Source organism: Arvicola amphibius, chromosome 8, assembly GCF_903992535.2.
Source record: "Arvicola amphibius chromosome 8, mArvAmp1.2, whole genome shotgun sequence".
Lineage (NCBI taxonomy): Eukaryota > Metazoa > Chordata > Mammalia > Rodentia > Cricetidae > Arvicola > Arvicola amphibius.
Genome location: NC_052054.1, coordinates 22634228 through 22922585, shown reverse-complemented (window position 1 = coordinate 22922585; position 288358 = coordinate 22634228). Strand labels below are relative to the sequence as shown.

Here is a 288358-nt window from a genome sequence, read left to right as displayed (position 1 = left end):
CAAAAAGTACAGTGAAGAGACTGGGGATGAAGTGACTTTCCCATGAGCACAGAGCAACCCTGAAGCCGAGGCCAGATTCAGGATCTCCTGTCCCGGTGTTCTCACTAGGAGAAGATGATCCCATTTCCATGGTAGAAGAAACATTGGTGAAGAATTGAATATGACTCATTAAATAGAGAAAACATTCTCAAATGTGGTATTAAAAAACATTACACCAAGCCACCAACGGTCAAACTCAAAGGTATCATTGTAGTGTTACGAGAATATTAAGGGTAGGATAATAGGAAAAGCTAACTTTCGCGCATGGAATGGAGGGGAGAGTCCTGTACAGCCAACTGAGTCAGAATCCGAGAACTGTACATAACGAAGAGGGTGTCATCTTTCCTCTGGCAGACCAGTATTGCCAGATTGTGGAAATAGTTCAAACAGTGTATGGAGACCTCCCCCGCCCCCAGAGAGGGCTCATCACCTCTCCCTTTCCCAGCTCCTTCTCCCAGCCAGCCCTCTTGCAGCCGCTCTGATTTCGGGAAATAAAAACGGCAGGAAATTCAGCATTTGTTCTTGGCAGCAAATCCTTTCTCCTCAAGCCCCTCCCCCCCACACGCACACCGTCCCATTTCCTATTCTATCTCTAGCTCGTGTCCTACACTAGAGCCTCCACGTCACAGAGCTACTCACTATCAGGGTCAAAGTAGCTGCTTCGTGATGATTTCCTTCAAGGCTATCGTCTTTAATCCATATAGGACAAATACATGGGTAAAAAAGCAAACTGCATCTCCCCTGGCCAAAACATTTCTGAAATTGTTTATTTCGTGAGAAATGCGTGACAGATGGCGCGAGTAGTGCCCAGGCACTCAGAGCAGAGCGAAGTTTCCTACTGTTCTGTCAGATGTTTCCACGCTCTCTTCCATCCATTAAATGCTGACTTATTTTTCTTCCCCTAACTTCAGTTTGGCTGTTAAAAAAAAATAATGCTTTCGGTATTCCTTTATGATTTCATGTTCCTGCTTGAAACCTCGATGTGAAATGTAACCTTTACACAGCATAGAATTAGTGGCTGAAGCATCTAATGGTAACTGTCGCAACATATAGAATATGATGTGGAGTGCTCAGAAGGCAATGGGTTACCGGCGGTTAAACAAATCATTAAATTTAATGGGTAGATTGGTACATAAGTCATTATAAATTTACTTAGTGTTAAGATTCAAGATATCTGATTGTATCAGTCAAGGCTTGCATCATGGATTTGGGACATGATTCTTGCATTATCTTCAGGATGACTCTATCATTGTACCTAGCAGGGTTCTCCACTTTATGACCAAGAATGGATAAGTACATAAGATGAAAGCATGTGCGTATGTGTGTGTGTGCATGAATCCACACATGACACATGTGTGTCTGTATCCACACATGGCACATGTGTGTGTGCATGCATGTATCCACACATGGCACATGCATATGTTTTTGCATGCATATATCATGTATCCACTCATGCAACTTTCAACACGATGTTGATGAAATATGCTCCCAAATGTACCCTCCTGACTCCTACATGGCCCACATATGTCATGCTTCTTGCATAGTTCTCTTTTCGTATCTTCTGTCTGCCCCCTCCCCTTTATGAGTCCCCCGGGCGACACTTTTGGAAAGGAGCAATGGCTTCTAGGAGAGAACCTGTGGAAGTCTAGAGGGTGATGTTTCAAATGGGCATTCCAGACAAGTATCATGTTTTATTATTCTCGCTGAGTCAGATCCTTTGAAGAAGGAGTGACTTCGGGTGCTGATCTGTGATAACGATTTATATACCCCCATCGAGAAACAAGCATTAATAATGCTATCCAAACAAAAGACCCTCATTAAGGGAGACATTTTCTTCACCACAAAACTTTCTTTGCTTAACATTAAAGGCATATTTTCAAGGTTCCTCTGGAAATAAATGGGCTCTACTTGGCAATATCCTCGAAATGGAAAGTACTGAGGCTTCCTTTGCCAGCTCTCCGTGCACAGTTGACCAAAGCAGAGAAAAAGGAAAAAGAACCCCAAACTCATCAGCTTTGATGGCCTGATGGAACAGCAAATCAACTTAGAGGATTATTACTTTATTTTTATAGGAGATATTTGCCGAGTAGATTGCCATCTGTAATTGTTTTTTTTAAACACAGCATTCGGTAGCATAGTTGGCAAAAACTCTGTTGTCGATAGAGTCCTAATGGTGATGAGAAAGTGAAGAGAAACTGAGATATTAAAATCTGAGTAATCTAAAGCAGTTTTGTGTGTGTGTGTGTGTGTGTGTGTGTGTGTGCGCGCAGATGTCTTCATCTTGACACTCTACCTTATTTTTTGAAAATGAGGTGCCCCCCACGAACCTAGAGCTCTCTGTTTTGTCTAGACTGGATGGCCAGCAAGCCCCCTGGTGTCTGCCTGTCTTGCCACACAGAGTTGTGGTTACTGAAACACACTGTCATACTTTTTTCAGGGTCTTATGCACATGTAGTAGGCATGTTACCCATTGAGCCAGCTGCTCAGACCTCTAGAGGAACTTTTAACATTCGTTACAGGAGTAATGAAAATGGGTTTGGGAAACGAGAGGATTCCAAGGACCAATTTGAGGGCATTGTGTTCGGCCACCAGTTAAGTATAGAAACCTGAGGCATGTTATCTCAACTGTGCAGCGTGTGCCAAACTCCTAGCGGAAGAGGTGGCTGTTCTCTTTCCTGAAGCTAGATCATTACCTCTATGTGTTCATTTCAGAAATATGCACCTACCCCTTGTTTGCAGGTGTTCGCAAAGTTCACACTAGCCTGGACAAGCAATTCCATTACCAATAGCAGCACTAGAGCTACAAACAAGCATTTTGGGGATTCTGATCCTTTTGTCACAACATGGGGATTTATAGAAAATTCTGTTGGGACTGAACATTCTCTTGGAAAGGAGGAGAGGTAGGATGGTGATTATCTGTTAAGATGGATTCTTGTCAGATATGTTAATTAGTGTTATGGTTTGTCTCCTCCATTCCATTTTCCATTCCAACCAGATGTTTAGGCCAGGTTGTGAAGAGTCAATAAACTTAGGTGTATCCCATTGGATCATGGTGCCATTGTCCTCAGACTGGAACACACACATGTTCCCAGGAAAGGCAAAGTCTTCTGCAAGCTGACTTCTGCCTTGCTGAGTCAGCTCTGCTAGACCCCTCATTATACTCTAATTGTGTAGTTTAGATGATCTGAGAGAGAAAAGGTAGATTGGGGAGAACTCCACAGAGCAAGCGTAGTTTATTTGAATTGCATGACCATCGTCTTAAAGATGGAAGGTATTCTAAGAGGAACATTTTCAAAAGCCAAGCGATACACCTTTCACTCACCAGAACATGTCAAACTACTCTTTGTTCATCAATGAGCAAGGTGTAGAGCCATTCCACTGTCAGAGCGTGGAAGGCAACCGCAACATCTAAAAACATGAAGATTCTATATTATGTGGACTCTACACTTAATCTAGTTGCCCCAAGAACCATCTTACTTAGTCTACCAGATCCTGTCTTCTTCCTCCTTTTGGGATGCTCAGTACTAATCTCATCCAGAAGTTTGCATTCAAGGATGTTCTGACTTCATCTTAACACATTAAAATGAATGCCACGTAAGGGGCTGGAGAGATGGTTCAGTGGTTAAAAGCACGCACTGTTACTCTTCCATAGGAACCAGCACCCATCCTTTCCTCTGTGTGTGTGTGTGTGTGTATGTGTGTGCATGCACATGCCCAAATAAAAATAAAATAAATGTTGTTATTGGAGAATAGAATTTTTCCTACAATATATTCTGATCATGGTTACCCTCGCCCAACTTCCCAAGATCCTCCTCACCTTCGCACCCCTGCCATCCACACTCTCTTTTTTCTATCATCAGATATCAAACAGGCCTCTAAAAACAGGAAAATAGGATGAAAGCCATTAAGAATAGGAAAAACAAACAAATAGTAAATTACAGTGGGTTTTTTGTTTGTTTTATTTTTAATGTATCACCATGTAAGGGGAGGTCTTCTCTTCACATGACCTCCTGAACACCTTGCTGGAGGAGTCTCTTAGGAGGTCTTCCTTCTGCCTTGACAGACAGACAGTGCTGCAGAATTTGCTGTCCAGAGTCGCTGCTTTAGAGACCCCTGGTTCTGTACTGAAGATTGGACCACAATTAATATAATCCCATTTCTTGGTGCCTTTTTTCCCCAATATTAACTTCAATACTGGATTGTTTTGAGGATATAATGAAGTCAATGCTTAGAATAAAGGAAGAATGAATAAATATTAGATACTATCCTCTGTAAATCTCATCTGAAAAAGAGAAACTGTCTTTTTTCTTCCAGGTTCCTCCACAACCCAGTGACTTCTACCTGTCACCATGGACTCCTATGAAAACATGACCAAGCCATACATGCCCCTTTTAGCCTCACTTTGAGACCTGTACGGTATTGTCTGCCCTAAGAGTGTAGAAATGCGCTACTTTGTGTTAGCGATATCTTAAAGGGCTTTCTGTGCATACATTCTACAAGCAGTAACTGAATTTCAACTGTACTAACTCTTTGCTCACAGGTATATGAGCGAATTAGCGTTAGTGGTCATGATGCTCTCACAAACTGGTTCTTCTTTCACAAGAAGTGGACTTCCTGTCCATGCTCACCCAAACGCTTTCCTTAACTTGCATCTATTTGTTCTTCTGTCTTGTGGAAGTAAACCCAGCATAAGGTGAATAGATGTCTATTCCATGTCTCAACGTGAAAATTTCACACAACAGAAAGGAATATTGTCGGTACCATTGCGCAAGTCAAAATACATCTGCTTTTGCACTCTGGGTCCAGACTGAACCTGGACCCTAAGAATTTCTCCTGAACTGGTCCTGCCTCCCTGCCTTAGCTGAGGCTGAGGCAGCTGATGCCTGCGGAGGGAGGCCACTAGCAGGTTTCCCCAAACCCCAGGTCACAGGCATAATGGAGGTACTAATTGGATTCAGTGAATTGAAATAAATAAATAAATTGAAATAAATAAATAAATTGAAATAAATAAATAAATAAATATCAAAGGAGGATATGAAGTTGGGAGGGAGATATTGGGGGATCATGGGAAAAGCTGGCGGTGAGTAGTGAAGGGCAGTTATGATTAAGACACAGTAAATTCAAGCATAAAAACATCAAAGAAACAATAAACTTTAAAGTCTGTCATCTGCATCCTCTGACTTTAGCAGCTAATATATAGTCACTGAACTGGTATGTGTTTCTCTTTTATACAGGTATTAATTTTATTTATTATTATTATTACTATTATTTGGAGACTGTGTGCACACACACACCTGTGGACATCATGGCACATGAGTGAAGGTCAGAAGACAACCTTGTGGAGTCAGTTCTCTCTGTCTACCTTTGTTTGGGTTTGGGGGAAGGAATTCAGCTCAGCAGTGTGTGTAGCCAGTGCCTTTATCCACTGACCCATCTCACTGGCCCACCATTTTTGTATTTTAAGAGACATGGGAATGGTTTGGTGTAAAAGACATAGAAACCCCATCACTTATTTCTGTATAAACACATCTCTGACCATGCTTTCTTTCTTCCATCCAACCACGGTATAACCTGTTTCCTTATAAACACTTCATAGTTTCTCCTGAAGAATTAGTTTCCCAGGGTGTCATTCTGCTCTAACCTTCCCATTTGTCTGGTATGTGCTTTCTTTAGTATACTGGGACCTTGCGTAGACACTATTATGTATAGGTGAACAGTGAATTTTCAATTGAGTTTTGAGCCTTTCTTGGCTTCCTAAGAATGTCTTTTATTGCCCTTCTACCTGGTAATTTTATACTTTAAGCTCTGGGAAGCTTACGAATAAGATAAGAAAATATTGCTTTAAAAGTAAGTGTTTTCAAAGCAAAACTAGCTTTAATTTCTGAAGTCACTTCTCATTTTAAAATTAACTTAAAAATCATTAAACACTGTATATCGTTATCATGTTCATATGATACTTTGAAAGTACTTTTTGTTTGTTTTCTGTTTGTTTGTTTGTTTGTTGAGACAGGGTTTTCTGTAGCTTTGGAGCTTGTCCTGGAACTAGCTCTTGTAGACCAGGCTGACTTAGAACTCACAGAGATACACTTGCCTGTACCTCCTGAGTGCTGGGATTAAAGGCGTACACCATGACCGCCCAGCTGAATGATACTTTAATGTTGCAGAAGGACTGGACAGAGTGAATTGACTTCTGCATTATTTCTCATACTGCTTCTACAACAAGAACACTTAATATCTACTCTCTTAATGAGTTTCGGAAATGACATACTGCTACTAACTCTAGCCAATATTTTGTGTAATGTATTCTTTGAATGTACTTTTCCTAACTGCAGTTTTGTATTCCTTGGTCAGCATCTACTCATTTCCTCTCTCCCGGGCACATGGAACCTGGTAACCAGTATTATACTTTCTGTTTAATTGTTCCCCTTTCTTTATAAAAGTTCCTCCTGCTCACAGTAAACTATGACCTTATACGTTATGAATCATAAGACTTGAGAAGCATTTTATTCAGTGACTGTATTGTATTTGTGCAAACATTATATAATACTTACATAAATAATACACTGTTGAGACATGAAGCAGTTTATTAATAGGATTAACATTAATAGTCTTATGATTTAATATGTACGTACTTGCACAATAGGTGTAATATGCATATAATAAAATTTAAAAGTTTTTTGTGACATATTGCTATATAGCCTCCAGAAAGTTTTCACGAGCATGTACTAGCTCATGCGCGCGCACCCACACCCACACACATACAGCCCTGTTTTCCTATTTGCTGAAGTCACTGGAATTACATCAGACCACAGGTAAAAGAAAACTTGGCCATAGACAATTTTAAAAACATGAGGTCTCTCTCACGTTACAACAAGGCCAGGGCCACTAGCCAGCTTCTTGGATGGTTACTCAACGGTGTCTTCAGAAAGTCCGTTTTCTCACATTTGGCTCTTACATTCTGTGTTATAAATGACTGTTTCTACCAGGTTATTTGGCTCAGATCACTGTTTCAAAGCAGGAGAAATTCTACAAAGTTAGAAAACTTTTGTGTAAAAAATGTTACCCTGGGTATCTTCCTGCATTCCTAACTCTGTACTAGCTCTTTCTTGCTTCATGAGGCTAGGTGGCGATTTTTTCAGCCTCCTATAGGCTTTAGTAGGGAGATTTCAGGGTAAGGAAAGTTTTGAATATTTACTTTCTTGTATGTCGCACCTCTGGCAGTCACTATGTCTAGCCCCATATTTTTAGACTGGAAGAAGTTATTCTTGACCTCTCTGAAAGGATAGATGTTCTATCAATGACTTGGGACTCCTCTGTAAAGGCTAGTTCTTGATTTAATAATCTATTCACATCTGTAAGATCTCAGGGACTCTTGCTTTATGCTTTGGGCTACAGTCTAATACTTCCTATTTATTTTCTTGCACAAATCGTTTCAAGTTTGGCTATTCAAGGTCTGTGTGTTGTCCTCTGTGTGTTTTTGACAAACTCCAATCATTATTACGTTTACTTGGTATGTCCTTATTTTGTGACACTGTAAGACGTTCCAGGCCTGTTATTTCTATCTCCCACCTTTGTCCGAGAGTAAGACCTTTCACCAGGAAGTGGTGGCAGTGGTGGTTCCTTTTAAATCAGAGAATAATATTACAAATGATGGTTTCCACGAAAAAGCCATCTTTTAATCACACTGTATCATTTAATCAGATACATATTTTAATCCATTTTTTCCAAGTCTTACTGCAACCAGAATGTATAAAAACTTCATATACATATGCGAAATATCTGAACTCAAGGCTGCTCTTTGTGTCTTACATTCACTAAGACAAAGAATGTTTTTCGTAAGCATACAGTTGAATTTTTTTTAAAAAAATAGTAGCAGGGTGGTTCACAGAGTTTTTTTTTTAAAAAATAGAAATTGCTTTATCATACCAAATGAACAAATAAAAACATCACATTGTTAAACTAAAGTAGCCATTCCAACATTTGCCAAGTCCTAAACTCTGCATGTGTCAATGAAATCATAGATCGATGGTTCTCAACCTGTGGGTGACGACCACTTTGGGGGTTGAATGACCCTTTCGTGGGGCTCATGCAAGACCATTGAAAAACACAGATACTGACAACATAATTCATAATGGTAGCAGAATTATGGTTTTGAAGTGGCAATGAATTAATTTTATGGTTGGGGTCACCACAACATGAAAAACTGTATTAAAGAGTCACACCTTTAGGAGAGTTGATAATCACTGACCTTTAGCATAGGCACTCTGAAAAGTATTTTCTTAATGTGCAGAACTGAAAACTTAATCTCTGTGAACCATAAAGGAAGGTCCAGCTTGTCCCAAACCACTTTATTCTAATTTATCTTCCTCTAGTAAACAGCCTCAAGAATAAGATTCAAAAACATGAATTTTGTCTAGAAAAGTATAAGTTCAGCTGAATAGACACTGTGGAATTGCACAGAGGCACTGTGCAATTCCAGTTCTGACGTTGGTCAGGGAACATTGCAGGAGACTGTAAGGGGCAGAGGATCTGGAAGTTTGCCATGAGATCATGTCTCCTAGTAATGTCAGAAGCTATACACATAAAGTCTCACCAATATGACTTCTTACAAAATAGTTAAACAAGAACAACAGCAGACATGCTAAAGGGGACAGCAGAGCCTTGTGAATGACAGATAACCAAGAATTGCTGAGAATGGAGAAAGAGTCTGCTGCAAAGACAAGTACACCAGTTTTGAATAGTTAGCTCTAAAAACATGCATTTAAATAATTATAGACTGAATATGCTATATTTAGAAATACATATATTATACATACATATATGCATGTAATGACAATTAATGAAAAAAGAGGCAATGGATTTAAAAGAACAAAAATATGTATACACACATGCACAAAGGTTTGGAGGGAAGACACAGAAGGGAGATCCTAGAGAAGCTAAATAAGAAAATGAACCCCCCCAAAACATATAGTTATCCTCCTGGTTATTTAAGTAGACAAGATTGCGGGGCAGGGGTTGGGAGCACGGGGGTGGGGGTGGGGATAAGGGGAGATGGGGAGAAGGGAGAAGGGGAGGAAGGGGAAAGCTTGAGGGAATGGGATGGTTGGGATGAAGGAGGGGTGGATGTGGGAACAGGGAAGTAGGTATCTTAATTAAGGGAGGCATTTTATGAATGGCAAGAGACTTGACTCTAGAGGGGTTCCCAGGTGTCCAAGAAGATGTTTCCAGCTTGTTCCTAGGGCAGCAGAGGAGAGGGTACATGAACTGGCCTTGTCTTATAGACACACTGATGAATATATTGCATATTACCATAGAACCTTCATCTGGCGATGGATGGAGATAGAGACAGAGACCCACATTGGAGCACTGGACTGAGATCCCAAGGTCCAAATGAGAAGCAGAAGGAGGGAGAACATGAGCAAAGAAGTCAGGACTGTGAGGGGTACATCCACCCACTGAGTCGGTGGGACTGATCTAATGGGAGATCACCAAGGCCAGTTGGAATGGGACTGATGGAGTATGTGGTCAAACTGGAATCTCTGAATGTGGCTGATGGTGGAGGCTGACTGAGAAGCCAAGGACAATGGCACTGGGTTTTGATTCTACTGCATGGACGGGCTTTGTGGGAGCCTTGACCATTTGGATGCTCACTTTCGTGGACCTGGGGGGAGCGGGGAGGACCTTGGACTCCCCATAGGTTAGGGAACCCTGACCGCTCCCTCTGGAAAGGGAGGGGGAGGGGGAGTGCAGGGAGGGGAGGAAAGTGGGAGGAGGGGAGGAGGTGGAAAATTTTAATAAAATAAAAAATAAAATAAAACCTGAAAAAAGAAAAGACAAAAAAAACAAATTTGAGAAGTGGGAAGAATTGTACTTAGGTTTGTGCAGGCATTCTAAAAATTGTACAGTGATGGAAACCATTAGAAGCTGAGCTAAATAAAGAACAAAGATCTAATATAGTGAGGTGTGGTGGTTTGAATATAAATGGCCCCCATAGTCACAGATTTGAATGCTTGGTCATTAGAGAATGGCACTATTAGCAAGTATAGGTTCTTGTTGGGGTAGATATGGCCTTGTTGCAAGTATGTCACTGGGGGTGGGCTTTGAGGTTTCAAATATTCAAGCCAACCCCAGTGTCGCTCTCTTCCTTCTGCCTGCCAATTCAGATGTAGACTCTTGGCTCCTTCTCCATCACCAAGTCTGCCTGCATGCCGATTTGCTTCCCACCATGACCATAATGGACTAAACCTCTGAATCTGTAAGCCAATCCCAATTAAATGTTTTCCTTTGTGAGAGTTGCCACAGTCATGGTGTCTCTTTACAACAATATAACATGGACTAAGACACAGGGAATGCATCAGTTACTTTGATAATAGAGCAACAGGTCTGGGGAGATGGCTCAGTGAGTGAAAACCACCTGTGACCAAACCTGATGACCTACAGTCCCTAGGATGCACTTGGTGAAGGAGGGAACCCAGCTCTTGCAAGTTGTCATCTGACTTCTATAAACATGCTGTTGCACATGTATACCCTCACACATAGATAAATAAATAAATGTAATAAAAAAATTAAAAATAGCAAATCCGCACGTAAAACCAACTTTGGTATACACCATGTAAATAAGGTATCCTGTCCAGATAGTAGATTTCTAAAATTGAGAGTTATCAATAAAAATTAGGTAAAGAATAACTATAAAGTGTTAATAAAGCTCAATTAAGAAAGAAAATTAATATAGGAAAAAATAGACATGATGTATCAGCAAAGTCATATATAAAATTGTAATAGAAATTTTTAGAAGCAGGTTTGCTGATCTCCAATCTGATTTTGGCAATTGGGAAAAATATACTTGTACAGGGTTTTGTTTTATTAGTTGCTTTTTTAAATTTTTTTTTCAGCAGATGGACTTACTCTGTAGCCTAGGCTTGTCTGCTATTCACTCTGTAGCCCATATCTGGGTTTGAACTTGCAACAATCATCCTGCCTCATTTTCATAAGTTCTATGGCCACAGGTATGAGATATGATGTCCAGCTTCAGGCTTTTTTGTTTTTTGAGTAAAAAATTATGTAAGTGAGGAAAAATTTTGATGTAGGAGTGTTTCTATCTGTCTGCTTTTTCATTGGTTAATTAATAAAGAAACTGCTTGGCCTGATAGGTTAGAACATAGGTGGGTGGAGTAGACAGAACTGGATGCTGGGAGTGAGGCAGATGCCTCGGGCAATTTCCCTGCCTCTCCTCTCTGGGACAGTCGCCACCATGAAGCCAGCCACCAGGTCAAACATGCTGAATCGTTCCCGGTAAGACAACACTTCGTGGTGCTACATAGATTATTAGAAATTAGTTAATCAAGATGTGAGAATTAGACAATAAGAGGCTGAAACTAATGGGCCAGGCAGTGCTTAAATGAATACAGTTTTGTGTGTTGTTATTTCTGGTGCTAAGCTAGCTATGCGGGAGCTGGGTGGGATGAAAAGCAGGCCTGCCCGAAGCCCCTCACTATAAAATTTAGTTTTATACAGACAATAATTTTTCTAGATGTTTTTATTTGATTTTAAAATTTATATTCTAATAGTTTTATGTTCAATTAAAAAACTGAAATGAATGGTTTACCTTGACCATAATTAATAGCCATGGCTTCTATAGGCTTAAACATTCATATCTATTTTTAAATATAGCATGAAATTTAACATGTATTTAAAAGCACAAAACAGTCTCTAAATGTTCTTAAAATTTCTTTCATTCAAAGACAAAGCCATTCATTGTAGAGCATTTGGGGTAGAGAATGTGGAGAGCTCATGGGGAGACCCAGCAGGGATAGCAGACCCAGGCCCCAGAAGCAAGGTACAGTCTGCCCTCTAATAAAGTTGGTTGCAGTTCAAATTCCCACCCCCTGAGCTAAACTCTTGAGTATTGACCCCAACAAACTTTACTACCCTATATCCTGTGTGTCGAGAACAATGGTGAATCCTGAATGCAACTTCATCCTTTATAAATGGGCCTGCTAGCAAGTGTTTAAGAGTGGCTCTTGATGCATGATTTTTTCAGTATCTTAAGGTCTCCCACCATGAGACCCAGGAGTCCACAGAAAAGCAACATCTTAGCTGGAGGAATGATGTGGGACTCCCCTCTGTATGCTGTCAATACCATTGGTTAATGAAGAAACTGTGTTGGGCCTGCGCAGGGAATAGATATAGGTGGGGAAAACTAAATGGCATGCTGGGAGAAAAGAGGCAGAGTGAGGGAGAAGTCATATAGCCTCACCAGAGCTGGATGGAACTTTAGCCAGTAAGCCATAGTCATGTGGTGATACACAGATTAATAGAAATGGGTTAAATTAAGATGTAAGAGTTAGCCAATAAGAAGCTAGAGCTAAGGGGCCAAACACTGTTTTAAATAATATAGTTTCTGTGTGATTATTTCAGTTCTGGGTGGCCAGGATAAACAAGCAGCCTAATGCAACAAATTGGTGCCAATGTGGCCTGCTAAAATCCACATAAAACCTGAGAGGACTTGGAAAGGAATTCTAGACACTAAAAAACAAAGTTTAGCCAAATTTATTTTCCCAAATGGGCTTTGCTTTCTGGCAACATTCTGTGTCTCCTTTAAGAGAGGTTTTCCCGATTCAGCGGTAGCACGAAAAAAGCTGTAGTTTTGAAATGCTGGCTTTCTGGGCAATGCTGACAGCACGAACTCTGACTCTTTCTGTAGGTCTGGCTATGGAACACTTGAATGGGGTTCGTGGGCCTAGGTACTTGTATGTTTGCTTGGGAAAGTAGCTGAGACCATACCCGCAGCTCAGTGCCCCCCTGCCTGGTCAGGTCTGCTAGGAGTATACAGGCAGGAGAGCATGGCGTTGGATAAATGTACATAGGCTTGGGAGAGAGAAGAAAAAGAGTACAGAGAGTTATAAAAAGAAGTAAGTGGTTTTTTTTAAAAAAATAAATCAGAGTCTTTAAAGAGACAGAGTACCAGACAGTCATAGATTAAAGGAGTAAAGATAATCAAGTAAATATTAAACTTGTATAAAAAGCAATAGAGTAAAAATGAGCTACATAAAGATGGAAAATTCACAGAGAGTCTGGATTATGTATATTATTATGTTTTCTTTGAATTTTTTGACTGTGAAGGAGCTAAGTACAAAAAGACATTTTATTGTATGGGCTACTAAGCTAAACCAACATATATATTTTAAAGGTATATTGATTTTAATATATGGATTTAAGGATATGTTGCTTTGGAAAAAAGGTTCTTCTTTTGTTTCCACAGAGGATGAGAATCTGCGGTTGCTTCCAGACTAATACGGAAGGGTGCCACCCTACTGCTGACTGAGATGAACCTAGGACACAGGATATACCATGAAAGACACAGGATATACCATGAAAGACCTGGTTAACAGCACCCTCAATCAGCAGGAAGTAATCTAGAGAACTCTGCTCAAATTCCCAAATATTGTTTTTAAATGTTTCCTTATATTTAAAGGGAGGTATGCTATATCCATATGGATATGGATCTTGATTTATTGATACTAATTTAAGGTCAATTTTGTTATATTGTGTGTGTATGTGTATATATATATATATATGTATGTATGTATATCTGCTCTTGATTAATGTATTGTGATTGTGAAGCTCATTTAAAAATGTAATGTAAAATTAAGAAATATAGGTAAATAGAGAGCCATCTATAATAGTCAAGCTTGTAGTCTTGTTAGTTAGATTTTCTAGATGTACAGAGATGTATTTCAGTTAGATAGATATTCTTCAAGTCTTTCAGAGACCTTTAGAACAAAGCATTTAAAGTGTTTTAAGAACTTAGGACTTTTCATGACAGTGAGACACATCTGCTCCTGGCAGCACCAATTACTTCAAGAGAAAGATGGGCATTAAAGAAAGTCCTTATATAGTTAGTTCGCCATTTGGGCAAGAAACCATTCTTGCCTAGACTACTTGATGAACTGGACTTGCAGGATGCACATAGAGATGACTGCTGAAGCTGCCTAAAGAAGGCAAAATAGTCCTTTGGAGTTCCTGCTTCATGAAAAAATCTGCCAGACCTTCTGCAGAACACAAAAGAAAGTTACTGACAAACTGTCAATATAGACAGAATTGTCTTTGAAATTTCCTGCTTCATGGAAAAGTCTGCTTGATACTATGGGCCAGTAGGCTGAAGATGGATGTCCCAACGGTACAGAAGAACTTTGTGTGACTGTCCAGGCAGTGAGAAGTCTCTGTCAATTCTAGAGTTTTGAAGTTGTTAATAATATACTTACTGTTTACTTAGATAATATTATATCCTTCTGGAGTCTTTGATGGAGTTGAAGAATAGATGGTGATAGTTATAGTTTTCCTTAGTAATGATAAAAGATAAAGTAGATATAAATATGGTAACTGTAATTCTTGCTTGATACCTGATTTGTTATATATAATTTTACTATGTTAAAGTTAAAACCTTCATTTTTATTTAAACAGAAAAGGGGAGGTGATGTGGGCTTCTCCTCTGTATGCTGTGAATACCATTGGTTATTAAAGAAACTGTGTTGGGTCTGAACAGGGAATAGAAGTAGGTGGGGAAAACCAAATGGCATGCTGGGAGAAAGGAGGCATAGTCAGGGAGAACCCATGTAGCTCCACCAAGGCCGAACAGAACTATAGCTGGTAAGTCATAGCCATGTGGTGATATACAGATTAATAGAAATGGGTTAAATTAAGATGTAAAAGTTAGCCAATAAGAAGTTAGAGCTAATGGACTAGGGAGTGTTTTAAATAATATAGTTTCTGTGTGATTATTTTGGTTCTGGGTGGCCAGGATGAACAAGCAGCGTAATACAACAAGGGAATGGATTTTAAGGGCAGAGTCTGTTTATTGGAGATTTGCCTGGAAGAAAAATAAACTCCCTCTTTTCCAAAGGGAGCAAGTTAGCTTATCTAACAAAAGTCCTTAACCAGATTAAAGCAGAAACCAGCACTCTAGAACCAGAGCTATCTACTAAGTGTAGAAATAGGGAAAGATCACCTTGTGAGACCTGGTACTGAAGACAGGTATGACTATGACATAAGCATAGGAGTCAAAGGTCAGTGAGAGACTTTTACCATGAAACAAATGAAAAGCAAAGGCCCTGAGTCTCAGAGAAGATGCTGGAATAAAGCACTAAGGAAGGTTCATTTTGGCAACAGCTTGGTTATCTCAGCAGGAGCCTCTAGTATGAGGTCAGCTTGTCAAAGATCAGTGCCAGATACCAAGGCTTCTGCCTGCAGGAGTCTGCTGCTTAAATATAGCCTGACTCTGGAGAGCAATCGTTCTTGAATACGGGATCATGAGGCCCAGCTGTGAAACTAGGAATTGCAGAGGCTCAAGTAAGTAAAGTGTGGATTAAATTAAATGCCAACTGGTTTCTGAGATGGGAAGAAGGCTTCGGTAATGACTAAGAATATTCAAATAAAACTGGGATTATAAGACATCAATATCAGGTCATTAGTTGTTAGAAATGTACCACATGGGGACAAGATGTTAACAACAGGTGGCACTGGCCAGACTAAAATACTGTGTGTGCATGTGTGCATGTACGTGTGTGTGTGTGTATGTGTGTGTCCAGGCCAGAAGACAAATTCAGATGTCATTTCTTTTTTTATTTTTATTTTTTTTCAGGTGTCATTTTTAAGTGCTATTCACCACCAGCTGGACCTACACAGGCTGGCCAGTGAGCCCTGGCACTTACCTGTTTCTGACTCTCCTGCCCCGGGATTACAAGCATGTAGAAGTGTGTGTGACTTTTTAAATGTGCGTCTGGAGCTCAGACTCAGGTCCTCGTGTTCAGGCAGTATGTTGGTCAGTTTTGGCCTGCTTGTCACACAGTAGGGTTACTTTAGAAGAAGGCACCGTAATTGAGGGAGACCTTTATCAAATAAGCCTGCAGGCATGTGTGGGAGGCATTTTCTTAATAAATGACTTGTGTAGGAGGACTCTGTCTATTCTAAGTAGTCCCACCCCTGAGAAAGGGGTCCTGGTTTGTAAAGAGTGTTCCTCCATGGTTTCTTCCTTCTGTTCAGTTTCTGCCTCCAGGTTCCTTCCTTGACTTTTGATGCTTTTCTGTCTGCTTAGCAGCTGCACATGAATCCACTGATATTTCTTATATAATTTATTTTATATTTTTAAAAAGAAAACAAGCTATCTTTTGTCATTATACATACCAACCCCAGTTTCCACTCCCTCCCCTCCTCTCATTTCCCCCATCACACCCCCACTTGACCCCCCAATCCATTCCTCAGAGAGGGTAAGGCACATTGCTTTGGGGAAGGTCCAAGGCTCTCCCTACTTTATGTAGACTGAGTAAGGTATCCATCCAAAGAGAATAGGTTCCCAAAAAGCCAGTACAAGCAGTAGGGTTAAATCTTGGTGCCAGTGGTCCTTCAGTCTGCTGCAACCATACAACTGTCACCCACATTTAGAGGGATTAGTTTGGACCTTTGCTGGTTTCTTCCCTGTTTAGCTGAAGTTGGTGAGCTCCCATTAGCTCAGGTAAACTGTCTCAGTGGGTATCCCCATCCACGGTCTTTACCTCTTTGCTCATATTCTTACTCCTTCCACCCACTCTTCAATCGGACTTTGGGAGCTCAGCCCAGTGCTTCTCTGTATGTCTCTGCCTCGGTTCCCATCAGTTGCTGGATGAAGATTCTATAGTGACAATTCAGATATTCATCAGTCTGTCTACAGGCTAAGGACAGTTCGGGCACCCTCTGCTCTATTGCTTAGGGTCTTAGCTGGGGTCATCCTTATGGACTTCTGGGAATTTTTTCTCTAGTGCCAGGTTTCTTGCTAGTCCCATAATGGCTGCCTCAGTCAAAATATCTCTTTCCTTGCTCTCATCTATGTCCTTCCTCTATCTCAACTATCCCATTTCCTCAAGTTCTCCTCCTCCTCCCCTTCTTCCCTCCACTTCCTCTTCTACCCTGTTTCTCCCCTCATTCCCATGCTCCCAATTTTGTCAGGTGATCTTGTCTATTTTCCCTTTTGAGGTGGATCTATGTATGTTTTTCTTAGAGTTCACCTTGTTACTTAGCTTCTCTAGGATCATGAACTACCGGCTCAATATCCTTTGCTTTACAGCTAGTATTCACTTATTAGTGAATACATATCGTGTTTATCTTTTTGAGTCTGGGTTACCTCATTCAGAATTTTTTTCTAGTTCCATCCAGTTGCATGCAAATTTCAAGATGTTATTGTTATTTTACAACTGAGTAGCACTCCAATGTGTAAATTTACTACATTTTCTTTATCCATTCTTCAGTTGAGGGGCTTCTAGGTCGTTTCCAGATTCTAGTTATTAAAAATAATGCTGCTACGAACATAGTTGAACAAATGTCTTTGTGGTATGATAGAGCATCTTTTGGGTATATGCCCAAAAGTGGCATTGGTGGGTCCTGAGGTAGGTGGATTCCCAATTTTCTGAGAAACTGCCGTACTGATTTCCAGAGTAGTTGTTCAAGTTTGCATTTCCACCAACAATGGAGGAGTGTTCCCCTTACTCCATTCCTCTCCAGCATAGGCTATTGTTGGTATTTTGATCTTAGCCATTCTGACTGGTGCAAGATGGTATCTCAGAGTCATTTTGATTTGCATTCCCTGATGGCTAAGGATGTTAAACATTTCCTTAAGTGTCCTTTGGCCATTTGAGATTCTTCTGTTAAGAATTCTCTCTTTAGTTCTGTATCCCATTTTTAATTGGGTTATTTGGAATTTTGATGTTTAATTTCTTGAGTTTTTTAAATAGTTTGTAGATCAGTCTTCTGTCTGATGTGAGGTTGGTAAAGATCGTTTCCCATTCAATAGGTTGCCTTTTTGTCTCATTGACTGTGTCCTTTGCCTTAGAGAAGCTTCCCAGTTCCAGGAGGTCCCATTTATTTATTGTTGTTCTAGTGTCTGTATTACTGGTGTTATATTTAGGAATTGGGCTACTGATTTTTTTTAGTTGATCTTGTATCCTGCCACATTACTGAAGGTATTTATCAGCTGTAGGAGTTCCCTAGTAGAGTTTTTTATACCTATGTATACTTTTGTATATTATCATATCATCTGCAAATAGCAAAAGTTTGACTTCTTCCTTTCCAATTTGAATCCACTTGATCTCCTTTTGTTGTATTATTGATCTAGCTAGAACCTCAAGAACTATACTGAATAAATATGGAGAGAGTAAATAGCCTTGTCTTGTTCCTGATTTTAGTGGAATCACTTTGAGTTTCTTGCCATTTAATTTGATGTTGGCTGTCTACTTGCTCTATATTGCTTTTATTGTGTTCTTTGTATTCCCGTATTTATATGTTCTTTGTATTCCTGATCTCTCCAAGACCTTAATCATGAAGAGGTGTTGGACTTTGTCAAATGCTTTTTGAGCATCTAATGAGATGATCATACGGTTTTTTTTTCTTTCAGTTTACTTATATGATGGATTACATTGATAGATTTTTGTATGTTGAACCATCTCTGCATCTCTGGGATGAAGCCAACTTTAAGAGTTCAAGCTCTAGGGATAAATCCTGGTCCTAACTGCCAATGACCCCACAGACTACCCAAGCCTCACAACTGTCCCCCAAACTCAGTCAGCCTAGTTTGATCCTATGCAGATCCCCTCCCTCCGCTATCAGTCCAGCATCAATGAGCTCTCACTAGCTCAGGCCAGCTGTTTCTGTGGGTATCCTCATCATGGTCTTGATCCCTTTGATTATATTATTACTCCTCTCTCTCTTTGACTAGTCTCTGGTAGCTCAACCCAGTGCTTCACTGTAGATCTCGATATTTTGCTAGTGATATGGCACTTATGTATATATTTGTAATATATCATAGGTAAAAACTGCCTGCTGTGGTGATGAGACAAGAAGAATTGAACCCAGAGTTTTGTGCATTCTAGAAAGTGCTCTAGCACTGCCCAAAGCTGGCCTGTTTGCTTTGATGCTCTTCTTAGTCTGTTGAGATTACTGTAATGGAAAGATCATAAACCAAGTGGCTTGTAAACAGCAGGAAATAACTTTTTACCCTTAAAGAGCTGAGAAGGGTAAGACCAAGTACCATTGTCCCCTCTGATTCAGAGGGCGTCTTTTCATTGAGCTTTCCTTAATGAAAGGAGTGACAGGTCTGTCCCATACATGAGGAAACCACCCTAATGACTCAGTCACCTCTTAAAGGCTCTACTTCCTAACATCATAACACTGGGATTTAGGTGTTAACAGAAGAGCCTGGAAGAAGGGACACAAGTATCTAGGGCACACCATACTCTTGTTTCAGGAACAATATACTTTTTACTTCCAATATAATAGTATTAACTATTAAAAAAAAACCCTTTAAGATGTGGACTGGATAATTTTATGTTAACTTGACACAAGCCAGTTATTGGAGGAACCTCAGCCAAGAATATGCCTCCATAAGATCCAACTGTAAGGCATTTTCTTCATTAGTGATTTAAGGGGAAGAGCCAGGGTATGGTGGGTGGCTGGGCTGGTGTTTCTGGGTTCTATAAGAAAGCAGGCTGAGCAAGCCAGTAAGCAGCACCTCTTCTTCCATGGATTCTGCATCATCTTCTTTTCTTCGGGTTCCAGCCCTGTCTGAGTTCCAGTCCTCCTTCAAGGATGAACTACAGTGCGGACGTGGAAACCAAATAAATCCTTTCCTCCCCAGGTTTCATTTGGTCATGGTATTTCATCATAGCAACAGTAACCCTAACTAAGACAATGTAGGAAGGCAGGGTTAGAAAATGGCAATTCTGAAAATAAAAGCTTACGATCGCTGGAAAGATAATGTTTCCCCTCACTTCTGTCTTTCTTCTCTCCAGTTCACTTCTTCCCCATCCTGTCATTCCTTCTCTTCCCCATTCCAACCTTCTCTCTTTTTCAGGTGTCCTTACAATACTATTTTTATTTATTCAGTGTATATTGGCCATATAATATTTTTTTTTTAGGTTGGGTTTCACTAGGTGGCTCAAGGTAGCCATGAACTTACTGCATGACCTTGGCTGACCACAAATTAGTGACAGTTGTCTGCCTTAGACTCCCATGTGCTAGGTAGGCAGACAGGGGCTGCCATTCCTGGTTATTTTTATTTTAATAGTTTGGATTAGTTGTGCTCTTCCTTTATATTCTGATATTATTTATCAATTCCTTGTGGCATGGATATGTGTAGGTTTATCTTATTTCATTATGTTGAAATTTGAAATTTCTATTCAGCAGCTATGAACACTTTAGACGTCTTCTCCTCTAGAGATCAGCTAGTTCAAGTCCAACTTCTGATAAGGAAATTGAGGGTTCAAGTATTGAGAGGCTGCCCAAGTCGAGCTATGCATTTGCATGTCTTAATAAATAGCAAACTGTGACCTGTTCGCAGTCAAGTGCACATTTTACGGCACAGTATTGCCCTCACTCTATAAAAAGGGCCGTGTTTGCAGAGTTACTCTGAAATTTCCCTTCCTATAAGGAGAAGACTAGTTTGTGCCAATAGCTGTTTGCCTGGACTTTATCATCCATTGTCCCAGCAGGATGTTGTGACTCCTTTTACAACTTCGCTTTATAACTTCTTTAAAAGGAAATGCTGAACAGAATTCATGACTCTTCTACTTAGATAAAAGATCAGTCAGTTAATAATTTATTAAAAAAAACAAATTTTACTACCATATGGATTTTGCTCTATCAAATTCCATTTTCCAACTACATATATGCTCTAAAACTTTAAGTGTAAACAGCAGTGATTTTAAAATTGTCTCTGCAAAGAGCTATGAAGGAAATGAAACCTGTCAGCCTTGAGGTGACACTAGAAAGATCTACGCTCATGCGCATGGAGAGACATACTTTCTTCCTTAGCTAGTGTGGCTGGTCTCTTCCCAGCAACCTTCTATGAGGACACTTTTGGTTCTATTGTGAGTCCTTGATGTTCCAAGGGAACCACCCAAGTTTATTCTAATATTCTTTCTTTTCTGTCCAAGTTGAAGTTCTGCCACATTACAGCTGTGTTCCTGTGCTTTTAGAGGCTTCTACCATAATTTTCTACTTCCTATGCCATCAGCCCCAGTTGACAGCTGGTTTTACCCATCAGCCTCTAGTGTCATCTCACATGGCCTTTTGGTTTTTTTTTTTTAGTAGGGCTATCTTTTTTTTTATTAAAAATTTCTGCCTCCTCCCCGCCTCCCATTTACCTCCCCTCCCCCTCCCACTCCCTCTCCCTCTCCTGTTCTAAGAGCAGTAAGGGTTCCCTGCCCTGTGGGAAGTCCAAGTTCCTCCCCCCTCCATCCAGGTATAGGAAGGTGAGCATCCAAACAGGCTAGGCACCCCCAAAACTAGAATGTGTAGTAGGATCCAAATCCAGTGCCATTGTCCTTGGCTTCTCAGCAGCCCTCATTGTCCGCCATGTTCAGGGAGTCCGGTTTTATCCCGTGCTTTTTCAGTCCCAGTCCAGCTGGCCTTGGTGAGCTCCCATTAGATCAGCCCCACCATCTCAGTGGGTGGGAGCACCCCTCGCAAACCTGACTTCCTTGCTCATGATCTCCCTTCTTCTGCTCCTCCTTTGGACCTTGGGTGCTCAGTCTGGTGCACCAATGTGTGACTCTGTCTCTATTTCCCTCCATCGACAGATGAAGGTTCTATGGTGATATGCAAGATATTCATCAGTATGACTATAGGATCTGGCCTTTTCTGGCTCCCTCTCCTCAGCTGCCCAAGGAACTAGCTGGGGGCATCTCCCTGGATACCTGGGAACCCCTCTAGAGTCAAGTTTCTTGCCAGCCCTAAAATGGCTCCCTTAATTAACATATATACTTCCCTGCTCCCATACCCACCCTTTCTATATCCCAACCATCCCATTCACCCAAGCTCTCCCCATCCTCCCCTTCACACTTTTCTCTCCTCATCTCCCCTTACCCCCATCCCACCCCGCTCCCAAGATCCCAATTTTTGCCCTGCAATCTTGACTACTTCCAATATCCAGGAGGATAACTATCTGTTTTGCTTTGGGTTCACCTTCTTATTTATCTTCTCTAGGATCACGAATTATAGGCTCGATGTCCTTTATTTATGGCTAGAAACCAATTATGAGTGAGTACATCCCATGTTCATCTTTTTGGGTCTGGGTTATCTCACTCAGAATAGTGTTTTCTATTTCCATCCATTTGCATGCAAAATTCAAGATGTCATTGATTTTATCACTGAGTAGTAGTCTAATATGTATATATTCCACAGTTTCTTCATCCATTCTTCCACTGAAGGGCATCTAGGTTGTTTCCAGGTTCTGGCTATTACAAATAATGCTGCTGTGAACATAGTTGAACAAATGCTTTTGTAATATGATAGGACATCTCTTGGGTATATTCCCAAGAGTGGAATTGCTGGGTTCTAGGGTAGGTTGATCCCGAATTTCCTGAGAAACCGCCACACTGATTTCCAAAGTGGTTGTACAAGTTTGCATTCCCACCAGCAATGGATGAGTGTACTCCTTACTCCACAACCTCTCCAGCAAAGGCTATCATTGGTGTTTTTGATTTTACCAATCTGACAGGTGTAAGATGGTATCTCAAAGTTGTTTTGATTTGCATTTCCCTGATTGCTAAGGAGGTTGAGCATGACCTTAAGTGTCTTTTGGTCATTTGAACTTCTGTTGAGAATTCTCTGTTCAGTTCAGCGCCCCATGCACAAAACTCAAGTCCAAATGGATTAAAGACCTCAATATTAAACTGAACACACTGAACCTGATAGAGGAGAAAGTGGGAAGTACTCTACAACATAAGGGCACAGGAAACCACTTCCTACGTATAACCCCAGCAGCACAGACATTAAGGGCAACATTGAATAAATGGGACCTCCTGAAGCTGAGCAGCTTCTGTAAAGCAAAGGACACTGTCACTAAGACAAAAAGGCAGCCTACTGACTGGGAAAAGATCTTCACCAACCCCGCAACAGACAAAAGTCTGATCTCCAAAATATATAAGAAACTCAAGAGACTAGACTTTAAAATGCTAATTAACTCACATGGCCTTTTGTGACAACTACTGGAACCATCATGGTTCGTGGAACAATGAATGTTTAGACAAGACTGAAAATGATTTGAGAAGGTAGAGGATTTCTAGACATGGGTTTTTAAATTTTTTGGTCGGGGTCTCTATTTTGCTATGGCTTGAGTCTGTTTTGTGACTTGATGACTCTCTGATGCCACACATCAGCATTTCAATCCCTGATAAAACCCGCTCTACTTCCCAAAAGTCTTTGCTGCAGAAAATTTCAGACACATCAGTGGAGATGCAAGATTAAGAATCTCTATGAAGCCGATCCTATTCTGAGACATAAAGCTAATCCATGTCACTTTTCTTCTTCTTTCAGGTGAGATTTTATATATGAACAGGTGACTAGTAATTTTTATAAATATCTTGTGCATTGCCTGGAGTGCTCTTTGTAGATTCTCAAGTGATTTTTTTAACTGGGTTATTAAAGTCTTTTTTGTTTGTTTGTTTTTTTTGTTTTTTGTTTTTCGAGACAGGGTTTCCCTGTAGTTTCTAGAGCCTGTCCTGGATCTAGCTCTTGTAGACCAGGCTGGCCTCGAACTCAGAGATCTGCCTGCCTCTGCCTCCCGAGTGCTGGGATTAAAGGCGTGCGCCACCACTGCCTGGCTTATTAAAGTCTTTTATAGCTTTATTTTGTTTAGGTGACAAGTTCTGTAAAGATGCTTTGGTGGGCCATATAATAACCCCTTTGTGATCTGTCTCCTGACCCTTTGAACCTGAGCATGTGGTAAATTACATGGCAAAGGAGAATTAAGATTAGTCATCAGCCTGCTTTAAAACAGTGAGTTCACCCTAGAGTAGCCATTAGGGCCTAATATCTTTACTCTCATTATCCCATGGATGAGTATGTATTCTTGTTCTCAGTGCCAACTTATTGATGATAATGCTGCTTTTACAAGCCATGTATTAAGCTCTTTTTTTGGGGGGTTTTTCGAGACAGGGTTTCCCTGTAGTTTCTAGAGCCTGTCCTGGAACTATCTCTTATAGACCAGGCTGGCCTCGAACTCAGAGATCCGCCTGCCTCTGCCTCCCTAGTGCTGAGATTAAAGGAGTGCACCACCACCGCCCGGCTTAAGATCTTGATATACAATCTCCTACCCCCTTCTTCTCTACCTCTCCTTCTTCTTTTCCATATTCCTCTCTCTGATTGTGTTATGTAGGTACGAGGCTGGCATTAAATTCCTTCTCCTCTAGCTTATTTCCAAAGAGCTAAGACTGTGTGTATGCTAACACATCCAGTTTATGTGTCAAAGTCTACTCTTGCTCCTTCCCAGTTACTACTAGAGTCTTAGTCATTCATCCCTTCCCTTTCTCTTATGGTAGTGATTCACAACCTTCCTAAAGCTGTGACTCTTTAATACAGTTTCTTATTTTGTGGTGACACCCAGCTGATGTGGGATTCCCCTCTGTATGCTGTAAATATGTCTTATTTACATTGGTTAATAAAGAATCTGCTTTGGGCATATAGAAGAGCAGAATAAAGCCAGGCAGGAAACGCAAACAGAGATATAAAAAGAAAATAGGAGTCAAGGAGAAGCCATGTAGCTGCTGAAGAAAACAGATGCCAGAGAACTTTACTGGTAAACCACGAGCCTTGTGGCGATACACAGATTCATAGAAATGGGTTAATTCAAGATATAAGAGTTACCCAATAAGAAGCCTGAGCTAATAGGCAAGCAGTGTTGTACTTAATATAGTTTTTGTGTGATTATTCAGGTATAAGAGGTCAGGAAAGAAAGAGAAGTCTCTGCCTACACCCAGCCAAAAAATTATTTTTGTTGATACTTCAAAACTCTAATTTTGCCACTATTATAAATTGTAATATAAATATTTGTGTCTTCTGATGGTTTTAGATGACCCCTGTGAAAGGGTGTTTGACCCCAAAGGGGTTGTAACATACTGGTTGAAAACAGTTGTCGTATGTCTTAGATGTTATACACTTGGTTCTACATATGTGCTAAATTCCATATTATAAAGGATTGTGAAGACAGATGGTCAGGTCACCACAAGAAAACCCCCCAAATCAGCTAGCCTGGCTGGGCTCACAGGGACTCACAGAAACTAAGCTGACAATTAGGGAGTTAGCATGGATCTGACTTAGGTACTTCACATATATGGTATGATTGTGTAGCTTGGTATTTTTGTGGAATTCTTAACAGTGGGAACCGGGGGGCTGTCTCTGACTCTTTTGTCTGCTTTGGGGACCCTTTTCCTCCTACTGGGTTGACTCATCCAGCCTTGATACAAGGGGATGTGCCTAGTCTTATTGCAACTTGATATGCCGTGTTTTGTTGATATCCCTCTTCTGAAGGGAAGCAGATGCGGGATGGATCTGGAGGAGAGGAGTGGTGATGGGGAGGGACTAGAAAGAGAAGAGGGAGGGGAAGCTGGTTAGGAGGTAATATGTGAAAGAAGATTAAAACTTTTAGAAAGAATGAAAAATTGATATTTGTTACTGCTTTGTCTTGTTTATATTTATCCCAGAATTTCCCAACCCACTGTTCTTCATGTTCATCTTGATTTCTATATGTACAAGTTTCCATGTTTTCTTTTGGCAGTTGAATTCCTCTCCACAGTCCAGTTTGTGAAACTCCTGGATAGAGATTGCAATGACTTTGCTTTTTCTTTCTGTTTTTCTTCTTTTAGGTGTTATTTGTTTGTTTGTCGATGTTTTTATGTCACTTTCACCCCTGAATGTTGGTTTTTATAAGCTATTTCTTAGTTTTTCTTCAGAGTCTCAAGACAGAGCTACTATGGTTTCTGGCACCTGTTGTTCATATGAAGAACCTAGATGCCAGCTTTTCTGGTATTATTAGGTCTTTAGGTTCTCCTTCTAGCAGCTCTGAAGATCATTTCCAGCTCCCCCTTTCGAGTTCCCTGCTTACAGTTTTCCCTGTTACTGTCTTAATTGGGAGTTCCTTGAACTTCAAGCAGGAATGACATGTATTTTAACTACATAAGAAGATTTCTATTCTTGGACAAGGCTTCTGCCCTATTTTTTTCTCTCTATCCCCTCAAACTCTGATACTGTAATAAAACTTTTTGCTCATGTTCCATAGGCTTCTTTCACTTATTCCCTCTTCTTTACTCTGTCTCACTTTGCTTTACTAGTTTTTAGATTGTACATCTTGTATTCATTAGTGTCTGATAGACTGTTCAAAGCTTGTCGTAAATTTAATTTGAAATGCTTTACATTGGTAATTTTAATTTACAGAAAAATTTAAAGACTGCTAGACAAATCCCCACATTCTTTTATCTAGATTTCCTAGAAACGGTTTTATATCTGTCACCATGTTCTCCCCACAAGGGTTAGATAGACTCAGGTATGCGTAGACACATACATGTGCAATGTTCTGTGAACAAGTTCAGACAAGCTGTAGCTCTCAAGCCTTATCACTTCTTGTAGTGATGAGCTGTGGGCTGGCTTCCCGCCGCCCGGCTCCCGGAGGGCTAGCTTTACACCCAAAATAACAACACACAAATTGTATTTTTTTAAACACTGCCTGGCCCATTATTTTCAGCCTCTTACTCACATCTTGACTAACCTATATCTAATAATCTGTGTAGCACCACAAAGTGGTGCCTTACCAGGTAGATTCTAGCGTGCATCCATCTTGGGCTGGAGCTTCATCGCATCTGGCTTCTCTCTCTGAGAAGAGGCATGGCAGTCTGTCTAACTTAGGAGAGGCGTAGCATCTGACTGAGCCATCTACCTCACTTCCTTCTTCCTGTTCTGTCTACTCCGCCCACCTAAGGGCTGGCCAATCAAATGGGCCAGGCAGTTTCTTTATTAGCCAATGGGAATCCTCCATCATTTCCCCTTTTTCTGTTTTTAAAAAAGAAAGGCTTTAACTTTAACATAGTAAAATTACATATAACAAAACAGTTATCAAGTAAGAATTACAGTTAGAGTATTTAATATCTACTTTATCTTTTATCATAACTAAGGAAAACTATAACTATCTATCCATTCTTCAACTCCATCAAAGACTCCAGAAAGATATAATACTACCTAAGTAAACAAGAAATAATCAACTTCCAAACTCTAGAAATCACAGAGACATCTTGCTACCTGGACAGTCACCCAAAGTTATTTTGTACCGTTGGGGCATCCATCTTCGGCCTACAGGCCCATAAGTATCCAGCAGACATTTCTATGCAGCAGGAAATTTCAAAGGCAATTCAGTCACTATCTGCTGTGTCCTTCAGAATGTCTCACAGACTCTTTCTTGAATCAGGAACCCCAAAAGATCATCTCACATTTAGGCAAGTTCAGCAGTCCTCTTTCTGTGGGTTCTTTGTGTCCAGTTTATGCCAACAGTCCAGGCAAGAGCAGTTTCTTGCCCAAGTGGCTATCAAACTCCATAAGGATCCTCTTCAATGCCCATCTTCCTCTTGAAGTAGATTGGTGCTGCCAGGAGCTGACGTGTCTCATTGTCATGAAAAGCCCTAAGTTATTAAAACATTTAAATGCTATATTCTGTAGTCTTTGAAAGATATGAAGAATGCCTATCTAACTGAAATATATCTCTATATATCTAGAAAATCTAACTACCATGACTATAAGCTTTATTATTGACTATCCATTAACAACCTATATACATTACATTTTTAAAATGAACTACACAATCACAATACCTTAATCAGTATCAGAAATACATATACATAAAACAAAATTGACCTTAAATTTAAATCACTAAAGCAAAATCCATATCAATGTAAATTATTCATATCTATATCATATCCCCCTTTAAATGTAAAAGAACACTTATAACAATATTTGGGAATATGGGCGCAGTTATTTTCTCTCCAAACTGCTTCATGCTGAATGGGGGCGCTGTTAATCAGATCTTTCACGGTGTAACCTGTGTGCCAGGTTCATCTCAGTCCATCAGTTGGGGTGAAGTAATTTTCTGGAAGGTGTTCACAGCAACCTTCAGGAGGGTGTGGTCTATCATACCATATTGGGATAGAAGCAATCCACAGGGTTTCATTTTCTGTAAAACAAAAGAAGAATACTCTTTTCCAAAGTATCATATCCTTAGATTCCAAATTCTGAAGTCAAGGTAATTTTCAAAATATCTATGTCGTATTAGTTCAGCAGCATTTATAAACAATATCTTTTAGCAGCTGTTGCTCATTCCTCAGCATTCAAACAATCCAAGAGAGCATAATAGTATACACAGTATCAAGGTTCTCTGTATATTTTCCATCTTGGTGCAGCTTTGTTTTAACCTCTATTTCGTTTATTTTTACTTTTGCTTTTTGAGACAGGTTCTCTGTATATCTTTGTCCTGGAATAACTCTATAGACCAGGCTGTCCTTGAACTCTCAGAGATCCACTTGCCTTAGCGTCCCAAGTGCTGGGATTAAAGGCGTATGCTACCACACCTTGAACTCACAGAGATCTGTCTTCTCTGCCTCCCAGGCATTGGGATTAAAGGTGTGTGCTGCCACAACCTTGAAGTCACAGAGGTCAATCTACCTCTGCCTCCCAAGTGTTTGGGATTAAAGGTGTGTACCACCACAACAAACTCTACTTCTTTTTTTCTTTCTTTTTTCCTTTTTTTTTTTACTTTTAAGAACTTTAACCTTTAGCCTGCATATATTTTTAACACAGTGTAAACCACTTAGACATTTTCTTGGACTTTGAATTTTTCTTTTACTGTATATCTCTCTTCTGACTACATGAGGTCTTTACTTTAACCAAAACAATATCAGTAGGACTAAAGCCGTGACTTTGATGGCTAGATCCAGCCCATTCCCTAGCTTTCCAGCCTCATGGCAGAGGTACCACAACTCTGTGGCGGTCCAAGGTCCCTGCCAGCAAGCAAGCTGCAACAGTGTTAAACAACACTCAAAAGCTCCATATCAGGACCGCCTGCTTGAAAGAGTCAGAGTTTGCCCTGGCAGGACAGCCCAGAAAGCTGGCATTTTAAAACAGCAACAACTTTTTTCCTGCTACAGCTGAAAACTAAAAAGCTTTTCATCAACAGAATACCTGTTTAAGTGTTTTGTGGAGGACCTCTTATGACTGCAGGGTTTTGCAGCTGAAGCTGAGTCAGGAAGCCTCTCTTAGATGAGAGCGCTTGCTCAGACCCGAGAAATTGCTGTTACCGAAAAAACATGCTTTACTCTAGTATTTCCCAGCTTTCTCAAGCTTTCTGTGGATTCAGTTATCCACGTGGGCAACCATTCTGTAGTGATGAGCTGTGGGCTGGCTTCCCGCCGCCCCCGGCTCCCGGAGGGCTAGCTTTACACCCAAAATAACAACACACAAATTGTATTTTTTTAAACACTGCCTGGGCCCATTTTTCAGCCTCTTACTCACATCTTGACTAACCTATATCTAATAATCTGTGTAGCACCACAAAGTGGTGCCTTACCAGGTAGATTCTAGCGTGCATCCATCTTGGGCTGGAGCTTCATCGCATCTGGCTTCTCTCTCTGAGAAGAGGCATGGCAGTCTGTCTAACTTAGGAGAGGCGTAGCATCTGACTGAGCCATCTACCTCACTTCCTTCTTCCTGTTCTGTCTACTCCGCCCACCTAAGGGCTGGCCAATCAAATGGGCCAGGCAGTTTCTTTATTAGCCAATGGGAATCCTCCATCAACTTCTCCTTCATGTGTTTTCTTCCTCTTGGAACTTAGTCAGTGTCTTAGCCATGTGCTGAGGCCATCTTCATCTAATGGGTCATTGAGGACTCTAATACTGCTTTTTTCCCTCCCGGATGTATCCTTTCCCTTGGCCTTGCTTCTTTCTTAGTCCTGAACTGCAAGCAGACACTTTCTCAAGGAGAGAATGTGCTTGACATCATCAGCCCACCAGGAGGAAGGTTTCACATTTCTGAAATTAAATCCATCCACCCAGTGCTTATCTCTGAAATCTCTCTGATTTCTTCACAAGTGGACAGTCCACTTAGGATTGGTCTCCTTATTGTCAGTGAACTGGTCTCCCCACAGCTTACTATATACTTTCTGGAAGGAGAATTTCTGTCTGCTGTTCTTAACAGAATTGCTAAGACATGTCTTCTGTTACTTTACAGTTTATTCTTGATCCTAAATGTATGTGTCCCATTGGTTATTAGAAGCGTGTAGTTCTGGGACTGATTGTTATGCATTTTCAGGTTCCATGGACAGTTTATTGTACTGAGTTTGAGAAATACAAGTTAGGCATTGAGAATAAAAGATAACAGCTACAATGACCTCTAATGTAATTAAGGAACTTGGTATACCATCCTTCAACTGTAGCTCTGAGCATTTAAAATCATAATGTGATATGTCAAGTACATCTGTCTTTTCTATTAAACAGATTCACCAGATATAACAATGTTTTCTCATTGCATAAGAGTTCTGTATTTTATTTCTGCTTATTCACTTCATATCAGCCATGTTATAAGCACAGATTCATCAGTTAAAAAAATATGTTTTGGAGCTGTTGGTCAGTAAAATCCCATCAACCTTTGCAACTACTACAGACTATTTTGTATTACTCTTGGTTACCCTACAGTACTTGATGGTGGGACAATATTGCTGAAGATCCTACTTGAGAACATGGCAAAATTAAGTTGGTGTTTAACCTAGAAACGTTATTCATACTGGCTAGTGTTCATGATGCTGGAGGATGTTACCCATGCTATTGGGGGAGGAAATTATTGTCAGTATTACCTAGTTGTGATCTACAGCTGGCATGGTATGTCCATTAGTTCATTAGTGACATGAAAGTTGTGGGTTAATGAACTACTTTCTTTTTCATTTTGGTTTTTCGAGACAGGGTTTCTCTGTTTAGCTTTGGAGCCTATCCTGGAACTAGCTCTGTAGACTATGCTGGTCTCAGACTCACAGAGATCCACTTGCCTCTCCCTCCCCAGGGCTGGGATTAAAGGTGTGTGCAATCACCTCTCAGAAATGAACCACTCTCTTGTTGTTGGTTTTTATTTTACCCTTTTTACTCTTTTGGAGGACAGGCACCCAGATCCCAAATAAATACATGGCAGCATATTATTACTTATAAGTGCTCAGCCTTAGCTTGACTTATTTCTTGTCAGCTTTTCTTAACTTAAAATATCCCATCTGCCTTTTTCCTCTGGGCTTCTTCCTTTTCTTCTGTATATCTTACTTTTACCCTTACTCTGTGAATAGCTGAGGGGCTGGCCCTTGACATCCCCTCTCCTTGCTCCCTTCTTCTTCTTCTTCTTTTTCCTCCTTCTATTTATTCTTTCTGCCTGCCAGCCCGCCTATTCCTTCCTCCTGCCTCCCTATGGCCCTTTCAGCTCTTTATTACAACCATCTTGTGTTTTAGACAGGCAAAGAATCACAGCTGCATAGAGTTAAACTAATGCAGCATAAGAAAAGTAACACATTACACATCATTAAACAACTGCTCCAGAGCATAAACAAGTGTAATTACACCTTAAAATAATATTCTCCAAAAACGTTCTAGTTGGATTGAAGACCAGCAACACAGGATGTAACTCATGTCTGGCACCATTAATGGAACCAAAAGCCCATGACTAAATAGATCTCGGGCCCTAGTAGAGAGCCTACTACTCTTATTCTTCTATATGGACAGTGATAAACCAACGCTCCTAAACATTTACTACTATACCCGTAGACCAGTGCATTTGTCATGCCTCATCAGTGAAGCTGCTATTTCCACGGTATGGAAATCAGCCTAAAGACTCACAAAAAGTCAGAGAGAATGAGAGACTGTGGAGCGCTCAGCCCTGCACTCAAAATCGATATCACACCCACTCCTCTGAAGGCTCAGAGATGTAAATGGAGACTGCTCTATCGTTTTCTGCCACCCATACCCAAATGATCACACAGAAACTATAGTAATTACAACACTGTTTGGCCAGTAGCTTAGGCATATTTCTAGATAGCTCTTACATCTTAAATTAATCCATTTCTATTAATCTGTGTATCACCATGAGATTGTGGCCTACTAGTAAGGTTCTGACATCTTCCTCCTTCAGCAGCTCTTTGGCGTCTACCTGACTCCTGCCTTCTTTCTTCTCTCTGCATTCAGTTTAGTTTTTCTGCCTATCTCTATTCTGCCCTGCCATAGGCCAAAGTAGCTTTCTTTATTAATCAATGATAATAAAACATATTCACAGCATACAGAAGGGAAACCCACATCATCTTTCCCTTTCTGTCTAATAAAAAGGAAGGTTTTAAACTTTAACATATTAAAATTACATATCTTTTTGAGTCTAAAGTTTTATATTTAATTTATCTTTTATCATACTAAGGAAAACTGTCACTATAATTATTTGTCTCCAACTCCATCAAAGACCCCAGAAGAATATAATATTACCTAAGTAAACAGGAAGTACATTCTAAGTAACTTCCAAAGTTCTAGAAATGACAGAGACATCACTCACTGCCTGGACCCAAAGTTCTTTTGTAACATTGGGCATCCATCTTTAGCCTACAGACCCATAGTATCTGACAGACCTTTCAGTGAAGCAGGAAATTTGAATATCTGTTTTGCCCTGTACTGGCAAGTTTGGCAGTTGCCTTCTTCTGTATTCTGCAGAATGTCTGGCAGTTTCTTCTGTGAAAGCAGGAACCCTGAAAGACACTGTTTCTACCAATGTCCCAGATTTATTTCTAGATAGCTCTTGCATCTTAAATTATCCATTTCTAAATATCTGTGTATCACCACAAGGCTGTGGCCTACGGTAAAGTTCCGGCATCCTTCTCCTTGTCAGCTACATGGTGCCGTCCCTGATTCTGCCTATTTTTCCTCTGTATATCTCTGTTCAGATTTCCCACCTGACTTTATTCTGCCCTGCCATAAGCACAGTGAACTTACAGGGCAGTGCTGGAGAACTCACCCTGGTGGTGAGCACAGGGGAGAATTGGTGGAATGACCAACGCTGCAACTACCCAGGCCCAGAACCAGGATTATGAGTTGGCCAACTCCAACATCCACCCCATCCATGATCTACTAGAGTATATGAAGGGACTGATCCTGCAGACCCAAAGCTGCAGGTTGTCTGTGACATAGAGCAACAGCAAGATATCTAAGAGCAGTCCCATAAGGGCCAAGGCATTGATAGTATAGGCAGAAACCAGAGGCCTAGAACCAGGCCAATGACTCTTTGGCATGAACACTTGCAAGTAAAGTTTTTATGGACAAGATAAAGGGTTTACTTTGTGACTCACTGTGTCACATTATTCCATGTGGACATTTTTTCCATGAGAGATTATTTTTAATTTTTTTTCTGGCTTTCTCTTAAATTTTATTTTATCTTGAGGGCAGGAAGTTGCAAGAGCAAAGGGTAGAAAGAGAGATGGGGAAATGAATGGGACTGAGATGCATAATGTAAAAGACACAAAGAATAAATAAAAAGCAAAATAATATTAAAAATTAAAAAAATAAAAATTAATAAATAAGAAGGAAGCACCTTTTACTGTAGAGTCTGACTCTAGGTCCCATTTTGCTTGGATCTCTGAGTCTATGCTGCATGAGGGATATAACATTATAATTATTATTTTAGATTTGTTTCCAGCAGTTTCAGGTTTCCATTGACCTGTATAATGGAAATGTCTCTCTCCTCCTCAGAATATAATAACTTATAATTTTCTCCCTATGTCCATTATTTCTGTCTACAAGTGACTCTATAAATGGTAAAAAAAAAAGTTGGAAGAAGTTTGTTTAAAATTGTGTCAGGTAAGTGCTCTCATGGAATACTCATAGTCTTCTCTTTCGAGGGCTCTACACCTCTATGTTCATTTTATCCCAGGTCCAAGCACACTTTCTCAACTGCCTACATGTTAGTATAATTGATAATAATTCCTACCTGGCTCCTTCCCAGTTTCTTTGGAACTGGAGATCAACGGAAGATTTTGAGTTCTAACCATGATACTCAACAATTTTTTTCTAAGCTACTTTGAAACTCCAAAGGACTAAATCTCTTTCAAAATTTTTTGACATTTATATAATTAACTATTGCACTGCCCTATGAATGAATAATACACAATGGAATAATTAATTGACCCCCACAAAGAATGAAATCTTGCCAGTTGCAAGAGAATGGATTTTTCTAAGTAGGAGACAGTATTTTAAATGAACAAAGCCAAATGCTGCATGTCCAGACCAATGTGTAGACACTACAAAACATGACCTTTGAAAAGAAGGAAGTACAATAGTGATTCCTAGAAGCACAGATGGAGGGAGAAAGAGGAAAGCTTAGGTAGTGACCTTCTAACAAACAGCCACGAGCAAGGAATATGTTCTAGTTTTCCCTGGCATAGCAGGATTAGTTCACAACAAACCATATGTATTTAATGAAGATCTAGAAGAGAGGAGTGGCACAGGATACAAACATGAAATGAGGAACACGTAAAGACAAAAATGATTACAACCTATGGTGGTTTGAATGCGAATGTTACCATAAACTCAGCTGTCTTAGTACGTGGTCCGCAGTTGGTGGTGCTGTTTGGGCAGGTTAAGGAGGTGTGCCATGCTGGAGGAAATGTGTTACCTGGGCAGGCTTTTGACGTTTCAAAACCTTACACCATTGCTATTTCACTCTCTGCTTTGTGCTTGCAGTTCAGGATGTGAGCTCTTAGATTGCTACTGCCAGTTGCCCCATCATGATGGTGGGCTGGAAAGATGGTTTAAGAGGTTTAAGAGGACTCATCGCTTTTGTGGAATACTTGAAGTTAAACCCCAGCACCCACATGGTAGCTCAGAACTCTCTGTAGCTCCAGTTCTAGGGTACCCAGGACCCTCTTCTGATAATTATGAGCTCCAGTAATGCACATAGATATGCAGGAAAAATACTCAAGCACATAAATACAACCAAAAGAAAGGAAGAAAAGTTGTAACTATTTAAAAGGTAAAGGCATCAAATAACCATCACTCATCCCTGAGCTGGCTAGGATGCCAGTGCATCTGACTCTGCAGTCATGTTAGTTCTAGCCTCATCTTCATGCAATCATAACCACATGTCTTTTTCAGCAGTCATCCAAGGCATATGTGGACCAAGCAAAGTAGCCAATATCAGCAAAATCACAACAGTGAATCAGGTTCTCTGGACTCAGCAGAACTCCCATTTGGTTAAGTCAAGACTATGTATGATACAGAATATTTTCTCTTCTGTTGCCTAAACATATTTCTAGCATCACAGCTCAGTTTTTCACAGATGTGACCCTTTTTAATTCAATTGTTTTGTTTGCTATCACTGTTAAAATAATCATTTTTATTTTATTGTAATGCATCAAAAAGAGCTATTCATAGATTATAAATAGTGAGAATATAAGTATTGCTCTCATATATATATATATGCTTACTACTTATAATCTATGAATATATATCATCTATCTATCTATCTATCTATCTATCCTCACTATTAATAATCTATATTATAATATATATTGGTGTGGGATTTCCCTCTGTATGCTGTGATTACCATTGATAAATAAAGGAACTACTTTGGGCCTATAGCAGAGCTATAGGGGAACAGAGCTAGGCTGGAAAAACTAAGCTGAATGCTGGGAGAAAGGAGGCAGAGTTAGGAGAAGCCTTGGAGTCTCTGCCAGAGATAGACATGCTGAAACTTTGCTGGTAGGCCACGACCTCGTGGTGATGCATAGATTAGTGGAGATGGGTTAAATTGAGATGTAAGAGTTTACCCAGAACTATACTTAAGCTATTGGCCAAACAGTATTGCAAATAATATGGTTTTCTGTGTGATTATTTTCAGGGCTGGGCAGCCACAAGCAAACTAATGGCCTCTTCCAACAATATATGTCATATATATATATATATATATATATATATGTATATATATATATATATATATATATGCTCAGTGCTTATAATCTATAAATAGCACTTTTGATATTTTTATATACATACATACATACATACAGACAGACAGACAGACAGATAGATAGATAGATGGAAAGAGAGAAAGAGCCCAAGAGCATTGACTTCTCTTTTGAAGGGCATATAACATATTTACAATTAGTGGAAAATAATATAAGACATAGCCAAATATAGTGATATTTTATTTGTGTTTTAATAAATAGAGCTTGCCTGAAAGTCAGAGTGCAGAGCTAAGGCACGACAGGCTGCAGAGTGGTGGCTCACACCTTTAATCCCAGGACTAGGGAATTGGAGACAGGTGTGATATGGCTGGACAGAGGTATGCAAGGCAGGAGGAGACATGAGCACATTGCAATCTGAGGTTTGGTGGAAAACAATGTAGTCTGCAGTCACATTGAGGACAAGATTGCCCCTCTGTCTGAGCCTTAGGAGAGATAAGAGCTCTCCAGAGGCTTGGCTGTTTTGCTTTTCTGATCTTCAGTTTGAACCCCAATATCTGTCTCTGAGCTTTTATTATTCATGCTACAGTCAAATAAAGTTTTATATATAATTTAAGAAGGTGGTAATTTAGGGACAGTCAGACAGGAATGTGGTAGTAGTGATGAAGTAAAAAAAATAATTCTGGGTAGAGACAGTGTCTGACAATATTATGCAAAGACAATTCACATGCTCTTAAATATCTTTACTTTTCTTTATTTTAATAATGGAGAGAGGCAGTAAATGACTAGGGATACATAGTATTTTATTTGCACCAAGAGGTTATAAACAACTGTTGTAAAAACCATTTGAAAGTCATTGCTCTCCAAGTTTTTCATGCAGACTGGGGCTAAGTTGAATCAAAATATATTCCAAAGTCATCATGAAAGCAGTATGACTCAAAGTGAATTGTTTCAGATGTGGACAAAAGTACTCATCAACTTATGATGCTATATACAGCAAAAATTTGTTTAGGATTGGACAAGGATGTATCCTCAGACAGACAATACTCCTTGATAGCTACCTAACTTAAGGCCTGGATACTGAAGTGAAAGGTATCCCAGTCAGCCCACCCTGTGCAGATGTTGGCAGATAAGCAGATGTGCTCAAGGGAAGAGATTCCCTGGACATTAGGAGAAGATGCCAAAGTTCTGTTTATTGCAAGGTAGCAGTGTTTTCTAGCTGGAAGAGGGCCATGCAAAGTAGGCCTTTTTGTAGAGTTCCAGGCAGAGCTGGCCCCTGGGAACTGGGTAGAATTTCACCAGATGGAGAAGGTGCTATGTATGAGTCATCGCTGCCTCAGGGCCATGGAAAAGCAAGTCACTGAGTTTGGATGGAAGAGCAAGTATTGTGAGGTTATTGGAACACTCGGCTATTTAAAGTGCTGCAATAAATGAAGTCAGAAACTGGGTAGACGGCTAAACCCATGGAAGGTGCTAGCGGATACTCTCAGAGAGAGGTTTCCTAAAGGCTGTGGGGAATCGTAATGTCAGAGAAGTGATCTGATCTATGATTTTAGGTAGTGGCTAAGGGCCGCATGGAGATGCTGAAGTGTTGTCAGGAAAGACAGACACAGGTTGTTCAGTAGGACAGCACAGGTAGGAATAGAAATAAAACTCCAACTATGAAAAGTGTCACAGAGGATGCATTGCCAACCCTGACTCTTAATTGGATGTTGCAGAAATGCAGTGTGGTCTCCCAGTATCGTTTTTCTCTTCTGCATGTGTTGCCTAGAGCTGTCCTATGAATGTGTCTAAGTGGCTGAAGCAACTGGGCTTATTTTCTCTGCTGTGGAAGCTATAAATACAAACATAAGGTCCTGCAGGGATGGTTCCTTCTGAAGGCTGGGAAGGAAGAGCCTATCCCAAAGCTTTCTCCTAGCTTTGGAAATAAATCCTTGATCTTGGACTCCCTGATTTGCCACCAGTTCAGTCTCTGCTCCTGTCTTCACATGATGCTCACTCTGGAGTTTTCTTTCCGTCAGGTTGGGTTAGGAGTTCACCCTACTCCAATAGAACACCACTTTAAGTAATTATAGCTGTGAAAATCTCATTACCAAATTAGGTCACCTTTGGGGACATCAGTAATTGGAACTTTGACATAGCCCTTTGAGGGACACCAATCAAGGTTCAGTGTTTGCCTTATGATCTCATGGATTCCTGGTTTGGGCTTGGGCCTCTGTCCATCCAGAACAGAGTCTTGTTTTCTCATCTAGGGTCACATGGGTGAACGAAGGCTGGTGAGGCCAAGGTGAAAGTTGCATGTGGCATCTTCCTTGGCAAACTTTCCTTAAAGAACAGTACATTTTGCCATCTGCTTGCACCCCTTGGCCAGCATTCATCCACATGGTCACAGATGAAAAAATGAGCTTCCATTTTGGGCAATCCATTTTTATGTTCCCCTTCTTCTTATAGCAGGGAATTGGATTGTCAGTTGTACTCACGTTACTCTTAATTCTTGCAAATGAGGGGGGCTGTTGAGGCTGGAGGAGGATGGCAGAGTTCTGATGACACACCGAGTCTGAGGTTAAAGGAGTCCTCTCTCAAAAGGCTGATCCAGTTGTTCTGAACTGTGGCTTACTGACTGATGCCAGCACGTTGGTGCACCTTAATTTTGTCTGGTAGAATGCCATGGTTTGGGGTATGTTTTGACCCCTCTGAAACTCATGTTGAAATCTGATTGTCCTTATGTTATTGTTGGGGCTCTTAAGAGGTGGTGTGGTCTCTTGAATAAGAAGGCCTCCCATGGGCTCAGATGTTTGAAGACTTGGTCCACAATGGTGGCCCTGTTTGGGAAGGCTTAGGAGATGCGTTCTTGGTGAATGAAGTCTGTCACTCGGGATAGACTTTGAGAGTTTAATGACTCTCACCTTTCCCATTGTGTCCCCTCTTTTTCAGGCTTGTGGTTCAAGATGTGAACCCTCAGCCTTTGCTCCAGTCACCATGCCTGCTGCCTGCTGCTTTTGCTCTGCCACCATGGGCTCTTAAACCCTTAGGAACTATAAGCCAAACAAACTTTTTTCTTCCGTAGGTTGCCTTGGTCATGGTGCTTCATCCTAGCAACTGAAAAGCAACTAATACAGGTGGTTAGGGCATAACACAGGCTTACTGGCTTTCACATGGAAAAGCATTTGCTACCGCAGAAGTGATGTCACATTTCTTCCAAATGGGTTTGCCTGTTCTACCTTTCTACAACATTATAAAAGAGCATGAGATTCTCAATAGAAACTGATTTATTGCTTATGTAATAAAGAATATTACATATTGTGATACTTGCGGGATCTCTAAGGAATTTACATTTAAGGCTTTGAAATGAGTTTTTGTTTCATTTTGTTTTATGTTTACCTCTTATTTAAATTTATTTCTAAGTGGTCAGGAAAAGGACAAAATATCCATGTGATTTTGTGTGATGTCTTCATGCGCATATACTTTGTGTGATCAGGTTAAACATAACTATCTCCTTAAGCACCCATCACTTATTTATGGTGGAGACATGCAAAATCCTTTAAGTATTTATTCAACTCTTAGCAGGCTGAAAGGATTCCCTGGCAGGGATGTTTTATTCTTTTATATTACTTAGAGTAATAGTTTTGGTCCCAAGTTCTATATATTCCACTTAATGATATAAAACTGCAATTTCTGTGATGCTCATGGGCAGGGTATTTAGCTAGAATCACTCTTTTTTATTTAAATTTATTTATTTATTTATTTTTAAGACAATCTTTTCTTATTTTACATATCTGTTCCAGTTCCCATTCCCTCCACGTTCCCCCCTTTCCACCCCTTATCTACTCCTCAGAGAGGGTAAGGCTGCCCATGAGGAGTCAACAAAGCCTTGTACATCACTTTGAGGCAGGACCAAAGCCCTCCCCACTATGTCTAGGTTGAGCAAGGTTTTCCTTCAAAGTATGGGCTCCAAAATGCCAGTTTGAAGGTGTAAGTCACAAACAATCCCACACCAGTTTGGAATTATGATTAATAGAATGGTTATTTATTTAAAGGGGAAAAACTTGCAGATCACCGTCCCAGACAACAGCCCTCCATGCAATCAGGAAGGGAGCCTAGTCGCCAGAAGTGGAGCCCGAAGCCAGAGAGCAAGTGGCGGGAAGTGGCCCCGGTTTTAAAGAGAGATACCACACCCCAATGGGCTGGTATCTCAGCAGCTATTGGCTGAAGGAGCTGAAGGAGCTCCGGCAACACCAGTTCACGCACTAGGGATCAATCCTGGTCCCACTGCCAGTGGTTCCGCAGACTGCCCCAGCCATGCAGTTGTCACCCACATTCAGAGGGCCTCCTTTGATCCTGTGCTGGTTCCCCCACTGTCAGTCTGGAGTCAATGAGTTCCCCTTAGCTCAGGTAAGCAGTTCAGTGAGAATCCCCATCATGGTCTTGACGCCTTTGCTCATATTATTGCTCCTCCCTCTCTCTCCCAAAGTGGACTTTGGGAGCTCAGTTTAGTGTTCTGTTGTGGATCTCTGCGTCTGCTTCCATCAGTTGCTGAATGAAGCTTCTATGATGGCAGTTAAGGTAGTCATCAATCTGATTGCAGGGCAAGGCCAGTTCAGGCGCCCTCTCCACTATGGCTTAGGATCTTAGCTGGGGTCATCTTTGTGGATTCCTGGGAATGTCCCTAGTGCCAGGTTTCTCGTTAGCGTCACTCTTACCCTAGAATGCTTTAGGAGATGTTCTTTATCACTCATTACCATCCACTCAATGAGCTTCTCAAGATGTGTATTCTCCTAGCAGCGTCTTCCCGGAACACATATCTGTTACCATATGACCTTCACCTCACCATGTCTTCAGGGATACTGTAGCTTAAGAGACTCACACTCAGGGGTCCTCTGGATCTGTCTGGCTGCTTCTACCATGACAGGCAGAATTCAGGAACGCTGCAGAGAGTACTATTTCTGGGGAGGAAACAGTGCCGCCAGCAGATGCGGTTTCTGGATCTTCAGTAAGCCATCCAGATGGGTTGCTGAAAGCAGGAAGTCTACCTCCTGAGTCTCAAGGAGAGATTGTCAGATCGCATGGATTAAACGGCAAGTCTCTCTAAAAGACGTGGGAACGGCAAGTCTCTCTAAAAGACGTGGGTTGGGAGGTATAGATGTGTAGCATTTCCAGTAGAGTGGGAAGCACTGGCCAAGGCAGGGTCAGCACCAGAAGTGAGGGGGCGGTTTCCAATCCCCTGAAAGCTTTCAGTGACTCATCACTAGCCCACACAAAACTGCTTTTTCTAAAGCTTTGCAACGGGCCTCCATGGAGTTCTTTAGAAATCTCATGCCTTCACCGAGTTCTCTCTAGCAGACAGCCGTTTGTAGGTCTCATGTCTACTCTAGCCAGCAATATCAGTGCAAGCAGAAGTACTTGTTAGGAACAGGAACAAAATCATTTTTTGGTGACTGGGAATAATGCTACGCTTGTAAGATGTGTAAAGAGGCCAGTTCTGATAGGAGTCAAACTTAAGGCAGGGTCTGATGTGGCCCCAATATGTTGACGAATCAACCTTAAATTGTGAGCCCTGAGAGTGCCAAGCTAATGCCTACTGGGACAATAAAAAACAAAACAAAAACAAACAAACAAAAACATGGGAATTTTGGAGGTTGTCTCAGGCTCACGCTGCTCTGCTCCAGAGACACCGCCATCTCGAGCCTCTGTGCCGATCCCCACCAACAAAGGGACTTTGAGACTGGCTGTTGGATGACTTTGACTCCAGCAATCATCATGTTTTTTTTTCTGGCACGGTTCCTGAGTTTACACATGCCACTGGCTGATGCTCTCAAGGACCTTCTGGAACTCCCAATGGTGCCATCCGCTTGGCTTGCTGAGCTTGTTGCTCCCTAAGCACTCTCATGAGAGAGGATTCCCCAGCGAAGCCTGCCTTATTTCCTGTTCTGAGTTCCCGCTTGGTGAGATGATATCTATTTACAAATGAGATAACCATAATCTTTATAATAGCACGATATTGTAGGAATGTTTGTATAAATAAACCGAGCATATGTGAAAAGCAAATCTTGTGTGGAGGTCCTAACTGCTGAATGCCTCTCAGCCCACTGGTCTTGCTCCTCACAGTACCCGTTGCTCATTTGGCCCGTAGCTGGGGGAGAAACCTCTTACAGCTTAGTACGGGGGAAAAAAAACTCATTAATTAAATGCCTTTTCCTTTCATTTTGTATTAGGACTTTTTAAAACCACTATATTGAGCTTCAGTTGAATGAAAAGAGTACCTTTTATTTTGGCTTACTTCTTTCCCTTCATCTTTTCCAGTTGACCACCAGGCCAAAAGCAGTCTTATTGGCACCACAATTCATGTAAACATGCATGAACAAGTACACATGGGGCCTAAAGAGATGGTTCAGCAGTTAAGAGCTCACAATTGTTCTTGCAGAGCACCAGAGTTCAGAGCCAGCAGGCAAACTTCCGATATATCCAACTACAGAGGATCTGGTGCCCCCTTCTGGCATTCTTGAGCACCCACACTCATGTGCACCTATACATACACATACACACACTTACACAATGAAAGAAAACAAGTATACATGTTAGCCTATAAAAACAAGACTTCTTACTCGTTTTAAGCTCCAAACACTTAAAAAGTGGCTTTCCCAGTAAAAACTGCAGGCCCTGTGTAGAGTGCATTCAGAGCAAAGTTTTGGGAGCTACCTAGACATCCCAAACTGGGGGAAAATCTGACCTAAATATGAAATCCATGTGATGCAGTGTTCTAAAATAATTCAGTGCAATTTATTTTAATGAGTTTTTACTTGTTTTAAAAAATAGGAAGTTTTAGTTAAATTTAAGCTAATAAGCTGGTGGTGGCTCATGACTTTGAACACATCTATTGGGAGGCAGAGGCAAGTGGATCTCTATGAGTTGAAGGCCAACCTCATCCACAGAGCAAGTTCCAGGACAGAAAGGGCTGCATAAACAAACCCTGTCTTGAAAAGCAAAACCAAAAAAAATGTTAAAATTAATTTAATGTTTAGGATGCAGATTGCTATATAGATTATGCCATATCCAGATGTCCTTTGGGGTTATAAAGGCTGGAAGGGAGAAGTAAGAGTATTCAGTGGTTTCCTTTGGGTGGAGATAATGTTATTTTTATGTTTTTATAATTTTAATATTGTAAATATGCTACTTTTATAATGAAGGAAAAAGATGTGACTCAAAGTTTTCAAATTTAATCATTAGCAGTTTTCTTTTGGGTGAATAACATTCCAACAAGAATTCTGTATTGTTTTTAAGGGAGTGTTTTGAGTCTCTTTTAATTGGTTTGCTTTTGTTATCTAACCCCGATGAGATGATTTTTATAGATTTTGAAGTGAAACATATGGCCTGCCCCTGACCAAGACACTGTTTTAAGAGGATGTCAGTCTCCAATTTTTCAAACCTTTGATGGATGTTTGTTCACATTGAGAGGATTTGGCCATGCCCAAGTCTCTTAACCTTCACCTTTGTGGTATATCAGAAATAATTATTTAATGTCAATACAGAACCCAAAATGTGCATTATTGCTGATTATTGTAAGGGCCTGTGGCACCCAACGTGGATAACTGAATCCACAGAAAGCTTGAGAAAGCTTGGGAAAGAATAGAGTAAAGCATGTTTTCTCGGTAGCAGCAATTTCTCCGGTTTGGCTTTGCTTGCTAGAGGATAGCAAGCGCTCTCATCTAATAGAGGCTTCCTGACTCAGCTTTAGCTGCAAAACCCTGCAGCTCTTTTAAGAGGTCCTGCCATGAAACACTTACATAGTGTTGATGAAAAGCCGACCGCACACTTTTCGGTTTTTAGCTGTAGCAAGAAAAAAGTTGTGCTGTTTTAAAATGCCAGCTTTCTGGGCCATCCTGCCAGGGCAAACTCTGACTCTTTCAAGCAGGCAGTCCTGACTATGGAGCTTTTGATTGTTGTTTAACACTGTTGCAGCTTGCTTGCTGGCAGGGACCTTGAAATGCCACAGAGTTGTGGTATTAAAAATGGCTCTAGCAAGTACCTCTGTCATGAGGCTGGAAAGCTAAGGAATAGGATGGATCTAGCTGGCAAAGCCGCGGCTTGAATCCTACCCATATTGCTCACTAATTTAAAGGCTCGTGTGGTCAGAAAAAGAGAGAGAGATACAGTAAAGAGAGATTCAAAAACAAAGAAAAGCTCTAAATGGTTTACAATGTGTTAAAAATATATGCAGGCTAAAGGTTAAAGTTTTTAAAAGTAAAAAAGAAAAAGAGAGAAAGAGAGTAGTTTGGGTGTGGTGGTACACACCTGTAATCCCAACACTTGTGAGGCAGAGGTAGATTGACCTCTGTGACTTCAAGGTGTGTCAGGACACACCTTTAATCCCAATGCCTGGGAGGCAGAGACAGATAGATCTCTGTGATTTCAAGGTGTTGTAGCACACACCTTTAATCCCTGCATTGGGGAGGCAGAGGCGAGTGGATCTCTGTGAGTTCAAGGACAGCCTAGTCTACAGGGTTATTCCAGGACAAAGATATACAGAGAACCTATCTCAAAAAGTAAAAGTAAAAATAAAAGAAATAGAGGTTAAAACAAAGCTGCACAAAGATGGAAAATACACAGAGAACCTTGATACTGTATGCTATTATGCTCTCTTTGAATTGTTTGAATGATGAGGCAGGAGCAACAGCTGCTAAAAGATATTTGTTTACAAATGCTGCTGAACTAATCCAAGATAGATATTTCAAAAATACCTTGACTTTAGAATTTGGATCTAAGGATATGATACTTTGGAAAAGAGATTCTTTTGTTTTTACAGAAAATGAGACTGTATGGATTGCTTCTATCCCAATATGGTATGATAGACCACGCCCTCCTGAAAGGTTGCTGTGAACATCCTCAAAAAATTACTTCACTCAACTGCCGACTGAGATGAACCTAGTACACAGGTTACACCATGAAAGATCTGAGTAACAGCGCCCCCATTCAGCATGAAGCAGTTTGGAGAGAAATAACTGCACCCATATTCACAAATATTGTTTATAAGTGTTCTTTTACATTAAAGGGGGATATGATATAGATATGAATAACTTGCATTGATATGGATTTTCTTCAGTGATTTAAATTTAAGGTCAATTTTGTTATATGTATATGTATTTCTGATATTGATTAAGGTATTGTGATTGTGTAGTTCATTTTTAAAATGTAATGTATAATCAGGAAATATAAGTTGTTAATGAATAATCATCGATAATAGTCAAGCTTGTAGTCATGTTAGTTAGATTTTCTAGATATATAGAAATATATTTCAGTTAGATAGGCATTCCTAATATCTTTCAAAGACTAGAGAATATGGCATTTTAAATGTTTTAATAACATAGGGCTTTTCATGACAATGAGACACGTCTGCTCCTGGCAGCACCAATCTACTTCAAGAGGAAGATGGGCATCGAAGAGGTTCTTATGGAGTTTGATAGCCATTTGGGCAAGAAACTGCTCTTGCCTGGACTGTTGCATAAACTGGACACAAAGAACCCGCAGAGAGAGGACTGCTGAACTTGTCTAAAGGTGAGATGGTCTTTCGGGGTTCCTGATTCATAAAAGAGTCTGTGAAACATTCTGTAGGACACAGAAAAAATTGACTGAACTGTCTTTGGAATTTCCTGCTTCATGGAAAAGTCTGCTGGATACTATGGGCCTGAAGGCCAAAGATGGATGCCCCAATGGTACAGAGGAACTTTGGGTGACTGTCCAGGCAGCAAGATGTCTCTGTCATTTCTAGAGTTTTGTAAGTTACTTATTTCTTGTTTACTTAGGTAGTATTATATCCTTCTGGAGTCTTTGATGGAGTTGAAGAATAAATAGGTAGTTATAGTTTTCCTTAGTTATTATAAAAATAAAATAGATCTAAATATTGTAACTGTAATTCTTGCTTGATAACTGTTTTGTTATATGTAATTTTGCTATGTTAAAGTTAAAGCCTTCTTTTTTGTTTAATCAGAAAAAGGGGAAATGATGGAGGATTCTCATTGGCTAATAAACAAACTGCCTTGGCCAGCCCTTAGGTGGGTGGAGTAGACAGAACAGGAAGAAGGAAGTGAGGTAGATGGCTCAGTCAGATGCCACGCCTCTCCTAAGTGAGATAAATCGCCATGCCTCTGCTCTCTGAGGCAGACCTCCATGACTCTCCTCAGGGAGACAGACGCGATGAAGCCAGCTGCCAGGTCAGACATGCTGAATCTTTCCTGGTAAGACACCACTTTGTGGTGATATGTGTATTATTCGATATGGGTTAGTCAAGATGTAAGAGGCTGAAAATAATGGGCCAGGCAGTATTTAAAAAAATACAATTTGTGTGTTGTTATTTCGGGGCATAAGCTAGCCGGTAGCTGGGAGCCGGGCAAGATGAAAAGCAGGCTTGCTCGCTCATCACTACAGGCCAAACTTCCTCCCAAATTTCAGAGTCCAGACTGCTAACCATTACACCATGGAACCATACCCAAATTTCAAATCAAGACCTCTGGTTATATGAAATTGGCTTCTAGAAACAGAACAGACACAACAGTCCTTGCCATTTCCAAAGGTAACAAGTATCATCAGACAATGTGCCAATATGCCAATCTCTCCCTCCAACACACACACACACACACACACACACCCTGTTGTGTAACAGCTTCTTCCAGGAGATTGAAACATTCCATTCTACAGAAAGCTACTTAAACAGGAAGGTAAACAACTCAAAAAAGCTTCAGGAAATCCCTGAAACTGACCAGATTCACTAGGGCCCTCCCTACTGCAGTAAGCACTAAAAGCCCACAGTTCCTATAAGGAGCTGAAGACTCTAAGACCAGGTCAGATGCCTGGAAGAGTCGAAACCAGCTGAGCTGCCTGGAAGGTTAGACCAGAATCACTTAGAAAGGACACTCTCCAACCTTTTGAGCTGCCTTCAGGCTGTGCAGTGTGATCCAAGTTTCCCAGCTTTTGTGAGCTACCACCCATGCTGGGGTGGTGGTGCAGCTGTCTTTAGTCATTTCTACTCCCGTAATTAATCCCTCGGCCACATTCCTGTAATTAACCCCAATAAAACTCATTGGTTCACATCAAGTTGGACTTTGATGGTATTCCTACTTTGGTTTGTCATGGGGATCCCTATCTGGGCTGAGTAGATGTGTGTGTATGTGTGCCTCTCTCTCTCTCTCTCTCTCTCTCTCTCTCTCTCTCTCTCTCTCTCTCACACACACACACACACACACACACGCAAATAAAGAGCTTGTGCCAGTTTTTAGAAGTACTCACAGCAGAATATTTTCAACCCTCACCTCGAAAGCCCTAATATAACTAAAAGCTAAAACAGAGTTCTGCAGTCTTCTCTGGGTGCTTGGATTGCTGACTGTGTAACACTCAGGTGGATGAGGCTGTTTTTTCTCCTTTCGCCTCACCAGCTGTGCAGCAGAATGAAAAACGAGGAGCGTGACGCTCCGACATTTCTTCCACACAGCGAGCCTGGTACTCCCAAAATCCAATGTGAAATCATAGAAGTACACATACATAATCTGCTTCCTAGCAGGAATGGCATGTTGAGTGAGGTTTGAAATACATGCAACATAGTGTTTGATAAACTGGAAATACGATGATATTCAGATTACTATCTCACAGAGAAAGCCTATGAACCATGACTAGGATGTTAAGATACGGTCTAAAAAGCAAAGAGAGAGAGAGAGAGCCCAGCAATGGTGGTACTCACCTCTAATCTCAGCACTCAGGAGGCAGAGGCAGGTGGCTCCGAGAGAGAGTTCCAGGACAGTCTGAGTTATACAGAGAAAACCTGTGTGGTAGTTCAAATGTAATTAGTCCCCTTAATGTCATAGGGAATGGTACTAGTAGGACGTATGGCTTTGTTGGAGTGGGCCTGGCCTTGTTGAAGGAAGTGTGTCACTGTGGATTTGGGCTTTGAGGTTATCTATGCTCAGGATACTGCCCAGTGTCTCAGTCAAGTTCCTGTTGCTTACAAGATGTAGGAGTCTCAGCTCCTTCTCCAACACCATGTCTGCCTATATGGTGTCATACTCTTGCTGTGTTGATAATGGAGTGAACCTCTGACACTGTAAGCAAGCCCTAATTAAATGTTTTCCTTGTAAGAGTTGCTGTGGCCATGGTGTCTTCTCACAGCCATAGAAAAACCTAATTAGGCCCCCCATAAAATAAAAAATAAAAGGCAAGCAGAAAGCCCCTGAATATGTTAAGATACCGATAAGAAACTATGAACAGAGAGTCTTAAGGACTGGAAACTGATGTTCTTTTAAAAGGTTTATGCAAAATGTTTCATTCTTAAAAACAGTCATCTCACATGGTTAGCAACTCAGGATAATAAAAGTAAATCTGTTAATATAGGTTCAAAACACCCCTCTGAAAACAGAGCAACAGAACACATGATGTCATCATATTTATAGCCACAGTAAAATTTTAAAATAAAAATACCACTTTATTTTATAATTATGAAGGAAAAGAAATCTTATTAACAACATTCTGTAATCCAAGTAGGAGAGGTGTATCCAACTTTGAAATGGCACTTCACTTTCTAAAGACTTCTTTAAGGTTTTTGTAAGACTGAGGGGTTTTCAATAAATTCAATTTTTTCCTTGCAATCACGAACATTCAGCAAGGACACACACAAATAGCCCCTACTTTAGCATGAGAATGAGTTTCTAGGTTATGAATGAAGGATTTTTTTTATGCTCGTGGCTTCAGTTTCTTTCAGCATAATTATGCCATTTGAAAAGATCTAAGGGCTTTCTTCCCTTGTTGGTTGGAAAATTTCAGGAGTGCATGCTGGCTTCTCTATCTCTGAGACTATGCTTTCCCTGCCCCCTCAAACTCTGACTCAGAGACTATTTGAAGGGGACACCTGTTGTGAATGGATCCACAGGAAATACCTATGTGGCCTTCTCATAACCGGACCCTTTATCTGGTTGGCTGAAACATGATCATGATTTAAAAAAATAAAAAATAAAATAAAATAACTATGCTGCCCACAGACTGTTGCAACTTCCTTGTGACATTTACTGGAAGGCTGAGGGAATCAGCTTTAGATTTACTTTCCTTCCATTGATCGCTGGTACTGTAGTATAAGGGGGGGAAATGTCGAAGAGCAAAAGGAATTTTAACTCTGAAGGATTTGTATTAAATCACACATGCGTGGGTGAGATTTACATCCACCGGGTGGTTTGGCTTTTAAAATGGAATGCAGTCTCATAGCAGTAAGGGCAATCATCATAGATTTCTATTTATAAAACAACTTCTGGTCACTGAAATGGCTCAGCTGGCAAAGGCGCGTTCTGTCAAGCCCCATGATCTGATCTTGATAGCGGGGACCCACGTTGTGGAATGAGAGAATTCTCACACCAGCTGTTTACGCTGGCCTTCACACATGTCCTATGGAACACACACACACACACACACACACACACACACACACACACACACACGAGAGCGTGCGTGCATAGTAAAAAGTTTTAAAAGAACTTGTTCAAAGCTCATGTTTAATCTTCTGTTACATATTGATAAATTAACAAAGCCTTGTGGAATTAATTTATAAGGGCTTTCACAGTCCTAAATGCTGATCAACTTTAAACCCTCAACTGAATCCTAATAGGTGTCACTGGAGGACGGCTGACCCTAGTGGGTGCGGTGGCAGCGAGCTTCTATCTCCCGAGCCAGCAGCCCGGGGATGCTGGCCCTCCTCCCCCTGGACCGCGCTCCCGCAAGCAGGCCGGCGGTAGACCTCGAGGACCGCCTAGGGGGCGCCCGGCCCGGGCTGCGAACGCAGCTGCAGAATGACGTAGATGACGCCAGAGATGACACTAGGCCGCCGGCCGGCGTCGGCCTGACTCCCGCCCCGCCCGCGCAGGTCGCCGGTGCGCTCGGAGCCGCGTCCGTCCCAGGGGACACGCCCCGCCTCCTGCGCTCCGCCCCTCGCCGCACCGCGCCTCGGTTCCCACGGCGCCGCCGGGCACAGCGAAAGAACCCGCCCTCCCTGCAAGCAGTCCCGCCGGGCCAGGCCGCGCGAACATGGCGCTTGTCCCCTGCCAGGTGCTGCGGGTGGCCATCCTGCTGTCCTATTGCTCCATCCTGTGCAACTACAAAGCCATCGAAATGCCCTCCCATCAGACCTATGGGGGGAGCTGGAAGTTCCTGACCTTCATTGATCTGGTAAGGCCATAGGCTATCCTGTTTCTCCCTATCCAGGCTGCAACGCCCCCGACCCCTCCCCCGGGTGTGTGTGTGTGTGTGTGTGTGTGTGTGTGTGTGTGTGTGTGTGACTCACACAAGCACCAGCGTGTGTGCGCCACCAACAGTCATGCTGGCTGGGCTCCCATGAAGGCCTGGATGCCCCTCTCACCTTTTACCTGGTAGGTAGGGGAGATAAAAAGATTAGGCATAGCCAAATGGGCACAGGTCTGCTTCTAAGAAGTGACATGGGAAGAGGATTCCGCCACCAAAAGCATCTGTCAGCCTTGATCCTGAGTGTCCTCAGGTTTATTCTCCTTGGAAGTGCTTTCCAAAGCCACCTGCCAAGGTAAACTTGCAATACCCGCGCGGGAGTCTGGGTATTGTCTGGTTTCTTGGAGCATGGCTTAGAAGCACCGGAGACCCTCCATCGGAGGGAGAGAAAGCACACAATAAAACCTTTGCACATGCCTTTTCTGCCCATTGTCAACAGTGTGTTTCTGACCTTTCCACTAGAAACACCAAGAGAACCAAGAGTTCATGGCGGGGCTCGACCTGACATACTTGGAACTTCCAGTCTTCCACAGTGAAAGTTTGTAGTTTGCGTAATCATCTCTTCTGTCGACACGTGATACTTGTAAACAGATACAGGAGACTATAATTACTAGTTTAAAGTTCTTCTACTTGGGTACCCAAAGTACTCTTGCAGATAATCAGAGGGTGGACACAATGCCCAGTCATGACATGAGGGAGACCTGAAACTTCTCAGTGAAAAGTCACCAAGACAAAGCTAAAAGGTCACCAAAACATGGGCAGTGTAGGGAAACAAAAGCCATTTAAAAGCCACAGAGAAAAAAAAATACAACCAATTCCTGGACTGCTAGGACTATCTGAGATTATACAGTTGGCACATCCACAAGGTTGTCACAGATTTTGTTGACAAATTTGAACCTATTTGAAGATCTTTCCAGAGGTGTAGAATGCCTTTAGAAACACAGCTAGATGCTTTCAAAAAACCTTCAGTTTGCATTATGTAAGATATACTGCCTTGAGGCACAAGACTGTCCAGTGTTACCTAAATTGATATTTCAACTCCTTCTTGGAATTGACTTTGCTCTGAACATATGAATTCCCTACCAGTGTTCCTTTCTTCCATTGTCTGTCCACCTGGGGAGCACATGGTGGAGCTTTGCTCCCAGTTTCTTGTATCTTTCAGGTAGATAGTTATTAACAGGATTACCTTCCTGGAGAAGCTGATTGGCTAGTCAGTGGAGATTGGCTTTGCCAGATGTGTAGGACAGCAGATGCTCACATCGTCAGAGTCAGGCCCCGGCAGTTATGTGCAGAGAAACTTTAGAGCATGCACAAGGCATCGTGTCTCTTCTGACAGATGTTCATGTTTATATCAGTGATGCTCTCATGCCATTAGAAAAAAAAATTTGTGTATAGATTTTCAGAGTCCTTTAGTGTTAAGGCCTTCTCTCACTCCTGAGTCAACTCTTTACTTGAGTTGGCCCATTTGAGTGTTGCCAGAGATTGAACTATAGCTCTCATGAACCCTGTCCTACTGTGCTTTTGCCTTACATGGCTTTTGTGGGGGGAATGGAGACACAGGTCTTGGGGTGATCAGGGTAGAATTTGGGGGTGCTGGTCCACCCAAGACAGGATTTCTGCTTCACACATTGGCATTGGGTATTATGAGTTAGGAAACAATCTCCCTCTGCTAACCTTCATGTGACTTGAGACAGCAGTAGAGTCAGTTTGACAGGCTGCCATGCCCTCTCTATTTTTGTATTCAATGGTTGGACTCGTTTCTTTTTAATAGCACTTAACTATACAGTTTTTTTTTGTAGTCTGGAATTAAACTCAGGTTTAAAACTTCATTTCACATTTATATTTTAGCCCCTGTTTATCTAGAGCCTTAATTCAGTCACCTAAGCTTGTTAGGTTCTGTGGCTACTGAATGCAGTAGAATAATTACACTTAACAAATCGTTCCTAAGAGAAACCCCATCTGAAATATAGTCCAAAAACCATGCAGACTGTTAATTAGAGGGTTAGAGTCCTTGGGGCATTGTACAGCTGTTCAGATAGTCAACCTGTCTGACCCTTGTGATACCATTTAAAAAGAACCCTAATGAAAGTAACCACTTGATTTTACAACTGTGTATGCACATGTGTGTATATGTGTGTCTCTGTGTTTTTAAATGCCAGGGAATAAACTTTACATACTAACATCTTGGGCAATTTTAATGATTCTAGTCCATTTTCAAAGAGGGCAGTTGCTTTTCACAATTTTCATAAAAAGGCCCCATTCTGGCCAACTTGGATTGGATGGCAGGTAAGGGCACTCACCCTGACAGCCATATTTGGGTTCTGGTTCTGCCACATCAGCTTCCTCCAGAAGAAGTCGGGAAACTTGGACTCTAGTATGCAGGTGCAGATGGCTATGTGGCGGTGGCCATGCTGGCCTAATTCAAATCTTTCTTTGGGTAGGAGAGTCATTCTAATAGATTCATAGCCTGTGGTCAAATGCTGAAACAGCTTGTTGCTACCAGTACTCTGAGATCATTATTGCCCAAGAGTTGCTTTTCCTAGTGTGGAAAGACTGTAAGGGAACGAGAGTGTTATTGGAGAATTCAGGTTAGTAAGAGGAAAAAGACCACCTTGATGTGTTAGGGAGAATCATGGGACGCAAAGATTTCTAATTCTTAAAGTTGAGCATCCATGACTAGGTTAAATTACTGGACAAGAGGGGAATTAAGATCGCAGGTGGGATTTGTACCGCTTAACAACTGAGCTTAATTTTTTTCTGGAATATGCAGAATAATTAACTGGGTCCTGTGTACTCATGAACATCCTTAAAAGCAGAATGACCAAACAGGTGAAGATTCAAAACGAGGAAGAGGAAGATGTTACCAATAAGTGAAGAATAGAGTGGTGATATTGTTAGTTGTGAAGATGGTAGAGGAGACCTTCAGGCCAGAAAGGGGCAAGGAACTGGATTTTCCCCTAGCATTTCTGGAGGGCGTACACATCGGCTGATATCTGAGTTCTACCTCAAGGAAACCTGTTTTGGACTTCTGACCTCTGGGGCTATCAGGTGCTAAGCTCGTGCAGGTTAGGCCACTACCATTTTGGTAGCTTGTCCTAGCAGCAATAGAAAAAGAATATTCTTGGCTGTAGAGCCTCTGGTAGAGAAAACATCCTCATAGCTGAATGCAGCGATTTAGCTGGTCCTTTATGCATTATGTCCTTTATGATGTCCATTAGACAATTGTTTCATTTTGGATTGTATGCAAACATAGGATCTTAGGTCCTTCATCACATGGAGCATGCGTATGTGTAACATTGGGCAGTGAGAAATGGTTCAAAGACCAAACAACACGGAGAAGAGTAGACCATTTCTTTGCTATTAACTATCTCAGAAGCTATTGCTGAACAACTGAGCCAGAAGGACTACTCTTAATTGTAAATGTGCTGGAAAAAAATTAAACAAACTATTTGGATATTCTCTTAGTCAGTGTATTTACTGAGGAATTTTCTTCGCATGATCTGGATTCATGCCTGTATTCGCTAGCTGCATGGTTCTTCTTCAGCTTGCATAGTAATTTCCCCCAAAGATAATTAAAACAAAGGATTAGAATAGAAGCCGCATAAATTAAACTAAAGGCAACCGTGTTGTATGAGCCTTCCTGGTAGTGCTTGGAGCAATAGGTTGTAAGAAAGTATCTGAACAAGCAGGGATGATCTCTTTCCAAATAGTTTAGGAGTATTCTTTTCTTCTCCTCCCTCCTTCCAAAACATCAAAGCCAATTTTAAAGTGTTTTGACCCACCCGAACGTGGTTTAAGTGTGTACAGTATAACGTCTAATAATGAAGTCAGAATCTGCTTCCTTGAAACATGACCTGGATATGTGTCACTAAAACTTAGCAATGATGTTGGATTCAAGTTCCTAAAAACCAAATGAGGCCTGGTGTTCTCAGGCACTTCTGGTTTTGTTACTTAGTGGTCGTTTCTCGGGGCAGTGTTTTGCTCGTTGATTTCATACTGACTTTTCATTCACGCATTGGCAGAACGTGTTCTGTCATCCACCGTTCCCACAGTGTGAACAGAGATCTGCACGGAGATCCGCCTTCTCCAGGTACCACTCTGTAACTCACATCTTTTGTTTGAGTCCTTGTTCCTTGGCTGTGACAAAATACCTCCAAAGAAGTAATTGAAGAGACTAGCAGTGTGATTTGGATCTCAGTGTGAGAGAGAGGGTATAGTCCGTCATGAAGGGAAAGGCAAGTTGGCAGGAATGTGAAGTAGGGGGGGGGTCACATGTCTTCTGATGTCAAGAAGCAGAGAATGGAGCTGGGCAGCAAAACTTTAAGGCTCATCCACACTCTTGAAAGAGGCTCTAACTCCTGAAGTTTCTATCACCTTCCAAACGTGATGAGTTGGCAGGGACCAGGTACTTGAACCTGTGAGCCTGTGGGCAACAATCCACATCCAGACCTCAACACCTTCTCAACCAGACTTTACATCTTTATTAGATCATCCGATGATGCCTGCCCGTATTCTAATTCGATAAATGATGTTCCAGGCTGCACTGTTTTGTAATTTAATGCGGAATGCCTGCATATACTAATTATACATACTTTCAAAATATGTGTAAGGTGCCTTGAACTATGACATACTGAAAACACGCAAAAGATTACAGCTTGAGAATAGAAGAGAAAAAGTGGCATTATTACATCAGTGGCGGGCTAGTTACTCCAACTGAAAAACATACTGGGATAATCTTTGGGGAGTCAAGACATACAAAAATTACACTGTCATATTGTCCCTAGAGATAAAATAGTGGAAGCTTAGCAACCTACCAGAGGGACATTTCTTTCAGGCACGGACCCTTGGAAGTTGTCACTCATATCCTCATATTTAGGACACTAGTAGCATAATAGCTAATCCCTTTTAAGTACTATAATTCAACATTCTTTTGCTTGCTAGCTTTGTTTCTGAGACAAAGTCTCACTGTGTACTCATGGCTGGCTTTAAACTCAAAGAGAGATCTTCCTGTCTCTGCCTTCGCAGTGCTGGGATGAAAGGCATGTGCTCCTATACCCAACTAACTAGACATCCTTAAAGTTGATGTTTTGTAATTTTATGAAGGATCAAGACAAGGTCTTATATTTTATCTGAGTGGATGGATCAAGAATCGCTTCACGTTGTTGTTATCATTATCTAATCTATTATCTATTGCAAACAGAATTTGAGAAAAACCATAGAAGGTACAAAATAAGAAAGGCTCTGATATGGAAGCTCTTGGGCATTTCAAAGAGCAGGAGATAATCAAATTGATTTTCCTGAGTATACATATTTTACTTTAGACATGAAAATTTTTGACATTTATGAAAATGTTAAGGCCAGCATACTAAAATGCCCAAGTAATCTCACTTTGTATTTGAGTTAGTCGTATGTTCATTTACATACTTATCAAGTGCCTCCTTGACTGCAGTTCATGCTTTAATGTGAATAGCAAATAAAATATCTTGCCATTCTGTATGTTGTTATGTAACTACGGCGCGTCATTTTGCCAATCAAAGCCACAGATGCCACATGCAGGCCACTGCGTCATTACTACGTGGTGAACAAAGTTAATTGTTTTTTAGTTTTCATTCTTTTAGATATGAAACAGAGCATGCAACTGCCCGTTTTTCTGCAGGACGCTCAAATGTGAGTGAACACTTGAAGGATCCAATAGTTGTTTTTTTTTCTAATCTAGGAGAAAAATCAGGAGAATAATTCTTTGCATTTAGTCTCTTCCCAACCCCCCCTCCCCCATTTGCAGACTCCTTTTGGATTAGGCATAGAATAGAAGCCTTGTTTGCTCAGGGAGGGCAAATGGTGGCTGATCTATTCACCTATTCCCTCTTTTAGCCCAGAATGGCCTTGAGATTGTAGAAAGTCACGTGAGCAAAGGTTGAGGTCACTCTGTCCCCACCCTTGCCCTTCCCCCATGTCTTCTATAACATTTAGCAAAATTGGTGGCTGCTTTTGCGGGTTTTCGTCTGTTTGTCTGTGTTGCGGAGGAGCAAACAATAGTACAATTTTCCACATTGAATCAGATGGTCTTGTGCGCCAACCAAGCCTGGAAAAATCTGGCTGCCTGGGGTTCTGTGCTAGCAGGGCTTTCTCTGTGCAGCCGGAGGGAGGCTGTTACAGGGCTCATTTCTCTCCTGCAGTGCACTGAGTCCCAGTGCAGCAAGCAGGCTCTGTCGGGAAGAGACACACCCTTTGACAAGCTCCTTTGTGGGGTAGAACTTGTTCTGGGAGGTGTGGGGGTGGATGGAGACATGCTAGACTTGTTCTAATGACATGTAGTTACGCTTGTGAGGCTTTTATATCATGGGACATGTTAACTTCAAAAAGCAGTGCGTAGTCATTATAGAAAATTTGTACATCGTTGAACAAAGATTATTATTTTTTTAATTTAAGAAATATTAAAAGGGGAAATATTTGGAAAAAAACAGGAAACTGTAGGAAGGAAAGTGTTTCCATCTTAATTCTCCCCAATTTTTTTACATTTTGGTGTTTCTAGATTTTTTGAATATTACCCACAAAAATAAACAAAATGTTAGACTACATATATATGTGTGTATGCACACATGTACATGTGTGCCAGATAAAATGATTCATGTTTTGTTATTTTTAAGTTACAAATGTTACTCAGGTACCAATGTTAGTATATTAGTATTTACTCTGTCAGGCATATGTGTATTATTATAAACACAAGATCAGTATCTGCACATGTTTTCGATAAATTTATTCTTAATCTTCATGCATAAAGTATACTTTTGTGTAATTTTTCTGGGTTTTGACAGATTCATAGAATTTGGTAATTATTATCATGACTATGTAAACATAGCTTCATATTTTTACCTCTTCAGAGCCCAACACTCCCCTGATTTGTTGCAGCCACAGATTTGCCTTTCAGTGCTACTTATGTTCTTTTCCTGTGTTGTTTATTACCTTTTCCTAGAAACAAAATAAAGGCGTTGCTGTATGGTTTTGGTTCCATTCTTTTTTAAATGGATTTACAGCAGTGGATTTCAAATTCATGAATGCTGCCTTGTACCACCAGTGTGTTCCATGTTGTTAGATGTACCACAGTTTGTCAATTTTATTTACCCTAGTTTTATTAGCTTTACGTGTGTGTGTTTTCGTATGTGTGTGCATGTTCCGTGGCACATATGTATCGGCTAGTGGACGATCTTGTGGTGTTCTCTGATTCTGACTTTATGTGGGTTTCAGGGACGAACCTTAGGACACCACGCTTACATGCTTAGGTTTCAAGAGCCTTTGCCCTCTGGCCTCTATCTCTCAGTCCAGTTTGTTCATTTTTTTTAAACACATGGAATTGCTTTTGAGCCTTCCAAGTTTGCAGTAACAAGGGGGAAGTCCTGAGGTTAATTAACACTTGTGTCCCGGTTTTTTATGAACCTAAATTTTCCTTCGTAGAAGGTGTGTCCCTGGAGTGTGATTGCTTGGCCACTATAAACACACGTTTCACTGCATGCAGGAGCACCACAGTGATTTCCGGAGTGCCTGTGCCCTGGCAACGTGTGAGTTCAGCCCTGTCCTTTTCAGTACGTCTCCTCTATTTTATCTGTTTATCAATGATTTAGGAAAGACAGCGAGATCCTTGTGGTAGTCTATACCCAATTCCTTTATTGATGATTATAAGACAGCCAAATCCTCGTAGAAGGCTATACCCAGTTCTCCCCAGTGATGCCATCCCATACCGGAGAGACTGGTGCTGGATCATTCAAGGTATGGAAATGGTCCATCCTCACACGGATCCCTCAATGTAGCTTTTGTCTACCACTCGATCCCTGATCACTGACAGTCTTAAATTTGCCCTCGATTGCCATAATTACAAAAAATAGTTTTAAAAATGTTATTTAACAAGAACCATGCATTTCTGACTGTTTGCAGTTGCCTTATTTGATTCAGAATATTTCTATGGAAGCTCATACACATTGTTAATATTTCATGCTAATGGATGTAACCAAGCTCAGAACTGTTTCTACTCTGGACTATTATAAATAAAGGTGTATGAATATTAATGATCAGGTTTCTTTTTGTGATCATGAGCTTTCATTTCTTTCCCATAAATGTGCAAAAAGCTCATTTCTGGACGGTGTGGCGGTTGTAATTTTAGGATTTTGTTCATTTGTTAATTTTATTCTTTTTACTCAATTTGGGAAATCTTCTTCCTCCCCTCTCTCCACCTCTCCCGCTCCTTCTACTTTTCCCTGAGACAAGGGTCTCACTATGTTGCTCTGGCAGTCTGGGAACTCACTATGTAGACCAGGCTGGCCTCAAACTGACAGAGATCTACTTGCATTTGCCTCCTGAGTGCTAGGTAAATTTCTTTGGGACTCTGGCCTTTTGATTAATATGTCACAGTTTAATGAGTTACCACTTTTTTTTCCAGTTTTGTCTTTTTTCATTGCATAATTTGGTTTATAATTTCTCATTACCAATCCTTCTATCACCCATTTTCTTCTCATATAAAAATATGAATATTGTCTTATTTAGGGTTTCTACTGCTGTGATAAAATACCTTGACCAAAAACAACTTGGGTAGGAAAGGGTTTATTTTATTTTACAACTTTCAAGTTATACTCTGGCAATGAGAAAAGTCTGGAAAGGAACTTAGGAAGGAGCCTGGAGGCATGGATTGAAGCAGAGGACACGGAGGAACACTCTTTACTGGTTTGCTCCTCATGGTTTGCTTATATCATTGAGCCTAGTTTCTTTTACCATCCAAGATCCAAGGTTGGTACGGGTCACAGTGAGATGGACCCTGTCAACATGTACTGGGTGGTTTTGGGTGTCAGCTTGACACAAGCTACAGTCATCCGAGAGGAAGGAGCCTCAGTTGAGGATTTTCCTCCATGAGATCCAAATGTAAGACATTTTCTTATTCACCATGGTGGGTGATGCTATCCCTGGGCTGGTGGTCCTGGATTCTGTAAGAAAAGGGAAAGCAGCTCAGTAAGCAGCACGCCTCTGTAGGCTCTGCATCGGTTCCTGCCTCCAGGTTCCAGTTTCTGCTGCTTGAGTTCCTGTTCTGACTTCCTCCACTGATGGACTATGATCCAGAAGTGTGAGCCAAATAAACCCTTTCTTCCCCACCTTGCTTTTTAGTTAGTGTTTCATTGCAGCAACAGAAACCCTAAGGCATTACATCAATCATTAATCAAGGAAAAGAGCTCTAGACTTGCCCACAGGCGATCTGGATGGAGGCATAGACTCATTGCAGCCCCCCTTCCAGACAACTCAAGCACGGGTCAAGTTGACAATAAACTCATTCGAAACAGATAATGTATGTTTTAGATCTGAAATGGCCATCTGGTTCCTTTTTACAGTTGCTGCTGCTGGAAAGACATTCCTACTTGTCAGCTATTTTAACAGTGTTCACGTTCACCTGAAGAATCGTTCCAGAGAATTGCCTTAAGTTCCTTCCCTTGTTATTCCAATGTCTGAACCATCTTTGATTTGGCTTCTGTTGATTTAAAAATATATGTATGTTTGTGTGTGTCTTATATTTCTGTGGATTTGTACACATCAAGTTTTTTGGTTTACTACCCCCATCTTGCAAAAAAAAAATATTTGTGTGAGATTCTGGGCCATTTCAAAGTCATATGGAAATGTTAATTCATTGGCTTATTGTAGCTGGTATCATCCTGTTTGGGTTGCAGTTTTATATTCTGTCTCATGGAGAGTTTTGGTGTCCTTAGAGTTTGCAATGTGCTCTCTGATTTTGGAGTTTGACAGGATCTCATACTGCTCAGCTTAGCTGGGACTTGAACACTGACTTTGGAGGCGTTTTCTGTTTTGAAGACACCACTCTGTGTTTTTGGGTCTTTTCCATTTGTGCCTGGGACTGATGTCGGTTCTTATGCATGCTATGTTGACATTCTTCAGTTTTTCCTTCCAGCCGTGTCTATCATGTGCTGTGTGTCCTGCTTCCCTGTCTCGAAGGATGGCCTCTTCTCGACTTTTACTCTCCCCTGCTGTCATGCAGTTCACACAACAGGCGTGTGCCATCACTCTGAAAAAGAAAAGAGTTAAAATACACCCTCTTTCATAACCTACTGGGTGCTTATTTTCTTGAGACAAATTCTTTTTTCCACTGTATTATTACAGAGGAAAGATTTTATTGGGGTGGCGAGGGGCTAAGAGGAGTGGGTACTTTGCTAAAGTGGGGAGGGGGCAGAGAGGTGGACTCCCTATTTCTAGAACACAGAAGTCTTGCTTGTCCTCTGGTTGAGAAGACAGGTTTCCTGAGAAGTTGCCGCTGTCAGTGCTTGCTGTAGATTGAGTTCCTGGAGTCAGCCTGCCCGCAGCTCACACCTGGGGAACAGAGGAGACTTGCGAGGCCTTGGAGCTCACCCCGTGCTCCTTATTCGTATCCACGTTAACATCTAATCTCCCTGCCATCATGTAGTTTCCAAACTTCTCTGATGGCTGATTTTCATGTTCTGTTCAGTGTTTAGCGATCCCTTGGAATGACAGGTGATAGCGGCTAGTATTTGAACTAGTCCCAGAAGTAGCCTGCATATGGTTTTAATACCTGGTTCACAAGCAAAATACTTTGTAAACATTTCCCCATGCCATTATACATTTAAGTAAGTGCATATTCCCTCATGTGGGCGTGTCTATTGATTGTCCTAGCAAATGTATGAGTAGATAAATCTTTCGCACAGCTGTGATCGTTTTCTTGGGATAAATTCTTAGACACAGAATAGCAATACTGCGCCCATTAAGAGTATGCCTTAACTTTAGATCACTTTGCAGTCCTTCCAATACCAGAGCAAAGGTTTGTCTACACTCCCGTTAGCCCTCCTAGAGCAGAATGTCTCCACTAAAGAATGCCAGCAATCACTTGAGGCGCTTCAGCCTCGCAGATTCCTGTCCAGGCGCTGCAAACCTTTCACCGCGGATCTCATACGTAAGTGACTAGCTGTCTTTAACTCCGTGCTTATAAAACCCAGTGGTTAGCTGCGTTCAGTTTGGGCTCATAAGTGCTCGAGCCAAACATAAATCTTCATGTCCTCATCCTAATTAGTAGAGAAGCAGCGCAGCTGAGGAGGTTAGAATGGCTTTCTGTGCATGGCCACCATGTGTCTGCTTGGGCAGTCTGTTCATCTTCCATTGCAGTCACACTTAGCATGGGCTGGACTGATTTATGAGGTCCAGTGTGCAAAGCCGGCTCTTCAGCATTAGGAGTCTGATGAAAGTTTCTTTGCCTGTCTGTACATATCCTTACATACCCTCGCTCTTCTTAAAAAGCATACAAGGAGTGGAGGCGGAACTCAGTCGGTCAAGTTCTCAGTGCACAATCATGAAGACCTGAGTTTCATCCTCCAGGTCTTGCTGAAAATAGACAGTCATGATGGCGGATGTCTGTTATCAAAGCGCAGGAGAGCCAGACATAGGCCTATAGCTCTTGGCTCTTTAGCTGGTCAATCTAAATTAATCAATGAGCCCCAGGCCAATGAAAGAACTAATCTCAAAATCTAGGTAGATGGCTAATGAAGAATGACCCTCAAAGTTGACCTCTGGCCTCCACATGGTTATATGTGAGCAGGGACCCACAAACACATGCGCGTGCGCACACGCGCACACACACACACACACACACAGTAGATAGCCTTTAAAAAAATGCTATGGCATATTCCTTGTTCAAATAGATCACTTCTGTATCTGTGTAGGAGTTTTGCAACACTACAAGTAAGTAATCTGAATAAGTGTAGTTAAGGAAATATTCACATAGGCATACGGAGCATAGAGGTTATGACACAGCATAACCCTTGTGGGTTGGAAAGTGGGAGCGGGCCACCACTGCTAGACAATGCAGCAGGAACCTGTGTGTTCATTCACAGCGTAGGGTCCCTTCAGGAATTAAGTGAGGAAAGCAAGGGCCCTATGGTGCTTTGAAGAGAAACGTCCCCCATAGGCTCAGGTATTTGGTCTCCAGCTGGTGGCACTGGAGATTAAGGGACCTTTAGGTGGCAGAGCTTTGCTGAAGGAAGTACATCACAGGAACTGGGAGTGAACTTTGAAGGTTTATAGACTCGCCCCACTTCCTGCTCTTTCTTTCTGCTTCCTGTGTGATGACATATATGGCTCGGCTTCCTGTTCCTGCCATTATGGACTTTATCCCCCTGGAACTCTGTTCTTCCTTAAACTGCTTCAGTCCTGGCATTGCATCCAGGTTACAGAAAAGTTACTAATCCAAGCTCAGCCCTCTGTTCTAGCCTCTGTCCAGTCTCCTGTTGGCGTTTGACACTGGTTAAGCCTGGAGGAAAGTCGGAGGTGGGAAAGCTTCCTGAGCAGCTCAGTGGCATCTCTCACTCAATATCTGCAGGAAAATGTACTAAATTCAGATCTCCTACCAAGGATAGTTTCAGAGGTCTGGGGCCAACTTACAGCTCGCCGTGTACTCTGAAAGAGTACCTCTGTTTCACAAAGCGTTTCTTTATAGCTGAATATAAAATGATGATGGCAAACATGACCTTTCAGCAATTATGCCACCAGTTTATTGGGGGCAATTATATACTTCGTATGCCCATTAATATTAATGATGCTTCGTGTCTATTGGACTATATAGCGTGAAAGATGAGCAGTGAGCTTCGGGAGTCAGAGTGAGTTTCAATCCTGGCTTTTCCATCTATCAACTCTCAGGTCTGAACAAATCAATTCCCTCCTGTAGGACCACATGGCTCTGTTTCATTTGTTTGTCTCACTTATGAGAGGGGAATAATATTAATACCTATCATATAGGATTGTTGTAAGGATTAAATGAAATAATGTTGGCTATTGCCGACACAAGGGATTTAGTCTTTAAACCCCACGACGTGAGTTCCCCGAAGATTTCTTTTTTTTTTTTTTTTTTTTTTTTTGGTTTTTCGAGACAGGGTTTCTCTGTGGCTTTGGAGTCTGTCCTGGAACTAGCTCTTGTAGACCAGGCTGGTCTCGAACTCACAGAGATCCGCCTGCCTCTGCCTCCCGAGTGCTGGGATTAAAGGCGTGCGCCACCACCTCCCGGCCGAAGATTTCATTTTTGTCCATTACCAGAGAGCCATGCTGATCTGGGTGGTAGGTAGATGCCATGTGTGAACTGTTGATAAGCGGTTTCTTAATGACTTCCATGTTTCTGAAAACTAGTATAAAAAAAGAAAAGTGTATCTTTCGATTCAGATATTGTTGTCTGCCAGATATGTGCAGCCAACAGATGTGTTGATGTGAGCTGTAACTCAGTTGCTTTATTCTTTTTTTAAAATTTAAATAACACCTTTTTCATTTACTTTACATATCAACCAGTTTCCCCTCCCTCCTCTTCTTCTGTCCCCTCCCCTTTCCCCATCCATTCCCCCTCCATCTCCATTCAGAAAAGGACGGGCCTTCCATGGTTGCTTTATTATTATTTAATATTTTTGTTGGAGACCAACCAGGCATGATAATTTAAAATGATTTTTTCTTTGGATATATTGAATTTTTCATATAATTTTATAAGATTTTAACCCTGGACTGAGCTCCCAAGGTCCAGTTGAAGAGTGAGAGGAATGAGAATATGAGTAAAGAGGTCAAGATCATGAGGGGTTCATCCACTGAAACAGTCTACCTGAGCTAATGGGAGCTCACCAACTCCAGCTGAACTGGGAAGGAGCAAGCATAGGACCAAACTAGTCCCTCTGAATGTAGTTGACAGTTGTATGACTGGGGCAGACGGAGGGGCCACTGGCAGTGGCACTGGGATTTATCTCTACTGATTGTACTGGCTTTTTGGGATCCTATTTTCTTTGGATGTATACCTTGCTCAGCCTAGATGTAGTAGGGAGGGCCTTGGACCTTCCCCAAAATAAAGTGCCTTACCCTCTCTTAGGGTTAGATAGGGGTGGGGTGGGAGGGTGTATGGAGGGAATGGGAAGAGGGGAGGGAGTGGGGATTTGGGTCGATATTTTTTTTAAAAAATCTAAATAAATTAAAAAAGATTTAAGTGCATATTGGAGCCAAAGTCTGTATTTTGTACAAAAACTGTTATGTTGTGACCTAATTTGGTATATTAAAAGTACCCTTAGTTAAAACATGAAGTTGGGTAGGTGGGAAGGATCTTGGAGGAGTTAGGGGAGGGGAAAAACATGTTCAAAATATATTGTATGAAAGTGTGTGTGTGTGTGTGTGTGTGTGTGTGTCTGTTTGCACATGTATGTATACTTTGAGACAGGGTTGGACAATGTAGCCCTGGCTGGCCTAGAGCTCACAGTGTGGACCAGGCTGTCCTCAGCCTCACAGAGATCCTCCTGTTTCTACCTCCTCTTCAATCCTCCACTGGTATTAAAGTTGTGAACCACCATGCCTGGATGGAAAAAAAAATAAGTAAAAAAACAAAAGTGCCCCAGTATCTCAAAACACAAATCAAAAAGTACCATTTCAGGAGCTATAGATTGTAAAGAAAAGAAGCAATTCTCCTATGGGGATGAATACTCTTCATGACCTGATGTCCCTCCCTGGCTTTTTGCTGGCCCTGTCATCTGTCTCCCTCCACCATTCCCAGGCCTATCCCTTCTTGTTTCCTTACTGTTTTCTGCAGAGGCATAGAGCCCACATTCTAATTTATAAGTACACTCTAGCAGAGCTTTAAGCACTAATTCTTTTCAATGCTCAGTCTTTCCTGCTTGGAAGATCGGTAGTCTTGAACAAAGTCAGCTTCTTGAGTAGTCAGCCTATCCACGCAGCAGAATCATGTTTTAAAAAGTCACAGAAGGATTCTTCCTGGTGTGGCTGGGCAGCTGTGACTGCAGATCTCAAGTGGTACACTGCTTCCTTCTAGGCAGCTTCCTCTCATTTTTCTCTCAGTCCTAGTATCTTAGGCATCTGTCTGTCCTTTCTCAACCTGTTTTCTTCCCCATAGACCTACCTTTGATTTGTCATTTATTTAAGGATTTCATACACGAGGATGATGTGTTTGTGCCATTGTCACCCTCCTCTCTAATTTCTCCAGTGTCTACCCAGTTCCTTTTTGAGTTCAGGACCTCTTTATACATATGTGTATGTGTTATGTATATAAATATTTGCATGTGTGTTTATCCTCATTTATTACAGTTAATGTTGTCCTTATTTTCATGTGTTTAGAGTTGGCCACTTGGGATTGGTGTCTTGTCCTTAGATAAACTAACCAGCCAGTCAGCCAGACAAACAAACAAAGAGACCTGGTTCTCCCTTCCTCAGCCGTCGTTCGCTGCCCGGAGCTCTTTATCTAGGCGTGAGGCCACATTTATTTTTTATTCCACATGAAATTTTCCTGCATGTATATTGGCATGCAGACTAGTGTGATCTTCGAATTTTTCTTTTAGGCAGACGTATTATTAAGAGCTCATGGCGGCAACATCCTTGTCCCTTCTGGAAGAAACTGTCACACAGCAGACATCCCGATTCTCAGGCTCTTACAGTCTTTTCTTTCCTCTTTGATGATGTTCCCATGAGCCTTAGGTGTACGGGTTGTGTTATAGATGTTCTGCTTGAGGATAGCACGCCACAGCCACTTATTCCCACAATTTTAAGCCAGTGAGCATAATGTCCATGTACTTTTCTCAGGGAGAGAAAAAATCAATCGGCGAGAGCTTGCATGTTTGTCACTCACAAATCTGTCCTCTTTTCTTTACTCGGAGCTGTCCCCTCCTTTCGCAATGATCAACTGTTCTGCGCACACACCTTCTGAATACTGTATGGCACAGACTGTCTCTTCTCTCATCCCTGTCGTACAGTTTTCCATGTTGACTGTCCCGTTTCCATCAGCATACAAGCCCATGCATTGTGCCATCTGTTATCTTAAACACAACAAAATAAAACTTGTTTTTATCTTGAATTGCTGAATGCCACCCAATTTCTCTGGGTGTGTTTTCAGCAAAACTTGAAAGCTAAAATTGGAAGTTCTGGTTTCAGCTTCCTCTTCCCCCATTCTGTTAAAAAAAAAAAAACAACACCCCATTCCAAGGAATCTGCTCTAATCAAGGCCACTACTGACCACCAAATCAGCTAATACTATGGCATTGCTGAGTCCTTATATAACGTAAACTTCCAAAAATGTTTGGTTCAATCTGTCACCTTCCTATCATTTTGGGTGCCATCTGACCACTGTTGTGCATCCTAATTTATTCCTCCTGGTTGTGTTCTCTTCCCCTTCTTCATCCCCAGTGTTAAATTCACCAGCAATCATTTCTGGACTCCCTTCCCTCCAGATCACATTTTTGCATCCTGGCTCTCTAGGTGATGATGGCCCTCCAAAGTGAAACTTGGCGCCTCTGTCTCTTCTAAGCCTCTACTCCCCTGTACAACTGTCTTTTAAAATTTATAGTGAAACCGTTCTTGACTTCACTCCCCAGACCACCTCTGCCTCAATGTTCTTCATCTAAATGAATACCACCAGCATCCAAGACTTTGTTGCGCAGCCCTGTACTTAAGGACTAATTGAATTTTCACCAGCATCTTTATTTTCCATAGTGGTGATCTTATCTTTAAGACTGCACTAAAATTATAAACTCCCCAGCAATAATGTATAGCTCTTAAAGATTTCAGTTCTTTTGGATATCTACTAGATAATGGAAAATGATCTGATCATTTTTAGGAAGTGACCCAAGACTATAGAAAAACCTTCATCTACAAGCTGAAGCACATGATTTTTTAAAAAGTCCAGTTACCTTAGAGATATTTTAGTAAAATTTTTTTTAAAAAAATCAATTTTTATGTTATCATTTAGAAGCAACAACTACATATATTTTTTAAATTTCACCTAAAAATAGGCACATCTGGTTTTGACTGAATGTAGTGATAGCTATTAGCAGCTCTCTTTACCCATTCAAGTCCTGTAAAAACCCCCATAAGCAATTCAGCTAGAACTAGTGCAGAGATCAGCATGCTTCTCCCTCTGTGAAGCTAAGCTTGCCATGCTCTTTGTCTCCTGTACTCCTGGGCTCTCTCTCCAGTTGCCTGCACATTGTAGGCAACAGGGGGATTGGAAAGCATTTAATGGTAGAATAACTGATCAAACAGTGTGCAACAAGGGCATAAATTATTAAGGAGCTAGATTGACCACCATTGCTGTTTACACACACAAATACACACACACACAAACACACACACACCACAGGCATGCACGCATGAACACCTTTCTTTTCTGGCCAGTCTTTTTGCTTTCTATTTGAAATCTTTACCACCCTAAGATTTAATCCTTTTTAAAATAATATGTACCCTAAACTAAATATTGTGTTCCTTGGTTTTGCTTGATTAGGGATTTCATAAAAATGGTCTCATTATGAAGTCTTTCTTTACCCAAACAGAAATAGCATGTTTCAACAGGGTAAACTTGACAGCACAATGGCCCATTGTGATGCTGTTTACATACTTATGTTTTTTATTGCCTTCAGTACTATGTAATTTGGACTTGCAACTGATTAGCCAATTAGGAGTTGGAAGGAAGAGATGTAAATGTTACCGTCTAACTTGACAGAATGATTTATTAGAAGCGTGTATTTGTGGAATGTCACCTGCTTTGTTGTTTGGGAAGCCTCATGCCAAACCTAAACATGAGTGTCAGTGGCAAACCTGTGCCCAGCTGTTTAAGAAAACACAGGCGCAGTCAAATTCCAGTCAAGTACAGGGTGTTCATTTGCCTGTGGTATCCCGCTGATTTGAGAAGACACTTATCTGTCCTGTGGCTTTCATTGGTGTGACAGAAACCTTCTCACACGTGGAGGTAACCCCAGCCTCTGCTGCTTGTGCTGTGACCTCCTCCTCATCCTTACCACTGTTTCCTGTCCCTTCCCATTGCCAGTGGGTGTCTGGGCCTCAGTTTGCAAGAAGAGACTTCTCTGCCTTCTTTGAAAACTCTGAACAGTTTTTTTTGGCCTTGTGTTTATTTTGATTTCAGAGAAGATAGATTACTTTTTATTAAAAATAATAAAAATAATTCTGTTTATATTTTGTATTAATATTATTTACATAGACAAAGCTGACAACTAGTGTTTTCAATGAAACTGAAAATAAGACTTTATTGTTTTAGTCTGTTTTAAATTGAAGATAGATTCTTGTCTCATACACTACATCCCGACCATAGTTTACCGTCTCTCCACTCCTCCCAGCTCCCTACCACCTCCCCTTTACCCCAGATCTACTCCCCTGCCATCCCCCAACAGAGAAGAACAGGCCTCCAAGAAACAACAACCAAACCGGACAAAACAAAATGCAATAAGACAAGTCAAAAGCCCTCACACTGAGGCTGGAAAAGGCAACCTGACAAGAGGAAAAGTGTCCCAAGAGCGGGCACAGAGTCAAAAACACACCCACTCCAACTTAGGAGTCCCACAGAAAACGTGAGGCTAACAGCTATAACATATATGCAGAGGACCCTGCAGGGTCTGTGCTTTCTGCTTCAGTCTCTGTGTGTCCCTGTGAGCTCTGCTTAGTTGATTCAGTGGGTCATTTTCTCCTGGTTTCCTCCATCCCCTCTGACTCCTACAAATTTTCTGCCTTGTTTTCCACGGATTCCCTGAGGTCCAAGGGGAAGAACCCGAAGGAGACCTCCAATTTAGGCTCTCTCCTCATGTCTGGTCTTCTCATCTGCTCAGATCTGCTGCTGGAGGAAGCTTCTCTGATGATGGCTGGCACAAGGCACCAATCTCTTTGGTTGTCTGGCAGTGAAAAGAATTTAATTTGACTGTAAGTTTCAGCTAGAAAATTAAAAAAAAAAAGATACTCAAAACTATCTACTTTGAAAAGGGCCGCAAGAATGTTCACATCTACCGTTCACATCTGTCTCTATTTTAAAGGGGAGTTATACTGGGCCAGGCATATAGTTCATATTCAACCCAAACTGGAGGGAAACTTCAGACCCCAACCCTTGAGAACTAGCCCTGTAATTTAGTACAAGGAGAATAGGGCATTGCCAATGATTAAAGCGACCCACGTATCAGCTATTACTGAGCCCGGTCAACTCACACCAGGAGCTGAGTGAAGCTGCAGACGTCCCTTCTGCATTTGCCTGCTGAAGGACGCGCGTGCATTTGCAAGCAGACTGTTTTGGTGCTCAGAGGCAGTTTATAGCATTGACTGGAGATGTGATAAATATAGGCATCTCCTAACATGCTGCTCAGCAACCGTTTCCTGCGTTCTTCTGACCCTGGATCCGCCGAGGGATCCTGACCTGATCTCTTCCCCGAGCCTAAGCTAGGTTTAGGCCACAGACAGAGCTCTTATTGGTGACCTGATGAAAAGTTCTTCTTCCGTCAGAGCAACTTGCTTCTATTTTCTGCTCTGACTGGAAAGAATGATCATGTTTCTGGGAGCCATTGCTTCTAACTCTGATGGGAATGGTGGAAAGAGGCTTCTGTTTGAGTTTTAATTTCACATTGCCCTGAGACCCATGCAAAACCAATATGAAGGCGAGGGTTTATCTCAGTCCCTCTCTGAGACTCCTGCTCACTTCCTGCCTAGCGATCCTTTAAGGACTTTTACAGCTGGTCTTTCTGTGGAGACAAAGATAAAACCAAAATTATAAAGTCTGAAAAGTGCCATTGCTCATGGGCAATCATATAAAAGCCCTCCCTTTGTTGCCAGCACCTTCACAGGTATAATTAAAGAACTGTAGCCCTCTCTTCATTCTAATATCCTGCAGAGGAGACATTTTCTCCAAGATGGTGCCTCTTCTCATTCAGAGATTCCATCTGTTTAGGACAGTGGCCATTGTCTCAACTGAGCTGAACACAGGGTACATGATCAAACAGGACTGACACAAGTTTTGAGTGGTGAATTCAAGCTTATGAAAGTCAGATAAAGCAAGGACCAGAAAAGAACGTGCTGGCACAGCTGGATGGTGGCTAGGGTAAGGTACTGAGGCAGGGCCAGGGAAAGGAGTGGATCCTGTACGGCACTGGGGGCGGGAACATCGGGAAGAACATCGGGAGGTGAACAGATCTAACCCAAGTCTTCCCAGAACACCATGTAAGGAAGTTCAGAAGTCTGCTGCGTATTATGACTACAACGCTACTTGTCCATCAGCCTCCATATTAGTCTAGGAGGATGATAGCTGGAATGCTTTTACAAGACTGGCTATAAACACTTAAAATGCAGGTTTTATTGAAAAAAAGGTGTCCAGTGGTATCACTATTTCTCCCACAGTTCCAGAGACAGTGTCTTCCAGCAAAGTGCCGCCCGTGCGCCAGTGATGCAAGGGAAGTGGGTGACTTCTGGAGGGCAGGTGTCCTAATTCTGTCTCTACTGCCGTGGTAAAAACACCATGACCAAAGCAACTTATAAAACAAAGCATGTGTTCGGGGCTCACAGCTCCAGAGAGTCAGAGTTCATGAACATCAGGGGGAGCATGGCAACAGGCAAGCCGGCATGGTGCTGGAACAATAGCCGAGAGCTCATGTCTCGAAACACAACCATGAGACAGAGGGAGCTAACTGGGAATGGCATGGACTCTTAAAACTTCAAAGCCCACTCCAGTGAAACATCTCCTTCTACAAGGCCACACCTCCTAATTCGTCCCAAACAGCTCCACCAACTAGGGAGAAAGCATTCAAGTATATAGGGGCCATTCTCGTTAATCAACACGGGGACTATTAGGCTTTGGGTCTGGGGTTAGTCAGGTGACACCCACCTACAGCAACTTTCTTCTCATTGAAGACAATGGCAGAACGAAACAAACAACAAACCAAAACAAAACAGAAAACACACATAAGACAAGAGAAGCAGCAATCACAAAGACACCACTGTCCTGACCCTGAAAGCTCTGACCCGGAAAGCTCAACACTGATTTGCTTGAAACCAACCTTCCTTCCAGGAAGTGGGAAAGTAAAGGGACAAGAGCTGACTGGAGGCTCAGAAGAGTGACAGATGACATAGATAGGCACAGCGAAGAGCCAGAAAATTCCAGACTGGAGGAGGGTTTATTCTTTAATAGTGTCCTGGGCCTGTGAGTTAGAAAGTCATTCCTGTAAGTTTGGAGGTACCTGGAATAGTCTTCTATCTCATGATAACTCGGAATTATCGCACGGTCCAGTTTCTGTGGTTCCCTTCGTTTCATCAGACAGAGGGAACATTCTTCCTTTGAATTCTTGGTCAGCCAGACGGTTGACAGACAGCACAGTCCTACATGAGAGTCCATCTGAACCTCATTGGCTCTATCAGTGTGACTGTAGCTTCAGCTGCACGATGTGTTCCAGGGACAGCTCAGTGCCGAGGAGCTGCACCTCTGCGTTGTGTGTAAGGAAAGGGCACATTCGGGGTGCACTGAAGACTGTCCCTGTGAGGGCACAGATGGCCTGGTGTAGGAGTCTTTCTCTCCTTTGCTTATCGTAGAGACAGTTTGCAGCAAAGTGTGTGTTAGAGAAAGTAGACTTAAATTTATTTACAGCATATTTCATTTTTTTTCATTCCTCCAAATGGGAAGGTGAAATTTTTCTTTAAGATGTCTTATTTGCAACATAGCAAGTAAGAAGAACATCTCATCATGGTGGTCACATGTTTGTGGTGTCTGCTTGATAGTGCAGTGGATGAGGCAAAAGGCCTGGCTTTGCTTCTTCTCGGCTCTAATCTCTTGTTCGAGGGACAAACACAGAAGGAGTTTTCACCTCAGAGAATTACCCCTTCACTTCAGCTGGGATGAGGCTCAGAGTCTGGCTCCGGGTAGGAAATTATACTTCTATCTCTAGGTTAATATATATATATATATATATATATATAAATTAATACTTGTCTCTACTGGCTTCAGACAGACTCATAAATATAGGCCACTTAAGTGTATTCAACTTTCTAAGATCCTTATTGCCAGAAATGCCATTTAAACTCCAAATCTGTAAGATATGTTAATGTGGAAGACCAAGATTTTTAATTGGCTTTTTATTATTGTGCTCCATTATTCATATGTTTATGTCAAAGTCTCACAGACATACTGAGAAGTACTCGAATCTTACAGGAACAGCCCAACAGTGATGCCATTGCCACCTCATCAACATGCCAAACATGAAGCTGTTCTGTGTCCTCTGGGGATCTTTAGTCTCTCTCTCTCTCTCTCTCTCTCTCTCTCTCTCTCTCTCTCTCTTTCTCTCTCTCTGTGTGTGTGTGTGTGCATATGTATGGGTGCTACTCCATAGGAGTAGCATTGGTGAGTGATAGAAACCTGTGTAGTTAGCTGAGTAGATACTGCCCAATGATTTCCCCAAGTTGCTCTAACAATGTCTATACCTTATGGCAGTGTTTAGACGCTCCAGTTACTTTGCATTTTCAGTAATACTTGTAGCACTGGCTTTTTAAAATTTATTTAAAAGCATTCCAGGTATTATGATTAGTTTTCAGTAATAATTTATTGTAATTTTAACTTGCATCTTTCTGATCACTTAAATTGTTAGACATTTTTATTTGCTTCAGGGCTGCTTGAGTAGTCTGTTCTATGAAATGCCTATTGAAATCTTTGTTCATTAAGATAAAGTTGAGTGACCTCCCTTTTAGTTTCTGGTTTGCAGAAAGCTACTTCTTGTTGCTTGAGGTTTCTGTCCCACCCAGTTCTGCAGCAGTTCAGTACTAAAGAAACATATAGAGGTCTACATTAATTATAAACGGTTGGCCTATTAGCTCAGGCTCCTTATTAACTTTTACATCATACATTAACCCATATTTTTTGTTTGTGTTAGCCATGTGGCTTGGTACCTTTTATCAGTGAGGTATTTTCATCTTGCTTTTTCTGTGTCTGGGTGATGAGTGCAAACTGAATTTTTCCTCTTCCCAGAATTTTTCCTCTTCTCCTGTTCTGGTCGTTCTGCCTACACTTCCTGCCTGGCTACTGGCTAATCAGTGTTTTTTTTTTTTTTTTTTAAATACAAGTCACAAATCTTTACAGGGTACAAGACCATTGTCCCACAGCAACTTCTAAGTAAAGGATATGAACCCTTTTCAGATACATTTAGTAATTTATTCCTCCACATCTGTGACTTAACCCCCTGTCTGTGTATTATTGTGTGTGTGTGTGTGCTCACTCGCACACACATGTATGTTCATGGATGTGTAGGCTGAGGTTAATCTCCAGTGTCATTCCTCAGGTGCCACCATCTTGGTTTTGAGGCAAAGTCTTTCTTTGGCCTATGACTTGCTGTTTAGTTTAGGCCATCTAGAGATGGACCTGATCCTCCCAGAACTGGGATTCAAGGTGTGAGCTATCATACCAGGCTTTTTATAGCAGTTGTGGGGTTGGAATGCAGGTCCCCAAGCTTGCAAAGCAGGCACTTTACCAAGAGAGCCATCTCCCCTAGCCCTATTTGTGCTATCTCTGGATCAGCTGAATCAATCTAACTCACTGCTGTGGGGATTTCCTTTTCCTTTTAGGTAGCATTTGTCTTACTCAAGAGCATGAGGGAAGTTTCTGATGCCGTCTTGTAGAAGTCTTGTCATCTTATGTTTATTTCTGTAATCCAGGGGTGCTTTTGTGTACGGTGCGAGGAAGGAGTCAAGGTCTAGGGTGCTCTCCCATGACCGTCCTTTGTCTCTGGCAGCTTTGCTGTCAGTCGGTGTCCAAACTCTGCTTCCCTGGTCTGCTTTTCTATTCTTGCACTGATGCCACCTTCTTTATTGACTTTGTCTGTAAACTCAGCCTAGGAGGTTCCATAGTGTGAGTCCTCCAACTTTTCTTATAGAGATTATTTTCATTACTCTTGGCCTTTTTTGTATCCACTTGATTTTAGATTAAGCTTTCCAGATTTTAAGTAGAGAGTTTAAGCTATTAATTAGCATAACAAAAAACCCTCAACCTATAACTTAGGGATCATAGACATTTTTCAATACCGTTCTTTCCAACAACGTAGCCTAGTCCTCCATCTCTGCGTTTTTCTTTGTGCAGCCCTTGTTTTTTTATTTTTCAGTAATCTTACTCCTCCTTAGGTGCCTTCCTTTTCCTAGCATTCAAAACCTTGCTTTAGACTCATACACTTAGAGCTTGTTAACAGAGAAACTATTTTGAAGCCAAAGAGAGGAAGTGTCCTTCACCTTGTGGAGGAGGTGTGGGTTTTTTTTTCTGTTGTTGGTTTGAGGTAGGTGTGAATGCAGAATGTCCTGTCCAGATGGAATCCTGGATATCCTTAAAAGCAGCAGATGTGTGTGGGCAGAATGCTAGAGTATATTGAGCATTCGGAATGTCTTGAGTTGTGGCATGTATAGTTGAATGAAGAAACCAGTGCACATTTTAAGTATCTGATACACTTTCATTGATGCTAAAGAAATGACCCCTCTAAAGCAAATGGATTGTATCCTTTGTATCCCTTTCTAAATCTTTTGATTTGCTATTGCCAGCCAGTAGAGCTTAAACATTTTAAAGCTAATGATTAAACATTGTCAAGGTGACTGAGTAAGGAATACAGTGTGTTTTGGAATTATAGTCAAGTGTACTTTTATTAAATCTCTCTAATATGTAATGAATCATTCTCAAATGACTTAAAACATTATTTATGGGATAACATATTCTGGAGTTGCCCAAGGTTGCTATCTTTTTCATTTACCATCATGCTTTGGGAATGAATAATCTTTCCTCATTCCTCAGTGACTTCAGACTCTTAGTTCCAATTCTCTTCCCACATTGGCTCCTAGCTTGAAGGCCCATTAAACCCGCTCACATGATCAAGGCTCATAGCCCCTCCCTGCCGCTTGGAACAAATGCTCATTTTTTTTATTTGAGGTTGTTGAAATGTCCCTGTGACAATCTCCTTGCCCACCCTTCCTTGTCATGTTTCTTCTCTGGGTCTTTCTGCCTTTCTGGCTCTTTCTCAGTCTGTTTTTTAGTGCCCTGTTCATGCCCTTTGGTGTGAGCCTAGCCTTTAACTGCTGAGCCATCTCTCCAGCCACCAGCTCCTTTGGTGTAATTGTTAACGCTCTGAATTCTGAATCCAGAGATCTGAGTTTGTATCTTGGTGGAAGCTGACCCTTGAGGAAGAGTACTGGTCAGTCATCCTCATCAACTCAGACCATGGAACCCAGTATAAACGGGCTGCCCATGCGGGCCTCAGCATCGCCGGGGGTGTGTTTCCCATTTCATGCCCTATTTGCTGGTGTCCACTTTACATTTTCTGTTTCACACGGCTTTCTTGATGGCCAGTATTCTGTGGACTTTGGAGTCTGGTCTTGAACTGTCTTACTACCCAAATGCCAATGTTCAACTTTCTATCAGATTACTTTATTTCAGAGCTCTAAAGACTCAAAACTTAACACATTACCACAAGGAAATTCCAGTGTGCTCTTCACTTTGGCAACTGGCACATTTTCTGCTGGACCCATGTGTTGGTCAGTTGCCCGCCTCTGTGACAAATACCAGAGGGAAATAACGTAAAAGCAGTGATTACTCAGCTTGCTTGTGATGCTAGAGGTCTCGGTTCCTTATGACAGAAGAGAGCAGCGCGACAGTTTTTCCATTCATAAGAGTCAGGAACAAGGGCAGGGAGTGGGGAGTTATGGAAACATGCTTTTCTGCTCCTTGTTTTCATCATCTGAGCCCCAGCCTGGGAGATGGTGCTGCTTACATTTAGGGCAGGCTTTCCCAAGTCTTATTTAATCCTGAAAGACCATCGGTGTGCTTCTGCCATTCCGATCCAATCAGGTTGACAGTCAGGATTAACTATTACAGTCCACACCTGGAAGTGGTCTTTTATTTTCCTTGGTCCATTTGGTTCCCATGTTCACTGACAACATCATGCCTTTGGATTTCCCTCAGCATCCTTAATGTCTTGCAGCCTTGATCATCTTTTCTGTGTCAATCACCTTTTCTCTCTTCCCACACAACCAGGTTTGCCTGAACTGCTTCCCAACTGGCCTGTCTGCCTTCAGTATTATCACCCTCCAGCCCAGCAACCGTTCTCCAGGGTGTCTCCAATGTGGTATTTCTCTGTTTAAGCTCAGCAGTAAATCAGTTCTTCCTTTGGCATGAAGACCTTTAATATAGATTCAAATGCCTAATCATGATACTCCCTCCCAGTGCCTCCAGGCTTGACATGACCTCCTAATTGCAGTTCCTTGCTTTACTCTGCCTTTTTTCTTGATTTGCTTTTACCCGGAGTAGGCAAATTCTTATCCCTTGCTCTCCTGTTGTTCTTCAAGTCTCAGCTTAAATAGGACAGACTGTAGGGGAAACATTTTCCCATTTATCACCCCTACTACTATGGATTATATTGTTACATATATTGTATATATACATATATGTATATTGCTTTATACAATATATTATGCTGTTGTATACATTGATCTCACTTTGACGTCACTGAAGGCAATGAACATGTCTATCATGTCTGTATCCTCTTCCTACATGATGGTTTTATAAGTAGGGACTATGTTAGGCTCTGTGGATGCCAAGATGAACGACTCTGTCTCAGCCCACAAAGTCCCTACATTTGGAGAATGAAACAGAAGCACCAGCAGGTAATTATTGTGCGGTTTGATGAGTTCTGTATGGCAGGCATTTTAAGGACATGGCAGGCAGAGCGCCTTCTGGGTCAAGTGAGTTTTATTGAAGTGTGTGCGGGCATCCCCAGAGAAATGATGCATGGCAAATAATCCTTAGAGTGAAGATTGTCTCCAGGAATAGCCCTGGCAACTGTTTAGTCAGTTTTGCCAGCTCATCTCCGGAGAATGTTCACTGGCTCTTTAGATGCAGACAACTGCATGGGAATTAAGTTTTAACAAACAGTAGCTCTGCGAGTAGAGAAATAGCATGTGGTTACTGGAAGAGAATCACTCAGAAGTGCATTTTCAGGGTACTTAGTTGAGATTTGACAGAGTAAACATTTGTCCTGTATGCTCACAGGCTCTCTGACAGAATCCCGTGTTTAGTGTCAAAATACTCTGGCTTTGTCTGAGAGTATAATTCCAAAGTATAGTTTGCCTTGTATGTTTTCAGTCTGGTTCTCTCTCAAACACAATGTTTTCCGTAAAACAATCCTATGATGTGGGACACTTACAGCTATTTCCCACTATGTACATCCCAGATGAGTACTCTTCTTGGTTGAGAGCTGTTCTAGAATAGTACATGTATTCTACACAGTTGGGGGGAACGGTGAACAGAACCTTCTATAGATCAGAATTCGAGAGACCTGGTTCACCTAGACCAAGGAATTCCAGTCTTTTTGCATGGCTGTCTGTGGTAGTAGACCATGAGTGAACTTATTTGGCAGAGTCCCTAAAATTTATGTCTAATTGACCACATATGCATACGAGTGAAAAAGTTATGATTTTTTTTACCCTTGTTTCAGTTTTTGAAGCAGAAACGATCAATACTCTACACATTGTGAGGATGTTCATTGTATTTGTTGGTTGGGGTAGTGTTGTTTTGAGGATATAAATAGCAGACTCTTTGCTCTCCTCTTGTTTTCTGGTGCGTGTTGAAATGATTCAAAAGACTGATGTAGATTCAAGTCATCATTAAATGGGACCCTAGGTCTCAGGAGTTTCTAAGTGAAAGAGCTCCTGTCTTCATGGGACGTTCACACGGTAAATGTTGCACGGCTGTTTCCCGGAAGACAAAGTGGAGAGGGAAAATTACCTTCCTAAAGGCAGTGGGGTTTCTAGTCAGGTAGACTGGACACAGAAACATAAAGATGAATAGCACAGAACTAACCTCCTGAGGATGCTCTGAGTCCCCTAAGACAACCAGACATAAAACAAGAATCAAACAAATAAACAAAAAATTCCACTGGTGATATAAATTCATAAGCTCAAGGGTGGAGAATATGTGATATAAATCCTTGGTACCTGGTAACTTTAGCCACATTTTATCAATAAGATAATGGATCTGGGTTTGAAAGGTAAATAATGTATGGACAAAAATCTAAAAAACATAGTAAGCTGAGGTAAAGTTTAGTATAGTATACAAAATTTCCTATCAACCTACTCTTTCCCCCAGCATTCTTTGACATATTATAAATCGTGGTATCAGTTCTACTGTACAATTTAGTTTATTTCTGTTGGAAGAGGCTGCTTGTTTGTTTCCCGGCCACACAAACTCCCAAAAATAATCACACATAAACTATATTATTTAAATAACTGCTTGAGCAATCACTTAAGAATATTGCTAGCAAGCTATTACATCTTTGGTTAACCCATTTCTATTTTTTATATTTTACTATGAGCTCATGGCCTACTGGCAAGGTTCCAGCTAGCAGCTTGTATCTTTCTCCTCTGGCAGCTCCATGGCATCTCCTGACTCCCCCTTCTTTCTCCCAGCATTCGGTTTAGTTCTCCCACCTAGATTTACTATGTTATACCATTGGCTGAAAGCAGCTTCTTTATTAACCAATGGTAATAAAACATATTCACAGCATGCAGAGGGGTATCCCACATCACCTCCCATTTTTTGTCTAAATGAAAAAAAGTTTTAACTTTAACATAGTAAGATTTCATATAACAAAACAGTTATTAAGCAAGAATTACAGTTACAATATTTATATCTATATTATTTTATTATTACTAAGGAAAATGATAATTATAACTATCTATTCTTCAGCTCCATCAAAGACTCCAGAATGATATAATATTACCTAAGTTAACAGGAAGTACATTTTAAGCAACTTCCAAAACTTTAGAAATGACAGAGACATCTTGCTGCCTGAACAGCTACCCAAAGTTTTTCTGTATTGTTGGAACATCCATCTTCAGCCTACAAAGCTATAGTATCTGACAGACTTTTTCATGAAGCAGGAAATTTGAAGATCTCTTATGCATTATATTGGCAAAGTTCATCAGTTGCTTTCTTCTGTGTCCTGCAGAATGTTTGGCAGACTCTTTCATTAAGCAGAAACCCCAAAAGGCAGCCTCTTTAGGCAAGTTCAACAGTCATTTTTTTGTGAGTCCTGCAAGTCCAGTCAAACAGTTCAGGCAAGAGCAGTTTCTTGGCCAAATGGCTGACAAACTCCATGAGGAGCCTCTTCAATGCCCATCATCCTCTTGGAGTAGATTGGTGCTGCCAGGAGAAGATGTGTCTCATTGTCATGAAAAGTCCTAAGTTTTTAAAACATTTTAAATGCTATATTCTGAAGGTCTCTGAAAGATTCAAAGAATACTTTTCTAACTGAAATATATCTCTATATATCTAGAAAACCTAACAAACATTACTACAGGCTTGACTATTGTGGATGACTGTCTATTAACCTGTATTTCTTAATTATGCATTACATTTTAAAATGAGCTGCATAGATGCAATACCTTAATCAAGGACATATGTGTGTGTGTGTGTGTGTGTGTGTGTATTGATCTTAAATTTGTATCAGTAAACCAAGATGCATATCAGTGCAAAGTATTCAGATCTATAGCATGTCCCCTTTAAATGTAAACACACTTATAAACAATATTTGGGAATTTGGGAGTAGTTCTCTCCAAACTGCTTCCTGCTTTTTGTTGGGTGAAGTAATTTTGAGGGGTGTTCATGGTGACCTTTTGGGTCATCTTGGTCCATCAAACCACATTAGTCTGGAAACAATTCATAGGTTCTCATCTACTGTGGAAACAAACACAGAACCTCTTTTCAAAGCAAGATATTCTTAAACCCAAATTTTGAAGTCAAGATGTCTCTAAAACAATATATGTTGTTTAGCTTAGCAGTCTGTACAATGAAATGTCTCTTTCACTTACCTCCTTCACACTCAAAAAATTAAAGAAACCACAATAATATACATAATCCAGACTCTCTGTGTATATTCCATCTTTATATGGCTTATTTTTCTTACTTTATTACTTTTTGTACAAGTTTACTTTGTCCCTTTAAAGACTTTTATTTTTTTAAAAAACCATTTACTTCTTTCTATAACTCTCTATTTTTTCTCTCTCTCAAGCCTATATACATTTGTTAAACACACTGTGACCCATTTAGAGGTCTTTTCATCCGAATCTGTCTTTATTGTGTATATGCAATTATTTTCTGACCAAAAGTGCCTCCTCCCCTTTTTCTAATGCTAAGCAGGCATGGCTAGGGCTAACATGACTCTGTCTGCTTGCTCCACCCAGTTCAGCATGGCGGAGGCATGTTCACTGCCTCTGAGAGCCATGTCCATTGCTCCATTTTTAGGGACATAGTGGGTCTATGTTGCCATTAAGCAAATTGTAGCACTCCGCTCACAGACCCCATTTAAATGCTCCATAGCCAGACCTCTCAAAAGAGTCAGAGCCATTCATGCTGGCAAACCAGGAAGCCTTCTTAAAGGAGCCAAGCAGTTTTTGCTGCTACCCCTGAGTCAGGAAGCCTTCTCTTAAAAGAATCATGCCTCTGCTTACTTCTAGTAAATAGAGCCCACTTGAGAAGATGCTGCTACCAAAAAGCTGTGTTTAACTCTGTTCTTTGTATCAAGAATTTCTTTTTAAACTCTCTCAGGCTTTTTTGTGGATGTAGTTACCCACATTGGCATGATAGTTTGTTGGAGGAGGCTGCTTGTTCGTTCCCCGGCTTCACAGACTCCTGAAAATAATCACACAGAAACTATAGTATTTACATCACTGCTTGGCCAATCAATTAAACATATTGCTAGCTAGCTCTTATATCTTTGGTAAAGCCATTTTTATTATTTTATATTTTACCACAAGGGTCATGGAAAGGTATCAGCTGGCAGCTCATGTCTTTCTCTTCTGGCAGCTCCATGGTCTCTCTTGACTTCACCTTCTCCCAGCATTCAGTTTAGTTTTCTGGCCTAGCTTTACTCTGTTAAGCCACTGGCCAAAAGCAGCTTCTTTATTAACTAATGGCAATAAAACATATTCACAGCATGCAGAGGGGAATTCCACATCATATTTCCAGATTTCTTTAATATTGTTTTTCTAATGAAATTATTGCTCTCTGTCCAAGCTGATGCAGCTCACAAGTCAAGATAAATTTCACATTTTGTTTTCTGAAATCTTAGAACCCTCACCATTTTTTCTTATTGGATTTAAAAGCTAAAATTGTGTTTTATTTCTTGGTGTATAGGCCTTGAATTATTTTCTCTTAGAAATTTCAAGATAAAACCTACTTTTAGAGGAATAACTGTCTACTGTATTACTGTCTGGTGGATCTTCTCCAGAGGATTTTGAGATTTCTTTCTCTCATTCTCAGCAATAACAATGTGACTTACCTGATTCTCAGGATATATTCAGAATTATTATTATTATTATTATTATTATTATTATTATTGTTATTATTATTATTACTAATTATATGCAGGTTTGGCTATAGAGTGTTTTCTCTTTTGTGTTTAAGCATACACATGTATGTTTATGAGAACAGAATGTGGCAAAATAAAAGATTATTATTATCTTAATAAAAAGGGTATCTGAGCAGAAAAATTCTAGTTTATATATCTATTTATTCTAAGCAGTCAGTTAGTAGTCATTCTTTCATAAACATGCCACAGTTTTATAGTAAGTTTTTAGAATTTTAAAATCTATGATCTTTTTAAAAATTTCTTTCTTTAGTACTGAGGATTGAAACTAAGTCCTTGTTTATGCTAGGCGAGTGCTATGTCACTGGGTTATATCCTCAACCTTTTAAAAGATTTTCATTTTGATCTGGTCTCACTAAGTTGCCAACGCTGGACTAGAACCCAATACCTAGCCAAGTCAGGCCTAAAACTCTGCATACTTTTGTCTCAGCTCTGGTGTGGCTGAGTGGGAACTATTACTAAGTATTTTGGTTCCAATGCCCTTTATTTATTTATTTACTTACTTATTTTGCCCCAGCAAAATAAAAGAACATAATTGGTTCTTAAATACCATAATTATTCCACAGTCTTTCTTCTTCCCGTTTCTCTGAATAGTATTTTGTTCTACCTGGGACCTATTTGCTGTGGCCATATGTGGGTCTTTTTAATGACAGTAGCCTAACTTTTATTCTGGGACCCTAGGCTCCCATCCAGATGTCTACACCTATCACTCCACTCTCCTGCTTCTTGTCTGTTTCAGGTTTTTCTATGATTTTTCTGATCTACATGATCATCTCTAATTACTCATTTGAAACCTTTATGCCCTAGTGACTTACTGGTTTTGTCTTGCAAACCATTACATCCAGCAGTCTCCATTAATGACCCTAAAATGAAGACACTGAACATTACTTGGGAAAAAAAGTTCAGTTCAGTAGAGACATTTCTCTATTGTCTTCTTTGTAGGGCCCTTAGCATGCCCTGGCCACTCTGCTCTCAGTCCAAGTCAGGTCTATTCCTGCTCTACTCTGTTGTCTTTACCACTGCTATTAAATCTGTTCTGCAGGAATGTGTAGTGATACTGTGTTCCAGATGTTGCATGAAGCCCCAGAGATAGACTATTGAACCAAAACAACATCTTAACCTCATATAACATGCATATATAAAATAACAGACATATATAAAATAGCAGCCCTCATGATATTTCATTACACTTGAATACAGAAACAAAAATTTCAAGGTAGCCTGAGGCTGCATCCTGGTTTAGGAAGGGGAAGATGATGACTGGCTTTCTGGCAGAATGTGATATCTTTGCTTTTTCCAAAGCTTGTTGGAACTTTACTACTGGGTTAATATTCAATTTGTAGTCCCCAGAGTAATTTAAAAATGATAACTTTGTTGAGCAGTTAGTAGATATGTTTACATTTTTTTCCTAGGAAATTGTTGAATGGATATAAATATATAAACTATGTATTATATATTATTATACATATTATATATAATATAAAGGCTCTATATAAATAAGAGACTTTTCCTTTGAAAAATGGGTCACGGTAAAGCACAGAGGCAGGATTTTAATTCTCACGTCCGCTCTTATCTTCTACTCTGTTTCATGAGATAAGGAGGAGGTTGTCCATGGGCCATGCAACCCAAATTTGACTGAAAGTGTCCTTGGTTTCCAAAGGGATAACACAGAAATAAACACCCACTTGCATTCCACATACAAACCAGAACCCTTGGCATGCTCTTCTTAGTCACTGTGGAATTGTAAAGTATCTTAGGGACTTTTAATATATCTACAATCCATACTGCCACTTAACTCAGGAGTATAGTGGAACAGTCACCAATATGTGCTAATAACAGCAGATATTGCCCAAGAAGGTGTCAAACCTCATAAAACTTACTCTGAAACGTTTGCCTAGAAGGTCCTGTTTCCCATGATCTAGGTCAGCATTTAGAGACAGAATCGCCCTCATCAAATTACTCTAGCCATTCAGTTCTCTCCTAGCAGTTCATCTACACCCGTACAGATAAAATCATCATGAAGATGCAGTGTTGGAAGGACCCATGTCAATAGTTTTAAAATATTTAAAAGAGGAACTTCTAAGGCTGGGGATTCTTTTATCTATCTATCATCTATCTATCTGTCTGTCTGTCTGTCTGTCTAAAGATTTTTTTTTTTCTTTTTTCGTTTTTCCAGACAAGGTTTCTTCGTATAGCCCTGGCTGTCCTGGAATTTGCTCTGAAACTCACTCTGTAGACTAGACAGGCCTCAAACTCAGAGATCTGATTACCTTTGTCTCCCAAGTATTGAGATTAAAATCCTGTTTGCCACCATGTCCCGCTTAGAAGTTGTTATTTAATTGGCTTCATTAATGCAGTTTTCACACACACTTTCTTTTACCGTATGTGACACAGATCCGGCACAGGTTCTGTGTAGCTATCTGATTTTATATCTTCTATTAGTTAAGATGACATCTGATCCTGACCAAAAAAAAAAAAAAAAAAAAAAAAAAAAAAAGAGCTTCTCTGATTTAGGTTTTAGACTTTGTTGCCCTTTAGTGATGTCATTTGGCACCGAAGCCATCTGTGTATTTTATGGTATTAGAAGATTTAAGTAGCAAATACAGCTACTGCTAAGTTGGAGGTTAGGCCTGTCTGGGCATATTTTCATGGAGAGCAAAATGTGCAATCATTTAACAACTGAATTTCTGTATTCATAGTTTATTTAGTGTTTGTACCTAGTGGTCAATCAATAAATACTTGTTTAAGCAATCAATAGTGGTTTTAATTCAGTGCTCAAAAAGGATCCTTGCCAACATTAACAGCTTATGTGAAATCTGTAGATTCTGCATTTTTGAGCCGTTCACAGTATCAGAGCAAGACCCTCCCGCTAGCTGTGCAAACGGATCAGAACACTGGCAGGTTGGGGCTTTCTGTCATGATTTGCTGCAGAGAAGAGAATTAGTGGGAAGTTTCTGGCTGTCCTCTTACTGAGTTTTGATGAAACGTGGCATGATGCGTCCTTGCCTCTGTGAAGCATATCCGGTTACCGTCTTTAGATGACTGTTCGTTTGGTGCTTAAACATTGTCACAAATTTCCCCTCCAAGCCTTCCCTTCCCAAGCTGCTTATGATACTCCATTATTTCTGGCTGCAAGGCTTATCCTTCTTTCGTTGTATCTAAATGGATTGCTTGCCAGTAGTGACTTATGGCTTGTTTCATCGATTTACAGTAATGAGATGGAGTGCTATGAGGTCTGTCCGTGGGCAGGGATTCTAAGTCTCAGCCTGTGAACCACAAGCTCGATGGTGCAGTTAGTCCGTCTCCTCAGGAACGCTGTGGTGAAGGCTTCTTGAAAATGACTGGGCTTCAAGAACATCACTTAATGACAGTTTCAGAAAACAAGAGGTCCAGCCATTAGTGTGATGGGTCCATGTTGACTTGGTCAAGCTAACCTCGGAAGGTCGGAGAGGATAATTCATCAGCTGGTGTAACTGATGGACGTAGTCTCAGTGGAAGGGGGGAAGTTTTCAAAGAGCACTATGGAATTTAAAACGCATTGATTTCTTTGCAGAGTAGCATTTAAACATGTCACTGGTCACAGACTCCAAGTAACTTACGGCCCATGCCTGTGACTGTACAATAGCTCCAAGATGTTCAGTTGTCTCTAGTGAAGAAGACACTGAACAGAACTGCAGGGGAAAGCACTGCAGAATTCTCTTGTCTGACTCTCCACTGACTCACTCATCATGATGCTAGTTGACCTTTGGGCCTTCATTCTTCATGCTGTGACAAAAGACCTCATGTATTGCTAAAGCGGCAGATGTGAAATGTGGACTCTTCCCAGAGAATGGTTACAGCCCCGCTGGGTGACGGCTCTCGTGTCCTTCCCACATGTTGCTCCACTCTGTCAGTAAAACCGCCTCCCCTCACCACATAGATACCATATAGGCTGATTTCCAGTAAGAAGTTCATTGCAAGTTTGATAAGATGAAAAAAAAAAATTCCTGTACTATAGTGTACTAGAGGCCCTTATATGACAAGTCGTTACACTGCTTTACTAAATGGTTTCTTTACTTTTTCTGTGAAGGAGAAATATCTGTTTCTTTCAGACACATAATGCATTTTATATATAATATGTGTGTATAATATAATAAATATGTATGTGTGTGTCACGTATATATTTAGACTATAGATATAAAGAAACTACATATAGCCTACTTGTCTACTCTTCCATTCTTTGGATCATGGAGAGATCCATCCAATGCCAGGTTAGGCCCTTATACTCTAATTAGAAGAGCCCAGGTACGGTTTTTCATTACTTCCTCGTCATTTCCTCCTTAATTAATGCTCTTGTCCTCACACAGAGACTCCTCCAGGCCTTTCTTTACGACACGATAAATCTGGCTCCCTCCTTCCCATCTGTTCTCTCCCCAGTTCTTCATTCCCTGACCTGTGTCACTCAGATTCCTGTTGCTTCCCCTCTGAGTTCCCTCCTTTCCATGTTGTTTCTGTCTACTGTGGCAAGCTCTAACCTGAAAATATCGGGATCTTCAAGACCACCATGGCACTCTTGGTCCCTGTCTTTTAGCATGACATCACTACCGTGCACCACTGTAGATGCCAGCCCAGGAAACCTTACAGTCAAGACAGGTGTATTCTGCTCTTTTAAAATCCTGTAAATAATGATTGCATTTCTTGCTAAATGCGCTGCTGCTTCTACTTTGGTGCAGCTTTTGTGTCTTGCTTGAGTTCAGTTCAGTTCAAAATAGGAATTAGGTGATAACAAAACAATATACCTACTATAATTTGAAGCAATTTTTCATTTTGTTTAAGATACTGAAGGTGGTATGTTGGAGTCAAATAAAAGGTTTTCTGGACAAAAAAATGTATGGTTAGGAATAAATTCTAAGAGTCTAGGGAATTTCTCCTATTATACAGAATATTGTAAGTATTTAATGCATAAAGAAAATACTACTAGATTTTTTATTTAAAATTGATCATATGTGTGTGAAAATATGAAAGGAATGTAGGTACATTTTTTATGCTCAAGAAAATGAACCCCCGTTCAAAAGCAGATCAGTAAGTAAGCTATGATTTCTGGATAGGAAGAGGAGGTAGAGAAATGATATAGAAGGAATGGAACTGTAGAGAACATTCTAGAAGAGCAAACCCCAAATAACTCCAAACTGTCCTGAGATGGTTTTGTTTTTCTGATCAGTACCTACATTTCTTGGAGTGCTAGGCTGCATCACACCATTTCATTTCCATTGGGTGAAAAATAATAAGAGCAAGCAGCCTGCTAAGAGCTCACAGCCAGATGGTGTACATCCATGTCATGCTGAGCTGATGGGAGGAAATGCCAGCTCTGCAGGATGGTTGGAGCCAAATGATACTTCAAGGTAACCCGGCTTCAGACTTGTTTATTCATCTCCATGTAACACTGCATTGTAAATAGTGTAGTGAGTTTTAAATGGACAGAGTGGCATTTTGAGGCATTAGAAGAATACAGGTAAGATGTCTCCAATGGGATCTGGTAATTGTGGGCATAAAACTCTAAAGTAGTGTCTCAGGTTTGGCAAACTGTTTCTTTAAGCAAATAGGCCAAAGTCAATCCATTTGTCAAGGAAAGGTAGAATTTTTCAGAAGTTTTACCAATTATCATTTGATGATGAGAGCCAAAGACAGACTCTTCCTTTTTCTTTAGTTGTGTTGGGTACTGATCCTATGACTGTATACAAGCCAGGCATGTGTGTTTCTGTTGACAGAGATTTATGTCCTGCTCAGTCCTATAGCCATGCAGTCCCAAAGTAACACACAGAGGTCTACATTAATTATAAACTGGTTGGCCTATTATATCAGAATTCTTATTAACTAACTCTAACATCTTACATTGACCCATAATTCTTATTTGTTAGCCATGTGGCTTGGTACCTTTTATCAGTGAGGCATTCTCATCTTGCTTCCTCTGTGTCTGGGTGACAACTGCAGGCTGAGCCTTTCCTCTTCCCAGAATTCTTCTATTCTCATCACCCCGCCTATACTTCTTGCCTGGCTATTGGCCAACCAGCATTTTATTAAACCAATACAAGTGACAAATCTTTACAGGGTATAAGACCATTGTTCCACAGCATTTTCCCTTTCTTTTTCTTTTCAACACAAGAACTCTAAATCTAATCTCCTTTGTTTAGATAGATTTTTTCCAGACCATTACCCATAACAACTTGTAACCAACACTCTAAACAAAGAAAAACATGCATAATCCATTTTGGGGCAATGTGGGCATAGTTTTCTAGGATATTTCCTGCTAATTAGGGGTGCTTACAATCTTATGAGCACCTAAAGAAAATGTAGGATTATTGTCAAGGTCTGACTGGAATATTCTGTGAGCTTTCATCATCTCAGCCAACAGTCTTGAGACTGTTCTGAATGTAGAAGTCAGAGGAAACTCCAACAGAGGTCCTCTGAAATGTTGGATCATTTCAGAAATGAAATGGTAGGATCATGCACTCCTATTGGAGATTTTCTCAGGGGCTCTTCCTTGATGAAGCCTGATTTTTCTTAATCCAGAATGAATCCACAGCCCCTCATTTCCTGTGGAAACAAAAACTAAACCTCTTCTCCAATGTAACATATCTTTTGATTTAAATTTCGAAGTCAACACATTTTCAAAATATATATGTTGGATTAATCCAGCAGCATTTATAATCAAATGCCTTTTAGCGGCTGTTGTTCCTTCCTCAGCCATCAAACAATTAAAAGACAACACAATAATATACAGTATCCAGATTTGATGTGTATTTTCCATCTTTATGTAGCTTTATTTTAGACTCTAATTTCTTTTATTTATAATTTTAATTTTTGTTTTTTTGAGACAGGGTTTCTCTGTGTATGTTTGGCTGTCCTGGAACTCACTCTGTAGACCAGGATGTCCTTGAACTCACAAAGATCTGCCTGCCTCTATGTTGGGATTAAAGGTGTGTGCCACCACACTCACCTACTGTCTTTCTTTTTTTTTTTTAAAGGACTTTATCCTTTTTCTTTTTCTCCCAAGCTTACATATATTTTAAACACTCTGTAAACCATTTATAGTTTTTTTGTTTGAATCTATCTTTACTGTATATTTCTCTTTTTCTGACCACATGAGTCTTTAATTTGCTAAGCTATATATGGCTAGCATTAAAGCTGTGGCTTTGGCAACTGGATTTATCCCATTTCTTAACTTTCTGAGAGTCTAGCTTTATGGTGGAGGTACTGGCAGGAACCATGTTTATTGCCACAACTCTATGGAGTTTCAAGGTCTCTGCCACCACCAAGAAGCATGCTGTCAGCAATTCATAAACACCATTTAAGTGTTTTGTGGTGTGGTGTCTAAAAGAGCTGCAAGATTTTTGCAGCTAAAGCTGAGTCAGGAAGCCTCTCTCTGCAAACAGAGCCCATCTGAGAAAATATTTCTGTCAATAAGCTGTGCTTAACTCTGTGTGTTTGTGACTTCCTAAGTTCTCTTAGTTTTTATGCAGATATAGTTGTCTATGTTGGCACCATTTGTTGACAGAGATTTCTGTCCTGCCCTGTCCCATAGCCATGCAGTTCCAATGTAATACACAGAGGCCTACATTAATTATAAAGTAGTTGGCCTATTAGCTTAGGATTCTTATTAACTAACTTTTACATCTTACATTAACCCATAATTCTTGTCTGTGTTGGCCACGTGACTTGGTACCTTTATCAGTGAGGCATTCGACGACTGCAGACTGAGCCTTTCTTCTTCCCAGAATTCTCCCATTCTGGTCACCCCACCTATACTTCCTGCCGGGCTACTGACGAATCAGTGTTTTATTAAACAAATACAAGTGACAAATCTTTACAAAGTACAAGACCATTGTCCCACAGTATGTTACCATCAATGTATATTCCTAGTCTCTGTGTTAAAGAAACAGCAACAGCTCCTGCAAGTTTTTCCTCCTTCTCCTCCTTAAGCTTAGACATCAGGAACAGTTTTGTAGTGCCACCCTCTCCTCACTGTGAGCTCTTACTTGGGGAGGTGCTCATAGCCATTCTGGTGAGGTTGGGGGTCACTGTATGTAAGCTGGAGAGAGGCAACACTGGTGCCAACCCACACTCTCCATTTTGTTCAGTCTAGGCCACCAGCCCATTGTATGGTGGCACCTACATTTAGGGTGGGTCTCCAACCTCAATGACCCTAATTTAGAAACTCCCTCACAATCATGCTCAGAGACTTGTCTCCTAGGTTTTCTGTCTCTGTCAAGTTGTGATACCAGCTACCACATACTATTTATTGCATATCTGTTTTTAGAAATTCTTTCAGTTTTCTTCTCTTCTAGAATGAATTTCTGGTTTTCCTTTTCTTTTACATTTTCCTTTCCTTTTATAATTTCATAAAAGCATTCTTTCTCCAAGGCATCTATTTGCATAAAAACCCTTTACCTGGCCTCATGTTCATTGGTATCAGTTTTTATGTGATGCAGGTTGAATATGCCTTATTAAAAAATGCTTGGAGCTATGAATGTTGTGGAGTTTTTTTCAAGTACCCTGGCCTGAGGATGGGACTAATGTCTAACAGAAAATTCATTTTTAAATGTGCCTTGTACATTTAGCTGGATGGCAGTTTTTGTTGTTGTGTTCTTTATATTCCTTTTAAAAAATATTGTATTTTTAGCATCATTCTTTAGAGATTTCACATCATGCACCCCAATCCTACTCACTTCTCAGGCCCTCTATATCTACTCCTCACCCCATCAGCATGCACCTCCAATTAATCAAAAACTAAATGAAGCAAACAAACAAGCAAAAAAACCACCTTGCTCCTCCATCTTTCCAACAACTCTTTCACTCATCCTAGTGGCATGGAGAGCTGCCGTGTGTCACCCAGTAGACCCTTTTGTCAATCACCGTACTGGCAAAATATTCATTGCAATGAGTCATTGGTCTGGTTCAAGTCCTCTGGCACACCATCCTCACTGAACCCTCACTGAAACTCCTCTCAGACATCCTACTGGTGTCTCGCGTCATGGAGATACTGTGGCTGTGGCTATCGATTTGCAGGACCAGTCCCTTCCTGCACTCCAGCAGGTCATAGATGGGGTAGATGTTAGGGTGTGCCAAACCGAGACCTAGGGTATATATAGGACTGGGTGGTAGCTGAGCTGGTTAGTCTTGGCCACTGGGACTGCCCCCTCAGAGGGACAGAACCAGCTCTCCTAGACCCAATGCTATAGGGGCCAGCTCTCCCACACCCATGGTGAGGGGTGGGTCCATCTCTTCTGAGTGGAGGTGGTCAGCTGCTGGAAGGCTTTTTAAAAATACAATATTCTTGATTGATTCTTAAAACATAGTTACATATCTCACATGAAGTTTAGAGGTTCTCTTCCCCATGGGGATGCTATAGATTTGCATTTTGACATTAGCTCATCAGATGAAGTGAACATGGTGCCATATTGACACTCAGAGTTTTCTCATTCCGGATCGTATGGATTTTGGGGTAAGGTATGCTTAATCTGTATAACTAATAGTTATGAAAGTCTTCACATCTGTATCTAAAAAATGACTGATATACTTATAGGAAAATCCCAAATATTTTATATTGGCTCATCAATTGAAGGCACAGAGAGTGCCATTGACTATATTTAAGAGTCTTAAAGGGCAGAATAGTAGTGAATTCATGTGTACTAGGAAACGATGGTGGAAGTTTAAACTAGACCTTTTTCCTTGTCTCTGTCTACTGGGTAAATTTCCTTGTTTCTCGAGCTATATAAAGCAAGTGACTTCCAGATGCTTATGCTTCATTGGCACCAAGCCAAGTGTCCATTTTCTTTGCCTGGAGAAAAGTGATCCTGTAGGTATTTTCATATGGTACAGTGCTAAACTTCTTGAGCTCACCCAAACCTGCCATGATTCCCCTGCCCTAAAAACTAGGGGTGTCTTGAGTTAGAAGGGAAGGATTGAAAGATCAGCATAGGATACTAAAAATATGTACTGAAATACAGTAAAAAAAATAATATCATGTCAATATACTCACTAATCAATGTTGGGAAATGGAATGGTGTCAACACCTGGAGCTCTGATGTTCCTCTCATACTTTCTTCTTTTCCAGAGGTATCTGAGTTCAGGGTTAATATTTAGCCTTACATATTTGTGTGCATCTGTGTGGGTGTGTGCCACATGTGTGTGCCCACAGAGACCAAAGGAGCCCTCTGGAACTGACATAGCAGGCAGTGGGGCATCTCTCGGTGGATGCTGAACTCAGGTCCTCTGTAAGCGCATCGTGTGGCAACACCACGCCGTCTCCAGCCCGAGTTCAGTGTTATTAATGCCCATGTGTTTCCTCCTGTTTTACTGCCTGTGTATGTATCCTGACATTTGCATTTCTCACAATTTATTTTAATAGTGTCAAAATATTCTTGTTTCTCTTTTTACTTTAATATTTTGTTGTCGAGATCAGAAAGTTTTTGTTATGAGATGTGAATTCTGGTGTCTAAATCTGGCACAATTTATTCAGCCTGATATTAAGAAGACATGTAGATGACTCCATCTCTGGTAAAGCAGTAAAGGCTGAAATCGACTTTCCCCAGGTGTGTGTACGGACGTGGAGAAAGGTTTCTGTAGGGAAGTGGGTCTCTACCTTCCTAATGCTGTGGCCCTTTAATATGCTTCCTCACCTTGTGTGATCCCCAACCATAAAACTGCTTTCTCTGCTACTTCCTAACTGTAACTTTGCTACTATTATGAATGGTGATGTAAATATCTGTGTGTTTCCAATTCTCTTAGGTGACCCTTGTGTAAAGCTTATTTCACCCCCAAAGGGTCACAACCCATAGACTGAGATTCATTGCTTCAGGACATATCTTTCCCGGTCCGGTCCCCATGGCAAGAGTGCCTAGGAATCGCTACATTACTAGGTGTTGTTTGTTCTACAAATGTTTGTCCAAACTGTGTTCCCACTGTAAGCTCTGGCTGAGTCAGACTTACTTGTATCATGGTTTCGATGAGAAATGCTATCTCATTGTGGCTGTAATTTGAATTCTCCTAGGAATTGGTCCCACAGGGCACTGGATGCTGACTAACAGTCATGGGGAAAATCATTCCCTGGTGTGGTCTCTGATGTCTCACACCCCGCGAGGGCTTCCAGAGAGGTTCAAACATCTTAAATCTTACGATATAAGATGACAAATGTCCTAAGTAGGGAATTGTTCTCTGACTCATTTATCTCTGATTACAAGAACATGATGCTGTTTGTCCCCACTTCTGTGTTCTTCTCACTTGTAGCAATCTCGGCGTCTCCCGCTCTGGCTATTTATAAAACGACAATAGAGTCTAAGCCATGGAAGCTAAACCAGTTTAAATTATGGGGAAAGATGGAGCATGACTATGGCTTTGGTAGACTAGTAATGGCAGGGTTCAGGGGAAGCCCCAGAACCTACGCTTCTGACAACATGTGTGCTACAGGGTGAGCCCACAGCTGGAACCAGATGTTGTTTTGTGCCCAGGGAGGATCCATGCACAGAACTTCCACGGACTCTTCCCACTGCCAATGTGGAAATGCTCTTTTCCTTCTAAAGTATTTGTTTTGTCCTACAAAGCAAGGAGTATTGCATCCTTTAAAAATAAGTCCTCAGTAAATTATTTCTGCTTGAAGAAGTCAGGAAACTTCTGAATCTACAATTTCTTTGGTGTTAAGTAGATAAGATCTGACCCCAGGGAATATATTTTCTGTCCTGTAATCTCATTTGTCTAAGCCCTGGTATGCTGCCTGCACTCAGGATCCCCAACTTTGGCCCTACTTCAGGAGGTCGACACTATTGGTTTGCACTATTGCAGGGTTCTCCCTATGCCTCGGCCCAAGGAAAGTCTGACTGTTGTGAATAATTCCATTTGTAATTGGTTTGTAATACCAGAAACTGTATAGAGACAGTGGTCGCAGCATCTCCATGTCACTTGGGAAAGGTTTGATTTCATCAGTACTAAAAATATAAGAGCCACTCGGTGTTCATAATGGAAGGCTACTCCATGTCAGAGTGGATCTTTCTGCTCAGTTGATTTCTGTATGACCAGATTTCTGTCACTCCTGTAGCAGAAGATGCCCAGTGATGCTCAGAGATGGTCTCTCCGCACCTAGCTTCTTATTTAGCTCGTGCCCCTCCTTTAGAGAGTATAAACAGACTACATATGGGAGCTTTCAAATAGTGAATATGCTGTTCTGACAAGTATTCTTTCTGTCGAGTCTGCATAGGTGTGTGTGTGTGTGTGTGTGTGTATGTGTGTGTGTGCGCGTGCATGCATTTTTATTACTCCAAGAATAATGAAAATGGAAGTGGTGGGGTTTATTTTGTTGTTTTTTTCATTTCGAATCATTTACTCAAATTCCCTGCAGATCAATGGCAGGTCTTTTAAGGTAGCAAAATTTAAAAAAAAAAAAACTATTCCTGAGAATTTCCTTCATGTATTTTGATCATATCTAACCAGATGCCCCTTCCAGCTCCTCCTTATCCCTCTCCAACTTTTTATAACTCACTGTCCCAGATACTTTTGTACTGCTGTGACTAAATACTTTGACGAAGGCACCTTACCAAAGAAAGCATTCAATTGGGGGCTTGCTTACAGTTTCAGTGGGTCAGTACATGACCATCATGGTGGAGAGCATGTCACTGTAGCAGTATCTGGAACTTCCATTTATCTTATCCTTGAGTGCAAGTCAAGAGAGAGAGAGAGAGAGAGAGAGAGAGAGAGAGAGAGAGAGAGAGAGAGAGAGAGAGAGAGAGAGAGATTACTGGAAAGAACGGTGTGGGCTTTTGAAACCTCAAAGCTCATCCTCAGTCCCACACCTTTTCCAACATGATTACACTTCCTAATCTTTCACAAAAAGTTCCACCGACTTGGGACCAAGCATTCAAAGGTACATGCCTGTGGGGCTCTTCTCATTTAAACCACCACATTGAAGTGGGGAGGGGAGAAGCAGGGAGGGGAGCAGAGAAAAATGTAGAGCTCAATAAAAATCAATAATAATAATAAAAAACCCACCACATCCACTCAGTCACGGCTGCCTTTATGTGTGTGGCTGTGAGGCCATCCCCGGGAGCATGGTTAGAATACTAAGAGTACCGACTCTCTCTGCCCCAGCAGCCCTCTAGTGCCTCAGCTATGGGCAGGGCTTTGCGAGCCCCTCCCGTGTTTCCACTGCAGTTTTGACTGGTTGATCTTGTGCAGCTGCTTTGCAGGGTGCTGCAGCGCTCTGAGCTCATGAGGGCCAGAGCTCTGTCATATTTCACAGCAGCCCCTCCCCATCCCTGACTCTCCAGTAGTTTCCCCAAAATTCTGGCTCTGACAATCTCCCCATCCCATCTTCTGTGATGTTCCCTGAGCCTTGAGGGGAGGAAGGGAATGGAAGGAGTGTTTTTAAGACGAGCCCTCTCACTTACCTTATTAATTGTCAGCAAATAGACAAACCAACAAACAACAGAAATCTCTGGTTTTCATTCTCAGGGTGAGCTTCGTAATGAGGCACTGGACATGTTCTCTTTGTGTGTCATAGTGCAGACACAGCCTGCCTTTGGGCTCGGAGCTTCAGTCTTTGCAGCTCTTGCTGACCAGACTGGGTGGTTGTCTCCTTTCAGGTTATCCAGGCGGTCTTCTTCGGCATCTGTGTGCTGACCGATCTCTCCACTCTCCTGACCAGAGACAGCGGGAACCAGGAGCAAGAGCGACAGCTTAGGAAGCTCATCTCCCTCCGGGACTGGACTCTGGCCGTGCTGGCCTTTCCTGTTGGGGTTGTGAGTATGATAGCACAGAAGCGATATGGGTCCTACTTTAGATCTGGCTTGTAGAAACGAGGACTGTCGGGTGGTAGAGGTGCATGCCTTTAGTCACCGCATTTCGGAGGCAGAGACAGGGGAATCTCTGAGTTTGCGGCCAGCCTGGTCTACAGAGTGAGTTCCAGGAGAGCCAAGGCTGCTACCCACTACACAGAGGAACTCTTTCTCAAAAACACACACACACACACACACACACACACACACACACACACACACACAAGATAAAAATGAGGGCTTTGCATAGAAGAGCTCTTCCATTAGCTGATACTAGGATGAGAACCCAGGACATTGTGGGCTCATGTACGAGGCACAGAACCTAGGACCTCAAGGGCTTGTGTGACTGAGCTCCATGTTGGCCCAGGATTTCTAAGGTTTCTAAGCTGCCAGCGCTACAGACATTTTATTCCCTTGTGGTGCTGGAATCTGGATGTCTGAGGTCACGGAATCCTAGAGTTGGTTTCTTTTGACGCCTGTCTCTTTGGCTTCAAGAAAGCTCCCTTTACACTGTTACATTCTCCCCCCACTGCGCCAGTCTGCGTTTTGATTCCCTCTCCTTATTAGGAGATCCATTATGTCAACCAGAACTCTCCAGAGTTACCCTCACCTACTGTCATGTTCTGAGATTCTGGGGCCTGAGCTATATCAGTTGGTGAACTATTTGCCATGTAAGCACAAGGCTTGCACTCACCCCTGTAGCTTTGTTAAAAAAAAAAAAAAAAAAAGAAAAACCAAAACCAAATGGGGTGTGGTGATTCGCACTTGTAGTCTTCACACACACACACACACACACACACACACACACACACACACACACACACATACACACACACACGCACGCACGCGCGCGCACACACACACACACACACACACACACACACACACCCCACATGGTTCAGTCCCAAACGTTTTTTCTTGAGTAGCCTAAAATTAAAATAATAAGTATCCACTGGGTCAATTGTTTTAGCACTTTGGAGTTAAGAGGAAATCAACATTAGCTATCACTTCTCTCCCCCCACTGGGCCATTCGCTGGTATTACTTAGATAATGCTGCTCGGTGTTTGGTCTGTCTGGCTCCATTGATTTTCTGTTTTCAGTTAGGTTCCCTCCATCGCTCAGCTTCCTTCACAAGTCTCTTAATTTTCCATTGTCTGCACATAAACTGTGTTTCTTTACAGGCCCCAATGCGTACAGCCTCACCATAGACTTATAAGTTAGGTGTAGCTGAAAGAATGTGGGAATTTTTGTGTATCTCAGATTGTGAGAGCAAGTTAAAACTACCTTACGTAGCACAGTTTGAGACCTTTCGTTTGCTCCCTGATTCTGGCAGGAACAAATGGAACTTCCAAGGTCATGGCTAGCACATAGACTGAGTCCAAACTCAGCACGAGAGGACTCAGAAAATTCTTTAAATCCTACTTTTGGCTTTTTTTCATATTGGCCAAGTTAGTGTTGGCAGAGACTTCCATGTTCTTAGCACAGAGTTGACAATTTCTGTGTGCTGAATTTTGTTTTCATGGATGAAGTAGCCCTGTGTGTGCTCTTGAGAATAGCATAAGGGCCAGAAGAACCTTAGAATCCACTCATAAACCTTCTCGTTTTCCTTTTCTTCTGAGTTCTAAGTGCATGAGTGCTCAGATGGAAACTTTCCAGCAAACCTCTCAAATCTTATTTAAATATTTTGCATGATATCTATCTATCCATCTATCCATCCGTCCGTCCGTCTGTCTGTCCATCCATCCGACTGTCTGTCTGTCTGTCTGTCTGTATGTATGTATGTATTCTTTGATTTTCCTTTATACAATTCAAATACTTAGGCATTGTGCTAGCACAGACTTGTAATCAGAATACTCTGGAGGCTGAGGCAGGAGGATTATTGCTTTAGACCGTTGTGGGTTGCATAGTGAAATCTTGTCTCAGAAGGTAAATTCATCGGCTTTCTATGAATTGCGTAAGCAAAAATTCCCATGGCATGAAATGTAAAGACATGCTGCACAGAAGAGTCAGGCCCTGAAACCCGAGTGTCTGTGTGTGAAATTGTCTCTTGGTTTGGGGGGGAGAAGCAGCACTTTTCACCTTGGCCATCTGCATCCACCTAAGGTCACGCATTGCACTTTCCCAGCCTGAGCACACCCCTTCCCTGTCAGGTTGGTCAGCTAGGGACTGTTGGCCCTGCCTTTTCCCTGTGCTGGGTACCAGCTGTACTTCCTGATGAGCAGGAAGAGAGTGAGCTATAGAGCCTGACTGTGCTGAGTCAGCAGTTTATGTACCGCGCGCGCGCGCGCGCGCGCGTGTGTGTGTGTGTGTGTGTGTGTGTGCGCGCTCTCTCTCTCTCTCTCTCTCTCTCTCTCTCTCTCTCTCTCTCTCTCTCTCTCTCTCTCTCTCTCTCTCTCTCCCTCTCTCTCTCTCTCCTGTTAGTATGGACACCAGTTGTTACTGTCTCTAGTTTTCCCAGTCCTCTTGCAGAGTTGCTTCCCAATGACATTTTCGCCCTGAATTTTAAAAATGCCTCTGTATGTTTTGTTCTCTCTCCTCTCCCCTGCTTCCTTATCTCTCCCCAATGTTGGCAAAAGTCTTTGTTGGTATTCTCTCAAACTGACATGATGTTCACACTGTCTCCCCTCTCTGCGCTCTGTCTTTGGCTTTGCATCTTTTCACCCAGGCCCCACCTCTGTCCTCATGCCGATGCTGGAAAAGGAGTCATCTTCAGTTGAAAAAACAAAAAAAAAGCACCTGAGAGATGGATTATTCTAAGGTTCCACTAATTTTATTGTATGTTTACAGATGATAGAAATTTAGTGCTGTTATCATTTTAGCTCAAAATAAATCTTCACCCAAACACTTGACTTTGTCATTTGCTTTCACCTTCCTCTTCCTGAGGTCGCTTCTTCAAGTGTTCTCAGTGACCCTCTGTATTTGCTATGACTTCAGAGACTTCTCTATTTCTCTGTAACTTTCTCCATTTTGCTCCTCTTCTTCAGTGGGTCTAGAACCACACCAAAGCTGTGTTCCTATCACTTAAGACTTTCCTCAGTGTTTGTTTTTTTTTTTCCTTCTTGCAACAATGTTCTGAGAAATCCCTGGGAGAGATGTGTTACTCTCCCCTAGGCTTCTGACCTGTGGGGTGTTGTCTCACATGGACAGCCAAAGACAGTCAAAACCCTAGAAAGGGATAGCATTAGCACCTAGCATCTAACAGATCCAGTTATAACACCTGCAGCAATCTGTAGTAAAAGATGCTTAACAGGTCAGGTGAGGAAGGATAGTATTTAAAGCAAGAGCTTTTACTATTTTGGCTAATGCAGAACCTCACTGAGCAAACTATCCCAAAACTATCTCATGACGGAGAGCACTGGCCTGATCTGAGCCTCCTAAGGTGGAAGGTGCGGAGGCTGGGCTTTGAACCCTCTAGGTTTAAAGAGGTGTCCTTGGCTCTGTTACCTGCTTACATGGTGACTGCCAGTCTTGCAGAGTTGTCCGTGCTGCTTTATACCAGCTCCCTCTGTGTTACTCTTTCTCTTCGTCAGTTTGTTACTGGGAAAGCCATATTTCCATGCTACATGTTGTAGGCAGAGAACACAAAAGCAGGGTAGTGAATTAGATGACGTCTGCTCAGACTGTTCTGAAAAGTTTCTTGGCCAGAGCTGTTCTTGGTCCATGTTTTCTCCCTCTCTTACTGTCTCTTTCTCTGTTTCTCTCTGTCCCTCCTCTCCCACTCTCTCTCCTGCGACAACCAAAGTAGAGGGAAAGACCCATACAGCCTATCTAGGATCTGTAGGTTTTATATTGGTGCTTCCTCCGGGAACAAGGTTAATTGTGAGCCGACAGCAATTGCTTTATCTGAGCAGGAAGTAATGAAAACGTCTTTGGTCTCTCTTTGGACCTTACACAAGGTACCTTCATGGTACCTTTTACTCCCAGGTTATATAAAAATAATGAAGTATCCCAATCACAGATAATTAAAGTGAACTTTTGTCTCAGTGTGACTGTGACATGGAGAAGCCAGGCAGGGTGGCTTGAGCTAACAGAGCATGTATCATCAATTGCTCTGTCGATTCCCATAAAAAGTGAAGCTGGCCGTGATTAGTGATACTAATGTCCGGAAACCACCACCACCACCCCCCAAACCTTGCAGCTCATTTTGAACTCTCTAGAGGTGGCTCTTACCATGTGCAGTTTGTTTCTCAACCCTGTCACCCTTTTAAAGAAGCCTTACAAATAATTCTGTGACATTATGCAGTCTGGAAGCCCTGAAGCTCCCTAGGAGCAGTCCAGGGAAGAGTGTTTTGTCTCCCGTGAGTTTGTTGACTCTCGTGCTGGCAGATGCTATTATAGCTGAGAAGGTAAGCATATCCCTTTTAACTACAAAAGAAAATAAAAGAGCATGGCGAGTTTGAAAATGCCCCTCCCAGAAACCCTAAATGTGTCTCTGACTGCCAACCATGCAAAAGGAACAATTGCATGTTTTCTGTTCATTCAAACCATGCAACCCTATTCATCTGCAGCTGCTGAGTTTGAATAGTACCCATAATCAAATCTTACCACGTCCGTCACCAGCACATCTTTGTTCTGGTGCTGCCTTGGGTTGCTCCAGCCCAGATGCTGCTCCAGCCATCCCAAAGTGTGTGGGTTTGTGGAGAGGCCCTGGAGGTTTAGATCTGTTCTATCCTGGGATGGGCATCCGGAGTGTGAGAGCAAACCCGCAGGGGCATAAATGAGCTCCTCTGGAATTTGTCCTTCTTACCGAATTTAGTCTTGAAGCTGTTTGCCAAGTAACCATTTCTGGTGTTATAATCTGTCTTGTAAACACTTGAAGATTTTACATGACCCAACAAACTGGAGGCTCTTACTTGTGTGGTAGCTCTTCCTTAGGAAACACAAGGAAAACTAACTTTAACACCTCAGTGCAAAGTCTAAGAATGCCTTGCCATTCTCAGGGGTCTTCATCTGTTGACAGATTAGCTAAATCTAAGCTCTCTTGAAAAAGGTTTTGAGATATATGCAAATTTGAATTGCTGTACTCCTGAAATTCAGGAAACAAGAAACATTGTTTTTCTTGTTGAATTTTAAATGCAAAGATTGGCTTTGATGGGAAAATGCATATTACTATTAATGGCTAATTTTCAAAGTTTTTGTTGCATGTTATTTATTCTGTTGTGTTTGTATGCATACACGCATATGTGGGGTGCGTGGTGTAGCTTGCTTGGAGCTTGTGGATCAGAGGACACCATGCCAGAGTTGACTCTTTCCTTATGCTCAGAGTGTTCCATGGATACCACTCAGGTTTTCAGGCCAAGGAATAAGTGCCTTTAGGTGGGCAGCCAACTTACCAGCCCATAAATGCTAGTTTTTATATATGCTAATGTAACACATAATTGAAATTAATTTGATTCTAGTTGAGATTACAACTGAAAACAAATGTTTCCCTTTTTTGAAATTTACAAGGAAATATTTTTGAAGTTCTTTATTTAATTTAGTCTGTAAATTCTGGATTTAACTTTAAAATATACTTATCTGCTAAGACTGTATCACATTTTTATATACGTACCTAAAATCAAACCCTTTTCTAGTTTCTTTAAGCCTTAGCTGTTACCTTGTTCATTTAAATGCTCCCTGGCTTTCTTTCATCTTTGAGATTAAAAATATAGTATCAGCCAAGTAATATTTTGTTGTAAACCCTGGTTTGCAGCAGTGGGCAAAGGTGCTTGATACCCATCCTGGTAACTTGAGTTGAATTCCTGGGACCAGAGTGGAAGGAGAAAATATTCCAGTAAGCTGTCTTGGGACTTGTACCATCAATCCATGGTACATGTATGCCTAGACATATACATGCTGACTCCACAATAAGTGAAAATATAATTAACCAAAACCCAGTCCATTTTCTGTTGAGTGAATCACATGCTTGCCCCTGCATAAGAATGAGTAATTGACTTTAATTGCCCAGTGACAGTAGGTTTAAAGGGGAAGACCCATTCAAAGTCAAATAGGCAAAACCATCCATTACAATCTTGTTTCTGGACAGATTTAAGCACAAAATCTCATCACTGTAAGAAATTTGAATATGTCAGGTTTCAGTTTTAGAAGGCCAGCCTTATTAATTAGCCACATTAGCATGCAGATTAAAACGGACAATATCCAGACGTGTATCTAAGATATAGAGAAGTAGTGTGAAAGAAGGGGAAAGTATTAGGGGTGGAAGGTTTGGGGAGGTGTTCCAGGAAGATTGATTTTTGAGCTCTGTTTTGAGGGTTGAGTGCTCTGAGCCACTGGGCCAACTCTCCAGCCCCAGCGTTTCTTCTGCTCTCTCAGTGCCACCTATGTTGATTGTACACTTGCTGCCTAAGGTTCCAAGGCATAAAAAACATACTTGATAAAGCAATTGGGATCACGTCTCTTGCCTGTGTTCTCAAGGCATGGAGAGGAACACAGCTCTGCAGGCACTTATCCAAGGATGTTCTCCATCAAGCAAATGTATCGTCCCTGACCCACCAGGAATGGATTTGTCTGGAGGACCCACTGGCTAAAACCATTGTATTCCTAAAATGAACTGTGAGGGGATCTAAGAATGCTGGTGGGAGCAAAAAGAAGTGACGCTGTAGTGAGAACTTCAGTTGACCATGGTTTACCCTTAAGGTTGGACTCTTGCTGCTAGACAAGTCTGGGGCTTTTCAGAATCTTTATAAGATTTAAAGTGGAAATGAATAGGATTCTAGGTAATTTACTCTTTGCTTACACTGATACAAAATATAGAGGCAGAAAAGCTGAGAGACCAAGTGTGAATGTTTTGTTTTTTCCATTAATTCTCAGTATCATTCTGAGTACATTATCTCAATACACTTTGAGTTTTGACATAAACTATTTAAATTTGACATTTAATGAATTAGTTATGAGAGAAAAGTAGATTTCTAGGGCAGTTAGCTAAATGGTTTATGTTTAATTTCTGAAACTCCCTATAGAACTTGGTTTAGATTACTAACTCAGGACTTCAGATAGCTAAAATCAGTGTGTACAATCTTCCTTTATTCTCCCTGGAACTTGTAGAAAATTATCATTCTTTTGTGTGTCATTTCACAGGGGTTTCTAGAGGCAAATAGGAAATATCTAAGAAAATGAAGATATCACCTCTCCATATTTTAATTGTTAAGTAATGTATACATTTGAAATTTGAGGGTATAAATAATTAGACTTGATCTTAAATAGCATTAAATAGTGTGCATATATTATAAAATAGGTGATCCTGTTCTCAGAAATATGACTGATGTGGGCTTTCCCCTTTGTATGCTGTGATTACCATTGATAAATAAAGGAACTGCTTTGGGCCTAAAGCAGAGCTATAGGGGAATAGAGCTAGGTAGGGAAAACTAAGCTGAATGCTGGGAGAAAGGAGGCAGAGTCAGAGAAGCATGTAACCCCCGCTGGAGACAGATGCTGGATTCAACTTTGCCGGTAAGCCACTACCACGTGACGATACACAGATTAATGGAGATGGCTTAAATTAGTATGTAAGAGTTAGCCAATAAGAAGCTAGAGCTAATGGGCCAAGCAGTGATTTAAATAATATGGTTTCTGTGTGATTATTTCAGTGCTCTGAGCAGCTGAGGACCAACAAGTGGCCACTCCCTCTACATATGACTGTACAGCTTTGTTAAAGGTGCAGTGAGTGATGATTAAACAGACAAATGGAACACTTCATTTTTTTGTTTCTTCTCTACTTACCTCCTCATTTACCCTTCCCTTTTTATAATTCTTTCCTTTTCTCTGTGTCTTTCCACCTTAGTTCTTTCCTTCTTCATATAAAAAGAAGTGTGTTACTCTGAAGGTGTTGTGGAATTACTACAGTTTCTGTAGATGTTTTGAGGTTTCTCTTTACAAGCCATGGCTAGATCAGATTGTCTTGTGTTATATGTGCTGGGTATAAAAGTGTTTTTCTCCCTGACGGGAGAATCTTCTGGCTCTACCACCAACATGTTAGTTTCATTGTGTCCATGGAATTACCACCTGGGTGATTTGCCTTTTCACCTTCCACAGATAGCCAATCATGGGTAGGACTTTCATTCATCTCTTTTTATATCTCCTGTGCAAGAAACTCAGTGGGCATTAAGAGGTGGGAGATGGTGAGGAGAGAGTGTGGCCATAGTTTATACTCAGTGCTACTAAACAAGAAACACTCTTTCCTAAACTAAACCAGCACTATTGCTTCTGAAACTAAACCAGCAGTACTCCTCCTAAATACCTTTAAAGAGACACCTTCCCAGTAGTTCCTCTCTAGAGACTATTTTTCTGTAGGTTGGGTCTGTACATGATTTACTCATAGGCATCAACACATGTCCTAGGAATGTGGACGCAGTGGTGAGGTTTGGTACCATGCTGGGATGAAGAGAAGACCTTCATCACAGCAAGTGCTAGAAAGAGCCCTTCAGCCCCACTAAGAAGGGTTGCCCACATTGTCACGTGAGCCTACAGAGCTTCCCTTCTCCCCATTGTTTGCTTTACAAATCCATTACAAAATAAGAGGAATGCTTTCACACAAGTGCAGATGACTAGACAGAAAGAAGTGTCCATGTCCCTATGTCCAGGGAATTAAATGAGTGAACAAGTCCCCAGGGAACCCCTGGTAATGTAGGAAGTTTAAATCGGTATTGAACCAACAAAGGAAAGCAGATTCCAGATGTACTGTCACAGTTAACATTTATGTCTGAATATATAGAAAGGCTTACTGCAGCTTTGCTCCCACCCCTATTGCCTTGGGGTTTTAGAGAACACATCACATACCCAGGGGCCTTTGCTGTTGCTTATACTTTTATCCTAGCCTGTAAACAATCAATTCCTCTTGGGCCTCCTGAGGGTTCTCACCACCTCCCTTCCCTTGATGGTATGATCTACCAATGACCTAAGTCCTATCTTCTAACTCCTATGTGCTCCTTGTGGGGCCAGGTACCATGATAATGAGGGCTTTACTCAGTGAGCTATTTACCTCTAGGAACAGTTAAGGATAAGCTGCCAACATTCTCACCTCATTTCCCAGATGAGATGAGTTGCCTTTGTACAGTTGGCCTGCTTGAGGTCACTTGGCTGGTAAATGATGCTACTGAATCAAACAGGAGTTGAACCTAAGCCTTCACAAAGAGAAGTGCTCGCTCTTAAAAAGTAGTTTAAGCATTCAAACCCATCAGATGTAGACTTCCTTCTCAGTGCTTGTCTTACTGATATTCTCAGCTTCTCATATTAAGCCTGACCCAACCAACATTTCTAATCTGGAGGATGTATCAGAATAAGGAAAGGGAGTCCAAAGAATCTAGACAAAAATTGCTGTTGTTTTCTTTGTCTTTGAGAAAAGACTGTTCATGTGCAATGTTGTTGCTCACCCTTGATAGACTGTTTCATGCTAGTGAGACCATAGTTTCACACAGTTTTATATGACAGTTTGCAAAGTATTTGTTTTGCTAAGAAAGAAAATATTTCCAGCTTTGTCTTCTCATTTCACCAATTATATATAGACTTAAGTACCACAGACTTACCCAATGTATTTCTTAAAATTTGTTAAAATAAGTTTCTATCATGTGGATTAGCTACATTATTTTTTTAAAGATAGCTAATTATATTTGGTATAATTATATAAAAAATCTGCAGGGTTCTAAAAAGCCACAGTTTGTAGTTGCACAAGTTTAAAAAGTATTTTTGGAAAAAATGATATAGTTCATTTTACATGGGCTTATATCCTAACAAATGAATTATATCTAGTCAAAAATATTTCATTAGAATTTCAAAAGGCCATTTTGATCTGCTTCATCAAGAACATTTGCCATTAAATCTGCTTTCTTTTGTAAATTTGTAATGTCTTGATCCATTTTCAACTAGGATCTGGGGTGGTGTTAAGTCACATCAGACAATAATATTTCAGTCTCCTGGGTCACTGGATTTGTTGTTTGACAAAGAACTCCTGGAAGTAATCTTGATCTGCTTTTTGATTTTAATTTTTAGGGGATTACAGTTAAGCAATTGCTATGAGTCTCTGAAGAGACTTTGAACTTTGAAGCAAGTTTGATATTGTTATAGACTATGGAGAAGTTGAGATGAATGCATTCTGCATTATGATATGGCTACAAGCCTTTGGGGGTTAGAGAGTAGAATGGTGATTTGAAATAAAATAGCCCCAAAGGGATCTACACTATTTAGAAGTGTGGCTTGGTTGGAGTAGGATGGCCTTGTTCAAGGAAATGTGTCACTGTGGAGGTGGGCATTGAGGTCTCTTTTGCTTAAGCTTTGCTTGGTGTCACAGACAACTTCCTGTTGCCTGCAAGATGTAGGACTGTCAGCTGTTTCTCTGACACCATGTCTGCCTGCATACTGTCATGCTCCCTGCCATCATGGTAATGGATTGAACCTCTGAAACTCTAAGTGAGCCATTCCAATTAAACGCTTTCTTTATACGAGTTGCCAGGGCAATGGTGTCTCTTCACAGCAATGGAAAGTTTAACTAAGACACCTTGCTAGGTAGATCAGAAAATTCTCTTGCTGATGACTAGATGCCCTTGTTGTTTCTGCAAAACTGTAAGTGCCTAGTTGCTTTTGACTAAGACTACTCACTATTATCACCATCTCCTGTCTCCCCATCTTTCTCACGAAGGCTGTGCTATTCACCTTCCAGTATTAAAATAATAGTATATTTTCAAGTCACAGAGTGTGAGGTCTCATTGATATGTAGTCATCTAATGGTCGATGCTTCTAAAAAAGGACAATTCAGTTAATCCATTAAGTTTTATTAGATTATATAAATTAGATTTTTCTTAATTTTATTCTCAGATGACAACCTTTAGTTCTTGTTTCATTTAGCTAGACAGCTCTCCTATGTACTCAAGGCCTCTCTTTGGATAATCATGTTAATGTAATTGTATATATAACTAGACTATAGTCCCTCTTTACTAAAAACGAAAGAGAGATACAGAAATAGCAGGGGCTTGATTAGCACTTTTACAACGGGCAAGAGTTTACTAATTACTTTAGAAAATAAGCTGCTTACATCACTGCCAATTGACTGACAGTAGTTCTCAAAAATCAAACATGTCTGGTGTGAGCTTTATAGAGACCAGATTGATTATTTTGTTTACTATCACTTGTCAAAGAGAAAAGGATTTCTTTTATTTATCTTGATGCGGAATTCGATTTAAAATGGATCTGACTGTGAATTTCTGAAAAGGTTAGCGATTGTATCCATAATGGTAAAATGACCACATGATGGGCGTGATCTCAGCTGTATAAAACATAAGGCAGTTGATGGAGAATAAGCTGCAGTGCATTTTGGTGGGGATAATCCAGACTCAGACCATAGCAGGAACCATCCACTCACTCTGACATTCTGGGGAATAGCTTGCATGTGGGTGAGGAATACGGGCAAGGCAAGGCTCAGACACAAGTCAGGAGCAGCAGGTAGTCCAAGTCAATACTGCTTCTTTATCCTAGAGATAGGGATTTTCTAGAAGGAGGATGAACATGGTCAGATATTCCTCACTGAGATGCTTCAAACTCTACAATATGCTTATGACAAGCAGAAATAGTGGATTTTCACTATTTGTTCCCATTCAGTTCTGCTCTTTTCTGGCCTCATGTATTATGTTTGATCTAGAGGACCCACTTAGTGATTTTTAAAATATGTGTATGAATGCTCTGCCTCTGTCTTTCTCTCTGTGCATGCATGTGTATGAGTACATGCACAAATGCATGGGGTGTGTGTGTGTGTGTGTGTGTGTGTGTGTGTGTCTGTCTGTCTGTTCTTTACCCAGAATCAATAGCTGCATTCACTCACCTGAAATTCTTTGTGTTCTTCCCAACTGCAGGGTTTTCTAAAGGACTCAGAATTTGTTCTAAAACTTTCTGGCATTTAGTTCATTCTTGCATCCAATTATTAATCCATCTGAAAGTTTCACTACACTCCATGTACCAGAGAGTATTTACAGAGCTTAAAAACATTGATGAGTCCTTACAATCTGGCTTCAGACTCTGGGTTGGTCACTCATTTATTCTGAAGCTGAGAAAGTAATCTGATTTCTCTGAGTTTATTTCTTCATCTATAAAACCAGAAACATAATTGTAGTTATTGCTTGAAGTGTTTATCTCAACATAGTTGTGATGCCAAAAGATGCTGCTTGTCAACTCTCTAATCCCACATATTATAGAGACCACACAACTGTAAGCCAGCCCTACTAAAGCACTGAGAAAGAGTCCCTTCATCAAATGAATTCAGAATTAAAAAATATGTATAGTAATGGAGAGAAAGTCAGCGATTGCCAAGTGCAGGGAGGGTGAACAGCACAGGGTTGGTATGGGGGAATTTCTCTGTGGTATAGAAACTCTTTTGTGTTGAGGTCATTGGCAGGGGCCCCACAAATATGAGTACTATGAAAAATGTCATAGAACAATGTACTTTGCCATTCCCTCACACAGAATGCATGTTAAAACTGGCTCAATCTGTACAGTCTTTAGTTTAGCTTATAGCATACTCCAGCATCTGTCTTCTGCTTTGAAAATGCACCATGCCCATGGGAGATGTTACCACTAAGGAGAACTAGATAGCTGTACCATTTGGTAGTTCTACACTTAGAATTTTGAGGCTGCACCAGTATGAGTTCCCATGAGCTGTGAATTAGGGGTCTCCTTCCCCCCCACATCCTTGCCGGTGTTTTCTGTGTCTTCTTGATGATGCTTCTTTTGACTGCAGTCAGATAATCTCAAAGATTTGTTTTTAATGACTTGGAAGCTTTGGTTAGAGGAATCACAAGCACTGAAGCAGAGAGAACAAACGGAGCTTCGGTGATATGGAGCGCATGAACGAGTGGAACTCAGCAGGGCATGAATTTGGGGAAGATGCATGCAGTCAAGGAATGTGGAACCTGGGGAGGCTTTCAGGGATAAAAAGGAGACTTTGGGGTCATTTTACAAGGACAGTTTTGATTCTGTCCTTCCAGCCAGGAAGAGCTGCAGATAGTTTTTTTTTTTTTTTTTTTTTTTTTTTTTTTTTTTTTTTTTTTTTTTTTTTTTTTTAGCTCAGTTCTATAAAGGTAACTGTGAGACCAAGACAAAACGTCGGGTTAAAAGAAAACTGAAGCCAGTAATGTAGCTAAGAAGATTCTATGGAAGTTGAGAATAGTGAGGGCCTATTAGTGAGTGCGTAAGTAAATTATGGCATATTCAGACAGTTAGATTCTATGAGGCAGAGATTTTTCTCAGGGCTGGAGAGATGTTCAGTCGTTAAGAGCCTTTGCTGCTCTTGCCAAAGACCAAGGCTCAGCACCCATGTGGTGGCTCATAACTATCTGTAACTCCAGTTCTAAAAGATGCAGTGTCTTCTGGCACCCAAGGGCACCATACATACATGGTACATATATATACATGCAGGCAAACACGCGTGCATATACAATGTAACTATGTCAATCTCAAAAATAATTTATTTCCAGTTGTATAAGACTTAGTATAAACAAAATGGGGCACATTTTAATGCATATAAAAAGATTTTAAAATTTATAGCCCAAATTTGGCCTGTAGAAGTTGAAATTGCAAAGAATGTTTACTTTCTATACAGTTGTTTATGCATGCTTACACATTAAAATATTTTAATGCTTAAGTATGTGTCTGCTATATGTCTACATAGATGGCATTGTCTTCACCTGGGTTCTTTATGAACCAATTTCAAGATGGCATATTGACTCTTTTTATTTATTACAACCTGGGGGAAATCCATTTATAAAGAAAAGATGCTCAGTTTGACTCAATGTTCTGGAGTTGCTGAGTGTAGAGACCTCTTCTAGTGACAGCCTTCACATTGACATGATCCCAGGGCAGTATAGATTGTCACATGAGAAGGTATAGGGAGCACATGTATATGTGTCTGTCTGCTCTCCCTCTTCTTTCAAAGCCACCAGGATTCAGCTTAAAGAGCTCTAACCTAATGAGTGCCCTTAGCTCAACCTGCTCCTGTTCTAAAGTTCTCACTTCTACCATCATTGGACTAAGTTGCACCCTCATAATTTTCTTAACATGTTATTTTGGAGATTAACATTCTGTGGGAAATCAGGAGAAATTTGGAACACATTATATTCAGAGCATATCAGAGAGAACAATTATAGGCAAGGGAATGCTAGGGGAGAGACCTGTTTGGAAGAGAAGGCAGCACTAGGCCGAGAGAGGAACTGGACCACATAGTGATGGTAACGGAGGCATGCTGAGGACCCTACAAGCACTTAGGAATCTCAGAAAACAACAAACTGGAAACCATAGTATATACACAAAGGACCTATAGGGTGAGAATAGAAGAAAATATATAAATTAAATTTTAAAAAGAAGGGAAAGCTCTGACAGGACATTATGAGACAAGAAACCACCAAAGATGCCATTGAGTTCATATTTTTTTTGAGTTCATTTTTTTTGTTAGCCACATACTGCTGGGCACGCAGGCTATAGTTTGTTTACCCCGTGAAATTCCCTTGGAGGAAATTGAATTTTCATTGGCACGTGGTTATCCACTGGAAATAGCTTCTGGGTTAGAGATGGGGCATGTGTCTGCTTCTCTTTTCAGTTTTAGGACCCCATATGGTGCAGACCTGCTTAGGCTCTGTGCATGTTGTCTTGTTCTCTGTGAGTTTTATGTGTGTCCATCCCGTTATTTAGAAGGCCTTATTTTCTTGGTGTACTCCATTCTTTCTGCCTCCTCTTTTACAGGGTTTCCTGAGCCATGAGGGGAGGGATTTGATGGAGACATCCCTTTTGGATCTGAGTGTTCCAAGGTCTCTTACTCTGAATAATGTCTGGCTGTGGATGTTTGTATTTGTTCCCATCTGCTGCAGAAGGAAGCTTCTCTGCTGATCACAGAGCATGACATTGATCTACTATGAGTTTAGTAGAATGTCACTAGCAGTCATTTTATTGCTATATTTTGTGATGTTGTTTGTTTTTTAGAAAAGTAGTATTTCTTTTTACCCTAGGTTCTTGAGCTGTCTAATCTCAGGTTCCTGGTCACTCAAGCATCAGGTATGGGTTCTATCTTGTGGAGTAGGCATTAAGTCAAATCAGTTACTGGTTGGTGACTCCCACAAACTTTGTCCCACCATTGCCCTAGCATATCTTGCAAGCAGGACTTCATTGTAGTTCAAAAAATTTGTGGCTAGATTGGTGTTTACATTTCTTCTTTGGTAGTGTACAGTGTCTCTTCCTGTATCCAGGACACTAGGGCATAGGATAATGGTTCTGGGTAGGCACCAGCACAACTTCTTTATGTCCATTGAGTTGTTCCAGTGTTGTCTTCAGCAATAGTTTGTAGAGAGCAACCTTTAGTCTTGGCAACAGTCTAGGTTATTTGGGAAGTCCATGGGACCCCTTTGGCCAACAACTCAAATAGATGTAACTCACTGTTGGTATTAGAAGCTTCATTTGGTAACAAGAAATGGTCAGCTGTCCAGTTTGGGAAGCACAGTGTGTATTTTTAACCTCCTTATCAAAAATCACGAGTCCGTAGGTGTATAGATGTATGTCTATGTCTTCAATTAGATTCTATCAATCAGTGTATCTGTTTTTGTGCCAATACCTTGCTGTGTTATTACTATAGTTCTGTAGTATGACTTGAAATCAGGAATGGTAATACCTCCTGTGGGTTTTTTGTTATTGTTTTATCTATCTTGTATGTGTGTTTTCATATGAAACTCAAGATTGTCCTTTCAAGAACTGTAATAGTGTTTGAATTTTGATGGTGACTGCATCAAATATGTAGATTGCTTTTAATATGATGGTCATTTTTACTATATTAATCCTTCTAATCCATGAGCATAGAAGAACTTTCCATCATCTAATATCTTCTGATGTCTCAAAGTTGTTGTCATACAAATTTTTCACTTGCTTGTTTACTGTTACTCTAGGATATTTTATATTATTTGAGGCTATTGTGAAATGTGCTGTTTCCCTGATTTTTTTTTCAGTTCACTTGTCATTTCTATACACAAGGGATTCTGATATTTGTGAGTTAATTTTGTATGCAGCTACTTTTTTGAAATTGTTTATCAGCTGTAGGAATTTTCTGGTGGAATTTTGAGGTCACATATATTATCACATCATCTGCAAATGGAGATACTTAAACTTCTTTCTAATTTGTATGCCCTTGATCTCCTTCAGTCCTCTTATTGAGGGGCTAAGACTTCAAGTAGTATATTGACTAGGTATGGAGAAATATTGACAAACCTGTATCAAAATTAACTAAAAGGGAGAGTGAATACACAAACTAACAAAATTAAAAATGAAAAGAGGGCTATATTCTTGATTTTTCATGAAATTGCTTTGAGTTTCTCTCCATTTGAGTTAGGATTGGCTATGGGGTTGATAAAAATTACCTTTCTAATTTTGAGGTATAGTGATTGTATCCCTAATACCTGCAGGACTTTTTTAAATCAAGAAGTAGTGTTGGATTTTGTCAAATGCCTTTGATGCCACTTTGTCATTTTTCTGTCATTCTGTCAAATGTTCAATTTTTTTGGTGTATTTCATTGATTTTTTTGTGTTTTGAGCAATCCTTGCATTTCTTGGATGAAGCCTACTTGGTCATGGTGAATGATCTTTTGTTGCATTCTTGGATTTGGTTTACAAGTAGTTTATTGAGAATTTTTGCATTGATATTCATAAGAAAAATTGCTCTGAAATTCTCTTTCTTTGTTGAGTCTTTATGTGCTTTGGATATCAGGGTAGCTGTGACCACATGAAATGAGTTTTTGACAACATTCCTCATGTTTCTATTTTGTGAAATAATTTGAGGAGTATTGTTTTTAACTCTATTCCTAAAGTTTGATAGAATTCTGTACTAAAACCATTTGTCCCTGGGTTATTATTATTATTAGTAGTAGTAGTAGTAGTAGTAGTAGTAGTAGTCATAGTAGTAGTAGTAGTATTTGGAGACTTTTAATTACTGCTTCTATTTCAGTAGGTCTGTTTAAGTTGATCATCTGATCTTGATTTAACTTTGGTAAATGGTATGTATCAAGAAAATTATCCATTGTTTTTAGATTTCCAATTTGGTGTAGTATAGGACTTTAAAGTATTTTCTCATGATTCTTTAGATTTCCTCAGTGTCTGTTGTTATAGCCCTCTTTTCATTTTTAATTTTGTTAGTTTGTGTATTCTCTCTTCCTTTTAGTTAATTTTGATACAGGTTTGTCAATCTTACAGATTTTCTCAAAGAACTAACTCTTTGTTTTATTGATTCTTTGTTTACTTGTTTTTTTTATTGATTTTAACCCTGAGTTTGATTACTTCTTTCTCACTACTCCTTTTGGGTATGAATTCTCATTTTTGTTTTTTTTTTTTCTGGAACTTTCAGGTGTGCTGTTAACTTACTAGTATGTTAAGTTGCAATATTTTTTAATGTAGGCACTCAGTACTATGAACTTTCCTCTTAGAATTAGCTTCATTGTGTCCCTTAAGTTTGGGTATATTGTGTATTAATCTCATTCATTTCTAGGAAGTCTTTAATACCCATTCAGTAGTGAGTTGTTCAGTTTCCATGAGTGTGTAAGCTATTGTTGTTGATGTCCAGTTTAATCTGAGGTGGTCAGATAGGGTGTAGGGTGCTATGTCTGTTTTCTTGTATCTGTTGAGACTTGCTTATTTCTGAGTATGTGGTCAGTTTTGGTAAACATTCTATAAGGTGTTGATCAGAAAGTATGTTCTTTTGTGTTTAGGTAAAATGTTCTGTATATCTGTTAGGTCAATTTGGTTTATAACACCAATTACCTACAGCATTTCTCTGTTTCATTTTTATCTTGATGACATGTCTCTTGGTGAACGTTGGCTACTAAAGTCTCTAGGTATCAGTGTGTGAGAGTCAATATATAAATGACTTCAACTGTAGAAATTGTCTAAAGTGAACTAAAGCTGAAGTCTTTGGTCTCTCTCTAATTTAGTGTAAGAAACTTCTTTCAAAGTGATGTAGGCCATGCATCATGTCTAGTTCTGTTTGGGTGTTAATTTCTAGCAATTGCAAGTGGCACATTACTGCTAGCTGTCACTCAAGTATTTGATTTTGAATTCTGAAGATCTGTACAGTGGTCGTGCCTCTTCCACTTTCAGTTCGTGTACAGTATTGTGGTCCTGGCTGCTGAGGAGCAGCGTGTGTACTGTCTGGGGTAGCTGGCTTTTGGACTGGGCCAGAGAAGGAGCTTGATTGCAATAGCAGAATGTTCCTATATCATTTAGATTGTCATGGGAAACTATTCATTTCCTATTCATGCCCTGGTAACAGAGTTCAAAGTTATTTTGGGTTTTGATGACCATACCACCAACAGACTATCAGTGCAGGAAGCCAAGTTCGTACCATCTGTGCTGTGTTTGTATCTAAAGACTTACTTGGAAGACTGATTGCTCAGTTACCTGTGCCTCCTGGCCTTCTAATGTGGCACCTAGCAAGGTGACTCACACTTTCTTGAAGGTCACTGTGAATAACCTGCATAAGTTCCCTCAATGTAGGATGGGGATCACAGCCTTCACTATCAAGAACCACACAGTGATACCCTATCTTGAATGGTCACTTCCTATAAACAGAGAGTGGCTCCCAGTGGTGCTGTGCTAGGTAACGTGTGACAGTCAGCTCACTGGGGGAAATTTATACAGTTTGGCAATTTCCATGGTAAAATATATAAACATCTTTATAAAGACTTACATGAGGGTGTGGCTCAAGAGCAGCATGTTTTCTTGAATCCCCAGTATAGCCCCACCACTCTCCAGTCAAAATGATAAAGTTTAGAGATACCTTAAAGGGCAAAGATGGCTAAAGATCAGTGCAAGGAAAAAACAAAATACAAAATAGTCCAATTTGTATAAAAGAAATGAATTTGTGATTTCTACTCAGGTTGGCTTTACTAGAAATGCTTATCACTTGGATAAAGAACAAATAACACCATTGTTGCACAAAGTTCTCTAGAAAATATGGGAAGAAATAATTCCAACTCATTCTTTCGAACCCATTCATTTTCCTCCTACCAAAATCAGATGATGACACCTTGAGGGAATGAACTTATAGATTAGTATATTTTATGAATAGAATCAAATAAAACCATAATCTTGAACAAAACATTGGTAAGTGGAATCCAGCAACATATGCCTATAACTTAAGATAACCAGCCATGGGTTGTTCGCTTGACATTCAAGATCAATTAATAGGTCACTGAAGGACAGAATAAGGAAGAAAATCTTAGTGTAGTTGTCTCAAAATATGCAACAAAACCATCTAAAAAATATTATCATTTACAGTAAATGTGTTTATCTCCCAAGTAAAATTCTATGAGATTTTACCCAACTTGTAAAAAGACGTCTAAAAAAAACCTGCAGCTAATGTCAAACTTCACTGTTGAGAAATTGAATGTTTTCTCTGCAGCAGAGAAAATGATAAAGGCTTTCACTGTGAATTGCTTCTATTCAACTTTGTGCTGAGGACTTAAATAACAGAACAAAAACATGTAGTTCATAAAAGAGTTTTGTTACTTTGGACACACACACATCCAAAACAATTTTTAAAATAATTGCTACAAAAACTAGTAATCAAATTTAGTAAAGGTACACGAAGCAAGGCCACTATTTAAAACTTGTGTTTTTATAAAGTAGCAACAAAGAATACACAAAAATGTAGTAATGTACATTAGCTTCCAAAAACATAAAATACATATAAAGAGTCAGGAAATATTGTGAATATCTGCACATTATTAACTAAAAATACTTCTAAGAGAAATTAAAGACAACCTTAGTACATGGACAACCTGTGCTACGTGTAGGAAATCTCAGTGTAGCCAGGACGTCAATTCTCAAACAGTAACACTGAGTATTCTGACAAGATATCTGTAAAATTTTAACAACCTGGGATTCTAGCATTTAAATGGAAGTGCAAAGGATTGGAGTTCATCAGGACCATTCTGAAGCAATTGACAGTGCAGGGACATGCAAAAGGAATTTTAATATGGTCCCAGGATTCTGCCCCTTGGAAAAGGGTCTGTAATATGAAGGACTTCCATTATCATGATTCGATTGTGCTGTTCAGCAGAGTTGAAGGGGTTTCCACCAATGGCTCCACACTAGTCCAAAGTGGCTCCATGCCTATGTGTTTACACCTAGCCCAAATCCTTACCCCACAGAAATAGGCATGGCTTCACCACTCGTGATGGGTAATCTCGGTGTCAACTTGATGGGATATATAATTATCTGGCAGGTGGACCCCTTGACCTACCTGTGAGGTATTATCTTGAGTGGTGGGGAAACCCACCTATGGTGGGTGGCACCATTCCCTAGACTGGACTCCGAGACTATATAAAAAGGAGAAAGTAGGCTGAACACAGATTTTCAGGCTCATTGCTTTTGTGTTTATTTGAACACTTTATACATAGGTTCAAGGTATCTTGATCATATCTGGCCCCCTACTTCCCCTCTAGCTTTCCCTAGGCCCATGTAGCAGAGATCTTTCCCAGTTTCATATCCTCCTCCTTGGTCCTGTTAGTGCTGTGTGGCTGGTATTTGCATGGGCAAATCACTGGTCACGGGCAATATACTAGTTGCCATATCCTCTGAGGGAAAGTGAGTGTCTCTCCCTAAGCTGGCATCAACTACCAATGGCTACTCAGCCAAAGTTATTGCCTCCATAGCCCCTCCCCTGACCCAATGGAGAACTTTAACTGACTTGATATTATACAAGTCTTGTGCAGCAAACCAAGCTCGTGTGTGTGTGTGTGTGTGTGTGTGTGTGTGTGTGTGTGTGTGGTGTGTGTATGTGGTGTGTAAACACTCATATGAGGACAGCATTTCACATCATCCTCTCTATCCTCTTATATACTCTATGTCTCAACTTCCGTGATGTTCCCTGCTCCTTGGAGTGGAGGAGCTCTTGACTGTGGAGACAACGTGAACATCTGCTTCAAGCTCCTGCTGCTGCAGTGACCTCACCAGTAGGACCACTATGATGAACTGTAACCTCCCAGTGTGTCCCAAAACAAATACTTTCATTTGTTGGGGTATTCTATCAGAGCCATGAGAAAAGTAACTAAGAAACCATTGTTTAGTAAAAATTACTTATGATGACTTACTGGACTAGAGAAAGAAGCCCTGGGACATATTTGTGAATTAGGGCAGGGATTCCCCGAATGATATCACCTGGGTGTGCCCAGAAGGAGAATGGCGGAGGTTCTGAATGAGAAGCTGTAGGACCTGAGATAATACTCCGACAGGAAGGCAGGCAACACACGGTGGTAGAAGATGGCTCTAAAAGCAGGAATATCCTCAAGATCTTATTAAAATGTAGGATCAGATTACTGCAGGGTGAGACCCAGGGCTCATTATGTCTGGCAGATTGAATGTGGGTGCTGTTGATTCATGGACCACACTGAATCCAGGCTGTATAGCATGTCCCTGGGTTTAGAAGTAGCATGGCTGTGGACCTGGTACTACATCCCTGGCACCGAGGCATTAAATCAACCATATTTGGATTCTTTTTTCCACTCAGTTGCCAAATATATACAGAAAGAACGAAGTGAAAATAGAAAAGTTCTGTCTTTCATTGAGAGTCTGGTTTTGAAAACGGTTTTATATGAGGCCTCTCATGTAACTTATTGGCAACTTTCACTCCCCAAGTAGCAGTTTCAAAAGGCTGGTTGGTCATGAAAGGCTCCCCGTTCTCACAGCTTCTTCATCTCAGGTCTTCTCAGCCATCTAACTTGCGGCAGTTTGAGCCCCTAGCATCCTCCCTCTGAATTCTTTCTCATAGACCTCACAGCCCTGGGAAATATCCTGGTTGGTTCTACTAGAAAAACATGTCATCGAGTCTCAGGGGAGCCCTGGTGACCATCAGAGTCTTCCTTTTACATGTTCTCAGTGACCAACTTCCTCACACATCATCCACTCCAGGGGCCTCAGATCATTGCCATTCTGGGCTTAGGCCACTTTCCTGTTGCCAGCTTCCTCTCACTGTAGAGAAGGGGATTTGCTTGCAACTGCTCATTCGTGTCGTGCTCTTCTGTGCTTTATTTCTCATTTATTCTATCATCCATGTATTAGGACTTCTACCCGCCTCCTAGATTCTCACCCATTTTAAAAAGACTTCTTAGTCTTCTCCCATCCCTCCCAACCCAGCTATAAATAGGATTCCCTGATGGCTCCTTGGCCTTGAGAGGGAGGGAGGGGAGGTATGGGTGGAGGGGAGGGGAGGGAAGGGGGAGAAGGAGGGGAGAGAAAGGGGAGAAGGAGGGGAGGGAGGGGGGAGGAGGAGGGAAGGAGATGGTAATTTTTAAATATAAAAAAAATAAACCATGAGGAAAAAAAAAAAAATAGGATTCCTTTTCCACTGTTCCTCCCTGCTCCCAGGATCACCTTGTTCTTACAGTCTGGATCTTCCATTACCAAACTGTCTAGACTACCAATTTGAAGATCATTTGGGGGAGAAATGACCTACTTTTTGCTATTGTTACAGGAATCTATATCTATCTATCTATCTATCTATCTATCTATCTATCTATCTATCTATCTATCTATCTATCATCTATCTATCTATCATCTATCATCTATCTATCTATCTATCTATCTATCTTTCTTTCTATCTATCTATCTATCTATCTATCTTTCTATCATCTATCTGCATAGTTGCAGTCTTTCCTTAGCATTCTTTATTCATAATAAAAAGGTAAATTGTTTTGAAGATTCTCTTACATTATTAGTAGAATTAGTGAGATCAGAACTAATGTTTAATATGAGAGTCCATTCCATGTATGATATATCAAATCTTATGTACCAGTAAATACGATTAAAGCAAAAATGAAAATATTGGTTTCTCCATTTGTAGCATGGATAAACAAAACAATCTCTATTCCTGCCTACTTTGAGGTGATAATGTTGACAGGTAAATGTAATAAAATTTTAAAACAGTGAGCGCAGAGAGAGTTCAGCCGTTATGAGCACTGACTGCTCTTCCAAAGGAAGACCAGAGAGGGGACTTGACAACCCTGTGGTTAACACTACAGAGTGAGGTGGGAACCGTTTTGCTAGTCAATCATTGGTTTACTTCTGACAGCATAAATTCCAAAACTCTTGGGTTTTTAAAACAAATAACCAACCAGTTGTGTTCTGTAAAAGATGAACTTGAAACAGAAGATTTCCTTTTCCTTCCAGTTTGTTGTCGCCGTGTTCTGGACCATTTATGCCTACGACAGAGAGATGATATACCCAAAACTGCTTGACAACTTTATCCCAGGGTGGCTGAACCACGGAATGGTGAGTGGATTAAAATAAATAGTTACCTTTGATGAAATGAAAGTCTACTAAACAACTCTTCACTAATTCGAACTTCATCCCATAGGGACCTAAGTATCAGTGAAATCTTGGATGATTGCAGTAACAGAAGAACACTGATAGTAAATAGGATTTCTTTCTGGAGCATTGAGTCATTGTGTAAACTATGTGGTCAATGAATCCATTTTTAAGAGGTGCCAGGGGTCTTAAATCATACAACGAGCTCATTCCTGGATGAGGATGGTTTCTGTGCCATTAGAAGTTTGTTGTCCTATCTCAGGGATCCATTTCCACCTATATAATCATGGGGACGAGGTTCCACCCCCACCTTGATGCAGACGAACTGTGTTAGAAGTAGCTGTTGCACTTGGCTAGTCTTCCCAGACACACGGCAAGACTGGTTTATTCCTCGACGATCTGTGATAGATGTCTGAGGAGTTTATGTTTCTTTTAAAACTTAAAGTATGTGTATGTGTATGTGTGTGTGTGTGTGTGTGTGTGTGTGTGTGTGTTTATATATATAAAAATTAAAGTATATATATTCATTATCACATGTGGGTGCTTGCATTAAGTTTATGTGAACCTCATATATGCAGGAGCCTTTGGAGGCCAGAAGAGGGTGTTGGATACTTGGAACTGGAATTATAGGAAGTTGTAAACCATGTAATGTGGGCAATAGGACCGCAACCCAGAGTCTCTATAGGCAGTAAGCACTCCTAACTGCTGAGCCATGTCTCCATCCACCATCGAGAACGTCATTAGCAGCAGACTTGTTTGCCTTGTTACGGTTCACCCTTGCTGGGAGTTTGGCTTGAGATGTTTTCCCGCTTTCCTGCCCAATTCTTGCTGTCACGTTAGCTGTGTCACGTTGCTCTCATTTGTTTCAATTCAAACACTTTGGATGGTTCGTTCACCACTTTATAAGGTTTGAGGGTTATATTTTCTGGAGAGAAGTTGCGTACCCTCTTTTCAGCTTCTAAAATTGAGCACAGTTTTGTTATTAACGGAAGGTAATTTTTAGAATAATCCCAGGATTTTCCCATTGGAAAGGGCAACCTGTCACAGAAATTATGGGGAAGCAAGAGCTAGAAATCATGAGTCTTAGATTCAAAGTAACAGCTCTTTCTGTGGTTTCTCGTCTGCCCTCAGTTGTGGGACATTTCAAACAAAGCACATGTTCTAACCAATGTTACTGTACAGAGGCGCTTTGATCCATTCTTTCTTACAGGTGACCCATCAAAAGTTGTGTATCAGACAACTGGAATTTTCTTAGATAGAAGTTAGAGCTGTTGAAAAATTAGCCTGTTGATCTAATTTCCTACATAAAAGCTGGTCTTGTTAGCCTTCGTCATTTCCTGCCCATATCCCCTCAGAGTTCTTATTGATATGAAGGGACACTGTGACCATGGGAACTCTCCCCGCCCCCTTATATTGAAAATAGATTTACAATATATCTTGATTACACTTCTTCTCCTTCTACTCCTCCTAGTTCCTCCCCACCTCCCCTCCCATACAGATCCATTCCACTTTATGTCTCTCATTAGAAAAGAACATGCTTCTAAGAGATAATAACAAAATGTAACATATAAAATATAGAAAGTTAAAACAAAAACCATCACATGGAAGTTGGAGAAGGCAAATCAAGAGAAAGTAAAAAGTCCAAGAAAAGGCATAAGTACCAGAGATCCACTTGTTTGCACACACAGGAGTCCCATAAAATAATCTTAAACTGAACTGAAACTTTTAATATATATATGCAGAAGACCCAGTGAAACCCGACGGACCCTGTGGTTGCTTGTTCTAGTGTCTCCCATGTACTCTGGCTCTTACATGTTTTCCCACCTCCTCTTCCAAGGGATTCCCTGAGCACGACAGGTAGGGGTTGAGTGAAGAAACCCCATTTAGAGCTGTGTGTTCCAAGGTCTCTCACTCTGCATAGTATCTGACTGTGTTTTTTCTCATTTGCTGTTGGAAGAAGCTTCTCTGATGATGCCTGAACAAGGCACTGATCTATGAGTATAACAGAATATCATCAGGGTCATTTTATCACTGATTTGTATTTCAAAGGACAGTATTTGGTTTTATGCCAGGTCCCTGGGCTGTCTAGTCTCTGGTTCTCGGTCATCCAACCAGTGTTTGGTATGGGCTCCATCACGTAGAGTAGATCTTAAGTCAAATCTTGGTTGATTACTCCCACAAGTTTTGTGGCACTGTTGCCCTAGCCTATCTTGCAGGTGGGACGACACTGAAGATCAAAGAGTTTGTGGCTGGGTTGATATATATATATAAAACCTGCCAAGTACCTTCCCATTCCAAAGCCCCTGGAACATAGGGGCGAAAGTTCTATGCCAGCATCAGCTCAAGCTCTCCATGTTCCATGAGTTTGTGTAGTTGTCTTCTGCAGTGGGACCTTACTGTCTGTGTCTGGAGATGAGCCTGTAGTCTAGGCAATAGCCTTGGTTGTTTGGGGATGTCCACGAGACCTCTTTGGCCAAAAATTCAATCGACTATAACCCAGTCCCTGTACTGGAAGCTTTATTTGGTGACAAGAAGTGGCCAGTTGGGACTCTGTGTCCCCCATTAATTGGGCCTATCATTGTAATTGCTTTCACATATTTCAGGATGATTGCACTTCACTAGATTTCTGTACCACCCCTCAATGCTATCCACATCCCCTCCCTCAACGCTATCTTCCCTCCCTCCCTCCCCCATCTTATCCTCCCATTCCCATTCTCTAATCCACTTATAAAGTTATTCTATTTACCCCTCCCAGGGAGATCCATGTGTCCCTCCAGTCTTTTCCTTTGTAGTTAGCCTCTCTGTGTGTACGAACCATAAATTGGTTATCATTTACTTGTGAGCTAATGTCTACATATGAGTGCGTACATGCCGTATTCATCCTTTTTTTGAGTTGGGGTTACCTCACTTAGGATGATTTTTTTTTCTAGTTCCATCCATTTGCCAAGGCAATTATTGTAAGATAAAGTGTTTACTTGGTTGTTAATTGCAGTTTCAGAGGCTAAGTCCAGTATCATCATGGTATGGAGCACTGGGACAAACAGACAGATATGGTGCTGGAGAAGTAGCTAAGATTTCTATGTCTTTATCAGCAGGCAGCAGGATGGAGGGGGTGGAGACTGGCCTGGACTTTTGAACCCTCAAAGCCTACCCCCAGTGACACACTTCCTCCAACAAGGCCACACCTTCACCTCCTAATCCTTAAAATCCTTTCAAATAGTTGCATGTCCTGGTGACTAAGTATTTAAATATATGAGCCTATGGGAGCCTGTTGGGACCAATTGGAGTCCTGGCTTTCAGCTGCTCTTCCCTGCTAGAGCCTTCTGATTGGAGTTACTAAAAGTTGCGCCTTGAGGATCAGAGGATGGGGTTTTCACCTGTTGGCCCACTTGACTGCTGGGTATTTAAGCCTCCATGGTGCTATGAAACTATGAAATAGAGGGCTTTACCAGTGATTAGACGTCCATGTGTCTGTCTGTCTTTGTATGTGTTTCTGTATTTCAACTTCCAGCCCCTTGCCCAAAGCTCGTGAACTGTATTGTAGCACATAGAGCGCAGACGGGGGGGGGGGGGGTTGCAGTGCACTGCAGGAGCCATTCTTATTCAAACCACCACCCTTCTGCTCATCCAGAAGGTCAATTATTTATTGTCTTATGAAGCATTTCCAAACTCCCCCAGCAAACTTATTTAGCTCTTCTATTTTTTGTGTTTGCACACACTACCCTATTTCTAATATATATTAGAAATATATATTATATATACATATATATGTATGTGTGTTTATGACCATAAACAATGTTAAGGTCCTTTGCAAAACATCAGCCTTTCAGTCCTAAGCTCTTTACCCAGATGCCTTGCGTATGCTAGGATCAACATGTGCTTGATTTATTGAAGAATTAATTAAGTACTGTATGTTTTAACAATTCTCTCCTACTTATATCTCATTGCTTTTGTTTCTTTAGACCTTTGTGTGCTAGGCATTCTACAGTGATTGCATCTGTAATTTTTCACAGTGACACTATGAACAATTATCTCATTTATAAATGAAGAAACCAAGGCTCAAAAAGCATATACTCTTCCTCAAAAGCACTTAGCTATGGTGATAGCAATGAGCTCTGAGCTCATGCCTATTTGGTTTCAAATATATATATACTTCTTACTGGTTTGTGTTTTATATGAATATTTGAAACATTAACTAATTCTCTAAAAATGTTACTCTTTATAGCTTTTACAAGTGTAGGTCAAAAATGCAAAGAAATATTTTGAAGTTTTGTTTCAAATGGTTTAGTGTAGTTCAACTGTTGAAGAAAAACCGGTTGACAATTAACTAGGCATATTTTAGGAGAAATATTTTGTGCCATTTGTCATTCTTCAAAACAAGAATATAAACAGAGATGCGCTTGCCACTATAGATACTAAACCAAAACACATTGTGACGTCCTCTTAACAGAGAAGGCTTTGGTCACCAGCAAGCATATTCTTATTCAAACATGAAACCAATTTTGTCACAGTATCTCCAAATATGAGGAAGAGTGACAGAAGCTGATGGCTTTATTAGGAAGTCAAAGTGAGTGGATTAGGAAAGGGAGATCCCTGAAACAGTTGCCTACCCCCAGTAGGGGAGTACGGTGCATCTCTTGAATGTCAGGGGTCTTAATTGGGAACATAGTTACATCTTTCCCATCAACGTCACTCTTGTCCTGTTTGGCTTATTATTTGCATCCTTGAACTGCGCAGTGTTACCTTCAGACCACGGAATTGTTTATTTCATTTGCAGATCCTTGTTCTGAAGTTTTAATGCTTCAAACAAATGGCTTCTTAACTGTGTGTATAGCTATTGGAACTAGAACTTGACTCAGTTTTTCCTCTTAGCTCCCTTGAAAAGCGAATGGCTTTTCTTTTGGAAACGGTAGGGCTACTTAGAAACACAAGAGGAACTGAATGACCCAAAGGTTTAGGAAAGAGAAAGGATAAATTAATTAACCTGTCAAATCCTCTGAGGTAATATAAGCTCAGTAGTTTCTTTTGCAGTCAATTTTGTTTCCCGGCAGAGATAAAAGACTATTTCCTTGCATTGTTCTAGTTCATGATCCCAGAATTAATGGCCAAAGAACTTGTACATAGTAGCTGAGAAATATCCTGCATTTTTCATTCACCTTTCTTTAATTTCATACATATTTTACTCTAGACATTAATTAAATAAAATATTATGTTAGTTCTTTAGTTTGATGATTAACTTTTAGAGTCACAAACCTTAATTTTTATAAAAATGTGTTATAAGAGGAATGAAATTTTAAAAATTAATCGTTTTCATTTTTGTTCAAATTTTAAACTCTTAAATATTTTAATATTGTATTTGTAGTTTAAAATGTAAATGCTAATATTTTTGTAATACTCATTTGTTAGCTACTTTTCTGTTGCTGTAATAAAATGACCAAGGCAACTTAAGGAGAAAAAGTTTATTTGGGCTTACACTTCCAGAGGGATAGGTGTTCGTCATGGCAGGAGGGATTGCAGCAAGCCACAGGCATGAGCAAGAAGCTGAGAGCTCACAGTTTCTAACACAAGCCAGAAACTGAGAAGGCAAACAGGAAGTAAGGCAAATTATAAACTCTGAAAGCTTGCTCCCAATGACCTACTTCCTCCAGCAATGCTCCTTCTCCTGAAGGGTCCACAGCCTTCCCCAATGGTACCCACAAGTGAGGTTTGCATGTGCAAATACGTGACCTTGTGGAGGACAGTTCTCATTCAAACATCTATATCAGTCAATCACAGATTTCTCTAGTTTGTTTTCTGATTATACATTTGAAAATATAGAAGGATATGATATATCTTTGTTTATTTGCTTACCTAATAACTTTTCAATATTCCCATGATCGTACTGGCTTTCTAGGCCTAGCTGCTTCCTTTGTCAGTGGGATGGCTAAGTTTCTTGTTGGCATCCTCAAGGATCTGTCTAACATGATTGTGAAAGTCTCAATGGGAGAGGCATAATAAATTTAAGAGGTTCTTATTTGCTCTAGTCCTGGCAAACCAGACAAGCAGAGTCCAAATGGACTCTCCTAGGGACTAAGAGAGTTTTCTGTTAGGTCCAATGCTTATGTTAGTCGTAAGGGTAGAGTAGACAAGCAATAGTTGTGCGTGAGTTTCATTGTAGTACTAGAACGTCAACATCCTGGTTAAATCAGGACAAGACAAACTTGGTGGCAGCAACCAGACGTGACATGGGTGATATACTATCTATTTGTGAGGAATGTCAAAAGACCAGTAAAACACTAATTCAAGAAGGTTATAATAGATTACCATTACCTATTTAAATATTTATAATTAAAAGCACCCCAAGAGTGGAAACTGAGGTTGGTATGTAAAATGAGAAAAGATTGTTAAAAAAAATCACCCCAAGAAAGAATGTACCTTGTTCTTGTGGTATTCACTGAAGACTCCCCAAATATTTTCTGGGGCTCTTGAACACAGGGATCACAAAACTGGGATAGAGCTCATAAGTAAATCCTGGCCCTATCTCAAAGAATATCACCAACTCTGGAATTTGAACATGGAGCTTCTGGGCATAAAATCAGTCAGCTGACAGACTCTGGACTTGCAGGACCTAAAATTCACACTTTTTTATTTTGATTTATGCTAGTGATGGCAAAAGTTAGACACGATTCCAAATAAAGAGTGTTTTATCTCCTCCTGTTGTCTAGAGGAACTGATCCTAGATTTTATATGAATGGCAGCAGGAGAACTGGGTCAATAAGTGAATGACAACAGCAATTCAACCTCATTGTATAGCTAAGAAGTTGCTCCTGGGCTCTCCAAAAGAGCCCCTAAATTTAGCTTATTATAATCAGAAATATAATCTATATATTAGCATATTTTATTTCAGCCACTGTTTAACATGAAATGCAAATGTGTTCTGTCCTTGAACCCGGATTTGTATTTATATTTCCAACAACTCCACTCATAGATGATACGGATAAAACATTTTCTAAGCATTGGCATGGAAGGATGTTTGATGTACTTGCCATGAATACCCGGAAGAATTACATTTACATTTTTATCTTTTGACCACTGATGATCACACAAGATGAAGAAGGACATGCAAGCAAATAGATTGGTTCCTGTCTTTGCCACTGTTCTGTTGTGGAGAGACGTCATGACCCTATCAGTTTTATGAAAGAAAGCATTTAACTGGGGTCTTGCTTATAGTTTCAGAGGTTTAGTCCATTATTATCGTGGTGGATAGCATGCGGGCAGGTACTGGAGCAGTACCCGAGATCCAGTCATGGTCTGTAGGTAGAGAGACAGACTCTGGGCTTGACATGGGCTGTTGCAACCTCAGAGCCAACCTACAGTGACACACTTCCTCCAGCATGGTCATACTCCCTTATCCTTTCAATCCTTTCAAATAACACCACTCTCTTATGACTATGCATTCAAATATATGGGCCCATGGGAACCATTCTTATTCAAACCATCACGGTACCCAAACTATTGAGTTTGGTCATGGATAGATATAATTGAGATTTTTTTGTTTACTTATTTATTTATTTTTAATTAAAAATTTCTCACTTCCTCCTCTCCTCCCATTTCCCTCCCCCTCCCCCACCCCCTCTCCTTCCCTCTCCAGACCAAAGAGCAGTCAGGGTTCCCTGCCCTGTGGGAAGTCCAAGGTCCTCCCCACTCCATCCAGGTCTAGGAAGGTGAGCATCCAAGCAGACTAGGTTCCCACAAAGCCGGTACATGCAGTAGGATCAAACCCAGTGCCATTGTCTTTGGCTTCTCATTCAGCCCTTTTTGTCCACCATGTTCAGAGAGACCGGTTTGATTATATGCTCCATCAGTTCCAGTCCAGCTGGTTTTGGTGAGCTCCCATTAGATCAGCCCCACCGTCTCAGTGGGTGGGCACACCCCTCGCGGTCCTGACTTCTTTGCTCATGTTCTCCTTCCTTCTGCTCCTCATTTGGACCTTTAGAGCTCAGTCCAGTGCTCCAGTGTGGGGCTCTGTCTCTAGCTTCATCCATCACCAGATGAAGGTTCTATGGTGATAGGCAAGATATTCATCAGTATGGCTATAGGATAGGACCATTTCAGGCTCCCTCGCCTTAGCTGCTCAAGGATCTAGCTGGGGACATCTCCATGGATACTTTGGAACCCCTCTAGAGTCCAGTCTCTTGCCAACCCTCAAATGGCTCCCTTAATTAAGATATATACTTCCCTGCTCCCATATCCACCCTTCCTCCATCCCAACTGTCCCATTCCCCCAAGCTCTCCCCATCCTCCCCTTCTCAATTTTTTCTCCCAAACTCCCCTTACCCCCATCCCAGCCCCACCCCCAAGTTTCCAATTTTTGCCTGGCAATCTTGTCTCCTTCCAATATCCAGGAGGATAACTATATGTTTTTCTTTGGGTTCACCTTCTTATTTAGCTTCTCTAGGATCATGAGTTGTAGGCTCAATGTTCTTTATTTATGGCTAGAATCCATTTATGAGTGAGTACATACCATATTCATCTTTTTGGCTCTGGGTTACCTCACTCAGGATAGTGTTTTCTATTTCCATCCGTTTGCATGTAAAATTCAAGATATCATTGTTTTTTACCACTGAGTAATACTCTAATGCATACATATTCCACACTTTCTTTATCTGTTCTTCCATTGAGGGGCATCTAGGCTGTTTCCAGGTTCTGGCTATTACAAATAGTGCTGCTATGAACATAGTTGAACAAATACTTTTGTAGTATGATAGAGCATCTCTTGAGTATATTCCCAAGAGTGGTATTGCTGGGTCCTGGGGTAGATTGATCCTGAATTTCCTGAGAAACCGCCACACTGACAAAGTGGTTGCACAAGTTTGCAATACCACCAGCAATGGATTAGTGTTCCCCTTACTCTACATCCCCTCCAGCAAAGGCTATCATTGGTGTTTTTTATTTTAGCCATTATGACAGGTGTAAAATGGTATCTCAAAATTGTTTTGATTTGCATTTCCCTGATCGCTAAGGAGATTGAGCATGACCTTAAGTGTCTTTTGGCCATTTGAACTTCTTCTGTTGAGAATTCTCTGTTCAGTTCAGTGCCCCATATTTTGATATAACCCCAGTAGCACAGACAATAAGGGCAATATTGAACAAATGGGACCTCCTGAAACTGAGAAGCTTTTGCAAAGCAAAGGACATTGTCATTAAGACAAGAAGGCAACCTACTGACTGGGAGAAGATCTTCACCAACCCCGCAACAGACAAAGGTCTGATTTCCAAAATATATAAAGAACTTAAGAAACTAGACCTTATAATTGAGATTTTTTGCAAGGCCTTCAACTAGTGGAGACTGAATGCTATTACAACCCAGAAAGCATGTCCTGAAAACCTTCTTTATGCACAGCAGCAGGCTGTTGGGCGTCATGGAGTTACAGAATGGGAAAAACACAGAGGAGGAGCAGTGTCAAAGGAGGCAAATGGTGTTTTTGCCATTGAGAGGAGTAAGGAGAAACCAATGCTGCAAGGTCAGAGTAGTCTCAGGAGGGCCATTTTTGCTCTGACAGAGAGAAGCCCACGTTTTCTGACCTGTCTGTGGGTTGTGAAAATTGAGCCTGGAACCTTTCTTTCCAGCTAATTAGACTTTTCAGGCATTGACAATGGAGTCATGAAAAGCAATACATAAATATTTCAGATCTAGGAAGATTGCAGGCTTTCAGTGGTGTTCCGACAAGAAGAACCAATGATGAGACATGCCTCTGCTGTGGATGACCTAGTTTAATGTTTTAAAATTCCAGGAGAAGGCAAAACCATGTGGAATGTTAGGGTATTATTATTATCATCATTATTATTAGACTAGATCCTAAAGCTGGCAAAATCTTTATATTCTAATAATCACAGCAGGAGTGTTCACTCCCCATGTAATTTATGAAGAAAAAAAACCCTACCCCTTCTCATACTTGATTTGTCATGTCCTGTTATATTTAACTGATCCCCACAAGAGGCATAATTTAGGCAAGTATTTATCCTGTTCAATATTATTTGACATTTAGTACTTATGAAAGGCTTTCTACATCTGGTTTTCCCAGAAGAGAAGGCATTAAGTGCTACTTGCATTATGGTTGGTTTTGCAAGAACTCAAGATCTGACATTATTTTGGTAGATAACATGACTTATGGAATGTTTTCAGCCTTAGGATTCACAGATTGTGCAATTCACAGTCCATAGAGTCTGTGCCCCCCTCATACTAGACACTTCATGAAGGGAGTTGCTAGTGGAAAGAGGGCCGTTATAAACACTCCAGAGATAAGAGCTGCCTTTTCTCATTTTTTGGCATTCATAAGTAACTAAAAGAGAGCTGAAAATTTTGAGAAATAAAAATTAGAAATGCAAACAGAGGTCAAAAGCTTCTTAGGAGTCCTCCAAACAAATCAGGCCCTGAAAACTAAAGTCATACAGGGAGCTGTATGACAGATACTTTCTGAGGAGGTTGCAAGGGTTCTGTATTGCACATTTGAAGCATCATGTTTTGCAGGAATCGCTTCCTCCACTGTGAATTTTTGTTCATGACTATCTGTTCTCCCTGGTCCAACCCTCTCCTGTTAGCTTTTGCAGCATCAGATTTTAACATTGGGATTGAATTCTTCTTCTTTTTGAAAAGTCACTTCCCCCTTCATTTAAAATATGAGTAGACCCAGGAGTGGTATTAGTTCAAAACAGCCCTATAAGATCTAGTCAGGGTTCTTGGGGCTATCAAAACCCAAAGTGTGGTTTACTCAAGGGCCTTTCCCCTTAATCCTTAAATCCAGAGATATTTCGAACTAAATTTAAGTCATCTGTTTTCCATTCATTTGTTGCTGGATCTTCATGTTTTGTGGAGGGGTGGTGGCGGGCAGGAGGCACTGGCTTCCTCCTTCATGCCACAGACAGATCATTCATGAGTCACAACCCAATGTCTTGGCAGAATTCCAAACCCATATCCTTTCCCCATCCCTTTTTAATTGAAGTGCCAACCTCAGCTAACTTCTCAGTGTATTTGGCAAAGACACTAAAGAGGAAAAAATCCACAGTGGTATCACAGAACCAGACAATACCAGATCCCAAGATTCTCCAGTGCATATATGTGATACAAAAGTTCCAGAGCTATAGCTGAATGACTCATGGCAGCAGCCTCTGATTGGGCATTTCCAAGGATGGAGATCTAACAGGGAACCATGACCGTGGGAGTTTATTGCCTTTGGAAAAGGCCATCACTGGGATCAAAGGCTTTTCTCCAATTCAGATCAGCCAACTGTCTTCACCCATTCTGCAGGTTCTGAATACCAGTCCTCTGGCTCCCTCTCATAGGCTGTCTGAACAGGTCTCCCTATCCCCAATAACTTCTACCTGGCAGTATATGCAGGAGCCATTCCCAGTCGGTGCTTCCTGGTTCCTGTGTGGGACATCATGACCTGGTTTTGATAGATAGAGTAAATATTAAAACCAATTCATTGCATTCACTCTCTTCCTGTAATATGTCAAACCGTGTTGGAATTAATATAGTTTCTGTGTGGTCCAAGGGAGCTCACGTCACCACAGGTGAATCCCATTAGTTGGATCTTCCAAATTTTCCCTGGTCTCTTCTTATACTCATTGTAACCACTTCAGTTCAAGGTTTCAGTTTCTCAACTGAGCTGTGGCAGCTGGGCCTTCTCTCCTCCAGATGCATCTTTCTTCCTTCTTGTTCATTTCCTGGCCACTCAGACCCAAATAATCACACAGAAACTATATAATTCCAACACTGTCTGACCTATTAGTTCAGGCTTTTTATTAACTAATTCTTACATCTTAAATCAACCCATTTCTATTCATCTCTATATCACTGTGAGGCTGTGACCTACCAGTAAATTTCCAGCATGTCCTTTTCCTTCATTAGCTACATGGCATCTCTTTGACTCTGCCTACTCTTCCTTTATATCTCTTGCAGCCTAACTATATTCTGCCCTGCCATAGGTGAAAGTAGCTTTATTCCTTAACCAATAAGAGCACATATATACAGAAAGACATCCCACATCATCTCCCCTTTTCAGTCTAAATAAAAAGGAAGATTTTAACTTTAACATAGTAAAATTACATATATAAAACACTTATAAAGCAAGACTTATAGTTACAATTTTTAGTTCATTCACATTTAGGAAATACTCGATCGTCTATCCTATTGTTGTGAGTCTGAAATTTTATATCTAATTTATCTTTTGTCATAGCTAAGGAAAACTATAACTATCTGTCTTTAACTCTTCAAAGATCCCAGAAGGATATACTATTACATAAGTAAACAGGAAACATATTGTAAGCAGCTTTCAGAGATCTAAAACTGACAGAGACATCTTGCTGCCTGAACAGTCACCCAAAGTTTTTCTGTAATGTTGAGGCATCCATCTTCAGTCTACAGGCCCACAGTATCCAACAGACTTTTCCTTGAAGCAGAAAATTTAAAGATGTGTTTTGCCTTGCAATGGCAGTGTTCATCTGTTGTTTTCTTCTGTGTCCTACAGAATGTCTGGCAGACTCTTTCATGAAATAGAAACCCTGAGGACTGTCTCACCTTCTTTAGGCAAGTTTAGCAGTCATTCTTTTGTCAGTTCTGCACATCCAGTTCATACAACATAACATCAAGCAGTTTAGGCAAGAGCAGTTTCTTGCCCAAATGGCCAACAAACTCCATCAGGAGCCTCTTCAATGTCAATCATCCTCTTGAAGTAATTGGTGCTGCCAGAAGCAGACACTGTTTCACTGTTGAAAAAAGTCTAAGTTCTTAAAATCCTTTAAAGGCCATATTCTGAAAAATTTTGAAAGATTTGAAGAATTCCTATCAATCTGAAATATATCTCTACACATCTAAAAAACCTATCATGACTACAAGTTTGACTATTATAAATGACTATCTATTAATCCATATTTTTAACTATACATTACATTTTTAAATGACCTGTACAAACACTATGCCTTAAACAAGGGTAGAAATACATATACACACTGTAACAAAATAAACCTTAAATTTGTATCAATAGATCAAGATCCATACCAATGCTTAGTATCCATCTCTATACCATATCCCCTTTTAAATGAAAACAAACATTTATAAACAATAATTTTGGGAATTTAAGCATAGTTTTCTCCAAATTTTGTCCTTTTTTTTAAAAAAGGCAAAGTATATTTATGGTTCATGGAGACCTTTTGGTGGGTCTTGTTCCATCAAAGCATATGAGCCTGGATAGAATCCACAGGTTCTCATTTTCTGAGAGAATAAAAGCAGAACCTCTTTTCCAAAGCAACATATTCTTAGACCAAAGTTTTGAAGTCAAGATACCTTTATATTGGTTTAACTTAGCAGCCCCTAGATTTAAATGTCTCTCTGCAGTCAAAAAAAATTCAAAGAAAACACAATAATATGCATAATCTAGACTCTGTGTATTTTCCATCTTTACATGGCTTATTTTTTCTCTATTACTTTTTAATATTTTATTATCTTTACTCCTTTAATCAGTGTCTGTCTGTACTTACTTTTTAATCAATTGTCTATACTTTATTTCTTCTCTCTACTAAACCTAGTACATTTTTAAAACACACTGTGACCCATTTAGAGGTTTATTTCTGTCCGAATCTGTCTTTGTTATTCATCTGTGATCATTTTCTGACCAGGAATGCCTTTTTAAAAAAATGCTAAGCGGGCATGGCTAGGACCAACTGTGTGGCCCTGTTTGTTTCACCCAGTCCAACATGGCAGAGGTATGTTCACCATCTCTGTGAGCCATGCTCACCAGCCCAGCTGCAGGGACACAGTGGGTCTATGTTACCATTAAGCAAACTGCTCACAAACCCAGTGTATGTGCAAGACCTCCCAAAGGAGCCAGAGTTCATGCTGCCGACACAAACTAGGAAGACTTCCCTTAAAGAACTTGCACAGTTTTGGCCACTAAAGCTGAGTCAGGAAACCTCTTAAAGGAGCCACACCTTCGATTGCCACCAGCAACAGAGTCTATCTGAAAAAATGTGGCTACCAAGAAACTGTGCTTAACTCTGTTTTTTTTTTTTTTTGTGTGTGTGTGTGTATGTCTATAATTCCTTCCCAAGCTCTCTCAGTTTTTATGTGGATGTAGTTGCCCCCTGTTGGATGCCATTTGGTTTTCATTTTGAGACAGTGTTTCCCTGTAGTTTCTAGAGCCTGTCCTGGATCTAGCTCTTGTAGACCAGGCTGGCCTCGAACTCAGAGATCCGCCTGCCTCTGCCTCCCGAGTTGGATGCCATTTGTAATCAAGGATACTGCTTGTTCTTTTCCCAGTCTCTCAGACCTGAACAATCACATCTAAACTATATTAATTCCAAACTGTTTGGCCTGTTAGCTTATGCTTTTTATTAACTAACTCTTATGTCTTAAATTAACTCATTTCTATTAATCTGTCTATCACCACGAAGCTGTGGCTTACCAGTAAATTTCTGGTATGTCCTTCTCCTCTTTGACTCTGCCTATTCTCTCTCTATATCTCTTCCAACCTGGCTATATTCTTCCCTGCCATAGGTTAAAGCAGCTTTATTTATTAACCAATAAGAACAACACATATACAGAAGAACATCCCATATCACCTCTGTTTATCTTTAGTCAGTCCTTTTGGAAGCCTAGACTGCCCTTCAAAGAGAATGTACATTCCAGTGGCTTCCAGTCAATTTTTTCTCAGGTACCTGTAGTAAGAGGAGCAGGCCACATCCCGCCACCTGGCTAGCTTAACCCCCGAAATAACCACACAGGAATTGTATTAATTAAATTACTGCCTGTTCCATTATATCTAGCCTCTTCTTGGCCAACTCTCACATCCTAATATAACCCATTTCTATGAACCTGTGTAACACCACGAGGTCGTGGCTTACCAGGAAAGATTCTAACTGGCGTCAGTCTCAGGCAGGAGCTTCATGGTGTCTGCCACACTGCTCGTCTTCCTAGCATTCTGTTCTGTCTACTCTGCCCACCTAAATGCTGCCCCATCAAAAGGCCAAGGCAGTTTCTTTATTTAGCCAATGAATGGAACACATAGACAGAAAAACCTTCTGCATCAGGTAACAATTGTGACTGAAGGAATCTTGGTGTCCTAAGTCAAGAGGACTCTTAACTGCACCACATGACTTTATCCACGCATTGTTAGCTTTCCATTTATTTACTTGTTTACCTCACACAGAGACTTTCAGGACATAAGGGACAGCAGTCCCTTATCCCCCCAAATCCTTTCTAAAACCATCTAGAAGTGGTGCACACTCAGTAAATGCTAAAGAGGAAATGCAACAGAGGCTCTTCCCGGTCATGCTGTCTCTTTGTAGCATGCCTCATCTTGCTTGTATCCAGTTTTCAGTATCATATGACCATTGTACAACACACAACAAAACAATATAACCATTGTCCTTTCTTATTAGTATTGTCCAAACTTCCAGTAACATTTTTGAGGTTAATTACACTCTATATCAAACTTTTATGTCTTTTACGTGACTCAGATAACATTTAACATCATTGCTGATGTTTTGTTTTTTGATCTCAACTGTAGAACCCTTACATATATTTCTAGTGGATTCTACGTTGTCAGAATCAATGTAAATGTAGGATGGCTTTATGGAGAATCCACAGTATAAAGAATTTGGTGACCACTGAGTGAATATATTGAAGTTTAACAAAATAATATTTTTTGCTTTTAATTTTGGTGCCTAGGGTTGCATAATTGAGTTTAAGTTGCTTGCAGAGGAGAGCTGCATAAAATCAGCAAGAAAATGATTGACATTTTGAGTAGAAAATATAAAGTCCATGGTCACCTTGTTTGGAGACATGCACATTTGATAGAGAAAGTTATGTAATGGCAGAAGGGATAGGTGAGACACAGTGACAGCTACTAAACATTTTTATATTCAGGTTGGAGACACAGGGAATAGCTATGTGTACACATATGCATGCTTCTTTATCCAAGCATACAGAGTGTTTCACGGTGTTTGTTCTAGCCACCTTCCTGCCCACTCCCTATGACCATTTGATTCTGACTCTAAATACTCATTTTGTCTCCATCCTTTGGGGATAGAGATATGCTTGTCTGCCTTTCTTGAGCTCGTTTATTCTCTTCACAGGGTAAGGCGTGGCCTTCAGCATTTTCCCCTACAATATTGTCAGTAACAGTGGATCCTAGCCACAAGTCTCCTCAGAACTGTTCCCAGGACTGAGTCTATACCAATTCCTGGTGCTTATGCCAATCACCCTACTCACCCTGAGTCTGCCCATATAAGCATCACCACTCCCTTGACTTTCCATGATTTACAAGCCTCTTTGCCCCTCAGATACCTCTGCTACACAGGTCTCAGCTTTCTCTAAATATCTGACATATGGCATATATGACTCAGTACCTGGGATATAGTAGCACTCAGGAAATGCTCTCTGATTGAAGGAATGAATGAGTGAATGAGTAGGTGTCCTCACTTCCCCACGCTGGTAATCCTACCTGTGCTGAACCTGTACTGTTTTCTTCATGTGGACCTAAGATGGTACTTTATGATTGCCATTTCAATTTCATGCTCCATTATCTATTCTCTCTGTAATCTGTTCTCAAGCCTTGAGCATCCTTGCTGAACTCATTGACCGACAACCATCTCCAGTACCAGTCTTTTCTCTTAAGAGTAGAATTATGTGTACTGCCCTTCAAGTGGCAATATGACAACCTGTTCAAAGGTGCCATTCTTTCAGGTGTTCAGTGTAAGTTGATACTGCTCATTCATTTTCCAACTGAATAATCACACCGAAACTTTATTAATTATAACACTGTTTGACCACTGACTCTAGCATATTCCTCTTACAGCTTAAACAAACCCATTTCTGTTCATCTGTGTATAGCCACAAGGCTGTGGTTTACTGGATAAGGTTCCAGCCTGTTCTTCATCAGCTACATGGCATCTCCTTGACTCTGCCTACTCTCTCTATATCTCTGTTCTGATTTCCCACCTGGCTTTACTCTGTGAAGCCATTGACCAAAACATCTTCTTTATTAACCAATAGTAATAAAACACATTCACAGCATACAGAGGGGAATCCCACATCAGTTCATACTGGGAGTGACCCATGCAACTCCCTGTTTAGCAGTTTGCTTCTTGAAAAGTCTTTTCAGAGCCTTCTAACATCCATAAATTATTGTTCTATCTCATCATTTGACTTTCGCTGGAACACTGTTAAGGATTAAGTGTCCGATATTAGGACATTGACAAACATCCATTATACTTTTGATAAACAAAAGGGAAATAGATTTTTCTTTCCATCTAAGCAAGAACAATAATTTCCTATTGTTCTTTCCATCTTTGGACCCACAGCTAGGGATGAGTGTGTACAAAGTGCACTAATTAAGATTTACTTTTACAGAAGAACGAAAGTTAGCTCCGATTGATGGAATTGTTTTCCCTTAATTGCAATCTCTCTTGTTCTTATCTTCATTGATTTATGTGGTCTTATAGTAACCCGATTGTCTCACATATCCACATACTGGTGTTTGTGGAGCTACTTTATGTATGTGCTATGACTCTGTTGCCATCGCTACACATACAACAAGGTGACTTTCATATTCTTCCTTTAACTGACCCCAAAAGATGCCTACATATGTCTCCAGAATGCACTTCTCATAGTTACCTACTTTTGAGCCATCTGGAAAGAGGGACTGAACCAAGTGACCTCTAGAGTTTTCCCTGGTTTTATTATTCTTAGAAAATAGCTTGGTATAAATGACTTATGAGGTTGGTCAAAATAGAGTTCATTATCAAAGTCTTGCATGCCTTAACTGAATTCCACTATGAGGAACTTACAATGTATTGTGGAATTTATGTAGTATGCTATAGGCATGCAAATCCCAGGGCATGATACATAGTAGGCCCTATAAATATAGTCCTATAAAGCAAAATATAAATCCTCCATATAGCATTCTTACTTACCATATAATCAGTAGTGAGTTAATGCCAAAGTCTGAAATTCCAAGGAAAATGCTGATAGAACTTTTTAAATTTCTTAGAAACACTGCATTTTACATACTTCCTACATTGACAAAAATTTCTAAAAAGTGTGTATCTGATGTAAGGCATTTGTCCTTGGACAAAGAATTCACCTCTTTCTTGTGCATATTTAAGCATTTCTCCTCATTGCACCTATTGGAAAGAGTGCTGCTTAGATTCAAATTTGACTGCTAATCTTCACACATATGGCAAATGCGGACTACTCAGACCACAGCTATTTTGCTACATTCCACGGTGTCTCGTTTATTTGTTTGATTTGCAGCTATAGCAACTAGATTCCACCATGGTAGGCTTTTGCACAGACCCACAGTATGATCAGCTTGGTGGACTCTTGGCACTCAGCACCATACTCAATTGAAGACATATGCACAGACTCACTTACCACATTTTAAAAAAAAGTTTTTTTTTTTCACCCGGGGTAGACCTGTACTGTTTGTCTAAAATGTGAAAAGCAACCTTCTGCAGGGATAGCAGGCCATTAAATACATCGCGACCTTCTTCTCCATAACGTTTCAAATCTTTGGCTTTTCTTACGGTACTTTTAAAGCAGATTGCCTCTCCATAGAATGCTTGCTCCTGTGATGACTAGAGCCTTGACCTGGCACCATGCTGCTGTTATTTCATGCACACAGCTCTGCACAAGAAGAACAGTTGGAAATGACCTTGAAATAGAGTTTTGCCAAGTCAGTGAGTGAAATACGGGCCTTCAAGAAGTACCCTTTTCCCAGTGAGTTGGAGAATGTGTGCGGAGCTGTCAGAACCAGTGCTCTGAACTGGGCATGGGATTACGAGATCTTAACATCTCTGTGCTATGATGCTCACGCTTGGCTTTCGAAGATGCACATTGTAAAATGTTGGAAAACTTAGGTAATGAGGAAAACTGATATCTTACTGTTTTTTCCTTTGGGTAAGTCTCCCCACTTCTCCCAACCATTTGCTGGAGGAAGTAGAGAAGCTCAATAAGTGTGTGTGTGTGTGTGTGTGTGTGTGTGTGTGTGTGTGTGTGTGTGTGTGTAGATGAGGGCTTAAAATGAGTGTGACTCTCTCAAAAGAAAAAAAAGATAAAGATGCAATTAGTGGGCAAGGCAAGTAGGAAGAGGTAGCTCTCCTTCCAGTTGTAAGCTGCTTGTGGGTGGGATTTTGATCCATCGGATTTAGGCTCCAGGAAGGGAGCAATTTCTTCTCTCAATGTGTTTACCTGCGCAGTAAACTGTTGCTATTGAAACACATTAGTTGATGGCAACCGCAGTTACTATCCAGTTCTTTCCCACATTACCAAACACCATCTGCATGGCACACGATGTCACCAGGTTGCACCTCTCATCCTAGCGAGTATGCTGCCTCCAAGGAGCAGGATAAAACGAAGCCCTGTTTAACCTTGTTGAGAAGTCCTGGTTCACATAACTCTGCAGATCCCTCCCTCTTCTGTCTCCGCTCCACCTTCTTGGGGTCTTGCTTGTAGACCTGCGGTGAGGCCAAGGTTGTCTGAGGTCTGGCTAGACATAGTGGAAGGTCAGAGGGACACTGCAGAGAGTTGGATGTTCTCATGTCTCATGCGACAGCTCTCGGTTTTATACAAAACAAGATTATGCACTTCTCTTATTAAAAACTAACAAAGACCATTCAACTCGCTTTAAAATCTGAGGAGACTAAAGTCACTCGTATTTTTACAGCTACGACAGCCTTCCAAGGACTGTCGCGGTAGGTGTACCTCTATGTAACAAAGGAGGCACAATACAAGCAGCTTTGTGGGACATTCTTTGTTACTTCATCTGGGATTTTCTTTTTCAACAAGTAATTTTATATTTCTGTAAGTTTGAATTGGAGCCCCAGAAATGAAGGCATTTTTCCTTCTAAGCTCAAGTCTTCCGTACTCATCATGGTTAGTGTTCGCTAAGTAAGTCACACAGCTGAGCTAATCAAAATGACGCCTCGTGGGAGTTTACACAACTGCTCACTTTATGCGGTAGCGTGTTCAAACCCGACGCTGCTGAGTGTGGTGGCACACACGTGAACCCCAGCACTTAGAAGGTGGCCACTGCGTGGTAAGGAGCTGAAGGTCATCCTAAGCTTTAGAGTCCAGTGTCAGCATAGGCTACATGAGACCAGGTCTCACAGAAACAAAAGGAGGCCAGCGGGCAGGCAGGCAGGCAAAACAACAGCGCGTTCACAAAACCACAGCCATTATCTTGAGGTCAAGCTGGGTGGCTTTTCCTAAAGTTCTGCTAAGGATAATATGCTAGGCTGTTTCCCACAGTTTGGAGGCTGGAAGTCCAGGTCAGGATACCATCATGGTTAGGACTCAATACGGGCACCCTGCTGGGTTACAGGCCGTCTTTTCATTGTGCCTTCAAATGGCTAAAAGTGCAAAAGTTTCCCTCAGCCCTGTTATAAGGCTACTAATCCCCTTCACCAGTGCACTGCCCTCCTGACCTAATCACCTCCATCGGCTGTACCTTCTGCACTGTCCTGTCATTTCATGGGTTTGACTTTCAACCTAAAATGTTTGAGAGAAAACAAACATTTATACTTCTTCAGGAGGGACTAAGGAAAGGGAGGCAGAGAACACCAGAAATTCTGGTATTTGATGTCACACACCATAGATCAGAAAAGCCAGGAGGCACCATAAAAAAAGAGAAGGCCCAGGCAGTGAGATTTAATGCCCAGGGTCTGGGCTCAGTTTCCCGATGACCTCGGCAATCCCACTTCTTTTTTTTGTCCTGTTGATATTTTCATAATCTCTTTAGTAAATATCTTAGGTGTTTGGGAAGAAGGGATCTTATTGTTAGTCAAAGGAATATTCAAATAGTATTTCACATTTAAACCGTATTCAGAATTTCAGGCTCATGAAGTGATTGATTATACACAAGAGCAAACTGTAAAATATTTTGGTTGTGTATATTTGTGTGTGTCTGTGTTTCATGGGAGGTACATCTGTGGGCAGGTGCAGGTAGAGGAAATGCTTATCGTCTCTCAAGCTGTTCAGCTTGGTCTTTGAGTCAGGGTCTCATACTTGCCTTGAAGCTCACCCTTAGGCTGTTTGGCTGACAAGCCCTAGGCATCTGCCCTTCTCTTCTTCCCCAGCCCTGGGCTACAAACATGCTCCTCCATGATAGGTTGTCTTTCTTTTCTTTGTTACATGAGTTCTTGGGAACAGATTCAGTCCTCATACCTGCAGCATAAGCATCTAAGTGGAGCATCACCTGAGTCCTTGGAAGACTTTATTGAAAGACTTCTTTTGACATTTTTGCACAGGTCCAAAATGAATGGGAGCCTCCTTTGCAAGGCCCCAGGCTGACTTGAGGAATCCTGTTCTAGCAAGGTGATTCCTTGTCCTCTCTACTTTCTTGGCTTATCATTGTGAATCAGCTGAGGTTTCATGCATCTACCAGGATTGTTGGAAAATAAACCATTGGGGTAGTACCGTATCTGTCAGAAATTTTCTGTTTTCTTCATTTGTATTTATACTCATACAGATGGTTAAAAGAAATATGATCCCTACTGAAATCTCATTTCCTTTCAAAGCCAGGTTCATCTGTACTGATCTACACGGCAGGCATCTTTCCTTTTTCCGAGACCTTAGTGTTGCAATCCTGGTGGCCAGCTCTAGATGGTCCAGGCATCCCCTTCGTAAGATCTCCCAGATTCTGAAAAGACCTGCACACCATCTGTAGTTTTAAATGTTCCCTTCCTTACGTGGTTCTGAAGCAGGTTTGAGGACCTTTGGATTTATTTGTCTCTGTAGCATCCTTGAAGTTCAAGGGAAGAGACTCATGGGATAAAACAAAGAGGTAAGTCATCTTGGTGACATCTGGAGCTGAACTGGATGGAAGTGTGGTGGCAAAGAGACACTTGTGTAAGTGAGGACACCCAGCCACACTTGACTCTAGTGGGCTGGTTAACAGTGTGGCTTCTTTGCCTCGTTCTACAGGACTAATTGACTGGCACTCTGTCTCCATGTTAGGAAAAATGAATTAATATTACCACTTATTAAAGATTAGAAGTATACTAATGCGTCAATTGTTATTAATCCTTGAAAATATTTATGGGGTTCAATAGTCTGTAACTAATTAGAGACTGCAGTTAACAGGGGATATGGGTTTCCTCAGAGTTACTTGAAACAAAATATAAATCTTTTATATAACACTATTTCCCTTAGAAAAGTTTTTTTTTAACTTGTCAGAGGGATTTTTAGAGTTTTATTTTATTTTCTTGGATCCCACTGCTTTTCCATAAATCCTATATGCAGAATTACAGTGAAGTGACTCATTGTCTGAGCGCTGTTTTGGAGGTTCTCCTGCCAGTGCTGCTTAGGCTGGAGGAGATTTGCAAGAAAAGTCTGCTTGGGAAAGCATGGGTGGGAAGAAGAATGAAGGAGAGGTGAGAAGGGGGAAAGGAGGGAAGGAAAGAGGAAGGAATCAAGGAAGGGGAAGGAAGGAGAATATTTGGTTTGTATCACATTTGTTTTTAAACTCAGTGGCAATATAAAGGTGAAGGTTTTATTTCAGTGATATGTATTAGGCAGCGTGGAAGTGCAAATGAGTTGAGTCTCTGAATTGTGTGTGCATGTGTGTGTATGTGTGTGTATACGCATGTGCACACGCACACACTTAGTTTTTAACTCAAAATAGTTTCCCTACATAAATTTTGTTATGTAAGTGGTAATTAATTTTCAAGGCTAGCTTATCCATTCTTTCCATTCTGTGTAAAGGTGAATGATTTGAGCGTTGGCAATGCTGAACAGTAGACTGTACAGTTGAAACCTGATAGACATGAAGAACATCAAAGCAATAAAATCAGTTGTTGGAATCTCTAGAATCTCTCAGCTTGAACACTGGCAGTGGAGTGGAAACAGATGTGATCTGGGGAGCCGGCGGCTGTTCAGATCCCTCGTGTGGTTATTTGAGAGTGTCAATCAAGGGAGCAGCTGTGCATGACCACCGAAAGTGGCCACTCCAGTGGGTCCTCAACAGCCATTTCTTCCTGCTCTACATCTTGATGGGACAAATGCCGTCCCCTAGAACCTAGCCGGTAGATGGTACTTGCGATTCATGCTCTCAGACAAAGCAGGAAGAACCATTCTTCCTGCGAGGTTTGTGCTCAGTGGGCGGAAAGGGCTGCCGTCATATGATTATGGTTGTGATTCATCTATCTCTGTGAACAGTTGTTGCGAGAACATTAGAGTCCACAGCGATTTACAAGGACTTAAGACGACACATCTCAGCTGCATTTGCTGAGTAGCTGCTCTGAATCAGTTACTCTGTCCCTGTGAGCAGCTCCCGAATGCTTTCATGACACGCCCGACGTACCACAGAGTAGAGCGACATAGGAACAAGTTTTTTTATTTTTGCCTAGTCATGCTGAGACAGGAGCAGCTTTCCTGAGAGCAGTACTGTTACAGGGGCATTAGGAAGCAGGTGTCAATCAGAGAAGGAGGAGGAGTCATAGTAAGAGCCAGCCTATCCATGGGGATCAGATGGCATGCCTATGGCCTGGGACTATTCCAGGTGCTGATGTGGTTCCTTTTAGGGAGAATGAGAAATGAGTGTTCCAAGGAGGGATGAAGCCCCATGGTGATGTCTTACCAGCTGAAGTCAGGCATGTTGATAAAATGATTTGAGGAGCAATTTCCATTTATGCTGAGATGAGGGAACTTTAGTCCAGCGTAACTGACAATGGAGGGAAAGTTGGGGGGATGAAGCTGGAAATGGATGAAGACAAAAAGCAGAGGCTCCCATCTGCCACAGTTCTATGTACCAGAGGTTTAGGATTTATCTTCCAAGAAACAAGAGGCTAGTGAAAGTCTTGCATGAGCAAAGTATTTGGATATGTGTGTGTGTGTGTGTGTGTGTGTGTGCAGGTGAGTGTGTGTGTTAGAGAGATAGAACGTGAAAGGGAAGGTGACCCCATATGCCAATCTGTGTGTGCGGTGTTGGAAGCAGCACAGAAGCATGGTCGTCCTGAAGCTGACCTGTAAAGTGGGGAAGCCCTGGGGTCACCCTGTGTCCTGGCCAGAGAGGTGCAGTACCATCCTACCAGCTGGGAGGGTTATGAGAAAGTTTGAGCAAGTGGAAGATGGTTTAAGCTTTTTCCAAGACTTCGTCCTTTAGGATTGAAGGGGAAGAGGGCAGCCAAGGTTGGGAAAGAAAGAGAAGGTAAGCATGGAGCCTTGGCCAGTGTCTGCACTAGGGGTGGGTGGCAGAGGAACTGGGGAAGGGAAACTAGGAAGGGCTGTTTGCATGGACTGAGGACTGTGTCTGGAAAACTAGGAAGGAGAGCATTTGCAGAAAAACTGAGCCACTAGTATTCCTGAGCTACAAAACACAGCAGCTTGCAAAGCTGCTGAGTGCATAACTGCAGAACAAAGGCCAGTGACTGCAAAGGAAGGGAGCCGGGAAAACAAAGCCTTCCCAGACAGAAGGCAGTGTGTGTGCATGTGTGTGTGTGTGTGTGTGTGAACTCAGAACTGACCAATTCGGGATTTGGGATTCACTGAAATCAGAAACTGTGAAAGGAAGTTTTGAATGATCCTTATCCTTTGAAGTTTTCCAGTCTGCGATTTAGATCTTTAGGAACCTTTGGAAATTGCTAATGATGTGCGGCTGGAGATAAACCATTTGTTTTTATGGAGTTTCCAAAAGTGGGAAATAAATGAAACAGGACTCAATCTGGGGAAATGGTTCTCTGGCCACAAGTTCTGTACAGACACTGGGCAAAGGGTCCAGGTTTTCGTTATACTTCAAGGTGTATGTTTGCATGTAGGAAGCAGGAGAAGCCATTTGAAGTTCCTGGCAGGAGTGTCACCTTGGGTTAGGCATGTAGACGAGACATACATGCTTTCTCGCCATTTCTCTGATCCTTTTGGCAATTAAAAGGAAAAGAAAAAGAAAAAAAAACTTCAGGAACATAAAATGTTATTGAGTTTATAGCAGTTGTTATGGTTACCTGCATAGCGTCATTGTTTTATTAATGTGTAATTCCCTTCACTTCTGGAAACATCATTGTGCAGCATAGTAATCTGCAGACTCTTTGCAAGTTTCTCCAGTGTGACTCGGAGACTCTGACAATGGCTGGGATAAATGTGTGTGGTTTCAGGGCCACCAGTGTGTTGCAGGCCCAGTAACGTGGACATTCACTGTTTAGGAAAGGAGAAGTGAAAGATGATAACTCTCAAAAGTTCAGATGTTCTCCAAACAAAGCATTTCTGTTTCTTTTTCTTTTTTTTTAACTATAGGGAAATAATCTAAGAATCGAACCTTTTCATAGCTAAAATATTTTAGTTTTTTGTATATGAAAGCCATTTTTAGAGTAGTAACATACTACTTAGAGAACTTATATTGAGGAGTTCAGGATTGTGTATTTGTTTGTCCTGACCAATTCTTTAACAAGTTATATTTACTAAATTTATTATTTGCATCATTAGAGGGAATAAAAGAGTATTTCCTTATTTTTATGAATGTGTTTTGCCTGCATGTATGTATGTGTGTATTTATGTATGTATGTATACCACATGGACGTCTGGTAGCCATGGAGGTCAGAAAAGGGAGCTGGATCACCTGGAAGGTGAGACAAGGATGAATGGAAGCAGCAGTGGTACTAGGAACCAAGCCAAGCTGCTCTGCAAGAATAGTAAATGCTCTCAGCTGCTGGGACTCTTGTCCTACTCCGTAAGAGGGATTTTTAAAAAGATACAGTTAGTGTAACCCTTGAACAAGTTTCCTAAGTGTGTTTTCCTTCTACTAGAGTTGACTCTGAATAACGTAGTTCATTGAATTGTTTTTTTGTGCTGACGGCTTATGGTGACAGAGGTTGCTAATGGCTCTCCCTGTCCTCTGCTCTTTTTCCTGGCCTTTAAGCCAGCTACATTTTCCAGCTGTTAGATGTAACCTCGTGACTCATAGGAAACTGGCATGGGATTGGATGTTAAAGTGCTTTGGATCCATGGGTTGTTCATCCCTAATTCAACAAGCTCTTTATTGAAAACATTTGGGGAAAAAAACGCACCTGCACTGGTCATGTTCAGACTTTCCCGTTGTATTTGTATGCCAGTAAACCAGAGGAGATTGAAATATACAGGAATGTACACAAAGGGGTTCTAGGCAAGTACAATGCCATTTCAAAGAAGGGACTAAGGGAGCCTAGATTTTATTGTTTACTAAGGAATGACGGGATAATCCTTGCTGGTCTAACCAATAAGAGATTCCCATTTAGACCTCACCAACCTCATTTCCAAATTAAGAGGGTTGGTTGCGTATTATGTCAACTACTATGACTCAAAAATATGTGCCTCTGATAAGCATCAGTTTAAAATGGGCGACATTACCATAGAGAAGTCCCAAGGCTTTTGTCCACAAGTATATTCCATAGCTACTTTTACTGTTTTTTAAAAGGCAAACTAGCTTTGTAAGTTCCAAGGTCCCCTAATCAGTGTTCAATGATAAATCTGCTGTTTTATAAGAATTCCTTGATAGCAGATACTGGAAAGTATCTGACTTTCTGACTTAGGTGTAGTTGGGAACCAATGGGAGAGAAATTTGCCACTTAATATTTTGTATATATCACCAAGTATTGGGCACTTTCATAATATAAACAGCCTTATTTATTTTACATAATTAATATCATAGGAAGAGCTACCATTTTATAGATATTTATTTATTTATTTATTTATTTATTTATTTATGGTTTTTCAAGACAGGGTTTCTCTGTAGTTTTGAAGCCTCTCCTGGAACTAGCTCTTGTAGACCAGGTTGGCCTTGAACTCACAGAGATCCACCTGCCTCTGCCTCCCAAGTGCTGGGATTAAAGGCATGCACCACCACTGCCTGGCCATTTTATATATTTTTGAAATATCTTATAGATTCAGTATATTTTATATGAAATATAAATATTTTATATATTGTTGGAGGAGAGTTATCTGTCTATGTTACTTTCATTGGTTAATTAATAAAGAAACTGCCTTGGCCCAATAGGCTAGAAAATTAGGTAGGCATGATATTGTCACAAATCTACAAGGAACTTCAAATAAATTGTACCAGAACACAAACATAGCCAACTTTCTAATCTCACAGCCTTGTAGTATAAAATCACTGCAAGTCAGCTGACCACTGTGCCCCCAGGACAGAACAACAACTTGTAGGAACTGGACACGTAAGCCAAGTTTGGTATCTGTGATTGTGAGAACAGAGACTTGTTCAGCAGTTGGAACCTAACAGCCCCAACGTTGCTGAGTACAACTTTCTGTCTTAGTTCAGATATCAGAACAGCAGTTGCAACAGGCTTAGAATAGCAGCTGTAGCCCGTGTTTCCTCACACGGTTTAGGGCCAAGCTCTTTCATCTGACTGCTGTTGGATCCTGAGTTTGTTCTTTATCTGCATACAAACCATTTGTAGGGGGCACGAGGAAGGAGAAAGCATACTTCTTTCTGGTTAAGGTATAAACCAAAAATTGCACATCATCTTTGCCTACTGAAGTTGCTTGGTTCCACTGGTACGTAACAGTGGGGGAGGGGAGTCTAGGAAATGGCTCCTTTTCGGTGCCAGTAGTTTTGCTTTTGTAGAAGAGGGGGATAAGAGATGATATGGGGTGATAACAGCCTTTGACACACCCTCCCCACTCTGTATTGAAGATGCTAAGAAAATTCCAAAACACATGAAGCAGAAAAAGGAAGGAAAGAATTCAGGGAGGCAAAATAGACTAGATTGGGAACATGCCATTGATGTAAGCTGTGTGCTGGGCAGTAAGCTATTCTTTCTTACTTTATGTATGTCTGAACTATTTCATAATAAAAGTTAAATAAATTCTGGTTCCAAGAAATAAAAGCAGTCTATGGCTGTGCCTCGGTGTTCATATGCTCTCAGGGCTGTACCTGGTTAAGTCCTTTCTAAAGTTTCCCGGCTGTCGTTTCTTCTGTGTGAATGCATACACTCATAAATTTTATTTTATTTTTTTTCACACAAGAGATTTATTGGGAAAGACACAAGAGGGTGGCTGCCTTTCATAAATTTTATTTTTATATACAGCTCTGGTTAGCAGTTTGTTCTGAGTTAATTAAATAAAAATTTCATGAGTGCTGCATGCGGTAATAAGGCGATGCAAACGGGAGTGTGATGAGGCCCCTTTTCGGCAAAGAAAATCTAATCTAGAAGATAAGACATTCCCTCAGACCTCACTGGAAAGAAATCAACCAGACGGCCTGTGTGAGGGATCACATCAAGCTGAAAAGATCAGCAAAAGTTTCTTGGCAAGGATGCTGGTAAACTGCAAGGGAGGAGTAGGGTTGGCCAGAGGCAGGTGGTGTGGAGAAAGGCCTGGGCAGGGACCACCAAGAGAGAGGCTGTGAGCCAGACCACGAGCTGGCTCCCTGCTGAGAGCAGACAGAGGCATGGGGATTTTTAGTGTGCATACCTGGATGTCCCAATTAAAAAGCAAGTGGTAAATAAAGAAGAGACTTTGCAGGAGGGATACTTGTACAGGGACATGCAGTGTTGAGTGAGCTTCTGGTGAGAGTTCAGATGAAATATCCATCTCACCTGTGGTGTTGGGCTATCAGTTTCACGTGGCTGGTGGATGGCTGAAGCTGATAGCTGAAGCTGGAGGCTGATGAGGGGCTTGGTACTAAAGAAGTTGGGGCAAGAGTGTTTGCAAAGTCAGTGTTGTTAGCAAATGGGAGTCCTGATGACGGCTTCGCGATGAAAATGATGTAACGGTTGCAGTTGACACTACAGATGATATGAGTCACTGATGGTAGAATCTCTGTATTCTCCTCCTCCTCCTCACTGAATTCTTAGAGCATCTTTTGTGTATGTGTGTGTGCAGGTGTGCACATCTGTGCCCACGGAGGCCAGAGTAAGGGGTCAGCTGTCCTCTTTCCTTTTCCCCCTCATCCCTTTGGTGCAGGGTCTCTCGCTGAACTTAGAGCTTGGGCATTTCGGCTACTCTGGCAACCAGCCAAGGCCTGTATTTGCCAGTACCAACTGGCAATGCTATCAGGGACTGCCGTGTAAAGTGCCGCTGTACAGCTCAGTAGTTCCCTCAACTCTTGGAGCAATTTTTAAGAACTTAATTGGCCACTCTTCCTTGGGAGTCTCTCTTTGCAGCCTCCAGTTTTCTTCTAGAGACTAGTCTGATTTCCTCGTAGGTCCCTCCTTTATGGAATACTCACAAGCTGAGTGCCTCAGGATCATGGCTGGCTTCCTCCTATGGCCTCCTGGGGGGTCTCTTGCTGGTCCATGGCTTCACCTAAGTCCAGGAAGTTCCTGTGTTTATATCTCACTTAAGTTTTAGTTCTACCTCATGAGCCACTTTGACCTCTCTCTCTCCTTCTCTCTCTTCCTAACTCTCATGCTCTTAAAAAGATTGAAACCCTCACTCAGGTTGGAACTCACCATGTGGCTCAGGATGGCCTCATACAACGAGCATTCTGCCTGTTGCACCACCCTCCCCTTGGTGCTGAAATTACAAGTGTGAGCCACCATGACTACAAGGACATTTTATGTGTAACATCCAAAGTTGGAATATGGACCCTTGTGTCCCTCCCAAACCTGTTCTCTGTGTCAGCAAATACCACTGCCATCAACTTTCCTACTCAAGCCTTCAAAGTGAATCATTAGTTCACAAAGACTAACTCCATACTGCACTCCACTAGGAAGCCCTGAGCAAATGCTACTGCTTTATGCAATGTTGTTTGCCCAGAATGTTCCCTATTATAGCTGAGTTGTATAAACCCTAAAAGCAGAGGTCTCTGATGTGACTTCACTGCAGCCCAGAAGTTTCATATAAACACCAGTGTGACCTTTTACTTCAAATTTGAGGTTGGCTGTTTATGTTTTTAAAGAATGTTATGGGCTACTTATAGTGAATAGTCAACCACATTTGATGGCAGGACTAGTATCAGTGGGCCCCAAAAGTGGAAGGGACCTCAGAAATATGTCTGAGAGAAGGGGATGTTCCTCTTGTTTAGAAATTAATAATCTGCTGTTATTCTCTGGTGAGGAATAAAAAGTCATTTTCTTCCTAGTCTACCAGGACAGAGGGGAATGCAGTTGAAGCAGGCTTATGTTTTTCTCTGCACCTTATACAACTGTGTTCTTGTGAAAGACAATGATTTGGAGGAAATAGAAAGTTCTCGGTCTACCTTGGGGGCTAGCAAAACATTGTAAAACAAATTAATGATGTCTTTCTTTTTCTACATCATCTCCCATGTCAAACATAACATAACTATTGTTGCCTGGAAGTTCCTGGGCACCAGGACACTGCCTGAGTGAGCTTATCTAGCCCTTAGAACCTTTAAATTAATTGTGTTTCCATTTAATTGAGGAGAGAACTGAGGCCCGAGAAGCTAGTGAATAGCCCACATATGAAGGTGATGCCAAGCTAGGCTTCAAATTCAGCCTCTTGCACTCTTATAATACTGTGTTGCAGAGAGAATGCCTTGAAATGTCTTTTTCCCTCACTGCTATGTTAGAGAAGGTCGCTTATTTGTCCCAGCTGCCCAGAACCAAAATAACCACACAGAAACTCTATTAATTAAATCACTGCTTGGCCCATTAGCTCTAGCTTCTTATTGGCTAACTCTTACATCTTAATTTAACCCATCGCCATTAATCTGTATATCACCATGATGTTGTGGCCTACCAGCAGAGTTTCACCACGTCTTTTTCCGGTAGCGTATCCATGGTGTCCCTCTTCTAATTCCGTCCTTCTTTCTCCCAGCATTCAGCCTAGCTTTCTCTGCCTACCTAAGTTCTGCCTTGCTATAGGTTCAAAGCAGGTTCTTTATTCATTAATGGTAATTGCAGCACATAGAGGGGACTCCCACATCACTGCTGCTGTGCCATTGATATAAGATGTGTCATCCATTTAATTTTCATGACCTTTTTCAGGATTATAATAAGCACTCCTAAATCTAGTGTAGTTAAACCAGGTTTATCTTTGAAAACTCCTACCATTGTAGGAGTACCATTTCTTCTTTGTAATTCCCTTTTAACTCATGTCCTGGAGGTGTTCAGCTTCAGGGACAGACTAATTGCAGAAAATGCGTAAATTCTTGGTTATTGACTTCTGAAATTGGGTCTCCCAACTCATAAGGGATTGAAGACTTGGGGTTTTGTTTTATGTACTTTTTAATTATATGGCATTTTTTGAAAGAGAAATAAAAGCTCTCTCCTTGAGAGGGAGAGCCCAACAACCCCATCAGCAGGAGATTTGAGAAGCAAACATGATGTTGGGGATGCCCCCTTGTCAGGGATGATCTTTTAGCTCCTAGGAGGAGGTTTTGCAATTTAGAGACTTTGGTGCCTCCTGTCCATCACTTCCACTTCTGAGTCTCTGGAGTATGAGTGGGGCTAGCACCAGAATAACTGAGGTTGTTGGTGGCTTGCCTCATGGGCTCTTGTATGCTAAATCCAATAATTTGACCCCAGGTCTCCCAAATTCCATCAGAAAGGATGGCTCATACCATAGCTGACTCGTTTTCCAGCAGCCTATACAGAACCCCACTGACACATTTGTGCTACCTCCCCCCACCTTTGTAAACATCAGAAGCGACAAGGAAATCCCACAGTACGGGGGACCTAGATCTGGAATTCTGGAACATTCTCCTCAGAAAGGAAGCATCACCATAGCAGAGTGAAAAACGTGTTTATGATGGGTTGAGGAGTCCAGGCAGCATAGACAGGTCTGGATTCACTATGTCCCCAGAGACTGCTCTGGGAGGGGAACAGGCCTAAAGGTCCTGGTGAGAGAACACCATCAACAAGTTTAATGGGTTTTCCTGTGCCAAGGAATGTCATCAGTTAAAGCAGTGTGGGTAGAAGTTCAGCAAAAATTAGCAGGAGCAAACGAGCCCAGGGCACTAATGAACCAGTCAGTCCTGCTCCCACACTGCCGCTATGCATGCGGCCCTTCTTAGAATTTAGACCCTTTTCCACAAAAGAGCTGCGGAAGGAAAGAAGAAAAGGGATTGGGAAGAGGGAGAAGGAACTAGAATGTCAAGTTGACTGTGTTTAAGTTGGAATTTGACAGAAATAACTGAATGATTGAATTTCCTTTCCTGGCTGTAGTGTTAGCGGCTAAGTGACTGAAAGCCACACGGTTATACAACAAGAATTAAAATTATGTAGCCAGACTGTCTGGCTTTTATATGCGTGCTCTAAATGGCCAAGCTGTCCTATACCATACTTGATACAACTCTGCTTCCCTCTTGTTTCCTACAACCTGGTAGAATGGCTCAAGATATAAGTTAAATTGCATTGTAGAAATTAAAGTGACTGTGGCATCTACCATGTGACTATCAGCACTAATTTTATGATGCAGTTATAGTAAACGATTTTAGAGTAGACATGTGAAATGTGGTCCCTTCTCTCCATCTGTCCCACTGCAACATAATTCATATCTTACTGGACGGTGGCAACTGCTTTCAAATTTTCCCATGAAATTCACAGCAATGAATGGACCTTGAAGAGGGGGTGTGGTGTGCGAGGTTGTTCTGTCTATGTGTTGCTTTCATTGGTTAATAAAGGAACTTCTTTGGGCCTATAGAAGAGCTGTAGGGGAACAGAGCTTGACAGAGAAAACTAAATGGAATGCTGGAAGAAAGGAGGCAGAGTTGGGGAGATGCCATGGAGCTGCAGCCAGAGTCAGGCATGCCAAAACTTTGCCGGTAAGCCACTGCGACATGGCAATACACAGATTAATGGAGATGGGTTAAATTAAGATGTAAGAGTTAGCCAATAAGAAGTTAGAGCTAATGGGCCAATCATTGTTTTAATTAATATAGTTTCTGTGTGGTTATTTGGGGGCTGGGAAGCGGGGAACCAACAAGCAGCTTCCTCCTATGGGGGTGGTATACACATGCATGCACGTGGAGGAATGGGTGGTGAACTCAATTGTGCAGTGTGTGTTTAACCAGACACAAATGTTGGGAAGTCTTCCTCAGCCACTTTTCTGCATTATTTTTCATATGGGCTCTCTCACTGAACTTAGAACTTGCTAGCCAATGAGTCCTGGAGATCTGTCAGCCCCCTCCCAATGCTGGGATTATAGGTGTGTACCACTGTGCCTGCCGTGGACCTGGTACTAGATATCTGAACTCAGGTCTTCATGCTTGTTCATCAAGTGCTTTACTCATTGAGCGCTTTTACATTTTAGAATACATTTAGTCTGCATTTTAGTAGAACTTCATAAGAGACAAAACTCTGTGCTTTGCCATCTCATATAACCAAATATAGAATGAGCATCCTTAGGTGACACCAAAGTGCCATGTCTCTTGAAATATTATAGCACCTTTTGAGACACTGATACTAAGAAGGGATTTCATGGAAGGGAATTCAATTGAGGACATATGGCTAGATGACATGGCCTTTAATGTCTTTCCTCATTTTGAAATTCTACCATTTTAGGAAGACGGCTATGGAAGCCAGATTACTTTGTGTTTAAAGAGTGGGAAGTGAGGCTATAGATGCTGTAGACTCCTGTTTCTGATTGAGATTACCATAGAGGGAAGGAGGGTTTTTTTTTTCTATATATCTTGGCAGGCTGGAGGGAAGACTTAATACTGGGGATGATTGAACATATTTGTAAGTGAACTAGGAACTATCTAAAAACAAAAGTTAAAAGTTAATGAGTATTCTGTTCTAACATCAGTGTATAGAATACTATATATACACATATATAGTATACATAATATACTATATACTACAGTAGTCCTTCCTATGGGAGCAAGATGCATTCAGAGTATTATATATAGATACTTAAAATCATAGATAGTTGATGTGGGATTCCCCTCTGTATGCTGTGAATACCATTGGTTAATAAAGAAGCTGCCTTGGCCTGTCGATATGGCAGGGTAGAGCTAGGTGGGGAAAACTAAACTGAATGCTAGGAGAAAGGAGGCGGAGCCAAGGAGAAGCCATAGAGCTGCCATACGAGACAGACATTCCAGAACCTTGCTGGCAGGCAATGAGCTTCATGGTAAAACATAAAATAATGGAAATGGATTAAATTAATATGTAAGAGCTAGCCAATAAGAAGCTAGAGTTAATAGGCCAAGCAGTGATTTAATTAATACAGTTTCTGTGTGATTATTTCAGTAGTCTGGGCATCTGGGAAACAAACAAGTGGCCTTCCTACTACAGATTGTAATTATACATAAGTGCATTGTTTCTTCTCTCTGTATTTATACCATCAGGCAATTTAATTCTATAGCTGAGGAAATGTAAGAAATAATAACATCTAAAGCTAGAGCAGTTGCTGTATTCTGTAATGAAAAGTGAGTGAATGTGGTCTCTCTCAAAATACCTTTTATATTCTCTCTACTCAGACTTTTTACAATGATATGAGAGCATATACCATTTTTACATCAGAATTCAGATTTGATAAATGGCATACTCAGAATGGCATGCTGTTTAGAACCTGTAAATTGCTTCTTCTGAAATTTTAAAGCTTGGACCACTGTATAAACTCTAAAAGTATGGGAAGTGAACAGTGGATAAGGTGGGCAATTTTGCCCCCAAAGTTAGTAGCTTTAAACAACCATTCTGTCTATCTAGGATTATGTGGGTGTGTGATTGAGTCAGTGCTCTGTGCAGTGACTTTCCTGCAGATTTCATCAACATTGGGTGTGCTTTGCTAGCATGACCTTGGCCTTTCATTGGAATGGCTAGATATGTTCAGCTCTGTTGGCCTGATTTCCTGTAACATGCTTTTGCAGCCCGTCGGGGTATTTCACATTCTTACTGGCAGCGTATAATTCCCAGAGCTATATTCCAAGAGCTTGGGCCAAACTAGGGTGTTTTCGAAGACTTACCTGAGAATCTCAAAGCATCACTTTCAGAACAACTCTTCATCCATCAGATCAAGGGACAGGAGCTAGAAGGTGCTTCTTAGTGGGTGGCATAGCAAAGAATTCATTGCTTTCCTCTACCTCTCTTGGAGCTGATAGAAGTTCCTTGCCAGCATGAGGGGGCATGAGAAGGCTAAACTCAGGGTAAAAATAGAGAGTTTACCTCTAGGGTCATAGTGGGAAGCATAGCAATGAATTCATAGCTTTTTGTCTATCTCTTGTAGAGATAGTAAAAGATCATAGTGTGTGTGTGTGTGTGTGTGTGTGTGTGTGTGTGTGTTCAAATTCAGAGCAAAGGTATAGACTTTACCTCTAGAATAATGGAAAGATTTGTCTGCCTTGGAGATAAGAAAAGTTCACATGGAGGTTTCAAGGTAGAGAAAACAGAAGATGGAAGAACTTATTCCCAGAGCGTTCCAGCCATTCAGGGCTATCCTGAAGGAGTAGGTCATGTAATGAAGGCTCCATCGCTTACCTGCTGTCAACAGGCCACCTAGGGGTCATCATGTAGCTTGCCAAACTCTTGGGTAGTTCAGGGTGGTGGAGCACGTAGGCCGTGATATCTTGACATCCCTGGAAAATAGCCTGATCTGTGGCATACTTCCCAGAGCTGGCCAGCCATAGGCTGATGGCTTGAGTGGTAAAATGGGAAAGCTGCTGTTTTCAAATTATCCAGATAACCTCCAGCAATCCTTTCCTGGATACAAAACTCAGCCACACAAGGGTGATAGGCTGCAAGTATTCATAGCTGCCCCGATGGCGGATTGTCCTATAGCTGCACAGTGGAAGGGTGCTTGCAGCCCTGCCTGTTTGTGACCACTTGATAAAGATCTTTGGAAGCCTGCTAATTAGTTCTAAAGGAATGTCTGTCTTTGGCTCTGCACCTGGCTGTTTTCCTGTTATGTGTTCTGGCGACAGGTGACGGTTGCGCCGATCCATGTTTTCTGTTGTTGACACAAAGCACACACACTGGATCTGGCTCAGAACAGCTGAATCTAGACACTTTGCCAAATCAGGATCACACTTGTGCATACAGCACAGATGTGGATTCTTACAGTTGTTTTCGTCTAACAGCGTCTGTGCCTGTGGTGTCATTGATTAATGTAATATTGTATTAATGTGCTGTTGCAACACTCTGGGGCCTCCACGAGGTCTTCCAGCTAACATCAAAGAATTCTGCAAACTAAAGTTTTTAATAAAATACAGATTGTGGGATAAAATAATTATGGCGGTGATGATGATGATGATACGCACCAACCAGGGGATTTATGGATAGCACAATGAGCACAATGCTTGAGCCATCGATTTTGATGGACTTGCCAATAGAAATACAATGAAATTACTATGTAGGTTTACTCTTCCAAATCATTCGACATCGTCTGCATGTATTTTTCATTTTATCTCTCTTTAGAGGAGCAAGGCGCCAGGGCATTATTTGCCACACTTTTCTTCTCCTTTTGAAGTGTGTACTTGCTTCAGTTGTTTGTCCAGTGGTACCGTAAGATCCAAGAGGTTAGCGAAGGTTGGCATAGCCACGTGTGCAACATGGTATTGGCTGCTAAAATTAAAGTTGAAATCTTCACTGTCCATTGTATGTGGCTGGCAAGCAACTCTCTTCCCTGCTGCAAGGATGTAATGTTGGCAGGGTCCTTCTACATCTGATTTAAGGCATAACTACCTTTTCCCCCCTCTTTCTCGGGGTATTTTTTAATCATTAACTATATTTTCCCTGTTACAAAACTCTCCAATAATATTTTAAATGCATTCACTGTTGAAAATTTAAGTGAATAAAAACATCCTGGGTAGAAGACACTCACCTTTGTAAATGAAATGGTAACCATCAGACTGCTCACAGAAAGGCACTGAGCCAGTGCTCTGTTTTTTTCATAGATTTTTTTTGAGGGAGGGTTTTCAAACATCTATTTGATAAGAAAAATGTAAGGAAGCCTTTGCTTTTCCCCTACAACTCTACCATGCCTCACAGTGACTTAAGTCTAGAAAATGGTGCTGCTCCTTTTAATCACCAGAAAGATTTGAATTCCAAAGAAAGCAAAAGACCTGCCCCTCCCCCCCCAAAAAAAAACCCTGCTTAATTAAGAGAAAAAATTTTAGCAATGAAAGTTTATGAATGAACATTCATATAAATAATTTACAGCTAGCATAATACGATCATTAAGTTTAAGCATGCAGAACATCATTTTTGGGCTCTGCCAATAATGCTAACAGAGGCATTATTTAAGTGAGTTAGACTACTGATGTTGATAGTATGCCTTCAGAAGTCCAAGGCGGGTTGGTGTATAGAATGGAGATACAGAGGAGGGAGCTCTAATGAACTCATATCATCTGTGTCTGGCTGCCAAGACCTGTGCAAAACCAAGCCAGCCACAACCCTAGCATATAAAGGAGAGAGAGAGAGAGAGGTGCTTGTGAAGTCCCAACATTAAGCTGGGGAGCTCTTTCCATCTGGCTGCTGGGAGAGAATGTGTGTTCTTCAGGGATGTGACTCCTGATAAGCTGCCCAAGCTCCAGTAGATGGGCCCACGCCCACTCACATGTAGGCATCAGTAAGTGGACTGAGTAGGTTTTAAAAGAACATATGAAATTGGATGGGCAAGGTAGTAAGAGGGAAGAGTAGGAGCTGGAGAGGAGCGGGTAGGGAGTCAAATCGATCAAAACCCAATATATACATGCATGAAATTTTTAAATAATATTAACAACAATAGGGTGTTGAGTCACTGATCTGATTGATAAGAGGGCAAAGGTGCCTGCCACCAAGTGTAGTGACCTTAGTGTCATCCCTGGGACCAACATGATGAATGGAAAGGTGACTACTGAGACCATTAATCTGATCTCCATGCTTGTTCTGTGTCCTCTCTTCCCCACACACTAAATGAAATAAAACTTACTTTTCTAAAGAGAAGAGGGTGTATCTCTTGTATTTTAGCACTTTTATACTTTGATACATTTGAGCGGGTTCTGTAAAATTCTTGTCAATCAAGGTGGATAGTTAACAATTAGGGTCTCTGTGGTAGGTGGTTGTTTCTCTTTGTGGGTGCAGGGTTCATAGTGTCACCATAATGTAAACCCTGAAGGTATTGGGGTGTGTGTGTCACAGCTTTACCCACATCTGTAGGAATTCTGTATTGGGTGTGCCCTGAAGAAACATGTAGGCGATGTTTTGTTAAACATCTCCCAGCTCTCTCTTTTGTGAATTTTTTTCTTTTTCCTTCTTTGCTCCAGAGGTTCCATTGTATGACTCTCCGTCCTTTAAAACCACCATAGAATACCTTCCATGTCCTAATTACATAGTCCTCTTGTGTTTTTCTAGTGTTTGTATTCCCATAGTTGCAAATAAAAAGTATATTTTTAGTTTTAGAATTTTCCTTTCCATTAAAAAAAATCCCTGAAGATTTGTGGCACCACTGTTATTTCTGTTAATGGCACTGCTTCCATAGCAGCAAGCTGTAGCTTTGTAGGAAAGCATGTTTACAGAAAGCAACTATCCAAATGAGTTACAACTTCGTGAAAGGGGTTTCAGTTTAGGTCTCTTGAAACCATTACAACACACACACACACACACACACACGTTTACCCCCTTCTAATTGTAGTTATGTATTTGATGACATTAGCTAGACCCTTATATCTAGAAAATGACATTAGTTCTTTGGGTTCTCATAGCAGAAAAACAAAACCCTGGGCTACTCTTGTTCTTGGCCATAGAATACAAAATAAATGAGTGTCTACTGGCATTTAATCCTGAGGGTAAACTCAAGGACAGATTAGTGGGGAGCCAGAGACTATTTCCAGTTTTTCATAGCTTAGTTGGCTGAACATAGACCAAACATGGATTCACATGTTCAATAAGCTCAGAAGGCTTATTCTCTCAAAATTTGAGTAGATAGACTCTCTGCTTTAAAATATTATGTGTTTTCTTCATTCTATGGCAAAGTATAAGTGTTCGTATTTCTAATTTGATCAATAGAAAGGGAAAAGAGAATGGTATCTTGAGAAAACATGCTAAGATATGCACTACAGGGCATTTTGATCACATGGCTGCTGCACTGTTCAGGAATGTTCCCCTGTACCTTGTCATCACCCATTTCCTCAGAAATAAATACCAACATCTTCCAGATGGGCCCAGTCCATAGCCCATTGCATTGGTGAAAGCTATGAAGGAAGTAAAATTACTTTTTCTATACTATTTTCAAGCAACATCCATTATGAAACCCAATGCAGCAGCGTCTAGCCATAGAACTCAGACGCCACTGTGTGAAGTGGCAGCAACAGAAGAGATGGCCTGCTTCCGTCTTCCTGCGGAGAGCTTGCAGTTGCCTGGAAAACACAGCCAAGAATCCACAGTGAAATGGATGGCTGCAGATATGTGAAGCAGGGTGTCGCACACACTGCCAGCAGTGTTATGTAATCAGGGGCAGCAAGGGTCAATTCCACTAGGTTTTGTTAGACTGTCAAGGCTTAATCCTTATGAGACCTTTTCAGGAACAGAAGGCTGTTATTCAGTGAGAAGAGAGGAATAGGATGCTTCATCTCCATCCAGCAAAATAGGAGCATCATAAAATCAAGCCTCCGCTGCAGACGTTAAAATTTAAACTCAGCACCTTCATGCTCACCAAAGGAGCCCCACAGAACCTAGCAGAGCCCGTCCTTCACCTCTCAGATGCCTCTCCGAACTATTTGAGTTTCCCTAGCTATGCTCAAACTTAGTCTTCTTTTCTGGAAAATGATCTCAGGGAAAAAAAAACCATTTATAATTCAGGCAGATTGCAGAGGTGGGCAGAAATCAGGGTGGGGAAGCTCTCTGGGAAGCAGCAGCCAGAGGGAAGCTGTGAGGGAAGGCAGGTTAGGAGAGAACATGGCCATAGTCCTGTGCTAACCGCCAGCTCCCAGCTGGCCTCAAGGAGCTCTCTTTGCATTGACAATATTAAATTAATCTGCAAAGTTGAAAGCAACCATTTCGCCTCTTCAGCTCCTCTGGTAAAGAAAACAGCTCAGGTTCTCATCATTTACTGAGCAGCAAATATATAGTTCTGGTTCATTCACCAAATACTGGCTTTATGAAGCCTCTATTCTCTGCATATCTGAAGTAAGATCCTAAAATCATAGTCCCATTGTATTATTGAAGGAGACAGATGAATGACACCCCAAAGACCTTGTTGTCTGAACACCCGAACCTTTGAATATATGATATGACAAAGGGAGAGTAAAAGTTGAAGGTGTTGCACACCTGTGACAATAGCACTTGACAGGAGAATCGTGAGTTTGAGGCCAGCTTGGGCTTCATAGTAAGAAAAAGTGAATCGTGGGTGAAATATACATTGCTAATCAGCTCTGGATTGCCCCGTAGGTCCTGTGTAATCAGTGTCTACTATGAGAAGAGTGAGTGATGGCCAGTGATGGTTTTGAAGATGGAAGAGGGTTAGAAATCAAGGGGCCCAGGTTCCCTGTAGATGCAGATGCAGGATGGACAAAAACAAATAGTTCTGTTCTAGAACTTTCACAAGAAACACTGTACTGAAAACACTCTAGATTCATCTTATTGAGGCCTCTTTGGCTTCAACCTCCAGAACTTTGAGGTCACCAATTGCCATTGCCAGTTAAAATTTGTCGCAGCAGTCATAGGAACTAAATGCAACTCTGAAGCTGATTTCCTTCAGAGCACTGTTAAAGATTCCCTGTTCACTAGCCACCTCGACACACTATATTAACGCGTATGAAAGGGTGTGTTCATATGAACATGCACATTTGTACGTGTGGTAAGCAAACGACAACCTCTGGCTCACTGAACAGACACCGTCCACCTTTTCTTTCTTTTGGAGACAGCGTCTCTCACTGTCCTTGGTGTTATCCCATTGGGGAGATGGGCTTGCCAGTGAGTCTCCTTTCTCTGCCACTCCCTCACATGACTGAGCTCTCTCTCCAGGCCATTCACTAGCTGATGGAGGAGTGTCCCCTTCCTGATTGCGCAGAGGGCTGTTGTCTGGGACGGTGATCTGTAAGTTTTTCCCCTTTAAATAAATAGTCATTCTATTAATCATAAAAAAGGGGGGAGAAAAGAAAGAGTTGGGGAGACGCTTATGAAAGAAAGCTTAAGAAAGAGTTATGGCAGTCGCCATAGTGAGTGGCCATGCTTCTACTCTCCAAGATGGATGCAGGTTAAGATCTCTCCTGGTAAGCCACACCTCGTGGTGCTACACAGATTACTAAATATGGGTTAAAGGAAGATGTGAGAATTAGCCAATAAGAGGATAAAACAATGGGCCAGGTGGTATTTAAAAGAATACAGTTTCCGTGTAATTATTTTGGGCAAAGCTAGCCGGGTGGTGGGACACAGCCCGCTGCTCCCTTTCAACAACTAGCTTCTCCAGTCCTCCTCCTTCACACTCAAGGAAGGCAGTGCCTCGCTTTGCTCGCTTCTGTATCCCAGGCTCTGGGAACGGAGCTCCGCAGTACCTTACTGCTCCGCACAGTCTTCTTCAGTGTCCTGCAAATAATTAAGCTCGTGTATGAGTGATGATGGATCCCACTTCCCTCCCTAGGGCTTCCACAAATGCACACACAGGAAAGAAACAAACAAACAGAAAATTAGCGAAGGACCAGGAACCGGAAGGAGTAGGAGATGAAAGTTTCAGAGAATATCAATTATCAAACAATTAGAAAGCGAACTTCCTGTGTGCTTGATAGAGCCTTGTGATGGGGAAGAATGTAAACTGTGGAGCGAGAAGGCTTTTCTCCAGGAAGAAGACTAGTGGTACCCAACCACAGAGCGCGGTTCAGTTCCTTCTTAGGGTGACTTACCATAGTGCCTCAAGCCACTTTTTACCAGGAGATAATACAAACGAGGTTAACCTGTTGTAATAAATATAAGAAACCGGAGAAAACAGAGAAGCTCAGTAGAGCATTTATTGTGAATTTAAATCCATGTGGCAAACACATACCATTGTTTTGATTCTCCGTGCTTTTTCCCTATAAATCTTAACAAACCTTTTCCGTTTCGCTTAGGTTTCCAAAAAGCATCCATTTCTGAATGTCTGCTTGGTGAAAACTATGCTGTTTCATGTTATTTTCCTTTCTCAATTTGGTAGTCTGTGTACAGCTTTCCTCTCCTCTACCTCCTTTGGACAGGGTCTCACTATGTAGTCCAGGTTGTCCTCAGACTCAGGGTCCTCTTCCCTCAGCCTCCTGAGGGTGAGCAGCATGTATTGGTAATTACAGAGGTGCACCTCTGAGCCTGGCAGATTTTTGCTTTTAGATACTTTTGTCACCTACAAATATTTTGTCACCCACAAGTTTAAAGTGTAGCCTAGCAGTGGGCAATGAATGCAGCTATGATCACAGTCGATGATAGTAAGGTTGAAAATGTTCTGTCCTCGAGTACTTTTGTTGTTCCTTTTCTGTGTTTACATATGCAAATTCCTAGCCTTACATTGTAATGACCTATAGCATTCACTAAAATAACAGAATGCACATTTCAACATTCCTATATGTGTTACTCAATACAATGGAGCTTCTATACAAATAGTTATCCCCTGTTGTTTGGGATTAATGGCAAAAGAAGTCATTTATGCATGTTTAATACTAGCAGGTTTTTGTTGTTGTTGTTTGCTTTGTTTCCTGGAAGAAGATAGTACTGGTCTATTGTGTATGTTCTCTACTGCTGAGTCACTCTCCCAGACCTCCTGGTGTGCATCGTTGGTGTACTGAATCCACTTGTGCAGAAGCAAGGGTAAGGATTTTACCGTCTAGCCAGGAAAAAGGTGGAAATGGTCAATGATAGGCGCGGTTTTAAATGCTTTGAAAATGTATTGTGTATCATAGTAAATGAGGGGCAGTTTTTAAACTGAAACTGAGCTTGAGCATCAAAGGGTATCTGGAATGATTTTTCTGAGATGAAAACTATAAGAATAACACAAAATTAAAATACTGTAAATTTTTGTTGACTTATCGGCTTTAACGAAGGGAAATGAGGGTCTCTCTGGCTCCTTGCATAAGTGATGGAAGGTAGACTGTAATCAAATCGAAAATTGGAATGATAGAGAAATCAACGTTTTATGTGTGTTTGAATAAGTGCCATAGCACTAAACAAAAGAATAATAAAATATATGCTTGATTTTTCCTATGAAGAGACTTTGCCAAATCCTAATAAAATCCTCTTGATGTCGTGCCTCAGAAAGCAATGGAAGGGAAATGCTTCGGCGTTTTCCTACACGAATGCCACTAGGGTATGTGACTGCCAAAGCATGCAAATAGGACTGGCTGGGTTGGATTTATGGGTGACAGGTTGAGTCTGGAATGTTCATTGCTCTTGACATGCCTCAGAAAGAGCCCTGGTCTTGGGCTCAGAAGCCCTCGATGCAAGCTCTGTTCACTGCCCAGCGCCTGTGAGAACAGGAGCAAAGCGCTCCAGTGTTCTGATGCCCAGGTTACTCTGGAGGATAAGGCTCCTTAGTGTGACTGTGCGGATTGGATAAATCCCGGGTCTTACTATCAGTTGTATCTCTTTACTTAGCTATTGGGGAATAGATCTCATGCAATGGCATATAATGTGTGGTAGTGGCACATTGAAATCTTCCCTGTCTTCCTTACCTGCTGTTCCACCTCAACCCTCCCCACTGACCAGAATGATCCTTCTGAAACACTGATTACACAAGTCTATCTACAAGAGCCTTCAGTGGATGCTCATTAATATCCAAATTAAATGCAAGGTCTTGGTGCTAAATTCGCTTCTGTCCTGGGAGTGGTCTTTGCCTATCTTAGACTGACTCCCCTCTCTCCGTTACATACCACTGCTTTCTGGGATCCATATATTCATGCTTTCAATCTTGTAACACGAGGGTCCTGCTGCTTGTTGGGGTTTCTGTCCTGCCCGGTACCCCACGGCAAGCAAGCCCCAAAGAAAATCACACAGAGATCTCTATAAGTTATAAAACTGATTGGCCCATTAGGTCAGGCTACTTCTTAGCTCCTGTAGCTTATATTAACCCATTATTCTGATCTATGTTAGCCATGTGGCTCAGTACCTTTTTTAGTGGGGCAGATCATATCTTGCTTCTTTGGAGTCTGGGCAGGAGCGGGAGGAATCAACTTCCTCCTTCCCCAATTCTCCTGTTCTCATTGCATCATTTCTACTTCCTGTCTGGTTTTCCCGACTATACTTCCTGCCTGGCCAATCAGCGTTTATTTAAAAACATGATTTACAGAATACAGACAATTCTCCCGCACCACAATCTCTTTAGGCTTCTATACACGCTGCTTTCTAATATTAAGATATATATACCTCTCTTTCTCACCCCACCATCTTTTCCCAACTGTTTCTTCAGTATACAATTAGTCTCACACTTTCCTTACATGTATTCTCTGTTGGATCAGGATGCATAGCTCAGGGAAAGTTCCTCCCTGTCCCTACACACAGCCATCCCATCTTTACAGGTCACACTCCTACACTGACTCAGGACCTCCAGAGGACAGAAATTAGAGATGACTACACTTTACATCCCTCACCCTGTGCAAGGATCATGGTGGCTTCTCAGTGTGTCCTGTTGAAGCAGTTAACTGCTCAGTCGCTGACCAGTACACCACTGGTTAATATGCACAAGTGGTGAGCACCAAACAGAAGGAATCATACTTAGAAATTTCTTTAAAAATTTAAAAAATTCTACTCCCAAATGGAAAGGGTATGGGTTACCCATAAATCTTGCTACTTGTGACATCACAACCAGAATTTGTAACAAAGTTTGCTGTGGGCCTAATTCAACATCTACTCTCTCCTTTCTCCAGAACAATAGACTCCTATTTTTAGCTGAGTGTGTAGTCATCGAGAATAAAGCGAACCAGCAAACAAAGTCTTTATATCTCTCATGCCCTTTTCAGGGAGATACAGCAAATTACTAGGGTGCTGGCAAACAAAATTAAAAGGAGGTTTTATGGAATCACCAGGAAGGCCAATTAATGAGGGAGCTGACTCTTGGGGAGAAGGAAAGGACCCCCAAACCATCTTCTTTCCCATCAAGCTTCTGACCCGAATGTTAGGTTTGTGACTATAATCCACATAGCTACTGTGGACCATGGTCACCTAGAGATGAGAACCGTGATAAAAGCAAATAGTCTTGCCTTTAGTGGCCCAATGTGTCCTATGTCCCTGCTCTCTGTCTGTACTTCCTCATATGAAACATAAATACACAGTGTAAGACAGTGGTCAGCCATTTTTTTTTTCTGTAAAAAACCAGATACTAAATACTTCAAGCTTTGCAGGCCTCACGGTCTCTGTCCTACCTGTCCACTTTGGTGATAGTGCAGGAACCGCGTAGATGGCACAGAGATGAAGGGGTGACTGCTGAAACAGACTTGTAATTAAAAGGCAAGTGGCAGTCTGGATTTTCCCCACCCGCTATCATTTGTCGATCCCTGCTCTGAGGCACTGTGACCCTGAGTCATACTGGTGGATGGGTCGCCTTCCCCAACTCTGGTGAATACATCTTACTTGTTAAGCTGAAGCTGGATTTAAAATAGAGACACTGGCAGTTTTCTAGTTTCTTTTCTTTTTTCCACCATCAGTAGACTTCTTCTCCTTTCTCCCATTCTGTCCAGAGTTATGACATGTCTGTGTAAGAGCCCTTTGATTATGAAGACCAGCTGAATCAGGTCCAGGGTTTCTCTGAGTTCCATTGTGTTCCTTTGGGAGGATTCCTGAAGAATAATGAATGGGGAAGCCATCAGGTGTGTGGACAGGGAAATGGAGGACAAAGGGCTCATCCTGAGAGAACTCGGTGAAAAGCACCGTGCTGAGAGGCCTTAAAACCTGTTTGAATTATGTGAGCAAACTTTCAGCTGACAGGATGCTCTCTTATTACTCTCTGCTCTGTTACCAGGGAGACTGTACAAGTTGAACTGATGTTTAGCAGCAGGGCAAGATCTGCTCTTGGAGATTCTTTTCAGCAAAGACTTTGTCTGATATTGTCAGGATGCCTTGGGTTCTCTGGTTTAGCTCATCCATAAAAGCAGAACAATGGAGAGCAGAGCAGGGATAGCAAATGACACGTGATGAGAACTAGACCTTGGGATGCAAATGGACTCTGGCACTGCATCTGCGTTTTACTAACATTGGCTAGGGCTTCCTCACCTCTGTCCTCTCCAGGTACATGGGACTAGATATATAGATATAGATATAAATATAGATATAGATAGATATAGATTTCCTGGCACAAAGCTTGAATGAACTTGTTAGTGGGATACTTGATTGATTGCTTCCCACTACAAAACTTCTACATATTTGGGAGTTTATTAAGCCTTCAGACTCCATTATATCATATAATCCCAGCTTTCTGCTAATTATCTTAATGATGTCCGGAGTCAGTGTCTTCTGCCTGTAGATCGAAACAGTGGTTGACAAGGAAATTCCCAGGGAGGGGTATCTGGGGAAACAAGCTCCCAGGGAAATAGAGAATCTAAAATCGATAGTGTAGACTAGGTTGAATGCAGAGATGTCTTAACATCCAGAATGTGGTTCCGGCAGCATACAGCACTTAGTACTGGACCACCTAGTGCAGGTCAGCCAAGGTCACCAGATATCAGCTGGCCATCCAGGGCCAGAGTTTGGGTAACAACCACCATAGAAGACAAAGGGGCTACGAGGAACGTGCAGCTCAAATCCGACTGCTCTTGGTTAAAGACAGAAGAGAAATCCGGGAATTTTTAAGGCCCTTTAAGGAAGACAATTTAAAAATGTGGCCTTGAAACAGAAGCATCCAACCCCAAAATCATCCGGACCCAACAAACCCTATCACATGTTTCATCAAGTGTGCACCCAAGTCCCATTCTCAATTGACCTCAGGATCTCCAGGTCTCCTGAGAGAAGCAGAGCCAGGTGCTGAGGGAGACTGGGGATACTGGTGTCCCTCCCCACTTTGAGCCCCTCTCCCACCGTGAGCCCCTCCTGTTCTCAACCTTGGCAGTTCCTCCTCCCCTCTTGGGCCCCCTTTCCCTCTTCATCTCATCACCTGGAGAGGAAAGCCCCATGTTGGTGGAGATGCCAGGATATCACTTGTTCTTTAATTACAAACGGTGAATTTGGGCCTTTTACAGGGTATTTGACTGTGTTAGTGGATGTTTGAGCCCTTGCCAGCCAGTTGGTCAGACCCTTTGTAGGTCTGTTTTATTATTTGCTTTCGTTGTGAATCATGTTTAGGTGTTCCCTTAGCTCATCTATGGAGGAGCTCTTGTTTATGTGAAACTCCGAGACCGCCACGAGCGGGGCACAGTAAATCTCCAATTCGTCGCCGTTCATTATAAGCCCCCATCTAAAATAAACTAGTTTACTGGATTAACAAATCATCACTATTAGCCGGCTGTTGAAAAAATATAACAAGAGCAATTTTCCATAAAAAAAGTTCTTGAGTGTACTTGTTCTTTATCTCCAGGTTTTTCTTTTCTCTCCCTTCTGCTGCTGCTTAGTTTTCAGGATTTCTCTTCTCGCTTCTATTATTACTATTTAAAAGGCAGGAGAGCACAATTTTCGGAAAATGAAGAGAAGGGAAACATTACCTACTAGTCCATCAGTGTGACCATTTTGCTCTGTTTCCTTCTGGATCCTTCCACGTTCTTTTACTCCTACGCATGTTGTTAAATTGGCTGCTGGTGATTGACTTTTTAAGTTCAGTTCCTCACATACATTTTGGTCTCTCAGTGTTTCCACAGATTCCTTTCCTATGGTTGTATGAGATTCCAAAGAACACAAGTATCGAGTTGTAAATATGAGTTATTGAAGGATAGAGTTCCTACTATATTGAGTTCCTAGTATCCACACATCTTTTATTGAACGGATTTTTTTCCCTTTTTAAAAATTGATTTTATTGAGCTATACTTTCTTCTCTGCACCCTTCTCTGCCTCTCCCCTCCCCTTCAACTCTCTCCCATGGTCCCCCATGCTCCAGATTTACTCAGGAGATCTTGTCTTTTTCTACTTCCCATGTAGAATAGATCCATGTAAGTCTCTCGTAGGGTCCTCATTGTTGTCTAGGTTCTCTGGTATTGTGAATTCTAGGCTAGTTTTCTTTGCTTTATGTCACTTATGAGTTTGAATTTGGGTTACCTTGCTCAATATGATGTTTTCTAGATCCATCCATTTGCCTGCAAATTTCAACATGTAATTTTTTCCTGCTGTGTGGTACTCCATTGTGTTAATGTACCACATTTTCCTTATGCATTCTTTGGTCGAGGGGCATTGTTTCCAGGCACTGGCTATGACAAACAATGCTGCTATAAACATAGTTGAGCACATGTCCTTGTGGCACAATTGAGAAGCCTTTGAATATATACCCAAAAGTGGTATTGCTGGGTCTTGAGGAAGGTTATTTCCTAATTTTCTGAGAAATTGCTATACTGGTACAGGGGCTGTACTAGTTTGCAGTCCCATCAGCCATGCAAGAGTGTTCTCTTTACCCCACATCCTCTCCAGCATAAGCTGTCATCAGTGTTTTTGACCTTGGCCATTCTTACAGGTATAAGATGGAATCTCATAGTTGTTTTGATTTGCATTTCTCTGTTGGCTAAGGGTGCTGATCATTTCCTTAAGTGTCTTTTAACCATTTTAGAGTCGTCTGTTGAGAGTTGAACTGAATTTTAAAGAAAATAATCTTACCTATTCTAAAACTGTGATTTTAAAGATCCTTATGTATAGAACTTCCCTTATACTTTTGATTATTTAAGATACGTTCCCAGAAGTGGGATTACTGGCCACATGGTCTGGCCACGTTTATAGCTCAGTGTATGTTATCAAACTGTGTTCCAGCAGGACTGTACTGTCCCCTGACACCCTCTGCCATGCATGAAGCTACACTCTTCACACCCCTACCAGCATTCATGTGAATGGGAGGAAGCATGGCTCGTTTAGCTCTCCCCATTTCTAATGTGTATATTGCTAGGTGCATCTTCTGGCTCGTGAAGTCACTGCTCTTGAGAAACTTGAATGAAAGGCACAGAGTACAAATGTAGTACTGTGGGTTACTAGGGTGGTCTTCTGTGGGAGTTTGCAATGTCACCGAAGGACAGTAGCATAGACAACTACAGGCAAATGATCTGGGAAGCATGGTAGAATGCCCATGTTAAATGTCAGTATTGCAGTTTGTGATCAAAAGCACAACAAGATATATTTTCTCCATTGTTACAATTCTTTTCCAAATAGGAGAGTTGCTACCATGTAACCCAAATCTCTTGCCTTATTTCTTGTCCCTAAAGCAAGTGTTTAACACATGTCTTTTTAATCTTTGTAGAATTCATTCTCTTTAACCCTGCTTATAAAGTCTTAAAATGGGTATCCCACCTCTAAACTTGAGTTTAAACAGAACATAAACTATTCCCGTATTCCAAGTTATTGGTTCCTGTTTGGGAGACCCCGTATCCATTCTCCACATTTGAAAATCATGGCTGCTCTTTCATTCCTAAACTTCTGCTATTTTCTTCCCTCAGATTCTGGAGTGTTCTGTCTCAGCAATTTTCAGCCTTAATCTCCCCTCAAGTGGGGAAAAACAAGGCAACATTTTTGTATTCTTTCTATAAATTACTCTTGTTCCTTCAAACCTCTCCAAAAGACCCTAACTGAAACATCTCCTGATTCTGACGAAGCTTCTGTGAATTACAAGACACTAGAAACAAGTCTTTCATTTTCTGTAAAAGCTAATGAGATAGAAGTGGTTCTCGGGAGAACATCAGAGCGCAGGAATATGTGTCTGTGAAAGACAGTACATGCTGACGAACACAAAGTCGAGCGTTAAGTTCCCTGTCTCTCAAGATCAAAATAGACATTGTTACATCACAACGCACACGGAGAAGGCAGAAGTCAGGAGATGTGCTAGTTTCAAGTCAACTCTGGCTAGCTAATGACCCCGAGGAAGCTTGAGGGTCAATTAGTGACTTTCAGTTATTGGGCTTTTCTGTGTTTGTTTGTCTTTTTGCAGCACTACTCAGCATTCTAGTGAAAAATAAAACACAAAATAGACATCTTTGGAACTCTCTTGGTTGAAATATGACCCGGAGATCTGGAGTCCTGCCCTCCTCGCCTCCCCTAACCCTCTGTTCCTCAGGACTTCTAAGGTTGCTCCAAGAAACCTTCAAACATCTAGTCATGATGTGAAAATTGAATTCCATCAGACCAACTTCATTTCCAAGTCTAAAACTTGTATGCGTTGCTTGTGAAAATATAGTCAGGCTGGGCTTGTGTTGAGCAGGTGAGACAAACAAAGTGGCATGGAGCCCTTCCTGTGTAGCAAGGCCTGGATGTGGATGTCCCAGGTTGGAAAAGCAGTGGCCTGTGTCTGGCTTTGCTTTACAGGGGACATCAATAAATCATGGAAGCTTTTACAAAGTATGACTAATGACTCAATGGTTCCTCTGTCCTGTGAACTCGGCTACCAATCATCCCTCCTTACCTGACCTTCTTTCCTTAGCCTTTGCCACCAGCTGCATCATGGAATACTCAGTTCCATGAAGGACACACAAATGCAGCAGGGGCTGGGAATTGTGGTCCCCAGGCTTTTACTGCTCTCCTCCAGAGTGTCTCAACGTTGGCCCTGCTCTTACAGGTTTTCATACATAACGCCTTCGAAGAGACATTGTTTCATCTTGTTCACAGCCTTAGCGACTGTCGATGAATTTAATTCACTCGTCATATTTGAATATTTTCTGAATCCCTCTGCACACCCCGAAGTGTGAATCCATGAAGAACAGAGGGCTTAGCTGCCTTCTCTATCACCTGGCACCTTGAAAAATGCCAAACTCATGACTGATGCTTTGTAAGTACCTAGAGAGTAAGTCAGCAAAACAGAGAATTAGGTATTATTATCTCCATGGTGCAGGTGAAGAAAATGGGGCATTAGAGATTGCCTGACAACCCAAAGTCACAGTATCTGTGAATTTAAAAATCTGGATTCAAAGTCATATTTAACCTAAGAACAATAATAAGAGAACCGTTTGGCCTCTCATGCATCCATTCTCAACTGTCATTGATGTCCATATCTACCTGCAGGAACATGAATAAATTACTGACCGCTTTTGTCGTGCCAATCACTGCTTGCTCTTGGTGCTCCGGCTCAGCTGTAAATCCTATTTCCTCTTAGCTTCAGCGAACTCAACATTGGACACCTCTCATTTTCCAGGGTTCTTTCCTATCTTTAGCCAAGGTTTACAATCGTGCTTCCCTCATTTAGTCCTTGTTAGGGGAGTTTTCTTGGGGAATCACAATGCACAGTGCCACCTCACACCACATGGGGACCGCGGCAGACCATAAGAACGGTTTTCTTAACATCCTACATGGAGAACCGCTCAGTGTTTACTGGGGTTGAATGTAGGTGTATGGTGAGGTACTACTGCCAGGGGCAGGGGTGAGGTGCTACTGCCGGGGAACAGGGGTGAAGTGCTACTTACTGCTGGGGACAGGGGTGACTCAAACGCAATGGCATTGTCGAAAGTCCTCCCGGACATGGTGGACACTCACTAAAGCTCTATAGGGAAAGCTCTCTGCCTGACTGGCAGCTTGACAATGGGCAGGCTGGAGAAGTCCCCTCCCCCGTCTTTTGCTACGTCTCCTCCCCCAGCACTATGTTCTGCTTCTTTAGAGGTTCAACTGGCCCTGGTGACGCCCTTAAGCTTCAGGTTTCCTAGACTTGCAGAGTTTGTTTGCATCTAGGGCTTTGGGAGTCTCCCTGTTCCTCCCTGGAGGGAATGTTTCAATTCTGAGGAAATTGCTTTATGGCACTGACCCCATTTTATCCCTCCGTAACAATGCAGTGGACTCTTTCTAGCTCCCAAGTTGAAATGAAATGCATGATAGTTTGACCAAATGGCTCTATTATCCTTTGTGATAATATCCTTCACCCCATATGTATGCTCCCGTTCTAGTCAATTTTCTGTTGCTATAACTGAATATAATACCAAGTAATTTATAAATAAGTTGATTAATCTCAAGCGCATGGAAGATGAGATGTCCAAGCACATGGCAGTCGTGTGGCAGAGGGCATTCCACGGTAGAGTTAGGGTAGTGGCTCAGATCTCTGTTCCTCTCATCGCCAATGCCATCTGAAGACCTCTTCTAGATTGGTTTCTGCTGTTGTGGTGGAAAAGTGACCCAAAGCAACTTGAGGAGGAAAGCAGTTGTTTCAGAATACAACTCCAGCGTCACAGTCTGTCACTGACAGAAGTTCCGGCAGGAGCTCAAGCAGAGGCTGAGGTAGAAACCCAGAAGGAACACTGTTAACTGGCTTGCTCCCAGGCCCACAGTCCGCTACTTTTCCTCTATAGTGCAGACCCGGCTGCCTCAGGATGGTGCTCCCTGTGACAGTCTGCATTGTCCTCCATCAGCAGGCAGCCGAGATGCCCGCAGACACGCCCACGGGTGAGTCTGATTGGAGGCGGGTAACAGCTGAAGCTCCCTCCTCTCAGATGTGTCAAGCTGACAACCAAGATTAGCCAGGGCAGTGCCTCAACTCAGGGGGCCTTATCGAGTCCCAATTTTCTTTCAGTGACCTCGCTTCCGAACATAACTTCTCCTCCACACAGAACTTTGAGGACTTAGCTTCTCACGTGTGCTTTGCCAGAGATACATCAATCCCACGCCATCTCCCCGGATAGTTTCTTGATGAAATGTGTATTTTGTCATAATTAGGATCATATTTCTATACTTTGTAGCCACATGGTACATTAAAGAGACCCAGATCATCCCAGTAGAATGCAAATTAGAAAATTCTTAGAAAGGAAGGAAAGGACTCTCAGACCCCTTCTATCAACTCCCTCAGCATTTACTACCATTTGGGTTATTGATTATCAGGTTACGTGCTTCATAAAGCATACAGTCAGTAGAATTTGGGTTTCAGCTTTGAAACCTATTCATTATTCTCTTAAAATTTACGTATGTAATAAATTTTCTGTTGCTGTAACTGAATATCATGTCTATTTATTTATTTTGTACACACGTGTGTGTGTGTGTGTGTGTGTGTGTGTGTTCATGCTCACATGCCATACAGAGGACCACTGTGGGACACGGTTCTTCCCTTCCACTGTGTATACCATGGACAAAGCTCAGTCTGCCAGCCTTCCTGACAAGCACCTTTACCTGTTGAGGCATCTCAGTGGCCCAATTCATTGTTATTCTTATCTCTGAGAGTTGGAGGTGGTGGTAAGAAGATTGTTGGTCCAGGGTCAGGAGCCTCTGAGTTTTATTACAGCTTCAATTCTGTCACCATCTGTTTTTTTCTGGTAAATGGCATCGACCTTCCCTGGGCCCTAGTTCTGTCGATTGTCAAACCACATGGGTTGTTAAAAATTTCTTCCAATTTGAGACTTGCCGCTTCTGACTTAGCCCTCTGAGAACAATGCCCATATAGAATCCTCCTGACAGAAAAGCATGTGGTCTCCCCTTTCTCCTTTCACTGCCAAGGGTAATGAGTCGGTGTGGAAAAAAATATTCTCCTGTGAAAAGGTTCATTCAGCCTTTTCTTAATAGATCAAGTGGTTGGTATTTCTGCTGGCTGCTGAAGTCCATTACAAATCACGGTCTGGAGAAAGCTGCAAAGCAGCTCCCAGCCTCCCTGCTGAATTTGGATACATCCTTGGGTCCCGCTCTGCAGCTCATCCTTAACAACTGACCAAATATTTACTTTGCTCAGTACGGAAAAGGGTAACATTTTCCAAAATATTAAGCTAGGTTGGAGTCAGAACACAGACAATGAGGCAAAAAGTTGGCCCTCTCTTCCAAGTCATGTTGTTGAATCATTTTCCAGAGTGCCACGAGAAGCCCAGCCTTTGTGGGTGCATGTGCTCCATTGTCATTCTGCTGAAGGCAGCAGCGGCCAGCCAGCCTCTGCCTGACTCACACCCTGGAGTGTAAAGCAGTGGCTGGGGGAGTGAGGTCCCTGGACGAGGAGCACCGGCATTTCCTGGTCCCTGGTGAGAGACAGATGTTCTCAGGGACCATCCTGACCAACTGAGTCAGAACCTCCTGAGATGTGATTCAGCCATCAAGGCCATCGTCATGACGATCTGGGTGATTAGGTTCAAGTTTGAGAACCTTTGCCTCACAGGGGCTTATTGCCGTTCAGCTTATGGTATGAAGTCAGGACAAGACTTGTAACTCAAGTTCTCGATGAGAAAGTCACTTTTTCCAGTGTAAGTGAATTTTAAGTTTGAGGGCATTGCTATTCATTGATTTATTGGTTTTCCTGATACTAAACTACAGACCTCAGGCTAGCCTAGAACTCATAGTGAGTCTTCTTAGTGTCCTGGGTGCTGGCACAACAGACACAAAACATCGTATTTGGCCTTGGTATTGCTTTTTAAATGTTTTCCCTACTTTGTTCCTCTGTCTTCAATTCCCTTTCCATCCTCAATGCACATCCATGACAACAGCATCTGAATTGTCCGCATCTGTGCTTGGACAATAAAAGCACTTCATTTTGTCTTCGCCCACCTGGAAGATGCTAGTGATGTTGATAACAGCCCCTTGCATTCTTTACATACCTGATTCTATATAGCCTAGGATGAAAAAGAGGGCAAAAATGGAATGAGTATGGCTTAGAATGTTTTATTAGTGGTACTTTTAATTACTCGAAGTAAAGAAATTGAAATTTCTTGTCAATCAAATTATGAGAAAGTATTCTGGTTGTGAAGCTTTATTAAGAAACAAGCTGCTGGGTGTACAAGATGGCTCAGCAGGTAAAGGCACTTGCCATCAAGTTTGATGAATTGAGTGCTGTCCCCAGGACCCATGTGGAAGGAGAGAACCAACTCCTTCAAGCTGTCCTCTGGTCACGTGACTGCTGTGGTATGCACGCTGTAGCATGGTACATACAAACACAAATACACTAAATAAATAAATATAAATATTTTTTAGAGCGTGCTACTGCTAGGCATGGTAAGGAACTCCTATGATGTGGAAGTCCCCTCTGTATGCTGTGAATACCATTGGTTAATAAAGAAACTGGCTTGGCCTATAGCAAGGTAGAACTTAGTTAGGTGGGGAAAACTAGGCTAAATGCTGGGAGAAAGAGGGCGGAGTCGGGGAGAAGCAATGTAGCCCTGCCAAAGACAGAAGCTGAAACCTTGCCAGTAGGCCACAAACCTTGTGGTAAAATATAAAATACTGGAAATGGGTTACTACTAGATGTAAGAGTTAGCTAGCAATACACTTAAGTGATTGGCCAGAAATATAGTTTCTGTGTGATTATTTCGGGTCTAAGCTGCCAGGCGGCCAGGATACAAACAACCTTCTTTACAACTCTCCTATAACTTTAGAATTTGAGAGGTTGAGGCAGGAGGATCATGGGTATTTGGAGCTGATTACATAGTGAGATGATTTCTAAAAAATACTAACTAAAAGTGATAAGCCATCATTTTAGTACACGTGTTATTTCTGCCTCAAAGTTCAGATCATTATAGGGAAGATATACCTTCATTCTTACAGACAATTCTTCCTTCCCCTCCCCAGTGTCTCCTGCTTGTTCTTCACTGTGTTATGTGTGCCTGGCTGTTGCAGACATCAGAGTTATACCCTTTGTCCCATGGTTCATGTGTGGTGATGCCGTTTGATCCCAGGGTTTCACTCCCCACATCTGTTCATGTAGAAAGCTGACATATCTCTAACAAGAATGTGACTTTGCTACTGAGCTCCAGTCAGTGTCTCCAAGTACTTCAATGTCCTTCCAGAGCCTTAGAGACCACACCTCCAACCAGGAGGTACCACCCTCATACACCTTTGCTCCTTCCGACGTCCCTACATGCTACAGGTCACAACCACCCACTTAAGTAGAAGCTGATAGAAAGTCCATAAGTTGAGGAAGAGTGTAGATCTAGAGTCATATCTACATTTTACCACCAACCAGCCACACGCCATTATATAACTCGCTTGTCAGAGCATCGGCTTCTGGATATGTAAGCTGGTGGATTGTTTTGTAGAGAAAAAGAAGGAATGTATGGAACAACACAAGAATGTGTGGTGCTGAGGTATAGCCCAGTGGTAGAGCGCTTGCCTTGCATGCTGGGTTCAACTCCCAATACTGCAATGAAGAAGTAAGTAAGTTAGTAAATAAAATAAACATGCTTTTTTAATATACTATCCAAACCAGCACACATTGAGGGTGAAAGTGCCCAGATTGGTAGTTATCCCATGGCATACATTTGACCTGTATGAAGGCAAGCAGTGGTGCTCGCCCTGTGGATGGTGCTGTGCTCAGTGGCAGGTCCTCCGTAAACAGTCTTCCCTTTTCCCTCCCTCCCTGCTCTGATGGTGTTTGTCTCCAGACTTTTTGGATTCTCCTTCTGTGTCAGTCTTCCTGAAGGACTCCGTCTCCACATCCTCAGCACCTGTTCCTGAGACAGCAGGGGTGTGTGTCCACCTGGCTCCTTGTTTCCCTTTTCCTTCTAATGTTTCTATGTACTGTTGTCAGACTGATCTTCTGAAGCTCCATCTCTTAATCTATCCTCTGCCTCTAGATCCCTTGATAATTCTCATGACCCACTTCAAACAACTGAAACTTCCCAAGAAGGCATTTCAGTATTGTCCCTTGGGCTAGATGACTTAATCCAGCTCAATTCCAAGGACTGTTCTTCCTACCATGTTCTTGGCAAATGCAACCATTTCCTGCCCACCTTGTCTCCTCTGTATCGTTGCCTAGATACTTTCCCTGATGGTTGGAGTCCTCTCCCTGCCTCTACCTGGTTTTCCTTCTTGCTGAAGTGTGTCTTTTCCCAGACTCCCTTTACCTCCAGATTTTTCTAGCAGTGTTTCCTTCATAGCCTAAGCATTGATACTCTCTCCTTTTTGTTATAGTTAATTAGGTTTATGCATAAAAAAGGGATGCAAGACAGTAAATATATGGACTTGTGCATATTAAACTTAGATAATCCTAAGTAGTAGGAAGGATTGTTGAATTAATGAATGAATGATTGAATTAACTGAATGAATGCTACATCTGTCTTACCAGAAATTGAATACTGTCATTGCTTTCCCAAATAAGAAGCTTCCTAAAGAATATAACAAGAATTCTTATCTATCTTACTTCTTTACAACATTAAAACTACAACATTAAAAAAAATGCCAAAACTATCAATTAATTGGTCTGGAGAAATGATTCAGCAGTTAAGAAAGCAACAGAACCTAGCTTTGTTTCCAGCACCCCATCAGACAGCTAAAAATCACTTGTAACCAGAGATCTGAAAGGTTCTGAAGCCTCTGACCTCCACAGGCACCAATACCACCACCCCCCACATATGCACAAAGTTAAAAAAAATATTAAAAAATAACTCTTAGCCATGGTTTGAAACTATTAATTTAGTGTGAGTAAAAGTCTAGAAACGACACACAACTTTTTCCTACACTTCTACATTGTTATTTGCCTTATTTTCTCCAAAGGAGAAAATTATTTGATAATAGAATGGATCAGTTGTAAATTTTGCTTATGTATGTGGTGAAAATTGGGTGTTTTCCTACAGATTGGTATTGGAGCACTCTTAAAATTGGTCTTGAACTGGAAAGACAACTGAGAGGGTACAGGTACTTGTGACTCAAACCTGATCACCTGAGTTCAGTTGTAGACACCCCTGCAAAGGTGAAAGTAGAGAACTGACTCGACAGAGTTACCCTCTGACCTCCATGCATACCCCGTGGCACATTTGCTCTCCCTCCTACATTGCACGTGCACATGTGCACACACACACACACACACACACACACACACACACACACACACACACAGAGAGAGAGAGAGAGAGAGAGAGAGAGAGAGAGAGAATTCTAGTAATAATAAATGTAATTTTAAAAATACTAAGCTACTGTCCCCAAACTCCAATGTGAGCTGTAGAGTACCTTGACCCAAGGCCTGGAGGATAGCTCATCTGGCAAAGTACTTGCCTTGCAGGTATGCAGTCCTCAAAACCCATGTGAAAATGCAGGGCACAGAGGCAGATTTCTAATTTCAGCTCTGGGGTGAGGGGGACAAGAAGGACCCTGGGGCTCACTTGTTAGTCAGCCTAGTCTGCTTGCTCAGTTCCAGACCAATAAGAGAGACTGCCTAAAACACAAGGAAGATGGTGCCTGAAGGATGAAACCCTGAGGATTCTTTCTGACTTCTATGTGCATGCACACAGTGCACAAGTGCTCATGCACACGTACGAATGTATACACACACACAAAGACATACACATGAACACACATGCAAATACACATATGCACAAAGATCATTTGACTCAACTGTTTCTTTTCAAGAGAACATCTGGGGTTAAGATACTATATTTTAATGACGATTTTTAGGCATATGTGTGTTAAGTATATGCCATATGCATGTTGGTACCCACAGAGACCAGAAGAGGGCATCCAATCTCCTATAGCTGGAGTCATCCAGTGTAGATGGTGGGAACCAAACTACAGTTCTCTGGAAGCTCAGGAAGCACTGTAAACTGCTGAGCCATCTCTTCAGTCCCCCTAAAACTTCAGTTTTATACATTAAAAGGAAGACATTTTCTATTTTCCCCAAATCTCTTGTAGCAAATAGGATCTGAAAAGAGACAGTTGGGAGTTGCTGTAAATCTCCGCAACACTGCCGAGAGGATTCCTGTCATTATCTGCGTTTTCATGTTGCAACATTTACCTGTGTGTTTCACTTGGGGACATGCTCCGGCATAGTGAAGAGGATGTCACCTGTTGAGTTGCCTTGGAAGGACAGTTCTAGATCCCCTTAGTTCATAATCTTTTCCTTGCATTAAATAATTGTTCAAATAGTTTTTTTACTATTGGGAATATTTTTAAATCACTTCTTTGTCTGCATGGGTTTCTGGAATTAACAAAAATGGGTAGCTTACTTTATTGACTTTCCAATGCTGATCCTCCTAATCAACACAGTTTTGTGACAATTACATAGAAACTGCTTAATTTGATTGGCCCTTCAAATATCACTAGAGTTACTAGCTCATTCACATTGCACCTTGGGCACTACTGAATGTCAAGGTCGGCTGTATCTTTGTTGTCAGCCTTCTCTGGAGAATGATCTTTTGATTTGCTGTCTAACCATGAACCATTGAGTTAGTATTTTTAATAAGGGTAAAATATAGCAGGTTGTATTCAGAAGACAAGAATTTTAGCTCCATCCAGTCAACCCACCTGTGAGAAAATGGTCAATCAGTGCTGAGCCCACATGGGGTATCAGATGCAGATCTAAAGATACAATGGGAATCTGGCAAGTATGACTTGACCATGCTACGTAGTGTTTACTGGAAAGGGGCTGTCATGGTTGCACCAATGCCTCTGTCCCAAGCTCCTTCTTCACCCTTATTTTGCCTGGATGGTACCAGAAGGAAGTTGTTTAAAAATAAAAAGCAAAAACATGGTATGTATTCTGTAGTTGGGGACCTGTAGGAATGTGAACTTTGATGTAAGAAACTATAAAATTGAGAAAAAGCAAAGCAAAACTAAACAAACAAACAAACAAACAAACAAGCAACAACAAGAAGAATAATACCAAACAGGCTCTTTTAGAGCCTCACAGTAAAAGCAGATGGAGGTCATGTCTAAGAGGGCTACCCATATCTTTGGGCTAAAATCCTTTCAAATGGAGAAACTCCTAAATGTTTCCAGATTCTTTCACCAAACCCAGACTGACTCAGCTGCCTTAGGCCGGCAGCAGTCTGTAAGTTCTTGCTTTTATAAAACCCTAGTCTGCCTGGAAAGAGCTGGGACCACAGTGCAGACAAGCTACAGGTCAAACAGGAGTATCAGCACCCTGCAGCCCGTACAACTTAGCTGTCCTTTGAGGCCGACTTCATCTTCTTCAATCTTTTGTACATCAGTTATTCAATTTTTACCTCTCTGTTTCTGTTTTCTTCTTGCTTAATAAGGAAAGCACTTCAAACCCTGCTGTTTCTCCACCCTCATCCTCATTTGCTATTCATTTAAGACAGGGTCTCATGTATCCCAAGTTGGCCTTGAAATATTATTTGGTAACCTAGAATCAACTCTGACCTTCAGACGGGACTGTTCTTGAGAGGGACAGCCAACTCTGACTCCAGTTAGAAGAGGACATTTGGCTAGCTAAGGCAGTGGCTCTGAGGAGGCTCCATGGTTACCAACTCCAGCTGCAAAGACAATGGAGTGAGTACTCTGGAAATTATGGAGTAGAAGCATCATCCAGCCATGACAGGCCACCAGAAAGGTGAGAACAGCTGAGCTCCAGGCTAAGCAGCCATTATGAGAGCTAAAGCGGCTTCACTTGTACAAATGAAGGCTGCTGAGGAGTTTGAACTTGAGAACCACTGGATTCTCTACACCAAATGCAAAAACAGTTGTAGTCCACAACATTAGTGGGTCCTGAGGTAGGTCTGGTCTGGAGAGCAGGGAAAAGAAGAGTAACCCTCGCCTGTCTCCCTTGAAAGGTGTGGAGATTCAAATGTGTCCTTTCTCTTTTCAAGGTGTTGGTATGAAACATCAATAGCTCTCTCCTCATTTCAGAGTTCAAGGTGTAGTCCCTGTAAAAGGCACATGTTTCTTCTGTAGCCACATGAAACATGCCTAAGAGGCATACCTGGCAAAGACGCTGGTACCATGACAGAAACACAGACTTGGGGCCAGTGGAAGAAATTGGGATGCCTTCAGCTTTAGGAAGCAGACTGTGGACCTACGCCTTCAGTGGGGACAAAGTCTGATTTCAGGAGCCCTGCCAAATATGCCTTTATGGCTCTGTAGGGAACATAGAAACAGCTGAGTCCCACATGTAGTTAAAGCTGGTTGTCGTCACTACTCCTGTGTAAAAACCTTCGCTTCCAAATATGGCGTTAGATTGAGGAGTCTTATATTTTAACTGTCGTGAGACTCCTTACATAATGTGTTCCCCCACACAACCTGTGTGTTTCCACAACTGCTGCATTCCAGGGTGAGAATTCCTGTAAGTCATTCACAACACCCCACTATCAGTTCTCCCCAAGTTTTGTAGTGATTCTTCATTTGTGTTTTGATAAATAAAGCTTGCGTGAAGATCAGAGAGTAAAACAGCTACACTGGCCAGCCTTACAGACCAGGCAGTGGTGGCACACACCTTTAATCCCAGTAGCCACACTAGTTTGCTGTAGAAACCAGGCGGTAGTGGTGCACACCTTTAATCTGTCACTAGAGAGGATAATAAGACAGGAGGAGACAGATCTCACACAGTCCCAGTCTGAGGATTCTTGGTGGCCATTTTGGACTGAGGTAGAGGTGAGAGCCAGTGGCTGGCTGTTTTGCTTTGCTGACCTTCAGGTTGAACCCCAGTATCTGTCTCTGGGTTTTTACTAATCGTGCTACAGTCTTATTGATGTTTACACACAAACAGAAGTACAAATCACTGGAAGATGTAGAAAAATATACTTTGTTATATAATGTACATCTTCATATTTAAAAATTAATGCCTTAAATCTCACTGGACCATAGAAATGAATATCAATGCTACATGACACTTAAAACAATTTAAGAACTTGTGTGTGTGTGTATGTGTCTCCTTGTTTGTATGTGCACCACACGTGTGCAGGTATCCCCCAAAGGCTGGAAGAGGGCACTCAAGCCCCTAGAACTGTAAATACAGGTGTTTGTGAGCCACATGACATATGTGCTGGGAGCCTAACCCCAGTCCTCTGGAACACCAGCAAGTATTCTTAACTGCTGAGCCATCTCTATAGTCCAGTGATGTCCCTTTTGGTTATGTGCCTCAAATGGGCTGAGAACCATGGCAATGCAGACTCGTCAGTTGTATTTGGTAGATAATACCATGCTCGTGGTCTGCTCGCCCATGAAATGATGGCAAGGACAACGCCATTAGTTTTTTTCTTCATTTTTTTATAGTAGCGTTAATGTTTAGATGATTCTGGTATTAGACTTTCAGAAAATTTCTCTCTGGCTATAGTCAAGAGTGAATTTTGCTGCTGTTTATTATATGATAGCACTTTATGTACAGCCTTCAGATTTCCCAAGGCTTCATCGTTTAGAGATAGTAAATAAAAGCACATCAGACTCTACAGGCTATTTCTTGATCTCTCTTCTTTAAAAGTTAATTAAAAATAACATTCCAAGCTCAGAGATTTTTCTTAAGTCATTAGTTACAGCTTCTGTCCTCATCATTTTTTTATTGTTGCCAGAAGACTTGCAATCAGTGTCTAAAACTCTTTTAGATTTCAGATGATGTCACCTCCGTGTTTCAAGTCCTCCCATAAATCCCAGCATCTGTAGTTTCCCCTTGTCTGGAATGAGTATTTCTAGTTATGCAGCAAATGAGGTTAGGATCACAGGACAGAATGTTTGGACTGTTTGCATGTTTATTTAATATGTATCGGGAAAAATAGAAATGCATATTAATGTTTGGCTATACTATATAAGAGAATATATTTTATATATATCATTATATGATAGCATATTAGAAAGAAATCAGGAAAAGTATCTTATGTGATATTATTGCTTAGGATGATAGGAAAGTTAAGTGAGTCGATTTAAAATTGACTTCTCAGATATGGGAAAGCCATAAAAGCAAAACTAAACCTTGAGAAGCATTAGCAACAGGAAAAGTTTGTCTCTTAGCTTGTTTGTAACTTCCTGTCTTTCTGCCCTTCACTTCAGCCACTTGGAACTATTGGCTCCTCTTTAAATATGTAATTAACTTTTATACTTCCCATTCCTGAAGTATAGGCTTCTTTGCATCACATACACATGAGCTCAAGAAAGTCACATAAACATATTGGACTTGTCCAAAACAAAAAACTAAAACCATTGAAAATAAAGGAATTGCCATCAGCCCCAGCAGACAGGTCTAGGATGATTACATTGTTATGATAACTGTGTCTTAATAGAGATAAGAATAAGGGACATTAACACAGCTAGGAAACATTCCTAGAGAGTCCATGCACATGCAAAGTTCATTCATATGTGTTTATGTATGTATGTTTGTTTTTAAGACAGTCTCATGTATCCCAGGCCATATATAGTTACAGATGACTTTGAACTTCTGATCTTTCTGCTACCCAAGTCCTAAGGTCACAGGTTTGCACCACCATGCCCAGGTTATGTAGTTTTGGGGGATCATGTCTAGATGTGGTGCATGCAAGGCAATCATCATGCCTCTGACTGAGCTATATCCCCAACCCTTGAAGCTGAGTCTTACAGGATGCAATGTAACCATTTCTCATTCAAAGACAGGAGGGTCTCCCAGCTGAGAATATGAGCATAACTGTAGGCCAACATCGTCCAACAGAAATATAATGCAAGGTAGACTAATCAAAAGTACTCAGGAATGCTTGAACTTAAATAGCCTATTATATTTTATTCAACATATGGTAAATGTTATCATTTATTTAGGAAGTGTTGTGGTTTTAGTGTAAAATGATCTCAATAAACTCATGTGTTTGAACACTGGGTTCTTAGCTGGTGGTGCTGTTTAGTAAATTATAGAACCTTTACAAAGTAGAGCTTAGCTGGAGGAAGTGCATCACTGCCAACTACTTTTGAGGTTTCATAGCCTGGCCCACTTCCTGTTTCCTCTCTGCTTCCTGAATGCTGATGCAATGTGGCAAGTTCGCTCTGCCACTGTTCCTTTCCCATCATGGTGAATTCTATCCTTCTAAAACTATAAAACTAAAACCTTTTTTCCATCCGTTGCTTTTATCAGAGAATTTTATTGCAGGAACAGAAAAATAGCAGGTAACCAATATTCATATTCCTTATTTTGTTCTTCAAAATCTGATGTATATTTCACACTGATTGTCCTTGTTTTAGTCTCCTAACCATTTCCCAATTGCCCAGTGGCTCACTCGTGTCTGGTACCCACTGGACTTGGTAGCACAGATATAGATGACTGAATGCTGGATAAACATGGTTCTTTGATACGCCTATAGCACAGGTTGTATGTGGGTGCTGGGAGAGCAGAAGGAAAGGTAGTCAGAATCCAGGCTGTGAAGCCCTAGATGCCAAGAGAGCAAAGTTCAGTTTACCCATGAAGACACTCTGGAGCCTCTGCTGCTTTTAAAAACATTTCATATAGATATAATTTGAGAATCTGGGATGTTGTTCTGGCAACTGTATGAGCATGGGTTGGGGTGGCGTGATGCAAAGAGATGCTTCTCAATTGCTGTGCTTCTGCTTAATAGGGTTTTATAATAACCATATTTGTGAACAGGGATTTCAATTCTTCAGTGATTTCTGAATCATATTCTAGACTTTAATGATAATTAAGAATATGGTGGAGGATTCTTTGGATATGGGTACCATTAGGTACATGCCAAATGGGATCTGGTTCATATTTCCTAGACAGAGAGTCCTCCACTAAGTCTCTCAGCACGGGCAGTGTGTCATCACCAAGTCCATGTGTCGGGCTAACTGTCTTATACGTGGGAGATACATGATCACATCCCTCTTTGCAAGTATGCTAGATAATAATGCGTTTCCTTTCTGATAAAATTGACTTCCCATCTTTTTGTGAAATGGCAGATGTCTTGAGTAGGACATGTGTTTGATGATCACACCCTGCTCATTGAGTTCTCTCTTTGTTCTCTTAAGGCCAAAGATAAGCATCCTGGATTTTCTTCTACCTACTTTGGAGGGGCTTTTCCTTATACTTTCTGGTCAATCTTTCTGCTGTTTTGCCTTCTAATACTCTTTCAGTTCCACCCTTTTTTGTCCAAAGTGTTCCATAGTGATGCGTGTGTGTGTGTGTGTGTGTGTGTGTGTGTGTGTGTGTGTGTATACAGGGTGAAACAGAGGAACCGGAAGTAACGTTCTTGCAGAGTGGCACATTGGCCCTGCTCTTTCCTCTGTCCTCTATGCTCCCAGGCCTCTGCTAGTCCCCTTGAAAATCATGATGGAAACTACAAGTTTTACTGTTGGCCTCACTTCTGCTCCTCCATCCTTGACATCTCTAGGAATTTAGACAAGACACACAAAGCATAGTATAGATGATAGTCAGAATTTATGACAGAACTATGTGAGATACTCACAAGGGTGAGACCGAACATGACCAAAGGGAACATTTCAGAGAGAAAAAACACTCACAGACTGAGAGGAGGCAACAGACAGAGACGTGTGAAGGGAGTCACAAGCTGAGAGCAAGCAATGGAAAGTGAAATTATTTAACCAACCTGCATTTTTAAGTAGGCTTTAATACCAGTAAGGTGGACACTGTCACTTTGCTGTGCCCCGTGTGAACAGTGGTTATTCTTCTCTACTTATTACTTAGTAAGTAAGATGTTCGGCGGGTCCTTCTGTTTCTCTTTTAAGAACAGAATCAATAGTTTGAGTTTCCATTAGGAAGCCAGCCCCTGACAATTTGATCTCTGTCCATGGTGCTTGAGGGGCATCCAGCTAAAGACCCTCAGGGATATAAGTCTGTTCTGGTGTTGAGAACATTATCTCCTTGTGGAGGAAACTCTTGGGCTCTGTTTTCACTGGGCAATGAGCCTTTCCCGCAGATGGATTTCCTTCCCTTCATCACAGGTGCTCCTGTTCATTCTGGAGACCTACAGCGGTGCTGTGGGAACCCATGACTTTGGTCAATGACTTTTTTTTTAAAGATAGAGTAGGGTGATTGGTGGTAGGCCTGTGGCTGACCCTAAGGGGGTCTCCCAAAGAAAAGAGGGAATCCTTCAGACTTCCCTCCACCTGGCTCCGGCATCACGGCATTTCAGGAGCGGTTTCAAAGGAGAAGGAAGTGTTCATTGAACTCTGACAAGGATCTGTTGTCCTTAGGTAGAAAATGAAGTTTTTGCATGCTAGAGAAATAAATAGTAATGAAAGATAATGGAAGAGCCCAATCTCCTGGGATTGCCTCGGCTCCTCACCTCCCTTTCCCTCCTCTCTTCTCCCCTCCTCTCTAGAATTTAAATTTCAACACCATTAATGAGTGGAAAAGAAATGTGTAAAATCTGATTTAAAGAATGGCCTTTCGAGCATGATGGTGAATATCTGTAACATAACATGAGCAAAATCTAGTTAGGAGATGGAAATGTGCACCTTTGCTTAAACGGGAGAGGAAAAAGAAGCTACTTCTGCTTTTTAAAACAATTCTTAGTCAAGCAAGGTAGTCAGCACAGGGTAAAAACTCTAATTTCTCTAGCTGCATTTTGTGTTTGTCTGTCTGTCTTTCTCTATTCCTAAGTCGCCTCCTTCTGCAGAGATGGCATTAGTCTTTCAACTAACGTCAGTACTCTAGAGTGTGTGTCTAACCAGTTGCATCCGTTTTCAAAGGTAAGGGCACAGAGATAGAGGTCGTTGTCACCGTGGGTTCCAGGGCAAGCAGAACCTAGCAGGGCAGAGCACACTTAACCTATGGAAGTTATCCTTGAGGGCAAGTCCTCCCCCAGGAATGGGAATAATCATCCTCTGAGAACTGCCTTGTCTCCTCAAGCAACATCGGTTTCTTCAGACCACCTCATAGGGCTGGATCTGGGACAGTGGTCAATGAGACTGGACCTAGGCCAGGACCGCTTAACTGATGCAATCCTCTCATTCCCTGCCCTAGTTCTCCTTAAGCCCAAAGCCCAAGTCAGCACCCAGGAAACAGAACTAAGGTCGCTTGATCTGCTCATGTCTCTTCTCTGGTTTTTGACTTCACAGGTCTATTCAGTGGGTATATTGGGAAGGGTGGCCAAGGGTAATTTGTTGGGGTTTTCCAAATCTGCAGCTTTTGCCCTAAAAGTTTGGGTTACAAGATGATGAAATGAATTATAGTCAGATTATCTTGAGCTATGACATGAGGAGCTGTCCCCCTTAGCATGATGCACCTCCCTTGTGGGGGACAAGAAACTCAAACTATGACTACAGAGATTTGCTTGTTTACATGTGTTTGTTCATTCAATCTTCCATCTATCTGTTATTATTGAGGGCCTACTAAAAAGCTGTGTGCTCAGTATCCATAATTTAGAGGTGAGAGTATATGAGGAACTAAAGAGTCTGGGGCAGGAATAGGCAGGGACATTTTCCTGCAGGGCAGCCACCTTGCATTGTGTGTAATCTGCTTTGGAAACCCAGAAGACAGGCTTTTCCTTCAGGCGGGATTCTGTAAGAACTCCCAGGCAATGTGGGTCTTTTTTCTGAATAAAATTTAGTATTTCCTCTCATTGCTGTGGGGCTCTGGGAGGTTTTGTGTTAGAACTATGCTTCTGTAAAGATGGAAGAAGAAAACCAACCTGAAATTTGTATAGATAAGTTTTTCATTGTGTGCTTCATGCTATAGAACAGTGGCAAAGAAAGGATGTGGGAAATGTGTATATCTGTAGGGCTTATAACCCAGTGTATGAGAAAGGAAGTCCATCCAATCTGCTTCAAAGTAAAATAGTGCCCTTTCATGCGGAATGCCTTCCTGGCATTGCCATGCTTCCAACTTCCTCTTCTCACTGTTTTCTCCCCTGCTACATTCATAGGAAAGCGAAAATCTAGACTCACAAATAAGGCCCATCTTGTAAAACGACATCAAGAAAAGAAACACTTACAAATGTATATGGGCTTCCCATGACACAGGAGCTTCATTCAAAAACTGGTAAACCTGTACATTTCTTTTAGTACTGGCGTTGGAGAAAACTGGAGACTAATATGACTGCATTAAAAAAAAAAGTGTGATCCTATGGTAATTAAGAGTAGGAAGGCATATTTGCTCGGAATCTTAGCACCTTTCTTCTGGGAAGGGGGACAGGATGTTGTTCTTCAGTGGAGATTTTTTCACCTTCTTCAAAGGAAAGCCAGAAAATGCTTCCCAGGTTTATGGCCAGCTTTAGAAAAGAGGCTGGCTGTGAACCCAGTGACCTTCCCGATTCTTCCGTTTCCCCCCATACCTTTAGCATAGAGTATTTTGAAGCTGTATGTCCTGAACACCTTGTAAGTAATTAGCTCAAAAGAAATTTGTTCCACCTGCCTTGGACATTTTGGTTCTTTGATCCTGCAGGCTTGTGTGGGTTCGAAGGCATGCCAGTTCTCAGGAGTAGAGCACATACGGCTGGTGTCCCTCCTGGTGACCTTCACAGCCATCTGGGCCTGGAGCTGTGGCTGTCCAGCTCAGCTCAGCAGGACAGGGCCTCTGCCTGCGTGTGCGGATGCCTCATTTGGACTCCATGGCTGTGACTCACGCCATCTGTTGGTAATTTGTCATTTTTCTGGAGTCAGGATTTTCAGAGGACTCGTTCTCTGGCACCCCTAAGTGAGGTGCCCTGATGGCAAGTCTCTGACTTGCCTTCTCATCAGCGTGTGGCCAGAGCCTACTGCTAGTGCTGCGCCCAGCTGCTGTGGATGTAATGATGTTGTCCTTTGCCCTTTGGAGAGCACCCCACTGAGTGCCTACCCCCTTGGAAGCCACTTATAGTCTTTGTAGGACTTGTTTGAAGAATAGCCAAGCTGGCAGCCATGAGACTCCACTTTCACAACCTCTAACAACAGTAGGCTCCAGTCCTGATCTGACCATCTGCTTAACTTGTCCCCTCTTCAAACAGTAAGCAGAATGAGCCACCAACCCCACCCCCAACCCAATACTTGCTAACTAAACCACACTTGCTTCAGAGCAACCCTAATAGATGCTGCTCCGGTAGTGAACCACATTCCAATTTCTTGCTTTCACTAGGACAGACATCATACCCCCTTGAAGGAGAGACAATAACTCTCTTTGCTTTGCTATCTAAGGAAATTGGGGCTCAAACAAGTAGAATAACTTGCTGTGACCATGTGACTAAGCTACACCTCTATGCCTGTCTCCAGAAAGCAAGAGTTTGACTGTTTGGGATACTGCCTAGCATTAATAATACCTTGCTTTGAGTTTCCGTGCTTTTAATGAACTCACCCTTTAGGCTTCAATACAGCATCATATAGCCATGAACGATGCTCCTCACTCATCTATCCAAAGATATTTTAGAGCTCTGCTGTGTGTGGTGCATTATGTAGAGCCCTGAGGACACAACAGTATGAATTGAATGTTGGGAAGCCTTAACTTGTGGATGCATCGTCTCATCAGCTCACCCTTCTACAGGTCATGCAACCTGCAAAGCTAAGGTCTCATAACATGCAAGGCTGAGATGCTGTCACTTGAGTTCATGGATGGACTGTAGAGCCCATATTTGGTATGAATACCTTGCCAGAATCATGGATCCTTTCTTTCTTATGTCTTCTCCTGTTATTTAATAAAAACTTCTGAATCACCTTCAGTTCTAAATAACTGTTTTCTACAAAACTTCACGTCTGAAGAAAAGCTGCAATTTAGATGTGGAGGAAGAGAAAGGACACAAGGCGAAGGGTTCTGCAGAATCGGCGGCATCTACCAGAAAATCTCACTTGTGGATAGCAGAGAGGATGATGGCCAACAGTTTGAAAAACTTCTTTTCTCACTCACTGGAATTTTTCACTGTCATTTTAGTTGCTAACAGTGCTGCCAGGATGTTATTCCCCTCTAGCTTTGACACGCCACCCTTACTGTGCGAGCCCTCCATCCTTGTGTCCTTTCTTCTGTGCCCACAGGATGCCCCTGTCAGACCCAGACTTGTTTTTTCATAACTGTCCAAGCAGAGACATCTAAGGAAGAAGGCTTTGCTCCTGCTGTGATGTTTGCTTTTGCTTTTCACTTTGGGAAAAGGAGCCATCCCCAACCAGTCTCCTTTTTAGCTCGCTGGTTAGAACCAGGTCAGATGCCAAGCTCTAAGCCAATGACAGTCCATCCTTTAGATCTAGGATGGAAGTTGCTGCTCTTTCCTCTGCAGTCCTGGGATTCCCCAGAAGCTGTGAAGTCTGTGTTTAATTTGCAAGGAAGAAAGTGAGCGGCTAATTAATGGAGTCTGTCCTAACTGGGCTCGTATGACATTGGATGACAGAAAACAGGAGTCTAAGAAAAGGCACAAGAAACAGATATAGATGCAGACTCGTTTGTTTGCACACCCAGGAATCCTATCAAAAGCCCTAAACTGAAAGTCATAATACATATGCAATTGACCAGTGAGGTAAAAGGAGACAAGAAGGACTAGAGAGAGACTATGGCTAACCGTGGCCTCTTGGTCTTAGAATCACCTGCTGGAGAAACTGTGATGAGTAAGAACACTCCACACTTCAATACTGAGGCAGATCCTGGAGTAAAACTATCACTGTCTACAAAGATTTTATTATAGGGGGAAATGACCCATAAAAGAAAAAGGAAAGAGAACAACAGTGAACACCCACAAGCAGCTTATACTCCATCTTCAGTTCAGACCATGTGAAATTGTGATGAGGAAAGACAAACATTCCCCCAACAGAGAAGAAACATCAGTCATCCAAAAGTCTTTATTTCCCTGGACGGCATGATGCAGAGATGATGGAGACACATCAGCTCCCGGGCAGAGATTTAGGTGTCTATGTTCCCCCACCTGTATACTTTGGCAAGACACAGTCTGCTGGCGGTGCACCTTAAAGCACCCGAGAAGGACTGACTAATTCCGTTCATAGAGTGGAAGAGCAGATTCCAGGAGGAGCTGAAGCTGCATAAGATTTGAGATGGACAGGGCTGGAGACATGGCTTCGGGATTGAGAGCACTGGCTGCTCTTCCAGGGGTCCTGAGTTCAATGCCCAGCAACCAGATGGTGGCTCACAAGCATCCATAATGATATCTTGTGTCCTCTCCTGGCACGCAGGTAGAAAACTGTATACATAATAAATAATAAATCTTTTAAAAATCCAAGGAATTTCATGTTCTCTTCTGGCTTCCACAGGCACTAGACATGTATGTGGTCACATATGTACCAGCAGACAAACACTGGTACACATACAATAAAAATAAAGACAATATTTAAAAAAAAACGGTTTGAGATGGGCCCTATGAAAGGAGACACTTAGAGATGAAACGGGACAGTCTCATCCAGAGGGACCTCATAACAGGATCAAAGTCATCATTTTTTTCAACCGGTCTTAATCTTAAAACCTGTAGGACACAAAGGGCTGTCCTTACAGCCCTCGTCAGAACAGCCTGCACTCTTTCACTGTGTTAGGACAGAAAGTGACCACAGCTAGAGAATGAGAAGCGATTGCCCAGTGAGGGTTGCTTGCTGCTGAGCCAGGAGCTTCCTTGCCTTAGAAGTGGGTAAGCAGATCCTCGAGAAGGCAGACAAGACCGTGTGTTCAAATCTCCACATCTTTACCCATGTCCCTTCCTTCTCATTTTCCCATTTCCACAGTCGAGTGAATAGGCCTGCTATGCCCAGTGAACTTCCCCCTCAACCCTGAAGTGTGTACCACTGCACCTTTGACATACTTGTGTCCTAGCATAAGGCCTGACACATGACCAACGTTTAAGCATTGATGCTGATCACACATATGTTAAATACATAAGATGACATGTTGGCAAATAGTGACATCCATGTTGTTTGCATAAGTGATTGTAACTTACCCAGTGGTCATCCAGTCTTCATGGATGTGTCTCCTTTCAGGAACCTCTAAAATGTGACAAGAAGTGGGGATTTGGTTGCAGGTTTCCTTATTATTAGATACATATAATACATAAGAGGGTAGGTGGGACTGAACCTCTACCTAAGCTCACCGGCCATGGACAAAGAGATTAAAGGAATAGTGAGCTAACATTTTATGAACATACTCCTGGCTATACTGCAAAGTCAGTCAAGCCTGCTGTGCTTCCAATTTCTTATCTGAAAGATGGAAATAAAAACAGTAACTGTTTATTCTTATTCATTATAAAGATAAACATAAATGTATGCAGTCCCTCACACACTTATATATACCATACATAGTGAATCTCATCCTGTGCTGACCCCATAGCCCATAAGAGGTAATTATTTTTTTCACACTTTCAGAAGTTGAAAGCTTAGAGAATTTAAATGAGGATCTGACTTAGGCCAGTTGGGTAGTAAGTGAGAATATTGAGCTTAAAATTTAGGTCTGACCATTTTTGTATATTCATAGATCCATTCCCTGGGAATGTAGTCGTGGACTATATAAGAATACTACCTGAACATGAGCCTAGCAAGCAAGTCTGCATGAACTATTCCTCCATGGTTCCTGCTGTACTTCCTTGACTCTAAGCAAACAGAGTGACTTCCCACTTCCCCCTCCAGAAAATGGGAACAAATACAGAGACCCACAGTCAGAGACTGTGAACACTCAGCCCTAAATGGAACGTCTCCATCGCCAAATGCCTTTTCTTAGGGCTCAGGGAATATTGCAGAAGAGGAGGAAGAAAGAGTGTAAGAGCCAGAGAGGAGAACAAGGCCCCCTAAATCAACACGATCAAAGCCCATATGAAACCTAGGCAGCAAGCACAGGGCCTGCATAGTCTGTACCAGGTCCTCTGTGTATATACTATGACTTCCAGTTTAGTGTTTTTATGGTATTTCTTAGGATGCAAATAGATGGGTCTGTGATTTATGTGCCTTATCTTAGGCTCTTTTCCTCCTTATTGTGTGATCTGAATCCAATGTGATAGTTTTGGTTTTATTATATTTTATTTTACTATATATAGATGGATATATATATATATAGATATGATCATTAGTTCCCAGCCACCCAGAACTGAATAATCACACAGAAAATTTATTAATTACAACACTGTTTAGCCAGTTAGCTCAGGCTTCTTATTAACTAACTCTTATATCTTAAATTAATCCATTTCCATTAATCTGTGTATTGCCATTAGGCTGTGGCCTACCAGTAAATGTTCTGGGTGTCTTTCTCTTTCAGCAGCTACATGGCATCTCCTTGACTTTGCCCCCCCCCCCCTTTTTTTTTCTCTCTCTCTCTCTGTTCTGATTTTTCTCCTGACTTTACTCTGCTAAGCCTCTGGCCCAAATAGTTTTATTCATTAACCAATAAAAGTAACACATTTACAGAAGGACATCCTACATCAACTATATTTCATTACTTAATCTGTATAGATTGTTAGGGCTATAAATGATTATGCTGAGCAACAAACCTGGCCTCTTTTGTATACTTTTGGAACAAGAAATGAATTTTGCTTTTCCTTTCATTAAAAATAGATTTGTTTTCTTTGCATAATATAACCTAATTTTGGTTCCCCTTTTTCTGTCTCCCCAGTTCCCCTGCCCAACTCTCCTTTCATCCAGATCCACCCCCTTTCTGTCTGTCTCTCATTATAAAGTAGTCTTCTAAGGAATAAAAACAAAGCATAATATAAATATGATGAAACAAACCAAAAGCTTACATATCAGGATTGGACAAAACAAACAGAAAAAAAGATTTCAAGAAAAGAGTCAAGAAAGAGACACAGCCATTTGCACACCCAGGAATCCCTTAAAAACAATAAACTGGAATCCATAATATATATGCAAAGGACACTCCTCCTAAACATGGCTCCCTGAGCCCTGGCAGGAGGGATTTGATGGAGACATCCTGGATAGGGCTCAGTGTTCTTACTTTCTGCATAATGTCTGACAGCAAGTCTCTCTGTTTGTTGCGTCTGCTGCAGGAGGAAGCTTCTCTGATGATGGCTGAACAAGGTACTGATCTGTAAGTTTAGCAGAATGTCATTAGGAGTCATTTTATTGTATCTTGTTTTTTGTTTTTAGAACAATAGTGTTTGGTTTTACCCTAGGACCCTGGGCTATTTAGTCCAGATTTTCCCAAGTAGTGTCAGGTATGGGTTCCATCTCATGGAGTGGACCTTTGGCCAAATTAGATATCAGTTGGTCACTATCACAAACTTTGTGCCATCATGGCCCTAGCATATCTTGCAGGCAGGACACCATTCTTAATCAAAGGGCATGAAGCTGCGTTGGTGTTTATATTTAGGCTTTCATAGTGAGCAGAGCACCTTCCTGTACCTAAGACTCTAGAGCATAGAAGTGACGGCCCTTTTGTAGGCACGAGCTCGACTTCTCCATGGTCAATGAGTTGTGTAGGTCTTATCTTTAGCAATGGAACTTGTCATCAGTTTGTGGAGAACAACTTATAGTCTTGGCAGCAGCTGGAGTTGTTTGGAGTTTCCATAGGGTCCCATTGATCAACAACTTATTAGATGTAACTCAGTCCTAGTACAGAAAGCTTCATTTGGTAACAAAAGATGGCCTGGATCTCTGTCTCCTCTATTATTTGGAGATTTTACTTAGTTTGCCTTTATAAACACACACACACACACACACACACACACACACACACACACACCCCTTCATATGTATATATATGGAAGCTTCTACTATATTAAGTCCATACTACCCCTCAAATGACCCTCACTAAAAAGTCTAATCTTGGCACGACTAGAGAATAGCTAGGACTTTATGAGGAATTACCTGATGTGGCAACAGATACCACATTCAATAGGCACCCCTTTCTTCCAGGATTATGAAGATATAAAATCACAGATTTGAGCACAAATCCCATCCTTTCTCCTTCTATCTAGACCAATGGTGAACAAATTTTCTAAAATTGGTGGTAGGGCATTTGCTGTGGTTTTTGGTTTGTAGGGTTTTCTTCTGTTTGTCTGTTTTGTTTGATTTTGTTCATCTTTAATCCAGTCAAGTTTCAACCCATGCCTCTGGAATCTCAACACTCGTACTCAGAAGGCCAAGGCAAGAGGATGCTTTAACTTTGAGGCCAACCTGGTGTATATAGCAAGTTTTAGGACAGCCTGAGCTACATAGTAAGATCCTGTCTCAAAAAAGCAAACAAAATCTATGATCTAACATAAACAAACATTTCAAAATATGTAGTGAAAATAATTTCAAAAATGAAAAATAGTCAAATGGAATTCAAGCCCTACATTTTATATAGTTAAATTCTCTGAGCAGGTTGCTAGAGATATTTCTAAGTGTCAATCGCAATTCGTATGCTTCTCTTTGCGGTTCTGTATGTATGTCTGGTGCCCTATCTTCAGCCCGTACTCTCAGCATCTAGTTTCAGGACTCCCGCTGAGACTTACTGCTCAGGTGGAAACAGCACACGTTCCCACTGGCTCTCAGCTTATGAAAAAATTACTCAGTTTTCTGTAGATTTTCCTTTATGAACGTTGGCCTGATGTTTCAAGATGGCCTGTGATCCGATAACACTTAAAACCTGACCCAAAAATATTCAACAACAAAAATCGGCAGCCTTTACACCTGATCCTGGGCTAAGCACAAGAAAAACATGACTTTGAAAGTCTCAAGTGATTACTTGAAGGAGATGGGACCTGGGCATATTTTAGAATCACCAGTTTAACGCAGTACTTTCCCAGGTCCCTGTGTGGAATTTCTAGTGACATGTGCAAGACAGAACCACCTTCGAATTCTGAGGAGCCCTTCCTCACCTCGGCCTGCATTCCCTGCTGAAATCAGGCTTACTGTTGGCAACTTGTGCTTAATATACATGGAACGGTTGGGCCATCTTCATTTTACCACTGTTTGACTGGGGCGCAAAGAAGCAAATAGGACGTAGCAGTGTTGTTGCGTATTCTGACTAAAGCTTTCCTCTTCCACTTCGTTCTTTCTTTGTTTAGTGAGTGCTTTTGCATCATCCGCTAGCCTAAGGAATTGCAAATATCAACTTATTTAATCCTCAGGTATAAGCCTAGGAAGCACCTAATCTGCTCACTATTTTATATGGATGAAGAGACAAATGCACAGACAGAATATTTCACATATCCATAAATATCTGCCCATCTATCTGTCTAGCAATTCATATGTCCTTATAACCATATATCTCCATGGGTAGGTTTTGATCCCGTCTACATTTCTATTCTCCAACAGTAAAGAAGAAAATCAGAAGAACTTAGAGCGAGTGCTCCGTTCTGGCAGATAGGGAGAATTCAGCTGCAATTTGTGTGTTTGTCTTTTTTTTTCTTCCCTGCTTTGATTGTATACACCAGAAAAACAGTTTAAGGGAGGAAAGATTCAGGTGGGCTTATCATTTCAATAATATCGATTTGTGGTCACTGGGTTGCATTACTCTGAACCTGAGATGAGATTAAACCGCATGGTATAGTGGAGGGCAGCTACTTACCTCGTGGTGTGCAGGAAGTTGGGTGGGGGAAAGACCACCTGCCTCTTTCCATGTCTCCGGTCATGCCTGCAGTCACCTGCTTCTTCCAAGCATGTTCCACTTCCTAAAGTTTGAACCATCTACCAAAACAGCAGCAGCAACTGGGTACCACACTTTCAGTGCATCAGCTGCAGGGAGTATTTTATATTCAAACCTGACAGTCCAAGAGAGACAAGAGCGCTGGGAAGAGAAAAGAACACAGGTATCCTAGTCTCTCTCTGGTAAGGAAAAACAAACAGGAATGGGTGGGGCACAATAAAAAAAAAAACAAAAAACAAAACCAACAACATAGAATCAAAATTGTATTTTATATCCAATTCATATCCAAGGGCATAAAAATATATGATAATAATGATAATGATAATGATGATAATAATAATAATAATAATAAAGTAGCTATGCGTTTTAAATTTGAATTTGAATTTCCATTTATGTACATAACGTCTATTCCCTATAACTGTGCAGAGGAGGCAGTATAAGCCTCATTTTGTATGTGAAAAAGTTAAGTTTCAATGAGGTTAAAGAACTTACTCATGTTCTCATAGCCAGTGATTAGCAGAACCTAATTTCACACCCAGCTCTGTCTAACGCCTAATCATGGACTTTTTGCCATCCTGTGCTTTTAGACTTAAAGCCCAGACAAAATTAAACTAGTTTTTTTTAATCACAAGAATATAAGAAAGTTTATTAGCACCCATTAACTTGCTATAGGACATTTTGTTTCAGACAAGCAGTGATATCTTATATGCCTCTGTAAGCGGTATATTGGGCATGTGTCCCTGTTGAGTTTCTTGTGTCTCCTGTCTTTATCTTATTACCTGTCTTTTGCCTCAGGTCACAGGTGGTGTATGGGAATCAGCAGGCTGTTACTGAGCCTCCTGCCTATCTGATGTCCTGGATGGATGACCCACTAGGGTTATTGGGTGCCACTAGCATTATTTCCATCCTAGATCTACATAGAGTTCGTGGACTCAAGGAACTGATCCGTGAAGCCAGCTAGAGGGTGTTTTCATTACTCCACAGAGCGTGTATGCTTTTGTTTTCTCTCTTAGAAATCATTCGGTTTCCAGCTTCCTTTCAGTCCTTAGTAAACAAGACATTGATTGGGAAGAAACACGAGAGGACGGTAATCTCATGGAAAACAGGATTACTGTTGTATCTGTAGTCACCGTTTGTCTAACACAGGTCAATGAAAAGTTAGTAAGAATCAAGTGATTTGAAAATGGGTCAGCTGGACTGATATTATTGCAAAACCAGACCAATCATGAAAATAAAATTGAGGAGTTCCCCCAAAAGAAAGCCCTTGCATTCTTGGAATTCACAAGGTGCTTCCCCATAATTAAACAGTTGCATGGAATCCTAGCCTTATCTTTCTTAGAATGACCTGGCAACTAAAAATAACCAGATAAAGTATTCCTGGTACTTACTAAACCAGGTGATCTCTCCTATTGCATGGTATCTGATCCCAAGTTACCTCGATTTAACTTGTATATTTTATTTGGTGACAGATGGTGATACCATAGATATTGTTAATGTATTGATTGCTATAATCAGTGGAGGAAAAAGGTTTTCAATGATATCTTTCAGAAGAGAAAGAATTCTTGGTTGCTACCTGGCTGTGTGGTTCTAAAGGATTGCCTCATGACCACTGAGGGTAGAATAGGAAAAGAAGTCCCCTTTGGTATAAGGGTTATTGGGGAAAAAGTTTAATGAATGTGGATTTTTATGGACAGAGTTGAAGGGGCAGAGCCAGCATCAATATCTGTGACCTGTTTTCCAGGCTCTTCCGTTAATTCTAGATGTTCATTCACTTTAAAGCAGAAAGCAAACTCCTTTCACGCAACAGGCATTATTTAATGCACACCGTTCTAGGAAGGATGCACATATGGCACTCACACCTCATGTCTTCCCTCCTGCTCCCAACACAGACATAACTAATCAATCACAACACTCTTCTCTGCCAAGCTTGGATTTAGGTGAAAAAAAAATCCTTTCACCACAGTGCTCCAGGAAGGTCCTCTCCAACCATCCCAGGTGGCCCATGAATTGAATTAAGTTTACCTTTTCTGTGTGACCTTGGTAATGCAAAAAAAAAAAAAAAAATGAATAAAACACAGTGCCCAAAACAGACCTGGCAACTGTTACTACAATAGAAAAAAGGAAAATGATAAATTTTCTATGTTGAGTGATGTTGTCACACAGATAAAGGAATATCAGATTTTTTTTTTTCCTGAAGGAAAGGGAGAGTGTTTCTAAGAGGAAATGAGACTGAATAAGACTGATAGGACCAGAGATGGTGAAACCTGGGCCATCTAAGTTACATGGCCTAGGAAGGCCTTTCTCAGCCTGAATTTAGTCAGGGCACTGGCTGGAGTCAGGGAATAGGTGTGAAGTCAAGAGTGTAACCTCTTTGATTGCCAGAGGTTGTTAACGGTTTTCCTTGTAGAAAACCTAAGTCAGGAGCACGTGACTCCCTTGGGGGCTGAGAGGTATTCCCAATGGCTCGATGTTCACAGCACAGGGATGAGTAGCCTTTGATAATAGACAGTGCATTAGACAGCTGTGTACTTCAATGGCGTCACCTCTAAGCACAGCTTATACTAATAGCGGTAGAAGAGGCTCAGGAAAGAAGGCGTCTGTTCTCAGTGATCTATTTTGACATACCACAAACAAAATACTCTGGTCAGCAGGGTACAGAGTAAAGAGGTGATTCAGCTCCGAGGTGTCCAGGTGGCCTGTGAAGCTGTAGAGACTCCAGGACAGCCCTGGACTGCACACTAGGGTGTTTTATGATATAGTCAATAAACAAGGAGATTTTTGACAAATTACAGAAACTTGCCTTGAGATTCACAAATTCATAAGTTGTTATTGCGAGAGCTTTTTTACAGCACAGGGCACTTGAACTTACATTCACTTTCCAAAGTAAAGTCGTTGTAGTTAAATGAATATAGTGGGAAGGAAATGGTAAAGTCCAACCTTGAGAGGAGACACAAGTCCGAACAAATTTATTACTTTGCTGTCACTAGCTAATATCTTCCAAGACACCAGCTTATGCCTATGTGATGTGGTTGATAGGGTAGTCACACCTCCTAAAGCCACCTAAGTCTGAGAGCTAGTCACCAACATATTGAGCCTGATTCAAGTTAATATCAGAAAAATCTCTGGCGTCTATATGAGATTGTTAGCAAATACTTTCTCTCACGTGCTTTGTTGGCTGCTCACAACTACCTAGGCTCAATGGGAAGGTTTTGTTAACATTATTTCAGTGGGAAATATTGTCCTTATCCACAGTCTAGATTTAAAAAGAAAAGAAAGAAAATCAAGCTGGAGAAATGGCTCAGAGGTTAAGAGCACCAACTGCTCTTCCAGAGGACCCGAGTTCAATTCTCAGCTCCCACATGACAGCTAACAATTGTCTATAACTTCAAGATTTGACATCCTCACACAGAAATCATGAAACCAAAACATCAATGCTCATAAAATAAAAACAAGTCATATAAAAAGGAAAAGAAAAAAGTCTATAAAACATCGAGAAAGGAAGGATTGACAAACTATCTGTAGTGACTATTTGGAAACAATGAAAATGAAATACATTAACCTCTCACATCTCATACCACATAAATCACATATATAGGTCATGTGGAGTTAGCGAGCATCCTTTCTCAACTGTTCAAGGTATATAAGCCTCTCCGAGATGAACCATGTAAAAATTAGTGGCCCAGTCACACCTAAGTGGCATGACATTTGAGAGACTATCCTCAAATAGTTGTTGTTGTTGAAATGTTGTTGTGAGCACAGTACATTTTCATAAGGATTAAAATTCATTCCAGCAAAGACGAAAAAGAAACTACTTTATAAGAAACTGAAGTAAGTAGATGGGCAGGAGTGGGGTTGACTGGAAAGGACAAAGGCTGGTACCTGGTGCGGGGGAGATGGTGATTAATGTGGTTAGCATGGCAGCCAAAAAGAGAAGAATCCAGAGACTTGCCATTTCCCTTTAACACTGCAGTGGAATGAACTAAAATGCCTTATGGATACAGATTGTGGAACAGATAGAATTAGATAGCTAGAGGTGTGTGTGTTTGTGTGTGAGTGTAGTGGGGGAAGTTCTTAGCTCAAATAGATTCTAAGTATGCAGCATTTCATGGTGATTTGAATTTTTCTCCCCTGGGGCTTTGCACTAAATGTACTGCTTCTTTCATTTTATTGATACTATAATGGAATTTGATACACTCTAATTCAGAAACTAAAATGTTTATTCATTTCATATGTCAGGACAAAATCCAATCAAGAAAAATTATTGCCCCTCTGGAAGCTCCATTTGTACGGAGTGATAATTGCTACGCGAAGAAATAAACAAATTTGGGATGAGGGTGTTCGCCTTTACCATCAGCCAGCGAAGCAGCTCTTCGTCTAGGTTCTCCTGCAGTAGATTGAGTTTATACCCTGCAAGGAAAAACACTAAAAGCCAAGAGCTCCTGCTCGCCTTCAGTGGTCTGTGAGCTTGTGAGCATCGTCTGCATACTTCAACAGTCGTAGCATGGTTGGTGCAGGCCTCCACCAGGGTTGTAGTATGAAGAAGTGTAGCCAATCAACTGGAAGAATAAACTTCCAAGATGTAGGGCTTGCGTTTTGGTCACAAAGATTGAGTCATGGCTGCTGCTTAACAATCTCCTCTTTGTGGGCAAGTTGTTGAAGCCCTCTGCGTCTCCTTCAGATTTCTCTCTGGAGTTAGCTAGGAAGTAAACTCGATGATTCATCTGCGCCATTTCACATAGAAACCAATATACAGTAAGGACTAATGCAAAAATTAGTAGTGAATGTTGCTACGTGAAGTACGTCAACCTGTAGATTTGCCGAGGAACTGAAATGTGTCTGATGTGATCAAACTCAGATTGTCTTCTCAATAACCACGTGAGAGAACCAACTTTTTTCAACAGTTAGCCAGTTGAAATTAAAGGAAAGAGTGTTCACAAAGGGTCATCCTCACATCCAATACCAATCTTTAGTACAGAATTTCAGACCACTCTGAGTTCCAAAGATCTGCTAGAAGAAAGATGTGGTGTCCATGGTTGTGGCTCATTAAGAAGAAAGCTACTGCTAACATCATCCAGTGGATGAGGCAGAGGGAGCACAGCCCAGCAGAGTCCAGGTGTAGGGCTCACACTTGTCCTTGCTCTGTAGGTTATTGCCAAGTAGGAAGCTCCCATGAGCTTCGGGTTCAGGAGCCTGGGTTCGGGAGCAGCTCAACCAAACAAGCGACATGACTGACCTTTGGTTTCAGTTCTTTCTGGAGGTGAACTGTTGCTAGCTGTGTTAGCCTTCTAACCACGACAACAAAAATCTTTATTTTGCCTCATGATCTGAGAGGTTTCAAGCCATAAGCAGTTGGTTCTGCTGCTTTTGAGCCTGTGGGAGAGCAGACGATAGTAGAAAGGAACATTTGGCAAAGCAAAATGCTCACCTCATGGAGACTGGCAAGCAAAAGAAGCGAAAGGAAGAGCCAGACTCCCAATAGCTACTTCAAGCATGTGCCACCAATGACCTAACTTCCTCACCAAAGGCCCCATGTCCTAGGGAGTTTCTGCCTCATCCCAGTAGATGCCAAGTCTTTAGCGTGCACATGCGCACCTTTGGTGACCGTTAAAATACAAACAATGGCAGTGGCCCCAAGTCCTCATTGTAAGTCACATTACGAAACTGTCTAAAAACTCAGTTCTATTAGCAGGACATTTCAAGAGCTTGGAGAACAATACCCAAAGGCAATGGCCTACTTCTCTAAGCCAGGTTGAGTTGTCACTACTAATGTTATTTGCATGTGATAGATGAAGAAATGGAGATACTGAGGTGGCCATGAAACTCTGAGCTAGCGAGTGAAAGCCAAGACCCAAACCCAAGCTATCTTTCCCAAGGGCACGTAAACATTGCTTTCTGCTGCCTAGGGATGTACATGGATTCTCAGGAAAATAAACTTCTAAATGGTAGTCGTGGATTTGAGCCTGGGTGGATCTGATCCATAGGCTCTTGATCTCGTTGTGTTCCTTTCCTGCAAAGGTGTGAAGGTCTCTCGGGACATTGTTTATAGATTCCTGCCGCTTCCTAGGTGAGGTTGCTAGAAGCCCCCACTGGCAAAGTAGGCCTTTAGTACTAGCATCTGTCTTAACAGTGAACCTGGAGGGTTTCTTGGGAGTGCCTTAAATCAGTAAGAATGAATAGATTTGCATTAGACTTGATAATAATATTTTCTGTAGCACCAACATTTCTGTGGGCATGGGGTCATTCCAGAATATATCAACATCATCTTGCAGGTTTAAAGCCAGAAGATATTGATGATCTTGTGATCAGTTATTTTAAGGATTAAGGAGACAGAGTTAGGGTTGGCATCAATTTGCACTGGGCATGTCTCAGCTGTGTGTATACAGAATGCAGTTCCTAGTTTTGAATGCACAGTTATATCTTGGAGGTTTTCTCCAATACCCTGAAATTTAGGGTGTAATAATAGATACCAAGCTACAGCTTGTTTTTTTTAAAGACAGTCTCTCAATTACTTGTCAGGCGCAGAGAGCGTTTGGGAGTTTAGTGGGAGGACATTCACACTCCCCACCACCCTCAGAGACCAGCTTTTCTAGGAAACCGCTGCAAACATAGAGTGGATCATTGATGAAAACCAAAGGGGCGGGCACCACCCACCCGCAGAGCTGCCATGCCATGTGCCAGGCCAGCTCATCCCTTGGGCAGGAATGAAGCTCTGTGGGTTAAATAAAGCAAAAATAAAGCAAAAAAAAAAAAAAAAAAAAAAAAAAAAAAAAAAAAAAAAAAAAACAAAACCAATAAGTGTGCTTCTCCCTCCACTTCCTCCTCACATCACCAGATAGCTGGAGCCCTTCATCAAAATCTCCCAATGACTGTCCATGAGGAGCTAGATTCGTTTTGCAGTTCCACAGGAGATTCAGAAGCATGGGGCCCATTCATCACAAGGATAATAGGTCTGAAACGATGCCCCCATCTAAAACCTTAAGCTTGCCGGAAGAAGGGGGACAGCACAAACTATTCTTTAATGGTAGCTCCCAGCCTGGAAAGCAGTTCCCTTCTTTAAGGGGAAATGGCTCAGCTGTCCTCCACATATGTTTAGTTTGGGCTTGTAAGAGGGGCTCTTCTGTTACTTAAAGAGGAAAGAACATGTCATTAAATCATGTGAACATGTTAAAAGTTGCAGTAAGCGTGCCACAAAGTAATTTGAGTTTTTATCGACCTGTTATGGTTTTTATAGTGTTTTCACACTGGGCGTTAATGGCCGTGGCTGCAAAGCACCCTGAAGTCTCTTCCAGGCGGTCTTGTTCTTTGGTTAGTGCAGCTCAGCTTCTGACTTCCTCGGTCTACTGTCATGGTGGCATGCATAATCAATCAGAATTTATTGACACCAAAGAGGGGTATGCAGTTCTTCTAGGTTGTGAGAAAGAAATAGCATAGGTTGCTAATGTTAGTACAGATGGAGTAGGTGAGAAAGTAAGAGAAATCATATAGCCAGGCTTCTAGAGAAGTGAAATTCATTGTTGTCAAGGCCAGCTCTGGACCCAAGCTGCTTGCAGCTGCTTGCTCTGGTTACCCACCAACAACCTGGGAGCTTCTCAAGATCCCAGCTCAGCTCTTCCATCCCTGTCCTTCTCTGGGTCCAGGTTTTGGTGCTATTGTGAGTATTTCTCCACTGTGTAGCTTTCAAAGCTACTCCTATCTTGTGGCATCTGCTGATTGCCACCCTCTGTGCCTCCTGCTGCACCCCTGACACTTGTTAATGCTCTTTGAATGTCATATATTTAAAGTCTCTAAAAACAAAAGGGTAACAGAGGTCACCAGGCATGATCCATAGCTTGCCCTCCAGTGAATTTATAGTACAATAATCAGGTCTCAATGAACCACTGCCTGTGTGCAGAGAACAGTTGCGGGTGAAGTACGGCTTTTACCTTCCTCCGGCGGAGAAAGTGGAACTAAAGATATACTGCCTGGGAAGCCATGCATTCAAAACCTAGGAAAAAAAAAGCTATGTGTTTGGCAAGGACCATGGAGCTTCTCAGAAAGCAGCACTGGTGAGGGAGGCCTGGTGCCATGTGCCGTGCAGTCCCCAGTATTTGGGAATCTGAGGCAAGTCCAAACCCAGCCCAGGCAACTTAATGAGACCTGTCTCAAAATAAAAAAATAGGAAGCATTTTTAAAGGGCTGAGGAATACAGCTTGGTGGTGGAACGTTTGCCTGGCACGTCCAATCCTAGGTTCAATTGTCAAAATAAATGTGAATGACAAACAGCAAGGGTGGGGGTCATGGGGAGAGAAGGACAGAAGGAAGAGAGGGGAGGGGGCATGGTGATATTTTGTTTGTGCTGTAACAAATAAAGCTTGCCTGAAGATCAGATTGTGGAGCTAGCCACACTGGTCAGCCATAGAGGTCAAGAAGTGGTGGCTCACACCTTTAATCCCAGCAACAAGAAGGTAGAGACGGGAGTGACTTGGCTGGGCAGAGAGAGGAATAAATATAAGGGGTGTGATCCCAAGTGCTGGAATCAAAAGCTTGAGCTCTGTTTCTCTTTTATACTGATTCCATCTCATATCACCCAGGGTGGCTTTGAACTCACAGAGATCCATCTGCCTCTGTCTCCTGAGAACTGGGGATTAAAGATGTGTGCCACCACTGCCTGGCCTCTATGGCTAACTAGTGTGGCTTGCTCCGCACTCAGATCTTCAGGCAAGCTTTGTTTGGTTTTCTTTTTCTGAAAGTTTTTATGTATCTTAGAGTGCATCCTTTTTTCTCCCAAGCTTTATTTGTTACAGCACAAACAAAATATCACCACAAGGAAGGGAGGGGCCAGAGAAAGAGACAGGGGTGGGGTTGGAAAAGCAGTAGGGAGGAAATGTAAAGAAGGAGAGGTGAGGGAATGGGAGGCACCAGTGTAACTCTCTAGAGGGAGCTGCACCTCATTGGCAATGCTGCCGTTGCCCCAGCAAGGTCCTCTGCTTTGAGCCTTCTGCACACAGCCTGGGTTCTCAGGTGCCTTCCTTCATAGCCCTTGTCCCTAGCATCTTCCAAGGAATTTCTTTCAGTCCTTGAAAGAATCAGATGGTCTTTTCTGTTTTAAATATTGTTTCATCAAGTGCTCTGGTTTGGGCATGAGGAAAGTAAAGCACCAAACAGGACATTTTAATCTCGGGGTATCCTGTGGGTAGTTTACACTGCAACACAAACATTTCTTTTTTTTTAAAAAAAAAAAAAAGCATCTATACATATTAATCTGCAGAACCTGGAATATAATCTGTCTGTGGCAAAAGATAGAATTAAGTTGAAGATTCTATAAGGGGAGGGATTGTCCTAGAGAACCTCAGATGGGGGCTGGGAAAGGAGCCATCCAAGTGTCTGCTTATGAGAAAGCCGGAGGGAAAGTAGGCATATCCAAAGGAGTTGGAGTCCACAACCACAGTGTCAGAGATAGAGCTGCCGCTATAAGCCAAGATTGCCAACATCCTCCAGAATCCAGACTAAGCAAGCTTAGATTCTCTCCCCATTTTTGAAGTCTTCTTTTACTCCCTATTAGTCTCCTCAAGACCTGGGTGGTAGCAACCCTGCAGTACTGTCTTGTATGATTTCAGCCTTCCGGAAATGCAACAGAATACATTTTCTTTCTTTTAGACACTAACGATTGGGGAATGCTTTGAACTCAGTTCCTGCTGGCCTGCTCACCAGCTCCTCTTCAAAGGCCTGCTCCCTTCTGTTGGATGAGAAAATATATCTTGAAAGTGACAGGTTCCTACGTTACCTGGGTCTGCCAATGTATGAAGCGATAAACAAAAGAAGAATAAGGGATTTCTGGTTATTATTGAGAGACCTGGGGAAAATACTGATGAGAAAACAAAGCCACTTGAAGGATGTGAGTTAGAGGCAAGGGTCTTTAACATGCCCGGTCCTCGCCAGTCCTGCATGCCACAGAAAGTAGCACCTAAAATTACCCATGCTTAAATGGAACTTTCAGAGTAGATTGGCTTCCGAGGGGGATCATGGCAAATTTAAACCTACTTAAACCATTTAAATGGGAACCTTCCTCTAGCATGTAAATAGACCACCAGGAGACCAAACCCTGGACTTCCTGTTGGAGGGTCTGCTCAGCTGTCTCTAAACACACCTAAAGTGCAAACTCTGGGGTGTTTTGCTTCCTCCTCCTCTTCCTCCTTTTCCTTTTTTTTTTTCTTCCTTGTTCTTTTCTCGCATTCTTAAGTGTTTACTCTGGTCTATGCAGTTAACTTTGTCATTATGGTTTGTTTTGCAATTTGAGTTGCATGGATGGGTGGATGGATGGGAGGATAAGTCTATACACAGACACAGTTTTAGCTACATTAAAGAGTTTCTTGTTTTGTCTTCTACGGAAGCCACCCCTAGAGTCATGTTGCCCTGTGAGGCTCTTCCTGAGCTGTAGACAGTGTATTCATGTATAAAGGTCTGGACGAAGACAAGGAGCCGGAAAATGGGTACCATGGAAGGCTAAGACATTTTAATGAAGAAATTCAATATGAATACTACTTTAAATATTATTCCCATCTTCTGCCATACCACCCCTAATGCATCCTATCACATTTGATCTCAGAAGCTAAGCAGGCTCCAGTCTGGTTTAAATTACTCCGGCTGCTGTCTTCTTTCTTCTCTTTTCAAGCCTACAACTTGAGTTGGGTCCATTTGTATGGTTATCCCTGCGGCTACTAGTTTATTAAACACTCGGAGGACTGACTGACAGACATCTCAAGCCAAACAATGGATTTGTATTTGCCATCAAGAAATTCCATTTTGATAGATTTAGCCATGTTTCTCGCGCAGTGATTTTTCAATTTCTACTTGAGTTATTGAGCTCTTAATCCAAACAAAATCTTCTGCAGATGCCAAGCAAATAAAAATGGAACGGCTATTGCTGAAAGAAAATAGGATAGAGGGTCCTCCTGTAAGACGAGCTATCAAGATATAATTCCTCGTTACATCATTAATGTGTAGCAGGTCCTTACCCTGTTTGTTTAACACTTTGCTTATACTAAAATATCAGAAGGAAAAAAATTACGTTTTCTTTTAAAAAGCAAAATTGTCTGGAACCTATCTCCTTTCTTTGACCATAAACTCCAATGAAAGTGTCAGATGAAAATTAAGATAATTCTAATATCCCTTTTTTTATTTAGGACAGTGAAAAGGAGGGACTGTGAATCTTAAAATCTGATTATTGGTTTGGGTGGCATCTTAATCTTGAATCTTATTTTCACCAAAGGCACATAAGTACAAGGACAAAACCTATACATTTACAATACTCTGTGACTTGCTCATGAGTGTCTATTTTTAAAATAATCATGTCAATGGCCCTTGTCATTTTTTGTTTGCTTATTTGTTTTGTTTCTGTTTTCATGACGAGATCCCATGTAGCCCAGGATGGCCTCAAATTCAAATGTAGCCAAGGATGACCTCAAATTTCTAATCTCTTCATGTCTTGAATTTGAGATTCGAGGAAAGCACCACCAGGCATGGTTTCTGCAGTGTATCTGATTTCTCTTAAAGACTTTTTTAATGTATGCCTGCATGCATGTGTATATACCGTGTGTGTGTGTGTGTGTGTGTGTGTGTGTGTGTGTGTGATGCTTTCATAGCTGGAAAAGGTATTCAGAGGCCCTAGAACTGAAGAGTTTGGGTTGTGAGCTACCATGTGGGTACTGGGAACCAAACCTAGTCTTCTGCAAAAGCAGCAAACACTCTTTACCACTGAGCCACCTCTCCAGCCCTATACCTGCTTTTAACTTTCAGTAGGGGGAGGAGGTAGCTTTACTGTTCTGTTTCTCACATTTCCAACTCCAAAGGTCCAGCAGAAAATAAAGGCAGCATGCTTTCAGTTGTTTGTTCTACGCCTTGAAGAATTTGTAAGCTGGATTTTTAGTCTGCTATTCTAACTTACCAACACATGGGCGTTTGTATCCTGAGTTATCATTAAGGTTCGGGGTACAGTAGTAAGTGTTCTGCAGACATGGAATTATAGCTGAGGCTCCTCTCTTCACACACACACAGGTCCTGACAACTGGGATAAACGTTCATAACTCCTCCATATATTCTGATTCTCATCTGCACCTAGAGGCGTCTGCAGAAGGCGATGATTCTAAAAGTGTGTGCACTAAAGAGAGTTTGAGATCCTAAATATTCATCTCAGGCCAGCCTACAAACTAGAGTACTGTGTGTGGTGGCTCTGCTTAGAATAATTGGAATTGTATAAGTAAAAGAAGAAGAGGAGAAGGGAGAAGAAGCTAGTAACTGCTGACTGCCTGTTACAAACAAAGACATAGATTTATGTAATTTAATCTTCACAACAATACCACAAGGGTGATATTATTATCCCCATTTGGTGGGTAAAGAAACAAAAAAAGGAAGAAAAATTATGTTGATGTCCAGGGTCCTCTAACTTGACTTAGGAGCATTGGTGGTATTTGAGTTTAATTTTATCTAAACACAAAAACTAGGCGCTCCACATGAGATTAAAGCATTTCTACTGAGATGCCAGAGAATGGGGGCCCTAAGGTTCTTCTTCAGGAGAGAACAGTCTCTCTCCTTACTGGACAGATCTGTAGGGAAAGTGGTGGATGAGGTAGATGTGGTGGATGGATTTACAAAGACTCGCATCCATTCAGGCTTTTCATGAATTGAAAGTAACTTCCAGCACATTGAGAATGAGATCATCAATAGAACTGTTTGTGCTGATTCCGGCAGAATTCAAGTGATCCCAGCATAGAGACACCATATAGCCGTTGCTAGCATTGAAGAATACAGTACCTTCCTTCCTCACCCAGGCTCTGTGCTCTTTTGGAAAATTCACTCAACCTTTTATTTTTTTTAAGATTGTTCTCTTCTTCAATGCATCTTATCCAGCAGCCCCAGATCATGGGTACAAAGCTCTCATGGTCTTAGGTGGAAGAGAAAACCAAAAAGGGCCATGTGCAAAGTATGGAGTGAGACTATAGAAGAATTTGATGTATCTGAGGCTGGTGTGCTCATGTTCATAAAAAGAAACATCAAGTTGACAAGAATCTGGCTATTGCTGGAAGGTCTTAAGTTCTGGACCTAAGAGTTTAGTGGTGATAGAGGCTGACAGGAGCCATTGTGCCTTTGTCTTCCATCCCCAGAGTCAGCTGGAATAGATTTTGACAGGGTCTCTAGCTCCATCAGAATAGGACATCGAGAGACACTTTTCAGTCCCCATTTTGCCTTTTTGGGAGTTTTGGGCACCACTGACCATTCTTTCTCTTTATTCCCTCCATTGAAACCCTTGATGCTGTACCCTCTGTCTTTCCTCTCATCTCTCTGGCCCCTTTCTCTATTCAGTCAGTAGTGCAAGCTTATCTTTAGCCACCTGGTCACCAGAATGCAGTTTCTAAAGCTTTCCTGTTACACTTTCAGCCCTGTTCATTGTTTTCTTTGGGGTGCTGGGAGTTGAACCCAGAGCCTTTTACATGCTGGGCAGGTGCTTCACTACTGAGCTACATACCCAGTCTGGTTGATTTTTAACAGTTTACTATTTTTATTTTTATTTGCATGCACTTGTGTGTCTATTCCCATATGTAGGTGCCCTTGGAGGCCCTTGGAGTCCTGAAACTGGAGCTGCAGGTGGTTCTGAGCTGCCTGGCCTAGGGGCTGGAAAGTAACATTCAGTCCCTGAGAAGAGCAGCAAGCACTCTTAGCCTCAGGGCCACATCTTCAGTGCCTAACCTCTTGTGTCTTCATGAAAATCTTTCTCTGAATCACATGCATACCCAAACCTTCATTTCTTTTTCCCCCTCTGGTAAGAAGTGTGTTCCAATCTCTAGACCCTCATGAATCAGATCATAAATGTCTCCTCACCTCTAACATGCTCATAACCCAAATTAGTATCCCTCCCACACTGTTCTACTTCTGGGGACCCTGTCTAGGATTACAGACCGGATTCCCAAAGGGAGGAAGCCAAGAATGACTCCTTAGGTTTCATTTGAGCAATTGCTCAGATAATGAAGCAAAAGAACAAAAGGGTCAATCGTGAATTTAGGTTTGGACTTAACTTCATTGGAGCTGGCGAAAGGTTTCTGAACCACAGAATTTGGATTTAGAGACTTGGAGGCCAAATGAAAGTTACAGTAAATTTTAGGCTAAAATTGTATTGCAGGGACAGTCAGGATCGTCTGCTTGGTATGACCCCACACACCACCCCACCCCACCACATCAGCCCAGTGTGCATAGTTATGATGTGTGTTTATTAAAGATTTGGAGGATAGATCAGTCTCTGACATGCTTGCCATGCATTCATGAAGACCTGAATTCAGATCCTCGGCACCCATAGTAAACGCTGGACGATGTGGTCCTGCACGCTTATAATTCCTGGGCTGGGGGGCAGAGATAGGTGACTCCCTGGAACTCACTGACACATCAGCCGAGCTGAGTCAGTGATGAGCCCCAAGATCAGTGAGAGACCCTGTCTTAGAGTAAGGTGGCAAGCCATTGAGAAAGCCACCCATGTGTGCACACAACACATGTGCACACATATATCACACATGCAAATAAACACAGTATTTTTTTTAAATACTTGAAATTTTCTTCTTTAAATCTAGTCTCTCTTAACGTCACTGGGAAATCTTTGGAGTGCTCTGGTCATAAGGAAGAGTCCGGCAATTACTAGCTGAAGCAGTAACATGAAGGTAACACAGGCGTTGCATGGTGCCTGCCTGCCAGTCCCTCTCAGGAATGTCTAGTATGCGCGAGCTAATGTACTGCCAAGTAGACGGCTACTCCTTATCTCAGTCAGGGTTTCCCTTGCTGGGATCAAACAGTGAGCAAAAGCAACTTGGGGAGGAAAGGGCTTATTTGGCTCACACTTCCACACCATTGTTCATCATCAAAGGAAGTCAGGACAGGACTAAAACAGGGTAGGATCCTAGAAGCAGGAGCTGATGTGGAGGGCGTGGAGGGATGCTGCTTACTGACTTTTCCCCATGACTTCCTCTGCCTGCTTTCTTGTAGAACCCAGGTTTGCCTACTGATCTTCTGGAAGCATTTTCCAATGACTAGCTTGTGTCAGGTTGACAGAAAAAAAAAAAAAGAAAAACAAAGAAAGAAAAAAGCCAGCTATCATATTCCTCTTGATCCCAATTTAGAGTTGTTCAAACTGAGGCTTATGGAAGTGAAGTATCTGGCTAAGTTCACAAAGCTAATAAATATAATGTGAAATTCCAACTTGGAATGTACTTCAGGGCCCTTCCGCTGTCCACAGCTTTCATTGAGTGGTTTATTTTGCTTTGCCTTGGGAAGTCCCCCGGTGACCACTTTCTTCCTTTTGCTCATTAACAGCAACCACCACAACGAAGGCTCCTTCTTGATTTCAACTTTTTTTTTGCTTCAGAAGGGGGAAATGGAATTTCAATGTATAGACAGTTCAGTTTCAGGTGCACAGGCGCTCTGACTGGGCACCGTTGTGAGAACCTCACTGGAATCTGATTGATATTCTTGAAGAGCAGAGGTGAAAGAAGCCTGGCAGCTCTGGAGTGTCCGTGTCTTCCAATCACGTGAGACCTGGCCGGGGGGGGGGGGGTACAAGATGGGTGAAGAATGAAGGCTTTGGCCAAAACAAGCAAGAGTAGCTACCGTTCAATGTGAGGATTTAGGAGAAAATAAGATAGCTACTGGAAAATACACACAGGTTGCAATCCTAATTTTTCTTAACTCCCCCACCCAGCTTTTAAATTCTTCAGCATATAGAGTTGATGTTGCTCAATGGTAGAGCATTTGCTGAGCAGGAACAAGGCCCTGGGTCCCAGATCCAAAATTGTAACCAGTCAGTTGAGAAATGCCTCACTCGAAGAAAGGGAATTACTTTCCAAAAACAACTGCCCGTTCATAGGAAGAACAGAAATCTGCTCAATGACCCCTTTCACCAAAGCTTGTCGTAAGCTAAGGGTCTTTTGGAAGGTCTTTTCTTGCCTTGCTTCTAGTGCAGTATATTTAAGTTGGACAATAACCCTTGGACTCTGAGATCAGCAAACAGTTGCTAGCGTATGATCAGTTTCTTTTAATGACTGTCTTTCACCAGGTGTGTTAGGAGGCCCAGCCTCTGTCATACCCTGCTTTTGAGAGATCGAGTAGGATGACATGTTCCTAGGGTGACCGCTACGAGGCCGTCAGCAGCCACCGCAGCTCCCGTGTCTGGTGAAATAAGCGACAGAAGGATTTGCAATCGAGAGCGTTTTCCTGATATCACTTTGTACAAACAGCTGTTTACGAAATCCACTTGCGAATTTCAGCTGTGCCAGGGAAGGTACAATCCAAATAGCATAGGAAATATCAAATATTTTATGCTGTCAAAACACAGTGACGTCATTTTCAAGGTACAGCTTCCTTTTGAAAAGTGAAGTCTCCATCAGCACGGAAGAGGCACCGAAGAGGCACGAAAGACCGCTTGCAGCCCGAGAGGCTCAGGCGTATTCATGACCCCTCCTTGTTTTTATGGTAGAGCTGGGAGACGAGAGCTGCCGGATTTATTGCGTCAGAGCTTTTCAAGCTGCAGTGAAAAATGGGAACAGAGAAACACAAGGAATTCTGAGAAGCCATTACCTGTACACGAAGGGAGCCAGGAAGCATATTAACTTACCACTTGAAAATGCACGACTTTTAAGAAGTAGGGGAGCAGGCTGGAGAGATGGCTCAGCTGATAAAGGCTAGGCTCACAACCAAAAATATAACAAGAAGGAGAGCTGCCAGGTGTCTAGAATGGTGGAAGGGATTTTATGTAGGCTAGGAAGAGGTAGAGGAAGTCAAAGTATATCACAACAGAAATTGAAGACTTGTGTGTGTGTGTGTGTGTGTGTGTGTTGTGTATGTGAGAGAAAGTGTGTGTGAGTGTATATGTGTGCATGCATGCATTTTTATGTGGGAGTGTGTACATGTATGTGAGAGTGTGTATTTGTGTACCTGTGCATGTATGCATGTGCATGTGAGATCTGTGTTTGTGTGCCTATGCATGTATGCATGTGTGTGAGAGTGTGTTTGTGTACCTGTGCATGTATGCATATGTGTGTGAGAGAGTGTGTATGAATGTGGACCTGTGCATGCATGCATGTGTGTGGGGGGTATGGTATGTAGGTGTAGGTGTGTTTTTAGATATTTGGTGCAAGTGTTCTTGGAGGTCTGTACACACCTGCATGTGCACACAGAGGTCAGCATTTGGTGTCTTCCTCAGTTACTCTCCACATTGGTTTGTTTGTTTGTTTGTTTAAGGTAAGGTCTCTCACTGAACCTGGAACTCACTGATTCAGCGAGGCTGGCTGCCAGTTAGCCCTAGGGATGCAGCAGATTCTGCCTCTCCCATGCTGGGACCCCAGACACACTCTGACAAAGCAGCTTTTTCCACAGTGCTGGGGTTGGGAAATAGGGTCGTTATACCCACACAGCAAGCAGTTTGCCGCCTGCGCCAGCCCCAACTCGCTTCCCTTCTTTAGTTTTCAAGGTGTATAATCTAGCAAGTAGATATTCTGAACACATAATAATTAATGACTCCATTAGGGTTTCCCAGGGGGCCAGTCAAGGGATCGAAAATGGTTGCGAGGGAACCACAGACAAAAGTCAGGCAATTTTCACTTTTCTGCCTTGCCGTTGTGGTCACTTTTTCAGAACGTTTTAATATAAATAGTTATTATAATCCTTCCTAGTGTTCTTCCCTTGCTGTTACCCGCTCAAACAAATGTGCGCGGCTAGCCTGAAGGATGTGTCACAAGACTAACACCAGAAAAGAGCAGGAGGCTAATAATCAAGTTGGCAGCCACAGGAATATGTATTAGGGTACTGGTGTCTCAAGAGATCCGCTTGGAACTTGAAATGACTCTTTGGGCCATGACTGTGTGCAAGGAAGGGGAAATTAGATGCGCATAATGGTCCTCAGCCCGTGTCGCATACGATGACTGACCTGCAGACAGTTGCCTCGCAGAGGAGAAGCTGCCCATGTGAGCTGCAGCGCTTACCTGCAGACAGACTCACGGAGGAGAGGCGGCCCATGTGAGCTGCAGCGTTTTCATTTATGATTCTCCTCGTTTGTTTTCTGTGTATCTGCTACTGGGTTTTGCTTCTCACCCTACTTTATTTCTGATTTGAGAATTTCTCCCCTTTGCTCACACGTTTACTGATTTTCTCAGTGGATATTCTAAACCCTGCCCTGTCTCTTCATAATTCTCTTTTAAAAAAAAATGCCCCTTCTTCCTTTCCCTATAGATGTCTAATGTTTTCAATGTTTTTTTTATTAATTTATCTACATAATAGTGTTATACACATAAAGTAAAGAGCATTTTAAAAAATAAAAACAGGGCCAGCAAGATGGCTCAGCAGATCAAGGTGCTTGCCGCCACACCTGAAAGCGGAGTTCAGGTCCTTAGGCTCGCATGGTGGAAGGAGAGAACTGAGTCGTCCCACAAACTGCCCTCTGACCTCCACACATGTGGGCACACACCTGTGTGTACACATGTATGAAAAGAAACAGGAAAGATCCAAGTTATTAGTTGCTGATATTATAATTGCATTTGTTTTAGACTGTTTTACAAGCAAGAGCAACTAAACTGAATTTAATAACTAATATTCATTGTCTACAGTCTTTCATATCTTGTTGGTCCGTGAGTAAATATATCTTAATTTAAAAGCCCTTTGCTCCTTATAGATAATTAATGTTATTTTTTCATAATGCTAGTGTGTAAAACATAGGGAAATGTCTTCGCTGAGGCAGCTGAGGAAGTCTGTGCCTTATCTCGCGTTTGTTTCTTTAGTGTAGGCGGATTGTTATTTCCTTAGCATAGATTCCCAGAAGTTGCGTGACGATCCTGGGATGGGATTTAAGACCCTTCATACTGGGGTGCGTGTTCTGTCAAGAGAGTGGTTGTGGCATACTCTTTATCCATGGCCATAGCCACACGCTTTTCACCCCATTCTTGCCCCAGCAGGTGCTTTTCTTTTCAAAGATGGGTCAGTGGACTCTGCACGTGAGAGCGGTAACTGTTAGCATGAGAGCGTGTGTTTCTGTGTGCTTGCTATCTGTTCCTGTTTGTTAGTTCTTACCCTTTCCGTCGGCTGCTACCCGACTCTGCTCGTCCCCAGTCCCTTCCCTGTTCCCTACTGATCCTTCTTCTTCCTGTCAAAGTTATTTTTGTGACTCTCTTTTGACTGAAGTCCAGTAACTTGTAGGGCGGCAGTGGGATTCAAATTGCATTTTAAGATCATTTTTATGAGTTCTTCCCAGCAGGCGTCTTCAAGGCCCCAAGTTCGCTTTTTGTCCCCCACTGCGAAAAACTGATTGGCAGCTGGTGATGGGCAGGGCGCTGGTGCTTGGCACTAGCAGGAAGCCCTGCAGGAGGTGCCCAGAGCCATGGCGGATGAAGTGTGGCCAAGCCAGCACAAGGTGGGGGACCAGATGTCACCCGATTATGTTCCATTGAAATCCAAACAAAGCCCCACATTCAGGATCATTTCCTTGAGACTCCCTGGTTGGAAACTGGAGCCCAGCCAGAATCTCACAACAGCTGGTCTCCCTAGGCCAGGATTTATGTGCCTTGTAGCAAATGTTACCTGTGTGTTATTGATTGGTTTCTGTGAAGCTATCAAACAATATTCCAAAGACCCACAGCATACTGCTCTCTGCTGAAACTCAAAAAGGGCCATCTATCATAGGAGCCACCAGCGTCTCATTATAGGCTTGAGAAGGCTGAGAGGGAGATCTTTTTCTTCTTTCTTACGCCACCCGTGTTGACCTTGAAGCGGTAGACTGACGCTCGCTGCTTTTCCGTGACAAGATGCCTCTCCTAATAGGAGACAGTGCCCACCCTTCAAAAATGAATTATATTATAAAACCAGCTGGCCAGGAAAACCAGGCGATGAGAACTTGTGCTAATGTTTGTAACCCCCAGTTCTTGCTGGGAAGTCTGAGTCCTTTCAAATTCGTGTTCTCACCGAGGTAGTTTGCATTTTTGATTTTTCATTTCCCCGAAGCACCCCCACACACACACACACACGCTGCCCCACACTCTCCCCAAAGATGCCGCGGTTAATTGTGCTAGGTTTTGGAGCCTGCAAACAGAAAGCAGTCTCCTAGGCTAGGAAGATGGTGCTGCTGGGGAAGTGGCTGCCGTGAAATCATTGGGATCCTGAGTTTGGATCCCAGCACCCGTATAAAAGCAGGAGTCAGAGTCACTAGGGAGGAAGGTAGATAGGCAAATCTTGAGGCGTGGTGGCTAGGCAGCTAACTAGCTGAATTGGTGAGCTTCAGGTTCTTTGGAGACCCTGCCTCAAAACATAAGGTGGGGAGTGAGGGCTTCTACAAGTATGGACCTCTGGCTTCTACATGCAGACACATACACATATGTGTAGTGGGTATTCACTCTGCCCATTGCCTTGGGCTATTTAGCCCAATAGAGGTGGTGCTTCTTGCCTACCTATGTGACCTCTTATAATCATGGGCAGAGCGAATTCCCACTACACATATGCACACATACCTGTTCACAGACATGCACACAATCATACAAACATTCTCTCTTTCTCTCTCTCTCTCTCTCTCTCTCTCTCTCTCTCTCTCTCTCTCTCTCTCTCTCTCTCTTTTTCACACACGCACACACAACAATCATACAAACATTCTCTCTTTCTCTCTCTTTCTCTCTCTCTCTCTCTCTCTCTCTCTCTCTCTCTCTCTTTCACACACGCACACACAGAGAGAGAAACACACATACACACATAATCTATTTAATGATCTATTTTCTAAGTAATAGAATCAGGAAAGTGCTCCTTTTCATACAGTATTGGGCTTAATGTATTCCTGATGTAAATTCAGGAACTATACTTTATGACTTGGCTTTAAAAATGGATGCCCCCGCTGTCTCCATCACCCGATAAAGTCCAAATGCCTCTCCTTGCCTTGTTTCTCTCTCTCCCTCTTGTTGCCTGGCGGTCGTCAACTCAGCCTCTCAGACCTCACAGTGAGATTCTGGAACTAACCCTCTCCATTAGAAACAAACAAAATAAATTGCTCCCATTCCCCCAAAGGAATGTGCTATAGCCTCTTTCCTCTGCAACATGGATGCAATTTAAGTTTGGCAAGGACTGCACACAATTTACTTCACTGGGAGGAGACAAATTGCTGAGAGACCTGCAGTAAGGACCAGGCATCCCTCTGCCCTCCCTGTGAACTTAAAATGACAGAAAGTCACCGGGTCATGCGTTCTGCATCCACGGTGTGTCTGCACAGCCCTCACCCATGCCCTCACGCCGCCAAAATGCATTAAGAAGCCACTTGTGTCTGATAATTCTGAGCTGATTTCTTCCTGTCTGTCCCTGAGAGGCCCTGAAGTTCAGCCTTAGAATGCATGTGTAATTTGCTTTCCTGAAGATTAGCTGTCACCAAGCCAGGGGCATCTAAGTGTCATTCAGTAACATTTATTTGCTTCACCCCGACTTAGAACCCTGCTTATCTGTGATACTCCCAAGGTGATGAGCTAAAAGGAAATAAAAATAGGAATATAGCCTAATCCCTCATGTTAAACACAAGGCCCCCAAGATGACCTTATATGTGGGCCTTGAGTATTCTACACACACACACACACACACACCCACACACACACACATGCAGTGATGAATATGTTAATTAGCTTGATTTGGACAATCATTTTACAGTATATACATTTATGGGCTTGGTCTTCAGTTGGTGGAACGGTTTTGGGAAGGATTGGCCTTGCTGGAGGAGGTGTGTCATTGGGGTGGGCTTTGAGGTTTCAAAAGCCCCTGCCAGGCCCAGTCTCCGTCTCGCTGCCTCCACCTTGCCAACAAGATAGAAGCTCTCAGCTACTGCTCTAGCACCAGGCCTGCCTGCCTGTTGTCCTGCTATGATGACCATGGACTCACCCTCTAAAACTATAAGCATGCTCCCAATTTAATACTTTCTAAATTTCCTTGGTCATGTTGTCTCTTCAGAGCAATAAAAGAGTAACTAAGACAGTGCCAATCACCTGTAATCCCAATACTTGGGAGGTATAGGCTGGAAGCAGGATCAGGTCTTCAAGAGCATCATAAGATAAATTGCAAGTATGAAACAACTCTAGAATACGTTATACTATCTCAACAAAGAAAGATAAAGAGAGAGACAGACAGAGAGAGAGAAAGAGATAGATGGAGGAAGGGAAGGAGGGAGGAAAGGAAGGAAGGAAGGAAGGAAGGAAGGAAGGAAGGAAGGAAGGAAGGCAGGCAGGCAAGCAGGCAGCTAATCTCTGAAGGCCAAATTTAAATTCCACATCTTCCAAAGAATTTGTCCAATTTTCCACCACCATTACCATAGCAATTTTTTTCTCACACACCACAATATATTTTCAGGATTTGTGCTTTTAGATTTCATCTCCCATCACACAAGAACTATTTAAAGATCGGTCAGTCCTGCATCTCGACACAGAATCTAAAGCCCAGCAAAGGGCACGATCCTCCATTGAGCATCTTGGTGCATCAGGACTAGAGAATTGTAGATTCACAGTGTGTGCCAGTGAACAGCGTCCAATGATGAACAAGAGAGACATACCCCCTGCCTTTGGGAAACTTGTCTTTTTATGGGTGCATAGGCAAGAAAATGGCCAGTAACAGAATGAGGTTAATGCTCCTACGGGAAAAGGATAAATAATGTAAGAGTATGCAGAGTAAATATTTGGGATGTGACTGATGGCTAGCCAGTGGAGAAAACTTCATATTAAATATAAATATCTTGAATAACAAATTTTAAAAAACAATATATACATCTATCAAAACATCAAGTTGTATTCAATTTTTCTTTGTCAGTTATATTTCAGTGAAGGTGGAAAAGCAATCATGGACTGATCAAGGACAATGCAATCAAGAACTAATTCAAGTGGAGCTCAAAGAACTAACCTTAAGCCATTCACATATGAGCCAGAAAACTATTACTCCTCCCAACTTTGTTCTTACCTCTTTCCTTCCTTCCCCTCTCTTCCCTTCTCCTCCCCTCCCTCTCTTCATTTTCCTTTCCCTTCCCTCCCACCATCTGTATGTGTAAGTATGCATGCATAGGGACCTGAAGGATTCCAGGATTCCGCCATCTTTGCACACATGCTGTAGCCAAGACAGAGGGTCAGATTTCCCATCCTGGTGAGTTAGGATGTAAAAGGGGTTCTCAAGGTCCATGTTCTTCATCCTGGTAGAATTAGGATGCAAAAGGGGTTCTTAGGGTCCACGTTCCCCATCCTGTTGAGTTAGGGTGTAAAAAGGGTTCTCAGGGTCCACATTTTCCATTTTGGCGAGTTAGGGTGTAAAAGAGGTTCTTAGGGTCCATATTCCCCATCCTGGTGAATTAGGGTGTAAAAGGGGTTCTTGGGGTCCACATTCCCCATCCTGGTGAGTTAGGGTATAAAAGGGGTTCTCAAGGTCCATGTCTTGTCAGAGTCCAGAGCCCTATCTTCTCTTGATATCAGGAATGTCTAATCACCCCTATCTCTCCTAGTCATTCTTTACTTTTGGTCATTTTCATGAATTCATCGCAACATCTCTTGAATCAACTACTGCAGGTGTCTTGGATCATGCTATGTGACTCAGCAACTCCGCATCCCAGTGTATGCTCCAGAAGATATGCAGACAAGTCCATTGTTACACTGTCTTTCCTAGGGAGACCTGAATAAACACTGGATAGCTCCAGAGAGGGCACCAACAACAGGAAAAAAAGAGAAAAAGACGCTGCTACCTCAGTCCACCTTGGGAAACCTTTGGATTTATTAGACTGACTTACAGAGCTTGGGCAAGGGTTACTTACAGATGGTTGGGTGACTCAGAAAGAGCCACATCGCTGGAAACTCCCCCCAGCATGAGTGATGACCTCATAAAAGTATCACTGCGGAAGTCCTGCCTCCTGTTCTCCTTCCACCTCCTGAATGCTTACTTTAGAACCCCCTAAGATGGAGGGGGGGGAGGAGGTGGCACATGAATGCTAGAATCTCGGGGCAGGCCCAGCGACACCCCAACTTCTTCTGTAAGCGTCAAAGCCCAGTTGCTGTTACTGTGACCCAGTTATCACTGTATTATCCTGATTATTTCATCCCCATAACTAAGGATCCCAGTATGGTGTAGGTCACTACTGTAACCTCTAGTCATGTAAGCCACAGAGGAAACGGCTTTACCCGAACTGTCCCCCAAAAGAAGAACGCCCAAAAGCAGATGCAGAAGCGTTTTTTTTTTTTTTTTTTTTTTTTTTTTTTTTTTTTTTTTTTTCTGAATGCACAGATCCAGAAAGAACACCAATGTCATTAAGGATAGAATTGTCTCGTAAATTACTCCGTAGTCACACAAAGGCAGGAGATTGTTGACAGAAAACACAGCTCTTCCCTCACAAGAATAAGAGACAGCACTTGTTCTTGAGCCAAGGATGAGTGACCAACCATGGCCCAGGAATGGCATTCCAATGTGGAAATGGTGTCACAATGCTTTTATAGTTACGGAACAAAAGGAAGTCATAAATCAAGGCACATTTCAAATGCAAGGTGGAGACCTTCACAAGGGTTAATTACAGTAAAGTGGGAAGTCTGCTGTGTGCTTGAGTTGCTACCTGAAAACATTCTTCCTGTTGGGTTGGGTTCTCAAGTTTGAGACATTATGATGAACAAAAGCAGGCTAGATGCCCTAGAGTAGCTCCATTCATAAAAATGCCGAGATCACACAAGAACGATTTGCCCTCCTTGAAGTCAGGATATTGGTTAGCTTTGGGGGATTAGCTGTGACATAATGGGGCCTGATGGTGATTGTCTAGGGGCTTTGGCTCTTTCTTGATCCACATTTTGATTATAGACTTAAGTTGACTTTGTGAACATTCAGTGGGTTTCTGGGTGCTTTCCTGTAGTCTGATTTTCTTTCTTTTTCTTTTTCTTTTTTGGTTGTTTTTGAGACTGGGTGATATAGAGCCTGTCCTGGAACTAGCTCTTGTAGACCAGGCTGGTCTCCAACTCACAGAGATCCGCCTGCCTCTGCCTCCCGAGTGCTGGGATTAAAGGCGTGCGCCACCACCGCCCGGCTGCATTGGTATGGATTTTAAGGTCAGTTTTGTTATATGTATTTCTGATATTGATTAAGGCGTTGTGATTGTGTAGTTCATTTAAAATGTAATGTATAATTAGGAAATATAGGTTGTTAATGGATAATCATCAATAATAGTCAAGCTTATAGACATGTTAGTTAGATTTTCTAGATATATAAAGATATATTTCAGTTAGATAGGCATTCTTCATATCTTTCAAAGACTGCAGAATATGGCATTTAATGTTTTAATAACTTAGGGTTTTTCATGACAATGAGACACGTCTGCTCCTGGCAGCATTAATCTACTTTGAGAGGAAGATGGGCATTGAAGAGGCTCCTTATGGATTTGGTTAGCTATTTGGGCAAGAAACTGCTCTTGCCTGGACTGTTGCATAAACTGGACACAAAAAACCCACAGAGAGAGGACTGCTGAACTTGCCTAAAGGTGAGATGGTCTTTCGGGGTTCCTGATTCAAGAAAGAGTCTGTGAGACATTCTGCAGGACACAGCAGAAAGTGATTAAACTGTCTTTGGAATTTCCTGCTTCATGGAAAAGTCTGCTGGACACTATGGGCCTGAAGGCTGAAGATGGATGCCCCAATGGTACAGAGGAACTTTGGGTGACTGTCCAGGCAGCAAGATGTCTCTGTCATTTCTAGAGTTTTGAAAGTTGCTTATTTCTTGTTTACTTAGGTAATATTATATCATTCTGGAGTCTTTGATGGAGTTGAAGAATGGATAGTTATAGTTTTCCTTAGTTATGATAAAAGATAAAATAGATATAAATATTGTAACTCTAATTCTTGCTGATAACTGTTTTGTTATATGTAATTTTACTATGTTAAAGTGAAAGCCTTTCTTTTTTGTTTAAACAGAAAAACGGGGAAATGATGGAGGAGGGTCATCTGTCTATGTGTTACTTTCATTGGTTAATTAATAAGAAACTGCTTGGCCTGATAGGTCAGAACATAGGTAGGTAGAGTAGACAGAACAGAATGCTGGGAGGAAGAAGGCAGTGAGGCAGTCGCCATGATTCTCCAACCTGAGACAGATGCAGGTTAAGATCTTTCCTGGTAAGCCACCACCTTGTGGTGCTACACAGATTACCAAATATGGGTTAAAGCAAGATGTGGGAATTAGCCAATAAGAGACTGAAACTAATGGGCCAGGCAGTGTTTAAAAGAATACAGTTTCCGTGTAATTATTTCGGGTAAAGCTAGCCAGGAGCCGGGACGCAGCCTGCCGTTCCTACTACAACTGGGTTTCTCTGTAGCTTTGGAGCCTATCCTGAAACTAGCTCTTGTAGACCAGGCTGACCTCAAACTCACAAAGATCTGCCTGCCTCTGCCTCCTGAGTGCTAGGATTAGAGGCATGCACCACCACCACCCAGCTTTTTCTTTGCGTGTGTTCTGCTCGAACTGAGAAAAGGCTGAAGCCTGGGTAGAGGCTCGAAAGGCAACCAAGTGCATCACCCAAGATATAGACACTAACTCCTGAGTCTTGAGCAGAGTCCTCCTGTGTACTGCTGCAGGGTCTTTACAGATGCCGAGTCAGGGATCCAGAGGCCCAAGCAGGATTATGAAGCTGTCCTAGATTTGAAGACTGCCAAGTGGCTTTTGGTTTTAAGCCTCTTCCCACCTCCACAGAAAGAACAAAGTCGGTTTGGTCTTTGAGCACCTATTCACCTGGGCTCAGTGTTGTCTGCAGAAGCATGAGGGTTGCCTAAGCAAAGCATGCAATGTGTAGGGGCAGAGATGAGCAAAAGACATCAGAGTTTGATATACCGTGTCCTGTGTAACAGAGGAAGCATCCATCCTGAGAGGTCTTTACCTGCCTATTGCCTACTATCTACTTGTAACCATTAACACGGCTTTATGTTGAAATCTGTCATCTCCTTGCAAAACCAAAGAGGAGAGAGAATTTTTTTTGAGCTGTGACCTAAATGTCTCTTTCCTCCTTGATTTTTCCCTGTCATCTTGGGAGGAACTTTACTGCTTTGTGCTTTAAGAAGCCCTTCTGAGAGCCTGATCAAATGCCACAGCACCGTTGTTGGAAAGAGCTAAGTTATAGTGGCTTTCCTTACTTAGAATAGTGCTTTCTCTAGGCCCTTTAATTTTGTCTAATAGGTGAGAGATGACCTTGAAGATTAAAACTGAAACCTTCTGCATTCCTTAAGTATTTAGCATGTATATGTGCATTTCTATGAGTACATGGGTATGTCATTTGCAAATATGCCTATGCACTTGTATGTATGTCTTTGAATATGTGAAGGTGTGCTTATACAAGTATGTGTGCAGTTGCATACATAGTTGTGTGCTTGTGTGCATATGAATGAGGGTAAGCTTAGTGAATATGCGTGCTTAGTTATGTATTTGCTACATGGGTATACGTGAGGTATATGTTATACTTGGGAGTATGTGTGCATGTGTGTTTGCAACTATTTCTGTAGATGTATGCATGGTTTACTTGCATGCTTTTACATGTATTCATAGATACATGGATGTGTACTTATATGTTTATGGGTAGTGCTTCCATATATGTGAATGAACATAAGTGTGTGTACAGTATTTTCACACCTTTGCATTGGTGTATGCTTATCTATGTGTATGTGTGTTTGTGTGTGTACATGAACATTTTCTGAATATGATGCCATTTGCGAGTGCATATTACTCTCTCAAGACTCATGGCTCTCTGCTTTCAATTATACTCAGAATAGTCCAAAACCCTTCTGAACTAATCCTAATCAACTTGGAAGCCACCACACTTGGGCATGAGGCTGTCAAGTGTGAGTGTTTGCAGATGTCAGCACGAGGAAGGCAGGAGTCCAGGAGGACAGATCAAGGCTTAGCGACAGGAAGATGCATGCCAGTGCAGCCTAGCTCCAGAGCGCCAGCACAGCCACGAGAAAAACTCATCGTGACAGCAAATCAATAATCTCTTGGAGACGATCTGTGTTTGAAATATCCTTGATTAATTATGCCAGGGCATGCTTGGCAACAGTCCTTTGCTCCAGATTAACCTAATGCTTTTTGCATGAAGCAGAATTATAACTGGTTCTCATAAGTTGGATTTGACATTTGAAATCAGGCTTTAAAGGTTTGGGCTATAGATTTTCTGATGTCTCCATGTCAAACATAGTTGTTCTTATTGCTGATCGTAGATGTTTGTCAATCAATCAAAATAACGTTTATTTGATCATAAGCAAGGCTAAATTAAAACCATTTGAAATCATTGTATTTGAGGACTTGGTGAAGAGGCACCTTTAGATTCTCTGAAATCTCGCTTCAGTGCTGTGACAGAGAGCTGCAATGACATTTTTTAAATAGCGATGGAAGGATGTTACTATTAACTCAAACTTAATGCGTCTCTGTATTTTGTGCATATGTAGCTTTTACTTGGTGACTTAGTCCCATCTGACTATGATTTGGAGTAAAATATTTGCCCCCTTTCCTATAATATGCAATTATAAATTTTATCCTTTAAAACTGAATATATTTTTAAAATCACTTATTATATATTGCACTCAGGAACTTTTTTTTTCTCATGAATTGCAGGTGGGATTCTAATAAAAACTAATGAAAAATAAGACTTGCTTCAGGGTATGAAACTTAGAAATTCCTACAACAAAAGTTGAGTTTACTGTAGTTTCTTAGGTTTGATTTTTTTTCTAAAGTACCCCAGTGCCCAGTGTATCAAGACCACCTTCCCGCAGGCTGATTATAGCACTATGTACTACATTACTGATCCATTTATATAGTCGCAGTTATGAGCTGATATAAAGTGAACCCGTTTCCTCATGGTAGACAATAGCAGTGCAAATCAAAACAGGACCTAATATTTCTAAGGCAAGTTTGGCAATATGGACTTTCGTTAGTTAGGATAGAGCAGTTTATCCTAAGATACAGTAGCCTAACTCTGAACTCTCTGTACATCAGCTGTACAGAATTTATTCCTCACTCACACAAAGTCTTCAGTGGACTACTTGACTCTCAGGGCAGTTCCCTTCCAAGTTATAATTCAGAGATTCGGATGGAATCTATCTTGAGGTCCCCTCATCTAAAGTCTCAGAACAGTATGGCAGAGAAAAGAGAAAAAAAATCACAGCAGCTTGAAACATACCAATCTGGAAATGTCCACATAACCTCCATTAATTTAAAATCCAGGATTTAACGTATGTTATCATGAGAAATGAGAAGATCATTGCTTGTAGTACACATGGCAAAGAAAAGTTCATCAACCTTATAACATGAATGGGGCCTGCTTGTTGGGGTTTCTGTCCCACCCAGTTCCCCATAGCTGTTTAGCCCCAAAGAAAATCACAGAGATCTCTATAAGTTATAAAGCCATTAGCTCAGGATACTTATTAGCTCTTATAGCTTATATTAACCTATTATTCTGATCTAATTTTTGCCATATGGCTTGGTATCTTTTTCAGCTGGCAGGTCACATCATGCTTCCTCAGTGATCTGTGCAGGACTGGGCAGAATCAACTTCCCCCTTCCCAGAATTCTTCTGTTCTCATTGCATCATTTCTACTTCCTGTCTGGTTTTTCCGCCAATACTTCCTGCCTGGCCAATCAACATTTATTTAAAACATGATTGACAGAATACAGACAATTCTCCTGCACCAGAACCTAAACAAACACATGAAAACCTAAGGTCTTTTAGCGACAGCGCTGTTAGTACAGAATGATAAGAAACTGATCTGCAAAGTAGGTTGTATCCCCACTTTGAGGACCTTTGAAGACCATGCTAAGAATCAGCCCATTTGAAAGTAGCAGATGGATGTTCGAGAATGGAGTCAGGTGATCAAAATCATATTCTTAGAGTCAAACCCTGGCGTGGGCGGATGCTAATACATCCGGATGGGTGGATTCTGCTGAGAAAGTAATTTCCGAGAAAACACAAATGTGTGCTGTTCTGTGTTACGTATGTTGTTAAATGTGTTAGCTCTTCTCTCTCAACAATGCACTTCAGTTTTCGTAGTCCCTCCTAAACCTGTCTCCTCAGGATCCTGAAGGAAGTAGTGTGGTGCTCTTACCACTCAAGCAGTGCTGTTTCTCCGACCTTCCACCTGTACTGTGCCTTGTCGCCATTACTTACCTGTGTTCTCCTTGCCATTCACAAAAAAAAAAAAAAAAAAAAACCTTTTAGAAGAACAGAACTTTGAAGAGACAAGAAAGGCTTACCTGTGGCTGAGTGTGCCTCCATGATGCTGCCCTGAGGTTACTCTCATTCTTCCTCTTGACTTAATGGAAGACTCTATACACATGAGCTTTGCTTCCCTGTAGGAGCATCAAGAAGGTTCTGGTGTCCAGGCAGTCCTGAGCCCCTGGAATCTTGCCAACCTGACAAAATAAGGCAATGGTACATGGTCCTTCTCTCTGACACTTCATGACAGTGACAGTTACCCTTCTGTAGTAATACATTATCTCCCATTGGCTGTCACCCCACCATATTTCCTGGTATCCCACAGATAACATAGAGCATAAAGATTCACAATAGGACCACCTGAATCTGAGTTCAAATCCAGCATCTTTTATTTGGGTAAATCTGAGAAAGTTTCCTAACTTTCCAGTGCTCTATCTTATATGAAATGGAGTTGATTATGATGATAATAATGAATATTGCTTAGAGGGTTATTGTGAGATATGACTGGGTTTTAGTCTATGTAAACAGCCCCGGCATGCAGGAAAGGAATTCATGAAACCAATCACTATTTGCTGGCATTGCATGAGCCAGTTTTATCATAGACTCTCATGCTAGCAACCCTAATGAATTATATTTTTCTCCAAGGTGAGAGACTTCATGTTTGTATTTGGCTAATTAAAAGACATTCCCAGTGACAGCTGACCTGTAAGAATCTCTACCTACTGTATTCTGAGTTTCCATTTTAGGTACTGATGGGGCACCATCAGGATGATATTTACTAAGTGAACCGATGAACGGATGAGTGAACCAAGGAGCGGGTGGAACATGTGTCTCTGTTGAAAACCTGGGTGGGCTTAGGGGTTCGGGAGCTCTGGTTAAACTCTAGCTACACAGTGTGTGAATTCCGCCCTATCTTTGACAAGTCAATCCCCTGATCCTCTCTTCCACACATAGAGATGAATGTGACGATAACCACTGTACAAGAATTTTTCCTGCGAATTAAATAAGAATGAAGTGGAAATTATCCACTCTAAACTCAGCATACATTAGCTCAGTAGATGGAAGCTATCCTTATTTTTATAGATACCATATTCATGTACGTCAATTAAAAGTGAGGGAAGTATTATAGACACAAAGGGATGGAAAAAGTCTCATTTCCATGTGTTCAAATAGATATTAGCCAAGTCATAGACCAGCAGGTATTTTTTATCTTTTCCTCATCTGTTTGTTTTGTATATCGCATTTATGATTAAGGTTAAGGAAAGCAGAAAGCAGAAAACAGATTCGGAGGTGAGACGGAGAGGTAGGAAAGGTGAGAAACTTAGAAGGAGACCAAGAAAGAGGCAAAGCCCTAAGGAGCATTGAGTTCCTTCTTCTTTGGAAAAAAAAAAAAGGACAGAAGGAAACCGGAGAGGGGCCACCATGGCAAGTAAGTCCCTCCTTGTCCCATCTTCCACTCTGCCTCAAGCTTGGCCTTTCTATTATTGATATCTAATTGGCTTCCCTTATCTTCATATGCTTTAAATCCACAGCAGAAATTTGGGCTTATGGTGGAAGGAGAATTTGGCACAATGCATTAAAAAGAAAGCCCCCATAATTCAGCTTAGAGGCGCCTTCATCGTTCATCTCGCTGGTGTGTTCTGAGGTGATACAGTGGTAACATCCCCTTGGTGCACTGTGCCGTGCCTTCACATGACTCATTCTTACTCTTGTCAGCCAGCTCCTTCCCTTCCCGTTTTTCTGCATGTCACCCCTAGACCCTTGTAGAAACCCAGCTCAGAGGTGTGCTGCTCTGTGACATGAGCCACCAAATCGGATCAGAGGTTTGGGGACCTTGCACCATGTCTCCCTTGCCTGAGCTCACCACACTCCTCACTGTCTGACTAAGGGTAGCCAGCAGAGGTGCCAGGCTGTGAGAACTGCACTGCTAACTGTGGGGTGTTCCCAGAAGCCGTAAAAGCCAGGCCACTGAACACTCCACTGCAACACTTTCTAGTATGGTATGCACCATCGCTGGCATCCATTAAGGAAAAAGTAAATGTTGGTCCATAAGATACTGGGCTGCAAATAAGGAGAAAATGTTTAACACAGGGGTACCTCCCAATATAGTGCCATAGACCCTCAGCGCCTCATAAATGCAATCATTAGGAAGATTCAGCAAAGGAATTTACTACCCTTAAGTCGCTTTAAAAATTACATGTAAACGTATCTTTTATAACAGCCCCTCTAGTTTGTTACTGTCCCAGTGTAATTGTTTCCATGATGTAAAAAATATGCATGTCTGGGTTTAATGTGTGACACTATTTAGTTGATTTGTTCTAGTGATTAAAACCATATTCTAGGAGTTGTTGGGACTGGTGTCAGAGCTGAATGCATCCAAAACTGAGTACTTGGGCTATAAAGGAGTTGGCAAGGGCCTGGAACATTCTGGTGCTAGCGTTAATTCAACCTAAACCCAGTTTTTGACCCTGGGTCATGATTTCTAACCTCGTTTCAAACAGGAGGTTGCTCCTGGGTAAAAAGTCCCTTAACGACGTCACAGCAGGCAGAAACAGATGTCAACATCATGCCACAAAGACACCATCAAAATAGAGTCTATGTCATGTTTACAGGCACTACCAACTAAGACCAGTACCTTCGCACCTAGGAAAGCAAAGTCCAGGACCAGAGGAAGCATCTGCAAAAAGAAAGACCACAGTAGCTGAAACTGACAGTTCCTTCCATTGTGGACTTTATAAAGTGTGTCTGTTTGGCGGTGGCACACCTTGACCTGACCATTTAATAGAATTAATAACAACAATTTCAGAATAAAACATTTAGTCAGATTTAGAAGTAAGATTTCAGGTTTGCTACTTCCCATGGGCACACACAGCTCTTTCCTCAAGGAGAATAAGGAAAACCCTATGTGGAGTCAAATAAGAGACAAAAACATCATTTCAGGTTACCCCATGTCATTTGTCCAACATGGTGACATTTTATGATGTTTTTATAGTAACAGAGCCACAAAGTCATAAATCAAGGTATTTTTTGGTAACATATTTTAGCCTTTGGATTGGTGGACACTAGCCCTTTATTTCTGGTTCCCAAAAAAAAGAATGCATTTGATAGTCTTAAAGATGCTAGGGCCGATGCAGAGGTGGGTTATGAAGAGAGCCCAAGATCACTAGACTTTAGACTGGCAACATTTCAGCTCTCCATCATCACAACGTTCTTATAAGTTAGTCTTGTAGAGTCTTTAACACGGGTGTGTCTCCCCACCCTATTCCTGCTCCCATCCGCCACCCCTGCCACACAACCACACCCTGAGAACTTCTGTTCGCACAAAGGAACCTGCATCAGTTTGTTTCCGAGCTGCCTGGGGTCTTGATTTCATCTCCCCAAAAGAGGAGACATGCCTCACTGATTCTTGAATTCACAGTGACCCCAAGAGTTTTTCCTGTGCCCGTCCAGCACTGGGCTTGCATTCAGATTGCAGAAGTCAGTGGGACAGTAAATCAGCCAGTATCTTGTGGTTTTCTCACTTTTATGATGTTACCCTTTCTATCACTTCAAATTATGTGACTTCATTTCTTAAACCTGGAAGTTCCTTCTTGTTTTATTACCAAATAAAGATTTCTTAATTTAATCCCCTTTTATCATGTCAGTGACCAAGGTGATTAAAAAAAAGTCAAGTTGAATTGTGTGTGCATTTTTTTATGCACTAGGGCAGGGTTTATTTCTGCTGGACCTGTAACCCTGATGGACCTCGTTATGGACTCCTTCACCCTGTTCTCTCAGGCAGGGTCAGTCACACAACTGCTCATGCCTCGGTCTGCACCAAGGCACCCAGGTGCACGCTGCCATATGCACTCACACAGGGATGTTCCCAAACTTGTGTGCAGGAACTTCTTTCTATTTGTGATCGTCTGTTGTCATAGGGATAAAAGAAACCTAGATGCCCAAATGTGAAAGATGATCATCCTTCCCTGGTAAGTGACAGGCCTGTAGCTGTGAGAAATGCACAGAGCCTGCCCATGCACTCCAGATGTACGTTTTCTCTATTACTGACCAGAGCTTCTTATGCCCCACGTTCCAAAGCCGGCCTTTCTTCTAATGAAGAAATAACTTGTCTAACATCTACGTGGCAAGAGAGAAGTGCTCCCCAATGGGGGTGGGTGGTTTTGTAGAAGAGAATGAGCAGAGAGAGGTGGTGAACAGTCTCCGAATCTTATCTGCTATCTCTGGCTTTGATTGCTTGGATTGCTGCTGTCTCTTCTAGGTACCTAAAGTGATCTTGGGATGTCCTCACGTCCACCCATCTCTCTTCCCCAGATTTTTGTGCCACCACATGTAGTTTTATCCTTCTCTGAGTCAATAATAATATTTTTTTAAAACTTCCCTTTGTGTATAGGTTGTTGGTTGCCCTCACAAATAGTCATAAAGGTCTGAGAGTCCGGATCCATGAGCAGCATAAACCTGTTTCCTTAACACTGTTAAATAACGGTACCTTCTTCTGACATAAGTACCTGGATTTGCTGCTTGCATACCTCTCCTTATTTTTGGCAAAAAAAAAAAAAAAACATCCATTCACAAATAGTCTGGTAGTTCTAGAACTTACCAACAACCTCCTCTTAGGTATCCCAGTGTGCAGACTGTATTTGCATTAACCATCGCATGGTTAGTCTAACAAACTTCTGAGATAATCAACTGAGAGGAGTGAAGGTTTGTTTTGGCTTTGAGTTTTGGAGTTTCAGTCCATAATTAACTGGCCCTGCTGCTCTTGGCAGGGATGTGAGGCAGCGCAAAGCCACTAACTACCTCATGGCCAAGAAGTGACGCACAGAAAGAAAAGGGACCAGGTTCCCGCAGTGTCTTTCTCGTGCACATTCCCTGTGACCTGGATGCCTCCCGCCAGATCCCACCTCTTCATGTTTCTGTTGTATCCCAACAGCCTCAAGCAGGGGATCAAGCCTATAACACATGGCCTTTGGGGGGAGGGGCTTTAAGCTCCTACTTATAGGCATAGCCCTAGGAGTGTGCGATATGGCACAGAGCCCTGGCATTAACTGTAACTAAGTCACATAGTGAGAGATAGTTCCCATTGTCCTTCTGATCCCATCGGGATAGTCTATTTTGTGTTCATATGTTTTTAATGCCCCTCTCATACTTGTTAACATCCCCATCACATGCAAGGCCTCATAATCAAGGTGTCCTATATGCCAGGCTTTTTAATGAGTGCTACAGATATCCCAGCAAGCAAACTGCAAGCTCTCCATTCCCCTTCAGCCATGGTCCTAGCTGAAAATACATCCTGATGCTCAAGTCCTTGAGATAGACGGCTACCTGGGAGTAAATAGGTACCTGGAGGGGGAGTCTAATACATATAGATCTAAAGTAAGCATCCTTCCGCTGCTCCAGATTTGACCTTCCAGCTCAGTTACTGCTGGAGCACACATAATTTAGCAACTGTTTTCATTCATAAAACTTTAATTATCGATAAGGCAACACTTCTATTTGGGATAAATACTTGACACTATATTTGTTTTATTGATATATACTATTTATAAATAAGAATAATTTTCACCAAAAACGTTTGGATGAGGCACTCTATATTCTTTTGTGAGTGAAAATTATGAGTGATGAAATGTTAGCTTGCTAAAAAAAAATTCCTTTGGAGTTTGCCACCGACCACACCTTCACATATGCAGCGAGCCACCTGAAGGCCTCTTGTCAGTGGTCGTGTCCCTGATGGGACGCATTGCCCCCTTTCTATACATCAGATGCCAGGGAGGCCGTGGGCTATCAGATCTTCCTTTCCTCAAACCATTTCCTGTAAGGCATCGGCAAAGCACGCCGTTGACTTGCCAAGTACAACACCTGGTCATCATCAGGTGTGCGAGGTCCAAGAAAGGAACTAGGCAACTGAGCGTATTTGGGTAGGTTGTTTGCACTACCTCCATAGAAAAGTGGCTTGTTTCTACGCACTGTGGATCAATGAATGAAGTAGAGTTTAGGAGTTTCTTCATGAATAACCAGCCCAAACCATAATGCCGTTACCTATAACCCACCCAAGCCTTCAGGGTTAACCTTGTTCTCAGAGTAAAAGTACAGTTTGCAGATCTCTTTCTGGGTAACATTTGATGAGACATGTATTTTGTTTTTTATTCTGTAATATTAAGACTGATATCTGAAGCTGTTGGTGAAATTCCCAGTCAATGTCATCTGAAGTAACTAGATTAAAAGGGAAAAAAAAACAGTAAAATACATTTCTAAAATACATTCTATCTCTGCATTAGCACACAGCACCTCTTGTATAGCTCACTACAGAGCAGAATGTACTGTTTCAAAATAACAACAGTAATAGGGAAGATAAACGACAAAATATAAAGCTAGCCGTCTGTGAAGTCACACACCCTACACCCATGGGATGTCCCACTCTTACTAATTGATACTCAGAGATAGATGGTCTGCGGAAGAGAATGCTGAGGCCGAGAATGTCTGGCACTTTAATACTTATTACAAAACCACGTCTTTCTATTTTCCTTACAAAAAATAGCCAGAAACTTTTCCAAAAATACTTATCTTGTTATCCCCAATGTGTCGTTCACCTGCCAACACTTACCTGCCACCTGATCCCCTTATGCTAAATGCTAGAGCTTGAAAATCATGACATCTTATTTCCTGCCTTTTCCTTGAATATGCAAACAATATAGTAAGATCAGTACAGTACAAACAATATAGTAAGGTCAGGATGCAAACAATATAGTAAGATCAGGACGCAAACAAGATAGTAAGATCAGGACACAAACAAGATAGTAAGATCAGGACACAAACAAGATAGTAAGATCAGCACACAAACAATATAGTAAGATCAGGACACAAACAAGATAGTAAGATCAGCACACAAACAAGATAGTAAGATCAGAACACAAACAATATAGTAAGATCAGCACACAAACAATATAGTAAGATCAGGACACAAACAATATAGTAAGATCAGCACACAAACAATATAGTAAGATCATATTAAAAATTCTCGAATGTCTTCCTGGTTTCTCGCTTCAAAGATTTAAGGTTTTCACTGAGAGGTCTTTCCCTGCCATTGTTAGGCTGTTATGCATGGTCCTGTTTGCATGACCTCTTTCTCACCTTGCTCGTCATCAGTAAATAGAAAGCTTGCTGGGTTTTGTAAGTTTGGTTTGTATCTGGCCACTGTGATGGAAGTTATAGTTACTTTGAGAAGCTCTCTCATAGAACTTTAGACATTGTCCCCTGCAGAGATTATTTGACTTCTTCTCCTATTTGTACCCCTTTGCCTTCCTCCTCCTACCTGGCTGCTCTAGCTGGGATATCAAGCAGTACGTTAAAAGGGACCAAGGACAGTAACCAGCCCCATCGAGTTTCTGATTTTAATGAGATTGCTTCAAGTTTTTCTCCATTTCGGATGATGTGGAATGCTTGTCATACATAGCCTTTATGTTGAAATACGTTCTCTCCATGCCTGCTCTACCTAGGACTTTTATCATGAAGCACAGTGAATTTCTTAAATGATTAGAAAATATCTTTAAAAGTCTTTAACAGCCTTAGAAATCAAGAAAAGCAAATCAAAACTACTTTGGAATTTGATCCGACCCCAGTCAGAATGGCTAAGATAAAGAAAACAACTGTCTAGATATGCTGGCGAGGATGTGGGGAAGACTAACCTTCATTCACTGTTGGTGGGAATGCAAGCTGGTGCAGCCACTGTGAAAAGCTGTATGGAGAATTCTCAAAAACCTAAAAACAGATCTATCATATGCCCAAATTATACCTTGCCTTGGCATGTATCTGAAGAACTCAGCATCCTACTACAGAGATCCATTTGACCATGTTCATTGCTGCTCTGTTCACAATATGCAGGAAATAGAAGCTGACTAAATTTCTGGCAACTGGTGGATGCATAATGAAAATTGGGTACAAATGCACAATAGAATTCTTTTCAGATGTGCAGAAAAATATAATCATCAAGTTTGCTGGTAAATGGATAAAACTGGGAAGTACTATACTGAATGAGGTAACCCGGAGCCAGAAATGCAAACTGTACATTCTCTTATTTGTAGATATATAATCTGGAACAACCATGGAAGCTGGAAATGTAGAAAATGGCAGTGGGGAAAAGGGGGTTGGAGAAAGAGCTCTAGGAGGGAGTAATAATAAATCATAAGTGTTTTGAAGTAATCAGTGAAAAAATCCATCTTCAGTAAAAGGGAAAAATGCAATATTTATACACACATATATATGTATACATGCACACACACAGAGGCATATAGAACTTCAGCTTTAAACTATTCTTAAACCACAACACAGTAGTAGGTATTTGCGTGTACAGATGGGAGGTATTTAGATTATGCTGTTTGGTGTGAGGAGACCCATCTCAATTGTGAGCAGGCAGAGGATCCTGAACTGTATAAAATGGAGAGTGAGCTAAGCATGAAGGTCTTTAACTGTCTGTCTCTTGGTCTCTCTCTCTCTCTCTCTCTCTCTCTCTCTCGTCCCCCTTTTGTTTTTTTGTATGTCTTTTTATCTTATAAAAATTTCCCATTGTGAATATCAGATAAAATAAAGCTTGAAAATTTTAGGTACAGACACAAAAGTACTAATGGAGCAGTTGCTGCAGTACATGTTTTTATCTCCATTCTCTCATGGGGGAGCTCTGCACGGATGGCTGCTGTGGGTCTTTCCAGGGAATTTACACCATTCGCTCTGTGGAGAGACATTACCGTAAAGAGGCAATGACAAGGACTAGTCTTCCCTGTTCTTTTCCAGCACACGACGGTGTTACCCTTTATATTAATCGAGATGAGGACATCGCACCATCAGTATCCCAGCAGGAGCAGTGGACTCGCCGCCATATGCACCTTCTCCGTGAGCTATATATTATGGTAAGGAGCATGCCTGCTGGGTGTTCGTACTGTATTAGATTCTACACTGCTAAATGTGGGCACATGTTGCATTATGGGTATAATCACTAACAGGCTCACACTGCGTGTCTCATTTGGTCCAAGACCTGGGCTTTGTCTTGTTTCCCCAGATGCTTATATTTTTAGAAATATATGCCAAACCTCACACGGCAGGAATTTGTTGAACAATCCCATGTAAGCAGTGCGCTTTCCAAGCCTACGTTTTTCAACTTGTTTTCAAACTAAATGTTTTTCTTGGAGACTAGTTTTATAGCTTAAGGGCTTTTTTCTTCTGCTGGGGATTTTGTTTTTGTTGTTGCTTTTGTTGGGGGAGTGGAGATTGCAGCAAACACAAGTGAAAGCAAACGAACCAGCCTCTGTAAGTGAAAATGTACACTTTTATGGACCTACTTAAAACCTACTCAAAAATGATGTTATAAGTAGAATGCATTTAACTTACTTGGTTTTGAATATCGGGGTAAATAAACCACAAGAGATCACCATGTGATCTGTTGGACACACCGAAGTCCCAAGCTCGTGGTGCCAAATTTGCCCAATAAGAATTTTTGCCTCATGTTAACTTCTGATTTTATCATGTTTCAACACTTTGATAACTCATTTATCTAACGATAGAGAATTTTTAAATTTCTCTTTATAATTCCAAGTCCTCTGTGATATGTTAACACAGAAAAGAGGGGATTGCTCCTCGAAGCATCTCTACCTCTTGGGACTCTCTTGTCCTGGGTTCTAGGGTCACCATCCCCTTGTTTAGGCCTGGAGCTCTGGACAACATTCTTACAAATACTTCTCGAGGGTTTAGAATCCTGCTCAAATCCTACACTCTTCTGGAGGCACGGTCTCCATAGAGCAATTTGCTCCAGCCAGCGTAGAGATCGCAAAGAGAGTAGTCAGTATAAGACTTTACACGTTTCATATAAACTATGTCATAATATCCCAGACCTGAGAAGAAAGAACATTAACCACCAGGAATAGATAATATGTGCTGGATATAAGTAATATTCAGAGTACAGACCTCAGAATAAGCAGGCAGTAGAGTTCACCCCTTCTCGCTTCAGCCAGACCACCAACTAGCGAAAGGCTATTCATGAAGACTTGAGAAGTTTATTTTTCTAATCACCTACTTTATACATGGGTTTTTGTTTGTTTGTTTGTTTTCTTTAAGTTTCCTATCCAGAATCTTAAGTATTGACTTTCTCTTATAGAAAAAGCCCAAGAGATTTGTCTCACTGGTGACGTGTAAACAAATGATGTATCTTAGAAGTGAACGTATGTGCTTTGTAAATATGAACTTGGCATTCAAAGATTGTTAGCTTTCCAAAGAATCAAATATGGAAGATGCACAGTCATTCTGGGGTGCTGTCTGGAACCGCCTTGGCCTTAAAAGTCAGCTCTCTTCCCCAACACTCTTCCACAAGCTCATCGCTGCGGTGCATGGGCTCATGTGAGGGACAAGGAAGCTCTCTCTGGGAGCTGTGTGTATTTCTGAGAATTTATTCATGTGCTGCGAAATGATCTTGCAGAGCCTGGAGGTTTCACGAACTATGTTCTTTCTGATAGCTTTTCTTCCGCTGGGTATACAATCAGCCCACGTTCCAAAGAGACGCATGGGGAACACCACACAGTCCTCATTACAGACCCCCAAGATCCCTCGTTAAAATGAAGCATTACTCGTGTGCTCTGTGCCAAGTAAGGCTTGCCAGCCCCATGTACTCCCTCAGCAAACCAGTACTTGTTTAGACATGTACTTGCATTAACCAGCAAATTCCCTCAGATTTGCTCTGTGAGAGCTTTCAAAGGAGACTTTTTTTTCCTTTGGTGTTCTGCCCTAGGCATTCATAGCTCTGCCAAAAGCTAAACAATGCCCCTCGAGTCATGTCACATTGTATAAATCCAAGGGTTTAATTGTTGTCAAAAAGGTACTGGCTTTTGCTCCCTTCCAGACTGTCTCGGAGCCTAACATACCAGTGACACAACGGTGAAAGATTCAGGAAATGAAATCTTCAGATAGCATACCAGTGTTGTGACTGAACATTCCAGAACCTCACGCCAAGATGGGAGAAACCATTCCTTATCATGTGCTAATTATAAAATAAGCGGGTCTTCTTTACAATCCTGGGAATGGCAAGTTGACTACACCTCAGGGCTGCTGGCCAGGCTGCCTGGCTACTCTTGTTGTACGTTGGCTCTCCAATCTCCCAAGTCTCGTTTTCCATCTTGTTCTGGTCTCCCCCTAGGTTTGGAAAGGATTTTTGAGAAAGTGAGGAAGCAATGCCTTTATTCGCTGATACCACTGAGTCTGGACATCTCCCAGCCCCATGTGGGTCTTCTCCAAGCTTAGCCTCCTAAGGTCACTCCAGCCCTCATGAACACTTCTGCCTGCCTCCTGAGTTTCCCTCTCAGTCGCTCAAATGTTGGAGGTACAAACATCCTTCTGCCCATCTCTGAGGAGTTCTCAACTCCTTTCTTATACACCTCTCTGCTGCCATCACCTCCTACACGTTTCTCTGTACCCTTTTGTAAGATGCCGAGCATGCAGTAGGGGACCCTTGGTCTTCAGCAGAGCCACGGAGATGGACACCATTCTATAGGGAACCAGATACTCTTCTAGTTCCTTCAGATAGCTCTACAGCATAGGCATTTCCTACCCATTTTCACAGAGAAGGAGTGAAAGCTCACAGAGGATGTTTGGCTTGCCTAAGACAAACCATGAGCCGATTGCCAGACAATAGTACAAGCCCAGGTACACGGCTCAGAGTCTACACCATTAACCATGCCCTCTGCTGCCCCTCCTGGGTGAAGAGTGGTCTAGTGGATGAATGTATTATGGAAGTTTTTGCTTTTCTGAAGAAAACATCAAGTTTAGGAATGAAGCCCCTTTTCTGGATTGGACCCCACTCCCCTGACTCACCTCCTTGGATCCCAGCTTCCTTGGATTGAAATTATGGAAGAGGACGGTATGAATGTGCAGGTGTTGAGGGGACCACATTCTTTAATGGAGCCGGAGAACAAGACCTCTGTCAGAGCAGAAACTTCTTGTTTGCTGCAGTCAGTTCTCAGGCATTGCGGCAAAGAGCAATAAAAGCACCTAATGTTTTCTTCTTGAGAGTTTGAGAATCTTAGTCAGGGCCTTCAGTTCTTCCCAGCTCTGTAATTCGCCTTCCCCCTTCACACTGTATTCACTGTAGAAATCCAAAACAACTCTGAGGGACATGAAGATAGCATTTTTATTGTCTCACAGCCCTGATGGTTTTTGACAGATTCCATATTCCACATCTCATTATCCCAAATGGGTTCATTAAACAACTTCCCAACATAAAAAAAAATAAAGTAAAATCAGAATGCAGTGTGATTTCCCTTTTATGATCCAATCCCAAATGGTCCCAGATCTGAATTCTATGTCCCACCAAACTCTTCTCACCACAGAATGCTGAATTATGTCTTGTTTTCTTATTGGCACCTTTCTGTGTTTTCTCAAGCTCTTGCTGAAAACAAACACAGTTCTTTTTAGATGCATTGTCTTCAAACTCAGAAAATCTTTTGACAAAAATTTAAAATGTACTCTAAAATATAATATTCTTAGACATGAGAAAAAATTAGAAAGAAAGTGGAATTTTAGAAACATGAAAGCCCTATTCAGTAGGCTGCTTTCTTACCAGCTGAGCAAATATGGCCGACATGTAGTTGTTCTTTGATCAGAAGGTTGCATTTTTTCCTGATAACTTTGAACCAACCTAATGGCCTTCCCTGTTAACTTTTATGTCTTTCATAGTATTTGAGTTTGTTATTTGTTGATGGTGGTGTTTTTTTTCTTCCTGGTATTGTAGAACTGGGCCCAAGCTCAAAGAGTTGGATTAGAAGTGCCTCCCATTCTAGAGCGAGATGCCTCTCCTGGGGCTTGAGAAGGAGGAGGAGTGATCAAGGACTCTGATCAAGGACTCTGCTTCTGTCCCCTTCACCAAACAGCCTACTCTTTGTAGTGAGGAGCTGCGGGTAGGCCTGCTTTTCGTCCTGCCCTGCTCTCGGCCACCAGCTAGCTTTACCCAAAATAATTACACAGAAACTGTATTCTTTTAAATACTGCCTGGCCCATTATTTCAGCCTCTTACTCACATCTTGCTTTAACCCATTTCTAATAATCTGTGTAGCACCACGAAGTGGTGTCCTACCAGAAAGATTCTAGCGTACGTCCATCTTGGGCTGGAGCTTCATCGTGTCTGGAATCTCTCTGAGGAGAGGCACAGCGGTCTGTCTAACTTAGGAGAGGCGTAGCATCTGACTGAGCCATCTACCTCACTTCCTTCTTCCTGTTCTGTCTACTCCACCCACCTAAGGGCTGGCCAATCAAATGGGCCAGGCAGTTTCTTTATTAGCCAATGGGAATCCTCCATCAACTCTTCACCAGGACTCTCTTTGCCATCTCCCCAACTCTCCGCTCCCAGCCTAGCCGGGAAAGTTTGGGTATCATTGCTAATTGAGTTTGAGTTCTGTGGAGCCTTCTGAGAAGGAAGCGCCACTACACACTCACTGAGGGCAAGCATGAGAGAATCTCTGAGAAATGGTGGGGCTGAGGCGGGAATCTGATCTAGGAGTCTTCCTCAGTTGTCACATAGGAGCCAGGAAGAACATGGCAGGGGAGGGGGTCAGCCATGGGACAGCCTGCCTGAACCAGGAGGGACTACAGCTAATGGAGACAGCCGTTGTTCTTCCGGTCGTCTCCTGAAGATGGGTAAGCTTCATGGGAATCTGGTTTCACAGAGGAAAGCTTGGCACTGAGATGTCTCAGTGGCCCAATGACAAGTGCAGCCTCCAGGCAAGAAATTTTGCAAGAGTGAGCAAGGGAGTTTGTGTGCTGCCACAGTCTGAGGTCAAGGGAGGCAGCCACGTCTCCCTGTGGTCCTCAGTGCCTGTGGTCCTCAGTGCCCCTGTCAGGAAGTTAGTCAGGATTTCCATGAGACCAGAAAAATGGCAGGCCGGGAAAATGACTCAGTGGGTAAGAAAGGGCACTTGCTTTGCAATTATGAACACTTGAGTTTGAATTCTCAGCACACATGGAAAAAGCTATGCATAGCCCTGCATGCTTCAAATCCCAACACTGACAGGCAGAGACAGGTAGATCCTGAGAGGTTGCTGGCTAGTCTGTCTATCCAAAATGATGAGCTTCTGGTTCAGTAAGGGGTAGAAATTGATAGAGGAAGGAAGACACCTGACAAATCGCCCTGGCCATGCATGCACCACACACATGTAAAACACACACACACACACACACACACCAATCAGAGAGACTCACATACATTGGCCACCATATGAGTGGCACTCCATGCAATAGCCATCCTTGGCTTCTCTGTTCTCTAAGTATGCTGAGTCACAGAGTTCCCTTACCTGTTTCTTCATTCCTCAGAAGTTAGGCTTCGTCCTGGCGTTGGTATACATATGTCTCAGATGCTCTGTTCATCTCTCTTCTTCCTAGGATCTTGGGAAAACCCTTGATCCTCTCTTGGCCTCATTTTTCCCCCTATAAAATGGGAAAAAGCTAAGCATCTGTCTCTCCAAGTTGTGAAGATTAATGAACACATAGGGACCCACAGGAAAGTTTTTGCATTCTCTTTAGGCAAAATAAAAATATCCTGGATGCCTACAGAATCTCTTTCTCATCCCCAAACTTTTTATTTTCATTTTGTGCCCTGCTCTTCTCATGGGTCTTACTCCTCCTTCATGCTGATTGTGTCTCTGCAGCTTATTAGGAATGTGGAAAGCATAAAGCGTTTTTCTGAAATGTTCCTATGGTTCATGTATTAAGTTATTTCCAGCGCTTAGCTCTCCCCCGAGACTTGAGAATGTCATTGCTTTCCCATTATCCCAGTCTGCTCATTTTTCACAAACACTTGCTTGAGAAAGCATTGTTTCCTTATATTCTAACCAGAAGCGTCTTTGGACAACCAAGGGTGTCCCGGCTGAAAATGGCTTGCTCAGGGTCCCTGGGAGTGTGCACTGGGGCACAGGTCAGATGAGTTCTCCCTCTAACCCAAACATCCGTGTTGGAGTTCTTCAGAGACCAGTGCTAGTTCCTCAGTTATTCTCCCCAAGTCAGCCCGTCTCTCCTGTGACCGCGATAACTCCATCCCAGACCATCGGGTTGGAAACTCTCTGAAACTTGGACTGTTATCTACTCATTTAGCAATTACAAAACCACCTCGGGCCATACCTGATCTCCTTATCCCATCCACAAACCCTCATCCCTCTCCCACAGCATCATTCCCCACTCGGTATTCATGCCAGAAACACACTGGACATCCTGAAGTCATCTCTCTGGTATTGAAAACAGGCCATCAGTTGCCCGGCCTTGTGCATCCCGGGCATCTTCAGAAGCCTCATGCTTTGTGCTCCCAGGCTAGGAGTCCCGCCCTTGTCTCTGTAAGCCCTGCTCATCCTTCAGGCCCCAGCCTTGGTGTCTTGTTTTCCCAAAACCTTCTCTCAGGTCCCATGTTTGGTTCTGCTTCTCTGTGGGGCATTATTGGTGTCTCATTAATTTCCATCCAGGGATCTGGAAACTAGCTAGAGTCGTGGAGTTTAGATTTTGCTTCAATATTTTTCCTCAAGGTCCCCTCCCCTCACTTGCCAGAGTAAAATAAAAAAAAATCCGAAGTCTTAAAGAAAATAAAGAGCCTCCTTGTCTACAGGTTCTAAGTGTTAATAATATTTAGACATGACAACAGTCAGAATGATGTCAAAAATATTCTTACATTAGCTTAATAAGAGAAATTATGATGGTATGTGAGTTTTAAATGAAAGCCAAGTATGGAAATGAATATATTACATGTACATTTATCATACCTGTCTTACATTTTGCTCCATAGTAACCACATAAAGTGTCTACAATGTCCCTGCTACCCATTTTTCTAAGATTGAATCTCAGCTTAATTGTCTCTTTTCCCACCTGCCTGATTTGCTTAAATTGCCAATAGAAGCTCATAAACTTCGAGAAGAAAGCCCTAAGGCCACACTCTGCGGGAGTGACAGCCCATGCGGGAGGTGATCCAGTTTATACGCTGGAAATGTTTCAAGTAGAGGAGGATTTCACTTACTGACAGCCTCCCAGCTTCCCTGAGGTGAGCTCCTGGGCTTCTGAGACCATGAGAGCCCCTGAAATCTCCAGCATGTCCTCTGGTGGGCTGCGTGTGAGGGTTTCTGTGTGTCCCTTTACACTGGCTCCAGGCTTGCCCAGGCTCCCTCCCACCACATGGCACCCATGGCCAGCAATAACCCAGAGGGTGACAGGCGTCTCTCTTATAGCACTAAACAGTGTTGAGGGCCCCAAATAAAAACTAACTGAAAATAAAGTTACCAATTCAGAAGAACAGAAAGCTGTACCAGAGTCGAAATGCACTTCCAAGACTCAGTGGAATGTAAAGTGGAAATGAACCAAAAACAAAAACACAACAACAACAAAAACAAAAACATGCAAAACTTGTTCTCCAATCACCATAAAAACTCAAACTATATACCGTTAAAAGAGTCTCTCCCCTCATAATTTTTAGAGGTAGAAAAGCATTATCATATTATTTTTATTCTTCCATATTCAGAAATATCTAGATATGTTGCTATAGAGCAAAGTTCATTAACTTTCTCAAACAAGCATGCACTGACTGCTTCCTATATACTGGACAGTAGGCAGATGGGGAGATTGTAGAAGCTTTTGCTCTGTTCGGGGAGGTGAACAGTTTGTAGAAGCTTTTGCTCTGTTCGGAAGATGGCGGTCTTCTGAGGAATACAAGAAAATAAAAAACAAGGTTCCCTGACCTACCTGGGGGTCATGAAAAGATCATGTAAAGCTTGCTCACAGAAGTAACATATTTGATGCTCCGTGGGGAATAAACAAGAATCAGACTTTGCAAGGTCCAGAGAAAGGAAGATAACCTATGGACAAAAGAGAGGATGTCACCATTGGACAGCCAAAGATGGGGGAGCTAAGAACTTTTGACACTTAATGTAATTGTAGCAGTGAAAATTCAACCTCAATTCTCTCCACTAATGATGCCTGCGTACGTGCGTGCGTGCATGCGTGCATGGTGCGTGTGTGCGCGTGCGTGGTGCGTGTGTGTGTGTGTGTGTGTGTGTGTGTGTGTATGTGTGTGTGTTTGTGTGTGTGTGTTTACAGGTAAATGTGCAAGTGGAGGTTAGAGGCTAACTTTGGGTTTCTTCTTCAGCCAACCCCCCTTCCCCCCCCCCCCCCAGTGTCTGAGAGAGGTTCTGGATCCAGCTGGATTGGCTGGCCAGGGAACTCCAGGGCTCCACCTGCCCCAGCCTCCTCCCTAGATCTGGGATTGCAGATAATTTCCCCAGGCCCAGACATTTTTGTGTAAATGCTGGAGAGCAAACTCTCATGTATGCTCAGCAAACACTTTACCAACCAAGCCATCTTCTCAGTTCTTTTTGTTTGTTTGGTCGTTTTGTTTTCTTTTTCTTTTCTGTCTTATGAAAATATCCTTCCTTGAGTGGGTTCTCTAGTGGTTGGAAGTTGGCTGACTGCGTGAGTGGGTGTGTTAGCCCCTTCCTAAGCTACCCATTTTTGGTGAAGACTCCCTAGCCTGCTCTGCAGGTCCTATTCTTTCTTGTAATTGTTTTTATTGAGCTATATATTTTTGTCTGCTCTCTTTCCTTCCTACCCCCTGCCCTCTCCCCCCACTCTCTCCCATGATCCCAGTTTATTCAGATCTTTACTTTTCCTATTTCCCTGGTAGATTAGATCCATTATGTCTCTCAGAGGGTCCTTTTTGTTGTCTAGGTTCTCTGGGATTGTGAGTTGTAGGCTGGTTTTCTTTGCTTTATGTCTAAAAGCCACTTATGAGTGAGTACATATTATATTTGTTTTTCTGGGTCTGGATTACCTCACTCAGTCAGTATGATGTTTTCTAGATCTATCCATTTGCCTGTAAATTTCAAAATGTCATTATTTTTCCGCCACTGAGTAGTACTCCATTGTGTAAATGTACCACATCTTCCTTATCCATTCATTGGTCAGGAGGCCTTTAGGTTGTTTCCAGGTTCTGGCTATGATGCTGCTATGAACATAGTTGAGCACATGGCCTTGTGGTATGATTGAGCATCCTTTGGATATATACCCAAAAGTGGTATTGCTGAGTCTTGAGGTAGGTTGTTCCCTAATTTTCTGATAAATTGTCATACTGATTTTCAAAGCACTATACAAGTTTTCTTTCTCTCACCAGCAATGCAGGCGTGTTCCCTTTACCCCACATTCTCTCCAGCATAAGCTGTCATCGGTGTTTTTGATCTTGGCCATTCTTACAGGTATAAGATGGAATCTCAGAGTTGCTTTGATTTGCATTTCTCTGATGGCTAGGGATGTTAAGCATTTCCTTAAGCCATTTTAGATTCATTTGTTGAGAGTTCTATTTTTAGGTCTGTACCCCATTTTTTTATTGTATTATTTGTTCTTTTAATGACCAATTTCTTGAGTTCTTTGTGGGAGATCAGATTTCTGTCTGGGGTTGGTGAAGATCTTTTCCCCTTCTGTAGGCTACCGTTTTGTCTTGTTGTCTGTGTTTTTTGCCTTACAGAAGCTTCTCAGTTTCAGGAGGTCCCATTTATTCATTGTTACTCTCAGTGTCTGTGCTGCTGGGGTTATATTTAGGAAGTGGTCTCCTGTGCCATTGTGTTCAAGTGTACTTCCCACTTTCTCTTCTATGAGGGTTCAGTGTGGCTGCCTTTATGTAGAGGTCTTTGATCCATTTGGATTTGTTTTGTGCATGGTGGTAGATATGGATCTATTTTCATTCTTCTACATGTTGATATTCAGTTATTGCAGGCCCTATTCTTTCATTCCAACTCCCCATTGCTCTAATTTCTTCACAACCTTCTACAGCCTCCTATACATTTTTCATTTTTTGGCAAGAAAGCTTGTTTCTAAAATTCAGATTTTGTCATGCTAGTCCTACTTAAAATGCCCCTAACAGTTTGTTTTACCTAGTTGGAAGTTTTGGGGGGACATTTCCATTTTGTTGCCACTTTTATTTTTCTCTGCATGATGACATATCCTTGGGCTGTGAAATTTTCACATGAAAATAGAAGAAGCAAATGTGCAAGTCACCCCTAAAATCTGAGAACGACATACAAAAATCTTACATAAGTTGAAACAATGCATACATTTGCAGGTACAAATACAAACCGTTTTGCAAGAGCAATAAGTGACTTAGCCCCATGGCATCTGGTTGGTAAAACATTGGATAAGAAGTGGATGGAATCCTGTGGTTTAGATGAGCTGATTTCTAAGCTCTGCTAGGAGATTGCAAGAAAAAGGTGACAATTCATTCATAAATTCTTGTCAACCTCTTGAGAAATCCAAGAATTGTCATGAGGACTCTGTTTGGATCTGTTCATTCCCTAGGGAGACGAGGAGCTCATGAGATGCTGTCAGTGAGCCAAAGAGTTGTCACTTCAGGACAAGTCTCTGTCAGGAACACGTGAACCTTGGTTCCCCTTTGCTCCCCACCACATATATGAAATTTTAACCAAAAATCCACTTAAAAGTTTAGAAAATTTTTGGGCCAAAAAGAGGGCTGAAAGGACGTTTTCAAGCTTGATGACCTGACAGTCACACACATGAACACACACAGATCTTGGGACCTGAATAGGACCTCCAAATGACTAAGAACAAGAAAGATAAAATTCTAGTATGGTTGGGGAAGGGGCTATGGATACCCACCCCTACCTGAGGAGCTAATAGCAGTTGGTGGCTGCTGAATGAGAGGAAGAAGTCAGCCATTGATAGGTGGCCAATGCCCTAAGGAGTGGCTCTCAGCCTTCCTAGTGCTGCGACCCTTTAATACAATATAGTTCTTCATGTTGTGGCGACCCCAGCCATTAAATTATTTCACCGATGCTTGATAACTGTGATTTTGCTGCTGTTATTTATCAAAATGCAAATGTCTGACATGCAGGATATCTGATATGTGACCCCTGTGGAAGAATTTTGACCTCCAACAGGGTTGTGATCCGCAGCTTGAGAACCACTGCCCTAGTGGATGATTGCACACACATGTGCGTGTGAGCAGCACTAGCTGAACTTAGTACTTTCTTTTTTCTTTCAGGATGAAGTTGAGAAAGAGATAGGAGATATGCTGGGGGATCTAGGAGGGACTGGAGGGAGGGAGCATGGGGATGGATATGCCCAAGACACATGGTATGTGTGTATAAATTTTTCAGAGATTAACTAATATAAATTGATTTCAATGTAATTAAATCATTTCATTAGTTTTCAAGCCATCCTCTGATCTCTAAATGTGCCCTGTCTCACATTTGTGTCTATACATGAGTGCTTGTTCTCATCTGCACACATGCACACACACAGACACACACACACAGACATACACACTAAATAAATAATAGTAATAAAGATCTGAATAGAAAAAAATTTAGAAAATAAAAAGAAACCTTTAAACTGAGTACAGTGTGCAGTCATGCTGTTTGCCTTTCAGATATCCAGGTAGATGAGGTTAACACAGATGTTAACCTGTCCCATCCCGGAACAAACTTTAAGGAAAAATAACTCCTTTCTTGTGCACTGCTCCTTCTTTATTTGTATGACAAGAGCAAATGTCCAGGTAGGTTTAGGTTTTTCTTTTTGTCGTTTTTGAAAATTCCTAGGTTTCAAAAGCCGTACCTTGGCCAGCTTAACGGGCCTCTTAAAGTGCCTTTGTCGTATCCATTCCATCATTTCTGGTATCTGCTCGTCTCCAGTCTTGATGTGGAGAAGTCTGAGGGAAACCTTATCTCTCTGGAAGATGACCCTGTCCTAGTTTTCCATTGCTGGAGACACAGCAACACCAAGGCAGCCTCTAAAAGGAAGCGTTTGACTGGGGGCTTGCTTACAGTCTCAGAGGATGAATCTATGACTATTATCATGGTGGGGAGCGTGGCAGCCGGCAGGCTAGCAGTATCTGAGAGCATACAGCTGATCCATAAGCAGCAGACAGAGAGCTGGGGACAGAAGGGTGAGGCAGAGAGAGGGAGATAGGGGGGCTGACTAGGGCTTTTGAAACCTCAAAGTCTACCCTCAGTGAAACACCTTCTCTGATAAGGCCACAGTTCTTAATCCTTCCCAAATGTTCACCAACTGGGGTACCAAGCATTCAAATATGTGAGCCTATGAGGGTCATTCTGATTCAAACCACTACAGATCCTCTATTATTCAGGACACATTTAAAAATTCAGTCTTTCTCTAAATTAAATAATAGTTTCAGCAGAGTTAAAGTCATCTTGTCAAGTTTACCTTTATACTTAAAATTAGTTCCAATTTCATATTAAGGTTCCTTTATCGTAGGAAATATTTTTTTAACCTCACAAAGGATTGAACTTTCTTTTTCATTTTTATTCAGCCCCTGACTCAGCCCAAAAGATGGAAAGATGGTGCAATCCACGCCCAAGATCCTGGGTTCAGTCACATAGTAAACAGGAATGAAGCCCCAGGAGCCTCTAGAGAACTTTTCCCTGCTGAAATAAGCAGACTAGATCTTCCGAGACTCCATACACTATAGCCTCTGCATATTGGTGCCCCTTCATCTCTTGATGCTATCATATCCAGGTGCTTTTTGTCCTTCAGCCACACTTAACGTCTTTCCATCTCTCAGACACGCTGGGCTAAGAGACCCCCAGATAGTTGTTGGAACATTACTTCAGCTTTCTGTGAGGGTGAATCTGGAAGATGTCGGCATGTGAATCTACAGACTAGATAAATATCAATCTCATCCACAAAGGTGGGCATGACCCAGTCCTCAGAAAGCCTGGAAGTATGCTGTGAGATGGGCAGCCTGCAGTCTCTGCCAGGGTTGAGACATCTGTCTCCTATTCTGCCATCAGAGTTTCTTGTTCTGAAGCCTGTGGACTCAGAAGTTATGATTCTTAGGGATATGGGCTTAGGTAGAACTATACCACTAGCTTTTCTGAACCTTCAGCTTCCAGACAGTGGACAATGGGACTTTTCAGAGCCTTAATCAGTGATCCAGTTCCTCCCAAACAAATTAGTCTCTGTGGCTCTGGTGAACCATCTGATACACAGGCCACGCTCTTTCTGTGGCTCTGGTGAACCATCTGATACACAGGCCACGCTCTTTCCTCCCTGAAGACATCACATGCTTTCCACAGTTTTCTTCTCAGCTGTCACTCTGCTCCCAGTCCCACCCCTGACCTACTTAGCTACCACCCTTCCCATCACATCTTCCAAGAAAACTCCCAGTTTCCCATCTGTCTTAGGTCTGGGTTTCCTCTTCCCAGTCGCTTGTTGGATTTTTCCCTTAAATGTCTTCCATCCTTCCAAACAGCAGTGTTCTGAATGCAAGACTATGCCTTTTCTGTTTGTTGCTGTAGCCTGACCTTCTAGCATGGTGGTTTTCAGTCTTCCTAATGCTACAACCCTTTAATACAGTTCCTCATGTTGTGGTGACCCCCAACCATAAAAATTATTTTGTTGCCATTTCATAGCTGTTATGTTACTACTGTTAGGAATTGTATTGTAATGCAAATATATGATATGCCACCCCCAAAGCAGTTGCGGCCCAAAGGTTGAGAACCATTATTCTAGCAGACTGTGTCACCTAGAGCCTTTGTTAAATGCAGAGACGAATGAGGAGACAACATAAACTAAGACGCTAAGAAACTGAAGTGTGAGTTCTGGGAGATTGTGTTCTTATGCATAAGTACTAAGCAGGCTGACTATAGCACTTAGCTGTCACCCCAGTCTGAAAAACAGAATTTTGCTTTTACATTGCTCAATTGTTGGACAACTCTCTTGTTAGAATTGGGGGTGGAGGTGGGGATAGAGGTGGAACTTTAAAAGTATCAAAAACACAAGTTATAAAAAGAGAAGGAACTGATGGAAAAACAGGGGAGAAACAGGGTGATCTCATAACATGGGAAGTTCCTGGCTCAACTTCGGAGAACACAGTGTAAGAGGTTCTGTCTGCCTCCTCTTCGGAGCTCTACATACCAGTGCTGCTAAACAACTTGAAGCTTTAGGAACTCACCTCTGAGACACGTTATGTTCCTCTCTCCACCTGAACTATTTTTTTCTGGCCCTTCCCTTCATTCTTAATCTATCTCTGAGTCTCAGATTAGATATTGCGTACTCCAAGAAATCTTCTCTGACATTGTGACTCACCTGTGGTTCCCCTTCCAAGGACTCACAATATTCTCAGTGACACAGCTTTGATCTGCCCACACACCTACCTACACCACAGCCAGCCTGTAATCTTATGCGCAAGAGCTATGGTACTCCCCACCATTAGCCACAAGGCCTGGGGAAATGCCTGCTGTCTGGAAGGCGCTTGCTCAGTCAAAGTCAGTAATAGTGGAACAAAGGGATAGTGTATACTGTCAAAAGCTTCATCCAGGCAGGCATCACAGTGCACACAGCATTTAGAGGCCCAAGCAGGAAGATTATCATGTCAATGTCAAAAGAAGACCTTATCTCAAAAAAGGCAGGAGGAGGGAGGGAGCTACAAATAGATCACTTGCATCCCGGAACATTGAAGAAGCCGAGATGCAGGGCAGAAGAGATGGCTGGCGAGTACACACTGGCAGTTGTGTTTCCTCAGAGATGAATTTCTGTGTCTTTAAAAAAGAAGTGAGAACTAGAGTAAGTAATGTTTGTCAAAACATATTTGTCTCTCTGGAAAGTGTTGAGAATGAGTCTTTAGAAATGACTAAATTATCAGCTCTCTCCTTTTCCCTCGTTGTCCATGCCGAGTGTTCCGCTCTCTATGATAATTTCTACACACACCTGGGAGAAGGAAAGAGGCTGTTTACAGAGCTGCACACTGACAGAGACCTGCACCACAGTAGCCAGGATTTCACATGTGACCCATCGTTAGAAATGGCCACTGCAGGACTAGGATGATGGCGCTCCAGGTATAGTGCTTGCTATGCAAGCAGAAGTTTGAATCCCCAGAAGCCACAGAAGGACAGATGTGGAAGTGCATGCATCTGTAATTTCAGCATTCCTATGGGAAGCTAGAAGGTGGAGACAGAAGGATCCCCAAAAGCTTGCAGGCAGATAGTTTGGCAAATAAGACACCCTGTCTCAAAAGGTGGGTGATGAGGACAGACACCCAGTGTTTCCATACTCACATTGTAGCATGAAATTTGAATGAAATGTACTCCCTGACAATGCTGAGGCATGCATGGGCAGCCAGTATATGGCGGGTTTGTTGAACTTGTCCAGATTGGGTTTCATGGTTTAAGTTGATGAGGACTGACCTGGTCTCTTCCTCAAGAGGGCACCAGATCTCATTACAGATGGTTGTGAGCTACCATGTGGTTACTGGAAATTGAACTCAGGACCTTTGGAAGAGCAGGCAGTGCTCTTAACTGCTGAGCCATCTCTCCAGTAAACAGGTTGTGGTGTGTAATAATAATAATAATAATAATAATAATAATAATAATAATAATAATAATAACATTATTATTAGAAATAATATTAGAATAAATAATATTAGAAATATATCCTAACAGACATCAGAGAGGATGAATGCCTTTTACTATTTACTATCAGTTTGCCTGTCCGTCTCCCATACAAAGACTGGTTGACTCAGTTAAGATTTTGACTGTACACACTTACTTTTTAAAGGTACCAAATTATAGAAAATCCAAGTTTTTTAATCATATACTGAATCAGTAGAAATGTTGTCTAGACTTGAGTAAATGAAATAGCCACAAAGAACATAAAATTAGATTTATAACACTGTCCAGTAAGCCTTTGAGTAGAAGCACTTTCCTTGAAGGGGTCATCATATAAAAGTAACTGATACACAAATAATTAAGGGAACTTGATCTGTTGAATCAAAGCAAGCAATGGTTCTCTTTCTGTTTGCTTTTGATAGTTTATTCCTCAGTATGGCATTCTGTAAAGCAATGATGTAGTTTGTTTTTATGAGACAAATAGCAGGAAATAGTCTTGAATTGGCTCTCGCTTTGCAGTCCAAAGTATGTCTTGAGGCATGGTCCCCTGTGCTTAGCTGATGATGAGCTGAGATTAAAAATGATATTCCTTCAGATCTCCACATTCAAGGTCTTCACTGATGTTAATCATCAGGGCCCTTGTGAGGGAGCTGCATGGCTAACAGTGACCGGCCCTGTACTGTATGAAGTTTGCGAGCATCAGAGTAACAGGGAGCTCACCACAGAGGCCATCAGGTAGGTTTCCATGGTAGCAGCCTTCTCTTGTCATTCTGTCTCTAACAGCTCGAATCTGAATGCTCACTGCGCCACTGTTTAATGAAAAGAAAATGGAATATTGGTAGCGCCAGTAGTCATGGCTGGTCTCCAGGTGCTCCATCAAGGTGAGGTAGGTTGTCGGCTAGGGTCTTCTTTTCAAGTGGTGTTCTGCTAAGGAGGACTGGTGTCCCTTTGATCTTCTTACATGTTAATGACCTCCAGTCATCTCATAGTATTGTTACAGAAATAAGTAGAACCAGATGAGAATTAAAACCATTTCATCAAAGCTGCCTCTTACAGTAGACAAGCTTGCCGTTCTAAGACAGTAAGAAATCAGTATAACGCTATGGAAGAAATGATAATAGAGAAGAATGAAAATGTTTGAAAGTATGTGTTCATTTCTCCTAAATTCTCAATGCCTGGGTTTTTTCATTGTCCTTATTACCTAAAATAAATCCACTGTCTTATCACCTACCTTTTGATGTAAATTGATGATTTTATCGGTTAGCCATATATTCGGGAGGGACTGTGCAGCCTTCTTATTCTTCAAGCAGTGAACAGTGAAGTCAAATATTACTCGGTCATCAGCCAAAGAGGACTTACCAGGAATCAACATCATCCTGCTTCTCAGTCATCTAAAGCATCACACACTTCGATGAGTGGAGAAATAAAACTCTTAATCTGATTTTATTTCATTTTCCTTCCTGCCTCTCATAGGCTGGGAGACATGAAAACATGTTTGAACCAGTACCTGTTTCTGCTACTTTCATCATGAAATCCACACAGTTCACGGCATGGTTTTACTTGCAGTTTTAATCTTCAATATAAATGACTTAGGTGGGTGCTACATTCATGAAGATATATAAAAGTTCCTATCGTGTAGAAACTATATCTTTTTAATATTTTAAATATGAAAACTTCAGTAGAATGAAGTATAGGAATTAATGGGTATTTAGGTATAAATGGGGTTGCTAAGGACCCAGGATTGTGGTATCAAAGTAAATCAGAAGCTAAAGGCTTCTAGCTTGAAGTTGTCTGGAAGTTCCCATGCACCTTTGGGGCAGATGGAACACCTTTAGGGCACTCCCTTGAAAGTCAGTAGAACTAGAAATTCAGGAGACCCGTGCACTAATAGACAGTACCCAACCATTGAGAGGCATGAGATAGGGTGCAGAGGCAGAGCGTCCAGAACCACACCTGAGGGAAAGCCAGGCTCAGATTCTGCCACCACCCTCAGAAACCTAACAGTGAAACTAGCCAGTCTTGCAGATGAAAGAAGCCTTACATTTTTCTGAAGTGTGCAGACACCACTGTTCTCCTATTTAATGAACTACCAAAAATTGGTTTTTTTCTAATGAGTAGAGAGTTAGAATTGTCCTGTATACAGAGTACAGTCATGAGTAGAAGTACTCTCCCTCATTCTGAACAGTGACCTTGTGGTCTTAACTTATGATGAGGCAATCTGCTTATTCCACCAGATCAGAGATGGCGAGAACTCAGTCAGGCCCACTGCAACTGCAGACCTCAGCAACAGTCCCTTTGGTGGCCAAGTTAGCCCTGTTGTACCAGAGATCCATGCTAGCCAAATACTTCGGCCACAGAACATCAACAGCAGACCTACACAACCACAACGCCTCAATGTGGGTTCTATGGTCCCAGTAGAAAGTTCTAGTAGCTACAGATACTGCTACGTGGGCTGCCTAAAGTTCAAAGTGGGTTGGCAAGACAGGCAAAGGTTTTCTTTTTAACTTTCTGAAGCTAGCCAGTAAAGACTGAAAATGATGACTGCATCTTCAAGTGTGCAGCCACCAAACTGACAATACAAGAATTGGAAATGTCACACCACTCAAAAAAAATCACTGATGAAGGATCTGGGATTTGTAAACAAGTCTGAAGAATTTAAAATAATTTAAAGAAGTAACTTAAAAGCTCAGAGAAAGCAAACCAGAGAATAATAAGAAAAAATAAAATTTAAAAGTCACAAAGAAATAAAGATCTTAGATCTAAAACTAAAGAATATAATTACTGAAATGGAGATTTTAATAGAACTTCAAAAGTAGAAAATAAAGGAGAATAGGTCACAAACACAAGTTGTTGTTTCATTATTCCCCCAGATCAGAGAAAGAAAAAGAAGAAAGAGTGAAGATATGTTCAGGATGGATGGGATTCCAGGAACTGAATTAATATAAGCTGTGTGGGAGTTCCAGAAGAGCAAGGGATGGAGGAATAAAGATTACTTAAAGAAATAGTAGCTGAAAGCTCCCCAAATAGATGCTCAAATTTGTGAACCTAATAAAGCTTATAATTAGAGTAAGCTTAAAAGGTCTAAGTCAAGAGTCTTTCTAAGTAAATTGCAAAATATCAAAATCAAAGAGAAAAGTTTGCCAGCAGAAAGGAGGAAATCAAATTGTTGCATACAAGTAATTTCTTCACAAAACAAATAGATTTCTCAACAAAATGATCCATTCAAACTGTTATAAAGAAAGAAAATTCCGTCAAGAATACTATACCTAGAGAAATTGTCTTTCACAAATGAAGAAACAATAAAAGTCTTCCCCCATAGAGAAAGCAAAGAAGCACTAAGGAGTTGATTACCAGGAGCCAAGCTTTACAAATAACAATGAAAGTAGTCATCAAACTGGAACAAACAGTGGCCGGTGACATGAAGCATATGAAGGAGCAAATATCACTAGTGGGAAAGTTGAAAAGTGTTGAGAACATAGCACACAAAACCATGATTAGATGCACATAAGGAAACAAGGCTCCTATGTTAGTGGCATAAATGGTGGCAGAAGGCCATAACTTTATGTGTTGTTGAAGTAAGCTGCCATCAACTCAAAATGGACAGTTATAAGAATTTTGAAGCAAGATTATTGATAACCAGGAAAGGAAAGGGCTTATAACAGAAACATAATTACAGAGGAAAGGAATAAAAGCATGCCACTACAGAAGAAGAAGGAGGAGGAGGGGAGAGAGAGAGAGAGAGAGAGAGAGGGAGGAGGAGGAGAATGAGGAGGAGGAGAATAGGGAAGCTGTAGAGGTAGTTAGATCGTTGGTGTTGTTTTTCTTCTTTCTCTTCCTCTTACGCCTCCACCCTCCCCTCGCCTCCTCCTCTCCTCCTCTCCCCTCCTCCTCCTCCTCCTCCTCCTCTTTTTCCTTTCCTTTTCTGTTCTCTTTTTCTTTTTCTTCTCTTCTTCTTCCTCCTCTCCTCTCCTCCTCCTCCTCCTCCTCCTCCTCCTCCTCCCTCCCCTCCTCCCCTCCCCTCCTCCTCCTCCTCCTCCTCCCCTCCTCCTCTCCCCTCGCTCCTTCTCTTCCTTCGCTTAATATTCTTATCAAAGCCCCCCTCACCCTTTTGATATATGACAGAAGAGATATGGAAACACATGAAAGACAAATGAAGAAGACAGACAGAATGTAAGAATGCTATTTTACCCATCACTAACTACCTTAAATGCGAATGTATTAAACTCATCAATCAAAATACATATAGTAAGTCTAACTAGATTTTAAAAGAAATAAGATGCAATTTATGTATACAGTTTATGTTGCCTACAAGGAACTTGCCTAGATTTAGGGACATTGGCTGAATATAAAGGGGGTACAAACAGACATGACATGCAAGTAATTATCAAAAAAAGAGGTAGCTGGGTGTGGCAATACGTACCTGTAATCTCAACACTGTGAGGCAGAAGCAGCAAGACTGTGAATTTGAAATCAGTATGAGCTGAGACTTTACCTCAAAAATAAAAAAGAGAAGAATTTAGGGAAAGAGGGGAATAAAGAAAGACTACATATAAACAGACCTTAAGTCAAACTCTGCTTACAAGAGCCAGAGAGTGCCGTCATATTATAAGGGGATCATCTCAGTGAGAGGAATTAGCATATTATAAATATTACCTGCCTAATACTCAGTTTTCTAAATATGTTAAACAAACATTACACATCTTAAGGGAGCAATTGATAACAATACAATCACTGTAGACACATCAGTCCTTCAGTATCAATAAACAGAAGACAGAAAATAAGGAATGTGGTGTCAGACTTGAGCAGCCCCGAAGATCTGTGGACCTCACAGAACGTCCCATACCAACAGAGCGCTTTTTCGTTTCTTTAAACGATTGTATTTCTTTTTATTCAACAAATTATTTCTTTTTCAAAATTTAAACATATTCAAGCCCAACATCCTCCAGTTACCACCCTTCCACCCCTTTCCACCTGCATTAGTTAGGGTTTCTATTGCTGTGGTAAAACACAATGACCAAAAGTAACTCGTGAAAGAAAGGGTTTACCTTATATGTCCTGGCCAGGAACCTGGAGGCAGGAACTGAAACTGAGACCATGGAGGGGTGCTGCTTACTGACCTCGTGGCTTGCTCAATCTGCTTCCTACTTATTTGCTTGTTTGTTTATTCTATGTGTCTTTTACATCATGCATCTCTATCCCATTCACTTCCCGTTATTTTGCATCCTCCTTCTGCCCCTGAATATCCCCAAATTAAGACAAAATCTAAGAGAAAAAAAAGGAAAATAAAATTTTTAAACAGGGGGAAGTTTAAAATTCTCATTAAGGAAGCTGCAGTGTGACACAGTGAGTCACACTATAAACCTGTTTGCTTATATATCTTTACTTGCAAGTCATAACCTTAGGTCTGGGCCGAGGCAGCTGTACGGTTGGTTTGCCAGATATGAAATGGGTACAGCTGTCCCATGCTTACAACCTCAGGACTGGCTCACCCACCCATACCTGACTCTCCCACCCTTATGACCACAGGGCCAGCTCTCCTCCCTGCCCCAGACGTCGATGGGGGGATGCAGCTCTCCCCCACCCAGCGACCACCAGACAAATGGGTAATGGGGCAGCTCTCCCATGCTCACAACTTTGGTACTGGCTCACTCACACTTGCGCTAACAGGGTTGGCTCTATTGTGTTGCCCTGCTGAGGTGCATCATGTACTTCCATATAGCACCCAGCCCCAGAGTGACAGCATTCCCAGTGAGCTGGACCTTCCCACATCAATCACGAATTGAGAAATGGACCACAGCCTTGCCCACAGGCCCATCTACTCAGGGCATTTCCTGAATTAAGATCCCTCTTTTTAAAGGACTCTAGCTTGTATCAAACTGACATAAAACTAGGCAGGACACCATCCAAATTTGAGGTTAATTCTTTTTTCTCATTCTTTCCCCACCGATTCTAGTTTGTGTTGCTCAACTGTTCTTGGGAGTTGGGCCTGCCCTGGTGTGCAATCATCCTATCCTAGGTCACATTGTAAAGAAAAATGAGTGTGTTCTCACAGCAACTAACAAATTCAACACTCCTCAGCTGCTGGTGCTGTGACTATATCTTGCATATCACCATAGAACCTTCACCTGGCATTGGATGGAGAAAATGACAGAGCCCCACATAGGAGCACCGGACTGAGCTCCCAAGGTCCCGATGAGGAGCAAAAGGAGGGAGATCATGAGCAAGGAAGTCAGGACCGTGAGGAGTGCGTTTACCCATTGAGATCTAACGGGAGACCACCAAGTCCAGTTGGAATGGGACTGATGGAACAGGGGACCAAACCGGACTCTCTGAATGTGGCTGACGGTGGAGGAGGACTGAGAAACCAAGGACACGGCAATGAACGTGAACTCTACAGCATGGACGGGCTCACTGTGAGCCTTGTCAGTTTGGTTGCTGCTCACCTTCCTGGACTTAGGGGGAGCTGGGAGAACCTTGGACTTAACATAGTGAAGGGAACCCTGATGGCTCTTTGTCTTGGAAAGGGGTGGAGTGGGGGTATGGGTGGAAGGGAGGGGAGGGAAGGGGGAGGAGGAGGGAAGGAGATGGAAATCTTTAATAAAAAAAAATGAGGAAAAAAAAAAAAGAAAGAAACAAAAAGCCTGAAGAAAGGACTGAAAGAATTAGGTGTGGCTTTCCTTGAGGGGCAGAGCCAGGCATGAGGAGGGGGCTAAGGGCCACCATTCTGGAGGCACGGAGTTTCTGCCTTTTGAAATACAAAGCTTTTATCACTTTTGATTGCTTGATTCAGAGTAACAAATAAACATCAAACCAACTTTAGAAAGGAACCTCAGCTTTCTACAGCTATCCTGCACAGTAGTGGGAATGTCACATGTCACATAAGGGCCATGTTGCTCTGAGACTGGGAACACTGGTTCTGGGTCACAGGCCATGTTTACTTCACAAACTGTTGCGTTCCCATCTCTGACACCACTTAGCCTTGTTACGTATCTGTTGAGTGAAAAAAAAAAAGTTTCTCACTGGGAGAAGGAATGCTGCGACAATTGCAGAGATTGCCTCACCATACAGTGTGGCACTGGACACTGCTCAGAACAGTCCTCACCATACAGCATGACACTGGGCACTGCTCAGAACAGTTCTCACCATACAGCGTGACACTGGGCACTACTCAAAACAGGAGCTCAAAACAGATGTCTCCAGAGCAGCATTTCTCAACCTGTGGGTCGTGACCCCTTTGGGGGTCAAACAGCCTTATCACAGGGTCACATATAAGATATGTATCCATTAGATATTTGCATTAGGATTTATAACAGTTGCAAAATTAGAGTTATGAAGTAGCAACAAAAATAATTTTAAGGCTAGGGATCACCACCACATGAGGAACTGTACTAAAGGGTTGCAGCTTTAGGAAAGTTGAGAACCACTGATCCAGAGATATGAGGGGTGGAGCAGGTAATCAAGAGGACAACTAGGAGTTTTTAATTATCCTAATGAAATGCATTTAGTGTCGCTGAGGATCCGAACAGTAAGCGAAGTTGATCTCAGCAGAAGTGTGGAAAACTATGGTATCCACTGTGGAATTCAGGCAGCCCCTCCTTGCCTCCCAGTCTGAATGTGTGGCTCCATCAGCAGCCAACCCTGATGATCACAGGGATCGTAATGGTCCCTTGCTGAGTCTCCACCCCCCTCCTGAAAGAACACATGTTCCCTCCGGTGTTCAATGTGTCAGCTTGATGTTTGGCACCTGTGTGCTTTGCGAAGTTCCAAGTGATTAAAGTTAAGAGGAACCAGCCATGAGTTTTATTGAGGGAAATTCAGATTGAATTCTCTCCAGGAAAACATCCTTATAAAATCAGGTAAACTGGAGAGAGCGGGACTTGATGGAAACGAATCCTTTGCCACCCGCTGAGGCACGTGCCAGGATATGTGTTAAAGGAGAGCTTTCTGAAGTCGATTCTTGGCCTGCCTTCATGGATAAATCACTCCGATATTTGTGATTTAAAATCAGGAAGAAAACACATTCCCTCATGACCTCATGAGAGGAATTCATTCCGAAAGGCTTGCACAATTCGCCTCTTTCCCTAGGGATGGGTGGAGGGACTTGTAACCTTGGAAATATTCTTGTGTGGAGCACAGGAAAATGTTATATACTTCCACATAAGGAGAAATACTGAAAAGGCTTTGTGGTCATTTGTTTGATTTGCCTGGCTATTAAAAAAATTAACTTAAGTTGGTGGTGCTAATACCTATCTTATCTGCCAATCACATCACCAATTAATTATGTACTTAGTCCTATGTTTCTGCGGTGTTCTCTATTCTCAGTGTTAACTTCTATCTCATTCACATATTCAGCTCATATTTTTAGGCAGTGTTTAAACTTCTTCAGTAACATGGAAACAGGATCAAAGACATTCCAAATGTTCAAGGTGACCCAAAAATACATAAATAAACTAGAAGTTGTCCCAAAGTGTAGAGGGCATAGCTACTCACACAGGACTATGTAATTTGTGAGGCCCAGTGAAAAATAGTAGGAGAATCCTCTGTTAAAAAATTATTAAGAATTACAAAATGGTGATCATAGATCATTAATTTAAATCTAGGACTTTTTGAGCACTGAGTCCTGTGTGACTGCATGGCACACACCCAGGAAGCTTTCCCAGGGTCCGTGGGACTAGCTTCAGTGAAAGTAATCAAGAAATCTTTAATGAGTATTACACTATGATCCTGTCTTAAGGTATTTCCTTGGAAAATATGCCTAATGTGCAAAAACAGGCTTGTGCCATTGTATTTGTAAACTAAATGGTATTTCAACACTGCTCAGAGTGACTCTCTCTGCTTGGTGTCTGTCTGTAACTGATGCATTTTCTACCACTACTCAGACCTCCCTTGAGAGAACTTTTGAGCCCACTTTCCCATCCAAGGAAGCATCCATTGACATTATCCAAGAGTCTCTACCTATTCAGTAGCAAGTCTTGGCAAACTTACCACACCACAATCTCATAATCACACCTACACATGCCACTACTGTTCACCCCACGAGTGGAGACTAGTGTGTTAAACAAATGGAGGAGCCCATGAACCAAAACACAAAACAACGACAACAATAACTGTTGGAGGAGGCCGCTTCTTCATTTCCCGGCTGCCCAGACTCCCAGAATAATCACACAGAAACCATAGTAATTTAAATCGCTGCTTGGCCCCTTAGCTCTAACTTCTTATGGGCTAACTCTTACATATTAATTTAACCCAACTCTATTAATCTGTGTATTGCCATGAGGCAGTGGTTTACCAGGTAAAGTTCCGTTTGACTCTGGCAGGGCTACATGGCTTCTCTCTGACTTTGTCTCCTTTCTCCCAGCATTCACTTTAGTTTTCCCTGCCTACCTCTCTTCTTCCCTGCTCTGCTGTAGGCTCAAAGCAGTTCTTTATTAGTCAATGGTAATCACAGCATACACAGGGGAAGAATAGATAATAATAATATAGTTTCCTTTGTTATGATAAAAGATAAAATAGATGTAACTGTAATTCTTGCTTGATAACTGTTTTGTGTAATTTCTTCTATATTAAAGTTAAAACCCTCCTTTTTCATTTGAACAGAAAAGGGGAGGTGATACAAGATTCCCCTCTATATGCTGTGATAACAATTAATAAATGAAGAAACTGCTTTGGACATATAGCAGGGCGGAACTTAAACTAGGTGGGAAAAACTAAACTGAATACTGGGAGGAAGAAGGCCCAAGCCAGAGAGAAACCATGTAGCCCTGCCAGAGACAGACGCCGGTACTTTACCTGGTAAGCCACAGCCATGTGGTGATACACAGATTAATGGAGATGGGTTAAATTAATATGTAAAAGTTAGCCAATAAGAAGCTAGAGCTAAGGGGCCAAGCAGTGATTTAATTAATACAGTTTCTGTGTGATTATTTTGGGGCTAAGCGGCCAGGAACCAACAAGTGCCTTCTTGCAACAAACAACAATGAAACTTCCAGAGTTTCCAAAATGCAATAAAACAGGTCCCGGTGAAATCAGTACTGGGAAGAAAATCCAAGGGACCTTCAGAATAGTCCTCAAATTGAACATATCTACATCCAGTTCAGTCCGCACGTGAGCTGACAGCCAGACTTGCCTGTGAAACATCCCTCAGAAGCATCAGAGAGTTGAGAAACAGTAAGCCAGAGCTGAGGTCCATACTCTGCCCTACGCAGAACACAGACCATGGCCTGACAAGTGTAGTGAGTCCCCCAGGTTAAATATGGTGTGACTGTTTAGGAGATAAGTCATTGCCTTTTCTGAAGGAGTGTTTCATCCCTGCAGTGCTCCCCCCCCTCCTCAAAGGAAGCTATAAAATATGGTCCTTGACTTTTATAAGACATTCAATCTTGTGTTAAAACTTCACTAAAAGTAATTCATCTTGCATTTTGCAACATCTCTGCATCTCACACATTTTCCATAATGATCATGTGAATTACTTTTATAGTCAGAAGAGGAAAAACTTTTATAAAGAGATTTGATGCCTAAATCATCTTTTAGGGTCTAAGCACATTAAAGGCTTTCTGGGGTCCCGTTCCCATCCATCACAGGCTAATATCTGGAGCGGTAGAGGAACCAGCCAAACAAGCTGGGAGCTTAACTACTGAGACGTGTGTCCCAGCTTCCCCGCTGCTCAACCTCTCTGGGCCTCAGTGTCCTCAGCTGTAAAATGACATAAATATAATACCTTCCCCCCGAGAAGGAGTCCTGTAAAAACACAGAGCCTGTCACTGGCCTTACAAATGTAGTTGGCTGTAAGTTGCCATTGAACATGGTCTATATCCTGTGTATCTTTTAAGCTGCCTAGCTCCTTATCTAAATTTGAATAGTAACCTTGTAATCCTCTTAAATAATAAGGAAAATAAAAAGGTTCCTGGTGGTACAATAGCTATTTGTGTCCATTCTGGATAAATAAGGGTAACAGCCAGAAAAGGAAACGTTGACATGTGGCCCTCACTGTGCTGTCTCAGACTTTTGTCACTGTCCCAACTCATGACTTTTCTAACAAGGTGATCTTTGCCCATGTGGCTAAATAAGCTAGGGAATTTAAGAAGGTTGGTTTGTTTTAACTCTTCATCAAAATGTGATAAGCAGTCACTATTCACAGTAGATTTCAACCACACACACACACACACACACACACATTGCTTCCCAGCTCCTAGTGGAAACTGTTTTCCTAATAACTCTTGCTCCTCAGCTTCTGTGTTGTAGACTCTTTGAGCCACACCCTGGCTTCAGGAAACCACATTGCCTCTCTGGCTTCCACATCACTAGCCCACATCCCATGGTTTCACTATTTCGCCTCAGTCTCCTTGGTCTGCCCCAGCATTACTTTCTAGGCAGCTCTTTTATGAACCCATTTTCCTGATGCTTTCTATACACTCTCACCTGATGGTCACAGTCTGTCCTGATAGCTCCCACTATCATCTTGTTGCCAGTGAGCTTGAGGTCTATGTTGCTTACATCAGACCCATGTAACTAATAGCCTTAAGGATAAGTTTGCTTGGATATCATTTGAACATTCAAAGTGAGCATGTCCAAACAGAAATTCTCATCCCCTGAAGGCAGCTAGGTCAGAGCATTATTTCCTATCTCAGGAAATGGCAGCTCTCCCTACCTGGCTCATCAAGCCAGGAATCTATGATTAATCCTTAACTCATCTTCGGTGGCCTCTCCAAATCAGCTCAGTCAATCATCAAGTCCTCTAAATCTGTCTCTGAAATCAGTGCTTTTTATTTTTTAATGTTTTACTATGTATTTAAAAAGAACACATTTTATGTTATGACCTAGCCAGGAGTGAGTGGCGCTCGCTCTCTCTCTCTCTCTCTCTCTCTCTCTCTCTCTCTCTCTCTCTCTCTCTCTCTCTCTCTCTCTCTCTCTCTCTCTCTCTCTCTCTCTCTCTCTGTGTGTGTGTGTGTGTGTGTGTGTGTACTCACGCATGCATTCCTATATGAAACTTCCATTTTGCAAGTCAGTTTTGCTCATCATATGCAAGTCCTTCTGACTTTTTCTATTCTGTTATCTTGGTTTTGTTTTTAATGTTTGTAACCCATGGTTACTGGCAATTACTGAACAACCAGTGCTTCAGGGAATGGAAGGAACACCTGATGCATAGTGTTTGCCCATGTGTAAACAGTCTTACTATGCTTGAATCCAGGCTACCATGTAACCAACTAACCAACTTCCTATCAGCCTTTGTACTACCACCAACATGTCGCTGCTTATGACTTATACTTTGATAGATACTGGTCTCCATATCTTCTGAAAAACTATCCATTAATTTTTATTTCCATTAACTACCACTTCTATCTAGGCCACCACTGTTTTCAGAGAGAGTCAGTTTTCAATTCCATCTGCCCACATTTATTTAATATGCTTCAAAGACTTCTTTCTCTCCACACTCGGTAATCTAACTTTTGGAAGATTAAAAAGACCACCCACAGTTTGACATCAGCCCCTCCTGTACTCAGTCCCCGATCTCAGCAAAAATGTTTTCTCCTTGACTCTCTTAGAGTTTTTCCTTTTTCTTGGGTTTTTGGAAAGTCCTTTTGGCTAGAATGTTCGTTCCTCCCATCTTTAATTAGCAAACTCTTCCTCAACCAGTCAACCACTTACTGTCCTAACATGTGACATGCATGGTGGCAAGTGCTAAGATGACAGAGAGGAGTAGAGAGAGATAAAGATTCTCACCTCACACAATGTGTGCTCTGGATGAAGTAAAGTTATCATTCAAATTTAAGTAGTCAAAGAGCTCTAAAAATCAAGATGTGTGGTTCTCCGAGAACTTTCTACACATGTACTAACCTGGCAGATTGAGGAAACTTTCCTGAGTAAGTGATGGCTGTCCAATCACCACAGCAGAACTAATATATCTGATGGATACAGCTAGTCTGTAGGAAGGGTAACTACCAGCCTATGTAGAAAGAGGTGCACACGAAAATCCACATGGCAAGAGGGAACGTGGAAAATCAGGAAACTGGATGAAAATCAGTATGGCTAGAGATAAAGAGCAGCAAGGGAAAGGAGTGAGATGAGGCCAGACGGGTGCAGGCCAGTGAGAGGCAGGTGTCTACCCTTCTTGACTGTAACAAAAATGAATGGAGCAGCATGGGCGTGGGGTAATAATGTGTTCTTATTCTGGTTGAGAAAGCCCGTGTGACAATCAGAAGAAGGGGAAAAGAGAAGAAGACACAAACTAGAAACGATTACAGTCTTCTGGGCTGAGATAATTTTCATACAACTTAAGATGGTGATAGAAATTGAAAAAAAATAATGTATTGCAGAGATGATTGCAGTAACCTTGATCAGACAGGGCAGGGCTTTGTATGGTGAAAGGGGAAAATGTTGACAGGTGTTGGATTTGCAACTGAACCATTCTCAGAGATGAGGAATTTGGGAGGTCTGACGAGAAAAATAGAAATAGCTTTGGCTGCAGATAGACTAAGCTGGAAGTGCATTTCAGATGTGCAAAATGAGATGCTGTCAGAACTGAGAATATTTTCTATACCATAGAAGAGAACTGGACAGGGATACAAGTTTGTGAAATATCTGTGTGTGTGGTGGGTGTGAAGCCATGGTCGTGATTGAATCAATAGGTAATGTATAGCATTAAAAAGGAGGAGTTACAAACTAAGCCTAAGGGAAAGTTCGGGGCTATAGAGTGTTAAAAGTACTTACAGCTCTCTCAGAGGACCTAGGTCCAGTTCCCAGCATGCACTTTGTGACTCACAACCTCTGTAACACCAGTCCAGGGTTTTTCTCCTGGCCTCTGAAGGCCCCAGCCAAGCACATGGTGCAGGCCAACCAGGATTGGATGTACAAAAAAGCTATAAAATTCACATTTAATGTAGAATAATTTAACAGAAGGAAAAGAAAGAGTGGTCAAGGTGATGGGAGGGAGGAGAGAAAGGGTGTTCAGACCAGCCAGCATGCTGTATCAGGACATCAAGAATGAAGCTGGGGACCTGGAGAGATGGCTCAGTAGTCAAGAGCCCTTTTCTATAGGCCCTGAGCTAAATTCCAAGCACCCTCTTGGCAACTCACAGCTCTCTGTAACTCTGCTTTCAAGGGATTTGGGGCCCTCTTCTGGCATTCATAGGCTTTGTACACACATAGTGCAGAGACAGACAGACATTCAGACAAAACCCTCAAAAACATAAAGACTATATATTTAAGGATAATTAAGGTGTGTGGGCAGAAGAGCAATACAAAGTAAGGATGAGGCCGTGAGTATTCACCAGGTAAGAGTTCGCCTTGGAGAGGAGAGACAAAGAGCGATGGTTGTGAAATCATTGAGAACATTTTTATTGCACATTGATGAACATCGTGTGAACATTTCGGCTATCAAAGAATGGCTTAACAGAAAGCTAAGTATACAAGAGACTATCCAAGGATGACTAGTTGTACATGGGCAATCCTTGTAACAGTGGGAAATAATCCCTATGCACCCGTGGCACTCCTGTCCTGGCCTTTGTAATTGGTGTGAGCCTTTGCCTTTGAAAGCTGAGCCACTGCTCCAGCTCCTGACCTCTGTAATTGTGCCCATTGCTGCAGGTGCTCTTGTAAAAGCTTGGTTGCCCACCAGGCTGGACTCACAAGGACACGCATTACCTCTGCCTCGTTTACTGCTGGATCTCTGCAAAGTGCTCAAATGGGTGACATGGATAAGTGTCATTTTTTTTTAAAACTTGGAAACTTCAAATAAATGGATGAGAGGTATACTTAATAAAGCAGATATTGCAGAAGCCTTATAATACTAGTTAATATGTGCATTTGTGTACAAATATGTGTATACACATGAATGCATGCACACATATACCTTGGTTGTTGATTTCTGAAAATAAAATTTTTAGCATAAGTGCCATTGCCTTGAGCATGAGAAAGCTTTAAAAGTGAGACAGCAATTGAAAGCAACCCAAGAATGAAGAACTCTCCACTCATAGATGAGCAAGGCCATGAGTCATCTTTGCACAGAGACTTTAACTGTGATATTATCAAGGAAACAAACGATGAAATCACAACCTGTTAGGACAAGTGGGTATATCATTCACACTAATCCAGGTGTAACCCAAATAACAGGACTTCTGCTTTTATACCGGGATGTTTTGATGACCTAACAAGTCAAAAAAAAAAAGTCAGAAAGTGGGAAGAAATATGAATATTTAAGACAATATTGCGTGCCTTGAGGAAAATGAGTCCAGACTACAAAAATGTAATCAAGCATGGATGGGAGTGGGGCACTTGGGGCCCCTCTCCTAATTGGGGAGCTACTTGTAATTAAAGACTGATGGGGGCTGGAGAATGCTCTTTCTTCGGTAGTGTAGCCACCGATCTGTTCCCCGTGCTCCAGCACAGATTCCCCGCACCCACACTCATGCAAGCAATCCTCTTTATTCTCATTCGAGGGAAGAAGGGACATGAAGGTAGAACCAGGGGAAGAAAGGGTCCAAAGGAGCTAGAGGGCGATAAGAAAGGATAGTTAGTGGATTATGAATATAATTGTAATACATTCTATACATGTGTGGATTCCTCAAAGAATAATTAAAATATTTTGAAGGGAAATCAATTGCGTATTTCTTTCCTGACTTTCCTAGGGTTTTTTTTTATGGTATTTAATTTGGCCTCAGATTATTTTACTTGTGAGAGGGGGATAAATATCCCTTAAAGGGGACTTTATAAGGTATATATCATGTGAAAGCACCATGTGCAGCCTAATCACAGGATCCAGGGTACAGGGACGAAGCATGGAAACCTTGAGTTGGAATTATCGTTTGTCCAAAGTGATGTGGATGTGTTAACCAGTTATGGAATTCTAAAATTTGAGGAAAGATCCAGTCTGGAGATAAAAATTTAGGATTCACCTGAAGACACATACTATATGGCCATGGTTGTGTCTCTTGGCATTGTATTTTGGTTGCGTGGAGATCAAAAGGGCATTACATAGTCTGAGGAGCAGAGCTCAGGCCTGGCATCAGAAGTGATCTTTATGAGCTGCAAATGAAAGGCCCAGTCCACCAAAAGCCAGCAGAGAGCCAGGAGCAGGTATGCAGAGTATAATTAACATTTATAGTTGAATCGCGCCCCCAGTTTGCCTCATGGAGGAAACATTTATAGTGAGTCAGGTCACGATGTTGTAATTGATGTGAAAAATAATTTACTATTTGATGACATTAAGTTGGGGTATGTTTCATATTTTCTTCATGGATGCCACTTAGTGGCTGCTACACCACCTCCCTACCTTAGTTAAAACTAGACAAGGGAGATCTGACTGCCAGTGATTTATGAACTAACAGAACAGGTCCTATCAAACTCCACACTCTAACAATTTAATTTCTATTGGTCTCCACAAGTGCTTCATCTTAAGGGAAAAATTGTTTTTCCTAACTTTTTAAAATAGATCTATTTTGGCTTGAGTAAGTCAATGCCATGGAAACAGCCATCTCTAGATGTACACTGACATGTCGTAGTTACTATGCCTAGCCCTCAAACTTGTCATCGTCTTCAACACAAACGCCCTGTTCCTCCTCTGGTCCTCTCAGACCCTTGTGCATTGGTCAGCTTTCCATTGCTGTGAGATTAACAGTCTAAAAGTAGGAAACGGTTGTCCATCACAGTTCCAAAGGGACCAGTCCACGGTCACCTGGCTGGATAGCCCTCATGAGGGAACAAACAGAACTAGAAAATTCTCATCTTATAGGGACTGGAAGGAAGAGAGAGGGAAGGGGCCGGTGATGAAGTATACCCTTCAAAAGCTTTCCCAGGGGCTGGAGAGATGGCTCAGCAGTTAAGAGCAATGGCTGCTTTGCCAGTGATCCTGGGTTCAATTTCCAGCACCCACATGGTGGCTCAAAACCATTGGTAATAAGATCTGGTGCTTTCTTCTGGCCTTCAGGCAGAACAGTGTATACATAAAAAAATAAATAAATCTGAGAGAGAGAGAGAGAGAGAGAGAGAACGATCTTGCCCAAACAACCTACTTACTCTAACACGACTCCACATCTTATAACCTCTTCAACTTCCCAGTAGTCAGTTGACTTAAGAATTTATCAATGGGTGGGTTCATCCTCTCATTATCTCAGAGTCCACATGATTTGTTCCCTTCCCAGAGGCCTCAGCACAGGATACTGCTGCTTTGAGAACGGAGCCTTCAGTCCATGGGCTGAGGGGGAAGCTTTTTGACAGAGATGTAATATGTGGTGATCTCTATTGTGCTTTGTTTCTCGGTTTGTCTACTTTGGTGTCTCATACAGATGGAATCGTCAGAAACTGTCCTGTGATTTGACTTCTTTATTATGTTTTAAAGGTTAAGTATGTTGTGGTATGTACTAAAGTTTTAGTCTTCCTTGTACAAATCAGCATTCTATTGTGTATTCTTTTCAGCCCTTTGCGTATTCATTCATGGTAGAAGCATTTCAACTAAAGCTTGCCTGAAGATCTGAGAGTAAAACAGTCCCACTGGTCAGCCTTACAGACCAAGTTATGGTAACACACACCTGTAATCCCAGTAGCCACACTAATTGCCATAGAGATCAGGTGGTGCATGCCTTTAATCCCAGTGGTATATGCCTTTAATCCACGCCCTAGAGAAGAATATAAAATGGGGGAAAATAGCTCTCAGGGACAGTGTCATTCTGAGATTCTGGGAGACAGGATCGCCATTTCAGACTAAGGTAGAGGTAAGAGCCAATGGCTGGCTGTTTTGCTTTTCAGATCTTTAGGTTGAACCCTAGTTTTTCTCTCTGAGTTTTTATTAATTGTGCTTAAATTCACCTCTGAATGGACATGGGTTGTTCCAAACATTTGGCTGCTCTGAGTGCTAGTGTATTGATGTGGTACAGTCTCAACTTTCAAATATTCTGGAGATAAAACAGAAGTCTAAACCACATTTTTTTTCTTTTTTAAATTAAATTATATAATTTTTACAAATTTTCACCTCCTCCCCTCCTCCCATTTCCCTTCCCCTCCCCCATCCCCACTCCCCTCCCTCTCCATTCCAAGGAGCAGTCAGGGTTCCCTGTCCTGTGGGAAGTCCAAGGTCCTCCCCCGTCCATCCAGGTCTAGGAAGGTGAGCATGCAGACTAGGTTCCCACAAAGCCAGTACATGCAGTAGAATCAAAACCCAGTGCCATTGTCCTTGGCCTCTCAGTCAGCCCTCCTTGTCTGCCATGTTCAGGGAGTCTGGTTTGATCACATGCTCCATCAGTCCCAGTCTGGTTGGCCTTGGTGAGCTTCCATTAGATCAGTCCCATTGTCTCAGTGAGTGGACACACTCCTGGCGGTCCTGACTTCCTTGGTTATGTTCTCTCTCCTTCTGCTCCTCATTTGGACCTTGGGAGCTTAGTCCAGTGCTCCAATGTGGGCCTCTGTCTCTATCTCCATCCATCGCCAGATGAAGTAAACCACAAATTTTTGAGGCCATAAATGTGCCGTGTATGTTTACAGGCATGTGAATGTGTTTATGTATGATTTGGGCTTTGTGTGTTTGTATTTCATTCATTTAAAAAGTGAAATTCTTTTAGCAGCACTGCCAGAGTGTTTCACCTCCATGGCCACTGGGGCTTTACCCACACAGATAATACAAACTGTAGTGAAGCTCCATGGCTTCCCGTCACCACTGAAGCCTTTGTATGGGTGTCTCCACATTCTTTGACACCAAAGTGTAGAAAGTAACCTTTCTTCCCAATGTAATAGTTATTTGTATTTTATTCATTCTCCAAAACTGGTTCTCTTTGGTAAAAGAGCAAACCTCAAATAATCCAGAAAACCACTACCAGCAGCCATGCCGGGGTAGAGCGAGGCTGGCATTGCAACTAAGTTCTGGGAAGCAATGCTTGTTGATGTTGCTGTTCCTGCCGAGCCAGAAACGTCCGCCCCAGAAACAAGATGGTTACGAGGAAGCATGCACAGATGTTCAGAAGGGAAGCTAGTGCAGGATCTGCAGAGCAGAGAAGCAGGAAGCCTGCATCTGTGGGGTGATGGGGTGGCAGCCCCAACGCACGCAGTTCCTGTCCCTGTCTCACTGAAAGGCGGTGTGGCAAGATACCTGGCATACATTCACTCGGCTTTATTACAGGCTGATTGCCTAACGCTACATTGTTCCATTGTATAAAGAAGAGATTAAAAGGATTGTATAACAGTATTAAATCACCCAGCAGTCGCTAATACCGGACCAAAACCTTTTAAGTGTCATTAAAGACGAGAAGACGCTGCCAGGAAGGAGGAGACTAGGGAGACGTGTCACTCAGTGCAGTGTGGGGTCCTGACACAGTTCGTGGGACCAAGGAAGGACATGGCAGAGAAAGGCAGCAGTGTTGCCTGACGGGCCCGTGGTGACTTCTTGCTTGGAGTAACTGTCTTAGAATTCTACAAGATGTTAACAGGTTGAGGCTGGGCCATACAGGAGGAGCTCCTTGTCTTGGAGTAACTGTCCTAGAATCCTACAAGGTGTTAACAGGGTGAGGGTGGGCCATGCAGGAGCTCCTTGTTGGTGCGATGGGCTTCCCTTTGTAAACACACCAGCTTTGACATCTGCCATGGCCGTGACTCCGTCTTTGTCTCCTCTCCAATTCCAATGCAGGGTGTGCTGGATACATCATGTCACCGGCATGTGGGTGTACCCTTTCCTGGAACACATCGGCTCAGGAGCCAGGATCATCTTCTTTGGGTCAACAACAATCCTAATGAATTTCCTGTACCTGCTGGGAGAAGTCCTGAACAGCTACATCTGGGATACACAGAGAAGTGAGTACCGCTGAGGGCACATCCACAAGAACAGTGCTGCCTAGGAGAGAGAGCCTTGGCCGAGGGACGCTTCTGCGGCAGCCTCCTCTTCAGCCCTCCACCCAGGCTCTCCACGGAAGCTTCTTTTTTTATTACAGTATTAATTTAAGAGCTGCTGGCAGTGCTATCTGAAAGGTTTATTTCTCACTTGGTCTTATTAGGTAGTAAAACATCCAAACCTGAAGATAAAAGAAGCGCGCTCATAAAATTATATAGAAAAAAAAAAACAGTGTTAAGAGGGAAAAAAAGTGAAGCCAGCTATGATTAACAGAATTCTGCCAGAGTGAAAGGGCCCTAAATTAAATAGTAAGTTACTGAGAGAGCCTCATTAAAAGTCACCAGATCTCCTCCGCCATGTCATCTTCTCGTGGATGCGGTAGTCTCAGAGGAATCTCATGATGGTGAAGCCAGCACTGTAAACGGTCCAGGTGGCCGCCCTTTGCCAGAATGGAAGGTCACAGAGAGATGCCGTCATTAAAGGATATATTTCATTGCTGCTAAAGCTCCCTTAACCTTTGACTTGATTTCTCTTCTGTTTCTATTTATAGCAAAGCCTCCTTGTTGGCAAGACACACAATCTTATCTAAGCTGTGGCAACCCTGTCCAAAATCTGTGTAAGAATACATAACCGCTGGAAGGTGGAAAGGCAAGGACTGGCCATGTAGTGATCTGAATCCTGCATGAAAACATTCCCAGAGGCTGCTATGGGGGGGGGGGGGTCAGAGAGATCTGGGCATCTCCTTGGACACGGTCTGCTATTCTAGAGATGAACTGTAAATGGACTGCGATCCGCCAATGTTGAGCATCTGGCGGAAGGCAGTTGCTTTGCAGCAGCTCAGTCCTCTCATCTAATAAAGTAGTGTTTGCATAGTCGTTGCATCCGATTGCTTTGTGTGTGCTTCTTCTGAGACGGTGTGTGTCAGTGCGTCAGCTAATGCTAGGTGGCCCCCTTTTTAATCCATTCCGACCATGGCTTGGAGAACCAGACAGCAGTCTTTCTGTGACGTTTCCTCCATTCAACAAAAGCAGTAATCCTTCTCTTTTAAATTTAGACTTATTTGGTGCCTTAAAAATGTTCCTGAAATGAAATACAAAACTGTTTCCTCACCATCTTCAGAGAATGCCTATAGTTAGGTTTAAACTAAGATGTGCAGTTGAGGAAGAAAAAATTCTGGCTTTCTCTATCCCCTGGATGTGCTCAGTTCTGGCAGACATTTGACCATGACTCTGCTACTGCCTTGAGAAGATGCCTGAATGGCAGAAGAGATAAATCCCAACCTAGACTAGAGAAGGTTGCTTACCAGCAGCCTTGAATGAGGAGTTAAGGATGAAGAGCGACACTGAGTTTTCTGAACTGTTTGTGCAGCTCAACTGGTCTCTGTTGTTTTCTTGCATGGCGTGCATGAAAACCAGTCACCAATTTATAGCTTATTTCTGTTTAGAGATTAATTCTGTCTACAATTATTTAGTGGAGCCCCTAGGAGCTGATGTTTGTGACAAACCAGCATCTTCCCCCTGCTGGCCTTTCCATAACTCTGTGTGTGTGTGTGTGTGTGTGTGTGTGTGTGTGTGTGTGTGTGTGCATTTTATATGTTCATCTGATGCTCATATGCCTCCTCTGCCGCTGGTATTACATTTTCATGCAACTATGCTCCTCCTCCTTATAATGCGTGTTCTGGGGATCAATCAGGGGTCCTCTTGCTTGCAAGGCAAGTACTTTGCTGACTGATCCATTTCTCTAGTCCTTTATCCTAAATTTACATGCCAAAAATTTCATTCTGTCTACGTAGTGGGATTTTTTTCATGCACCAACACTTAAAAATTGGAAATTTTCATATTAGAGTTGGACTTCCTCTCCTTACCAAGTACTTTAAGATCTGGTGACACTGGTCCCACTGTTCCTTCTGCCAACATTGGATTTGAACTGAGTATCAGTTGCCATTTCTTTTAGTCGTCTGTCTAACTTTTCCTAATTCTCATCTGGTACTTAAGTCAGTCAGTTTCACAATTGAGTTTGAAACTGCAGATTAAAATCAGTGTAGGCATGCATGGGCACGCATGTGCATGTGTGTGTGTGTATGTGTGTGTGTGTGCACGCGTGTGCATGCTCACACACCTGAACATATGCTTGTATATATGGATATACATGTTGACTACTGTTTACACATACAGTACAAAATAAATAACTAAAATTTCTTTCTACAAATTAGTTACTATAAAATTCCACAGTGAGCAATACTACATACAAGGTATAAAATGCCTTCCTGAATTCCTTAATGGTTTTCAATGACTCAAATTTTCTGGGTTTATTCTATAACTTCAAGATGAAAAAAAATTGCAGACTATGACAGCTGGAGGTAGGGAAGTCCTAGAGATTATTTGAAACCATCCCCTACTGTACAAAGGCAGCTAAGGCCTGTGAGTGTCCTTCTGAATCAGTCATTAGCAAAGCCAGTGTCTTCCACCCAAGCTTCAGCCCCTTTTTACTTGTAGTGAATTATCAGAATGTCTCAGTGTTTTAGAAACACAAAACAGGCCCACCTGCTAGGAAATACAAGCCCTTAAAATAAGTTAAATTAATGGTCAGGTATTTGCTCTTTTTTAAATAAAGTGGCTCTGTGAGAACTGTTTGTGTTTGTGCTAATAAAATATCACAAGCTGGATATCTTAAACAATAGGAAGAGACTGTCTGACATATGGATGCCACAAGTTCAAAAGCAAGATGGTGTTGGGATTGGTTCCTCATGAGATCCTTAAGGGAAAGCCTACCACAGGCCTAGCCTGGGCTGGAAGTTGTTCATCTTTATGCTCAAAGATGTGCCCCATGCGTGTGATATGATCTTCCATTTTACCTCTTTTAGAATGACACCAGTCATATTTGGCAACATTCACCCTAATGGTTTCATATTACCTTTGTGAAGACCTCGCCAATTCAAGTTGTTTCTGAGACAGTGGGGATTAGGAATTTGACATTACAAATCTGGGACTCTATAGAATTCATCCTGTAATAGTTCCTCTGCCATAAATGTCTTTGGCACATGGAAAATGCCTTCTCCTCATCCCAGTATCCCCAAAAAGCCATTCTGGCATCAACAGAAAGGAAGGAAGGGAGGGAGGGAGGGAAGGAGGGAGGGAGGGAGGGAGGGAGGGAGGGAGGGAGGGAGGGGGGGGAGGGAGGGAGGGAGGGAAGAAAGTAAGAAAATCTCTTCTGAAATATTATGTAATCCTACAAACCATCTGTAGGTGGGATATGGTCATAATTCATCCCAAAGCAAAATTGTTCTCCAGGTTCATGCTAACCTCTAAAACTAGACAACAAGTTACCTCCTTCTAAAGCATGGTGGCCTAGAATGTATAGTCCCCTTACAAATAGGCAGAAAGACTCATGGCTTGCAAGCAAGTCTGAAAGCAAGCAAGCGAAATTTCCTTTAATTTAAAGGCTTGAGAATAATCCTCTTTGGCTGGATGCTGTAGCCCTGAGGCTCACAAGGAGGGGTTGGGCCCTGCCTTCCAACCCCTGGCAACAGAAAATCCGCCCTCCCCCAAATCCTGGACAGGGATCATGGCATGTGTGGAGATGTAGGGTGGGAGGAGGTGCGCTTGTGTCCTTGGTCCTCCATTTCATGCTGCGTCTGAGCCCTTCATCCAGGATAGTACTTTCATTGGGTATAAAACTCAAAAACAATGCTGGTCTCTTCCTGCAACCCAAGGAGACCCACCCACACGATCAGAGAAGAGGGTCCTTTGGAAGGTTTCCTGGATGACTGTGGCTTGGTTTGGTTTCTCCAGCGGTGATTGCTTGGATCCATGAGTCAGATGCCTAATTTTTTTAAGGAACAATTGTCTGGCCTCACCCTGAACATTCTCTCATGTTTTGAAGTACTGTGGGTCAGGACTTTGGCATAGGATTGTGCTGTTCAACTCATGACACCTGAAGCGTGTCTGTCCTTCAGCTAAGACTGCTCTGACTCCAGCAACCCTGACTAAGGCATCTGCTCTCACCAGAGTCAAAATTTAAGACCAGAAACAACAGTGCTCAAGAGTGAAAGACAGGGAAAAGAGCAAAAACAAATGGAAAGAGGGGTTCAGAGGAGGGAGTTAGACCCAGATCTCATGTGCAGGAATAAGTCCATTCTCGATAAATCCAGGTTGCCTAGCCCCTCGGAGAAGCCCTGGGCTCTCACTTTCTGAGCACTACTCCCTAGTGGAAGCCATCCCCCTGCTTGAGAATGTGTGTGGATACCTCCCTCCGGGTCAGTCTTGGCCCTCTGTGTTCCACAGGTATAGCCTGCCTCAACTTTCTGATGGGTTTCTGTCTGCTGGTTTTTGGCTTGGTTTGGTTTGGTTTGGTTTTTTGTGGAAATACATTCAGTTCTTTCATTATTAGCTGTGTTATTTTTGTCCTCTTCCCCATGGCTGCAAAACCAATATATGAAGAGCCATTTCTCTCCCAAGTCAGGGAAGCCCAGATCCTCCACCTCTGTTCTCTTCTGAAGAGTCCGCCATTGCTGCCACATCAACCCATCAACAGAATGTTCTAGAGAGAAGAGACCAAAGAGATTTTTTAAAAAAAAAAAAAAGATTTTTCATCCCATCCACTGCCAGCATCTTTACTCTTGTATAGAGAACACAGGAGAGAAGTGGGGACTCAGGAGAGCGCTGTCTGAAGGGAGCCTGCATTGTTAACTGTCTTTGCCTTTGTTACACACCCAACAATGGAGACACAGTGTACAGGCTTCCTTTCAATCAGCTCCTCTCTCCTTGAGCCCTTGTTCCTAGGTGTGATGTTTCCCACACGTGATCTGTGGGAAGTATTTTGGAAACTATTTTATATCTCAGCCAGTTCCTTGCCTATGGAAATCAACCATTAGAGAGGATGCCTGCTCAGAGCATTGACTCATTGCGCTGCCTATTCTGGACTCCTTGAAGCTAGCTAGGAGTGGAAGCTGGTGAAGGAGGGGGTTCCCTCATTATCTCTAGAATAATTGCAACCCTCGGAGATTGGGCTTTATGACTGATCACTGTGGGGTCCTATATGTTGTTTATTGCTTTTCTGCTCGTTCTGTTTTCAGAGACTCCCCCTAGGTGCATTTATTAACAATGAAGATTAGCTGAGTATCCACCATAAAATAGACACTATCAACCCCTAGGGCTATAATTAGTAAAATCTTTGCCCTTAGAGGTCTACACATTTATCTTAACAGGACCAGATATACAGTATTTCAAATTCCTTTGTTCATTATTACGATTGAAAAAAACACACAAGAAGCATTCAAGAATTTGGGGGGAAGCCGGGCGGTGGTGGCGCACGCCTTTAATCCCAGCACTCGGGAGGCAGAGGCAGGCGGATCTCTGTGAGTTCGAGGCCAGCCTGGTCTACAAGAGCTAGTTCCAGGACAGGCTCTAAAAAAATGCTGCAGAGAAACCCTGTCTCGAAAAACCAAAAAAAAAAAAAAAAAAAAGAATTTGGGGGGAGATTAGGAAAATGTTTATCTAGAAACAAAAGAAAAAAAGGAAAAAGCGGGTGGAATTTCTGCATTTAAGTACAACTTGCAAGAGTAGCCTGAACAATTTCATCTCCAGAAAAATGAACCATCACCAACCATTCACTGCAGACAACAGACAAAGCCTTCCTGATCCAGTACATACATGTCCTTCAGGAAAAGCCGATCTGGATGGGTTGGCTCGTGCAGGCAGGACTTGAGTTTCAGCACGTATAAGCATGGGGCCAGATGTACAGTCACGGCTACAGTGATTTCTAGCATGCCTGCGGCTCTGGGTTCATGCCCTAGCGTGGGGTAAGGGGCAGGGTTAAGTGTGTGTGTGTGTGTGTGTGTGTGTGTGTGTGTGTTATAGATAAGCAGAAACAGCTCCTGTGGCTAATTAGGGCTCCATGAGCTTTTTTAAAATTAATAAATTTTTAAAAGAACAGCTCCAAAGCGTCTAGAAAACCAAAAATCCAGATCTTGAGGATGGACAGGACTGAAGTGAAAAATAAATGAAGCTGTTTAAATGCATCTGCTGCATGGCTCCTGCTGCTGGGGGTTGGTTAAGAAGCTGGAATTTCCTGCTGGAATTTCCATCATGCAAACCAATGAGTCAGGAGTAATCCTGCCCCAGGGTTCTACTCCCAGAAGCAGGAGAAGCAGGCTGTGTCACGGCGATGTCAGGAAAGTGTGGGGAGAGAGGTCACTGAGGGCGTTTCTAGAAATGGTTGTAAATTACTTTTCTTCTTAGCTAGGAGAAGGAGGGAGGGGAGGGAAAGGTGGACAGAAGTCAGCTAAGGGAGCCAGAGATTCTACGAGCTGCCCCCACAGAGCTCTGCATGTGACACTCAACTAAAGCTTTTTTGTCTTTCTAGGTATGGAAGAAGAGAAAGAGAAGCCTAAGGTAGAATGAGATCCAAGTCTAAAAGGGAAAGCAGGAAGGAGCTACCCTTGAATTCCTTTGGCCCTGGGCACCAGCAGTGAGGAGACAGAACTTCCAAGGGGCCATGGCATCAACCCTGACTCCCTGACCCTGAGGGAAGACAACTTTTATATTCAAATATGTGCAAAATAGGATGCATTGTTTTTGAAAATCACTCACCCTTGTTGTTTGAAGTACTCTATTCCAAGTTCATTCTTGCTGACATTTTCCCTCTTTTCTAGTTTTAAACTAAAGTTGAACACCGAATCTCCATTTCTGCAATAATAACTCCACTTACTGAAGAAAAATTGACTGTGTTTCTTGCTAAGGAATATAATAAAGTTGCAGGGGGCAGATGTGGATCCAGATATTCATATTTAGTCTTAAATGTGGCTGGAGTAATGACTCTGGGGCACAATATGGACCCAAGAGGAGGCAGGAGAGGTGGTTCCTATGGTGACAGCCATGGTTGCCTGGAATGAGCACTGTTAGTAATAAATAGTACCAGTTTAGTTAAAACCCTGAGTGTGCTTGAATCTCCCTATTTAATCTGTGAATAATTCCCATGTGCAAACGTTACTGTTAATAAAGATCCAACAACCAAGCTTGATGTCTGCCTGGTTCCTCTCAGTCTCAACCATGTGGTCCAAGTGTCTGTGCTTGTTTCTATTGAAGCAGACCTGTTGACTGTACTTCATTCATTCCTGTGACTGTCATATTTTAACAGTGGTATGTTGTCATCATTCTGGAAGGAACACTTTAGAATCCAACTTATAAACTCTTGACCATAATTATTTGAAAGGTAGAAAATAATTATATACTTAGTGTAAATATTGGCTGTGCATCCTAAAGTAGATCAAGTAATACAAAACCATTTATTCTAAAAATGACTTAATTGTTGATACAACTTAGGAAGTGCTACAAAATCCATCCCCCATAGACACCTATGAATGTGTTCTCTTTTATTTTATCCTGTTACATACACCTCTTCATAAAATTGGAATATTTATTTTATAATTCTTTTACTTACCCCTATGGTATAATTAGAAGAATTTTTCCAATATTTATCTGTACATTGCTTTATATTAAATTTAGTTAGCTATAAAATAATGGGTTTCATTATAACATTTTCCTAAATACATATCATGCCCACACCATTTACATTCCGTTACCCCTCCTCCCTTCATGCCTGACATTTTTATATTGGCTTTGCAACAACTTGACAGCTGGGTCCCTGCGGACCCAAGCTAAGAATACATCTCCTAGTATGACTTAGCAGAAATCACATATCCCTGCACGGATACAAGTGATGGAAACATAGAACCCACGTCTTCACAGAGGAGCATCAGTGTGACATGGTAAAAAGAATATGTGCAATCGGGGCATAGTAGCATCGAGATTTGGACACGGCTGCACACATCTAAGACAACAAGCTGGAAGATAAGTTGGAATTTAATATAATAGATAGTTATGGATGGAGGGGGCTGGAGCAGGAAGATCAAGTGGAGATGGCAAATGAAAAGGGAGATGAGGAAGGGAATACCAGGAAAGGCAGCTAACATCATGGGCCATTTGAGGGGTAGTATGAAAATCTAATACAGTGGAAACTTTCTAAAATATATACATATATGGATAGGATCTAAATGAAATCACCAAATAATAGGGGAAGCAGAGCCCTACCTGGCCATCGCTTGTCACCAGATGAAGCTTCAGCACCAGGACTGGGTTACATCTCATTGAGTTGGTAGTCAAAGGAACCCCATGGGAACCCCCAAATGAGCCAGGCTGTCACCAAGACTAAAGGTTGCTCTCTACAAATTGAAGGGAAAGCTACATTGCTGAAAACAACTCAATGAACAGAGAGAAGTTGAACTCATGTCTACATGGAGCCCATGGAGCCTCACATTCTGACATCCTTGGTACAGGAAGGTGCTCTGCTCTCTATGAACAGCAAAACCTTAACATCAACCCAACCTCAAACCATTAGATTAAGAATGGTGTCCTGCCTGCAATATGTGTGAGGGTCATGATGGAAAAAGCTTGTGGGAGTGGTCAACTGATATCGGGTTTGGCTGAAGGCCGACTCCGTGAGATGGAAACCTTACTTGACACTCCTTTTGATGATCAGGGTCCCAGGGTTAAACCAAATACTACTGGTCTAAAAACAAAACAAAACAAAACAGCAATAAAATGACTCCTAGTGACATTCTCCATAGATGAGTGCCTTGCTCAGTCGTCTTCAGAGAAGCTTCCTCCTGCAGCAGTTGAGAACAAATAGCAAAGAGCCTCACAGCCAAACATGTACAGAGTGAGAGTCTTTGGAACACCCAGCCCTAACAAGAACATCTCCATCAAATCGCTCCTCTCAGGGCTTAGGAAGCCTGCTGAAGAGGGGTGTCCTTTGCGTATATATTTTGGCTTCCAGCTTAGTAATTTTATGGGATTCCTGGGTGTGCAAAATAAGTGGCTGTCTGTTTCTTGTGCCTTTTCTTGCATTTTTCCTTCTGTTTGTTTGTTTTGTGCAATTCTGATGTGCTAGCTTTTGTTTTATCATATCATATATTATATTATTTTACTTTGTTATTATCTCATAGATGCCTGTTGATTTTGTAATGAAAGACAGAAAGGGAAGGGTCCAGATGGGAGGGCAAGTGGAGCTGGGAGGTGTAGAGGGAGGGAAAAACCATAATTAGGATATATTATGTAAGAAAAAATCTATTTTCAAAAAAAAAATAAGATAAAAAATTAAGATAATTAAATATTAAATTAATATATGATAATTGGCATACAAGATGTAATAGGAAATAGCGGGGGAAAGTCCCATTTGCAATAGTAATAACTTTATAATGAAAATTATGAAACAAATGCAAAATAGGATTTTAAAAAGTGGAAACACATGAGAAATCATGAGCATGCCAAGCCTCAAGTTGCTTTATAAATTCAGCATGAACTCAATAAAAGTATGAACCATGTTATTTGTTTATTAGTGAAATATGTACACTGGTATTAAGAAATTGTCTCAGCGATTAGGAGCACTGGTTGCTTTTTCCAGAGATCCTGGGTTTGATTATTAGCACCCATACGGTGGCTCACAATTGTCTGAAACAGCCCCATGGGTTCCATCACGGTCTCCGGCCTCTCGAAGCACTATCTGCATCATGCAGAGGCATGCATGCAAGCAACACATCCATGCATAGAAATAAAAATAAAAGTAAAAAAAAAAATTACAAACAAGAATTGTTAAGCCAACTTCTGAGGAGAGAAACAAGCAATGACGTAAAAGAAGACCAATGCAAGCAAAGAGTAAGATCCTGCTAACAAAGCAAGGTGGGGCTGCCCATACATGCACCGGCTTTCAGGGAAGGCAAAACAGAAACATCGGTAAATATATATATATATATATATATATATATATATATATATATATATGATGAAACTTGAAATGCAATAAAAGTTTACTTCAAGCCAGTGAGAAAAACATGGATTTATTTAACAAGTATCATCAGGCCAACTAGAAAGCCATCTGGATAAAAATAAGTTGAATCCACAAATATTCCTTTAATCTTCGTAAATTTTGAATTGATCAAGAACTTGACATTTAACATAATGTATCAGAACAAATTTCATAATTTTTCTGAAGTAGAAAAGCCCTTCTTAATTGGGACTGAACTACAATACTTGCAAAAGAAGATGAACAAATTCTGCCATATAAAAATAAAAAAAAAGAAATCCCAGTGCTGTGCCCAGCCTTCATCAGGGAGGTTTTTCTTACTGCACAGATAGTGATTAATACAGAAACACGTAAGTGGCCAATGAGCTGAGGATAAGTGCTGAGAGAATACTAGGAACACTGGCTACTATCTTATTCAGCAAACAACATTTTCTGATTCAGTGGCTAAACTGACACCTACAAAGCCAGAGCCCTGTGGACTTTGAGCATGGAGCTGGTCGACTTTAAAGTGGGACTCTCACATTTGCGCATCATAGCTGCACGTCCTATGGCTCAGATCTGGTTTGATGTGTCCTGTTTTCCCTTAGAGGGTTATTTTAGCTTTGAGAACCAGAGCCCCTGAACCTGAAGGACACGTACTGTGACATGAACAACCTTACTCTGCAGGTGTTCTGGATGCACCAAGACATGCCCACACTGTAACAGGTGCTGCCCTGCAGCAGGTGCTGCCCATCTAAAGGTGCCCAGGAGCAGAGAGCCCTGAAAATGAATCCACCTGCTGTGCTGCAAGGACTGAGAGGAGAACACACAACCAGCAATGTCTCCCTTTGCTTTGGAGACTCTTGCTTCCTTGAGGCTGTTTGGAAGGCTGTTTATACCTTTGTGTGTGAAGACTAGCCAAGAAGCCGCAATTCAGGAGAGAAAGAGCTTCTAGCTCCTCTCTTGGAAAATAAAAATGAATTATTGATTAATGAGAATTGATTTAAGAAAAAATCGGACCAAAGATGCAGGGCAAGAAAAAGTTATCTAGATTGTACCACTGACTTAACATACCCCTTAAAACAAAACACAGTAATTATATATATATATATATATATATATATATATATATATATATGTATGTATATATATATGTATATATACATATATATATCACAAAACTAATTCTATAAAAATTTAATTTTCCACACCCAAATAGCCTTTTCTTAAGAGGCTTTTAAAGATTCAATAAAACAAAAAGACACATGGAATTCTAGAAGAGTCCATTTCTTGAGAATATACTTTTTATTTGTTTGTTTGTTGTGGGTTTTGTTGCTTCCAGATACAACCACATATCATTTAGTGAAGGGTATAGGTTCTAACAAATAACCTCCTTCAGCCATTTCTTCACTGTGTATATACATCAAAGTGTGCTCTTCCTCAAGCGGCATGGTGGTGATCAATTACTAGACATGGCACCCTGGCCAATAAAGGTATACTGGAGACAGATGTCTGAGGCTGCTCCTAAGAAACCTACTGGTAAGTAAAAAGTGTTTAATCTTCAATAATAATTATAAAACATATGCAGAATTATAAACTAATGGTGGTCACTTGTTATTATTATCAAGTGACAGGCTGTACATAACTGGTTGAGATACATCATTACAAAATGGACAGGTTGCTTACATGTCACCTGTAGACACTTCAAAATGATTATGAGAAAACCAATAGCACAGGCACTAAGATAAAAAAATGAATGAATAGAACGTCATGAAATTAGAAAGTTTCTGTAAGGCAAAGGAAACTGTCAATAAGATAAAATGTCAGTCTGCAGGATGGGAAGGGATCTTCACCAGCCCAACATGAAACAGAGGGCTGATTTCTGAAATATATAAAGAACTTAAAAAACTAGATGAGAACAAACCAAATAATCCATTAAAAATGGGGTACAGATCCAAACAGAATTCTCATCAAAAGTTCAAATGGTCGAAAAAGACTTTAGGAGATGTTCAACATCCTTGGCCATGAGGGTTAGCGTTAGCAAATCAAAATGACTCTGAGATTCTATCTTACATCTATCAGAATGACTAAAATGAGAAACACAAGTGAGAGCTCATGTTGGAGAGGATGTGGAGTAAGAGAAACACTCCTCCATTGCTGGTGGGAGTGCAAACTTGTACACCCACTTTGGAAGTCAGTAAAGTGGTTCCTCAGAAAACTGGGACTCAATCTACCACAAGACCCAGCAATACCACTCTTGCACATATACCGAAAGGATGCTCAATCATGCCAAGGACATTTACTCAACTATGTTCATAGCAGCTTTATTTGTAATAGCTAGAACCTGGAAACAACCTAGATGTGCCTCAACTGAAGAATGGATAAGAAAATGTGGCACATTTACACAATGGATTATTACTTAGCTGTTAAAAACAAGGACACCAGGAAATTTGAAGGCAAATGTATGGAACTAGAAAAAAACTCATCCTAAGTGAGGTAACCCAGACCCAGAAAGACAAGCATGATATGTACTCACTCACTCATAAGTAGATATTAACTGTAAAGTAAAGAAAAACTATGCTTCATCCACAAACCAGAAAGACTAGAAGAGCTCATAGTGGGAAACCCAGTTCTCCCTGGAAGGGGAAATAGCAGAGATTTCATGAGTGTACTGAGGGCATGTGGGGATGGGAACATAAGCAATCAGGCTGGAGAGGGACAGAGGGGGAGAAAGCTGAGGGGGACTGCTGGGGGGAGGGCACTTCAGGGTTGAGTGGAAGCCTGGTGGCAGGGGAATCTCCCAGGAGTGTATGGGGAGGACCCCAGGTTAGACTCCTAGCAATAGTGAATAAGTAGCCTGAACTGGTAGTCTCCTGTGTCCAGATTGGTGCCTGGCACAATTGTCATCAGAGAAGCGTCATCCAGCAACTGATAGAGGCAGATGCAGAGGCCCACAGACAAACATTCAGTGGAGTTTGGGAATCCTGTAGAGGAAGAGGAGAAAGGAGTGTAGGAGCCAGAGGGGTGAAGGACACCAGGGGAAGGCTCACATAATCAGCTAACCTGATCTCATAGGGTCTTGCAGAGATTGTACTGACAACCAGGGAACCTGCTTTAAACTGACCTAGGCACTCTGCATATATGTTAGAGTTGTGTAGCTTGGCCCTTTTATGTGGCCCCTAATAGTGATAACAGGGGCTGTCTCCATCTCTTTATTGGCTTTTTTGGACTCTGCTTCTCATACTGGGTTGCCTTGGTAACCTTTTTTTTATTTTTTTATTTTATTTTTTTATTGAAAATTTCCATCTCCTCCCCTCCTCCTCCCCCTTCCCTCCGCTCCCCATCTCCCCATACCCCCACTTCCTCCCTCTCCAGGCCAAGGAGCCATCAGGGTTCCCTACTCTATGTTAAGTCCAAGGTCCTCCCAACTCCCCCCAGGTCCAGGTAGGTGAGCAACAAGCTGACAGGCCCACACAGAGTCCGTCCATGCCATAGAATTCAAGCCCATCGCATACATGAGAAGGTGCTCAGTCTTACTACAACTTGGTATGCCATGCTTTATTGTTACTGATAGGAGACCTGCCCTTTCCTAAATGGAGAGAGAAGAGAAAGGGGAGTAGGGCTGGGAGGGGGGAGGGAGGAAAGACTTGCTAGGGAGGATGGGGGAGGTGGCAGTCAGGATGTAAAATAAAAAGATGAATAAAATGATTATGAAAAAGAAAGAACGAACATAATAATAAGGATTACTAGACATATTAGAAAAGATGAGCAAAGGTCTGCCGCTATAATAAATTTCATGTGCTAATACGTATCTGAGGAACTTGACTGTGCATATCTAGTGATACCCTGTAAGGTCACTGGAAAAATAGATCCTGGAATCTACCTGTGTTCAAGACCATGAGATTACCATTTTCTTACACAGAAAACATGGAGGATGAGTCAGTTTTCTTTAAATCATGATAGGTCAACCATGCTCCAGGAGATGGCCCCATACCCATAAATGTATGGACAATACAAATTTGACATGGTAATTTTAATTTTAAGGACAAAAACTTAGAGATATGGGGAAATGGGGAAGGTAATCTGGGAAGAATTAGAGGCAAGAGTACAGGGCAAAAAATGCATTGTGTATTTTCAAATAATTGATAGAAATGTATTTTAAAGAATTTCAATTTAGAAAAATTTCACTAGACAAGAATGCTGAATAAGGAGTGTTTAAATTGTAGTCTTTGAAAGAACAAATCAGAAAATCTAGAGGGGGACTTAGCAAGCAATAAATATTGAGACACAACAAAAGTGGTCTAAAAGTTGGGAGGGGGCTCAAAAATGTTGCCTTGTTTAAAAATGTTTGAAACCCATACTACTTCTGTTTACTTGAGTGAATATGTTTCTGCTAATACTTCCTACTCTCCAAATGTGTTCATAATGATACTTGTTACTAGCAAAAGAGAATGATAGATGTAGTTAAGTCAAGAACCCTAAAATGGAAAAATTACAGAGATGGCTCATTCAGTAAAGTCCTTGCCCGCAAGCAGGGCCCGGGTAATAAACAGCCAAGAGTTGTAGCACATGCTTACATTCTCGGCACTGAGGGGGGCTGTCCCAAAAATAGGGGCTGACATCTAAGAAAGGACCCAGAACAATGCCAGCAGGCTCTAAAACTCACAAGGCAGGGAAGTGAATTATCTATGAGAGTCTCAAAGCTAATACCCTCTTAGTGACAGTTTGATTTTCAGCTTCTGACCTCCAAACTTGTTGTGTAAAAATATTCACATTTTAGATTACTTACTTTGTTTTAATTTTTTTTCCTTTTATTGAACATTGGATTTTTCTGACATAATATATACTAATTACTGTTGTGGGATTTCCCTCTGTATGCTGTGAATACCATTGGTGAATAAAGAAACTTGCCTTGGCCTGTTGATAGGGCAGAACTTAGGTAGGGCAGGGGAAACTAAATGGAATGCTGGGAGAAAGGAGGCAGAGGCAGAGAGAAGCCATGTAGCCCTGCTGGAGACAGATGCTGGAACTTTACCCAGTAAGCCACTGTCACATGGTAATACACAGATAAATCAGATAAATAGAAGTGGGTTAAATTAATATATAAGAGTTAGCCAATAGGAAGCTAGAGCTAATGGGCCAAACAGTGATTTAAATAATATAGTTTCTGTGTGATTATTTCAGGGCTAAGTGGCCAGGAAATAACTAGTGGCCTTCTTACAACAAATTACTGTTTCCCTTCCCTCTACTCCTTCCAATTCCATCCCACCTTCCCTCTAATCTGGATCCACCCCTTTAATGTCTCTCATTAGAAAATAAACAGGCTTCAAATGGTTAATAATAAAGTAAGATAAGATAAAACAAGAACTAACAGATTGGAATCAACAAAACAAACAGAAGGAAAAGAGCCCAAGAAAAGACACAAGAAACAGATATTGATTCAGATACCCAATTGAACACACACTAATCCCATAATAACACTAAACTGAAAGCAATAACATATACTTGAAGAACCTGTAGAGTAAAAAGAGAAAGGAAAAACATAAATGAAATAAAATAAAAGGAAGAACCTTGATGTGGCACTGTGAGACAAGGAACCTCTAAAAGTATCACCGAGTTCATTTTCTGTTAGACATCTATGGCTGGACAGGCTGCTCTCCCTGAAGAATAGTTTGTTTCTTTTAAAAGAAACTACATTTTCATTTGCCAGGGCCTCTGGAGATTGCTTCTGGGTTAGAGATGGGACATGTGTCTACTCCTTTTAGCTCTAGGATTCCAACTTGTGCATACCTGTGCAGGTTCTGTGCTTGTTGCCTCAGTCTCTGAGTTCATATGTGTGTTGATTATGTACACTCTAAAGTAATTCTCCACCTGTGTGTTGCAACCTCTTTGGTGGTCAAATTATACTTTCACAGAGGTTGCCCAAGATCATTGGAATACACCGATATTTATTATAATTTGTAACTAGCAAATATAGTTATGAAACAGCAATGAAAACAATTTTATGTTTGGGGGGTCACTGCAACCTGAGGAACTGTGATAAAGAGACATAGTGTTAAGAAGGTTGAGAACCACGGCTTTAGAGGACCTTGTTTCCTTAGTGTTCCCCCACCATACCATCTGACTCTTACATTTTTTTCTGCCCTCTCTTCAGCAGGCTTCCTGAAACCTGAGGGTAGGGATTTGATGAAGACATCCTATTTGGAATATGAGGGTCACTTACTCTCTGCATGATTTGGGTCTCTGTGTTTGCTCCCATCTGCTGCAGGAGGAAGCTTCTCTAAGGATGGCTGAGCAAGGCACTGATTTTTGAATTAGCAGAATGCCATTAGAAGTCTGTAAATGGAGACTGTATTTGCATTTCCTGGCCACCCTAACTCAAATAATCAAACAGAAACATTATTAATTATAACACTGTTTGGTCTAATGGCTCGGGCTTCTTATTAACTAACTTTTACATCTTAAATTAGCCCATTTCTATTAGTTTATATTTTACCACGAGGCTTGTAGTTTGTTACCTCTTGGTTCTTGGGCGGCTACATGGTGTCTCTCTGACTCCATCTTCTTTCTCCCTGCATTGTTCAGTTTTCCCACCTAACTCTTCTGCCCTGCTCTAGGCCAAAACAGATTCATTATTAACCAATGGTAATAGAACATATTCACAGCATACAAAGGAGAAACCCGCATCATCTACCCTTTTCTGTCTAAATAAAAATGAAGGATTTACCTTCATTTAACATAGTAAAATTACATATAACAAAACAGGTATTAAAAAATTGCACTTAGTGTATATATTCCACACTTTCTTTATCCATTCTTCCATTGAAGGGCATCTAGGTTGTTTCCAGGTTCTGGTTATTACAAATAATCCTGCTATGAACATAGTTGAACAAATGCTTTTATAGTATGATAGGGCATCTCTTGGGTATATTCCCAAGAGTGGTATTGCTGGATCCTGGGGTAGGTTGATTCCGAATTTCCTGAGAAACCACCACACTGATTTCCAAAGTGGTTGCACAAGTTTGCATTCCCACCAGCAGTGGATGAGTGTACCCCTTACTCCACATCCTCTCCAGCAAAGGCTATTATTAGTGTTTTTGATTTTAGCCATTCTGACAGGTGTAATATGGTATCTCAAAGTTGTTTTGATTTGCATTTCCCTGATTGCTAAGGAGGTTGAGCATGACCTTAAGTGTCTTTTGGCCATTTGGATTTCTTCTGTTGAGAATTCTCTGTTCAGTTCAGTGCCCCCTTTTTTAATTGGGTTAATTAGCATTTTAAAGTCTAGTTTCTTGAGTTCTTTATATATTTTGGAGATCAGACCTTTGTCTGTTGCGGGGTTGGTGAAGATCTTCTCCCAGTCAGTAGGTAGCCCTTTTGTATTAATAACAGTGTCCTTTGCTTTACAGAAGCTTCTCAGTTTCAGGAGGTCCCATTATTCACTGTTGCCCTTAATGACTGTGCTGCTGGGGGTTGTACATAGGAAGTGGTCTCCTGTACCCATGTGTTGTAGAGTACTTCCCACTTTCTCTTCTATCAGGTTCAGTGTGTTCAGATTGATATTGAGATCTTTAATCCATCTGGACTTGAGTTTTGTGCATGGGTGATAGATATGGGATCTATTTTCATTCTTCTACAGGTTGACATCCAGTTATGCCAGCACCATTTGTTGAAGATGCTTTCTTCTTCCATTGTATACTTTTAGCTCCTTTGTCAATAATCAGGTGTTCATAGGTTTGTGAGTTAATATCCAGGTCTTCTATTCGATTCCATTGGTCGACTTCTCTGTTTTTATGCCAGTACCAAGCTGTTTTCATTACTATAGCTCTGTAATAGAGTTTGAAGTCAGGGATGGTAATGCCTCCAGAAGTTCCTTTATTGTAAAGGATTATTTTGGATATCCTGGGTTTTTTGTTTTTCCATATAAAGTTGATTATTGTTCTCGTCAAGGTCTGTGAAGATTTTGTTGGGATTTTAATGAGGATTGAGTTGAATTTATAGATTGCCTTTGGTAGAATAGTACTACTCAGCGGTAAAAACAATGACATCTTGAATTTTGCATGCAAATTGGATGGAAATAAAAACATATTCTGAGTGAGGGTAACCCCGACCCAAAAAGATGAATATGGTATGTACTCACTCATAGTGGATTCTAGCCATAAATAAAGGATATGAGCTTATAATTCATGATCCTAGAGAAGCTAGATAAGAAGGTGAACCCAAAGAAAAACATGTAGTTATCCTTCTGGACATTGGAAGTAGACAGGATTACCAGGCAAAAATTGAGAGCTTGGGGGAATGGGACAGTTGGGATGGAGGAGGGATGGATATGGGAGCAGGGAAGTATATATCTTTATTAAGGGAGCCACTTGAGGGATGGCAAGAGACTGGACTCTGGAGGGGCTCCAAGGTGTCCAAGGAGATGTCCCCAGCTTTGCTCCTTGAGCAGCTGAGGAGAGGGCTCCTGAACTCGCTCTATACTTATGGCCACACTGATGAATATCTTGCATATCACCATGGAACCTTCATCTGGCATTGGATGGAGATGGAGACAGAGACCCACATTGGAGCACTGGACTGAGCTCCCAAGGTCCAGATGAGGAGCAGAAGGAGGGAGAACATGACCAAGGAGGTCAGGACTGCGAGGGGTGCGTCCACTCACTGGGACAATGGGACTGATCAAATGGGAGCTCACCAAGGCCAGCTGGACTGGGACTGATGGAGCATGTGTTCAGGCCAGACTCTCTGAACACCCTGAGAAGCCAGGGATGGTGGTGCTGGGTTTTGATTCTGCGCATGTACTGTTTTTGTGGGAACCTGGTCTGTTTGGATCCTCACCTTCCTGGACCTGGATGGAGGGAGAGGACCTGGACTTCCCACAGGCAGGGAACCCTGACTGCTCCTTGGACTGGGGAGGGGGGAGGGAATTAGGGGGAGGGAAAAGGAAGTGAGAGGAGGGAAGAGGTGAAATTGGTAATAATTATATAATTTAAAAAAATAAATTAAAAAATAATAAATATAACATATCCTTAGAGTCAATTTTGAAGTCAAGATACTTTAAAATATATATGTTGGCTTAGCTTACCAGCCTCCAGAATCAAATATCTCTCTGTAGTTATGCTCATTAATGGTAAAAAAAAATTTAAAGAAAACACAATAATATATATAATCATATTCGGTATATTTTATCTTTATGTGGCTTATTTTATTACTTCTATTTTTAAGAAACAACTTTCTTTCTTTTTTTAGATTTTTAATTTATTTTATTAAGCATAACAGATCTGCCAGAAGAGGACACCATATCTCATTATAGATGGTTATGAACCACCATGTGGTTGCTGGGAATTGAACTCAGGACCTCTGGAAGAGCAGCCAGTGCTCTTACCTCTGAGCCATCTCTCCAGCCCCCTTTTTATACTTATTAATATTTATTTTATATTGTTCTTTTAACCTATGACTGTATTTTATGTTACTTTACTGTCTCTTTAAATATTTTTGTTTCATTTTAAGCTATTTTTTATAACTACTTATTACTTCTTTCTACTCTCCCAAGGCAACATACATTTTTTAAAGTATACTGTGCCTCATTTAGAGGTTCTTTTATTTCTGAATCTGTCTTAATGTGTATCTGAAATCCTTTTCTGACCAGGAGGCATTTTTAAAATGGTAATGCAGTGTGGCCACTGTGGTCCTGGATGCTGACTCCACCTCTCTCAGCCTTTTAATATGGCAGAGGTATATTACTGCCAGCTCTGGGACTGCTGGGTG

General features: G+C 41.6%; 1 protein-coding gene across 4 annotated transcripts; it reads left to right on the top strand.

Moving 5' to 3' along the window:
- Window positions 1–49763: 49763 nt before the first annotated feature.
- Aig1 (androgen induced 1) lies at window positions 49764–275764 on the top strand. 4 transcript variants are annotated; one of them, XM_038338971.2, is made up of 7 exons: window positions 49768–50032; window positions 94932–95087; window positions 118296–118397; window positions 233321–233436; window positions 268550–268713; window positions 269301–269366; window positions 275114–275764. In XM_038338971.2, the coding sequence occupies exons 1-7, from the start codon at window positions 49892–49894 to the stop codon at window positions 275149–275151; spliced, it is 783 nt and encodes a 260-aa protein (XP_038194899.1). In that variant the 5' UTR covers window positions 49768–49891; the 3' UTR covers window positions 275152–275764. The 4 variants fall into 4 exon arrangements, with proteins under 4 accessions (XP_038194902.1, XP_038194903.1, XP_038194899.1 ...); XM_038338974.2 differs by lacking the exon at window positions 233321–233436 and having other exon boundaries at window positions 49764–50032; XM_038338972.2 differs by lacking the exon at window positions 269301–269366 and having other exon boundaries at window positions 49771–50032.
- Window positions 275765–288358: the final 12594 nt, after the last annotated feature.

What these genes read in the sequence shown, in the direction of transcription:
- Aig1 (XM_038338971.2), top strand. Translation starts at nt 49,892, where the DNA reads ATGGCGCTTGTCCCCTGCCAGGTGCTGCGGGTGGCCATCCTGCTGTCC. An exon ending in TCCTGACCTTCATTGATCTG is followed by an intron (nt 50,033 to 94,931) that starts GTAAGGCCATAG and finishes GTCTCCTTTCAG; the next exon opens with GTTATCCAGGCGGTCTTCTT. An exon ending in CAACCCTGTCCAAAATCTGT is followed by an intron (nt 269,367 to 275,113) that starts GTAAGAATACAT and finishes TTGTCTTTCTAG; the next exon opens with GTATGGAAGAAGAGAAAGAG.